General features: G+C 40.3%; 8 protein-coding genes and 1 long non-coding RNA gene across 16 annotated transcripts; 6 read left to right on the plus strand and 3 right to left on the minus strand.

Moving 5' to 3' along the window:
- The first annotated feature begins 1,097 nt into the window (after positions 1 to 1,097).
- Positions 1,098 to 46,373, plus strand: cacnb4a (calcium channel, voltage-dependent, beta 4a subunit). 2 transcript variants are annotated; one of them, XM_084361551.1, is made up of 14 exons: positions 1,098 to 1,747; positions 4,550 to 4,633; positions 34,656 to 34,775; positions 35,613 to 35,735; positions 36,881 to 37,008; positions 37,431 to 37,510; positions 37,889 to 37,908; positions 38,876 to 38,956; positions 42,111 to 42,169; positions 42,254 to 42,363; positions 42,497 to 42,648; positions 42,997 to 43,092; positions 43,222 to 43,398; positions 44,318 to 46,373. In XM_084361551.1, the coding sequence occupies exons 1-14, from the start codon at positions 1,685 to 1,687 to the stop codon at positions 44,579 to 44,581; spliced, it is 1,557 nt and encodes a 518-aa protein (XP_084217677.1). In that variant the 5' UTR covers positions 1,098 to 1,684; the 3' UTR covers positions 44,582 to 46,373. The 2 variants fall into 2 exon arrangements, with proteins under 2 accessions (XP_084217677.1, XP_084217678.1); XM_084361552.1 differs by lacking the exons at positions 1,098 to 1,747; positions 4,550 to 4,633 and adding an exon at positions 13,558 to 13,915.
- Positions 1,751 to 4,634, minus strand: LOC311262276. Its single transcript, XR_014623228.1, has 3 exons — positions 4,547 to 4,634; positions 1,925 to 2,035; positions 1,751 to 1,826 (listed from the first exon to the last, which is right to left on the minus strand). It is a non-coding gene; the product is annotated as an uncharacterized lncRNA (long non-coding RNA).
- A 687-nt stretch (positions 46,374 to 47,060) lies between the features above and the next one.
- Positions 47,061 to 56,822, plus strand: arl5a (ADP-ribosylation factor-like 5A). The gene is made up of 6 exons (XM_084361181.1): positions 47,061 to 47,412; positions 53,979 to 54,039; positions 54,192 to 54,339; positions 54,863 to 54,946; positions 55,828 to 55,979; positions 56,171 to 56,822. The coding sequence occupies exons 1-6, from the start codon at positions 47,367 to 47,369 to the stop codon at positions 56,217 to 56,219; spliced, it is 540 nt and encodes a 179-aa protein (XP_084217307.1). The 5' UTR covers positions 47,061 to 47,366; the 3' UTR covers positions 56,220 to 56,822.
- Positions 56,823 to 62,235: 5,413 nt separating this feature from the next.
- On the plus strand, positions 62,236 to 129,386 carry neb (nebulin). Of its 5 annotated transcripts, XM_084362782.1 has the most exons (132): positions 62,236 to 62,333; positions 63,070 to 63,170; positions 63,522 to 63,599; positions 66,797 to 66,853; positions 67,697 to 67,804; positions 68,687 to 68,794; positions 69,062 to 69,166; positions 69,254 to 69,358; positions 69,526 to 69,630; positions 71,022 to 71,126; positions 72,287 to 72,391; positions 72,478 to 72,585; positions 73,056 to 73,172; positions 73,949 to 74,050; positions 74,151 to 74,258; positions 74,371 to 74,475; positions 74,586 to 74,684; positions 75,268 to 75,372; positions 75,475 to 75,582; positions 75,679 to 75,792; positions 75,905 to 76,102; positions 76,245 to 76,352; positions 76,480 to 76,578; positions 76,725 to 76,829; positions 77,090 to 77,197; positions 77,336 to 77,647; positions 77,769 to 77,975; positions 78,084 to 78,188; positions 78,298 to 78,405; positions 78,495 to 78,806; positions 78,966 to 79,172; positions 79,287 to 79,391; positions 79,533 to 79,640; positions 79,749 to 80,060; positions 80,258 to 80,464; positions 80,563 to 80,667; positions 80,767 to 80,874; positions 81,085 to 81,396; positions 81,503 to 81,709; positions 81,820 to 81,924; positions 82,028 to 82,135; positions 82,230 to 82,541; positions 82,672 to 82,878; positions 82,979 to 83,083; positions 83,664 to 83,771; positions 83,881 to 84,192; positions 84,300 to 84,503; positions 85,465 to 85,569; positions 85,699 to 85,806; positions 87,337 to 87,648; positions 87,757 to 87,960; positions 88,126 to 88,230; positions 88,426 to 88,533; positions 88,628 to 88,939; positions 89,027 to 89,230; positions 89,350 to 89,454; positions 89,548 to 89,655; positions 90,127 to 90,438; positions 90,526 to 90,729; positions 91,727 to 91,831; positions 92,012 to 92,119; positions 92,230 to 92,541; positions 92,642 to 92,845; positions 92,935 to 93,039; positions 93,143 to 93,250; positions 93,351 to 93,662; positions 93,756 to 93,959; positions 94,106 to 94,210; positions 94,695 to 94,802; positions 94,935 to 95,246; positions 95,601 to 95,804; positions 95,928 to 96,032; positions 97,037 to 97,144; positions 97,239 to 97,550; positions 97,756 to 97,860; positions 97,966 to 98,064; positions 98,181 to 98,282; positions 98,791 to 98,898; positions 99,012 to 99,323; positions 99,418 to 99,522; positions 99,630 to 99,734; positions 99,838 to 99,942; positions 100,064 to 100,171; positions 100,289 to 100,399; positions 100,729 to 100,926; positions 101,309 to 101,413; positions 101,588 to 101,692; positions 101,786 to 101,890; positions 101,999 to 102,106; positions 102,195 to 102,308; positions 103,232 to 103,429; positions 103,600 to 103,704; positions 103,930 to 104,034; positions 104,146 to 104,253; positions 104,492 to 104,599; positions 104,710 to 104,817; positions 104,923 to 105,027; positions 105,132 to 105,236; positions 105,329 to 105,427; positions 105,542 to 105,646; positions 105,848 to 105,952; positions 106,050 to 106,154; positions 106,315 to 106,419; positions 106,925 to 107,029; positions 107,140 to 107,244; positions 107,378 to 107,482; positions 107,701 to 107,805; positions 108,219 to 108,320; positions 110,369 to 110,470; positions 110,581 to 110,688; positions 110,777 to 110,881; positions 110,970 to 111,074; positions 111,164 to 111,268; positions 111,389 to 111,493; positions 111,923 to 112,033; positions 112,136 to 112,246; positions 112,409 to 112,510; positions 112,855 to 112,959; positions 113,428 to 113,517; positions 115,252 to 115,365; positions 115,763 to 115,867; positions 116,689 to 116,793; positions 119,795 to 119,908; positions 120,028 to 120,132; positions 120,284 to 120,388; positions 125,393 to 125,485; positions 125,961 to 126,068; positions 126,832 to 127,018; positions 127,476 to 127,568; positions 127,667 to 127,807; positions 127,954 to 128,057; positions 128,487 to 129,386. In XM_084362782.1, the coding sequence occupies exons 3-132, from the start codon at positions 63,543 to 63,545 to the stop codon at positions 128,658 to 128,660; spliced, it is 18,189 nt and encodes a 6,062-aa protein (XP_084218908.1). In that variant the 5' UTR covers positions 62,236 to 62,333; positions 63,070 to 63,170; positions 63,522 to 63,542; the 3' UTR covers positions 128,661 to 129,386. The 5 variants fall into 5 exon arrangements, with proteins under 5 accessions (XP_084218908.1, XP_084218911.1, XP_084218910.1 ...); XM_084362785.1 differs by lacking the exon at positions 125,393 to 125,485; XM_084362784.1 differs by lacking the exon at positions 113,428 to 113,517.
- A 1,071-nt stretch (positions 129,387 to 130,457) lies between these two features.
- tbc1d8 (TBC1 domain family member 8) lies at positions 130,458 to 163,184 on the minus strand. The gene is made up of 20 exons (XM_084362795.1): positions 162,873 to 163,184; positions 154,416 to 154,526; positions 154,182 to 154,300; positions 153,735 to 153,963; positions 152,162 to 152,402; positions 148,824 to 149,031; positions 145,977 to 146,174; positions 145,376 to 145,525; positions 145,047 to 145,197; positions 142,783 to 142,997; positions 140,741 to 140,858; positions 138,455 to 138,740; positions 138,068 to 138,209; positions 137,809 to 137,907; positions 137,652 to 137,720; positions 137,284 to 137,554; positions 136,723 to 136,788; positions 136,536 to 136,622; positions 136,246 to 136,355; positions 130,458 to 132,704 (listed from the first exon to the last, which is right to left on the minus strand). Exons 1-20 carry the CDS (start codon positions 162,997 to 162,999, stop codon positions 132,294 to 132,296), a joined length of 3,408 nt encoding a protein of 1,135 aa, XP_084218921.1. The 5' UTR covers positions 163,000 to 163,184; the 3' UTR covers positions 130,458 to 132,293.
- Positions 132,720 to 136,235, plus strand: LOC311263001 (tripartite motif-containing protein 16-like). 2 transcript variants are annotated; one of them, XM_084362798.1, is made up of 2 exons: positions 132,720 to 134,871; positions 135,130 to 136,235. In XM_084362798.1, the coding sequence occupies exons 1-2, from the start codon at positions 133,616 to 133,618 to the stop codon at positions 135,266 to 135,268; spliced, it is 1,395 nt and encodes a 464-aa protein (XP_084218924.1). In that variant the 5' UTR covers positions 132,720 to 133,615; the 3' UTR covers positions 135,269 to 136,235. The 2 variants fall into 2 exon arrangements, with proteins under 2 accessions (XP_084218924.1, XP_084218923.1); XM_084362797.1 differs by having other exon boundaries at positions 132,720 to 136,235.
- Positions 163,185 to 168,020: 4,836 nt separating the features above from the next.
- pdcl3 (phosducin-like 3) lies at positions 168,021 to 173,379 on the plus strand. Its single transcript, XM_084362799.1, has 6 exons — positions 168,021 to 168,119; positions 169,463 to 169,580; positions 169,801 to 169,891; positions 170,070 to 170,213; positions 171,016 to 171,224; positions 172,769 to 173,379. The coding sequence occupies exons 1-6, from the start codon at positions 168,114 to 168,116 to the stop codon at positions 172,912 to 172,914; spliced, it is 714 nt and encodes a 237-aa protein (XP_084218925.1). The 5' UTR covers positions 168,021 to 168,113; the 3' UTR covers positions 172,915 to 173,379.
- nms (neuromedin S) lies at positions 173,062 to 181,651 on the minus strand. 2 transcript variants are annotated; one of them, XM_084362801.1, is made up of 7 exons: positions 181,545 to 181,651; positions 179,395 to 179,441; positions 178,851 to 178,907; positions 177,850 to 177,876; positions 177,705 to 177,758; positions 174,663 to 174,737; positions 173,062 to 173,728 (listed from the first exon to the last, which is right to left on the minus strand). In XM_084362801.1, the coding sequence occupies exons 1-7, from the start codon at positions 181,615 to 181,617 to the stop codon at positions 173,696 to 173,698; spliced, it is 366 nt and encodes a 121-aa protein (XP_084218927.1). In that variant the 5' UTR covers positions 181,618 to 181,651; the 3' UTR covers positions 173,062 to 173,695. The 2 variants fall into 2 exon arrangements, with proteins under 2 accessions (XP_084218927.1, XP_084218926.1); XM_084362800.1 differs by having other exon boundaries at positions 174,663 to 174,740.
- A 24,540-nt stretch (positions 181,652 to 206,191) lies between these two features.
- lonrf2 (LON peptidase N-terminal domain and ring finger 2) lies at positions 206,192 to 222,031 on the plus strand. The gene is made up of 12 exons (XM_084362796.1): positions 206,192 to 207,928; positions 212,638 to 212,756; positions 213,475 to 213,597; positions 213,810 to 213,971; positions 214,600 to 214,825; positions 215,924 to 216,023; positions 216,271 to 216,385; positions 216,621 to 216,742; positions 217,276 to 217,462; positions 217,579 to 217,713; positions 218,015 to 218,164; positions 219,209 to 222,031. Exons 1-12 carry the CDS (start codon positions 207,184 to 207,186, stop codon positions 219,365 to 219,367), a joined length of 2,343 nt encoding a protein of 780 aa, XP_084218922.1. The 5' UTR covers positions 206,192 to 207,183; the 3' UTR covers positions 219,368 to 222,031.
- Positions 222,032 to 232,180: the final 10,149 nt, after the last annotated feature.

Raw genomic sequence — 232,180 nt, forward strand, 5'->3', positions numbered from 1 at the left:
TATTCTGACTTAATTTTACAATTAACAATACTGATACCGATTAAAAAAGGAGATAAAAATACACAAGAGGGCATTTAGTGGGTCAACTTTAAAGGGGCTCTGTGTAACAATTTGTCACAGTTTCACTTATTAATCACTTTTTTATGGGCCATATGTGAACAGATTGTAACATGACATGAAAAATGAGACCTTCCTCGTCTCTCTCTGTTGTCTATACAAGCCTGTGGGCGATGTGTTGAAGCTGTTTAATGCTGCTGGACTGTGGATTTCTCAATGAAGGAATCGGGTCAGATTTTACTGCGACAGTGAAAAGGATGTGACTTTATGCACGTTCTCACGTCCTTCAACAGTAGCTAACGTTAATTTAGCAACCGGCTTCCAGCACAACACAGAAGTACCACAGAGAACCTTTAATATGTTAAGAACAATACGTAGAGTTCTTGTAGCGTTGTTGTTTTTACATTTATTTGTTGTCGGACAAAATAAATTCTAAGTTAAAGGAGCACGGTGTAGTTTTGGAGAAGAAATTCAATCTCAGAATTTGAATATTTACAATATTAACGAGGTAATAATACAAACTCAGAATTATGTATATTTTCTATCAGTGAATAAACAAACTGTTCTCAGAGGAAAATAAGGTTCCAGAACCCTGTTTGAAGCTAGAGAGGTGGCAGGGTCCGCCACATATAAACAAAGTGAAACAGTATGAAGCTGTGTTGTCCTTTAAGGTCAGTTAGTTTATTCAGTTCATTCAGTCATGAAAACAACGAGAGTTTGATTATTTAGATTTTTCTCTTCGCATTAACATTTCTTCAACAAAATTACAGAGTGCTCCTTTAAGATTTTAAACTGTTTTTTCTTAACTTTTCTTCATTTATATATAAACCCTGTACAATTATTAAAGATCCATTCGAAGACCTTTCCAGATAATGTGCATTCTGAAATGCAGAGTACGCTGCAGGGTCAGAGGAAATAACAAAGAAGATAATGTTAAAAGAAGATAATGTTAAGATTCTGGATCATTTTTATTGTTAACAAAATCAATATCATCACTTCCCAAAAACTCAAATCCTGCTTTGTATTTTACGTGACTCCTATTTTATTTATTTGTGATACAAACTGAGGCAGCAAGAGTTATGAGCTGTGCACTGTGTGAAGTCTAATGCTTAGATACCATCTTTATAGACTGTGTGTAGTGCAAGTAATGATGGAGATGTAGAGAAAAATACAAGCAATGAGGAAGAAAATGAGCAAATGAACATTTTACAGGATGAACAAAATAACACAGGTGAGTGTAAAATGATCTTCATATGCCTATGTGGATGCAGTTTTGTCTGTATGATACATGGATATATTCTCACGTATACATTAGTTCAGTCATGTGCATCTCAAGTTGTAATTCTGAATTTCTGCGTCGTCCCTGAACGCAGCACTGCTGAAGCCCCTCGTGATGCAGAGGAGGGGGAGGGTCAGGGTCCGTGCCGGCTCTGGTACTGACGCTTTCATCCGCGATCAGCCACTGCAGAGTGGGACCCATCACAGACGCGCTCCTCTCTCCTCTGTGGGCTGAAGCGGAACCGGAGTCAAGCTGGAGCCGGCGGTGCACTGTCCGCCAGCGGAGCAGCAGTTCCAGTGGAGCGGCACGGAGAGGCAGCCTCCGCCCTGGACCGATGAGCTGGCTGAGATGTCCCGGCACATCTACACCCGACACGGGATAGGAGACGGGCTGCAGAAGCCCGTGTTCCAGGTAGGAAGATACAGATATGCATGAAATCAGAGGCTCTTCTTCTTCTTCTTCTTCTTCTTCTTCTTCTTCTTCTTCTTCTCTGATAAAAAAAAAAATTATGGAGAACAATACACTCCTGATAATCCAACAGCAACATTGGAAATTGATTTTAAAGACTGAGCAGTGATCCCCACAGACCTGCTTAACTCATTATACCGCTCTGTGTTTCACTGAAGACACATCTTGCATCAGTCCTAATGAGCCTCTGGGGTGTCATCCATCACACACTGGCTCTGGTCCTGCAGTGTGCTGAGGATTAGATTTATTCAGAAAGAAATGAAATGGGCTTCTTAATTATTAAGGATGTTCTGATGGGACTGTGCCCATGATGCATGAGGTGGTCCGACAGAGGAAACTCATCTTCAGCACTCAGGCAGCATCTGCTACACATAGATGGATAGAAATGTATTTATATGATAGTGGAAGCTGATGATTGTGGAGCTGAAATTAGTCAATAATTAATCAGCTGTTCCACTGAAAATTGATCGGCAACTGCTGTGTTTTGATAATTGATTAATCTCTTTTTTAAACATAAATACTGAACATTAGTCCCAGCTTCTCTAATATTGACTGCTAGGGCTACAACTAATGACTATGTTTACTGTCATTATGTTCTTAATGAATCAGTTAGTTGTTTGATCTATAAAGTGTCAGAAAATGAGGGATGCACCATATAAATCAGACTGATAAATTATCAGCCCGATGATGTAAAATTAGAGCTGATAATTAAAAGCGATGATACAAAAACAAATTGCTTGCAAGTGCAGCATTTACACACAGTATGTGGCGGTATGCACCTTTAAAGTTGGTTTGCCAGCCGCCAGTAAACACAGAGAAGAAGAACAACGATGCTGTTGACACGTTCATGACGTAGAGCTGCTGCACGCAATGTAAACAAGAGCCACACATGTCGCTGGAGTGGGCGTTGTTCCTCAAGTTCAGAAGAAGACAACACAATTAAGTTGCAATATGTGTTCCACAAGTGTTCAGAGAGGAGGAAGATGGTCTGTGTTTAACATGATAAATGTTATTAGAGCTATGAATGATAAATCATCCATCAGCTGCTACGTCTGAGCCTTTTACCCTCAGGGGTGCATCAACTACAGGTTATGAACTTATTTTTAAAATACAAAAATGTGAAATTATTATCGGTTATCAGTATCATCCATGACAAGCAGGTAGTTATTGGTTATCGGCTGAAAAAATCCATATTGTGCATCCGTACAGAAAATGTTAAAAAATGTTGATCAGTGTTTCTCATATCCCAAGATGATTGTTTCGTAGAGGAGTAAAGAAACCAGAAAATATTCACACTGAAGAAGCTGAAATCCGAGAATTTGACTTGGTTTTTTTCTTCTGTTGATTCCCTCCGCCAAGGAGGTCGTGTTTTTCGCCCGTGTCCATTAGTTGGTGTTTGGTTGGTTTGTCAGCAGGATTACACAAAAAATACTGAACAGATTTCCACCACACTTGGATGGAGGATGTGTCTCAGCCCAGAATAGACCACAGATATGATAACTTTTGGTGTGGCTCTGCATTAAGGGACAGATCCAGGGATTTTTGTCTCACTTTGATTAATTTTGACATTTTCCTTTATTTCTCAGGGGAGAGTACATACAGCAGATTTTGATGGAAAAAATCAGGTGTATTAACGTGGCTGTGAGTGAGTTCAGTTTGATGGGGATGAAAAAACTAATCCAGATCTGGTAGATTTAAGTACGTTTTATTTGATATTGGATTAGTCTTGATTGAATTAAAGGAGACTGTGGGCCTTGGCGGAGGTATGCGCTCTATTGCAAAATTATAGCAAATTGGAACTTCAGCTCCATGGCAACTGAGCAGATTTAATCTGATGATGAGGACCACGTTTGACAGCCGTAAAACCTAAGACTGCAATTTGAAGATATCATCTAATTATGATTTGCATTTTTCACAATATTCCAATTTTATAGAAAGTAATCAGCAGATTAATCCCAAATAAAAAGAGTTGCTGAGATGATTGTGATAAATAAATGCAGCCCGAGTCCTGATCTTATATCACTGCATTTGACCTGTATGATATAGTGTGTGTGTGTGTGTGTGTGTGTTTTTCTGTGATGTTCTATAACTATGTGAAGATTTAATTATGAACTGCCAAGGGACTGCAGAAGTAAATTAGCTATAAGCTAACTCTGGTACATTGCATTAAATGGCAGCATTTAATATTGTACATGGTCCTTCATCATAAAAGACGTTGAATAAATAAGTAAGTCTGCAGCAGTCTGTTCTTTTGGTTTTTGGGGTTGGAAGCATCCAGTTACCCCAGATGCTCTGCTGTGTCACAGGAGGATGTGATTCCAAACATGCCGTGTTTGGAAAGCTGAGAGGTCGTTTATCATATGTCGCCCCTCCTTTTGCATCTCAGGTGCAGTGTTGCCTCATTGGCTCCTCAAGCACTGAAACAAATAGGCTGCGTATGAAACTGGGTCATACAAAGGGAATCAGTGCAGCTTAGCTGTGTCCATGCAAAAGAAAAGTGTTATGGATTTTGGTAAGGAGCAATTACTGAGTGGCTTCATATAATCAGGTCATCACAGAGGACAAGAGGCAGCTGGAAGGATCCAGAGCCCTGTCAACCCCGGGGCCTGAGAGATGGGCTGATGGGGCTGCTGGAGGGAAGGTGCCCTTGAGTCAGTGTGGAGGGGAGTCAAGGGTAGAGATGCTACAAAGATATAGAGGAAATTAAACAGTGGATTTGATTTGTGTGTGTTCTGTCCTCACCAGGCTAACAGAGGCACCTACTCCAGACGCAGCCGGCTGAAGAGGTCTGACGGCAGCACCACCTCCACCTCCTTCATCCTCAGACAGGTAGGACACTTTGCTGCCTCGCCCACATGAATCTACAGGGAGGATTTCTCCACATAATGGATCAGAGAAAATAATGGAAAGCCTGTCCACGTATCTGATTTTGAAAACAGGGCACCTCTTACAGCCAAACATTATGTGGTGTCATTGTTTATTGTGTGTTTTTGTTGTTGTTCAGAAGTGTTGCCATGGTAACTGTGTGGATGCTACTACTTTACTTGCCAACCTTACACACGTGAACAAATGTGAGCCTGCTAAGCACACCGACAGGCTAATGGAAATCTGATCACAGTGACAAGTGTGGTCGTGCAGTCACCGAGCTGTACAGGTGTTGTGATCACTGCTGAGTGGAGTTGGAGAAACAGAAACTCCTTTGACTGAACGTCTGCTATTGATCATTGATTAACATCAACGGTTAAAAAGTAACTAATACTCTGAGTCGTGTTTGAGGACAATACTTCGTGCTTTTACTCGAGGATTATTTTAATATCAGCAGTTTCACTTGTGAGTTATGGTTTCATCTGGTTTGTTATGAAATCGTGTTGTTTATTGTTTGGAGCCTTGATGAACGCCGAGTGAGTGCACTGTAGATGGACTGTATTTATATAGTCAGACCACTCAAAGTCAGCATTCACACACACATTCACACACTGGTGGCAGAGGCTGCTACGCCTCATGCTCATCAGGAGCAATAACCATCCACACACACTCCCACATGCCGATAGAAGAGACACCAGGAACAATTTGGGGTTCAGTATCTCGCCCGAGGACACTGCGACATGTAGACTGCAGGGGTCCGGAAATCAAACCACTGACCTTCAGATTAGTGGACGACCTTCTGAGCCACAGTCGCCCCAGTGGTCAGAACATGTTGGTTTTTCAACAACTGGCCTTTTAATATTTTAGCAACTATAATAAAGGATATTTAATATTTCTGTTTTTGGATGTTTGATTCATTATCTTATATTTGGAGTGCCTGGACTGCCTCCGGTTTTTGACGTACCTAGATAGTGTCAAAAGTGGTTATCAAACCAGTAAATGTTTTTGTACAAGATGACAGCAGTGTACTCAAACAGTACATTTCACTGGGAATTTAATAATTATAGACTACCCCGAACATCTGTTTCAGCATTATCTTCTGTAAAAGAAAGTTTTCATATGGGACGCCAATACACTCAGCAACACAACTTGTGTGACAGTATACTCTTGTCTGTGATGAGTTGCGATGGACTAATGTGTGATCCCAGTCCCAGCACTGACGGTGAATGATGAGCACATTAGGGATTTGGTGCTTGAAGAAACTCTTGTTGAAATTCCTCTTCATCGATTTTAGAGACTTGAGAATGTGAGTGGTCTGTGTACCGCTGCTGGTTACTGACAGCAGTCCTCTCAAACTCTTAGTTTCCCTCACTCGTGGTCGACTCTAACGTCAAGTGAACAAAACAACTATGTGATGCTAAAACTGTAGCTTTTTGTAGAATTGATGACCTTGATTTGCATCAGCCTGTGAATCCAGGCCGCTCAGCTGCTTAGGAGGCGTCTACCAACCATGTATAATTCATAAGGACGGGGTTGGCAGGGCTGTTTGAATGCAGCCGCTGCCGCCTCCTTTATATGTGCCACTGTAAAACAAATTCAAATGGGCTTCCTTTATGAAGTCCCTTCTGTAATTCATAATAGTGAAGGGACTAACCCTGGACTTGGACATCATGCTAACAAGTTACCAAGGGAACTGAGGCGGCTGCGACACGCCGTCATTAGCTACATTTGGCCAAACCCCTCCCCCTTTTTCTTCTTCACTTTTTCATTCCTCCATACCTGACCTTGAACTCCTCCATCATGGGCTGGTCTTGGTCTCTGAGGAGACGCAGTAACACAAATCAAAAAATAATCGGGTCGGAGGCTTTTTCAGTTTGACACGCTCACAAAAGCACACGACAACTTGTCGAATCTAATAGCCAGGTGTGATTTATGATAGTGTCAGGCGCTCACATCTGTGGCTGCTGCAGTTCAGCTACATGTAGGTCACTTTGTGCATGTGAGCTTTTCATGTGTGAGTCCAAAAGCAATGCGGGTCACACGTATTATTTTTTAAGTTCAATTTTTTTGGCTATTACTATAACCCTGTTCGGCACCGGCGGTAAAACTACAGAGCAGAACACCAGCTGATGATGTTTTCTCAGGATAACACGGCCTGCGCCAGTGTTCAACTTGTTGACATGTTCCATTAATTATTGAGTGCCTGCTGCGTGAAAGTAATTATGAGGCTCACAGGAAGGAAGAAAAGCAATATGTATACAAATGAAACAAACGTGAAAGAAACAAAAAGAGACTGGATAACAAGGAGACAAAACAAAGAGTAAGTAAGACAGTAGGACAGAGAAATGCACATTTAACAACTTGCTCACTCCTGTTCCTCAGCACACGCTCACAGATCTGTTCAACACCCCCGCTGTGATCCGTGTCATCGCCGGTGTGATTGTCATCAGGTGAGAAGAGGAGCGGTGGGCTGTCTTTGATTCCCTCGTGTATCCATAGTAACAGCCGCCCTTCAACAACAGGGGTCAAGCGCAGAAGGTTGATTAGCAGGAAACTGCTCCTCCTCCTCCTCCTTTCAGAACAATGCACTTTTTATTTTACAGTAAATGTTCACATGAAAGCAGGGAAAATGGAGAAGAATGCATCCTTTAAAGTTACATAAGATTGATTCGCCTCCAGAACATTTGTTTTATTTACCCGAAATCATTTACAATGAGTCATGTTAGCTTCTTACCAGCTCTCCATTCTTCATCCTTATGTCATTTCTGTGCTTTGAAATCTGGCTTTTATTGCAGAATTGAGTTTGAGAACAAAATGAGATGGTTTGTTTCAGTACAAAAGTGAGTTAAAGCTGGATTTGTACATAAAATTGAATTTCCATTACATTCAAGCCCTTATCAAACACAATGCTGACCACAGCCCGTCAAATCTCTCTGTATTTCACAGTATAATGGAGTTTTGAATTCTAGAGTCTGTGGCAATATTCCCATGCTGGTGCTCCCGTAGAAATTTGTTAAAATAAGTTAAGGATAATTTAACCGAAAGATGAAAATTCAGTCTTTATCTACTCACCCTAATGTCGATGGAAAGTTTCGTAGTCCACAAAACATTTCTGGAGCTTCACAGCAAAACAGACCAATGAGAAGAGCACAGACGAAATCACTAATACAGAAAATCTCATTTGTGTGCTCATGTTGAGTCCATCACTCAGGGAAAGAAGCTTATTGAATACATATGTTTTCAGGAGCTTTAAGTGGAGTTTTCCTGAGGGTGATCTCACTGCGGATTGACTCTAAGTGTTCGGGTTAAGGGAGGATCAGTGTGGTGGACCGTCAGGCAACGGCCCGATGAGCTCACACAGATGAGTCCATTTCAGGGAGACGGCATTCAAAAAGAGCGATCTTTAGAAAGAGTTGATGTCGCAGGAGAAGGACAGCATGTTATCAAAGAAGAAGGCTATGATCAGTCTGAGTCAACACACGATAAACTCATATCACTGGATCTGTCACAGAGGTGCTGGTCGAAAGTTGATTCTCACAGACGGTGTGCCCAACGTGTACATGCACCGCTCACATGGACAGATGTTTCTCTGTGTGGTTGGTGAGCGGATGTCTGAAGCGTTTCCGGGCCAACCTCTGAGCGCCATCATAAGAGGATGCCAGAGCTCAGCAGATGTTTGCTTTCAGGAATATAATCCAGAGCGGCAGCACGGAGTGACACAGACGACCTTTGCTCCTCATCGTGCAGGTACATATGTGCCGGTGCGGTATACGGCACATAATGGCTACCACACATGTCCTGCATCAGAGCGCTGGCTGTGCATGTTCTCAGATATGATCTCTATGTGTCTGCAAGATGCAATGAATCCCATGAACAGTGGGAGGCAGTATATCAGCATGTGAAATAAGGTCAGCTGCAGATTCTCCTTAAATTCTAAAGGTAGATATTCCAGTGCTGGAAAAAGGCATAATCTGGGCTTTATCTGCCACGTAGTAGATATGCTTTTCTTTGCATCATGTTTACTTATCATTGCTTTGGTAAAAAGTAAGTATATCATGATCCTGAAAGGACTAGAAGTGGTACAGTTTAACACATTTTGATGAGTGTCCTAATTTGACATACATATGTGACAGTAACAGCTGGTTTAGGTAACGGGCAATGAGCCACTAAAAAAGAGAAAGAGAAGACAGCATCAGGACGATCAGGTCCTTAAAATGTCTTTAAAAGGCATTTTGTAGTCTTAAATTTGAATTTGTGAAGTCTTAATTCTGACAAACATTTTCTCTTAAATCCACCACTTTTTACTCTATACTTGCTCTTACCCATTGGAAAAATGTAGATTGATCTAACTCACAATAACCACACTCTTACATAACACCTTGCTTTGCTTGGGACCACATGTATACTACTCACCTTTATGCTTACCTGTGGTGGTTGAATAATAAAAAGAAGATTGCCCAGAAATCTGTCTTAAATTTGGTTAAAAATGATCTTGAAGTCAGATAAAGCATTACCTGATACCTGAAGACACCCTGCAGCATGTGCACATAAACGATTTGATGAAATGTGTGTCAAAGCAAAACTGAAGTCACATGAAAAAAGGAAATCTTTCTGACAGCATGAAAAGAAAAACACTATTTCAGTAACCAACAGTCACTTTTTTCTGCTGCTGTTGAATCAAAAAGCGACACAGATCTTCAAGCTTACTAACAAGGAAAACAATTTCTATTCAGAAGAACTTTTCCCATTGTTGATATTTACAGTCATTTGTCCTTCATTAATGTCCACAGTGGAATTTAATAACTTCCTCTACAGCACCTAAAATACGAGCTGAGCTGAGCTGAGCTGAGCACAAATTCATTGACATTTCGTAGAATCGCTCCAAGTTTTTCCTCAACATTCAAATTAATGTTAAACCACATTTTTGTGATTTTTTTTCTGCTTTTACAAAGAAAATCAACCTTGTCTACCAGTGCAGACATGATTACTATGTGAAATCAGCCACAACCACGTGTCTTGTACAGTTTCCACAGCAAAACCTGACTCCAATGAATGAGCAAATCCTCACACGTCAGAACACTTTTGCTTGAAAAATGACTGAAACAATGACTAATTTTATCATTGAAATGATCATCATCACTGCAGCTTTAAGTTACAACATGTATCCCCCCATATCGACATCAAAAATGGTGAATAATCATTTCAGAAGAAGCAGGCACAAGCCCTGTGTTTGCCCAGCAAGGCGACTATTAAAGCGATGACAGTTTTTAAAGGTAGGAAAACGCATCCAACATGTGCAAACAGCATTTTCTGTGACAAACCGTCTTTTCAGACAGTGCAAATTGAATGTCGCGCTGTAACGAATTCAGCTGAGGCCGACCGGAAATTTACGTTTCAGTTGTGACAGAAATGCGGCTGTGAACCGCTGACCTCATCACTGCCTCTTCTCAAAAATCTGAATTGACGTCTCAGCCCATATTCACATCCTGGGTCAGCCAGTTTTATTCCTTCTGTCTGAGGGGCAGGGGAATGTAAGGCCTGCAGATTTGAATAAAGTCTCATTTTGGGATGGCAAAGCTTGTGATGCCACAGCTTTCTCCCTGAAATTAAATTTCATTTCTGAATCACAATGCATTTAGCAGACTTTCCTTTAACCTAATTTTCCAGCTTTCAGCCTGCAAAGCGATAAGAAAGGGACTTCTTCACCCCGTTAATCCCTCTTATGTAGGTCACATGGCTCAACTCAGCAGCCTTTCATTTGTGAATTACTTGGTGTTGCCCAGCCCAGCCGCTGCTCTCATCGCTCCACGCTGCCACCGTCTACTCGCCTGCCTGTACCTCGGAGACCATCTGACAAGATTACCCAATAAGTAGTACACTTCTGGAGAAATTTGTGTTTTTTATCATTGCTTCCCAATTCTTTCCTCACCTGTTTGTATCCTTAATGAATCAGTCTCAAAACTGGGCTTTAGCAGCAAAAACCACTGAATGTTACAAAAATGAAGCAGCAAATAAATGCAACTCAGTCCAAAACCCAAACATATTCTTTTTACAATGACTTAAGAGTGAAAATGAACAAATCCTCACATTTAAATTGCCTAACCCTAACCTTAATCCTGACATTAAACATAGTCATGACTCCAAGCCTAACTCTAAACTAAGCCCTTATCATAAAAGCAGTGTTTTAACTTAGTTTCTGACATAGATGAATATTAGAACCTTGTCTCTATACACTGAATATTCCTCTGTCTCCAACATAAACACTCCTTGTGGCACTCCTGTCTGGTGGAACATAAAACTGAGTGTTGCAGCATTTATTTCTAAACATTTCTCCCTGATCTGCTGTGGCTTACCTGAGCAGGACGGAGAGGTCTGAGAGCTTCTTCGATGCTTCACATCTGTTCTCCCACTAGAATAACTGATGGATGTGTATGAAGCCATCAGCTGTTTGGAGAGATGCTTGTTCAGTGGAAGAAAGCTGATAACTGGGGCAGTGGCAAACTTGATGAAGATGCATCAGCTGATAGGAGCAGGTGTATCTGCTGTAGCACAGTGTGTCAGCAGAGGGCGCTGTCGCTCTACGTTGTCACAGATGCAGCTGAGACTGACAAACGAGTATTTTCTTGTTTAACTTGTATTGGATAACACTTGTAGTGTAGTCAATGTAATTAATTTATTCAGTTGCCTAATTATTGGTTTATTGCTTTGTTTAACAGAGACGATGGACTTTGTCTTGCACAAGTTGCTTTTAAACAGTCAAGTAACTATAATCTTAAGTTTAAATATTTTTATATATTTATATTTTATAATTTTTTTTATTAATGATGGTTATTATGTAATGTTACTTTGTTACTCACATGTCAGTTGCCTATTAACCTTTCTGAATGTTTTTAGTCTCTCAATCAAACTCAAGATTCACTTCATTATTGAGTTTTCAGCCATGTACCACTTCCTCCTCCTGCTTAAGAACTAACAAAACTTTTCTAGAGACCAGATTTAACAAAATGAAAGAATGAGCTAGTATTTTTCTCATAGGTCTGTCAGTATATCAGTGATTGTGATATGAGACTACATGTGGTCTTTTTGGATGCTGTTGTATCGTGATATGACGTAAGTGTTTTAAAGGCTGCATTACAGTCAAGTGATATAATTTTCTGAACTTACCAGACTGTTCCACTTGTTCTTATTCTCCATTTAGTCATTATATCCACATTACTGATGATTAATGATCGATTTATTAGTCATCACTGCAATAATGTGACTATATTGATATCAAAGTTGGTCAAAAATGTTGTGATGTTTGATTTTGTCACCCAGTACAAACATTTACGAGGTGCTTTTGAGGAGATTTCAAAATATTGAGATATATATCATGTATGGTGATATGACCTAAACATACCACAATATGGTTACATCACCCAGCCCTGCGTTTGATGAAGTTCTGTCATTTTATTTCTCTTCACATGTCAGTTGGCCTTTTAAAAATGTTTTTACTCTTTTGAATCTTATTCAGCGTGGAGGTTCGTTCTTCACCTTGTCAATAGGAATCGACCAATATGGTTTTTTCAGGATTATAAGTGATCAAGAAGATGATATCTGATATTCGGTAGCGATATACACATAGATATACATAAGTTAAGGGTGTCGCAATATTGTGATATTCACAATAACCATGATTTTAAGAATGTAATCATTTGTTAGCCGAAAAAGAGAGAGAACACAGTGAACAAAGTTAAAGATAGATTTAATTCCAAGCATTTGTTTTCAAATTTTTATTGATATTGTGATGATATTGTTTGTTTGGCCATGATTATCGTGTAATGAAAATCTGATATCGTCATAGCTCTGTTTTAGCTACTTTACTTAATTATTTCCATTTGCTGCCACTTAATTCTTCCACTCCACTACATTTATTAATAACTTACTAGTTACTTTACAGATTCAGATTATTCAGTGTTTATAGCCTATCACTTATCCGACAGTGTTGTGGGCGGGACACTGAGTGAGACCAGAGTGGTGACTACGGACAGACAGAGGATGCTGCATCAGAGCCAGAGCAGCACGATTCATTTATTTTATCAGCAATCAGACGCAAAAAAACAGATACTGATAATCAGAAAAAAGCTTAGTATCTGTAATAAAAAGTCTAAACTCAAGGTTCACTTAATAAGTGAACTTTTAACTGTATCCCACTGCCTTCTTCTGTTGAGAGAGTAGCAGAGTTGATCTGTATTTCTCCCTCTACCCTAGACTCCCTAGTGTGTGTCTGTTTTACTGAAAAACTAAAATTAATAACTGAATTGATAATGTTTAGAAATGTCAGGGAACGCTTGGCCAGGATTCATAAAATGAAAAAATGTGGAGATATTTGTCATTAGGCAACAGCTCTTCCATTCCACCATTTTTCTGTGAACGCTTTAACACTTACTTTGTTTATAAAAGGTGTCAAACCCCAGACTGACCCTCAAACCTCAGACTTTGTCTTCTTCACTGATTCCCTTCATGATCAGTGTCCTTGCACCGACATGTATGGATTGATGTTATGGCCCCGGTGCGATCATGGAGCTATAAAGACAAGAAGAGAGCAGCAGCTCTGCCTCATCACTCAGCTGTTCACCGTTGCTTTCATCCTGTGTGTGTAAATTACATGTCAGTCTTTGCAGACGGGTGTTTAGGTGAAGAGATTACCTCAACACACACATCCATGCACAGAATACACACAGCCTGCTGGTTAACGCTGCTCACAGGCTGCAGACCCAACCACCACCACCTCCCTCTCTGCCTCTTCCTTGTTCAGTGTTATCGACTGGAGCCTCCAACAACCAATCAGCAGGCTGCATCCCTCCTCTGTCATCAGCCAGTGCTGGAGGAAGGGATTGGCTTGTGTGATCTGAGCTTGGAAGGCAGATGAAATGCCAGGTCTGCTCTGCCTCTGGGGACAAGCAGGCTGCCTTATAATGGGAACCAACACTCGCTCGGCTCAGGGGCAATAACATCCAGTTCAGTTCAGGAAAACAGAGGGCTCCACCTTTTTGTTTTTTTCTGTCTGCTGCTCTGTGGTCTACCTTCATGTGGAGAACGAGACTGCTGCTGGTGGGCTCTGTCACTCCCCTGCGCTCATCATCCATCCTCTCTGGAACAGGTTGAACCTTTACTGTCGATTTTGCACCAAAGAGCTGCTTTTTGGAATCTCTCTCCTCCATGTACGATAACTTGTACCTTCATGGATTTGAAGACTCGGAGGCGGTGAGTGGATGGGCGTCTGACACTTGTGCACCATGCTTCTGTGTTGTGTCGTGGCTGGTCGATCCCTTCATGAACACCCACGGAATGCGTTGAGACTTGAGTGGGCTGAGCGTGCACTCTTCTCGGGGGAGTCGGAGGAGGTTGGGGGAAGGGTGTGCATGAGCGTGTGTGTGTGTGTGTGTGTGTGTGTCGAGGTGTGTGTATTTGCGAGAGCGTGTGTCTGAGGGCTCCTCCAACCAACAGTGCAGTGTTCTCACCAGATGATGGCTCTCCTCCTGTCTGGACTGAGCGTCTGCAGATCTAAACAGTGTTTCTTTACCATCTCTCTCTCCATATGGATGATTAGCCGGTGTGCATGCTGGAAAGAGGCTTCATTTGTGTTGTTCTCACTTGTCTGTCAGTCTCCTTCATCACATCCCACCATACATCATCAAGGTTTACAGAAAAGATCGCACACTGTGGCCATCTGAATCATACTGATGAGCTGTTGCATCCAACTGCGGCGCCTTCCACACAAGACACGAATGCATGCAAGGCAGATAAACGTCAGATTCCCTTTTCAAACATAAATTTGATCTTCATTCCACACACAGGTGATGGTACACAGATAGATCTACACACACTGCCTTTGATACAAAGAGGCCAGCAGTATTATTGAGTGGGCATCCACGGGAAAGAAATGTGTCGGAGCAGCGGAAAAATGCTTACAAAGGCAATAAATGCAGGAGCTGCCGCGGGGTGGAGGGGAGGAGGGAATCCCACTGAGCCAGAATCTGTCAAGACCTTTCTATAACTCCACCTGACATCCTGGCTGCTTCGTGGAGATTAAAGGCGGGGGGAATTTTTCACACATTGTCTCCCATCCACAGGGTAGGGGTAGGAGAGTTTTTTTTGATTATTGTTTTGAAGAATGAGCTCTCTTTCATCCTTCAAGTTTGTGCACTTCTGTAGTGGGGGTTATCTCATCTAAGGAACTAAAAAAACCCACTACATGGCCAGAAGTATGTGGTCAGATATTTATTGCACCTATATGTGATTGTTCAACTTCTCAATCAAAACCGATGAGCATTTATCTGCTGCGTTTACAGAAGTCGCTGTTCTTGTTTCAGGCTTTCCACCAATTTTGAACCTGGCTGAAAGGATTTGCTCCCATTCAGCCACATTCAACCAACAAGGAACCAGTTATGTTCCAGTTTGTGTACCTTATTTTAACTGTTCAGAGCATTAAGACCAAAAATAACTTGGTTCAGAACCTGAAAAGAATACAATACAACAATATCCTCTTATATGCACATTATAGATGATAGAAGTTGTTTTTGAAGCAGTAAGAAATATGACCACCACAGACACTGTAAATAAAGAAGGGTGATTTATTTCTTCATCCTGTGAAGTTTGCCCCACAACTCATGGTGTGGAGTAGTCAAAGTTGTAACGCTCAAAGTACTAAGCATAGCACTAAGCGTCTTATTTTACATTAATCTACAGAAGTGCTCCCATTACGATGTCCTGGCAGCCTTCTGTTGGCAGCTCACAGCCTATGCAGTTCCATATTAATGACGTTTTACATGAAAAATTAAATGCACTAAAATTACGTATTTGTGTAGAACACATTTTACCTTCCAGTGCAATAGGACTTGTTCCCTGAATGGAGTTTGGATCAATCAGAGCAATGCTGTGCTGAGACATATTGCCATGACTTACCGGGTAGTCTGACTTCCTCGCTCATTTTCAGCAGCTCACATCAGCGACGTTAACGTCATCAGCGATAGGTGATAGCCTCATGTGAAAACTTTGCTTGAGTACAATATTTTCAACTCACGTGAATGCGCGTTTGACATGATTTTTCGCATCTTCACTTAATTCCTGTTGCCCGGAGCGATTAGATGCGAATTTGCGTCTATTCGTGTCTTATCATTGACTTTGTATGTACTCTAGACATACGAATAAACCGCGTCGTGTTTGGTCTGAACACGGCATTAGACGTTCAGACCTGGTTTCAACTAAAAATCAATGTTGTTCCAGCACAAAACTGAGCTGTAGCAAATTCACAATGCTTCATTGTTGACATTGGAATGAAACATTTTCACAGTGTTTGCTGAATTCGTCCAGAATCGACCCAGAATCTGAACGGATTTCATTTGCTGAATGTTTTAGAGGTTTCTACAAAGTTTAAACCTGTGACAACAGATTGTGTGTGTGTGTTTGGTTTGGCCTCTACCAGCTTCAGGGGGAGATATCTGCCTCTTTAGCTGCTCAATACTCAATTGTGTTCTCCAGCTAGTTGCTAACTGTGTCTGTTTGCTGTTCAGCGCTGAGCAGGCACTGTGCAGTGGGTTTGTAGAGCTTTTTGGCTGAAAACAGCTGCTTTTAATGATTGACAATTGCACTATAAGAGCGGTAAGAGTGAAGAGTGGAGATCTTCGGGGAGTTGCAGACTTTGGTGATATTCTCTGTGGGTTCATCACTGTGAGGGACACCTTTCACATCATCATATTTTTGTTCATTTGACTTTTTATTGAGCAAACAGATATTTTATAACACATTTATGTTTTTTGTACTGATGATTCAACCAGGCGAATTTCATTGCCATCCAGCCTTGGAAGTGCTCTATCAGTCACCTAACACTGTCTATGCACAAAATAAACTGGACTCTTGCTGACAGAAACCTGGATGCCCAAAAACATTCCCTCAGATTTGTCACTCTGTACATCATCCTCCAGAAATACCAACTCTTTCTTGTGGGTTCAGCTGTTTTTATCATTGTCCCATTATAGTGGCTCTGACTAACTGATGAGGCTGGAGACTATTTACTTCCACCTCAGACTGTTCAGGAAATGGATTCTCTGTAAAATCCTAATATCCCCCTGAGACTGTCTCATCCAGCCTATTAAATTTCTGTATAACTGGATTCATTCATTATTTCATTACTACTAATTGAACTACATTCTTTTCAGTCGTGTTTAAAAGATTTACTTTTTCCAGTTTCAATCAAACAATGACTCCAGTCATGTTTCTGTCCACACAGCAGGGATGTGGGTCACTGCTGAACATCGGTACTGCTGACTTCCACGTTGTACCATGTTTAGGCCGGTGTTGGCAGCACTACAGAAGACAACTCTGGGGCTCTTCTGTCCTTGTGGTTTGCTATCAGCACTTGTCATTAGCTCATGGGTGTCTGGATTTTTCGGAAGTGAGACTTTGTCCTGGGACTTCTGAGGCACCAGGCAGGGAAGCTAAAACATTTGTTGCATCCTCGACCTGTAATGACCCGCAGCTCTCTTGTGTGACTCTTTTCCAAAAGTTTGGCACAATGATCATGTCATGTTTTGTCACCTACCTGCTGTAGACTTTTCATTCAGAATGCTTGTTCTTTCCAGTCATGCTTCATGTTCATTTAGTTAAACACTTTATCAGCCACTGACAATTTGCACCAGAACTGTTAATCAAGACAAATCATGTGAATTTATATGTAAAGTTTAAAAACCTTGTCAGGGAGGAAGGTGGATAACTCAGGACCACTGAGCTGCAAATATTTTCACAATTATCTAACCAAAGTTAGCTGATATCTTGTGCTTATGCTCAGTTAAAGCTGTCCTCTCTGCCATCTCGCTACATTGAATTAGCTGGCTACACATGCGCACTGACACAACTGCAGGTTTACCTTCAGCAGCCACCTGCTGAGCAGCAGGACAGAAACACAAACAGAGACAGTGCTTCAGGGGTTTTATTTTATTTTTGTGGCAACAAAAGGAAGAGACAGCATTTTTTTACCAATAACAATTACTTTTATTAAAAAGTAACTAAATAAAAGATTACTTGAATTGCAGAATTTATGTGTTATGTTATTCGTTGCAACAAATTAGTACTCTAACGGATTACTTTGTAGCGTGTTACCCCCAACGCTGCTAATGAATAAATGAAACAGGTGTACACAGAAAAAGGGAACAGACAGGAAGTTGAAAGTAAAACATAAAACAAGAAATTAACTAAATTAACTATTCAACTAAAACCTGTAGGACCATGACATAGATACAGGTCTGGTGAGATGAAATTATGTTTAAGCAGTTATGGATGGTTTCAATGTGATACAGGACTGTAGAGATTGGTACAGGATTAGGCTTGGTTGAAGTAAAGGGGACTGTTGGACCTTGGCAGAGGTATGCGCTCTACTGAGTGTCATTCTAGTTGGAAAGTAAGTTTAAAAACAAAAAGACACACCACCAATACACAACTGTCTAACAAACAGTAGCTGATATATTGTGCTTATGCTCATTTCCATTTTGGGGGCTTGAACCAATTATTATTTAGTTTAAAACACGATCTCTGATCCTGATCTGATTGTTTGGAGGTGAAATCAAAGCATTGCATTGCAGAGCAAATGTCCCTCCCTAGCTTGAGTGATGTAACCCACTTACTACAGTTCTAAACAGTGTTTAATGTATGACTCACATTCATAGGAGCTGTTACATAAAATACAAAGCCCAGGAGTTGTTGATAAGTCATTATACTATAGTTAGGATGTTTAAGGAGAATCAGGTGAGTCTGAAGAGACACATCAGTCCCTTATTTGGCCTCAGCTGTTTTAAAGGAGCCCAGAGATGCTTTTCCACTTCTCAAACCTTGTTGGAGGTGGGTATAATGAAGCGAGAATGCTTTTAGCCTTTTATCTTGCGTCTGATAGGCACGGAGGTCAAGGGAGGGAGGAAGATGGAGATGGTAGAACAGACCAGACTCTGGCGTCTGACCAGATAAGGCTTGAGTGTGGCACGATGGACTCAAGACTGGCCACTTGACACTCCTAGATAATAACCTCACAAACAACTCATTGTCTGTGTGTGTGTGTGTGTGTGTGTGTGTGTGTGTGTGTGTGTGTGGGCAGAGACAGCAGATATAATGAGAAGAGGGGAAGAGGTTTGTTGGCAGAGTGGTTGCTTGTGTCTGTGCACATGCCTCGTGCTCTGAATGCTTTCTGTACCTTTCCACTAAAATGAGCTGAATGGTCCTCTTTGTCGTCCCCTCCTAATCAGTTTCAGGAAGGGGCCAGCAATGAAATGACCAAAGTAGCTCAAATGTCTAACTTTTGTTTACTTCATGGTTTCAAAGAAGTCAACAGAATTCAATTTAATCATGTCTCAGCACATGAAACTACAGTCCTACAACACATTTACATTTTCAGTACCTGAGTACACACAAGTCTGCACCCGTCATGACAATCTTGTTTGAAATGCACAATTTGTTTGAGACCTATGGCAGTTCATTTCAAAAAGACTAAATTAAAAGAATAGGGCAACCAGTTCGAAAAAAGTATACATATGTTTGAGCCATTTAATTACTTTATCGCATCAATCATGTATCAATTTTGATAAACTTAGGTTAGGGTTGGGGTTAACGGCTCCTACTCGTTCATTACTCCCACAGACTAAATAAAACTACTGCCTGGCAGATTTAAAACTGATCCGCTGTCAACAAATGCCGAAAATGAGTGCTGTGGTGCTATGTAGAAGCATTATGATGAATGACAGCGGTGCTAACTGGCCACATGCATTTCCTGTGCCAGGTGTACTTAAAAATAAAGTAAACTTAAAAAAAAAATGTAATTTGGCATCTCTCTTTGCCATTAATGTTAAAGCTGGTCACCTTTTGTGACGAGGCAGGACTTGGAAATCGGCAAGAAGGACACAGCTGAGGTTACGCACAGGCTGATAGGGAAGCAGTAGGTCAGACATACGCATATTTGGGGCCCAAACCCGGCAGAGATTTAAAAGTTTGGAATTCATGTGAGTTTATTATAAGCCTAGCAGCCGCAGTCTTAACAACGAGAGATTGTTTTTTTTCACTAAAACCAGAAGAAAGAGCATAGAAAGAAGGTAGGCATGATGTAAAAAGAGCATGAGGGATCTTTTCAGGGTCATGGTTCAAACTTATTATAAGTTAAATTTCCGTTGTTTTCTTGAGATCATAAGTTATTTATGTCATGGACACAGAATAACAAATGTTGTTTTCCAGATAACACGGCTCGATTGCCTGAGATCTCGAAAAAACAAATAACATTTTCGCTGGATATCATGGAAAAACTGAAATAATTAGTTTGACCCATGACTGTTAAATATACATAAAAATGACTTAATTTTAGAGGTGAATAACTTGTTATTGTGGTGATATTTGATGGGGGCTGTCAGCAGGATTTCTGACTTGGAATCATTTTGTTTCAGAAAGTTTTGAGACATTCACTACTTAATGTCTGAGAGGCAGGATAAGAATATTCCCGTGTACTGGAGACATAAAGCAGAGTATAATCTGTGTTTGTGCGCTAATGGCACCTAAAATTAATGAGCTTTAAGTTTTCTCTTGGCACAGTACTGACCTACCAAAGTTCCCTCAAAGCTGATCAGATCTGTGAAGATCAGCTTTGACATTCTCTGCTATTTTTCACATTTTATAATGTAACCAATTAAAAAAAAACAACGAAAATCTCTAATTAAAAAAAAAATTATGAGCATAACTTACAAACAAGCAACGATACAGAATGGAATTCTTACCGAGGTTCAGAGTTAAAAATGTGTCGTCTGTTTGCAGAGAGTCAATTCATTATTTCCAGTGGTGAAACATAAAGCAGGTGCTTGTCTATAATGGTCAGTAGTGTGGGGTTTTTATTTTCCTTTCTCTCCAGTCCTCTGGTTATAGATTTCATTTATAAGGAGGCAGTAAATAACAGTTGTTTGTATCAAGGAAAGACTCCCATGGCTCTGAATGGATCATTAGCAGAGGCGCCTGGAAGCCCTGGACAAAGGCATTAATCCTCTGCGTCCAGCCTGGCAGGTTGATTTCAAAGACTTACTGCAGTATAAATACTCTGTTGCACATCTGGCCATTTATTTTCATTCAATTATTGATATGTAATTGTGATATTATTTCATTGAGTCATAAAGATAGCTTTCAACAACACCTCCACATTCAGGACCAGAACAGGTCTTCTTCTCATCCTGTTCAACTCTTCAGAGTCGTCTGTTTCACATGGAATATGCTGCCATTTGGGTACAATGGCTGAAAGGATGAAATCACTATAATACATTTACTGTATGTCACTACCATCAGCATGTAATTTGTTCACTACTTGCAGGCCTGCAGGACACATCTGTACAGTGAGACGACTATACACCACGTCATAATGATAATACAGAGTTTATCAGGAACATACTGCCCCTCTGACTCTCTCATTGTGACATGTGAACAGCTGATGGCAACCAAGAATGCAATCATGCAAAGCATGTGTTGTGCTGTGAAAGTGGCTGAGGATGGTAATTGGATGAGATGGTTGTGGAGGGAGAAGGTGCTGTTGCAGGAGAAGAAATTGATGAACGGAGCAGAATTTCAAGCAATGCATCATGCCTTAGTCCTGATGTCAAGCAAGCCTTTGTAAGCATGTTCCCTGCTCCCATGAGCTTTACACCATTGTGTGTGTGTGTGTGTGTGTGTGTGTGTGCTGGCACATGCAATGTGTACAGTTTTTACAGCTGCCTCCACATATTTCTAAATTATACACATTATTACTTTCTATACAGGCTAGATAGTGGCAATTTATTTTCAAAAGTGTTTCCATAATCTGGAGTTTTAACAAATAATTTCTTGATTGATTCATCTATCTTTTTCTTCTTTTAAATCAGCAATTAATGGTTATGAAATAGTGAAAAAATACAATTTCTGAGAGCACAGTCAAGTCATGTCTTTAGATTCATCTCATCTCAGGCAATGTTTTTGGTGGACCAGCAGTCAAAACCCCAAGATATTCAGTTTACAATCAAGTAAAACAGCGAAGAGCAGCAAATTTGAGAACATGGAACGAACAAATGTTTGACATTTATCCTTGATAAACAACTGAATGATTAATAGTTCGTTTGTACTTGCTTCATTCATTAATATGTATGTGAGAATTGTTCCTGAAGATTTTGTTGGCTATTTAAAGACACAAATTCTCACATTTTCAGCTCATATGAAATGTTAAGATAAAATCAAAGACACTCTGTTTCTAACACAGCATACAGTATCTGTCTGTACTGTAACCCTCCTCTCCTTCATGGATGGGTGCTGTTCATGGGTTGTGTTGAACATGGTATGTGGCAGGCAGCTTCCACAGGGGCAACAGACTGTGCCGTCATCTGTTAGGTCAACATTTGTGCTGGGGCCCAGTTTTTCACCCCCTTTGGCTGAGTCTGCAGGACTCCAAACGTCCACCAGCTGGCTGTCCAGCAGAACGGAAATCAGATCCACCCGACCTGACGAGCTGGAGATGTACAGCTCAAAGCATCTCCATGTTGGAATTTACAGTTCATTGATAAAGATGATTTACTGGGTTTGGTAATGACTTAAAGATGATGGTCCTCGTACACAAATACACAAGAATATATAAGAATATGATATATTTTGAAAGAGACAGAACCCCACATATACAAAAGATTCAGTTGTTTGCTGATGATTGTTACTTGGTTAGTGCAACAGACACAATTCAGCCAGCTTTTAAAAATAAGGATAAATGACTGCAAAGGTCTGCCTTGAAATTCTCCAAACAGCAAATAAATAAAGAACTTTACTAAAAATATTAATATTTAAAGGGTAACTCTAACTGCATGTCATCTGATGAATTGCCTCCAGTGATGTCACTCAGTTGCATTGTGGGAAATGTAGGCACCAGGTTTTGAAAATCAATGGTGCAGCAATCTACTCCGTTAGCACTGTTGGACTCATTATGGACAGTTTGAAAACAAATGATCAAGATGATGCAGCAGAACCTGAAATATCGTCTTTTTATTTCACACATTCTTTTTCCTTTACAAAACCCGTTGGTCTACATTACCCGTAATGCAACTCGGCCACTGATTGACATCACTGGAGGCAATTTATCAGATGACATGCAGCTTCCTCTGGAGTTACCCTTTAAGACTCAGCTAGACTAGCGTGTTATTCCAAGCAATATCACGAGGATGAAGCACAGGCTTACATTTAAGGACGATATACAGTAGCTACTTCATCCATTGAAAAAAAGTGTGAATCACTGGCTCCTGGAAAAAACACTGAATAAACTCAGAAACACAGAGTCTGGAGCTAAAAATACGCCTGTTTTTCTTTGCTCCTGAAGTGGAAACACATGTTCCCCACCTGACTAGTAATAGCAAAAGCTGAAACAAAACCAAAAGAGGACATCAACAACTGGGAAGCAGCAATCGACTTCGCACTACTGCTGTCTGTCGCATGGCCACGGGCTTAACAAATGTGGCCTGACGGTCCAGATCCAAGCGCACAAGGTAGTCAGCCATGATCTTCATGCTTCAACAGCCGAGTGGTGACATGCTGCATCCCACAGTGGACACTTGGACAGAGAGACACAAGATGTACTCTTGTCATCCAAGATCATGCTGATATATATATGTAATCAAAGTTTAATCGCTCTGAAGTTTAAATGGTGTCGTTATGGTGATTTAATTGAGGTTAACCTTCATATTGTAGCCTGTAGGTCCATGGAAAAGTAATTTCACCTCGAAATCAGCACAAATAATTAGAGATGATAAAACTTGGATATGGATAATGACCTCCACTTTCTCTCTGGGACTCATATTTAATGTATCCCCTTTAGTTGCTGTCTGTGGTCTTGTAGCTTTTGACTTTTTATCACTGAACCAGAATAAGTGTCAGTCATAGTATGTGTTTTTAGCAGGAGAGATTCATCCATGGACAAAGTGCACCTAATGTTCAGTTTTGGAAAAATAAGTCAGATTTCAGCAAATCTAGCAATCTAGAAATCTCTAGAATCCTGACATTAATTCGTTGTCCAGCTTCAGCCCAACTCTTAAATTATTCCAAATCTATGTGCATCTTTTCCTTCCAAGATAAATTATACATTATATGTGTATGATCTGTTTTGCCACAATGCCTGTAGGCCATCGTTTGACTTCTCAGCTGTTATGTTCCCTGCTGATTGCATTTCATGGTGTCAAACAGAGTCGTTCTGGAGATAAAGGCTGACAGAAAAGAGTTGGATTATTAGACTGACGGCTGTGTGAGACCGGTATCCGAGTGTTTACACAGAACTGCATCTCTGGAACACCCAGTAACATGATATCCAGTGTACTGCACTGTTTAGGAGGGACGACACAGAGAAGATGCTGCATCACCTGCCTCACTGTCAACATGACGTTATTATGTTGTGATGCGTGAAATAGGAACCTTGTGAAGTACATTTGTCTGTTTTGTGTTTGTTGACTTTGGTAAAAGGATTTTATGTTGTGAAAATATATTATGAAAGGGGAAGAAAATATTCATTAATTTTAACGTTAATATGGAAGATGACGAGCATCAGAACATACAGTTTGATTAGATAATGAAAAACGCAGTCTATCGGCAGGAAAAGAAGCGCAGGTGTAAGTTTTTCTTGTTAGATGTCAGGAGTATCGTCTGCGTGTTGGCTTCATACCACAAATGTATTTGTCACTACATGCAGACTGTACATCCAGCAATGAGCAGGTCAGCTGTATGGTCACAGATGGGTCACTGCTGCTTTTTCTTCACCTCATAACTACAGGTGAAATGTTGGGCTGCAACTAACAGTCATTTTTATGTTCGGTTGATCTGAATTTCATTTCCTGATCAGTTGATTACTTGTTTGGTCAATAAAATGTCAGGAAATGGTAAAGAAATGTCGATCAGTGTTTCCCAAAGACGTCCTCAAAAGTCTTCGTGTTGTCCACAACCCAAAAACATTCAGTTTACTTTTCATTTCTTTTTCTTTCTTTATTCACATCAGTTAAAACCATGTATAACATAACATACTCCTTTAAATCTGCAATAATCTCATGTGAAATGGGACACCCTAGGAAGCTTAAAAAGCTTATTAAGAGGGGCCCAGGCACAACGTAGATACAAGTACGATATACATACATACACGTTTACATACATACGTATAAAATAAAAATTGAACAAAACAAAACAAAAACAAAAACAGACAAACAACATAAGAATAAAATGAAAAACATATTCATACATGTACACATAAGACTCTCAACTATACAAACCAGACAAAAGATACCCTAACCTAAGGCTAAACCTAACCTAAGCCCTATTCCTAACCAGGTCCAAGTGGTCACGTCACCAACAGTCCAAAAAGAATTATGCTACATTGACGAAATGAGTAATTGCTACATAAGGATCATGACTGAGAATATTTCAGCAAGAGGTGCCTCCTTAGACGATATTTAAAAACAGGTATAGATGGGGACATTTGCAAGTCTCTATCCAGATTGTTCCACACCTGTGGACCTTTACAAACAATACTGTGGCTGGTACATTTGAGTTTCCGATTTTTGCCCTTAATAAGATGCTTCTTCCTAGTCTGATATGAATGCATAGGAAAAGAAATTGGAATCAGGTCACAAAATCTTTCATTGAGCTTGTTAACAACACAAAACATAGTACAAGCATTATGAAAAGTATTGAGTTCAGTAATTTTCAGGAGGCCATAGCGATGAAAAAGCGGGTCAGAAGGAGCGTCAAATTTAGCCCAGGACATAGCTCGAATGATTTTCTTCTGTAGAATTGCCAAATTCCCTAGGTGGCTGGAGAATGTATTACACCAAATAATATTACAGTAATTGAGATGTGGCTCAAATAATGACCGATATAATGTTATAAGTGCTTCACCAGGTAAGAAATGCCTCAACTTAAAGAACAGTCCGACATATTTTGATAATTTTTTGGTTAATACATCAATATGCCCCCTGAAATTTACAAACTCGTCCATTTGAACTCCCAGAAATCTAGTGGTCTTCACTCTCTCAATAGGGCTGTCATTTATTTTAATATCTATAAGTTCGAGGTTGCTTCGATTTCTGTTAGAACGAAAAATTATAAAGTTTGTCTTATTTAAATTTATTGACAACTTATTGCATTTTAACCATATATCAACCCTGATCAGTTCTTCGTTTAGATTCTTTTGCAGATCATGTATGTTCTTGTGCGATAAGAATAAATTAGTATCATCTGCAAACAGAATTTTATGCAAAATGTTAGAGCAGTGAATGAAGTCATTTATATATAAAATAAAGAGGAGCGGTCCAAGGATGGATCCCTGGGGGACACCGTACTCTACTGTTCTACATTCAGATTTATGATTGAATATGGAGACATATTGTTTCCTCCCAAACATGTAACTACGGAACCAACTGAGAGCAATACCTCTGACACCATAATATTGGAGTTTATTCAGAAGAATTTCAAAATCAATCGTGTCAAATGCCTTTGACAAATCAAGGAAAACTCCGATGCCTAATTCCCCTTTATCAATACAATCATGAATTTTTTCCAATAGATTCAGCATTGCCATGGAGGTGGAACTCTCTTTCCTAAAGCCATACTGTTGTGGAGATAGGATTTTAAATTTTTCTAAAAAATCACTCAGTCTACTATAGACAACTCTCTCCAGAACCTTGGAGAAGACAGGTAGAATAGATATGGGTCTATAATTATGTAAGTTGTTTTTATCCCCTGACTTAAATACTGGTACAATTCTTGCAATTTTTGACATATCAGGCACAACTCCGCAGAATAAGGAGAGATTTATAGAGTAGACCAACGGCTCCAGGATTTCACTTATAATGGCTTTAAGAATTTTACTGCAAATGTTATCAGCGCCTGCTGTGTAAGAGCTCTTCATTTTCACAACAATTTTCATTACTTCTTCTCTATCAGTAGGCCTAAGGAAAAGGGAGTTCAGATAATTGCCTTTAAGGTATTGTCTAAATGTGGCATTGTGTGGTTGATTAATCTTTTGAGAGAGGTTTTTTCCAATAGTAACAAAGTAATCGTTAAATTTATTTACAAGTTCATCATTGGTGGTGTCATTTCCATTGTTTTTTTCAGCAATTTTGGAGTTTCCCTTGATTTTGATGTTGGGGAGAGTAGTATTTTTAGGTTTACGACAGAGGATTTCATTCAAAACCTGCCAGGATTTCTTTTGATCACCCCGATAAACTGTAATGCAATCAGTGTAGTACCTTCGCTTACTCATGCGAATTACTTGTGTGAGCTTATTTCTATACTTTATGTATGTTTCTTTATTAGCACCACATGGGTTTTTAACAATTTGTTTGTATAATTTATTCTTTTTATTGATAGATTTTAAAATACCCTTAGTGAGCCAGGGTTTCTGTCTAATGGCACTTTGCTTGACAAGTCTCTCAGGTATAAAACGATTCATAGAGTCGGTGATTTCATTAATTAATACATTATAGGCGGTATTCGGATCCTTGCAATTATAGACAGAATCCCAAGTTTTAATTCGCAAGTTTGCGCATAGTTTTTTAAGTGATTTTTCGTTTAAGACCTTCACTTTAGTTTTAGTAGGGGAATCATCAACTTTCTTAACAAGATCAGTGAATAAAACAATAGGATAATGATCTGTTAGATCTGAGAATATTATACCAGAATCTATACAAGCTTCTTGAGAATTTGTAAGAATATTGTCAATTATTGTCCTGCTGGACTCTGTAACTCTAGTGAAAGTATTTATTGTAGGAAAAAATGAAAAAGAATGTAAGATATTAGTAAAGTCATTTGCCACAGTATCATCCTTAGCGAGGTCTATATTGAAGTCACCAAGAATGAAACATGTTTTATTTGTTTTGTTTATACAGTAAAGGAGTTTTTCTAAATTAACTTTGAACATGTCAATATCAGAGTCTGGTGGCCTGTAAATTACTCCAACTATGATGTTTTTACTAGTTTTTACATCTATCTCTATGAATAGAGAATCAGAGTGACCATCGGCAATAGACAATTCATCACAAATGCTAACTGATAATTCAGAGGCAGCATATAGACAGACTCCTCCTCCTGATCTACCAGATCTAATTTTATTGTATAATTTATATCCATCAAGATTTAGGGTGTCCATATAAGATCCTTCATTAAGCCAGGTTTCACTGCAGCCAATGACATTAAAGCTCTGGCCTATGCTTGTTAAAAGGGAAACAAGATCATCATGATGCTTGTTTAGACTCCTAATGTTGAGGTGCAACAACGAAAAGTTATTATTATAATTTATATGTTTCAACTGATCAGGCAAAAATTGCCTACTATTTAGCTTCCCGTCATTACCAAGACAAAACTGTTCAAACTCATCATAATCTTCAGTACAATCTAAATCATTAGATCCCATACAATGCAAACTTGAGACAATAATTCAATGTTGGGTGACAGATGAAAGGACTTAAGACCAAAATATTACTAATACAACTAAAAACTAATTTAAATGCCATTACCTAGCTACTTACAGAAAATGAAGAAAAAACAAACAAACAAACAAAAACAAAACAGACATTTGAGAATCAGTTCGATGAACGTTACAGTGCAAGGGCCAGAGAAATCTCCCAAATACTGCTTTAAATCCAGCAAACAGCAGCATATTACTGTAGTCTATTTGTGATCAGGTAGTCCAAAGACATTTGTGTGTATAGATTAGACGATGCATAACTTACTAGCGTCAGAGAGTCTACTGATAACGTGCAATTTCTTCCTGTGTGTCAGTAGATGAATGCGCCCATCTCTAGTCCAACTGGCAGCCAAGTTATTCCTGTGTTTTTCCCGGAGATCTGCCAGCAGTTTCACTCTCTTGGTCGTTAAGTTCTCCAGAATGTGCATTTTAGTGTCCTTCAATGCTTTCTTCGACTTGAAAATACTGTCCCGGACGTAATATTTGGTGAACTTGACAATAATGCCCCTCGGTTTGGCCTTCAGGTTTTCAGGCTTTGGACCAAGGCGGTGACTCCTGTCAATCTCCGTAGGTTGCACGTCTATTTTGAGATTGGTCTTAAAAATGTCACAAACGACTTTGGTTATATCCTCATCTCTCTTTTCAGGTACACCAAAAACGATAAGGCAGTTCCGTCGGGAGTACTGTTCTTGTTCGTCAAGATTGTCAATCAAATCATCATACTTGTGTTGTAGTTCACATAGTTTATCAGCACAGAGAAGGAAAGAAACCAGGAAATAATCACCTTTAAGAAGTCTTTTTTTCTTTTCTTAAGAATTACTCAAACTGATTGATTGATTACAAACAGAGGTGGAGATTAATGTAATAGTTGAAAACTGATAGATTAATCGTTTAATCGTTGTAGTGCTAGTGATATGTCATAATATGAATAATAAATGAAAATGAAAATGAAATTAAATGCAATTTGTTTTATACTGTTAATCTAAGAACATGGTGGTTTTAAGGAGTAAAATTATTATTATTAAGTACACTTTATTCCTTTATACTCCAAGAAAAATGTTGTTTAATTGTTCAATCTTGACAGCTTGTGGTTTCTATCTATCTATACAGTAAGAGAAATTGTATTTTACTGCTTTTTTGTATAGAAGCTAATGATGTATTTGTTCCTTTGTTCTCAGTCGTTTGAAGGTGAATACTGAGTGCAGGAAGTCTGCTGCTGTTGTGTGTCACCCAGTGAAGGATGAGCCACTTTGATTGTACCACATGAAAGTAAAGAAATCATTAAAATTCATGAACATGCTCATGTATTATGTCACGGTGCATGTCATGGTCATTGCACTACACAGTGAACAGCATTACATCATGCAACATGGTCCATATCATAATAGATATTACATGTTACGTAATACTTTGGCCCTTATTGTTACAAGCTGCAGTTGCCAGTTCAAGCCAATAAATATATGTTTGATGTGAGCTGGCTGACAACTGCAACAACACTGCATTTCTATAGAGACGGCACGTATCTATAAATAGAAAGTAAGAGGAACTGACAGACAAAGGCCGGTTTGGCCTTAATGGCAGATAAAGTCAAACAAAGAGGGTTCCAGTGAGTGTGGACAGGTGGGTTATAGACACAGTGAGGCCAGTAAATCATGAAGGATATTGTCAGTGGTGGCAACTGTAGTAGCAGCAGCCATACTCTCATCTTTCAATCCTTCCTTTCATTTAATTGCTGTTGACAAGAGGAATAACAGGCTCCTGACCTGGTGTGTCCTGCAGCCTGCAGCGACCGTACTCAGTGTTTTCCCGTACCTGTACTAGAGAGCAATGATGAGCAGTAATTAGCTGGTACACCCCAGAGAGTCTGTGCACTGCACTCGTTGTTCTTTGCCTATGGGGCAGGCGTCCAGTGTTTATGCTAATGTAGTGATTACTCAGCTGTAGTGTAGTGTGAAGTACAGATTTTGTGTTACAAAGTGGTATCTCACTCCATCACAGAGAGAGAACGACAAACTGGACCAGAGAGAGAGAGTGAGAGTGAAAACACTGCTGTGATGTGATGTTCATTACAGCCCATAAGTTATATAATAACTGATTTATGTATTTAGTCATTGTTTATACTCTTAGACACACAAATAGCACGAGAACAGTCAGCTCTGTTCACGTGAAAGAAAGGAAAAGAATCACCACCAGGTTGATTATTCAACCAATTCACTGCACACACTCTGACCCTGCACCTGCCACTTTATTCAGATCCTTTTCTTACAGATCTAATATATAAGAATTCTGCATAAAAATGCCTAAAAACAAGCGGACCTTTGTTATAAATTTAGTTGAGTTGTGTACTTACATTATCCCAAATGTTTCCAACAATGTTCAAACCAGAGAAATCCACAAGTTTGCTCAAACTTACGGTGCGTTTCATTTGGTCGTCTGCTGCTCTAACTTCCAGGAGAGAGTCACATAACATGAAAAAAGCTAAAACATTATTTCATCCGTGAATATTTGAGTCACATCAGACAGATTTAAATCAGCAATCGTCGCTGTTTAATGGTGTGTTCACCAACGGCAAAGCAAGTTTGATCACGTGATCATATGTGTATTACTTGCACAAGCTTATTCGCACCAAACTGCCAGATTACTGTGCATTAGCCAGAAATGAGAGAGCAACAGCATGCACCGAGGGTGTGTGTCTTTGTGTTTGAATTCAGGTCAATCACTCAGCAGAGAGTCTGGTTCTCTCTCTTCTTTTTCCCCTCTCCTCTTTGTAATGTTACATTCATGAAGTGAAGTATATTTCCCCTCCAGCTCCAGTTAGCAGTCAACATTACAGAACATAAACGCCTGGCAATGGAGGTCACCTCAGCGGGTCACTGCTGCAGTCAGGCTGATAAACAGGAGTGAAGATAAATCCACTTTTTAATCCCAAAAGTTTAAAAGTAATCTCTGAGCTCTCCTCCCGTTGGTTAACAGCTCTGGATCAGAGAAGAATCTGATGTGACTCTGGGTGTTTATTCCACCAGAAGGTCTGGATCTGCTCCGACTGTCTCCTCCAGAATACTGCACACAACACTCAGCAAAAGTCTTTTTGTAGGAAGCAGGAAGAAATTACATATTACATATAAAAATACTAACACCAGACTAACACCAAAATACTCTACTACAAGTATAAGTCCCGCATTGAAAATACACTCTATCACTGCTTTGTTTTGTGCAGGATTAAAGGGGAAATCCTTCACTTATTAATTAATAGCAATTTACACATATTTAGTGTCTATCTCCAAGTTTTATTATCTCTAATTATTTGCTCAGACCTACAGGCTGTTTAACAAACGACATTTTGACTTGTCAAGCAGGAAAAGCACAAATGATGGCCACATTCCATTTAGATGAGCCAGTTCCAGTGCTCAGGTGTTGTGCTTCCTCATTTACTGACATGGCTTAGGGTGACACTTAATGGAAAGAGCCATTGCTGATGTTATCATATGCACCTGTGCTTTTGAAGCCTTTACAGGTCCACATGTCTGCTGTGAAAAGGGTCTATAGGAAGGTTAGTCTAAGTTAGATCACCATAGAAGGCTTATATTTCACTGCACAATATCATTTTATATTTTTGTTTTCACAAACTCACAGTAAAAATAATACCTAAATGTATCCCCCATCTTTAAATGCAGCAGGAGCATTCAATACAAAAGTCAGAGTTACGTGAATATGACAGATAAAGACCCAAATGCACAACTCAGAGACAGTTTCCACAAAAAAGGCAGGCTTAACTGAAGGTAGTTCAGTACACAAAATATCAGTCAGTGTAGCAAACACACAAAGAGACTAGGCAGAGGCAAAGTCAGGTCTAAAAGCAGGGTCAAAACAAACATGAGAGAGAATGCTGCGACACTTGCAATGACTGACAAAGACAAACTGGCAGAGAAGACAGGGAGCACGCAGACTAATTAATTGCACACAGGTGAAACACTTCAGGGAGGGGCAGACAATCACCACAGCAGGAAACACACAAGAGCAAAAAGGGGATCTGAAACGAGAGGAGGGTCAGACACTAAAATAAAAAAGGAAACAGAACTGAAAGAATGAGGGACCTTAGTGTGACGAGACATGACACGGACTAGTTTGGATCAAAATCATGCAAATTTGAACTTATGCATGCAATGCATAATTTTTAAACAGTCAAAACAAATCGTGATGTGACTCATACTGTAGTTAGAGCCCGACACTGTGTGATCACTGAATAAATCAAAGGAATCACTCGTGACATGACAACCATGTCTGCTTCTCTGGGCTCAGAGGGAACAGTTCTGCACCAACGCTGCCATTCTTTAGCTCTACATTATTTTGATGAATTATAGAAACATATGCTGCAGCTCCACTGAATGTAACGTATAGAGCTGTTATTACATGGTGCAGTTGTAACAAACGGGACCAGAGCCAGACCTCCCACCTTGGAGTACAACAGCTCCAGTGACGTTCAGCCAAAGGTGATGTCCTCAAGCCAAGACGTGCTGGATACACATGCGTCATCGCTGTGTGTCGTGTCGTGTGAAGTAGATTTAGCCATCTTTGATGATTGATGGATTTATAGCACGAGTCCATTAGCCAGGGATCCACTCACTGGGCCCTACTCAGGTGTGTAAAGTGTGTGCTTTTCATTTCACGCTCAGGAGCAGGTGACATGCTGATACATTCACTGAGCTACTGTTTTAGCTAATTTTACTTTTGACTAAGTAGCTCAACATCAGTATAGATCAATACAATGGTTTAGTATGCCATTAGAATAGGTTCCCCTAATAGAATTGCTTCAGTCTAATACATCAACCCTGCAGTGTGTACCAGAGAGATAAGATATAGGAAAAGAAGAAGGTATATTGTAGAATATAAAAGAACAAAGTTCAGCACCAAGGAGCCATCTTTGTACATCTTTAAGCACGGTGTCCTTGGATTGAGATCTGCACCTGCTGCGTGCTGTGGATGTAGTGTGATCATCCCTGGTGATGTCTTCTTCAGGAGGTCTGAAATAGCATCTTCAGCAGCGCCCACCCCTCACTGCAGGCTCACATGTGACGCTGGAGTCTCTGTGCACCCACTGTTGCTTCTGTTTATGTTTGCACATTTTCCTCAGCTAGTCCGTCATAATCTTGCTGTCTCTTTAGTTCTCTCTCTCTCTCTCTCTGCCTGAAAGGAGTGGGTGGGCGTTTTTACTGCTCCTTTTACCCAGCAGCCTTTGACTTGTAGCTAATAAGGACAGGGCGTGAGGGAGTGGGTGAGTTAGTGAAGGAAGGAGATGACTCCATTGATAGTGATGGTATGAGACTGATCTCCAGCCTGAGGACAACTGATGGTGGTGGGGGTTGGGTCAAGCTGCCCAGAGGTATTCCAGATGAATACTCAGATACATGTACAGTACACACAATCAGTCTAATCTGATAAGATAATAATAATAATGTATAATGATGAATAATGATAAATAGTATTTAAATAACTTAAATAATCTCCAAGAAATATCCAAACAAAAACATTTTCACATGATATAAAGATGGGTGACATTCTCCTGGAATAACTAGTTTCCACTTTTCCACTAGAGGTAAGGATCTCTGCACTCAAGCATTATGGTCTTCACAGTCACCAGACCTCTTCCCGGCTGAGCACCTACGGGAGATGACACTCTACACCTCCATTGTTAATTTACTATTTGGGAGAATGGTGTTTATCCCTTCAGTAGACTTTCAGATAACCAAGTCAAGGAGCACTTACTATAACAAAACGTGTTAGATATTTTCATTAGAACATGTTGTAAGCTCTGTTCCTGTGGTATCAGGTGTTGTCAGAGGTGCAACAGAACCCATAGAGGTCAGTGCAACACCGCATTTGTACGTGGACTTCTTCTCGTAGATTGCAGACAAAAGGGAGTGTATAATTTATGAGTTCGTGTCCATATTCGCTCAAATTACCTTGGTCACAACACAAATAGGTGTTTGTTTGTATTGTGAGTATTGCGTCTGTCCTTGGTGCTTCTGATTGCACCTCTGAAAAATAAAAACATCTTCCTGAACCGTCCCTCCCAGTCACTTCATCATCTTTAATCTGTCAGCCTTTGATCCTGTATGGAGAGGAAACAAACAGTCATGTGACACGGCTGCCACACACACACACACACACACACACACACACACACACACACACACGGGTGTCTGTAACATCCCATTCCCATTTATTCGCTCAGTCCCTGTGGTTTTAAGCAACACGCTCTCATTATGTCCTGCATCTATTTGCACTGTTTTGCATTCAAATGTCTTGAATAGGACATATCAAAGTACACATTACAGTTGTTATTGGATTTAGCCCCTTGCATGTCAATGATGATCTGTATCACATAGATAAAGAAGTCGCCCTGTAGTTACTTCACCAATTCTGGTACTTCCATCTTTCCTAGTAATGTGTTACTCCCATCTCCTGTGCTCTGTTGTTCTCCAGGGCTCAGCTGATTCCTACACAAGCCGACCATCTGACTCGGATGTGTCCCTGGAGGAGGAGAAGGAGGGTGGCCGGCAGGAGAGGGAGCAGCAGGCCACTGTCCAGCTCGAGAGGGCAAAGGTCAGTTTCCCTAGGAACTATTTACAGGACAACATGCTGAGATACATGCTGTACTGTATTATATCTCACATGACACACATGTTCACAAACAGAAGACACATGGTTGACACACAAAGATTCTATACTTTACTGAATACTTTCATTTTTATAGTAATTCAGTTTGGTGAATTCACACAAACCAAACCCTCACATCACGTACAATAACCACCATGGGACATAAAACAAGTGAGAACAGTAATGGTGATGAAAGCTTGCTGCGGTGCTTTTGAATACTTAACTGTAATGCAGCGTTTAAACCACAGAAAAGACACAATTTCACCTGTGATGTATTGATTGAACAGATAAATAATGGTTAAAAAATAAAGTTAGTAAAATTAAAGACAAGATTCACATCAACAACTCCATCAATCATAACAGCCCTGTAGTTTACAGTGGAGTAAGATGAAAAGGATTAAAGGTAAGGAATAAGAATAATGTATGAGACTGATGTGTTTGAAGGAGCCATCTTTATAGATTATTCAGACTTTTAGGCCCTTGAGATCTTGTCCTGCTGTGGCTGTGGATGTGGTTTGATCACCACTGCTGCTGTCTTGTGCAGCCACCTTCATCAGGAGGTCTGAAATATCATCTCTACAGCAGCGCTCACTAATCACTGTAGGTGATGCTGGAGCTTGATGAGCACATTGGTGCTGTAATGGCTCTCTGCTGAGGAGAGAGGAGGAGAAACCCTCTCTGGTATCTATAAAGTTAAAACAATCATTATATGAAAATAAAGATTTGATCCATATCACCCATCCCTATTCTATATTCATGTTGCCACCCATCGCTGTCTTACAGACTAAAGCAGTGGCCTTTGCTGTGAGGACCAATGTCAGCTACTGTGGTGCTCTGGATGAAGACGTTCCTGTGGCCGGGACTGGCGTCTCCTTTGATGCCAAGGACTTCCTCCACATCAAAGAGGTGAGATTCAGACACTACCCAGTAAACCTGTGGCACGGAGTGAAGGACTGAATTCAGTCCACTCCATGTGCTTCATAAATCACATGAGCCGGCGTGATTTTTTACTGTGCATAGTTCTCTATTCTACTAATGTACTAATTAGATTAGAAAATGCAAGTAACTGCAGCACCATTTAGTTTCATGGGATGTCATCACTGTTCAAACAAACCTGACAAAAACTGGCTACAACCAAACTCCAGAAACACAGCCTGTCTTGAGAAAACAGTGTCACCAGCAAGGCTGGTAGCTGTTACGAGCTTTTGATCATATCACATTATTTTCTTCAGCAGATGGAGTTTGCTCTGCTGTAATGGAATTATAAGCCTCTGTAGTCAAAATTACACTAGAGGTTTTTTTATTCTGCTGTCTGTAGGGATGCTTTCACATCAGTAGTAATGTGCTTTACATCAACCAGCGATGTTTGGTTTGCCAGAGCATTGGGGGGAGCAACTGTAGTGACAGAGTAGACTTGAGCATGACCGAGCCTATATTGGGGAAAAGTGTCCAAGAAAGGTTTTTCTGGTTCAAGGGTTCAATGGGTGAAGGTTCATTACTTATTACGTGTACAACATCAGGGTTGCAAAACAAAACTAAGTTTGAGTCCCTTTATGTGACATCACAGAAAAACAGACCAACTATTTCATAGAGTGGAGTGTTGAGGAGAAGTTGAGGAGTCCTACAGTCTGAGGAGTGAAGCTGCTCTGTAGTCTGGTGGTACAGCAGCAGATACTTCTGTATCTTTTGTCAGATGGCAGCAGGATGAACAGACTGTGGCTGGGTGGGTGTTGTCTTTAGGATCGTTTGGGCGCTGTGTACTTCTTATTACATCCTGTTCAAAATGAATGGTTTCTCAGTCATCCGCAATGGGGAACTATGTTTTTAGTCTGATTTTGGGTTAATTCTGGGAAGTGATAGTTTTTTTTTTTGTATAAAGGTTTTAGATATTGAAAATTCATGTACAAGTTTTTTGTCTCAAAAGGTATTGATTGATAAAATTAGTTTACTGGATCTGATTGTTCGGATCTGTCTTTACTCATCATTTTCCATCTCACACAGTAATGTGAAACCCTGAGGTTTTCTGTCTATTTTCTATGTCCAATCTACAGAAGTTCAACAATGACTGGTGGATCGGCCGTCTGGTGAAAGAAGGCTGCGACATCGGCTTCATCCCGAGCCCTCTGAAACTGGAAAACATCAGACTCCAGCAGGAACAGAAGAGAGGACGCTTCCATGGGTGGGTTAAAAGGAGGACTGGGATGTGAGGGTGCAGGAGGTGGAAGAATAAGCAGCTACAGATATTGTAACGAAGACACATGTATCAAATGGGATAAAGAGAGTTGGAGGGTTTGGGGATGTGTTGAGGAGAGAGCCACTTCAGGGATGAGTTGAGCCTGGCAGTTGAGCTTGCAGATAGGGAGGAAGTGAGGTGGATGAAAGCCAAACTGTGTTGTGTGGTCCAACGTCTCAGAGGTGCGCCTGGATGGTGGCCATCGCAGAATTTTCCATCAGATGGGGAGATGTGTTTCAGCCACCGAGGCGATTAGAGCTGCTGAGTGCCTTCATCTTTCCTCTGTTGCAACATTGAGAGAGAAAAGACCTGTCTGCTTGCTGGATTTCACATTAACACACTCTTTCTATTTGCTGTCGTTGTTGTAGCGGTAAGTCGAGTGGGAATTCATCCTCCAGTCTTGGAGAGATGGTGTCGGGCACATTCAAGCCAAACCCCAACTCTGCAGGTTGGTCGTCCCATTCACAGAGGGAATGGGTTTCTTGTTTTCTGCTCTGTATTTGTGTCTGTTTAACAGTGGAATTATTTATTCAGCTCCTGTGACATTATGATGCTTTATAATGTCTGACATAATTTCACACATACAACCCTGATTGTTGCAGGCATCAAATTCAGAATAAGTGAATATTTACTCATCAGTTTGAACATTCAGTAACTTGTCTTTGTACTGTATTCAAGGATTTGCAAAACACTGCATTTTGTTTCTATTCATGTTTTACACAGCGTACCAACTTTCTGTAATCAGGTGATATAGTCTATATTAGCATATTATTATAGTCTCAGTCCAGTATGCACTTATTTACCTGACTTTTCCATTCCTTTTCAGGAAAGCAGAAGCAGAAAGTGGTGAGTAAGGCTATTTACATATTTGTTTATTTATCTGCTTTTTATAGGTGAAAAATAAAATTAGGTCTATGTAAATAAAAATAAAAAATAAACTCTGCCCAGCTTTATTTTTTGAAACAATTACTCACATTGTTAATAGTAAACAAACACCTTTTACATGTGATTTGATATGAATAATGTGAATGAATGTGGCTAGTGAGGTATAAATGTAAGTGTCGCCTGAATTACTCAAATTATTGACTACTCTTTTAAAAGCAGGTCAGCAGTGCTAACAGTGTTTTCAATTAAAATTTAGAGCACAGATTGTTCCTTTCTTTAACATGTCATTCTCGTGATAATTATACTGAATCAAAATATGTAGTCAAAAGACTATACAGTAGCTAAATGTCCCTAACAAACCCAGACAAAATCAGCTTGAACAGATTCTTCAAAGTACAAGGTTCTTTTATACGCCATTGTAAAAGGCAGGGTTGCACAGTGAAATGCATGTTGTAGTCAATTTATGCTACTCCAGAAAAAGAACCATATTTTTATGTTGGAGGGTGGAGGATGAGTTGAGGGAAAAAGCTGCCCTGTAGTCTGGTGACACTGCATTACTCGATAAAGTTAATTTCATGTGAGTCCTCTGTAGACATAGATTAGCAGAGTGTTATATCATTTAGAACTAGCCTCTGTATTTTTAGTCCAGTCAAAGACAGCGGGTTATATTAAATTAATTGGTAGCTTCATCTGATTCAGATTCTACTCTGCAGACTATTCGTTCTTCAAATCATCATCTTATATCTTTATTCTTTACCGTTAATTGAGAATCATGCAAACTTTTTATTTATGTGGAAATGGAGCGCTGCATTAAAGCATCACTCCATTTTTTACATTGTAATGTGTTGAGAAATACTTGCTTTCCTCAAAGAAACACTTGCACATATTGAATCTTGACTGTATGTGTGTGTGTTGCTGACCCCTCCAGGCTGAGCACATCCCTCCGTATGACGTGGTTCCCTCCATGAGGCCGGTTGTCCTGGTGGGACCGTCCCTGAAAGGTTACGAGGTAGGACGCACTGCTGCTCCTGCAGCATCCTGAGTCAGACGCTTTCTCACAGCCACAACGGAAATCTCTTAATCCTGACATTACTTAGTCAGCTGTGTTGCATAAATAATAATATAGATACCCAATATTCTAGGTAGTGCAATTATATTTAGTTCATAGTTCATAAATATATTTTCTTTCTTACTGTGTGAGGGTAAGAAGTGCATTTTTTTACAGTGAAACCTCAATACAAAGATTGCTAGCATGTTGAAAACGAGTGACAATTGACGGGAGAAAGCCCAACACTCCAATTTATTAAAATACACTTTGTAGTGTTAACACATGACAATCAAATTCTTAATTCAGCACAGATTTAGCTGAGATAACTGCCATGCCACTGATTTTCTCAGAGCGACTATGCATCCCTTATGGGCCAAGATGGTTTATACCTCATGTTGCATCATGTCGCAGGTCCTCCTCATTCCCTCTCAAGTAAAAATTCCCAGAGACACAGCATTAAAAGTGAAACTGCTCATTGATTTACAGTTACCACTGGAACCACAGGGCAAACAATAAAGGAGGCCAAGGAGGTGGTGGGAGGTGGGAGTCAGTTGTCATGGAGTCACAGTCTTCGCCTCCCATTCTGGTGTTGCCATGGCAACAACCCTCTGGGTAAACTGCATCAGTCTGAAAAAGTGGAGCATGGTTTGAAATTAGAAACAGAGAATAATGTACTGCACCGAGGTTTTGGAATAGGATGAGTGACTGAAAGGCATTTAATGTTTCTATAAGAAACAGAGATTTTTGCTTTCAGTCACATCAGACACTTTTTGGTTTATTGTTCGCTTCAGTAGCAGAAAAAAGTGTTTAGCCCTGCAAATAAAGCTCATGATGTACAATATTTTTTTGTTAGCCACGCTATTCTTTCTCCCAAGTGCGCTGAGTGAGGATTACTTTTATTCATTACAGGGTGCTTCATAACAGAATGCATAGTGTGACAGGTGCTACAGTTGTAGTGGTGGAATTAAGTATTCAGATCCTTTGCTTCAGTAAAAAAATAGCAATACCACCAATACTTCCTTGCAGGTAAAAGCTATGCATTCAAAATCTAACTTACCAACATCTCTCATCACCGAGACAAATGCATGTGTTGTTCACTTAAAGGTGCAATATGTAAGAATTGGCCACCTGTCGAATTCGTACTCCAAGCAAATGGGGGCAGTATAACCAGGGTAACCGCTAACTGCTGCTAGCCATAGCTGCTGTTGGCTAGTTTGCTCAGCTCAAACAAGGCAACTGCCTGAGTGTTACTATCAGACTATTGCCTGCCAAGGTAAAAGTGGTATTATGAGACAGGATGGGCTACGGCTAACTGGTTAGCATGCTAACTTCAGAAGATATGTCTACAACACAGTGCATAGCCATCTTTAATATAAGTCAGAACTGTTGTTTGTTCACCATCTGTTGATTATTTAAGTTAATTAAAATTGCGTATTGATTCTTTTTCATTAATAAAGTTGGAAAAAAGAAAGCGGCATCCAAAGATGTTGCTCACGAGACTCACATGCACCAACATTCACTAGCTGTCCCAGCTACTAACACAAAGAACAAAGAGGCTCAGATCACACCACACACACAGGGAGTATGGTGTCCTTCTCTGCTCAAGATGGCATCACTGCACTGTATCTTTACAAAGAAAATAGCTATTTGCTACTATAGTAATGTTCTGAATCGCATATATTTAACCTAGTTCAATTTAAAACTAGTTACCTTTAATAGTACAAACGTATTGTGAGAAAGATATACTCAAGGTAAAACTAATCCTCTTGTAGCTGAATGGAGCTATTGATACAGTATCTGTCTGTTCAACCGACTAAATGATCTGTGTCCGTATCTGTACTGCGTGTGTGTGTACTTGAACTGGGAGAGGGAAGTTGGTCATCAGAAGGATCAAAAGTTGCCATTTTTACTATTTATTATAAAACTATTTACAGAACAGCATGTGAACATTCAGAAGTGACATTCAGAACTATTTACAGTTCAAAGTTGTTTATTGATCTAAATTAGTCAACTCTAGTCCACTACCCAATGAAGATTTTTCTTCATCACAAGTAAATATATTTACACATTTTATTCAGATGATACTCATACTCATAAAAGTACATTATCTGTACTAGATACTTGTTTCAGCTGAGTGCTGAATACTTGCTCAACCCTAATACTGCTGTAATAATGGTGTATGTAAGCAGCATCTTATTGTTGCAGCTGGTTGAGCTGTTCTAGCTGCTGTAATAGCTGATTTATATGTTGGACAGTTTAATCTTAACAATGCACCTTCATGTAACTATAACTTTCAAATGAATGTTAAAAGTTGCTTAAAATAGAAACTGTCAAGTAAAATACAAGTACATTGAGTAAATCTACAACATTCCACCATTGTACGGAAAATTGATCCACAAAGTCATCGTACATGTTAACAGCACTAAATACAATCTGACAACTGCTCCATGTTTCAGATGAAATGACAGGCAGCCCCTGTCAACCCTCTGTCACTGTCACTGTCATTTAAACAAATCAGAGTGACAACTGGCGCGGCCAAACAAATCTTCGCCTGTTTTGATTCAGTGTGTATTCATTGCCATGAGTCAAACACCTCAGACTAATATGATGACTGTGTCCCCCTGAGGACGACGTTCCCAGCAGAACTACTTCTTCTCCAATATCTGTTTCAATTTCAGTCCTCGACCTGGCATTCATGTTCATCAGTAAGAGCTATATTCGCGGCTGCACTTTGTGATCGACCCAGTTTTATCACATGTACATTGGTCTTTGTGACACTTTTCATTGTAGGTGTTAATCACTTTATTTAATGTGGCCCACGTTGGTTCAGCAGAGAGCCCAGAGGAAAGAGCCTGTGGACAAAATCGCTCAGTCAAGTGTGTAATTCACAGACCTGGCTCAGCAGCAGCCTGAATGGACGCCATCAGAATGAATATCAACGGTCCACTTCCACTTGTTTGCCTCTCTGTAGAATATTCAGTTAATGTGCAGGGGTGATGGTGTTGTAGGCCTGATACTATGTTCTCTCCTTCCCTAATCTTTCTTAAATGATCTGATTTTCTCCTTCTTCCTCTTCCCTTTTCATCTTGTGCTTTCCACTGATTCATCCATGAAGGTGACAGACATGATGCAGAAGGCGCTGTTTGACTTCCTGAAGCACAGGTTTGACGGGAGGTAAGCGGTCGAAGCGATGCAGCGTACAGTGCATCATCCTGCTGCCAGTTTGCTCTGTATGATGTGTGTTTTCTGCTGTTTCAGGATATCCATCACAAGGGTAACAGCTGACATATCGTTGGCCAAGAGGTCAGTACTAAACAACCCCAGTAAGAGGGCCATCATTGAGAGATCCAACACCCGCTCCAGCCTTGGTAAAGCTACAGGAACTGTTTCACTCAATGATGTGCATGTCTTGTAGGTGTTGACACTGGGAATGTTTGGTAATGATCATCACAATTCTTCTTGCTCAGAGCTGTTCTGCTATATGTTGTTGTCGTCTTGTAGCCGAGGTCCAGAGTGAAATAGAAAGGATCTTTGAGCTGGCCAGGTCTCTACAGCTGGTAATATTGGATGCAGACACCATTAACCATCCAGCACAGCTCATCAAGACCTCATTAGCGCCCATTATCGTCCACGTTAAAGTGTCCTCACCTAAGGTAAGATTGAAGGTATAGATAGTAGAGAGGCATCCAATAAAACTGTTGATTTTCACATTTGCTGCCCACTCCTAGCAGGATACTGTACACTCTTAAAACTGCAGTTGGTATCTTTTGAGGATTAACATTATTAAGAGGTGATGGAGAAGGGAAAAAAAACTTGTGTGATATAAAATGTGAAACAGAATCTCAGAAACAGTTTTAGTTTAAATTCCTGAAATATAAGGAAACTCATCCAGGCAGTGAGGCAGAGGGCATTTCTTTTACACTCGCCAGCCCTAACCTGCTGTAGATGATGCTTATTCCATAATTGGAGATATTTTTCTCCTGTATATGTGCTTCCCACAGGTCCTCCAGCGGCTGATCAAATCGAGAGGAAAATCTCAAAGCAAACACCTGAATGTGCAGCTTGTTGCAGCGGAAAAACTAGCACAGTGTCCTTCCGTGAGTCAACTTCAAAAATACTTTTAAATCTAGACAAGCAATAACTACTTCACCCTAATGGTGAAAAGAAATCCATATGCAGCAGCAGCAGCAGCAGCTACACTCTCCTCTCTTCCTTTCCCACCCCAGGAGATGTTTGATATTATTCTGGATGAGAACCAGCTGGAGGATGCGTGTGAACACCTGGCAGAGTACTTGGAGGCATACTGGCGTGCTACACACACTTCACTTAGCACGCCACTCAACCCCCTGCTGGGACGCAATCTGGGCTCCACAGCCCTCTCCCCGTATCCTGCTGCCATTCAGGTGAGCTTGTCAAGCAGAGGGAAAAAATAAAAAGTTGTCTTCTATTCTCTTTCTTTGGGAGTTTATACTCATACTCAAATCTTTTGAGCAACACTCTGCTGCAGTCTTTAAAGTTGTAAAATGTTTGCAGTTACCTTAATGATGTCCTTGAGTTCAGCAGTAGGGGATGTCTTGAATTCAGTCAATAACAATGGTTTCTAATGGTTAACCATTTTCACTGCTGGGAAAAAATAGCTTATATAGATCAGATTGATAATTTCAATCAGAGTAGACTGCACTTTTGTTAGCAGACTCCAGTTCTAAACTTACGCTAGCTACTGTTGCTCTCTGTTAGCAGTAGGCACTGAGACGAGACACTCGAGAACGTACATAAAGTCACATCCTTTGGACGGTTGTGGAAAATGCGACCCGAGTCCTTCACAAAGAAATCCATCAAAAGTGTTGAATCCATGTAAATTACTACAAATTGTTACACAGAGCCCCTATACCTAGTGTTCAGACAGTGGGTGAATAGAGGTGCTGCATCATGTAACTATTTTTTGTGTAGACACCCAAAATAAAAGTATATGAACCTGAAGAATAATATGGGACCTTTCAGTTTGTCAGATCATGGCACAATAATGTGCCATGTTACTCCACCCAAGGTAGTGTAACAAAGGATGTAAAAGCAGAACTATGTTGTTTCTGAACTTCTTTGGAAGTGTGATACTAACCAGACCCAGTTTCCTCATTGACAGCTATGAGGAAACTGAAAGCATTTTACAATCACCTTTGAAACCTGCATCATATTTTGGGCAGAGCTCTAGGACGTCTTCTTATGAATATAAAATGAATACTTTTTCATGTTTGTATCATGTCATTTTTGGCATTAAAAAAAGGTAAAACACTGTACAGAATGAGTATTTTCTCTCTCAAACAGGCCCAAAGAAACCGCAACAGCAACCACACAACAACAGACCATTCACCAGTCGAACGTCGCAGCCTGATGCCTGCCGACGAGAACTACCATAACGAACGGGCAAGGAAAAATCGCAACCGTCTGTCCTCTGGCTCACAGCACAGCCGGGACCACTCGCCTCTGGTGGAGGAGGACTACCAGGACCCCTACCAGGATTCTTACAAGCCTCATCGCAACCGAGGATCCCCAGGAGGCTACAGCCAGGACTCCAGGCACCGGCTTTGAGCGGTGGCCTGCTGTAATCAAAGTGAAGGCTCGTCTTTCTCTAACCAACCACCACGGACTTAAGAGTTGCTGTAACACGATGAAACTACTACACTCATTTGGACTGTAACAACCTCGTATCAATGTGTAGTACCTCATTTTCCCTTTGGCCTTGGCTCCTGCCAAATGAGCATTTGAACCTAAATAATTCAGAATCCTGCTCTTGCTATTGTGTGAACAAGGGAAGGGACTGGATAGGAAAGTAGCACAAGAGCAGAAAAGTTATGTTTTAAGGGAAAGCTAAAGCTGGACCTGATCTGAGTGAAGTATACTAGCAGGTGATAGTGTGCGACATAGGCTCTTCTGGACCCTCCCCGCCATCTCAGCTGTTACTGTAGCATGCAGGTAGGACTGTAACTACAGGTCACTACCTGCCACAAGCCAGATAGCATGAGCATCCAGTGGTGATGATCAGCACAGAACCTGTTTGCACGTGTCCAGGAGCTGGTAGAAGCAGAGTATAATGCATCTTTAATGCTCCTCAAGTTTGTATGCCACTGTCCTCGATGTGAGTGTAATAAACCCTGTGGAAGCCTGTTCCCAAATCCAGAGTTTTGTTTCTGAGGTGACATGGTCGGTGTTGTGGTCTTCTCTTCAGGGTTCATACAGTAGCCCCCCTCTTTGTTATTTCTTAATGCCACTTTTGTCATTAACCATATTCAGACAGAAATATAAAAATCATGCAGATATTACAACATTTTAAAGCTCCAAACCTCAGGAACGAGAGGTCATTTAGACCTAGAAGTGTGCTGACAGATGTAGCGTTCATGTTCTTACCCATCTGATGGGGATTCGATTCTGAGCATTATGTTAGATTGTTAAGAGATTCTATGATGTAGTTGTTAGAAAAAAGCTATTTATATAAGGAGGGAACACTTCCAGGACAGGAGTCACTAGAGTGCTCATGCCAGCATGTTTTTCATATGCCATGCATTTATCAACTGCTGTTGTCTGTCATGTGTCGGGCAGGACATCATTTGGAGTTAATAGAATAGGATATTAATGAGTGACTTACACTGAGGACTTCCATATGTAAATACAGGCAAAATTATTGAAGAAAAGAAAGCTTAATTTATTTAAGGTTTCACTTTCAGCACATTAAATTCCATTCATCTCGTCTTCTTCAACATCTAATTAAAAACGTTTGCTCCACCTCATTTTTATTATTTAAGGTTTTATAAAATAAAATAATATTGATACATTTTCATTGAGTAGCAATTTCCATATTTTCAGCTTTAGCTTTTTCATTGTCTTTAATTTACGTTTCATTAAAAACTCCTTATGAGGGAAGCATCTGAAAGCACTCGGACGGAACTGCGCTGTATTTGTCACAATGTCTTTAGTTTTATGTGCTACTTTCTCGGAAATGTAGAGCAGTTCCCTGTATTTTTATTAATCAGATGAATTCACTTGTATGCTGCCAGTTGATACAGGATTCATATATCATCTTTTAATGACACACCCTTGTATCTGGTAATTTAATATTTGTTGAAAGTCTCAAGTCATTTTTTTCCCGAATAATAGGCCAGAAATCTTGTCATGTTTCAGAGACTCTGGAAAAGGAAGAACGACAAGGAGACTTCTGTTCTTATCTGCCATATACAGTAGCTTTTATTGGTGTTGTTTCAAATCTCTGGAGCAACAATTTAAAAGATTTGAATACTGCCTGTGAGAGAATGATGCATTGATTCGAAGTTTGTGTGCACTGTCATTTTACAATTGTAATGAAATAAACTGCCCTTATGCTGTTGGATAGCACTGGTTTTTGTCCAAAAACATACACACACCTGTTCTTTGTCTTTATTTCTTCATGTGTCTTTATATTTTTAACACTTAAAATAGAGTATAGTATCTCAATAAATCTAGTAATCATTTGGTTTATAAGATTTAAGAAAATATGAAAAATCGAACAGTCTAAAACTCAAATAATCCATTTAATATCATAGAGGAAACTATCTAATATTCCTGTTTGAATTTTTAGCATTTTTGCCAAAAAAAAAATCTTCATTATCTGATTTTGATTTATTATCATTTTATTGAATATCATTATATTTATCATCTATTAGCAAAATTGTTTCAAATATACTCATTGTTTGAATGACTTATCATTTCAGTTCAATTTAATCGATAAATATAATATATATATAATATACAAAATTCAGTCAGCATGTGCTCTAGTCAATTACGAGTTTATAGGAAGATTATGACAGCATGATTATTCTATGTAAATGTGTTTATTCTGATTTTCTGTTCATTATTAGCCTACTATTTTTTATTATCATTGCTATTATTATTATTATTATTATTATTATTAGTAGTAGTAGTATTAGTAGTAATATCAGTATTATTTTTATTTATCAGCTGTAATATGTCCTTTTCACTCTGTTTTGTTTTATAATTTGTACCAACTGGACAGTGCAACTACGCATGCGCAGGATTGACAGCTAACTAGCGCAGCGCACCTCTCAACAGCCAGCTGATATCTTCCAGCTAGCCACAGTGGCTATCGTTTTGTTTTTGTTTTCGTCAATACATGAACCGCCACGACTTAAATTTACAACCTATGGGAGAGCCATAATTGAGGTTAATTCGTACAGCTATGGCGGTTGTACTTAAAAGCTTTGACAGGTCTTCGTCTATGTAGTAAGCTAGCTAGCTAGCTAGGTAAAGTTGATAGCACTGAATAGCATCAACGCTAGCTAGCTAAGTTACAGCGGATTCGGCATCAAATACCTAATCGTCAGCCATGGGAATACTATTCACAAAGCTATGGAGGCTTTTTAATCACCAAGGTAAGAATGGTACTGTGACATTTATCATGAAACTGTCGAAGACATGGGAGCTAAATGGGCTCGGTGGTCAGAGAAGGCCCACTTTGAAAGACAGGTCTGGTCCGTTCATGGAAACAGTTTATTGTTACACGAGTGTTTATAACTCTTATTCTGCTCTCATATTGTCGTTCCTTAACGTTATATGTATATACGATTTACCACTGCACTAACCCGCGTAAATAACATTGTTGTTGTGTCGACTGGTGAAGAATGTCGTATTCTACCAACTCTGCTCACCGTTTCTGCGTTAACCTAGTGTTAGATTATTTATGCTCTCTGGGGCTTGAGTGATGGTTAGGGGAAACCAAGTCGATCCTTGGATAAGGATCCTGAATCAGTAAACAGTCGTTGCGAAACCTCTGTAACAAGAGTCGCGACGCATGGTCCAGCGATCAGCCCGGTATTATGAGTGGAGATGGCTACACCAGCAGAGCACACAGAAGTCAGCCACATCAGCAGAAAGGATCAATGAATGACTTGAATCACGTTGACTTTGTACTGCCACTGTAGTCACACCTTAACAGTGTACCGTCACGAGTACAGGCTGGCCAAATTTTCACGTTTACTTGCTCATGATTTTAATAAATTGCATGTAAGCTGTCAGAAGATTGCTATAAACTAGGTCCATTCATATATCCTTCACAACTTCCAATTGTTCTGGCAGTGACTTCTGCTTCTTTCACAATTTGCTGACAACTTGCAGTGTAAACAATTATAGATTCATCGAAAATGAAATTGATGAATTCAGCAAAAATCTAAATAATTGTCATTTGTGGGTCTAACCAGAATTTAGATTCCTTTAACATGCCTGAAAGACATTCTCTGGCTGCTTTCTTGCTGAAAACACTAGCAAAAATTGTGCTTATTTGCCATTGCCATTGTTGCCCAGCTTGTCATCAGATAGCACCTTTCTCCGGTCATCTCTGAGCTCTGCTGCATTTTGCTTCCATCCATCATGTCACTGGAGGCTGTAAGGCTTGTATTGTAACCACTGGATCTAGCCCCAGCTGCACTTTCAAAGTCTCAGGAAGTCTTAGAATTGCTCTCCCCATCTGATTGATTCAACCCAGTGGAACAACAGAAGTTCATTCACACAGAGAGGAGGACATGTGATTACAAACTTGGTTATCCATACTCCCATACAGTTTAATGTTAAAAGGCTTTAAGGCAGTAGGAGCAAAATCAACATTATGGTCACACAGACTTGCTGAGGGCTTCCGCATGATCTAATGTTTGTTCTTAAGCATTCCATTTTTTTCTCCATTTTCTAAAACCTATGCAGCAGGAGACTATATATATGAATGTTTTGACTCTGTTTTATATGGTGCGTAACGATAAAATATTGTTAAGCGTGTACTGGAGTTACTTCTCGGCTGTGACGGGACATCATTTCTAAATTTCTAAGTCCAGACTGTCACGATGGGTATGGGTCGGTACACCCTGTAGATGTATACTTACTTTCAAACTTACAGAATTGACAATCTAACCTTATCTTTTTTTGATTACAATTTAAATTATTATGATAGCCTATTTATCAATAAGTAAATCTAATTTCTTGCTAGTTTCACCCAATTGTGAGGATTTTTTAAATTTTGATAGACATTTTTTCACTATTTCCAGACATTTTTGTAAACCAAAGAATTGATACAGAAAATAATTGGCAGAATAATCATACAAGAAAAGACTCAATAGTTGCAGGCCTACTTTTTACTGTGAGAGGAAGCCCATGCCACCACTGTGCTGCCACATTTTAACACGGTTTTCACAGGTTCTTTAGTTAGACTGTATGCAAGCAGCTTATTTGGCACCTGCATGACCTTTTTATTCGAGACAACATGTTTTGTCCCAAGTACTGAAGACAGTGTCGAGAGCTAAGCTGTGTGTTATGTCTATGTGTGCAAGCTGTTTTTACTGAAATGACGTTAGTCCTTGACTTCACTGCTGTTTTGTTTTGTGTAGGTTCAACATGGTAGAGTTGCATAGATAAGGCCCACATTTTGATCTTCTGCAATTCTGCACTACTCTCACTTCCTTAGCTTTTGTGAGGTGTTAGTTATTCTTGTAACAGCTGCAACCTAGCTGTATGTGGTATTGTACATTATGTAAATTCAAGTTTTACCAGGCAGAAAATATGAAATTGTGTTTTATTTACATGGACAAATACTAGAGTCAGTAAAGGAGCACATTTGTTGGCCAACACGCTTTTTATTTACAATCAACTGAAGGAACATTATGGGTCACATCTTATGAGTCATTTTTTAACCTTACTCACACTATGTGGAGCAAATAGAATACAAATAGATAATGAAAACAAGAGTCTGTTCAGGCTTGTTTTCATCGTCACAATTAAAGAAGGCTAAAGAAACAGATGGGTTTTTAGACGAGTTTTAAAGGCAGAACAGGGGTGTGTCGGTCTGATAGTGTCTACAGTCTGACAACTAAACAGATCCTTCACTCATCAAATAAAAGAGAAATGTCCCACACTTCAACCCACAAAGCCAGGTTACAGGACCAAACACCAGTAATGTGGTAGCTGGTAGTGTCTTTGGCAACTTATATGAGGAAAATATACCACATCCATACGGGGAAAAGCATTCATCATCCTGTCTGTCCTACTGACTCTTCGTCACATTTCTGTCCGTAAAACAGCGTCTGTCTGCCAGACGCCTCCCGCAGTTGAGTGGTGGTGATTATGTGACGTGATTTAGAGCAAAAAACTTTAACTCACCATGTCTTTGTCACCTTCCACTATTGTGTTGTTGTAGTTACTGTCTCTAGCAACTTGTAAAGAAAAAAATCACTGCGATGTTGAGCCCTCCCTACCAAGACTTCAGTGAACTTTCCCCCAGAAAACAGCATCCCTCCCCGCGAGTGAGAGCCAGACAGGGTCTGCTGTTTACTGATGGTGATTATGTAATAATGTAATTTAGAGCAATAAACGTTACTTTGTCACTTTCCATGATGCATGGTGGATCAGGATCTCAATCACAACACGTTATAGCTGCATCCATATGATTATAATCAGTTGGCTGATACATGTTTACATACATACATTTACAGGTGAAAACCGAGGGATACGCATAAAAAACAACAACACACAAATCTCAGAGTTATGATGTGTACAGTCGCACCTCTTTTGGTTCCGCAACGCCAGCATGCTGTATGAATTGACACACTGGAGTGGCTTTAAGCAAGTGCTGCTTGGTTCAGTGTGAACAAACAGAGGCAGCGTAAAAGACAAGCCTTCTTTGCAGCAATAATGCGCAGTCTCTGTGTGAAAAGGCCTATGGATTGGCTACCACAGAGTCAAGACCATTGAGAATCTGTGGGATGTGCTGGAGAAGACATTACGCAGCGGCCCAACTCTCCCATTATCAATACAATATCTTGGCGAAAAATTATTGCAACCCTGGACAGAAATAACTGTTGTGACATTGCATAAGCTTATCAAAGTGATGCCACAGCGAATGCATGCCATTATCAAAGCTAAAAGCGGTCCAAGGAAATATTGGAGTGTTTGACTTTTTATGGCCTTGCAGTGTATTTGACAGACAGGAATGATTTTAATTGTGCAATTGATCTAAGATGGACTGACAACTGAGTTGATTTGTTTGTCAACTGTCAAACCAGAATAAAAGTTAACACATTTCTTTTATGGGAGTATAAGTTAAGAACCAGTCAGTCTCAATCAGCAGGCTGATGCTGTGCCATATTGGGTAGTTTGTCATTGTTCAGATCCAAGGTGACATCTGTGTTTGTGTTTTAGGTTAAAACCTCCATCAAACTTACTTCACTGGTGTGAAGTGGTTGGATATATACTGTAGGTTTGCAGAAGCAGGTGCAGGGAAGTATGCAGGTGCAGGGAAGTATGCCAGTGCAGTCAGTAGAATAATTAACAGCCTGACAACACCTTATAAGAAAAATGTATGCCTGGTTGGACAAGATTAAACACTTGAGTGGTTTCAAACTGCACTTATATCCAGGCTAATAAAGCATTCACACTGACACAATTGTGCAGATCCCAAAGTGGGCTGATCCCAAATTTGACCCAGAGCTTAACTTTTTCATTTATAAAAAAGTTAATAGATTCATACTTGAACTTACTCTCAAGATATTTTCCATCGGGGTGCTTACATTCTATTCATAAAAGGTGCAGAGCATAAAAAAATCTTGCTTAAGCAGGTTCTAAGAATCCCTTATGCACCTGTGATTAATAAATCCCAATTAAACTTCAACTGATAGCACCTGCCTTGTGGGCATAGTCAGGAATCGCCATGGACCAAAAGAGAAAGTATAACTTTTTGGAAGGTGATCACAGCCATTCCGCATTTGTCAGGTGTAACGTCAAGTGGAGAGAATAAGCAGCATGTAGCTAGTTAGCAGGACTGGGGATAGCCGATTAACTCGGCTCCACATGTGGTGCGGTGCTCATGTCTTGTCATGAATACTAAAACTGAAAGTTGTGCACACAGTGCAACTATACTACTCAGACTGAAGTCCACAAGAGACAATTCTCTTCAGTTAAAAGTTGATGCAGGCTATGCTGCAGCTTAATAATGTTAAACACTGTTACGTTAGTCCACAATATGAAGCCTCATTTTTTATCCGGTGCTCCTGTTTGCCCCTAGAGTTACTGCATTATGCTATGAAAACAAACTCGGTACTTCCTGTATCCATTTCAAATTAAAAACCCTCAAGCATTTTAGTGGATAGAAACCCTTTATTTCTTAGCAAGGGTTTATTGTGAAACATTATCAGGAATGCGTGGTGGAAAAAACATTGACGTGCAAGGTTCACATTCCTGACTACTTGAAATGTCGCTGCTGCTATGTTTTCTCCAGTTTCACTCAGCTAAAGTGTTATGATTTTGACGTTAGAGGAGTTGAATTGTTGTTGTGATAAATGAAAACATGAAGGGTCACAGTTGCCCTGATGGACATTAGTGCTGCTACACTCTCATCCATGGGCTCTCATTGTGTTCCTTTTGGGAGTGATTGAGTCTCATCCAACATCTAGTGGTGAATTCGATATAAGCAGTCTGGTCTTAGGTCTTACGACAAAAAATGTTGGAAAATGTTTTAATCAGCCCAACACTACACTAAATTGATGGTGATGCTGATGAAAGTTCCCCACAGACGTAACCAAATATCTGTCCCAAACTCCAATACGATACATAACTAGAAGGTCAAGTTCAGACTGCTAACTACTTATACGTAATTGTCTACTTAAGTCATACTTGAGATCAAGATTGATTATAAGTCTGTTTTATGAAAGAGGCCCCCGCTTTGGACGAGGGGTAGCTCAGAGTTTGTGGGATTATCCCCTGGAAATCTACTAAACACGTGGCAAAACAAGGGTAAACTAAACATTCATTACATTAGTGTGTTCCAACAGACATCGAACCACTGTTAGTAAAAGTGCAGTGTGACTCGTACAGCCCTGGGTTTAGGTTAACTCTGGATTAACTTTTTATGTGTGAAAAGGGGCTAAATTATCCCAGGGTCAACTCTTAGCCTAGACTTTGGCTAAGACAATGCACTGTGAAATGCCATTTAGAGGCTTAAAACACTGCCAAAATTCAGTTTGAAATCCCTTTACAAACCCACTCATCAAAACTAAAACTTTGCAGTTGCATTTGATATAGAGTTTTAGACAATCCACCCGAAAAGTCAGTTTTAGAGTCAGAGCCCTGTTAGCTCTTATCAGCAGGAGACCAAATGCATCCCTAGTGTGCATGCCTTTTATGTGTTTGTTGTGAGATGCTGGGCTTTTCCATAGACCCAAAGATATATTTGTTAAGCCATACTGTATAACATGTATAAGAGCAGAATAGTGAAGGCAGAATGTAGGCTTGATCTCTTTCGGTCATGCTCTAGTTTCTCTTGATTATCCATTTGGCCATAACTAGTAACACAATCTTCTGTGTTGTCATAGGATAGGAAAAATGGCACCGTAGATTTGACAAGAGCCTTTTGCACTGTTGGTGTTTGAAGCTGGGTATTATGTAGTAAAATATTTATACAAAGGCAACCAGCACTTTGATCCCTCATCACTACCTTTATCACATATTATAGGACATCTTACTAGTGTCTTGTCACTTTGGTATATTACAGCAAGATAGCAATTCATCACAGTTGTCACATGTTGTCTTTTTCATTGGTAAAGCCTTTGTATGTGTGAACGAGGGAGAGACGTGTATGCCATCTCCACAGCTGCTACTTAGTTCAGCGTGATTGTACAAGCTTCCTTTAGACCACCCACTAACTCATCTGTAGCTGTGAAAGTACACTGTTCACCGCACCACAATGTCTCAGCTATGCTAGATGCGTGAAGCTACACAATTTGGTACTGAAGGATAACGCTGAGCACAAAAGGGCTGCTGTTTGAATCCACATCAAAAGACAGCTTTTAAACAGATTACTCTGCTGACTTTACATAAGAGTCATACATCAGTCAGTCACTAGCCCACATATTGATGTCACCGTTAGCTGTGTGAATTCATTGTAAGTGTTTCCATTGCCTTTCAGAGCACAAAGTTATTATTGTGGGCCTGGACAATGCTGGCAAGACTACGATTCTTTACCAGTTGTAAGTATCCAAACGTAGCACTTTATGTAAGCTTCTATATGTGTTGCCCCAGTTTTCTTCCATCCATATACTGTATATCTGTAATAAAATGATACGGTTAAGAATGTTCAACCTTCGATTTAAAGTTTTTTTTCACATTTTGTATGTTACAGTTCAATGAATGAGGTGGTACACACCTCTCCTACGATTGGGAGCAACGTGGAGGAGATTGTGGTCAACAACACCCATTTTCTGATGTGGGACATTGGGGGCCAGGAGTCCCTTAGGTCATCGTGGAATACTTACTACACAAACACAGAGGTAATGGCAGGTTATATTGGCTGACTGCCAATCAGAAAGAACCATCTTGCTTTCATTGGCATTGAACTAAAATAAGTGGAACTGTTTGAGCTCAACCAATAAATTGTCCGGGCCAGTAAATTGGTCAATATTACCTTTATTGCAGACATATTGTTGGCCAATAATTGATTTGGTAGGTTTGATGTAATTTACTGTAGAAACATTGCCACCGTTAACTGGAGTGTTCATCCAGAGTTGTACTGTAAAATGTATGTTGGTCACAAAAAACAGGGATCTACATAAAATTGTTTTGTGTACATTTTGTGTTTTTTTTTCATCAGACTTTTTAAACTTTTTTTTTTTCACCACAAAGAAATTGCTTCTGCAGGTCCTGTGCCAGGTTTTTCAACAGCCAATTTCTAAATAGTTGAGAATGTCTGCAGAGGAAAGGCACAATAATGCAATCTAGTGTGCCTAGAGTCTGGCTGAGATATAGCATGCTTTCATTAACGGTCTGTTATTTCTCTCCATCTTTTCTGAGTAGTTTGTCATTGTGGTGGTCGACAGCACAGACAGAGAAAGGATCTCTGTGACCAAAGACGAACTTTACAGAATGCTAGCACATGAAGTGAGTATCATGAAAAATGAGGGATGGATTCTTTCAAGACAATTTTCTTGCAGATATTGATATATAAACACCCATTGTTTATTTCACTAATTCATATCAAAAGTACAACAGCAGATTTTCCATACCATACCATCAGTTAATTATCTTTGATTGATGTAAGTGTTGGAGGACAAATGACTACGCACTGATAAGCAGTTTCAAAACAATGTAAGATCACGAACAGAGCTATAAAATATCCCAAACCTCAAATCATTTTTAGGGGGACATTCTCCAAAACTTTTTCAGAATACAGTATGCAATCCACTGTCAATTTGCATAAAAACAAACATAAAAACCCAGCAGATGCAAATAATGGTTAATGAAATTCAATTTTATATGACCCACATTTGCAGCAGTGTTTAAGATGAACACTCTGTTATTTCAAAGTGAAAGTCACAGCCTGTCATGTTAAAATAAAAAAGAGGTAGCCAAATTTCAAAGGATTCAAACACAGGATGTAAACTACCTGTACCTCTCTCCAGTTGAGGAACAAGTACATCTGAGATATTAATATATTCTGATTCAGACTTTTAATGTGATTCAACTCTCAGCTTTATATATAACACTTTAAACACAATACATTGTTTAGAGAAAAGCATCAAACATTTAAGAATAGTAATAGAATTATGATAATAGACATTAACACATTAGTTAATACTCTAAGTTTAGATCTTTCATCTATAACTGAAACTATTTGTTGAATTATGTGAATATGAGCCAAAGTAATTTTCCATGAAAAGTTCATGTGATTTTGTGTACCCCTTGTAAATAATGTGTGTCATTGGAAGTATGTTACATTTCTTTACAGTCTCCTCTTTTGATGTCTCTTATCTGTCCTCCAGGATTTAAGGAAAGCAGGGCTGTTGATCTTTGCCAACAAGCAGGATGTAAAAGGTTGCATGTCTGTGGCCGAGATCTCTCAGAGCCTCCAGCTTACCTCTGTCAAAGACCACCAGTGGCACATCCAGGCCTGCTGCGCCCTCACTGGGGAGGGGTGAGAACTGCATTTTGTACTGCTACGTGCTACAATTGTGCTTTCTAAAAAAAAGTGATTTTTCCAATTTTGTTCTTATACAGTATAGTTACTGATCTTTTGTATTAATGGCTGTCTATCTGCATTTCTGTCCCTCTCTCTTCCACATCCCCATTCCTCTACAACCCTCCAAATGTCTCATTTACCTCCAGGTTGTGCCAGGGTCTTGAGTGGATGATGTCACGGCTGCGTGTGAGATGATGATCTTTGATTAAGAGTGCGCCCTTGCTCTTTGTTGTGTCTGCCTCCAAACACAAGCTTGAAATGAGGATGGGGGTGAGGTTGGTTGATGGATAGCCCTCTCCTCTTTCCGGCGATGCTGACGTGGGCAGACCGCTGCCAGGACGTTATATTATCTCCTGTGATAATTTATTTTACAAAAGACGTGAACTCAGAACAAAAAAACTTGACCTTTTCAGAAGGACATTGGACTACATAAGGGACTCAAATTATTTAAACTGAATTTACTGCACGGTTTTCCTTTCAGCAAAACACAGAGGTCAGCAAAGTGTCTGACCGAACAGTACATGAACAGTACTTGGACTTATTCTTCAGCTGTGTGTGAGTCTAGCCCACGGTGGCCTTGCAGTATTGCCGGACTGGCTGTGGTGGTTTTTATTGCCCCCCTGTGTGTACGGTCCAGTATTTTCTTTTAACGTGGTGCCTGCAGCAGAATGTTCAAGCGATGACGGTTGATGGAGACTGAAACATGCAGAAAGGAGGGTAAAATCACAATATGCCCTCTTCCTTTCAGTCTCTATGAATAATCAGTGAAATAAAGTGTTTTTATCTGTTTCAGGTGAATTGCAAAGTGTCATGAATGAGTGTTTCTTTCAGGTGACTCACTAGATTGAGTCTTTTCTTCTGTTTGATTTACCTTTCTCTGGGGATAAGATTGAACTGAGTTTTATGTTTGTAACTTCAGTTATTCTTTTTTTAGTCCTTTAGGGAGCAGAATGTGTCACATGAGCTCATGGTCCCTGATGCTTTTCAGGGAGCATGATGAGCAGCCACAGGAGTAGAGAAGAGAGAGCCAGAGAGTAAGACAGCAGTGAGAAAAGAAGAGACCAGGTCCAAAATGTGAGCAGTGAGTGGATAAGAGAAGAAGACAACAGCAGAATAGTAAGAACAGCACTGTAGGTCAAAAATTAAGTTCAAATTAAGTCAAACTGTTTCAACTAAAGCCAAACTTTTCTATTCATTTATGGTGCCTTCACTGCTGACAGGCTCGAGTCATTTGACTTGTCAGATCTGTTGTCGTGGTCCACAAACACCCCTACTATTATCCTTAAATTTGCTATTAATGTTGTAGAAACAACAATTATACTATGACACATGCTTCCTCACATGCTATGGAATTGTGATTATCCTTTCATCATGAGTTACTACTGTGCTTTCTGCTGTTTTGACTCTGATAACTACGAGACTAAATATTGGCCCTATGCTTTTGATTAAAATTATTCTTTAAATGCCTTTTAAGCTTGAGCAACCAGTTCTATTTGAACCGTGTGACTGTATCGTATATGTAAAAAGGGTCACATGAGACCACAGAGAATTATCAGCCAAATCTACAGCTCTTCAGGGAGTTTTGTTTAATGAACACCAACACTTATATATTTTCATAAAATCTTAGTTTGTGAAGATCATGTCAATGACAGTTGAGCAAGCTCCATCTGCCAATCAGAAAATTACCACCATGTAGCCTAAATGTTTGAAAGCATATGTAAAATATGTTATCAGCTGCGGTTACATGTACCCTTATATTCCACTAATAATCACAATAATGGGTCAATAAGAATAAAAAGGCGTCATGTAACCACCTCACTTGGAAGACACTAGCCTGATCTGGGCAGATCGAAAGGAGTTTTCAATCTGATTGAGAAGGTCGGTGTAAACCTGGGATAATACATGAAATAAGAAAATATTAGTGCCTAATAACCATGTAAACGCTTTATTGGATAATTTGTGATTGGCATTAATATGTTCTTTCAGCACGCTTGCACCATGTGGGGGTAATATTAGGAGTTTCTGGGACGGTCAGAAACAGAGCAAATGTATAACCAGGTATCACTGTAGGCTGTTAACTGTGTACGTGAGTTTGGTGTACATCACTGTTTCACAGTTTCACAACACCGAAAAAATGTAAACTCATAATCTGTTTGTTTGCTTGTTGCCAAAAAGTGTTTTATTGATTTTATATGTTTCACACATACAGAATGAAAAAAAATGAACAATGATTAAATTATGCAATAAGACAATATGTAGACGTGATTTCCTCAGTTAGAGGAAAAGAAACATTTTTAATACTTATTCGAATACATCAGGAAACAGAAAAAAAGAAGAAAAAAAGACATGCAAATACTCCCAGCAGCAATATCAAAATGGCCATGCACATGACGTCCAAGGTTTCCGGACCATTTCAAATTGTCCTGCTCTTCCCCTCGTTATGTTTTCCAGCCTTCCAATTTAATATACGATGCCATCTCCTGTATCAAAGGTATATCCAGTTCTCTCCAATATAAAGCCATCATGCTCCTGGCCTTCAAGAGTTCAAAGTCAATTAAAGTTACTAACAAAGTTTTGAACTAACAGTTTGTTTTTTTGGGTTTTGTTTTTTTTTGGATATATACTTAATACACACGTTTGCTTGGTATGGCACCTACACACCAACAATCTCAGATATAGTCTGAACAACTGTTGACCAGTCCCATTTAAATGCGCTTTTCTTCTTAACATTTGATGCAAGTGTGCTTCTCACCAAATTGATGTTATGTGTTATTGGGCTGTAGCAAATAAAGCACATCCAAAAGTTAAATTTTTTGTCCAAACAACTGTAGCTTTGTTAAAAGGCTATGTGATGAATTTACAGGAATTTTGTGCTGAATTGCAAGCATCATATTTTAAAAACTATTAGATGTGTATGATCAATGATAAGCAAAGAAACTAAATTGTGATACTTTTAAAAGGCATTTGGCAAGAGGGTTCCCATTGAATAAAACAAGCCAAACTCTGTTCGAAAATCTGACATTTTATAGGAGCCTATAACATGACAACACCACTTAGGATCTTAAACAAATCACGAACAGTTACATACAAAAATCCAATAGAATAAGTAGCACAACACAACTTTAAAATATCAGCTTTTTAAATTTTGTTGTAGCCACAATTACTTTCACCTATGAGACGTGTCTCTGTGAGATGCTCCAGCTGGTAAACAGCTTATAAAAGTTAAAAATGTTTTCAAATAATTGTTGCTTTGGCAGCAAGGTGGCCGATTAGCAGATTAAATGCTTCACAGCGGGCACATGACCAAAAGTTGCATTCTGATTAAATGCTTTGAGACATGTAAACACACATCGTATCAGATCACTTTATTCAGTGTCTGGTTAACAGTTTAGTTGTAATCTCTAAGCAGAGTGATTTTCAATCAGGTCCAGTCAAGCTCTCACTATAGTGAATTTGGTCAGATGCTGCATATTGAACTGAAACATCATCACACTGGAGTTGTGGCTTTACCGCTGTGATTTACACACTTATGTCTTCAGCAGCTATGAGTCAAGGTTAGTTTATGTTTCTGTGTGGTTGAGCAAACATGTAAGGTATTGTCCAAAGTCAGACAAACCAAAATAGTACCTGGTCAACTAAATGCCAGAACTGACATACAAATAGTTTATGTTTATTATATTTAATTGAAATACTGTTCATGTTGTATCCATTTGCTACCAATCTACAGAGCAGGACAGGAGAGTGTCAGACACTTTAATCACCAAAGATGTGACTGCAGAGTTGAGACCTTTAATTGACAGGCTGTTTGCAAAGGTCTGATTTATGTTGACTCTAATAAAGGTATGTGTAATGATACTGAATTTGTCAAAATCCAAAAGTGATAACAACAACTGACTTGATTGATTACTGAAACAAACAGTCCGGCTTTAACTAACCAAAGACATTAGTTACTTCTTACAGAGCCAGAAGGGTCAGAGCAGATGTATGTGTTCGTCAGCCTGATGGTAAACAACCTATCCTGTTCTTGCAATTCATTGTGACTGACTAATCAGTTTCATTTTAGGCCTATTACCTCAGTAGAATTCATTGTTTTGTTTCCAAGGTGTCCCTGGGCTAAGAATGACACTTGGCAGTGTTGATGTTGTGGTTGTCTATCCTGCAGCTGTTGTGTTCTGGACTCGCTGGTCATCAGTCATTTTTTCCAGTGACTAAGCATCATGTAGCCCCCTCTCCCTTGTCCTTGGCATTGGGAAGTAATTCTTTTGACTGCTAGAATCATTAAAAGTCTATGATACCCAGTCTGAACTTAAGATGTACTGCACCCAATGTCTCCATTGCCTGGAAAAATCCTTTCAAATATTTCTTCAGAAGAATAGAGAAAAGTAAATTTGTGGCATTGTAAATTTCGCAGAAACAGTCAGCCCAATCCAACTAATGAGGCATTTAAGTGACTCAAAGTCAAAAGGACTATTTCTTTATTAGAAAGTAATTCCAATGAAAATATTTGACAGTGAGGTTTGGATTATCCAGAGTAACAAAGGCATTGTTTCTGGAAACATCTGTCATTTTATTCAATGCTGCCTCAAACGAAACACCACTCCCCTCCATTATATTTGGGTGAAGGCTCAAAACTTAGACACATAAAACAGAAACTTTAAAGAAACAGTTCACCCAAAAAATTAAAATCAGGCTTAATCTACTCACCCCCATGCCTATAGAAAGTCTTTCCATCAGCATGAGGGTGAGGAGATAACGACTGAATTTGTATTTTTGGGTGAACTGTTCCTTTAACATGAGACATTGGAAGCCTGTTTTTAAAAAAGGTCAGTGGACTGTGTAGAAAAAACTGTCCACTTTTAAATCATATTATTTTGTCATTTCGGTCAACTCATTCTCAGTTAAACATGGTAGCATCTTCAGTTTTGCAGATAAGATGAGATCTGAACTGCAGTGATGTTGCTAATGAGGACCAAGCAGCAGTCATCCAGTGCATCACAGAATGGAGGGCCATTGCCTCTCTCCAGAGAGAGGGACACTCAGCTGCTGCTGTCCATCTTGGTCCCTGGGTAGCACCCTGCTGCTGGCACAAAGATATAACAGAGAGGATAGAGGCACATCATATGAAGAGAGGAAATGTACATATGGTACATGTTTTCATTCTTTAAGTCCTGTGTCATGTCTCTTTATGTGCAGAGTTTATGCCATTTGAATATTGATTTTATTCATAAATTGCTGTTAAACTAAATCATAGCTTCCAGTCGACCTCAGTTTTGAGGTGTATGTTATCTAGACATAGTTTTTGATATATTTTTAAATCTCAAACACTGTTTATAGAATAGAAGAGAATAAACCTTTATGCACCCAGACAGTGTGATATTTGAGTAGCAGCCTGCTCTAAAACCATGAAGTGAATATGTATGTATATATATATATATATATATATATATATATATATATATAGAGAGAGAGAGAGAGAGAGAGAGGACTGCAAGGGAACAAAGTTGAATTGTCATGACTGCTGTGAAGCTAAAAAGTTTACAGATGAAAGCCCACTATATCAGTACATTTAAGACCACTCTTATCAGTTGTAAGATGTCAATCTTTATCCAAAAGCAAATGTCAAGACTTGACATGGGTGACTCATTCGCTGATAGGCTTTGTCCTTAATCCAGGGGGCATTGGGTATTTATTTTTTGCAGACAGTCACATTTTTAAAATTATAAGCTCTTAATGTGTCACTCATATTTATGGGGGCATGTACTTGTTTCTTGTTTTCTGTCTCACAGGTCCTCAGTTGGATGTTAACCTGATTCTTGACAGGACGTAGGTAGCTCAGGGTCGGCTAACAGATGACCTCAACAGATCTGGCACTCACTGCCCTCCGAGGCCTTCAGCTAGCCTTCTCCTCACAGGCTCATACTGATATACTTACCTTGCCCTTGGTCAGACCTATTTCCAACAAACAGCTGCATTTGTCATCATCACAACCAACACACCCATTCAGATTGGTTCAGTTGTAGCTGAGGTTTGCTCTTGTTTTCTTGAGAACACTACCCACAACCCGTGCCCCACTGCCTTCCTCATAACTGTGCCGTTGATGCATTGGCCTCAACAGGTGCTCTCTTCTGAAAGGATCACTTAGGTATATTTAGATTTTGAAACCTGAGAGTGCTGGGCTGTGATTGGCTGTGTCAGCCACATGATAACCTGGGTAGAAACCTCAGCTGTGTGCTGTCGCCCAGGGTTTCTCTGGAGGGAAGCTGGGGAGCCTTTGGCAGCTTGGGAGACCATTTAACTTTAATATAACTGGTAAGCAAAGAAAGGGTGAAAAGGAGCACAAATTTCCATGTTTTCTCCACTCTGCATGGCTTTCCATCTGCTCGGACTTCCATTATTTCCATCCTCTGCTGCCATCTGGATCCAGGAAGACAGCTGATTGAGGAATAAGGAGAGTGACGCCTTTGCTGCACTTTGAAGGAGTAACCAAACAATCCAGAACGGCAAGACTCAAGCAAGATCAGACCAAGCCTACCTTTGGATGTAGCTGAAAATTCAGCAGCAGTCTGGCTGTTTTGTCTTCTTTCCAAAATCTCAGCGCCTGTCTGACTATTTTGTCCTTCTACATCAACAGCTATACCTATTTCTTTTGTTGTTTTACACAGAAAACTATATTTTAATTCAAAGAGGGCAATCAAGTGCTAAAAAAAGGTAGTTAGTATGCCATCCTATATTTAACCTGCAGCCTCAGAAGGCATTGCATGTCCGTTTGCTAAACAGAGTCAACCAATCAGGCTGTGGCATTAGCTTACATGTCAAATAGCTGAAGCACTGTTGGGCAGCTGTCGCCAGCCATCAGCCAAGAGGCACAGTTCTTTGAGCTGTGTTGTGGCAAGTAAGGGAGGAGGTGCCACTGTCACACATTCAGAGGCCTGTTATAATCCATTCTGTGTCACCTTCCTAATCTGCTATTCTCCCAGTGTAATAATTGATGTACACTTGTTGCACAGTGTTTGGGGTATTCACACATTTTTATCACTTTGTTTAGGACTGGGGCAAATCACAAAGTTGGACTATCAGTTTGAGACCCTAGTGGATGGAAAGTGAGGCGTCCGTACTGTCAGGAAATACTGCAGAAATCTTTCGCTGGTATGACATGCACTTTGTTTGGACATTAATATGTTGGAGTTATGTTTTTCAAGAATGTGTTTGCTGTTTATTTTTCCTGTTTTTGAATAGGATAATTGGGATGTCTAAGGGATGACTGACAGCATCTTAAAATGTTGCTGGTTGCAGTTGTCCCTTGGTCTCCGGTCTAAGACCCAGTATTTGCTCTTTGAAGTAGTGATTTGGTGCTACTGACAGAACATTTAAGTTATCTCTGCTACATGTTGTATGCTTCCCCATAAGATATGTTGTTTTTTTTAACTTAGGAGGCCAAACTTTGCTAAGTCAGAGTATAAAAAATGAATGCCTGTGTGTTATCTGTGTTTTGTGTAGAACGTCTAAAACCGTCCCAAAATGACGGAAGTTGTTGAGGAATATGAGGAATTTGAAGAGGAGGAGTTTGAGGAAGAGGTAAGTGGACATCTACTCACTGGTTTATCTGCATTTATCCTAAAATGCAAGTTTTCTTTTATTTTCATTACTATACATCATTAGTTTTTGTTGTTTCAAGCTTTAATTTGATTAAAACTCTAGATATGATTTCATTTGTTTCAGTACATTGAGATTATCTATTGGAGCTGCAGGTCCAGTGGCAGGCCCTATGAATAGTTGAGTTAGTGACCCCCTCCAGTCAGCAGTTCATGGAACCAGTCAGCCATGTCTGCAGGGGGATCCTGTTTCAGACAGACACCGTCTGATGGGGTCTAAATCCTGAATTGCCTTTAACAGTCAACTATAAATCACAACTATTCCAAACTGTAGATAAAATATTGTACAGAGACGTTTTCTGTTGTCCTATAAAGATAGAGACACCTTCACTGGAAGCCTTGCCTTATGATAGACAGCCACACATTATAAATGGAGTCTAGTCATGTAACCACAAGATAAAGTCATTTATTTCCACAATTTCTAGCAGATGACTTAAAAACATTAAGTAATTTTATAGCAGGCCAGTAGCTGTCTCCAACATATCTAACCTACGGATGAACACTTATTGCCATGCTATAATGGTACCTGAATTATGATGGCATCCTTCCTGTGTGGCATAGATAGCGCAAGATTGGATTACATACAATTTGGGGGTTTGCCACTTTCTGGAAGCTACCATTTTGTCTTTTCCTTCAAATGACATGTTGAAATTTTTCATCACATTTCCCTGATCATATAATTTGGTGTTCATCAACAGTCTCCAGTCACATTTGTCTCCGGTTATGTTATTAAACCTCATGTCCCCAAGATTTCAGGGTGTTTTCATGCTGCATTCAGGGTTCATTCTGTGTATGAAGTATTGTGTTGTTAAAGGTCTCCGTGTCAGTGTCCAATGGAAGAGTGAAAACAGAAGGCTAACACATTAATCCCATATTTCCTGGTGAAATAGGATTAAAGTCTGCCTTGTATATGTCCATACTTTATGTCGCTGATATCTTATAGGGGAGTCGGATTGATTGTTTTTTTTTTCTGTTGCATAACCCCACCAGGAAACCATTTGTTATCATTTGACTCCCATATAACACATCAACTGTTTTCAATAGATTTACCATCTTTACTGCAAAGATGTAAATCATTTGGGAGGCGGGACAGACAGATACCCACAAACTCAATACACTCTGATTTCACGAGCACTTTCATCTACACTGTGGAGAAAAGTTGCATTGTTTTGAGTAAATGGTAAGACGGCTTCTTATTTAATCTACAGAATGGGGAGAAACATAGTGCTGTTCAGGTCATATATGAAAAAATCTATATAGTTCATCCACACAATGTAGTTTTTTGGTAGTTGTTTTTTTTTGTTTTGTTTTTGTTTTGTTTTTTATTCAATAATGATTTCCTTCATAAATAGTTCTTATCATTAGTATTTTCTTCATATCAACTTTATAAAGTGACTTCACTCCTCAGGTCATTGAGGGGTGGAGTGTAGAGTTCTCTGTCTGGCATTCAGACAAATTTAGAAGTGGACATCTACGGCACATTGGCAGAGAGATGGAGTAGAGGGAGAAGGAAAGGGGGAGAGTGAGAGAGAGAGAGAGAGAGAGAGAGAGAAATGAGACAAGCCACTGTGCTGTAAATCACACTCTGATGACCCGGAGCGTGTTAACGTCACTGTGCTAGAAATTTGCTTAGGAGAGGTGGAAAAACTGTGTGAGGGGTGTAGAGCAGTTGTTTTTGCATTGCTTTACCAGGATGTATCATATTGAGGTTTCATCTACACCTATGGTTCTCTCCTGTCTGATAGATGCAGATACTGAAGCCTCTTACAAATGTTGATAAAAAATGATTGAGATGTTCTTTCTCTCAGCTCTGGTTATTAGTCCTAGATTTCAGGTAGATTTGAGTATTTATTAAAGACTCCTGTCTCAGAATGTTCAACCTTATATGACTGTAAATGTTTCACTTCCTAAGTATAGGGAAGTATAATTCAGGAGGGGCTATTCATGGATCAGTATCCTGTGTTTGGGAATGCTGTCAGTTACTGTAGTCTGAGGTGCTTGATGGGAAAAAAACGTTTTCTCCTTACGTGGATGGTTTATCCTATATTACAAAAAAATATATTTTCTCTTATTAAGGGGTTTCTAACCATGCAGAAAACAGATTTTGGGATATTCATCTCTATGATTTCTGCCTCCACTCCACTACAATGGAGGTAAATGGGGTTTAATTTGTGGTAGTTCCAGCAAGTCATTTAAAAAGAAAAAAAATCCAAATTTCTTTACAGAAGCAGCCTAATTGTTACTCTGGCTAATTAAAGTCCCTGTTGGTAAGATATAAATACCTTGGCTTTGATTCAAATACTGTCAAATACTGACACTGTGGGATTGTACTGTAGGTCAGGTCGGCCACCATTCAAAAGCATCAGTATTTGACAAATTGATAATGAGAGGCAAAAATCAACTACCTTACCAACAGTAGCTTTAATGAGACTGCTTCTTCAGAATAGATCCCTAAAACAGTTGTATACAGTGTGTTTTCTGTATTATTCATTGTAACAAGGGTGTTGTTTTTAGAAATTGAAGTCGCTGTTGAGTTTTTAAAAATGCCCTTTGTCAATGTTGTGAAACCTAAAATAAATAAGATACAAGATACAAGGTTCATTTATAATTTTTCAACATCAAGGTGTAAGAAAAAATGTAGTTTGTAGCCTATTAATTCTACTATTAGAAAAAAACATGTAATTGGATTAATAATTAATAAGTAGTAAAAAAAAAAAAAAAATCTTCACTATATTGGAGTAAAGGCAGAAACTTGTCTCAAATAAAATAGAACTACAACTGTCTAAAACTACAAGCAGTCAGGCTTTCATGACACAGAGGATATTAATGCTCCTTTTTCCTCCATAGAGAACAGGCTTAATTAGACTGCAGTCACAGTTACAGTATATTCACCTCTGAGGATTTCTTTGACCCTATTTGAGCAGAGAAGGAATCCGTTTATTACAGTTTAGGTTAGACAAAGATCCCTGATGACAGCTTTCTCTGCTTTGTTACTGACAGTAATTGATAAGCACCAGAGCTGTGGAAAAATCACCCTCGATCCAATAAAACTACTGTGCTGTTTCTCCTATAACTTGTGCTGGCAGTTTTAAAACCCCAGAGTGTGTCCTATATTTGTAGTATGTTGAGCAGATTACAACGACGACTGTCACTGAGGGAAAGAGTCAGGTCTCTCAGGTAAAGCACCTCCTTCCAAGGGACAGCAGTCCGTCAAACAGTACAGTTCTTGACAGTGTTGCATCCCCCTCCTTGTCTGCATGCTTGTATGGGTATTGTGCTGTCTGGTTATCTAATTGAAGGCTTATCCTGCAGGTTTTTATGTTAAAGTGAACAACGCATTCAAAAGTCTGCATGAAAACTCTCAGAAATGTACTGCTACTTCATTTTTTGCCAATCCTGCATTTTAATGTGACCTCCAAGAACAAAAGGCTGCTTTTTAGGCAGTTAATTGCTTCTTTTAATTCAGTTCCCTGTCGCTTTATGTCTCAGCAGATGAGATACTGTAACCCTCATGTATATGTGGTGCTGAGTCATGCATTGCATGCGGTGCGAGATGTCACTGAGATACTGTCGGTGTCACTGTGTATTTATATGCAGCGCTTACTTGTGTTGGCTTTGTTTGTCCTTCAGTCACCCTTCATCCAGTGTTATCTCAGTACATGATCATACCTTTATCTTAACTACCATGTATAATCTTTTGCTGATCTAATTCTTGGCTTGAATCAATCATTCAAGGTAAGTTATTAGACTATGCTGCAAACTTATTATGCAAATTCATTTCAATTTGGTGAAAAGTTTTGTCTTCACCTTGTCAAGATCAGATTATTTAATTATCAAAATTGCATTACAGTTGCAAAACACCCTGGATAATTTATTTTGTGTAAATGTCCTTCTCCCTTGCTTTTATTGGTTGTAAATGAATGTAGTTTTACCTCCCGGCCAATATGTTTCCTGTAACGAGGAGCAGAGGCCTATCTGTCAGTTGGATGGTTAACTGTATTTCCCTCTGCCCTCCTCCAGCCTGGCTTGCCCACCAGGAAAGTCAGGAAGAAGGTCAAGGTGGACACTTCAAAGTTCATGACTCCATACCTGGCCCACAGCCAAAAGATGTTGGATCAGTTCAGCCATGTAAGCAACAAGTTTGGATTTTGAATCAAAATTTTAACTGGAAATGGACACGTTCTGCTTCAATGTATCATTATGAAGTAATGTTGATTGCACAATGTAATGGATATAGACTAATGTCACCATCTGCGTTTGCATTGGTTCCGTATAAACCTCGCTATTACGATACAATTTCTTCTGAAAAGCAAGGTTAACTGGCAATCCATTTCTATTACAGACTAAATGACCGACTAAACTCACATTTTGTCCTGTGTTGTTGTTATTTGCTACTCTGAGGAAAACAGAAACGAACCAGTTGTCTTTGCAACAGTAGCTCCAACAATAAAACCCCTTGTAAATGCCAGTGGGGAAGTTGTCTTTTGCCACTTAAAGTTTTTTAAAAACTGGATAGACCCCTTTCATCATCATCATTTAAACAATGGTCAGATTGTACATATTGTTTTTTCGATATTTTTCATATATTAATATTTTAATTTTTTCTAGTAATGCTTCTTCATACTCTGTAATAGTTGATAGTAATGCACCAATATAAGAAGGTAAATTCCCTGTGTGTGAAAACCTACTTCACAATGGACCCCAGCTGACCTTTTTGTGATTTCCTATATTTAAAGGTCCAGTGTGTAGGATTTAGGTAGCAGGTCCTCTTCCAAGGAGTCCGCCATGTTGTGCAGCCAAAAATGGACATACTAAACCATGTCTCTAGAGAGGACCTGTGTTTTTTGTGTTTTTAGTGGCCACCATAGTGAGGCCAAGGCCAATCTGCAACAGCAATGCTAAATGCCATTAAACCCTTCACACTGGACCTTTAAGTTTGAATTTTACTGCATGGATGCATTTTCAGTACTTCATGGCACTGTTAATGATGACTATTGTACTTCCTGACAGATCAAGTACCGGCAAGCTTATGACCTGTCCAGAGGAACTCCTCCTGCTTTGTCCACGGAAACCCCTGAGATGATTCGCATCAGGAAGGCCCAGGAGCAGCTCAGTGAGGTACTACTGAGGATGACAATCATGTTCTCAAAATTTTAAGGATGAGGGTCGAAGGTTACTGGAATGGTCGATTGCTGGTTTGAATCCCATTTGTTAATATATGTTCAAATCTGTTTCCAGCATTAGATTGAGTGTGAAAGTTTGAACGTGGAGCAGATATCTGAACAAATTCATTGTCATTTTCTCTTTGAGTCAATTATGGTGTAAAATACTTGTCTTGATTTGACCTGGCTAGTCACAATAAGAAATGACACCTATCATTATCAGGTTAAATACCGCATGGAGGGAAATAAGGCTCGGACAACAAGCTTGTATGATGGTGAGGCCAAAGAGGTCCAACATGTCAAGCGTGTGTCTGAACTGATGAGCAAGGTAAGTTATATCTTATAATAAGATACCAAGATTTGTTAAAAAATCATTTGAGTGTTTAACATTTTTAATGTTGGATATCTCATATAGGTTCTGTACAGGCAGAAGTGGGATGAGTGTAAGGACCGCTATCTGCTGCCTCCTGATGCTCCTGAGCTGGTCCTGGCCGTGAAGAATGCTGCTAACTACAGCAAAGTAAGCACAACCTGGCATTCATTCAAGCATTGTATTTTTTGCCTAAAAAGAGAATTTTTGCCAATGTTAGAAATGCATCTAATTGTATGATATGATAATGATAAAAAAGTGTTTCATTCACATTTCGTATGCATGAAATAATTTTTCACTTTTTATACTCTGTTCAGAAACTTTACACTGAGGACTGGGATGTAGAGAAGACCATGTACTACCCGTACAGCGACAGCCCTGAGCTGCGCAGGGTTGCCAAGGCTCAGGAGGTCCTCAGTGATGTAAGTTGAGATGACAGCAGCCAGTTATCAAATAATAATAATAATAAACTTCTATAGCACCTTTCGAAACCAAAATAACAAAGTGCTTCACAGAATATAATAGCATACAGTACAAAAAAGACAAATTAAGCAAATAAAATGCAATAAAATCAGATGCTTCACAAAATACAATGCCGGTGCAAAGAGCTGTATATCCCAAATACCGGTGCTGTACAACATTCACATTTTGGACAGTATTGTGACATCATCGTATTCTGAAGAACAGCTTTTAGTTATTCTAGGGTAGAGCCATTTATTATGTATGTGCCAGTCCACCATCATCTGTATTTGTAAAACCAACTTAATTATCTGTGTCTGTATCCATACTCGGGCGGGGCCAAGACTAGAAGTGGGTGGTGCTTAAACAAGAATGGGCTTAGTTAATCAGAATATGTTAGTTTAAAACTGGAATTGATATGGGTTGATAAGAAGTTATTTATTAGAAAGCTAATTACAGAATTGAGCTTCTGATCAATGTTTTTGATCACAAGAGTGAGAGAACTTTTTATGAAACAATTTTTTGTCTAAACTTGAATGAATAAACTTTGAGGACTTTCCTTCTTCACAAATACAGAAATTGACACATTTTACTCAGATGATACTCATGGCCATAAAAAGTACATTATATGTACCAGAGTGCTTGCTCAAACCTTCCTGTGTATGTAACAGTTGTTCAAACTGAATCTCCAGTAGATTAAAAAAAAAAGAATATTTATAGATATATGAAAATTCTTACATATATCATATTATATGATTTTATCCTCATCACACCATTATTCTATTAAAGACTGCTGTTTGGTGCCATTTCTTGTAGTATTCTGATTCACAATCAATTTTAGAAAAAGAGGTAAACTGTAACTTTTAACTACCTCAATCCAAGACAGACAGTCATGAGAGCACTCTTTTTATTTACGTTAGCTTTCAATTGTCACTGACTTGCCATTCAGTGTCAATCCACACAGGCACCTTTTTTCTGCCTTTTTATTGTTTTTTTTTACTCATTTCAGCGTCCATTTGTTTATGCTGAGTCAGATGCATCAGATGTAGCAGTTTCCTCTCATTGCAGGCAAATAAAATGGTCATTTGTGTCCCTCCTCCATTTTGAAACACAATTTCGTTCAACCTGTTCTGCTGATGTAGGAGAGTCACCACTCAATGTAGTTAGGATCTGTCTGAAGCAGAATGTGCACAAGGTCAGCTATTGATGTTGGAGAATTAACCAGCTCAGTAAATTTCAACTCCTGCTGTGTGTGTGTGTGTGTGTGTGTGTGTGTGTGTGTGTGTGTGTGTGTGTGTGTGTGTGTGTGTGTGTGTGTGTGTGTGTGTGTGTGTGTGTGTGCGCGTCCCTGCAGGTTCACTACAAGAAGGGTCATGATGAGCGCAAGGCCAAGTACACTTCCTTGGCGGATCCTCCTGAAGTGGAGCTGGCCAGGAGAGTGGACAATCAGCGCAGTGATGTAAGCAAAACCATTTTAAACTAAAGTATAAAAGAATTAAAAGGAACACAGGAGGACAGAGGTAGACAAAGTGAGACATTTGCCCGTTTTAGTAAGCTTTATACATACCACATCAGCAGGACAATTAAACCAAGCAGTAATCAATGCTTACTAAAGGCAATATTCATTGCAAGGTATAAAATGTAGAGATATTTGCAGTGGCAGCAGACTGTTGGTATTTTGGTGGCTGTAGATGTCTGGTTCCCCTACAGCCAATGGTGAAATGTAACATTACAATACATTTACTTGAGCATTGTACTGAAGGACAATTTTGAAGAACACGTACTAAGCATTTCCTTTTTATGCTACTTTTTTCTACTCCACTACATTTTCTTGTAACGTAATAAGTGCACTTATTGCCAGAAAATGACTTTGAATGCTTTAGCACATTTAATATCAGATACTTTTAAGACTTTTGCTCAATTACTATCTCATATCGTTAACTTTCACTTTTATCTAAGTAATATTTTACACGTTATCTACATTTTCCAATTTTTACTTTTCCTCAAATATGACCTTTGGGAACTTCCTAGAAATTCCTTGGATATCACAGTACACCACACTTGAATCCAGGGTCATACATTATCTGTGGAGTGTTTGGAGTTTGTTAGGAGAAGGTATCTGTTATTGCCAAACAGAAATCCTCTTAGCTCCTAGTTAGTCAGTTTGACTTTGGAGATAAGATCCCAGACTAACTTCTCTTAAGGGTCAGCTAATATTCTTTCCGCTCAGGACGTGTCTTCACAACACTGATGGGCGTTGGAGACTAATAAACCTCATAATAATAATCCTCATTCCTTCTCAGGAAAATTATAGAGGCTCAAATTGGTCTTTTGCACAGAGAACCTGCATAGAAACAGGCCCACCAGAGACCAACCAACCCTAAGCTATTGCTAGGAATAACCAACCAGCTGCTCTCTGATATAACTGGCCACAGTAAGCTGGAAGGGAGAGGCCAACAATAGGCTGAAGTTGCATGGATTCCAGTCACTCCCAATGCTTTTTTAAACACAATGTGAAGATATCTAACACGATGCTCTGTCATAACACGTTACTCTACAACATGATCTTTCATATGTAAAAAACAACTTCTAATGCTGATTGTTATTTGTTTTCCACAGCTCAAATACAAGGAGGATTATAATAAAAATGTGAAGGGTCAATGGTGCGAGACGCCATACTTCGACGTGGCCACTGCCAGGGTGGCGATGGAAAACCTCAGCAGCGTAAGAGCTTACTACGACATAAGGAGCATTATTTTCAGTGGTATTAGTTTGTCATGTTTCTTACCATTCTTCCTTTCTCTTTTCAGAGAAAATACACGCAAGATTTTGAAGACATCAAAGACCAAATTTATTTCATGCAAACAGACACGCCCGTTTATGACACGAACAAGAAAGCTCGTATTGCTGCCAGTGAGGTAAGTCCACACAAACACACACACAAAAGTATGAGAGTATTTTTATAGGTCCTATCTCATGTGGAAGACACGGCAGCGAGTTGACCCATGTCTCAGAGCAGAGTGTGAGTCAACACACTGAGTCCACTCTGACGCAGGGATCACACTGTTTTGTGCCCACACATCCAATGCATGACTGAGAGATCTACTTTTGGTTCAATCTCACTGCACCAACTGAGTGTGTATTTTCACAATCCAACAGTAAGAATATGTAAGATTGTGTGAAGAGGCTTCTCAGCTACTGTATACCTCATAGCCACCCACACATTCACACACCAGCAAACGTGTGTCATCTTAACAATAAAGACATGCTTTTTTTCCCCACCATGACTGACTGCACCAACGCTATGTTGCATTAGTCAACCATGTGAATAAACCTGACCAACATACTTTGCTTTCTTCTTACTCAAACTACTCTATGTTTATTTCAGGTCCAATACAAGAAGGAATACGAGAAGAATAAAGCGCAGTCTGACTACAACACGCTCCCCGCCACAGAGAATCCTCTCCTCAGACAGCTGAGATATGCTGGCACCATCCTCAGTGATGTAGGTGTAGAAAAAAATTTCTAATCTCTAAAAAATGATGGATGTGATTTTGTGGGAAAACAAATTATGAAACCTTAGTAGCACATTAGTACTCCAACAATCGAGCATTACTTTTCTTCATGACTGTTTCCTGTGCAGACAGAGACATTGCTTGAATGAATTTGACTCTTGTTAGACAGCTAACTTAGAAATGAGGTGACTGATAAATGATTGAGGTGGTTGTGGGTGTTATTTAGAGCGTCTGACATGAAGCTCCTCTATGTGGATTGTCATATTAGTGGCGCTAAATAAAAACCATCTGAAGTCACTTGCAGTGCCCTCTTGTGTACAGTGAGTTTGTTGATGCCTAAAGTGATTTAATTGAATTAAGTTCTTTGCGGTTAGCCAGTGAGTTTGACATCCACTTTGATTTGCTTATTGTAGTTATTAAGTAAGGCACTGGTAAAGAAACAAAGGCGAGCTTTAATAAAATAAGCTGTATTAGAAAGACCAAAACTGGCAGACAGCAAATACCGAAGAGGGGCAAATCAAAGAACTAATGAAGTAAAAAAAAATACAAAAACTAAATAAAGTACAAACCAATAAAGCACTGGGAACACTGGCAAGGACATGGAGGGAACACATGGAGCAAACAGGACTGGAGAACAGTGAACACAGGAGACGCAGGACTGATGTGGGCTGAACTGAACTAAAAAGCCAAACCATGACAAGACTTACTGTATTGATCATAATGTATTTCTTTTCTGTTCATCATTTGTTTTATTTCCTCTTTGCAGAAAGTGTATAAGGCCAACTATGAGAAATCCAGAGGTTTCAGCATCAACTATTGTGACACGCCCAAGTTTCAGATGGACTCCGTACTTAAACAGTTCAATGATGTAAGAAATAATCTATGAGTTAAAAAGTTTTGTTTTATTGTAAACCAATGATATTATTGTTTCATTTTTTGTAACAACAATAATTTCATTCTTTTTTTAGACACATTACAAAGATAAGTATGACAACGAGGTGAAGGGCCATTACATTGGCAGCTATGAAGATCTCTATATGCTTCACTGCCAGAAAGTTGAGGAAATGAAGAGTGAGGTAAACAATTAAGCATTTTCCTTCCAATTTCTCTAAACCAAATCAATTTTGTAAGAATTTATGATGTGCTTTATCACATCTTTCCTCATAATTTGCATATTTTATCTTGCAGCAAATGTACAAATCTGAGTATGAAGACATAAAGACAAGATGCTTCTTCCCTCAAACACTGACGCCTGAATATGAAGCTACGAAGAAGCTTCAGCAGTGTAATGATGTGAGTAGAACTGGCTCATAAAATACTTCTTTGCAGTAAATAAGATTTCTCTTGTTTTGGTATACTTGTGTACTGTGTGTCACAAAACATCTTTGTCTCATGGTTTGCAGAAAGTTTACCGGCAACATCCAGACACAGTGAAATTTACACAAGTGGAGGATTCGCCAGTTATGGTTCAAGCCGCCATCAACGCCAAGCAGCTAAGTGATGTATGTATGACTCCTCTTAGTACTCACACAAAATACATTAGAATCTCATAAACTCCTGTTGGATCAGCATCATTTAAATTCCTTCTTACTGTATATGTGTTCTCATAAATCAATTAAGGTTTATGTAAACATAATCTTTTTGATATCGTCCATTTATTGACTGAAATTGCTACAATCACCAGCTCATGCTTGAGATCAAATTCTCCTAGATATGCAGATCACCTTAAAATGTGCCCTATCATCCACATAGCCCAGCTGTCTTTCTGTGGGCACCATGGAAACTGGAGAGCCATCTCTCTGAAGTATAAATAGCAACAAGCATTCAGTTGGCCCAGAATAAACCCTGTGATCGTGGAGGGGCTGGGGAGGCAGGGAAAGGGACAGTCACTGTGTCTCAGAGAGATACCAGCTAATACACTGCTGCCCTCCAGTGACAGAAAATGATGAATAAATAAATAAACACCTAGATTCCTGGCTCATCTTGATATGTGTACAATGAGTAGTGCCCTGTGAGCAGAAATTCAGAGATACATTTTTCAAAAGTAATAAAACATAATTTTTTTATACTTTGTTCTTATTACAGTTGAACTACAAGGCAAAGTATGAGGACACAAAGACCGACTCTCATCTGCCCCCAGACTATCCCTTCTTCATCCAGTCCAGAGTAAACGCTTTTAACCTCAGTGATGTAAGTACCTGTTTATTTGTAAACACTGTAAACTTGATTTAGAGCAATCATCAACATTTAATTTCTGCCAGCTTCCTGAACGGCATTATTCTCTCTTTGCAGAACTGTTATAAGTATGATTGGGAGAAAACTAAGGCAAAGAAGTTTGAGATCAAGGGCGATGCTATCTCGATCCTCGCTGCCCGTGCTCACACAAACATTGCCAGTGATGTAAGTATGCTACAATATCAGCCTTTTCTATTTCAGTATTTTTCACTTGGTTTTTTATTGATCTGGTAATTGATCACTTTTTGCCCTTCTTTCCAGGTTAAATACAAGAAGGAGTTTGAGAAGAACAAGGGACAGATGGTTGGAGCCCTCAGCATCAATGACGATCCCAAGATCTTGCACTCTGTTCATGTAGCCAAAATCCAGAGTGATGTAAGTCATCAGCTTCCCAAAGGACTAAATTACTTACAATTACCTAAATATTAATTTATTAGAGCTGAGATAAGAGCACTCTTGAAGATTTTTTTTACTGATATCTCTACAGCGTGAATATAAAAAGGACTATGAAAAGATAAAGACCAAGTACCACACACCACTGGATATGATGTCAGTCACCCTGGCCAAGAAATCCCAGGGAATTGCCAGCATGGCAGGGTACAGGAGCATCAGCACCAACTTCTTCCTTCCCCCTGACACCGTGCTGTTGGATTTGGCAAAGAAAGCCAACATCATCCAGAGTAACGTACGTATAGACAGACTTTACAGCATGTTATAGTGGACAATTTGGTTGAAATCATAAAATAAAACTTTACTTGCATGATTATTAGCAGTTTTTATATGTTCAGTGACACCATTTGAATTTGTTTTGTTTTTCTACATCACAGAATGAGTACAAGGCTGACTACAACAACTTCACCAAAGGTACCCCATGGATCCCCTTTGGCTCCATGGATGTGGAAAAGAATAAGAAAGCTGCAGAGATCCTTAATGAGGTATGTGTGCAACAGCATCGAGTCAGTCTCTGACTGACCGACTGACTTCCCCCTGTTTACAAGCATACAGTATGTTATAGTTAGTGGGTTACGTCACATAATGTGTGAATTGACTTGTTTCCTGCAGAAAAAATACAGACAGCACCCAGACACCATCCCCTTCACATCCATTGACGACCACCCCATCATGATGCAGGCCAAAGTCAACCAGCTGCAGAGAAGTGATGTGAGTCTGTCCCTCTCACATTTAATTCTGCAGAAAGAAGTCTTTCAGTGCATTTTTTTCCTAAGATGACTTTTGAGAAGATTGTCTTTATCTTTGATATAAGCACTACACGTGACTTCTGTTGTAATTGCTCTCTTGCCTTACAGCGGTTCTACAAGAGAGGTCTGGAGGAGGTTCATCAGAAGTACTCTCTGCCTCCTGATGTCCCTGAGTTCCTCCAGGCCAAGTGCAATGCCTACAACATCAGCAATGTAAGCCAAAAAAAATGTTTGTGTTGTATAAATCAATTTTTTTTCATAACACAATTTTTAAACTGTACTTTTGGGTACATTCAAATTAATTTGCTCCTAAATGTGATTCTTTATGCTTATAAATATAGCTGAGTATGTGCAGACACAGTATACTGTAGGTGCAAAAGTGTGTATGAGTGTAGCTAAATATGTATTCCATGCCAAACTTATCAGTGTTCGTATCTTTTTTAGTTGCTTACATCTGTAATCTGTCATTTCAGAACTACTACAAACTTGCCTGGCAGGAGAGGATTGCTAAAGGTTATGACATGAAGCCTGATGCCATCTCTGTTGTCGCTGCCAAAGCTGCAAGACATGCTGCCAGTGATGTAAGTTTCCTGAAAGACTGAGCCAACTTCTCAGAGTCATGCTCATTTTAACATGCCCTGCACCAAACACTGCATATGGTCATAAAAAATATTTAAATGATAAATAATTACAGCTGCTATATGCCCTTTAACCTCTAGGTCCAGTATAAGAAGGCTTATGAGAAGGCAAAGGGCCACCATGTTGGATTCCGCAGCCTCCAGGATGATCCTCTGCTGGTTCACTACATGGAGGTGGCTAAGTTGCAGAGTGACAAGAACTACAAGAAGGACTACCACAAGGCCAAGCTGAAGTATCACACCCCAGTGGACATGATGAGTCTTGCTCACGCTAAACATGCCTCAAAAGTGCAGACGTATACTGGCTACAAGCAGCACCACCATAATTACTGTCTTCTGCCTGACTCCATGAGCCTGCACCTTGCTCGCAGCATGAACTACAATGCCAGTGATGTAAGTTTAATTTTCATATCACTGTCTTTTGTGTCACAATGTAGTTGTCTACTTAAAAGGTGGTGTTTCTATAAGGCTGACACTTTGCATTAATTAATCATTTGCCTCTTTTAACTTTCAGTATAACTATAAACTGGATTATGAGAACTCAGTCAAGGGAACTGGCTGGGTCCCCATTGGCTCTCTGGAGGTGGAAAAAGCCAAGACAGCAGCAGCAGCTTTGGATGAGAAGAAATACCGCCAGCACCCTGAGACCCTCAAATTCACCAGTACCATTGACTCCATGAGCATGGAGCTGGCCAAAGCCAATGCCAAAATCATGAATATGGTGAGAGGGAGGAAACTGAATGATGTCTTGATTTCCTCTCATGATTTTATTCCCCAAATTCATTTTTTAGAGTTGGCCTAACCCAGTCTCTTCCTTGTAATTGCACAGAAAGAGTATAAGGCCAGTGGAGAGAAGTTCATGCACACTTACCATCTCCCTCCTGATGTTCCTGAACTGATGCAAGCCAGATACAATGCTGTAAACATCAGCCAGGTTAGTTGTGGATTCTTGTCTGGTATTTTCCAACCTTTGTGCAAATGTGAAATGTATAGAGAATTTGTTATTCTATTTGTAACATATCACCGATGATCATTTTATTTAGAATTACTACACCTACGCTCATCGTCAAGATCTGCTCAAAGGACATCATGTGAAGGAAGATGCCATTCCCATTGTTGCAGCAAAATCTTGCAGAGACATTGCCAGTAATGTAAGTAATGTTCATAATAATAATAACACCACCCAGATGTTACCCAATTCAATAACTCCACTCATCACTAATGTTTTTCTTTTATACAGTACAAGTACAAGTTGGCTTATGAGAAGGCTAAGGGCCACCACGTTGGCTTCCGCAGCCTCCAGGACGATCCCCTGCTGGTTCACTACATGGAGGTGGCTAAGTTGCAGAGTGACAAGAACTACAAGAAGGACTACCACAAGGCCAAGCTGAAGTATCACACCCCAGTGGACATGATGAGCATGGCCCATGCTAAACAGGCTTCTGCTGTTCAGACGTATACTGGTTACAGAAAGATCCCTCACAACTACTTCCTTCTGCCTGACAACTTGCACCTGCAGCAGTGTCGCAGCATGATGGAAATTCAGAGTGATGTATGCTTTCACTTTTCAAATTTATGTTACCACAGTGCAATGCTAGTATTATTGATGCATGTATAAGTAAATGGATTATATACACAGCAGGAAAGCAATATGCAGTGATTAGAAGATAAGATTTGACATAAGAATGTGTTTTACTCTATCTTCCTACAGAATGTCTACAAGTCAGAATACAACAACTTCTCTAAAGGTTTAGGGTGGGTTCCTATTGGTTCTCTGGATGTTGAGAAGGCCAAAACTGCTAAAAATGCACTGGATGAGAGAGGCTACCGCCAGCATCCCAGCTCTTTGAAATTCACAAGCAAGACTGATGCCATGAACATGGTTCTGGCTATGGCCAACACCAAGACAATGGACAAAGTAAGAATGTCTTCTCTTTATAGAAGATGAAATGCACTTAAGAGATGTTCAAATATTTATATCAAACCCTTCCAAGAATTCACAGGTTTTACTGTTTTTCTTCCTTCTCTCTAGGCTGCATACAAAGCTTCTGGAGAGAAGTTCATGCATACCTATAATCTGCCAGCTGACAGCCCGGAGTTCCTTCAGGCTAAATTCAACGCCCAGACTGTTAGCGAGGTTAGAGCATGATATATTAATTGAAAATCATAGTTAGAGGCTGTTTTATCAGCCAAATATGCAAGTCAAAGGAATATGACTTGCCTGCACTGTCTGTGCACAAAATACTGTCCTAACACTTTGCCTCCTATCCTCCTATAGAGTCACTACAAGCACAAGTGGCTGGAAGATATCGCCAAGGGATACGACATGAGGCCTGATGCTATTTCTATCCTGCATGCCAAGCAAGGCAGACATATTGCCAGCAATGTATGTAAATCATGAATTTACCCAACAAACATTGAGTGTATTCAGCATTTTTTTTCTTTGTAACTGAAAGAGTCTCCATCAGGTGCCTTACTTTCCTTTTTCTTGCAGGTCCAATATAAAAAAGATTATGAGAAGGCCAGAGGCCACCACGTTGGTTTCCGCAGCCTCCAGGATGATCCTCTGCTGGTTCACTACATGGAGGTGGCCAGATTACAGAGTGACAAGAACTACAAGAAGGACTACCACAAGGCCAAGCTGAAGTATCACACCCCAGTGGACATGATGAGTGTGGTCCATGCTAAGCAGGCCTCTGCTGTTCAGACGTATACTGGTTACAGAAAGATCCCTCACAGCTACTTCCTTCTGCCTGACAACTTGCACCTACAGCACTGTCGCACCAGCAATACCATATCAAGTGATGTGAGTGGCAGTGACAGTTCTGTCAGTGAATTGTGCCTTTCAATAACAAAGCCATTTTTGAAATGCCACATATAAAAAAACAAACATTTAATCTACATTATGAACCTAATTTACATGTATACAAGAAGTTTGAGGAAGAAATGTCATTCATGTTGACGTCAGAAATAATATGTATCATAACTGTCCACTTTTTTCAGTGTGAATACAAGTCTGACTGGAACAACTGTGTCAGAGGTACTGGATGGGTACCTATTGGCTCTATTGCTGTTGAGACTGCTAAACTTGGCAATGATATTCAGAGTGAGAAGAAGTATCGCACTCATCCATCCAACTTCAAGTTCAGCAAGCTGATGGACTCCATGGACGTGGCTCTGGCTACTGCCAACAACAAGATCATGGACAAGGTGCGGCATGTTCAACTGTATAGTGCAGTGCCACAAAATATAAATAATAATGTTGTTCATCATCTTTCTTTTATTTTTCTGGTGTCTTTTATTTACAGCAAGCATACACTGCAGCTTGGGAGAAGGACAAACTGACAGTCCATGTTATGCCAGATTCTCCTGAGTTTGTCCTGGCCAAGGCTAACGCTCTCAACATGAGCAATGTGAGGCATTAGGTTGCATAATGAAATTTGTTTTATCTTTTTACTAATTTTATTTTATTTCATTTCATTTTTGCTCATATGAATTTATGTCTTTCACAGAAACTTTACAAAGCCGGTCTTGTGGAGATGGCCAATAAGGGCCACAACCTCAGAGCAGATGCCATCCCAATTCTGGCTGCCAAGTCTGGTACCACCATTGCTAGTAATGTAAGTTAGAAATAAATACCTTTACCGAATCAAGATATTTATCCACTATAACCTACCATCCTTTGAAAACAAGTATGTATTTACTGTTACAGTACGAGTACATGTTGGCAAATGAGAAGACCAGAGGCCAGCGTATTGCCCACCATGTAATCCTGAATTTGTTAATCTTTAAATGATAATTAAAGATGCTATATACCCTTTAACCTCTAGGTCAACTACAAGAAGGCTTATGAGAAGGCAAAGGGCCACCACGTTGGCTTCCGCAGCCTCCAGGATGATCCCCTGCTGGTTCACTACATGGAGGTGGCTAAGTTGCAGAGTGACAAGAACTACAAGAAGGACTACCAGAAGGCCAAGCTGAAGTATCACACCCCAGTGGACATGATGAGTGTGGTCCATGCCAAGCATGCTTCTGCTGTTCAGACTATGGCTGGATACAAACAGATCCGGCACAGTAACACCCTCCTCCCGGATGCCATGAACTTCGTGCTGGCTCGCACAATGAATGTCCAGTCTAGTGACGTAAGTTGTTAGAATACATGCTGTGATTTGCTATTATCCATTTACAAAGACAGACGCAAATTGCAGTATGATCCCTTTAATAATGAGGCCTTTCATTTCTTTTCAGTGTGATTACAAGTCTGAGTGGAACAACAGTATCAGAGGTATTGGATGGGTACCTATTGGCTCTCTTGCAGTTGAGACTGCTAAAGTTGGCAGTGATATTCAGAGTGAGAATAAGTATCGCACTCATCCATCCAACTTCAAGTTCAGCAAGCTGATGGACTCCATGGACGTGGCTCTGGCTACTGCCAACAACAAGATCATGGACAAGGTGCAGCATGTTTAACTGTTCTCTAAAGTGCAAGGCCACAAAAAAGTCGTTAATAAACCTGGTCAAGACCACCAATATTCATTTGTTTTTCCTGCTGTCTTTATTTACAGCAAGCATACACTGCAGCTTGGGAAAAGGACAAACTGACAGTCCACATCATGCCAGATGCTCCTGAGATTGTCCTGGCCAAGGCTAACGCTCTCAACATGAGCAATGTAAGGGGAATCCATAAAACTGCAATAGTTAATACTGTCCATGGTTGATGGTGATCAGTTTGTGAATGCCAACACTGTTATCTTACTTTTATGTCTTTTAAAGAAACTTTACAAAGCTGGTCTTGTGGAGATGGCAAAGAAGGGCCACAACCTCAAAGCAGACGCCATCGCAATTCAGGCTGCCAAGTCCGGTACCACCATTGCCAGTGATGTAAGTTGTTACAAACTGAATGAAATCTGCCAAAATTCATATTATAAAACAGGACAGTCTTTGTTTATGACAAAGTATGTGTTTGTTGTTACAGTACAAGTACAAGTTGGCTTATGAGAAGGCCAGAGGCCACCATGTCGGCTTCCGCAGCATCCAGGACGATCCTCTGCTTGTCCACTACATGGAGTTGGCCAGATTGCAGAGTGACAAGAATTACAAGAAGGACTACCACAAGGCCAAACTGAAGTATCACTCCCCAGTTGACATGATAAGTGTGGTCCATGCCAAGCATGCTTCTGCTGTTCAGACTATGGCTGGATACAAGCAGAGAACCTCCCACTACACTGTCCTGCCTGATGCCATGAACCTGCAACTAGCTCGGAACATGCAGTTCATTGCCAGTGATGTATGTAGAAAGTCTGATTTAATCACCTTGAGATTCACATTATTAAACATTTTTTAAGTTTTACAATAATGTCACCAATGGCTGTGCTGCATTGTGAGGGAATGCCATTTCTGTTGATATTCTCCCTCAGAACCAGTACAAGAGTGACTATGAAAGCTTCGTCAAAGGATTAGGATGGGTTCCTATTGGATCATTGGATGTTGAGAAAGCCAAAACAGCTGGCCGGATCCTCAGTGAGTCCCAGTACCGTCAACCTCCTAGCAACTTCAAATTCACCAAGGATATGCACTCCATGGATCTGACACTGGCCACTGCCAATAATCAGATTATGGATAAGGTACTGGATAGGATTTCTTGTTAAAATAACATAAATATCTCTTCTCTAACATTTACGTATGTCTAGATATCAAACCAACACCTACATTTTGTTTTTTCAGCAATCCTACACCAAAGCCTGGGAGAAAGACAAGACTACGATCCACATCATGCCTGATGCAATGGACATTGTCCTCGCCAGAGGAAACAAGAAGAACGTCAGTGAGGTACAGTCTGATACAGTGTGACATTTCCACACAGATCTGTCCTGATTTGTAATAAAAATAAAACGTAAGTCCCATGATACAGAAATGTATTGCTGCCATGCCAGAAAAAAGAAAAAAATTCATTGGTGTGGCTTGGTTATTGTTTGGTATTGTTATTAGTTGTTATAACATGACATGGTTATTGTTAAAAAACAAGATACTTCATGTTGTAACAAGATATATTCATGTTATATATTATCAAGTTATAGATGAAATGTTTCATTTTTTAACAATAAGTTATTACATTATAATTAGAAAACCTTTTGTTTATAACAAGATAAATAGTGTATTGTTATAACAAGAAAGGTTTGTTGTTATAATGTGATAAGTTTGTATGTTTATATGTTATAGCATAATACTGATCCATTTTTATTTTCCTGGCCTGGCAGCAATAGGCTGTTGTACCATGGTAACTACAACACAGATAGTATGGATTTTGACAGACAGGAAGAGAACAACATTACATTACTAGTTGGTAGCATATTCATTTGAAAGTAGACATGCTTTCCTCTATAAAAATGTATATTCTCTCTCTCTTCAGAAACTGTACAAATTGGACAATGAGCTGTCCAAGAAGAAGGGTCACCATCTTCGTGGTGATGCCATTTCTGTCCAGGCTGCCAAAGCCTCCGCTGCTATTGCTAGTGATGTAAGTATCTGTATAGTTATTGTGATACTGTGCTATCTACTGTATATATAATTTCATGTTTACCCTAACCAGAGTTTGGTTACTATAACTCTCACATTTGCTTTTTCAGTACAAGTACCATACAGGATACCGTAAGCAGGTCGGCCACCACATCGGTGCTCGCTGCCTCCAGGACGACCCTCTGCTCATGCTGGCTCTGAACTCAGCCAAGATTGCCAGTGATGCCCTGTACAAGAAGGACTTCATGAAGTCCAAGACCAAGTTCCACCTGCCAGTGGACATGATTTCCTTTGAACTGGCCAAGAAGAACCAGATTCAGGTCAACCACGCCAACTACATCACCCGCCTCCACAACTGGACCTGCCTGCCAGACTCCAATGATGTCCGTCAGGCCAGACATGCATATGACCTCCAGAGTGATGTGAGTATGAATCCTTGAATTTATACTATGGAAAGTTATAATGTTTACAAATGTATATTTTAACTTTTTGAACATTTGTCACCATAACAAACTCTTTTTCTGTCCAGGCTGTTTACAAGGAGGACTACAAGATGCTGCAGGGTGTTGGATGGGTGCCTATAGGTTCACTGGATGTTGAGAGGACAAGGACAGCTGGTGACATCCTGAGTGAACATAAGTATCGTCAGCACCCAAGCAACTTCAAATTTAAAATGACCACAGAAGACATGCCCATGGCTTTGGCCAAGGACAACGCTCGGGTTATGAACAAGGTAATTCTTTTGCAGTTACTGCCCAAACATTATATTGTGTTTTATATTTATGCTGCTTCTTGTGTTTTAACTAAGACTAACACATAACAAAACCAGCTTTAAGCATAGAGTAACTGATTTAGATTTTTAGCTCCAAGTACATTTTATATTTTTTAATTCATTTATTTAAAAATGACAAATGTTTCAATATTTTTAATTTCATTTTTTCCAAATAACAATAATAAAGTAATTTTTTATCAAATAAAATTTAACCCTGCAATTTACTTGAAACAAGCTATTAAATAGAAGAGTAATTTTAATTCGAAAGTATTTCAAATCCTGTGTCCAATTATTTTTTTAACATTCAAGTTAATGTAATGTGCAACAGACAAGCATTTCTATTCATTCAAATTTATTTCATACCCCCATTATCTCCTAAATTGTTCTATTGTGTTCAAAGGAAGTGACACTGTCTCTCTGGCCCTCTGTGAAAGATATAGTCCCATCATCTCCATAAAACAATAGTACATGTTCACAGTGATAATAGTTTTTTTGTTTTATATGTAGCATTAAAGGACTAAATACATGTAGAATGATGAATACACTCAACTTAATTTGTGTTGTCTCTTGCACATAAAGTGAAAGGTTCCATGATCAATGCACACAACAACAGTGGTAAGGACAACCTGGTTTTGGGCTTAAAGAAAAAGCAACCTGAGGATGACCCTTTCATGATACCCTGAGGGCTTTATGATACATTTTAGTTATCCATTCACTATAATTTGGACCCATATTGAAAGTGTACCAAACTCAGAAAAAGTTACAGCCTACTCTGGCGAAAACCTTCTTTGCTTGACCATGTTCAGCATAATACATCACATTCAGGACTGTCAGTATTGATTTAATTATTAATGCATGCCAATAAAATCTTCTTCTAAATTTTTTTTGCACGAAAGCTAAACAAAACAAATTGCCTTTGCAGCAAGCTTACACTGAAGCCTGGGAAAAAGACAAGACTACCATTCATGTCATGCCTGATGCCATGGATATTCTACTGGCCAAAGCAAACAAAGTCAACTACAGTTTGGTGAGTACCTCTCAGACATTCTCAAAAAAGTTAAGTTGTCATAGCTTTTGAAAAAAACATACGTCATAATACAGCACCATTTTTCAGAAGATGCTTGAAGGTTTTTTTGTTTGTGTTGATTTTACACAGAAATCGTACAGGCAGGCTAATGAAGACGCCAAGAAGAAGGGATACGACCTGCGTAATGATGCCATTTCCATTATTGCAGCCAGGGCTTCCAGGGATATTGCCAGCGACGTAAGAGAATTCAATTTTTACTCATTAAAATTAACAAAAATAATATTTATTCAATATATTTGAAAAGCATGTCATGAAGCCTTGATATCATTTTATTATTATTTCAGCAGTGTATCTTAGTCAGATGATTGTATAATAGTTTTTTCTTTTTAACACTTTATTTAACAGGGTTTACATAAGGTGACATGACACCGACATGAACATGAAGGAGTCTTTAGAATCTTTATGTCTGTTGTCATTAAGTGGCATTGGGCCATTTCTGTCACTTTTGCTGCAAAATTGACAGTTTGAGATGTCTTTGTTACAGTATGACAACTTGACATTAAGCTAGATGACATACAGTAGCATTTTATAAACACATAGCAGGCCTGATAATCAAACTTAAATAAAACCATCTGCTTTATGTGTTAACATTACTTTAAACTGTCATGTGTAGTTGGTTTAACATTCCCTATGAAGAGACCATTGTAATTCTGTCACGAATATAAAATGTCATAATGTGTTATTACAATGTCAAACGTTTTTCTAACGGTCTGATGAATCATGCTCTTGACCTCAACTAAAACGGTACAATTTCGACTTGTCAGTGAAGGTGCAATGTGTAAGAATTTTGTTAAAATTTTCAAAAATTAAAATTATTAGCAGAATTTGAAGAAACAGTGTTGACGTAATGTCAAAGACGTCTATGTACTGTGAGTTATCTATTGAAGTTAGCTACTAACCTGCCAGTTCCTAGCAATTTTGTACCTCAAGAGGTAATACTCCAATAATGAAAAACCCCAACAGTCTCCCCATGGTCTGAGCTCCCAGTCCGAGTAGAGCCAGCTAGTACGACTGCTAGCTGCACAGTTAACTAAGCTTAAGAGCTGACAGCAGCTAGCTGTGTGTTAGCAGCAGTTTGGAGTTTTTTTAGAGTATGAATTTGACAGATAGTCAATTCTCACATATCGCACCTTTAAGACAACATTATATATGACAAGACCGGTTTGACAATAGGGAAAACATAGCAAGGTGATTTAGGGAGTCATACTTGTTTCTAAAGTAAGCTAACTACTAACTGCTGCTAACTGTATCTACATGCTGTTAGCAAGCTAGCTCAGTTAGCTGTGGAGCTAGCCCTCCTAGGGATCATCCCCATGTTCCCTGGGTCCTATGTTCCCCGCTTTGTATGTGACCGGGGAACATAGGACCTTTTTTTTGAAAAAGGGTCCTATGTTCCCCGCTGTTAGGGTTAGGTTAGGGTTCCCCAATCGGGGAACATAGGACCGGCGGAACATAGGTACGCTCCCCACTCCTATTAGCTGATTCAGCCCAGGATGCCAGAAGCCTAAAATGGCAGGGAAATGACCTTCATACTGTTAATCCCTGTCATCAGGCATGTTCAGTCTGCTTACTAGACACAACACTTGGATCAAACACAGCATCTGTCACTGGTATTTATTGTGATACTGTGCTATCTACCGTATATATAATTTCATATTTACCCTAACCAGAGTTCGGTCACTAAAACTCTCACATTTGCTTTTTCAGTACAAGTACCATACAGGATACCGTAAGCAGGTCGGCCACCACATTGGTGCTCGCTGCATCCAGGACGACCCTCTGCTCATGCTGGCTCTGAACTCAGCCAGGATTGCCAGTGATGCCCTGTACAAGAAGGACTTCATGAAGTCCAAGACCAAGTTCCACCTGCCAGTGGACATGATTTCCTTTGAACTGGCCAAGAAGAACCAGATTCAGGTCAACCACGCCAACTACATCACCCGCCTCCACAACTGGACCTGCCTGCCAGACTCCAATGATGTCCGTCAGGCCAGACATGCATATGACCTCCAGAGTGATGTGAGTATGAATCCTTGAATTTATACAATGGAAAGTTATAATGTTTACAAATGTATATTTTTAACTTTTTGAACATTTGTCACCATAACAAACTATTTTTCTGTCCAGGCTGTTTACAAGGAGGACTACAAGATGCTGCAGGGTGTTGGATGGGTGCCTATAGGTTCACTGGATGTTGAGAGGACAAGGACAGCTGGTGACATCCTGAGTGAACATAAGTATCGTCAGCACCCAAGCAACTTCAAATTTAAAATGACCACAGAAGACATGCCGATGGCTTTGGCCAAGGACAACGCTCGGGTTATGAACAAGGTATGAAATCATCAGTCCTCAAAGTGCAGTTACATGTAAAGAACTCAAAATTAAGCAGTTGAACTACTTATATTGATAGAATCAGGAAATTCTAATTTGCAAACAAATGCATACTTGCAGAGTTCATGATATGATGTGCTCTCTTATTGTTTTTTATGACTGCAGAGTGCCTATGTTGAAGCCTGGGACAAAGAGAAGACGAAGATCCACATCATGCCTGATGCTATGGATGTTCTTCTAGCCAAAGCAAACAATGTCAACTACAGCTTGGTAAGTGGAAAATTAAACATAGTAGGGTAAAGCAACTCTCACATATTGATTACTTTAAATGAAGGCAAAAAGATATGCCTCATTAATTAAGATCTGTTTCTGTTATCAATACATGTATATCTAATAACTCAATCATACTTATAATGAAACATATATATAGACTTATGTCTGTGCGGCGTTTGTGTTTGTTTACAGAAAAAGTACAGACAGGCACATGAAGATTCCAAGAAGAAGGGTTACGATCTGCGCAATGATGCCATTTCCATCATTGCAGCCAGGGCTTCCAGGGACATTGCCAGTGATGTGAGCTGTTGGATTTTTACAATAATAAACAGGTACCACACATTTATCACAGTTCATGTGACCGTGGAACTTTGTTTGTCATTTGCTTTTTCAGTACAAGTATCATACAGGATACCGTAAGCAGGTCGGCCACCACATCGGTGCTCGCTGCGTCCAGGACGACCCTCTGCTCATGCTGGCTCTGAACTCAGCCAGGATTGCCAGTGATGCCCTGTACAAGAAGGACTTCATGAAGTCCAAGACCAAGTTCAACCTGCCAGTGGACATGATTTCCTTTGAGCTGGCCAAGAAGAACCAGATTCAGGTCAACCACGCCAACTACATCACCCGCCTCCACAACTGGACCTGCCTGCCAGACTCCAATGATGTCCGTCAGGCCAGACATGCATATGACCTCCAGAGTGATGTGAGTATGAATCCTTGAATTTATACTATGGAAAGTTTTTAACGTTTTGGAACATTTGTCACCATAACAAACTATTTTTCTGTCCAGGCTGTTTACAAGGAGGACTTCAGGATGCTGCAGGGTGTTGGATGGGTGCCTATAGGTTCACTGGATGTTGAGAGGACAAGGACAGCTGGTGACATCCTGAGTGAACATAAGTATCGTCAGCACCCAAGCAACTTCAAATTTAAAATGACCACAGAAGACATGCCCATGGCTTTGGCCAAGGACAACGCTCGGGTTATGAACAAGGCATGAAATCAACAACTACATATGGATATGATGAGGAAATTATTTCATCATGGAAAATGTGTACTTGCAGACTTCGTAATGTATGTAAATTGTCATGTTGTTGGTGTTTGTGACTGCAGAGTGCCTATGTTGAAGCCTGGGAGAAAGAGAAGACGAAGATCCACATCATGCCTGATGCTATGGATGTTCTTCTAGCCAAAGCAAACAATGTCAACTACAGCTTGGTAAGTGGAAAAATAAATACTTTCGGTGGTTCGGCACTTTAACTGGAAAAGTTAGATACTTAACATCTCTGGGATGATTCTGTTTGTTTACAGAAAATGTACAGGCAGGCACATGAAGATGCCAAGAAGAAGGGCTATGACCTCCGCAATGATGCCATTTCCATCATCGCAGCCAGGGCTTCCAGGGATATTGCCAGTGATGTAAGTGTTTCACTTTAGTAATTTAAAGTTCAAAGTAAAGTAATAATTTGTATGTTAAATGCAAAGTACATTTTACAGTGGGCAACTAATTTGTTTGCCAAAAGAGTATACAAAATACATTATTTTTATATACTATTATTAATGATATATGTTGTTCTGAGCTAAATTGCATTAATGGTCATTATATTATCTCTGTTGCACTGCATTTCACCTTATATTTTATATAAATATATATAAATATAATATAATATAATATAATAAAATATAGAAGCTTACAATAATATGTGTATATATGACAGATGACAGTCAATCTTATGCGCATCCTTCAAATAAAATGTTACTGTTGTTTTTTTGCATCATAGTATACTGTTTCACTCTGATTTTTCAAATTTTTCAGTTCAAAGACACTGATATTGTTGCTTTTCAGTATTTATGATGTTATGATCATTTGTTTGGTTTTATCATTTGCAGTACAAGTATCATACAGGATACCGTAAGCAGGTCGGCCACCATATCGGTGCTCGCTGCGTCCAGGACGACCCTCTGCTCATGCTGGCTCTGAACTCAGCCAAGATTGCCAGTGATGCCCTGTACAAGAAAGACTTCAACAAGTCCAAGACCAAGTTCAACCTGCCAGTGGACATGATTTCCTTTGAACTGGCCAAGAAGAACCAGATTCAGGTCAACCACGCCAACTACATCACCCGCCTCCACAACTGGACCTGCCTGCCAGACTCTAATGATGTCCGTCAGGCCAGACATGCATATGACCTCCAGAGTGATGTGAGTGTGGTCTCCCTCACAACTTGTTTTCATGTACATGCTACCAAATATGTCAGGAATTGAATTTTGCATTACTGTGCTTCACAGGCTGTCTACAAAGCTGACCTGAAGTGGCTCCAGGGTATGGGTTGGGTTCCCATTGGCTCACTTGACGTGGAGAAGGCCAAGAAGGCTGGAGAAATCTTGACTGATATAAAGTACCGCCAGCACCCCAGCACTGTTCCCTTCACCAGCACCTCAGATGCCATGAACCTTGTACTGTCAAAGCATAACGCTTTGACCATGAACAAGGTAGAGTTCACAATAATTTTTGGTAAAATGCAGATTTGTTTTTGTGTGAAAGGGCTTTTAGTTCATCATAGTGATGCACGGGTTAACCCATAACCCGCGGGACCCAGGAACTGCCCTATGTGCCAGGCAGGTTTGGGTCAGCTTTTCATGGAAATACCTCAGGGTTTGAGTGGGCGCAGGTCAGTGACTGAGAAAGCAGTGTTCAGAATAGGTTAATAACTTAGAAAAACTTGCAAAAACATGTTGGATGTTTCTGTCACTCTCTCTGTCTCTTAATTACACATACACACACACACACACACACACACACACACACATTTGCCCTCAAATACGCTGACATATCCCCTCATCTCTGTGCTGGCTTGAGCAGTGCTGTGCATTCCAGCAACAAATGCATCCAGTGAGTGTGCTTCCAGCTCAGCTGGCCGTGTTTGCGAAGCGCGTCGAAATAGGTTAAAGCCTGGAACTGTGGCCTCAATTCTTTTTCTACACAGTGCAGCCAAATACGTGGCTAAAACACTGCAGAGTAGGCCTACCTATAAGGCTACTATTTGGCTATAGTTCACAGTTAAGATGTGAAGAAAATGTTTATGTGCGTGAGAGAGTGAATGAGACAGGCAGAATTCATGCTCAAAGTTTAAAGTTGTTCGAATGTTCAGACTTCTTTTTGCTGCTATATTCAACAGTAAATACCATTGTTTGGATCAGTTCATTTACTTTTGTAATTTACTTTATCATTTAGTTGAGATCATCCCACTACTGTGAGCGGGGGAGAAAGAGGAAAAAGAGAAAAGAGAGAGAGCGCTCTGTACTGGACTCTTCCGCTCTTAGCAGTGGGATCAGCTCTGTGGAGAGCATGACAGTGCTCAGTTATTTATCTTATTCCTCTGTATTAACAATTGGAACGGGTCCTTGTCTGACGCATCACTAGTACATAATGATTACTTTAATTTGCAATGGAAAAGTTAAATTTACATTCTTTTGTGGTTTGTTTCAGCGTCTCTATACGGAGGCATGGGAGAAGGATAAGACCAAAGTGCACATCCAACCTGACACTCCTGAGATAATCCTCTCTCAGCAGAATGCTATCAACATGAGCAGGGTGAGTATAATCAAACCTACTATTATTATCTGACTTGAATTAGCAGCCAGATGAGATTCTTAAAGTGGATTCTGATCAAAATCCATACTATCCTGAAACTTTCCCGAATCAAGTGTCAAAATTAGACCTTCATTTGTCAAAACAGTTAACAGAAGTATTCATATATGTTTTGCTTTACAGAAACTATACAGACAAGGTTTTGAGGCCGACATCAAGAAAGGTTACTTCCTCCCTCCTGATTCAATCTCTGTCAAGGCTGCTAAGGGCTCCAGGGAAATCATCAGTGATGTGAGTGACTCATAATGCACCGTTAATATAATTGGTGCACTGGTATTAAACATAATTTGAGAGATTTTCTAGTTGTAACACAAAATGTTTTCTGCTGCTGATATCACCAGTACAAGTACAAGACAGGATACCGTAAGCAGGTCGGCCACCACATCGGTGCTCGCAGCTGCCAGGACGACCCTCTGATCATGCTGGCTTTGAACTCAGCCAAGATTGCCAGCGATGCCCTGTACAAGAAGGACTTCAACAAGTCCAAGACCAAGTTCCACCTGCCAGTAGACATGCTGAGTCTTGAGCTGGCCAAGAAATGCCAGATTCAGGTCAACCACGCCAACTACATCACCCGCCTGCACCAGTGGACCTGCCTGCCAGACTCTAATGATGTCCGCCAGGCCAGGAAAGCCTATGATCTGCAGAGTGATGTAAGCCCTTCTGAGACATTCGCTGCATACCTCAATATATTTTACCATGTTGACTGTGCTTACGTGTTTTAATGTTACCCGTATACGCTTTTTCCAACAGGCTGTATACAAAGCTGACATGGATGAGGTCATAGGCGTAGGATGGGTCCCCATTGGTTCACTTGATGTGCTGAAGGCCAAGCACGCTTCAAAAATTCTCAGCGACCATCTGTACAGGCAGAAACAAGACGAACTGAAATATACAACAGACATGACTTCCATGCCCATGGTCTTAGCCAAAACAAATGCTGACATCATGAACAAGGTAAAGAATATCCTGTCCCTCTTTTACAATTTTTGTTCAATCTTACCCTGGTGATTACATTGGTGTTTTTTTTCTGTCTCTCACCACAGAAAGACTACCATGCTGCTTGGGAGGCTGACAAGATTAAGACTCATGTGACCCCTGACCTACCTGAGCTTTTGCTTTCTAAAGCTAATGCATACAACATCAGCAGGGTATGGTTTGGTTTGCTTTGACTTACACTAGTATTAAAAATCACTGCTAGGTGGCATCATAATTTTACATGCTATAATTCAACTATTTTCATCTCTTTTTCAGAAACTATACAGGGAAGGTGTTGAGGAGATCTTCAGGAAGGGCTATGATATGAAGCCTGATGCTATCTCTGTTATTGCTGCCAAACGTGGAAGAGAGATCATCAGCGATGTACGTAACATAATTATGAGAGCTTTTCTCTCTGATATTGACATGTGCTTATTTGTGCAGCATTCTGTTTCTCATAACTTCACTGTTTCTCTTTATGCAGTACAAGTACAAGACAGGATACCGTAAGCAGGTCGGCCACCATATTGGAGCCCTCAGCTGCCAGGACGACCCTCTGATCGTGCTGGCTCTGAACTCAGGCAAGATTGCCAGTGATGTCCTGTACAAGAAGGACTTCAACAAGTCCAAGACCAAGTTCCACCTGCCAGTGGACATGCTGAATCTTGAGCTGGCCAAGAAATGCCAGATTCAGGTCAATGATTTCAACTACCGCACTCATCTGCACAACTGGACCTGCCTGCCTGACTCCACCGATGTGGTCCAGGCAAGAAAGGCTTACGACCTGCAGAGCGATGTGAGTAATAACAAAGTCTCATAATGTGTGTCCTGAACACTGCAAGAATGTTACTCCCTGTGACTCCCCTTTTCCCCTACCTGTGACTTGTAGGCTGTGTACAAGGCAGACATGGAATGGATCAAGGGAACAGGTTGGGTGCCAATTGGTTCAATTGATGTGGAGAAAGCCAAGAAAGCAGGAGAGATCCTGAGCGACATCAAGTACCGTCAGCATCCAAGCAACTTCAAGTTCACTGCCAAGACAAGTGACATGCCATATGTCCTTGCTCAGGCCAATGCCCAGATCATGGACAAGGTAGAGAGAGAACACCTTATTGAATGTTATTTCACCATTTATTATTGTTATTTTCATTTTCTTTGGAGGGTATGTTGTGAAAGTATGTAGTTCTAAGGCTCAGATAAAGAACGTCTCACTAAACCATGTCAATCTGCCGTTTACAGAAAGCGTATGTTTCTGCCTGGGAGAACGATAAGACCAACCTTCACGTCATGCCCGACACCCCAGAGATCATACTGGCTAAGCAGAATAAACTCAACACCAGTCTGGTAATGCAGTGCTTCTTCATGTGATTGTATGATCAATTTGGACATCGTAGATTATTATCATATCAGTAATTGTTAACGTGCTTTAGTTTTCCAATCAGTTAAATGTGCTAAAGTTTAAAGGTCCCATACTGTAGAAAGTGATATTTCCATGTCTTTTTTTATCGTAAAGCAGGTCTAGGTGCTATATGAATACTTTGAAAGTATCAAAATGTCCATGAAAAAATGCACACAGCATGACAGTATGAGAAAAAATAATGTGTTTTTTAAACATTAAAGCATGTAAACACCCAAAATAAAAGTATGAACCTGAAACTAAGCATAATTTGGGACTTTAAAGAACGAAGGACATTGTCATGTAGTTGTTCAATTTCACATCTAGTGTCAAAGAAATTGTCTGCTCCAAAGGTTGTGTATATTTTATTATAGTCCAGAACACACTGTGTTTATGTCAGAGACCCTAACAGCATAATTGTTGTCTCCCCAGAAATATTACCGTGAAGGCTATATGGACACCATTAACAAAGGCTACTTCCTTCCCAAAGATGCAATTTCTGTTTTGGCAGCCAAGACCTCCCGAGACATCGTCAGTGATGTAAGTCTGCACCACTTATTTCTATACATTTTTCTATTCCCTTCACTTTATAATTTTCTGCAGCATTTTTTTTTATCTCACTGCAGTTTGTATTGTGGACCTGATCAAAATATTTCCATTCCCAATTTTCAGTACAAATACAAGGCTGGTTTCCGCAAGCAGTGTGGCCATCACATTGGCGCCCTCAGCATTAACGACGACCCGCTGTCTTTGTTGGCCGCTCACGTAGCCAAGATCTCCAGTGACAACATCTATAAGAAGGACTTCAACAAGACCAAGACCAAGTACCACCTGCCTGTAGACATGCTGACGATTGAACTTGCCAAGAAATGCCAGCAGCAAGTGAATGACTTCAACTACAGAACTCACCTACACCAGTGGACCTGCCTGCCAGACTCCAGTGATGTGGTTCAGGCGAGGAAGGTCTATGACTTACAGAGTGATGTAAGTACATGTGAAGTTTAGTGGACAGTGAGTGTTTGGAGTTTGTTTTTAGCTCTTATCCTCCTCTTACTGTCACAAAAGTATCATTACCATAAACTAAAATGTGCTTTCAGTTATGTTTTCTTTAACTATATGAACACATTCTTAGGGTTGTTGGAGTCTGTATATTCGTTAGTTTCATAGATGTTCAGATCACTCCATGCATTTTTAAACTAGAGCTGAATCCAACAAATTCAGTGGAAATCCCTTCGTCCATATTTTGAGTCATCCAGCAGTCAGACAAATACAAAACCTACAATAACCAAAAACTTAAAATGGTATTTGGTTGGATTAAAACTGATATTTATTTTACAGGCTGTGTACAAAGCTGACCTGGAATGGCTGAGAGGATGCGGCTGGTCACCTCAGGACTCAGTGGACGTCGTCAAAGCTAGAAATGCCCAGGCTATTATCAATGAAAGGCTGTACCGCCAGCCCCCAAGCACCATCAAGTTCACCAGCGCAGTCGACCTCCCAGCTATACTCTTGTCTAAGCAAAACGCTGACAACATCAGTGATGTAAGTAATACCATCTGTCTGCATGCTAAATGCTTTCTAGCAGTAAATATTTTGTGCAATTATCAGTATAAATAAGGGTGACTCCATAAAGAAGTTCATGTTCTTGTTTTTTCTTTCTTACAGAGGAAATATAGGGAAGTCTGGGACAAAGAAAAGCTCAACATTCACCTGCCACATGACAGCCCCGACTTTGTGCTGTCCAAGGCCAATGCTGTCAACATCAGCAATGTAAGTTTGCATTTGTTCAATCACTGTACCAGTTCTGCCTATGTTGTAATGCTGAAAACAATTTCAATATGAATATATCTTGACTTTGATGTGCTGACACTATGGGCCGGATCTACTAAAGGTTTGCGTGTATTAAAACGTGTGCAAACTCCTTGCACACGCAAAAAAATGTACAAACTGATTTACTAACAGTGCGCAAAAAGGGTTTCGTCTGTCAAAGGTGCAAAATAGCGCGTCTGCATCCAATTAGTACGTTTGCAATGAATATGCAATATGGGGCGTTTACACGCAATTGTGCGTGTTCTGGGTGGAGAAAATGTAAATATATTAATTTAGCACACGCAAAGTGATTTATCAAACCTGAAAGCAATTTTGCTCATAGAAACTGCGTCTATATTTAACACGTCTCAAAGGGAAGTGCAAACGGTTTGTATGTGTAATTGTGCACACATGGCTGCCGTTATTGTTGCAAGAAGGAGATGCCGAAACAATGGAAGCCTGTTTAATTTGCAGACCTTTTATTATACGCCAATTTTTCTTTCGTTCTTCATCTGATGTCTTGGTATCTCCTTTTCACTTCATCCACTGTTCGCCTGTTTTTTCCAACAACATTAATTTTTTCACCGATTTTCTCCCACACGGCGTTCCTTTGCGCGACCGTCAGATTCCTTTGCTGCAGCTCATTGAAATGTTTTTTCGCTTCCTCTACCAACACTTCTGATTCCAAAGGGTCAAATTTCACTTTGCGCTTTCGCTCTCTCAAACTCGCCATGCTGAAAACCATGAAACACGCTAAACCCTCATTTAAATAGGCGTGTCTCCAACACATTTGCACCTGTTGTCATTAACGCAATCACTCTTAGTAAATCGCCCGCAAACCGCGGTTCAACCCCAGGCGCAAATTTCCAGATTGCGCACGCAGATAAGTACACGCAATTTGGGATCTTAGTAGATCCCGCCCAATGTCTTATAGTGTTTTTAAACATACTTTTTGTTCTGTGCAGAAACTGTACTCAAAAGCATGGGATGACCAGAAGGCCAAAGGCTACCATATCAAGGAGGATGCCATCTCTGTGTTGAAGGCTAGAGCTTCCAGAGATATCGTCAGTGATGTAAGGAGAAAATATGGATAAGGTTTAAATACAACAAGTTGATAATTGAGATACTGTCTGACTTTTCATTCACATTTTATCTCTTCTGTTTTAGTACAAGTATCATGAGGGATACCGTAAGCAGGTCGGCCACCACATCGGTGCCCGCTGCGTCCAGGACGACCCTCTGATCATGCTGGCTATGAACTCAGCCAAGATTGCCAGTGATGCCCTGTACAAGAAGGACTTCAACAAGTCCAAGACCAAGTTCAACCTGCCAGTAGACATGCTGACACTTGAGCTGGCCAAGAAATGCCAAATCCAAGTCAATGACTTCAACTACAGAACTCTTTTGCATCAGTGGACTTGTCTGCCAGACTCCACCGATGTGGTCCAGGCCAGAAAGGCCTACGATCTGCAGAGCGATGTAGGTTGATCCTAGTGCTCGTGGATTGTACTCATTTACATACACTATTGTAACAATCATCAAATATATCTCCCATCATTTGATGTTATATATACTCTCTATACACCGATTTCAGCACAAGAAACTCTCACTTTGTGGTAATTGTCTGCATACATTTTGAATTTCATGGAAACATAAAAACAACTCTCCTGTTCTGTTTCCTCAGGCTGTGTACAAAGCTGATTTGGAGTGGTTGCGAGGATGTGGATGGATTCCACATGAGTGTGTGGATGTTTTGAAGGTGAAGCATGCACAGAAGATCCTGGCTGATGTAAGTTGAACTACAATTTGACTTTTTAGTTCAAAATCAAAAACATTTATATTCATTTGTAAAGATATTGTTCTTATTCCACATATCTTTCTTGCTTTTTCATAGAGAGGCTATCGTGTCAAGTTGGATGAACAGAAATTTACAGTTCCAGTCGACAGAGTCGACATGATCTGTGCCAAGAATGCTGCTGGTGTCCTCAATGAGGTAAGGATGAATCCCTGTTTGGATAATTTAGTCTTCTCTTCGGTTTACTACCTGATAGAATAATTGCAGATTAGAGTTTTTTTGGTAACCAAATTTTAATTTCTCACACCTCTCAGGCCACCTATCGTGAAGCCTGGCACCAGGACAAGACCAAGTACACACTGGTGGACACTCCAACTCTTGCCACAGCCAGAGAGGTGGCGAAGAACGTTCACCCGGTAAGATTTGCTACGTGTTCAAAATCAACAAGACTTTGTCCTGTACCAGTTTTAAAGCTGCAATAAGCTGCAATAATTAATCGATTAGTCATTCAGAAGAAAATTATTTGCTTACTATTTTTATGGTCAAATAATTGTTTAAGTCATTTTTAAGCAAAAATGTCAAACTTTTGCTGGTTCCAGCTTCTTAAATGTAAAGATTTGCTGCTCTTCTTCATCATTTATGACAGTAAATGAGAACTCTTTGGGTTTTGGACTGATGGTAGGACAATTGAAGCAATCTGAAGATGTCACTTTGGGCTCTGGGACTTTGTCATGAGCATTTTTCTCAATTTTTGACATTTCTATGGACTAATTGATAAATCGGTTTATCATGATAACAATCAGCAGATCAATCAATAATGAAAACAGTCGTTAGTTGCAGTACATAGCAGTTTATCCTGTATTATTATCAGCTTAAGAGCAATGCACAATCATAAACCATAACAACTATTTCCATCTCTTGCAGAAACTGTACACCAAAGATTGGGATAAGGTCAAAGCCACAGGTTACTTCATGCCTGGAGATGCTGTACCAATCAAGCAGTGCATCCAAACTTCTAAAGTGCAGAGTAATGTGAGTAGAGGGGCAAAGTTGCATCTTTCTTCTTCCTTAATGAAAACAAGTTATTCTTAATTTATTTGACGGCACAACAACAATGTAGATACTGATTTCCCTCTGTCCTGTAGCACAAATACCTTGAGGCATACCGTAAGCAGGTCGGCCACCACATCGGTGCTCGCTGCGTCGAAGACGACCCTCTGCTCATGCTGGCTCTTAACTCAGCCAGAATTGCCAGTGATGCCCTGTACAAGAAGGACTTCATGAAGTCCAAGACCAAGTTCCACCTGCCAGTGGACATGCTGCAGTTTGAACTGGCCAAGAAATGCCAGAGACAAGTCAATGATGACAACTACAGAACGCGCCTACACCAGTGGACTTGCCTGCCAGACTCCAATGACGTCACGCAGGCCCGCAAAGCCTATGATCTTCAGAGCGATGTGAGTGCTAGTCACAACAACTGAGGGCTTATTTATCTCATACACATTAAAGTGAATCTTCAATCTTAACGTGCAACGTGGTTTCTGTCTTCAGAATGTGTACAAGGCTGATTTGGAATGGCTCCGTGGTTGTGGCTGGGTGGCAGCTGAATCTGTTGAACACGTCAAGGTCAAGAAGGCCCAGGAGATACTCAACGATGTATGTTTACTGTATTGTATTCAGTCTTCTGATTTGGCAATTTTCTTAAAGCACATTTTTGTGTCACTTCATTGTGTCTCACTGTGAGACTGTAATTTTACTTGCAGAGGTTCTACACGAAGAATGCCAAAGACTGCTTTGGAAAATTCACCCTGATTGTAGACCGCCCTGAGCTTATCTTGGCGAGGGTTAACGCTGCCAACCTCAGTGATGTAAGTAAAAATCTTTTTTTTTAAACAGCTGCATTTCAAGTGGAATGTCAATAAGTAATAGTTACATCTGAAATCGAAATTCTGTTTTTTCTTTCTGCTTTAGCTGAAGTACAAAGAGACTTTCAATGCAGAAAAGGGTCAGTACATTGGTTCAGAAGACACTCCTCAACTGGCCCATAGCAGGGAGGTCAGCAAGAACATCAGTGAGGTAATGTAGAATATTTAGCTACTTCTTTCATTTATTCTTTGATACATGATTTTTGTTAATTTGTATATCACATATCGAATCAGCCTTTTTAAAAGACCTTGCCTACTCTGTGTGATTTCAGAAACTCTACAAATTGGCCTGGGACGATTCTAAGGCGACAGGCTACCAGCTGGACCATGAATACATCCCACTTCTCTCTGGCAAGAAGGGCAGGGATATTGCTAGTGATGTGAGAGTCTTCTTTATACTTCCCTGTGCTGATAAGACAAAAATCACATGGACTCACATTTTCTTTTTGTAGTATGTAAAACAAAATTAAGAGTTTCATTGTTTCGGATCCTACTAGGCCAAGTACAAGGATGCCCATGAGAAGGCAAAGGGTCACTACATGGCTTCTACCCTGGTGGATTTCCCTGAGGTGATGCGCTGTGGAGACCAGGAGAAGAACAAGGGACTGGTAAGATGTCAATAATAGTTTGTGCATTTATCCCATACATATCAAAGCATTTTGATACTATTTCAAGGCACATACGTTTAACGTTTAGTAAAGTGAAAGATCACCTTTTCATCAGGTAAATGGTCTGCTACATACTTGGGCCAGATTAACTTTAAATTATATATTACTTACTTAATACTCAATGAATTGAATTCAATGCTTGAATGACAAAAGATTATGATTTACATTTGTTATAATCCACATTAACTTTAATTTAGGGTTAGGGTCCATTTGTTTCACACTGTTAATGACATTGCCAGTAACCTTCCATGGGTTCTGTGTCTTTATAGAGGGTCTACCATAAGGATTACCATCAGACCAAGACCAAGACCCACCTCCCACCCGACATCATCGCTAACCAGGTAGCAAAGCGGTGCCAGGATATGCTGAGCGACGTTCTCTACCGCACCTACCTGCACCAGTGGACATGCCATCCTGATCAGGAGGACGCCATTCGTGCCCGCAAGACCAACGAGATTCTCAGTGATGTAGGTCCTTCTTCCAGTGCTCATTTGCTGACTTGTACATGCTTAATGTGCAACATCTTGTGGCAGAGGATTGGGCAAACTCATGTTGTAACTGTTTTAAAGATGTTATTGTAGATATACAGGGATTTTACTTGATAACCATCTTTATATATCAGTATTTGATAAAAGCTTTCGTCTTTAATAATTGAGTGAAAGCAGTTATTTTGCACTCCAAAGTAACCAAGCAACTCTATGCCAAGACAAACGTTTGTTTAGATATCAACTTGATAAACAGTATATACAGTAATAGATTAGATTGCAAGTAAGAGTATACAAAAATCCAGATTTTCTCTCTCTTATTGAACATAAAAATGTTGTGCTTTTTGCTGTTGTCATTTAACAGGTCTTCTACAAGGATGACCTGAACTGGATGAAGGGTATTGGTTGCTTTGTCTGGGACACACCAGAGATCCTCCGTGCCAAGAAGTCCTACGAGCTGCAGAGTGATGTGAGTAACAACATGGAAGATCACAGGAAACCTTCAGAAATGTTATTGATCATTTACTGTGGTGTATTGAAGATGTTTTGTTTTTTTTTAACCTTCCTTAGAAAATACAAAATAATTTCATTCTTGTGTTGGTGGAACTGTGATAATTTACCCACAAAATATCTTCCCTTATAGCTTAAATACAGAGAAGAAGCCAAGAAAGAGTTCAACAATTACTCCATTGTGACAGACACCCCAGTTTATGTGACTGCTGTCCTGGGTCACACCTGGGCCAGTGAGGTGAGTGAGCTGGACTTTTAAAAACACAGAGAGAGAGTGATTGAGTTCAAAACGCCTAATTGAGTGCATTAATTAAATCCTGGTCATTGACAGCTGACCTACAGGGAGGCTTATCATAAGGAGAAGCACCTGTACACTACTGTACTGGATACCTACGACTACGCCAGATGCCACAACTTCAAGCACTACTTCAGTAACGTAAGTAAAGATAAATATATTAAAACATTTTTACAAGACATCGTCATTATAAAGTGGATGCTCACACACAACAACTTGTTGATACATTTCTGGCTTTTCTGTCAACAGAAAAACTACACTGATGCCTGGGACAAAATCAAAGCCAAGAGCTACCAGATTCCACACGACGCCCACGCCCTGCAACACGCCAAAGTGCAGAAAGTCATTCTCAGCAACGTGAGTTCAGTTAATTGCATTCCATGTTACTACCATGCCGGGATTTTCTTCACATTAAAAGACAATATGAATGCCATTTCCCCTTTAGGTGAAGTACAAGGAGGATTATGAGAAGTTCAAATCCCTCTACAGTCTGCCCAAGTCTCTGGAGGACGATCCCGCCACTGCTCGCTGCGTCAAAGCTGGAAAGCTGGTCCTGGATGTAAGTTAAAGCCATTTCTTCTTCCACATCTCTGCATTTCTTATAATTAGGAATATCAGAGCTGCACTGGTAGAGTAGCTCTGTTTTCTGTGAAAACTATTCTTTATTTGGTTATTTCTCCCATCTTCTTTACACCAAAATATTTCAACATAGGTTGACAGTTTCCTTTAGAAGGGGTTTGTGACATTTGGTCAGTGTAGGTGGTGAGGACCCAAATGCATAAACACACAGGAGGGAAACAGGATTGGGAACTAAAAACGAGCTTTAATAAACAGCGGGAAAAATCCAAAAACCATATAATGCAAAAAACCAGGACGTGTAAACACAAAGTCACAACACAAAAAGCTCAAACAATGCACAACCAAAAGCAAAGTTCTAATCTGGAAAAACACGAGGAACAAAAAACTAGGAACATACCACACGGAGACACGGGGAGACAGTGGAAGACATGGGAACAGGCTCAGGTGAACAAAACAGGTGAATCACAGAGGACGAACTGACAAAGACATCAGGGAGCACACAGACTATATGCACACGAGGGGCTGATTAATAAACGAGACACAGGTGAACACGGAAAAGGGGCGGGTAATTCACACAAAGGGAGGAATTGAAAAGCAGCACACAACACATGAGGGCAAAACTTCAAAGTAAACCAGAAAATCACAGGGTTGCTTTATTTCTAAGGTCTTATATATACAAACAATTCAAATGAAAATTTGAAAAAAAAATTCAAATTACAATGAAATCACTGAAAAACAATGAAAGTAATAACACAAACATATCACAATAAAACTAAAAGACATAAGTAGTACAATATACACAGGAAAATATCCATATTATTTGTCTAAAAATATAATATTTGCATCCATTATGCCAGAACTGATAACAAAAAAGTAAGAACATCTGTTGTCCATCTTTAATAGCGCCTGTACAAAGAGAGCTATGAGAAGACCAAGGCCAAGAACCACATCCCCGCAGACATGCTGGAGATCCTGTCTGCCCGCAACACCCAGTCTACCGTCAGCGAAATCGGCTACCGCAAGTACCTGCACCAGTGGATATGCCTGCCTGACATGCAGGTGTACGTCCAAGCACGCAAAGTCAACGAGCAGCTCAGTGACGTAAGTAACTGCCCTCAGCTTGATATTCTGCTTGTTACTGCATACTGTAGCCTTATTAGTGCCCAGACTTCTTGAGTGCATACAAAAAGGGTCTGGTTTATACCAATTTATATACAAACACGTCTGTCATAGTCACTTAACTTGTGTGTTTTGTCGTGTGCACTTCACAGATCTTCTACAAGGATGACCTGAACTGGCTGAAGGGTATCGGCTGCTACGCCTGGGACACACCAGAGATCCTCCGTGTCAAGCATGCTGGTGATCTTCAGAGTGAGGTTAGCCCACCCACTGCATTAATTCTAATTCTCCCCTCTTTTTCCAATCCTCTTAAGTTATTTGGTTTACTGCGGTCATTTATCTTGTTCAATTTTTCTTTACACCCCTCTTCTGTTTGGCACTCAAACAGCTTTCATTATTTTCCCTTACAGTAAATCCTCCATACTGCCTATTGTTTAATCAGAGCTGATGCTGACGGCCACATTCTTGGGTTTTTATTCCAGAACAAGTACAGAGCCAAAGGTGTTGAGGCTTTCAAGGAGTACTCAGTGGTGACAGACACTCCCGTGTACGAGACGGCCAAGCAGAATGCTCAGAACCTGAGCGATGTAAGTGACTCTATAAATGTTGTTAACAATGTCAACTCATGAGTATATTTCATTACATTAAAAAAATCACGAACATAAATCTCATCTTTTTTCTTTCTTCTCTATTTCCAGCTGCACTACCGTTATGATTACAACGCCAATGTCAAGGGCACCAACACTGCTCCTGCTGTTACTGTTGAAACAGAAAGGGCACGCCTGGCTAACTACATCCAGAGTGATGTGAGTGATGATAATATTCCATTACATTCAGCTTACTTGCTTAGAAATTACCATCTGATATGTACAGTGTGTATAATGTGAGAATATTTAGAAAAATATATACACAACACACACTGTTGTGTGAGCAGTACTTTGAGATTTCACATACGTTTTCATTTTAAGACTGGTCAGCCAATATGCGTGTTTCTGTTCAAGCTGAATGCATCTTGTCTCACTGTGTTGTCTTGGCCTCTCTCAGAACTGGTACAAGGAGGCCAACAAGAGCTTCATGCCCACTGGCTACTCCCTGCCCAACGACACCCCGCTCATCAAGCAGGCTAAGAAGAATAGCATTGTCGCCAGCGATGTAAGTGCTGTCACTGTCTTCAGTCATCCAGTTATTCCATTCTTTTGACTGCAATCAAACCTTTTTGCTCATGTATTTCTGATGTTGCTCTTTTACTTATATTTGTGCAGGTAAAGTACAAGGAGGCCTATGAGATGACGAAGGCTAAAGCCTACACTCTTCACCCAGAGGGTGTCAACTTTGTCAACTCAAGGAAGGCTAACAAGATCTCCAACGAAGTAAGATAAGACGCTGCTGCTATTGTTGACATCAGACACGTTAGTGTTGATGGAGATATACATGACTACAGGATAAAACACATTTGTTACCTTCTTCTTCCCCAGCGTCTGTATCGGGAGGTCTACCACAAACAAAAGGACAAGATCCACACAACCTACGACACCCCTGATATCAAACAAGTCAAGATGAACCAGGAACACCTCAGCGATGTATTGACCTATTTTCACACAGTTTATGTCAATCATGTTCCCATTTTTATTCATAATGTAGTATTTTTTATTCATGCCATCTTTGTGATCCCTTCTCATTCTAGTTGTGGTACAGAGAGAAATACAACAACACCAAAGGCCAGCTGATTTCTATGCCCATCACGCCCCAGCTGATGCACTGCTACCATGTCAATGAGATCACCAGCGATGTATGTTAAAAAGAAGAATACATTTGATGCACATTGTCACAAAATTAACTTTAAAACTTTTGTTGAAAATGGGGAAATCATTTTGTTTTTAGCTGAAATACAAAGAGGACCTGCTGTGGCTGAGAGGCATTGGCTGCTTCTTGTATGACACTCCAGAGATGGTCCACGTGCGCAACATCACCAAGCAAAGGGTATGTGTTTCCATTTAGATTGAATATTGCTGTATGTCATTCATTTTCATTTCATAGTCAGCGTCTTGCAGTGGCTTCACGGTCATTTGTGTGGCTTGTTTTTCACTTCTAAAGGTGAACTATCCAGTGGAGGCAAAGAAGAACCTCGCCAACTACTCCGTGGTCCTGGACACACCAGAATATACTCGTGTGACTGAGCTTAAGAGCCACATGAGCAACGTGAGTTGTTTTCCCCAGACGCACACATTATATGAACAGTCTCATTTTTTATTGCCAGGCCTCCAAATAAAATAAATGTCCTTGTAGTTAAATTTAAAAAGCTTGTTTTCAAAAAGGTTTTTGTATTCTGTGAAAAAATAAAGATTTCAAACAGATTGAATTGAACTCTGGACTTGACTTTTTCTGCTCCTCTATTTTCAGATGATCTACAAAGCCCAGAGCAAGGAGGAAATGGCTAAAGTCACTACCACAGTGGACGGTGTGGACATCCAGAGAGCCAAATGGGCCCAACAGCTGACTAACAAGGCAAGTTCAGACAGCCGTTACTCACTGGATGAGTTGTTTTACATGGATTCTTGTCTTTTCTGGTAATCTTATCATTTTTTTCTCTGTTTCTCTGCAGTACCTGTACATAGATTTGGCTGCTAAGGAGAGAGCTCATTTCACTCCAGAATCTGAAACTCCAAACATGGACCATGCCAGAAAGATGAAAGTGGTCTACAGTGATGTAAGTCTTCCCCTTCCTCATTTCTTCTTTATTTTTGCATGAGATTCCTTACACCTTCATAACTTACCTCCATATGACATAAATACAAATATCTTAATAGTGTTTGTATTTCTATTTAATTCTATTTCTAGCATGTTACATGAATGATTTCTTCCCTTAGAACAAATACAAAGAGCAATATGAGAAGATGAAGCACAGATACACGGCCATTGCTGATACACCTCTCCTGATCCGTGCCAAGAAATCCTACTTCCAGTCCAGTGACGTGAGTATGCTTCATAACAAACAATTTTATCTACATCACTGCCACGAAGCAGGGTTTATCATTTTTCTAATTATTTGTAGTTCCCCCTCTAGCTCTTCTGCTCAACCTTCCATTAAGCAGTAAACCCATGTTTGAATTTGAAGATATATCATACAGAGAGAGGACTTTTAGTGACAGTCTGGTATTAACTGTTCAATGTTTCTCAACTGATTTCAGAACAGTAGTCTGTAAACCTAAACATTACACCTGTGTTATTTCACCTGAAGAGGCTACTAATTAAGCTTAAATTTTTTGTTAGTTAATAGAGATTTTTTTATGTCATGTACGATAATAATAACAGTTTTCTTGAAATTTCACACCTACCACAAAATACTCAGTACAAAGCAGTGCAAAATGAGTCATTTGCCTTTGAATAATGATGACTGATAAAGAAAAGAGACTATAAAAATGACTTTACATTTTTGTGTGATGAATATCTGACACATTTTGTCCTTCATGTCTTCAGCTGCGTTACAAAGAGACCTTTGAGCTCGCCAAGGGCCACTACCACACAGTCAAGGATGCTCTGGACATCACCTACCACCGCAGAGTCACTGATGACATCAGCGAGGTCAGCAATTAAAAATAGTTGTTGATTAGCTGTCTGATAATATATATTAAAAAAATAATAAAATGTTGACCTCTTTCATCTCTTGTACTGTTTTCTTCTCTCCACCACAGGTTAAATACAGGGAGAAGTACATCAACTCTCTGGGTACATGGAAGTCCATTCCCGACCGTCCCGAGTTCTTCTTCAGCAGAATAGTCAACGACAACGTCAGCACCGTGAGTACTGTTGATTTACATTCCAAAATGATGCACACTGTAAAATATATACCCACAGTAGGCAGAAGGACATATACTATCTTTGACATACCATGCAATATTTGAATTAATTCTCCTTTATGTCCCTCTTTAGGTCAAGTACAAGGAGGACCTGGAATGGCTGAGGGGTATTGGCTGCTTTGTGTGGGACACACCTGAGCTGGTGCAGGCTGAGAAGAACAAGAAGCTGTACAGTGAGGTGAGGATCTATTAGGCTCATAATTTACCATCTGAAATGTCAGTAATTTCATAAGATATTGTAAAAAATACTCCTTTTTGTTTATTTCATACATATACTGCTTATGATGCCTTAAATTCATGACTAGTATGCTTTTTATGGTATTTCATGAATCAATCTTTAATGTAGTTGGATATTTTCTTGTTCTAATAATGGTTTGATATCTTGATTTCTAACAGAGACTGTACAAAGCTTCCTTTGAGAAGAACAGAGGAAACTTCAAGTATACCTCGGACACTCCGTTCTTCCAGGCTGCCAAGAACGCCTCTGTTCTCATCAATGATGTGAGTCCCTTCATTCTTAAACCCAATACAGTAATTAAAAAATAGATTTTTGGGTAAATCACCGCCAATTTTCTGTTTTTTTTAGTGTAACCAGAATTATAATTAGTTTGTTCAATCCATTTGTGAAATAGACACTTTTATTGTTAATCACATTTCTCTGTCTCTGTGCATCTCTTTGGGACTGCCAGTTTGGAGGTAAAAGAGTATGAATTCATAGTATCATTTGAGTATTGCATTGAATGTTTACGAACAGCTGTCCGTGAAACCATAATACCAGCTGTTTATAGTATGTCCATTATTCTTTGTATCAACTTGTTTTAACCTTCCATTGTCCCCTGGAAAGTCTCAGCACATGACAGTGCGCATTGTTTTCTGGACCTTTGTTTTTAACCACCTTCTGACATTCTGAGCAGAGGACCTACAGAGCTAGTTATGAGAAGAACAAGGATAAGTTCACCATAACTACAGATGATCCTAGATACCAGCTGGCCAGGGAGAACAGGAAGATGAGCCAGGTAAACGTCCTGGTCGTGTTGTACGGCCGTCCTGCCTCCTCCGGTTCGCAACTCCAGACCTCTGACACTGGTGCATGAGGTTGTCAACAGACCTGCCACTGGTCGTCGTCGCATGGCTATGATACAGGATACAGTTCTCTCTCTTCTGTATCAGTCTCTGCTCGTTCTCACTCTTCTTTTTGTCCCATGAAGGTTATTGTAAACATTGCCACTCAAATAGCAGTAGGAACGCTATCTTGAGTGAGCAGGACTCTCCTTTATCCGTGCCATCAGAGAGACAGTTCAATCCCTCACTGAACGATGATTTAGTTAAGATTATAAAATTATGTCAAAATAACCCATCATCAAACTGAAGTTGATGATTTCTGTCACTCTGAAGGCACAGATGAGGACAAACAGCTCCTTTGTCACACTTGGATCTCCGGAGTACTTCTCCAGTCCTCCCAGTGTTACTGCTGTTTTTCATTTGTCCTCAACTATGGCATGCTGTGTGTGTGTATGTTGTCGTGTGTGAACAGGCAAGGTATAAATCCAAAGCAAAGGATCTGCTAAAGAGTGGCTGCAATGAGCTACTCCGCCCTGACATCCTCACAGCCCTTTACCAGTCCACTATGGGCAGTAAGGTAAACAGCCAGAGAGTGGTAACCATGGTAACTCTGATTCCCGTCCACAAACAAGCAGAAAATAAGACCTGTGGAGTTTAAACTCTTCCAGGCATAGATGAAAGTAATCAGGTTGCTTTCATCCTCTCTGCTGTTTCTGGACAAAGTCTCATCACATCACAGACTCACCCAAACTCCTTCCCTCCATTCAACTCACTTTAACTTTAACACTTCTCCGCCCTTCTCTTTCATGCTCTAATCCCTCCATCACATCTTCACTCCCTTGATTACTAAACCTTTAACTTTAACCTTAAATGCAGTGCAGTAGTTGCAGCAGACAGACACATCTAGAGTCAGAAATGCAGCATATTGCAGCATTACTGTACAGAGTGAAGCATCTGCAAAGACTGATCATAACTTTCATCTATCCACCTTATTCCTGGCCTTGATACCTTGCACAAATTATGGGTGTGACTTCCGGTGCTTTCTTAGAGCAATTTGTATGGCGTATGACCATTCATGAAGGTCTAGGTTTGTGACTTTATCAAGTTATTACCAAATAACACTGTTATTATTGTACAGCCCACTTAGAAGCATTAGCTACTTAGGCTAGTTCTGAAGAGCACCGGAAGAATCACCCATAATCGTTTACACAGTGACCTCCCCCAGGAAACTTGAGGACACATTAGTCACCTACAGTACGTGGGCACTGCAGACTTTTATGACTGAATATTGGTAACACGTCTCCTTGTCTTCATATCACCCGGAAAATAACTATCTCTATGTTTGTGCATGTTTCATAAAGCATGTTTTTATAAACCCACGCATGGCATCACATACAGTATTACGTATCATGTATTGTAGTTTTTTTAGTCAGTCAAAGGTTACATAATACATGCTAGTCAACTGTTACATTGCTCTTGTACTGTTTGAGAACTGTCCAAGAAAAACAACAGTAAATACATTTTTAAAAATCTATTTAAATGTACTGCTGATGTCTCTATATGACCATCATAAGCAAACAAGACCATCAGCAAGAAGATTGGCTATTTCTGTATAGGTATTCTTCACCGTGTTAGAATCTTTTAGTGTGCTGAAGATGAATTGAGGAATGAAAGTTCATTATAACTGCTTTAATAAAAGATAGTGACTGCTTTTAGTCAACTGATCTTCATCTGTCTTGAGGATGGCATCATTCTATGCTTGTTCATTGTTGTCTCTCTTCCTGAAATTGTCTGAACAATCTGACTTTCATAGAGCACTCCAGCGTCTCTTTATACCGTATCTTTCACCAGTTTTCTTGGACAGTTTTTTTCTTTAGCTGCATACTTTAGAAGCAAGACACGTTGTCAGAATACACTTAAATAAAAGCAAATGATTACAAAGTCAAATTGATTATGAGTGGTACTAACTTTCTTGTGTTTACACGTTATTGTCCTCCATCAGTGGAGGTACAGGGAGCAGTATGAGCGTGCCAAGGACAAGTTCACCTCCATTCTGGAGACTCCTGAGTATGAGGCTCACAAACGCAGCAAGAAGATCAGCGATGTAAGTTTTAGTTTTTGTCCATCAAGTCAAAAAGTGCTTGATTAATGATTATTATTTGTTTTGGTGTCTTTTGAAATGCTCCTCACTATGTGATGATGATTATTCCTTAGATCATCTACAAGATGGAGTACAACAAAACCAAGGCTAAGGGATACACCTTGCCTTATGACACTCCACACCAGCAGCACATGAAGAAGGTCAAGGACATCACCAGCAATGTAAGTCCCACACATGTTTTTTGCAGAGGCACATGAAATATGAAATACATTTTTGTGTTTGATGTTGTGTTTTTCATGCATCTTGCAGCTGAAGTACAGAGAAGTGTATGAGAAGAGCAAGGCCCAGATCAACATGGACCCTGAGGCTCATGAGATCCGTGCTGCCAAGGAGGCCTACAAGAACATCACCAATGTAAGGGTCTTTACTGAAGGCATCAGGAAATATCACTTTATGTTCATTATTGATTCGAGATTAACTCAACATACCTTTTTCATTTTAGCTTGACTACAAGAAGAAATATGAAGCCACCAAGAACAAGTGGATCTGGACAGCAGACAGGCCCGACTTCCTCAATGCTGCCAAGAACTCCCTGCAGCAGAGTGATGTGAGTTGGTGCTTCTTCTTTACTGTATGTATGATTGTCAATTCATTTTGACTATATCCAATAATGCTGCTCTTATTTTGCCCCCACAGGTTGAGTACAAGTATGACAAAGAGATGATGAAGGGCTGTGTGATCCCTGTGGTTGATGACAAGTTAACTCTCCTGGCTATGAAGAATAATGAAATGGCCAGCACTGTAAGTCTTTCCACGTCTTCATTAGCATCTCAGTGATGAATTGAATTACAAAAAGGATCTGGAGTCATTCCAAACAACAAGACTACCACAGAATTAAATGTTTAACATGCCGTCCTCCAGGTGAAGTACAAAGAGAAGTATGAGAAGGCAAAGGGCCACTACGTGCCCGTCCAGGACACTCCTCAAATCCTCCATGCCAAGGCTGTGCGCACTCTGGCATCAGAGGTAAGTATCATTCAGTGTTTTTACACCTACAAATACTGTACGGTTTAAGAATAAAACGTGTTACGCTAAACAGCATTTTTTATGACTTTCATCAATGATGCTGTCATTTGGGTAATCCCTCCTTCAGTAAATATTTTAAGTGGTGGAAGATGAAATAGGAGTGTAATCGTCATGAAAAACAACAGAACTTTGTTTTACTAGTTAACGCTTTATTGATGATTCACTCATTTATTGATGATAGACTTTACTTCTAGTTTTAGTGCCTATGTAGCTGTCTTACCCTGTCTTTTAGTGCATCTAAAAGAACGTGTATCTCTTTGTATGGATGCAGCGAAGGGAGGGAAGTCAATACATTTTTCAAACAATATGGGACAATAATGTGAATCTCTAATAACGCACGTCTTCTTAATGTTTCATTTTCATCCGCAGAGCAAATACAAGGAGGCCAGTAAGAAGGACATGCAGTCCGGCTCATTCACAACCCTGTCTGAGACTCGTGACACTGCCCACAGCAAGAATGTCAACAAGCTCGTCAGCGGGGTACGACCGCCTCACATTTACTCAACAAAATGAGCTCAGCCATCTCATAATCTTGGACTGTTTCTGTGCGGCTGGCCTTGACAAATATTTTTCTCTTTACAGAAATTGTACAAAGCCAAGTTTGAGAAGGAGAAGGGCAAGTCAGTGTATAACAATATGATTGTTCCACCTGATGTTCAGCACGCCATGTCAGTGGCCAAGACTCAGAGCAACGTGAGTAATCTCCACAGTTGTGCTGATATAACATTGTATTGATTTAAATTTCCAGCATACAGTAGCCTCCGTGTTTGGATAGTTTCACAGCCTCTTGTGTTTCTCTTCTGACAGTTATTACCTCATACTGTATTCTGTCTGCTCTTCTGCTCAATACCACAGGTTTCCTACAAGAAGGATGCTAAAGCCAACCTGCACTACACAAGTGTAGTTGACCGTCCTGATATAAAGAAGGCGACCCAGGCTGCCAAACTTATCAGTGAGGTAATCAGACAGCACATGTATGGAAGTTGTTGGTGAAAGATAAAAAACGGTTTACACAAAGGCAGAAATATGCAGAATGTTATTGTGTACAAGCCGGGTTTTCACTTCCACAGTTAGTCCACTGCTCAACTGCTCCTTACAAGTTATAAGACCCTTTAAATGAGGGGAAATATCAAAGAAGAAATACAAATGATTATTTAAAAACTGCAGTGTCATCACTACTTTATGACTGAAAAACAACAATAACGGCTCAGAAGCAATTGTGAAACAACAAAAAACTGTCAGGACTACCAGTGCAGTTTGTACAAGGTCAGCTGATTCTTGTTTGGTCTCGTCTTCATCAGATTGGCTACCGTGAGAAGGCCCGTGAAGAGGCCAGCCGTGGAGGTTCTCTGGCCCACCGCCCGGACATCGCTCTGGCCACTAAGGTGTCCGGGCTGACCAGCCAGGTACAACTGACCATATCAACCATCTGTCCCTACAGTTATCACCTCCTAGAAAATGTTTCCTTTATTTATTTTACATTCAAGATGGCTGGAATCAGTCACTGGAAGCCATTTTACACCAGCCTGACACTCAGATCAGCTTCCATAAGCTAATATTTGTAGACTAGTATCGCTGTGGTAGACGCTTAGCAGCAGTCCTGTAGGCCTAACGATAGAACTAGCAGCTCTTCCATAGCGCTTCCACTGCCATCCTGCATTATAATCCATGCTTAATCTGCCATTGTGACTCCATGGAGGAACATTTTACATGTTTAACTGCTCATATCATTATACATGTCCCACCCCATCCTTCAACCTCCTCTTCCTTCATTCTCCTATACTTTACTGTCCTTATACCTCAGCTCTCTCCTTCCATAATGTCCTCGTCTGTGTGTGTGTGTTCTCATCCCTTCATCTCATTGCGCTTTGTAGGTGGAGGCCAAGACCTCCCTCCATGGAACAGCTTCCTATGATACCCCCCAGATGCGCCACATTAAGAAAATGAGTGCCCTGACTAGTGATGTAAGGAGGTTCATGCCCTGAAACTGAAGGGCTGCTTCTATTTCTCTGTCTTCTCTGTCCTTCTGTTCCCTTCGTATCGATTGATTGACTGACTGATTTGTTGATTTCTGATTTCACTGCGGGGTTCACTGAATCAGAGATCTAATTCAGATGCTCAATTCTTACAAAGTTATTGTTTTGATTTAACTTGCAACCTCCCTTTTTTGCAGTTAAGCATTGTGTGCACCCTCTGCTCTTGACAAACCGTTGCTTGTTGCTAAGCATAGACAAGTGTTGCTGCAATGCTGCATTTATTACACTGGTGCCAATGTTGTATGTTAATGAATCCTTTTAATGTTAATGAATCCTTTCCTCACTTTTCTCCCAACTCACTCACTCACTCACTCAGTGTGTCTGTTGCAAAACATGTGTATATGCAGTCGTTAACTGGTCTTGGTTACTTCCTTTGTGATGTGAACACTACAGGGCTGTGGGCATAGAGGGTTTAAATGTTAGTATTACTTTACAAATGTGTTAACAGTGCAGATTAATTTATTATTAATTCTGGATTTACACATGCTTGTTTCAGACACTGTGTTAGGGTATTGCTTTGTCTCACTATCTCTCTTAAGCTGACCGATCTGCAGATTGACTGAACAACCTGGACTCCCTGTGAAACATGCCCTCCCTCTTCCATATATACTTTATTATATATGAAGTCCATGTTGTGTTTAAGTGGATCACAGAATTCTGTATTTGGCTCTGTGTACACTTTGCATCACAATGCATTTCGGATAGTCAGATCAGAGGCTGGAAGCTCTGAACAGAGGTGTTTCTGTGCACCTAAAATAGATAAAGAACAGAGGGGGTGAGATTACACAGCACAAATTGCTACCACATAGTGTGATATGAACATAAATGTGCACTGAAGGCCCACCTAGCAGACTTTAACAACACATGGTAACGAACAGTGTAGCCACATTCGTCACAGCTGACTAGTGGTTGCCACCAGATGAAATCAAACAGCAGTCACAAATTGTCCCTTGAGACTCATTTGAGATGCATTCTGAGGTCAAGTGTGAACCGAAATCCACCTCAACTCGATTCAGGCATTTGGTCTAAACAGCATCTTAGGGCGACTCCGCAGCTGACCTGTTTGGTTTGTTTGAGAAAAACACTCATGTGATGGCTTTTTTAATGTGGTCTGTTACAAAAGCCAAAACTGCTACCAGGATAAACTGCAGCTTAAAGCCAAACAACAACTTCAAAGCAAACAGTTCAGCTGGTTTGCATTTACTGTATAAAGAAATGTCGACCAGCCACAGGATTGTGTAATATGAATTCAAATGCTTAAATATGCACTTTTACAGGACTATCCTGGCAAGAAAGGATGTGTGCACGTGTGAATGCACCCTTAGAGACCTTCAGTTAGCACTATGATTGCTGAATGAAAAGGAGAAATGAATTGATGCATGAAAAGAAGTCAGCGGACACACAGTTTGACTTCAGTTGTTTTTGTGTATAACAAGGGATACAAACCCATGTTGAGAAGCATACGGTACACAGCATATCTTCAGTATCTACACAGAGATATCTGTATGGAATCTGAATCATCCCTTTTTATACACGATAAAAAAGCCTTATGTTGTTCTTTAAATGTTTCCTTTTGTATGGAGTCTGTCAATCTTCCACTATTATTCTCTCCCCAGCAGATACTTCTTACGCTAACTCTCAAATATGTCCCAACCTCAATAGGTGAAGTACAAAGAGAAGTTTGACAAAGAGATGAGAGGAAAGAAGCCGCAATATGACCTGAAGGAGAGTAAGATTTACAAGACTTTGAAGGATGCCAGTGCGCTGGCTAGTGAGGTAAGTGCTCACCTCACTGGCATTATTTCACAACTAAGACCCATTCCGTCAGCCACCTGTGAAGTGACAGATTTAAAGTTTAGTTTATAGTAGTATGTATCGTTTATTCTTTCTTTAATTTCTGCATAGTTTGTTTTATCTATTGAATATTTATTTAATGAAATGACCAGACAACAACAACAACATATTAACAATTTCCCACTAACATAATAAACCCGTTAAGATTAAAACCAACTAAGTCTTCATCAAGTAGCTAGAATTCTTTTGCAAATGTATCATAAAACCTTGTTAATAAGGAAAAAAATAAGGAAATAACAGTGTACCAACTGCAAAGATCACCCACTGTGAGATATGTTCATTCTGTAACTTTGAGTGTGTCTGCTAACACCACGTGCAGGTAAAGTACAAGGGCGACCTGAAGAAGATCCACAAGCCTGTGACCGACATGGCTGAGTCTCTGTCCATGCAGCACAGCCTGAGCACCAGCAAGCTGTCCAGCCAAGTAAGACCTCATCAGCCCGTAACCCTCTCATGTTCCCACTCAGGAAGCTGCTGAGTCAGTTCAGTTTCAGAGCGCCCTCTGTGGTTCATTGAAACTTGTCTGAACTCAGTGTTTCCGTCACCTCACATGCCGCAGTAACAATGCTGCAGATTATCATCTCATGGATTTATACACTAAGCTCCATCATCCAAACATCCATTACTCTGTGACCTCATCTGGTAGTGACCCTTACCCTTCTCACCCTTGACCTTTTTGACCTTTGACTTTCCCATACCATCACCCACTATAACCTCTACTCCTTCACTCTCTCACTTATATTTATTTCCGCCTGTAGTTTGTATAAAACTAGTATTTCATTAATGATCATTTAACAAAAAACTCCCTCCTTTACTTTTTTTTGATGTACTGAGCTGTCTTACTTGACTGGGAATTCCCCCCTAGTACTGCTACAAGAAGAAATTTGAGGAGAGTAAGGGTCACTACCATATGATTCCTGACACACCAGAACAGCTTCATCTCAAGGAGGCTTCTGAACTGCAGAGCAACGTAAGTGGTACATACTCTGAGGGTTAACAAAACACTGCTCTGGGTCTTACTGAACAGATGTGTATGTGAAATCTGCATCTTAGATCTACTTTTTCGCAACTTCCAGAAGGGTGGTGTTTGATGTTGGCTCTATGAATGTAGCCTTGATGGTCCCTGTGACACAACTGAAACACGTCTTACAATTTCACTTTCAGCGACCTGAAATAAATCAAAACCGTTATATAATGTTTCTAATCTGTTGAAAACACGCTCATAACACGTGTGTGCTGTTGCAGGTGAAATACAAGGAGAAGTATGAGAGGGAGAAGGGCAAGCCCATGTTAGACTTCGAGACACCAACATATGTGACTGCTAAGGAGGCCCAGCACATGCAGAGCCAGGTAAACACCCTGTCCGTCTCCTCTGTGTTTAAAAATGGCTACAAATGCAACACACTGTCCATTACCAGCCTCTCTGTCAGTGTCAGCCCGAAGACTCTTCAGTGCCTGCTCTATATTAACCTGTACTGTAATGCCCTTTGTTAGGTATTGATATGCTTCAACTTGTTGGATGTCCAGCTATTGTTTATATGAGAATGACACTTTTGCAGTGCCTTAAATGCCAGTTTATTAAATCAAGACCATGTTTTAGTGCTCATTAGGGAGATTGGTGATTACTGTCATTTTACTCATTCCCCATATTCTACTCTTAACTAGCTGTGCTCAGATTAAAAAACTGGTTGAAGGCAGTGTAAAAGGTGTTAAAATTAAACTTACCAATGCCTTGTGTATTGTTGCTCCCTAATAGCGTATATTATAAGTTCAGACTGCTTAATCTTACTCTCATGATGCAGGAATGACAAAGGTAAAGTATACAGAATGTTTGTCTCGGTCTGAGCATTTCCATCAATGTTTACAGTGTTTAGTTATAATCAGTTACAATCACAATAAACATTCCTACAGGTCACAAATGCAGTCATACACATGTACAAATACTTACAATTAAAGACCTTAGACACAGAAATGACACGGATCATTTTAAGGAGACTGGTGCAAACCAGGATGAGGTAACTGCACTTGGACTGAGTGCTGCTTGCATGTGGTTATCTGAGCTCTGTCTGTCCCCTGTCTTGTCCCTGCGGCCAATAGAAAGACTATAAGAAGGACTATGAGGAGCACATGAGGGGCAAGAACCTCTCAGGCTTGGAGGTCACCCCCGCCATGTTACATGTCAGACACGCCACCAAAATAGCCAGTGAGGTAACTAAAGGATCATTTGTTCCTGACAACCTCCCCTGTTTACCTCACCCATGCTTTATAATCATACTAAGCCTATATTACAACCAAGGTCCCTCTTTCTTTTTACCACTTTAATTTTAAATCTCACAAGTGTTTCCTTCTCTCTTGACTCCTTGTAGGTCCACCTTTGTAGTTAATTGTTAGATAGTTTGCATGATTGACTACACAGCAGCCATAAACTAACAATAATGCACTATTCATCCATCCATCTGCTTTCTCTTTATCCTTTGTGTGAAGTGTAGTAGAGTTGTCTGTATTGTTTGTATTTATATCTGTATCCACTGACATCTTTGACTTCTAATTTCACAATCAGGAGACGGCCAGCTGCTTCATGTTAAATAGTCTGTCTGCATGCATGCATGCATGCATGCTGTCATTTGAACGATGCAGCAATGTTTTAAAGCTTAAATTCTGACTTGAAATGCTGCCTTTTTTTGTTTCCATGCTCTATATGATTAAATGTGGTTCTTCATGTCTTTTTATCAGGATTCTTGCCAAAGTCACCAATGTCTCAGCTCTCTATGTGAAAATGAGTCTGAATCAATCTTCACGGTTTTGTGATGTAACAAACCTAAAGTCTTTTTAGGAGGCGTGGTGACTTTGAGCTCAAAAGACAAGCGACAGCTTGTCCACTGTACTGTACTGTCTGTCTATATGTATGCCTTGGCCTGGCCTGCCTGTGTGCTCTCTTCTGCAGTCTCTCTGTTCTTCTTCCGTCCTGTAGAAAGAGTACAGGAAGGATCTAGAGGAGGGAGTGAAGGGTAAAGGGCTAACTTTACTGGAGGAAACTCCGGAGCTTTTGAGAGCAAGGAATGCCACTCAAATCCTGTGTGAGGTATGACTGACTGAGAGGTGAAAGAGGAAACAGTGTTTCACCCTCAACTGAGTGCCTTCCCGCTCTTGGTGCATCATCTGCTGTATAGTGTCCCCTTAACTGAGCTTCATCATCACACTAAAATGGCCACTGCTGAGTTTGACCCCGCTTTGTGACATCACTAATTTTCCAGCACTCTCCTTCCTCTGATGTCTATAAAATGTTTACATAAGCATAACTTCACCTCGACCCTACTGGATTGTCCTATGATTTTCTCTTATACTATTATACTCTTATACAAAGATTCCAAAAATCAACCTCAAATGTACTCAAAGCACATTTTGTTTTATTATTTTAATGAAACATGTAATTATGTCTTTTATTCTTTGATTCTAGTTTGTAGTTCATTATATTACAACACATGTAGACAGGCACCCATGACCCACCTGCAATGTAGAAGGAACAAGAGAAATGCATAAAAGCTGTGGACAAATACCAGACTCCATCTGATACTTACAGCTTAAGGTTGTCCGTCGCGTCTGTCTTGGTCCCCCAAAGCCCCAAAGACCTCGTGATGTCATTAAACCTGGAGAAGATTAGGAGAAACGTTCTACTTGATGGGGTTGTTTAGACATTTGAGTCTCTTTGGGGCCCTGTGATTAATTAGTAAGTTAAATCAAAGACATTAAAGAACAAAGTGCTCATTTAAAAACCACTTTGTTACAGAAGAGTTTTTTATTTGTCTTTTATTGTATTGATAGATATTTTATGAGACCAGATGTGGGGAGAGGGAGGCAGGGACACATTTGTAAAAGATTAGTACTTTATTACCTTTTACCTTTTTATGAGTAAATACTTTTATCAACAGAAGCCGTATACAAATATCCATGAGCTTAGTTTTTTACAATTTAGTTCTTATTTCAGTTAAGATGTGCTCTGGGAGGCTTTTCAGGTTGATGTTTGGAGTGCTTTTGAATAACTTAAATAATAGAAAATTGAGAGAAAACATAGTTTTGTTGAAAATGACTAATTATCCTTTAACACACTTTCTTTAACTACTGTTTTTTTTCCCAGTTTAGAGTGGAGCCTCACACCCAATCTGCTGTCCAATTATTTATTTTAAAAGTTCCTAATTTCTTCTAACCTTCTTTATTCTCACATTCCCCCAGGTGTTTTGTGTTGCAGCCCTCCCCAGATACGAATGAGTAGAATTCTTGTTTATAGTAATTTGCCATGTCTGATTTTAGCAATCTCCTTTATGTGACACTTTATCACCTGTAATGTTTACAGAGAGAGTACAAGAAGTCGCTGGAGCAGGAGATTAAGGGCAGGGGAATGTTGGCTTTGGCTACAGACACCCCCGACTTCATGAGGGCCAGAAACGCTACTGACATCCTCAGTCAGGTCTGAATCCTAATGTGGTTTCATATTGTTTGTTCTGGCTGCAGTTCTGGTGTATTTTTGTCTGTGCCTTTGGTTGTAGTTGTTGTCTAAAAGGTGACTGATGGCTTTCTGTTACTTAGGCTAAGTACAAGCACACCGCTGAGATGGACAGGGCCAGCTACACAAGTGTCATCGACACCCCCGACATCATCCATGCTCAGCAGATGAGGAACATTGTCAGCCAGGTAGATCACTGAAATCTTCAAAAAGTTTCATTTCTAAAAATCTCCCCTTGAGAGATGTTCAACCAACTAAATGAGGAGTCTTGAAATATATGAAAAGTCTCTTTTAAGACTATTTGAATTCAAATTTCTGCTGTTTGTTTTTGTCCAACAGAAAAAGTACAGAGAGGAAGCTGAGAAGACCATGTCTCACTATGTACCAGTCTTGGACACTCCGGAGATGCAGAGAGTCCGTGAGAACCAGAAGAACTTCAGCACTGTAAGTGATAAATGTCATCGATGTCTTCTCCTGGTTGTCTTAGAGCCTTGTACCACCTACAGTATGAAGTCAGATGTTCTTCCAGTGTCTTCTGTGTACGTCTCCATGTCGCTGTAAAGTATTATCTTTAATACTTGATATTTTTGTACTGTTAGTGGAATGGTGTTCTCTAAATCTGTTGTAAATTAAGTGTTTGGTGTCAGTTTTATGTTTGACTCAGGCGTATAAGTGAAAATAGCTTTCAAGCTCACCCTGAGCAGAAACTGAGGTACATTTTTAGTTCAAATGAACACGTAGTTTCTCTTCAGGCTCTTTGTTTTCTTTTCTTTTTTGATTTTTTTTATCATGTTGAAACATTTTAACTGCACTTTTTTTTTTTCTCCTTGTAGCATCGATACCAGACTGACCTTAAAAACATAAAGGGCAAAGTGTCTACTGTACAGGACACTCCTGAAATGCTTCGTGTTAAAGAGAATACAAAGAATTTCAGCTTGGTATCTACTCAATAATATATATATATATTGACATTTAACATTTTTACACTTATACTTGATTTTTTAAATTCCTTTTTTAACGTTCTGACCTCATCTTTAACAATCCCTGATATGCAGCCCTTACTTCTTGTCGTGTAGAATATGCAGCTCTTTAATTCATGCAACTAACCTTTGACAATGAGTTGTCTAGTGTAACATTTATACTTTTTAGTGCAGAGCTTGTGTGTTGTTTTGTAAATATTTTGTTTAAGTTGTTGTGGAAGTGTCCCTTTAAATGTTGTTTTATATGTTTGTTTCATTCATGTGTGTTTTTGTTGATGTGTGCCCAACTTAGCTCACAAGGTGCAACACAGCTAAAGCTCAAGTATAGTTAAATTAAATCAAGAAGCTTGTCCTCTTCCTCCAAGAGTGAAAATCAGCTAACCAGTGGTCGCTGCTTTCATTCCTTGTCCACATAAAGATTCAGTACAAAGAGGATTTGGGATCAGGAACGGCTTTGCCCGAGACCCCAGAGATGGAGAGAGTTAAACGCAACCAGCTGAATATTAGCACGGTACTCCACAGAGTGACCCTGCCCTCCTTCATCTCCTCTTCAACACGTCTTCCCTCCATACTCCCTCCTCAGAATATAACCTGACCTGTCCTCACATGTCATCTCCATAAACGTCCATTTTCTATCTGACTTTTTACAAGGATTATTTTTCATGCTTATCCTTTTAGTTTTTAGTTTATTAATAATTCATTTCATCTAAACCGTGAAGTAATAGACTAAAAAATCATCCAGTTCAAAGCAGGACTTACATATTTCCACAACCTTATTTATATTGCCAAAATACCCAACTACAACTGTAATATGTGAAAGTCTATAAATCTGTATTGTCAGTTGTTCCAAAGTGTATGTTGTTGTTATGAATGGATGGACGTGTCCGTGTCTACACTATATACTGTGCTCATGTTTGTCCCTGTCTCACTCTGTACCTGTCTATTGTCATTATTATTATTTGATGGGCAGATACAGTACAAGAATTCTTTGGGTCAAGGCACAGCCATACCAGATCTCCCTGAGGTGAAGCGGGTCCGAGAAACCCAGAAGAATATCAGCTTGGTAGAGGAACAGGCTGCAGTGACCCCTTTTTTTTAATCCCCTCTAAATTATTTCCCAACATACTCTCTGACATCTAGAAAACTTTGCCTTCCATGTTTTTATCTCTGGTTTTCCCTCCTCCATCCTAACTAAGGCTCATAAATCACTCCTTTTTACCTGCCTTGGTTAACAACTTGATTATGAATTTATTTATCTACAGAAACATAGTTTTCATCCCATTTTTCCCCAAATCAGTCAGCATTTCCCCAGTTTTTATTTGAATTTCTTTTTTTTGGTACTTCCCTCCCTCCTTAACTGAACAGTAATCTGTCTTTGAGTGTGTTACCACCATATTTTACTTTATTTTTCTATTTCATTTAAAGCTTCAGTACAAAGAAGGAGTGGGCCAAGGCACATCAATATCAGAGACACCAGAGATGGAGAGAGTTAAACGCAATCAGCTGAATATTAGCACGGTACTCCACAGAGTGACCCTGCCCTCCTTCATCTCCTCTTCAACACGTCTTCACATACTCCCTCCTCAGAATATAACCAGACCTGTCCTCTCATGTCATCACTTCAAATGACCATTTCAATCCATCTCTTCATAGAGAATTTTTTCTTTTTACTTTTTGTTTATTTGAATTTTTAGACTAATTATAGGATTTTAAGGAGCCCCAAAGACTCCATTTGTTTTATCTTGTGGACGTAGATACTTTGTCACCCAACTTCCTTTCTGCAAGATAATAGCTTGTTTTTTAAAAGATACATCAGATGGCCAAGGGTATGTGGACACCACTGGCAAGTCCATAAAGAGGTGGTTTATCGAGTTTGCTGTGAAGGAACTTGACCCTCATCCAACACTTTTGGGATAGACTGTGAGCCAGACCTTATCACCAAACATCAGTGTTGGACTCACTGACTGTATATAAAGATGGATGACATGACAGCTTTGCAAAAGTGAGGCCAAAACATCTTGATCACTTTCTGTTGGCTGGCTGCAGTATTGGATATACATCCTGCCCCCTCCATGTTAGCAGATAGAACAAGGGCCAAACTGAAAACTCTTCCCCAAAGATAGCTTCTGTCATTTAAGGTAGTTATTGTCACATTGATGTAAGGAATAATTTGGCCTCATGTTTGTGTAGTGGGTGGAAGTTGAGACACACTGTCCGTCTTTATGTACAGTATGTCAATGGTTGGACCTCACTCATGTTTGTGTGGCTTAAAGTGAGCAAATCCCTGCAGCCCAGTCAGTGGAGGCTGTTGTAGAAGCATATTACCGCTCATTATCTTCAAATATTCAACAACATATGCATGTGATGTTTGGGTGTCCACATACTTTTGGCCATATAGTGTAGTGGTTCTTATCTTCACTGTAAGTTATCATCTTCATCATCTCTGAGGAGTTTGAGGCTTCTGTAGGGTTTTTCTATATCATGATAATTCAATACATCTAAACCCCGAAGTCATACATTTAATGAAGTACCATCCATTTTGAAGCAGAACGTACGTATTTCACATCCTTACTTATTGACAACATGCCCAACTAAAGATGTGAAAATCTGTTGAAAGTAACAACGTGTTGTGTCAGTTGTTCCAAGTGTATGTTGTTGTCATGAATGGATGGACGTGTCTGTGTCTACACTACATACTGTGCTCATGTTTGTCCCTGTCTCACTCTGTACCTGTGTATTGTCATTATTATTATTTGATGGGCAGATACAGTACAAGGACTCTGTGGGTCAAGGCACAGCCATACCAGATCTCCCTGAGGTGAAGCGGGTCCGAGAAACCCAGAAGAATATCAGCTTGGTAGAGGAACAGGCTGCAGTGACCTTTATCTCATCCCACTATAATCACCTCCCAACATAGCTGCCTCTCTTGTTCTCAGTCCTGGTTTTCCCTCCTCCATCCTAACCAAGTCTCATAAATCACTCCTTTTTACCAGCCTTGGTTGATGGCTTGATTAAGAATTCACATTTTCATTAAAATAAAAAATGTAATCCCCCTCCATTTCTTCCCTAAATTACTCAGCATTTCTCTGGATCTTATATTTTAATCCCTTATTTTTGGATTTTGCATTTCCTTCCCTCCCACATTGAACAGTAATCTGTCTTTGAGTGTGTTACCACCATATTTGACTTTTTTTTTTTTTGCTGTTTCATTTAAAGCTTCAGTACAAAGGAGGAGTGGGTCAAGGCACGTCAATATCAGAGACCCCAGAGATGGAGAGAGTTAAACGCAATCAGCTGAATATTAGCACGGTACTCCACAGAGTGACCCTGTAACCTCCTGTACATTCATTTGCCTCTACCTCACTCTTCATTTCCTTCAAACGCAACGTCATAACTCCTCCTGAGTCATCACCATTCGTTTAGATGCTTATCACATCAAACCCATGCGCAGATATAACACCAATGATGAGCCACTGTGTCTCTAACATAACCTGCTTCTTCATTTCGCAGGAAAAACGTGTGTTTAATTCCATGTTTAATGTCTGCTGTGAGCTTTGGTGCTGTGCTGTGTCTCTGTCTTCCTGTTATTGTCTCTGACTGACCTGCTCTTTACTTTCTTTGTATGAAACCAAAATTGTGTGTTGGGTAGATAAAATACAAGGACTCTCTTGGTCGAGGCACGGCTATACCGGACCTCCCTGAGGTGAAGCGGGTCAGAGAAACCCAGAAGCACATCAGCTCGGTAGTGGAACAAAAACCGAAGCACGTGTGCTCCTAACTGTTGAGAGTGGGTGGTAGTGTCCATCAGTAATGCTACTTTCCCTCCCTCCTGTCATCATCTCACACTCTCATCACCTCCTGCTCGTCTCATCCATCCTCATCATCAAGGCACAGACTGCAGTTTCCTGAGCTCCAGCCCTGCCATCATCACCCCTCTCACCCTCATGTAGCCTTAGTTTTCATTTCTTTTTTGTTCTTTTCTCCTCTTACTCCATCCAATCATCTTTAATCTTCAACCATCAAACCCCTCCAGCTGAGTGAAACCCTACTCTTTGGCCTGTGATGCTCCCCAAAGCCCCGACCCCTCTCCCGTAGACACTATGCTAACCTGCAGCCCAGCTTTTTTTGCTTCTAAATTAATGTCCACTTCACAGCAAATGAGCTTAATGCCCTGCTGAAGCGTGAGGAGTGTGTTTGTTTCTACAACAGAGATCCTGGCTGTTTGACAGGAGCTGTCAGGATGAGTCACTCTATAGGACCAGTTTCTCAGACGCCGTTTAAATACATTCCAAAAGCAACAAATGTTTCTTCAATTCAGAGGAATATCTTCTATCTATTTATCTTGGAAATTTCCTAAACTTTGTCTGTGTCTTCTAAGAGTTTGAGGTCAATCCGAGTCTATGAAAGCAGTCCTATAGGTATGTGGTCTGTGTATGGTTCAGTGTCTGACTGTGCTTCTGTCCTGTAGGTGTTGTATAAAGACGGTTCAGCCAAGGGAACTCCTGTGGTGTTCACTCCAGAGATGGAGCGTGTCAAAAGGAACCAAGAAAACATTAGCTCGGTACCTTCAGAACCACCGCAAGAACATGTTCCACTGGAGAAATGTTCTTCCCCACGTTAACCCTTTTCTAACTGACTTGTGTCCCGGCTCCAGTTAATTGTATTAATTCTCCCCACTGCGCTCTCTTTTTTAAATGTGTTAATACCACCAGCTGTGGTGTGTCTGTGCACAACATCACTGCTAACCTCTCCTGTTGTTCAAACTACTCCACTTCATCTTGTTCCCCTGTTGTCCTCCAACTGAAGATTGGGACGTAATCTTGTTTGATTTAATACTTCAACGTCTGCTAATTCATTTGTCTGAAATCCCAGTAATGCCCCAGCTCCTTCTGTCAGAAGCTGTGTGTTTCCTCTTTGCCAAGCCCTTTGTGCTGTGGATGCTAACGGCTGCTGTATGATTGATTCGGGTCTAAAGCATTTCAGACGCTCACTGCGTGTCCTCTGTTCTCTACCATCCTGACCCAACTTTCCATCAGGTGCTGTACTCCGACAGTTTCCGTAAGCAGGTGCAGGGCAAGGCCGCCTTCGTTCTGGACACACCTGAGATGAGGCGCGTCAGGGAGACCCAGCGCATCATCTCTGGAGTAAGACATTGAGATTATTGGTTTAATTAATGTACCCTAAGTTTTATTTCTACTCCCGGTAGTTAACTTTTCCACTTCTTTTTCCTTCTTAAAGAAGGTTATATGTTTCTTTTTCTGAAAAATCCCACATTTGGTCTCTCAACTGTTTATGATGTCTACTGTCTACTGAAGATGTACTAAATCTTTAAAAAATATTGGTCAAGAATAAATAAATTAACTCAGTAATGTTATTATGCAAACAGGAAAAAATAGTGCATTTATTGAGGGCTATTTTCAGCAGAGGATTAATACACATTTGGTGCTCTAGTGATTTATGGCAGCAGGACGTGTCTGTGTGATTGACTTATTACATGATTTTGGACAACAATGCAAAGGAACAAGATGTATCGGCTCTGGCTAGTCAGATAGTATTTGTTAGGAGGATCATTTAATCTTTTATGGGATCTGTTGACGGTTAGAAATGTATAGACTATCACCAGAGTGTACTGCAACCTTAAATATCCCAGAAAACCAAGGGGGATTGTCTACATAAATATACTCATACTGCATATTTTGTTCATTACATACATAACATATACTAAGGATAATTAGTCCCATAATAATTTTGTTCTTATTTTAATTGTTGTCCAATATATCATTTGTAATAACAAGTTGTCTGACTTTCTTATCGAGAAGTCACTGTACAGTGTATTTGTACCATGTATTAAACTGACTGAAACGATGCTTCGAGCTCTGGTTGTTACAAACTGTGCTTACTTTCCAGGTGAGATATCACGAGGACTTCGAGAAGAGCAAGGGCAGCTTCACTCCCACCACCTCTGACCCGGTGACAGAGCGCGTGAAGAAGAACACCCAGGACTTCAGCGACATCAACTACCGCGGCATCCAGAGGCGTGTGGTGGAGATGGAGAGGAGGCGTGCCATCGAGCACGACCAGGAGACCATCACTGGTACAGTTAGATTGCACACAGTCATTAGTTTTCAGGCCTGGATACAAATTAAAATATGGACATTAACGTTAAAATTCTACTTCAAAATTCAACTACAACAAATTTGAATTGTAGAGAAATGGTAAATAACCATGAAAATGAAAATGCTGGTTCATGTAAGTGCTTTTTCTTGATAAAATCAAATTTAATGCAATCAATTCACAGAGCTAAGCATCCAGTTTTCAAATCTTCAGTTGGTTATCTTTGAAAAATCCAGGTCATTTTCATGCTCATGTGGATTTTAAGGACCTTTGGGGCTTTTCAAAGATCCTCAACGATTTGTCTGTTGGATACTCTAATATAAAACTCAAATGTAATGGTACTACATGAGAGGCACAACCTGTTGAAATGTTAAACACAGACTGAGACTAGTTGTCTTGAGTTAGACTTGATTGCCTGATCCTGTTTTTGGCCTCAGATCTGCGTGTGTGGCGCACAAACCCCGGCTCTGTGTTTGACTACGACCCCGCTGAGGACAACATCCAGTCCAGGAGTCTGCACATGATGTCTGGTGAGATGAGAAATTTAACGGATCACTTCATAGGGAGAATTTAAGTATGATTTAGTTCATCAAATTTCATGATCTAACACTGTTACTGTTACTGACAGTGCAAGCTCAGCGTCGCAGCAAGGAGCACTCCCGCTCCACCAGCGCCCTGAGCGGCCTGGCTGATGAGAAGTCTGAGGTGTCCCAGGACGCCGACCACCACATGTCCCTCTACAGCAACGGCTTCATGACCTCCTCTATCGGTAATGATCCAGAATCACCGCAACAAACAAATACAGTATACTGTATCATGTGTTATATTGACATGTCAGTGTGTTTTACCAGTCACCACAGGTCATGTGCCGGATTGTGCCTCATATGTGGTTTCCTGTATGTTTAACTTCTGCAGGTTACCAGCATGCTAAGACTGTGGAGGTGCAGCAGAGATCATCATCAGTGGCCACCCAGCAGACCACAGTCTCCTCCGTCCCCTCACACCCCTCTACCACTGGGGTCAGTCACACACAGGCACTTTACACACACTGCATTAGACAGCATGGGAAGCATAAAGCGTAACATGACAGGACATGGAAATTGTTTTCTGTGGTGATCCAACCTCTCGCCTCGCTGCAGTGGTGCACAGGTGTACTCCAGCACACCTAGACATCAGTGTTGTGTGCAACCACACATGACCACATCCATTCATTCATCTGCCTCTCATACAAACATCCAAACATGCACATACAATTCATTACATACACCCCCTAACAATCTCCTCCTCTCTCTACTCCCAGACTCTTATCAAACCGTACATCACTGTAACTGCTTTGTGTTAAAGTCTTATTTATCTTTTGTCACTCTTTTTCACCAATAAGCAGTCACACCACCCTCACAGGCTTCACACACTGACTCTCATCGCCTTCTTGTCTTCATTCCCTGCAGAAAACTGTGCGTGCCATGTACGATTACACCGCAGCCGATAACGACGAGGTGTGCTTCAAGGATGGCGACGTCATCGTTAACGTGCAGGCCATCGACGAGGGGTGGATGTATGGCACCGTGCAGCGCACCGGCAAGACCGGCATGCTGCCAGCCAACTACGTTGAAGCAGTTTAAAGACGAAGCCCGCCCATCATCCCTCCAGAGTGGGCGAGACACATCCACAGGGCAGACTGACTGGTCTTCCTGTGATCACAACCGTGGCTTAGTGCAATGTGTAGCTTTGAGTTTCTCGTAGGTCTGTCACTGTGTTTTGATTGTGTTGTAATTCTCGTTGATAAGTCTGTTTTCATTCATATGCTGCTGCCCCCGTTACCTGTGGATGTGACATAAGCATCATGACGTGACACATATAAATATTTCTGATTATACATACTCTGCCTACTATGAATGAGAGACTGTATTAGATTGTTGAAAGTGTTCTCGGACACTGTGTTGGAAAAGCAAGAGATTACATGACATTACAAACGTCCTGGCCCATTATATTGTAAATTTCAAAAATATTTAATATATATAAAACACTTTTTGTCCAAGTTGTACCGACAGAGATTTTCTCATGAAAACTGTGGGCTCAAATAGCTCCAATTATGCCTTTAATGGAAATTCTAAGGAGAGAAAGAGAAGTGATTAAAAAAATGAAAATAATGAAAGAAGGAGTCAGTTACCATCTACCTCCTCCAAGATTAAACCACTCCTGAAGAGTTGTGTGAGACGAGCCTCAGTCTTCCCTCCTTTACACTGAAGGCTGGCCATTAGTAGAATGTGTGTTTTGTTTCTTCCGATTATAAAAGAGTAAGGCATGACCTTGAATCAGTAGCTAATAAAGCACACCCAGCTCCTGCAGCTCTCTGCCTCCTTCTTTTCATCCTCAACTTTGACCATCATCTTCCATCTCAGAGCTTTTAAAGCTCCCATATCATGCTCCTTTTATGTTTTCATTCAGGTTTACATGCTTTAATGCTCAAAAAACACTATTTTTCTCATATTGTCCATTGCTGCAGCACCTGTTTTCACCCTCTGTCTGAACTCTCTGTTGTTATGTCTCGTTCTTTAATGGCCCCATCCCAAAAAAGCCCAATTTTGCTCTGATTGGTGAGCTTTTACAGGTCTGAATACAGGCTGTTTGCATTTCCACTTGGAGTGTTTTGATACTTCACAGTATTTATATAACATCTAGACCAGGCACAGCGTTGTGGGTGGGCCTCACGGGCCTCGGCCCACCCACTTGTACTGCTGGCCCACCTTAAATGACTGGGAGAAGAACATACAGCGGTCAAAAGTTTACATCCACTTGTAAAGAACATGAACAGGTGCGTCTCAAAAAAATAGAATATCATTGAAAAGTTATTCTTTTTCCTTAATTTAACTAAAGTAGTTTGACTTTTGATTGCTTTTCTCTAGAAACCAGAAGAACTTAAAAACAATGTAAGACAGATGTTAGGAAGAGCTGAGGATTTCTGCCCGACTTTATTGTCTCCATGTTGCCTTGAAAACATCTTCAAACTGTTTCGATTGAGACAAATGTGGCTTAGGAACTTCAGATGTTTCATTTTCGCACGATGTGAGCATTAGACTCACTCATGCCGCTCTTTATAAATATAAACTGTCACAGGTAAATTATAAGTTATTTTATAGTGTCATAATAAACCAGATGCACTTGTTGCCTTCCACAGCATGATATCATCTGTTTTAGCGAGACTGGAAACCTTCAAAAGAAGACAAACATTATTGACAAATGTAATTAGGCCCACACAAAACTGAAATCCTGACACCGTGTCTGATCTAGACCAGCGTTATAATCAAAAAGACATGGAAATCTCACTTTCAGCAACATGAGACCTTTACAGGGTAGCTGCTGAGTGGGATGTTATCTCTGGTTTGTAATTAGAAAGGAAGGAGAAGAGAGAAGTGACGTCTTTATACAGTGTCTTTTATTCAAAGGATGACTCCAACAGTGTTTTTTTTTTTTTTCTGCTTTTGCAACTGTTTCAGATCACTGTAGATTATTTTCCAGTAATTTGAAAAAGTTTAAAAAATATATTTATTTTCAGGTGCGTGCAGGTGAAAACATTTCGTATTTAAGAAACAGAAGTTATAAAATCAATAAAAAGAACACTGAATGCTAGATTTGTCCTTAATGCTGCATTGTTAAAGATCATCGGTACAACTTTCTAATCAAACAGCCTTTAGAAAGGGTTTCATACAGCAACTGAATGGCTTTATTAGTGCTTTATCATTTACTAGTGCTTTACAGATCAGTCATAAGTATTAATAGGAACAGATTTTGGGATGCCAGGTTTTAAACATCTCTGATCATTCATCCTCCTCCAGCAGGACGCGTCATGACGCCCACTTAGATGGACTGTTTGACCTCTGACGTCCTGGAAATGTGAGAGTCTGGATCAAAATTCATTTATAGCAACTTTACTTTTGCACTTCAGGAGTTGCTGGATCATTGCTAATAAACATCACGTAATAACTTTTAACTTACTAACTTTGGCTGCTGGCTTAATATAAAGTAAATGTGTGTGTAACGTTATTTGATTTACTGACATCCAGAAATGGCTTATTAGAAAGTTAGACACTATTAATTACACTGTTTAATGACTTGGCCATAAATATTTCACTACTTGACAACCCAGAGATCAACAGAATCAATGGCTTATAACTGATCTGCAAAAAATAGTAGATGATTAGTTTAAAAGGTGCAATATGTAAGAATTGTCCATCTGTAAATTCATACACCAAACAAAGAGGAGGCAGCATATCAAAAGAGTAACCGCTAACTTCTGCTAACTGTAGCTGCCATTAGCTAGTAAGCCTCAGTTAGCCGTGCAGCTAGCGGTCCGGACTGGGAGCTGAGAGTCTCCGGTTGGTGTTTACACCACTAGCACAGGAGCTTTGGACCACCAGGAGGAGGTTTTCAGGCCGGGGGAATGCACGCGGAGAGCAGCACCGACACGGAAACCAGAACTCGGAGCTGGGCGAGCAAGACACAGAGCAGCAGCCTCTCAGGGAGCACAGCTGGAACAGGAGCGAACACAGGGGAGCAGCCAGCAGCCACCTCCTGAGTTATGAGCTTTACTTTTGGACCATCGCCTCTTGAGGTACAAAGTTGGACTACGAGACAACAAAAAACATTAACATCAAAACGGTTATTTCTTCACATTCTGATGATAATTTTAGGCTGAATTTCTTTAACTAAAGGTCTTACATATTGCACCTTTAACCTTGAATCAAATTATTAGTCAAAATTTACAAATATTTTATAAAGGGTGCCTTATTAGATTATATGTCCACTAAACAGTTTAACTTTAGGCATCGACATGGTGACAGAAGAAGGCAAGAGTTAGAATCGGTACAGGCCTGTAGCACAAAATGACCATCTCAATACTGATGTTGGTGGCTGATACCAGTGAGTCCACCATCACAAGGCCCGCTGCCCAGATTTGGAGCTTGTAAACTGTCTTTTTGGCTCAAAAAGTTTTGGGGAAAAAAAAAACTCCTTCCTGTTGTCAGCTACAGGACACAGTAGGTCAGGGAGTCGTGTCAGTGTGGTTGCAGTTCCTACAGTCATACTACTGAAGTATAAGTGTCACAGGCTACTTTAAGGCTCTTTAGTTTCCTGGCTAGCTTCTGCATTTGAAGCCGCTGCATTCTGTCACATTGTGTCACATGATACTGATACTGTGCTTTTCTTCATAAGACGCTTGGCTTGTGTCGTGGCCCGGTCATCTGTTCACATTGGAGTCAGCTGGTCCTTTGCTGCAGTGTGAGCAAACCCGCCCGCTGGTGATACTGCTTCTCCTTGGCCTCTGCGATTTTTGCAGACAGATCCAGCGGCTTCTCAAAGAACTGCACCAGCATCTGTTCGGTGAGCAGGGACGCCAGGATCTGAGCGTAGCTGACCGTCCACTCGCTCTCTCCCGCCGAACTCCTGTCGCCTCTGCTGCCGTCATCAGCGGTCACCCGGGCAGCAGAGGCTTCTTCCACCTCCTCTCGGCCAGTGACCTCTGACCCCGAGCTGTGTCCACGGTGACCGGCCTCGCCGATCTGCAGCACAAGACTGGTTACCGTAGCGATGGCCTGGAAGAGCTCATTCTCCTCTGGGTCGCCGTGGAACATGCCATAGAGCGTTTTACAGAACTGGATGAACTCTCGCTATGGAGGAAGAGAGAGAGGGTTATATCAGTGTTTCATCACATGAGACTTCTGATCGCTACAACAAACCAGAACATTACTGCCGACACAATTAGTCAGCAGTGATTAGGAGACTGACAGACAGTTTTCATCAAAATCAGTCATTTTAAAAACATTTTTCAGCATTTTCTGACACTTTATGGACTATAAATTAATGACAAATTTAAAAAAAGTGAAAAGAAAAGAACTGATTCAAAAGAGAAAGAGAGCCAACCCACTCTCTCTCTCTCTCTCTCTCTCTCTCTTGGATTAGCTTTGTTAAATTGTGGGAAAACTAACAATAACATTCACTAATCCATAAATTGGCAGCAGAGGCAGCTGATCCGGTTCATTCCCGTCCTTCTGGATTCACAGTTAACTAATCACTTGTTTGATGTTTGTGTGTTGCGCTGGTTTGGTTCAGGATGAAATTCTGACATTGAACTGTTGCTTCAAAGTGGACCATTAACTGTGTGAGGAAACAGCAATTTGAATCTTTTATGAGAGTCTAGTTAACCAGGAAAAGATATTTGAACAGAATCAGAGGGAGAGTTAGAGAAATATCAGCAAAGCCCGAGGAGACAAGAAATAATTTACAACTGAAGACTGTGATGTTTCCAAATGTGGAGCAGGTTTTAACTGAGGCTTCATATCCACAGAGCTGCTCCTCGTCCGGGAATGAATCAAAGTTTGATAACCGCTCCCTCTTCCCACACACAGCAGTCCCACTCTGTCAGCATATTTCCCCGTTCCCTCCCCTTCAGATCTACAGGTTCATGGAGGAGTGTAACTGAGCTGACCGGCCCCGTTCACTGCACAAACACATTCAGATCAGCAGTGCTTTCAGTTATCAGGAAGTGAAACACAGACAGACGTTGTTACCGAGAGGTGAAATGGCGCAGGGAGGACTTCAGCTGGACGGCGAAGCTTTCTCTTGTTCGATCTGTTTGGATCTACTGAAGGATCCGGTGACTATTCCCTGTGGACACAGCTACTGCATGAACTGTATTAACACCTACTGGGATGAGAAGGGGATCTACAGCTGCCCTCAGTGCAGGCAGCACTTCACACCGAGGCCTGTCCTGCTGAAAAGCACCATGTTAGCAGTTTTGGTGGAGGAACTGAAGAAGACTGGACTCCAAGCTGCTACTGCTGATCACCGCTATGCTGGACCTGAAGATGTGGCCTGTGATGTCTGCACTGGGAAGAAACTGAAAGCATTTAAGTCCTGTTTGTTCTGTCTGGTCTCGTACTGTGAGAAACACCTCCAGCCTCACTTTGATTTGGCCCCTTTAAAGAAACACAAGCTGGTGGAGCCGTCCAAGAAGCTCCTGGAGAACATCTGCTCTCGTCATGATGAGGTGATGAAGATGTTCTGCCGTACTGATCAGCAGTGTATCTGTTACCTCTGCTCTGTGGACGAACATAAAGGCCACGACACAGTGTCAGCTGCAGCAGAGAGGACTGAGAGGCAGAGAGAGCTCGAGGTGACGATCCAGCAGAGAATCCAGGACAGAAAGAAAGATGTGAAGGTGCTTCAACAGGAGGTGAAGGCCATCAATCGCTCTGCTGATAAAACAGTGGCGGACAGTGAGAAGATCTTCACCGAGCTGATCCGTCTCGTGCAGAAAAGACGCTCCGATGTGAAGCAGCAGGTCAGATCCCAGCAGGCGACTGAAGTGAGTCGAGTCAAAGAGCTTCAGCAGAAGCTGGAGCAGGAGATCACTGAGCTGAAGAGGAAAGATGCTGAGCTGGAGAAGCTCTCACACACAGAGGACCACATCCAGTTTCTACACAACTACCCCTCACTGTCAGCACTCAGTGAGTCTACACACTCATCCAGCATCAACATCTGTCCTCTGAAGTACTTTAAGGATGTGACAGCAGCTGTGTCAGAGGTCAGAGACAAACTACAGGACGTCCTGAGACAGAACCAGACAAACATCTCACTGACAGTGACCGAAGTGGATGTTTTACTGTCACAACCAGAGAACATGACCAGAGCTGACCTCTTAAAATATTCACGTAAAATCACACTGGATTCAAACACAGCAAACACACTTCTGTTATTATCTAAGGGGAACAGACAAGCAACATTAATGACACAACATCAGTCTTATGCTAGTCACCCAGACAGATTCACTGACTGGTCTCAGGTCCTGAGTAGAGAGAGTCTGACTGGACGCTGTTACTGGGAGGTGGAGTGGAGAGGGGGAGGAGCTGGTGTAGCAGTCGCATACAAGACTATCAGCAGAGCAGGGGGCTCAGATGAATGTGGATTTGGATTCAATGAACAATCATGGACGCTATCTTGTGAGACAAACAGTTACAACTGTTATTACAACAGTGTCTGTACTCCTGTCTCAGGCCCTGAGTCCTCCAGAGTTGGAGTGTACCTGGATCACAGGTCAGGTTTTCTGTCCTTCTACAGCGTCTCTGACACCATGACTCTCCTCCACAGAGTCCAGGCCACATTCACTCAGCCGCTCTACGCTGGACTTCATGTTAATCCCGGAGGCTCTGCTGAGTTCTGTAAACTCACATAGACAGAAGTCATTTCAGGGACAGTGGGTTAACTTCTGTGTTATATTGTTTTGATTCCATCATTGTTGCTGAGAGCTGGTTGTTTCATTTCTTCACTGCACACAGATCACCTGTCAATCAAACATTATGGGCGGTACTGAGATGTCTTCTTGTTGTTCTGTAAATGTTTGAGTGTCTTCGGGCAGCGCCTCGGAGGCTGTCACTGCTCATGATGAGTTCATAATCAATCAGGAGATCAGTCATTATTTGCTTGTACATAGCTGAGATTCTGCTCAAACTAAAACTAAAAATGTAAGTTTCTTGTAATAATGAGATATGTGTGTACGTTGTTATTACATACATTTCATGTTATGTTTCTCTCTTTCTGGTGTGGCAGCAGAACACTGTCGTACATTTTCGCACCACTTTCAACACGGCACAGATCTGAACTGAATGCTGTGTGTTTAATGTCAAGGCTGAAGCAGCACAACATATGGAGAGAAACAGACTGAATGCAGGTCTAAGATCACAGGAATACATTTCATATATCAATCATCTCTAAAACACAAAATCAGTTTGAAATAACTAAGAAAAACTGTGACAGAGACAATTTAATGAGTCTCTTTGCACCTCCTTAGTGCGACTGACACAAAACAGATTACTTTCTCTCTGGTCTAATTGATTAAGTGTCATACTTTTTTGGTTTCATTTTGTTTTCTGATACGACCACTGGGAGGCGCCGATGTTAGAAATATTCAAATTCAATATATCGTGGCCTTTAGTACATTCAATACATGTTAGTTTTGTTACATGTTCACATAAGTAAGTTCTTTTTTATTTTTTACAGTGAAGCTTATTAAAAAGACGAAGCATGAATATAAACTGAACATACAGATTTTACAGATGAAATAATGTAGGAGCTGCTAAAAGACAAGATAGTTACTGAGGGCCAGTGAACTGTACTGTGTAGTTAAACACCAGTACAGCAGGTTCCCAGTACCTGGTTCATGAGTGGCAGAGGCTTCTCCACATCTTTCTCCTTCTCTTTGGCCAGATCCTGCAGCATCTGCTTCAGCTGCTCCTGGTAGTCTTTCACCTCACCTTCAACATCTGGAACAACGGTCAGCACACAGAGGCAGATATTCTTCAGTCAGTACCCCAAAACCTCTGAATTACATATATTCATATTGCAGATTGCTTGTGTTTTCTCTGTTTGCTTTAGCTGTCGTGAGTTGTCCACTCGAGCTAAGAAAATCAACAGCTGATGGATCGAAGCGTGTTTGGACGAACCGGAGGGCAGATTAACATAGAGGGGTCTGTTTGTGGACACCAGGGGGCTCTTCATCAGAGAGGGGTCATCTTCACTTTCTGTCAGAGCTGCAGACACAAACACAAAGTAAAGTCGATCAGTCACTTCCAGCCCTGACTGCAGCTCGAAAACTCTCATGACTGTCGAGGTGTGAACAGAATGAGTCACCTGGCGGGATGTGCAGACGGTACAGCAACCTTATCTTCTCATTCAGCTCTTCACAGTACAAAGTGTCTGAAGAGACGGAGGGGGAGAGGGGGAGAGAGAGATTGAGTTGGATTTAAATTAATAAGCCAGCGTTCATTTTTTGGTTTTACATGGGACAGGAGCAGCAATGATCCCCAAAAGTGTGTTGACGAGAAAACACATCTGGCACACACTCTGACGCAGGACGTAAGACGCTGCCCCCGGACCAAATATTAAATAAAAAAGATGTTGAGGAGTCCCGAGCTGTCACATTAGCTAGCTTAGTGAGCCTCTCTCCCATGAATAGATGAGCTTCCTATCTCCAAAACCTGGCAGCTTACACCTTACTTTACCTTACCTTACTACTTATGGATGCATTTTTCTGGAAGAACCAGATTTGGTCCATCTCCTCTGAAACTATTACTTGGGAACTTCATACTGGGTGTGACTTTTCTGAAGTGCCATAAAGCCCTAAAGCTCAGCAGGATGATCACAGAGCAGAGTCTACATGTGCCTTCATTCTCCCTGTCTGTCGTTACCTACCCAGCCAGCCAGCAAACTCTCTGAAAGTGACCAGGTTCTTGCGTTCCTGGTCCAACAGCGTGAAGGTGCGGTTCGCCAGCGTGTCAGCGTGCTGGTTTGAGTCCCCGGGCCACGGCACCAGCAGCCCGTACAGGCTCTTGAACTGGGGCCGGTCCAGCCGGTACTGCCGCTCAATGTAGGAGCAACCAGATTCACCGTGATGCCAGGCTGCTGCCTCCGCCGCTGCCACAGAGCTACTGTCACCCCAGTACAGACTGATGAAGTGCTCCGTCTGGAGGGGTGAGGAGTGACAGGGTGGGAAGTGAGGAGAGGATGATCGTTTTATTGATGAAGGACATAAGCTAGTTGAAAAGTAGATAAGAAGATACCTTGAAGAGGTCGTAGACATCAGCCAAGTTCTCTGGAGACATGGAAACATCTGGAGTCACCACTCTCAGCTGCACAGACACACAGAGGGAGGCTTTTAACTTGTTTTCACAGTCAGACTGTATGACAGCATCACATGAACATTCTCTGTCTGCTCACAGCGTTTTCTTTGGCGGTGTCTTCATGAGCCTGCAGCACTCGGATCCTGTGTCGACAGCGAAGCCTCTCAATATGCCTCACACTCAGGTCTCCGAATTTCTGACACAAAGAAACACAGATTATATGAGGGTAAAGGGTCAGTGCTTTTTAAATAAAGAAATAATTTGCTGTAAAACATAAAATCATTCCATAAAATGCGCAAAATCAATAAATTCAAGGCCAATGTCAATCTCAACGATCAGATCTGTGTGCTTCTCACCTCGTAGGACTGGTTGATGAGGTCGGTGATGTTTGTGTGTCTCACAGCGGGAACATCAGTGTCGCTGTTGCTCGTCTCCAGTGCAGCAGGCGGCGAGGACGGAACACAGGACGACTCTTCACTTCCAACCTGGTCCAGAAAACTAAGCACAAATCAGAGGAGTCATTTCATGTGCTCGCAAACATAAATGCAATCCCAATCGCTCCGTTTCCTAAATGTTGAATTTGGCACCAAAGTTCTGATTGAGGTTTTGTTAAAAGTATGAAACAGGCTCCTCTCTGACTGGCAGTCCCTTTTCCAATATACTTATACTGAGCACGATTTAGATTACTTTAAAAGATGCAGTCAATCAATGTCAGAAACAAAAAATCTGAATTACAGCTGTACCTTGTGAGAATCATAAGGGCCTGCCCGTCATCGGTGCTGGCAGAGAGCTGTGCAGCGTTGGCATCCAGCGCAGCCAGACCCAGCTGGAAGATGGCTTTGATACCATGGAAGAAGAAACAGTCGACCACGCAGACGGCGCTGTGGAAGGGCAGCACGCTGAGGAAGAGGGTGAGGAACCAAGAGAGGGAGACGGAGGACAGGGAGGACAGGTCTGGAACATGTTCAGCCAGTTCAGGTAAACGCTCCCTGATCAGCTCCTCAAACACAGACTGGTCCACCTGAGCTCCTGTGGAGGGGGAGAGTCAAATATTGAGAAGTGTGTTTGTGTGTGTCTGACTCATGTCCATGTTCTTGTGTGTATTTTTGGATTGTTGTTCATGATTTTCACCACTAGATGGCAGCAAATATGTTGTTACTTCAACTAATGTACACGCTGGTATTATTTTTCTTTGTTGTACAACTAGCTACAATGTGCAGCAGCAAAAATTTAATTCAACTATTATTTTAGTTTTGTTCGTTATTTTACTCTGTTGTCCAAAAATGATTTAGCATTTAGACATAGAGTAATACACATGTTCTGTTATAACAGACTAATGTTGTTCCCAGGATAAATTAATTGTTGTTTTTGTTTTTCTGGGTTAGGGACATTGTAAACACTAATAAACATATATTATATTACTATGTCCTTCATACAAATTCTTAGAAGACAGTTACAGTTGTACCCACAAACACCTGGACATTCACAGACAGAGGAAATTGCTTCAAATGCACCTTGCATATCAAAGATAAACAGCCTCACAAACACAGGAAATAAGCCCTATTTAGAGGACAACAATAAGTCTTTGGGTTGTTTATGTCTGAGAAGCAGCAGCTTAGACAAAACAGACACAATATGAGACAGTTTGAAGGTAAGAGCCCTTAAATGGTCCAACAAACACACAGCTGGTATATGACTGATTAAAGCGTATGTGCTTTAAAACAAGCAGCAGCTTCAGTGATGCTTACAGTCCTCCAGTCAGTTTTTCTTCCCGACTAAAACAAATTTATATTAAAATATTTTTACTTTCATAATAATGAATTAATGATAGATTATTATAATAACAACACATTAGTAATAAACAAGAAATCTAATAATTCATACAGATTTCTCTTGTAGTTACAACTAAAATAATCTCATCAAATGGTTCCATGTTGCTACATAGCAGCTCTGTTATAATAAAAAGAAAACAGATTGTTTAAAAAAATGAGTAGAAATAAATGAGAATAAATTCAAAGAATCTAATATACACTGCTCAACATAAGTTGGGGATATCAGGATATGGATGTATATATTTTGCCCAACAGTATATTTGTTGCTTCATGGAGTCAGGTGTATCTGAGTTATGAAAACGGTTTTGTAAAAGGCACTGGATGATGACTGAGTGTCCATTATGGCCATTTGAAACAGTCATGGTTGTGTGTAGTGGGCCAGGCAACATGTTGGAGAATGGAGTGCCATAACGCAAAACAATTTTCAACGTCTCTTGAGGAGCATGAGCCAAAGACGTCAGGCTGTCATCAATGCACATGGTGGGAATACCCATTTTTGACTTTGTGCTTAATTATAAAGTGTGGGGTATGTGTCCAGAGTTGGATACTGGATATGCAATCTGAAATTAAAGTGAAATTAAAATGTGTCACATTACTTTTTGTGACCAAAAATACTCACAAAACACAAAAATGTAAAAATGCAGATATGTCACAGAATAAACAATCAAGTTTAAAAAATCAGGTGCTTAAATATCCCTAACTAATTACTTTTTACAAAATAAAAAAAAAGACAGTTTAAGTTTAACCAAACTAGCAGTTAGTCCAAGATGCGCTGTTGAGTAGATATCAAAGGCACTAACAAAGCAACATCATACATAAAGTAAGCACTGCAGCAATGTAAGATAGATCAGACCACTAAGTTTTACTAAATATCTGTAAACGTTACAGTTACGGCTAAAATTGGCAAAACAAATATACAAGTTTGCCGATTTAACTTATCTCCACATTGCAAACCAACGGTCAGTTTTCTATCCAGACTCCCAGTCATACGTCATTATTCCAGGTCAGATCCAGCTGTAACTTCGAGCACAACACTTTTCCCCAAAAAAAATTTGGCAGCGTGGCTCATCAACATTGTCAGGAAAGGACTCAGAAAAATATGAAAATAACATAAAAATACTAAAATACACTAGTTGGGGGTATTAATTTGAAGTTTAAAAATAACAATCTCTTTATCTTTGACCCTTCACCTCTTACCTATGACCCTGCGGTTGAAGTAGTCGGGCAGCATCCTCTCACAAACAGCCACCAGCAGCCAGAAAGCTTCTTCTTCTTTAGCATAGAGCAGCAGCACCGACGACAGGATGTTCATAGACTGAATGGAGGAAGGTCAGAGAGGAGGGAGATGCAGAAACAGTCTTTTAATTACAGTCAATTGAATTCAGATTCAGATTACAATGATGTGACAGGTGCTATTTTCAAGAAAAGGTGATTTTTGAGTGTCATTCCCAACTCGTCAAATACAGACACTTTGGGATGGCGGCCAGCCCGACCTACAAATTACAAATCTATGGCCTACAATCACAAAGTGTCAGTGTTAGACGAGTTGGGAATGAGACTCAAAAAACTACTTTTCTTACAAATAGCATCTTTAAATAATCGGTAATCCATGTGGGTATTTACAAAGGATGTACAATATGGATTCTAGTGGATGCAGCTTGGAGTACAATAGTACAGTGTTGAATTACAAAGAAATGTCCATGGGTGAGACGCTACAGGTGGACAGGGTAAAAACAAAACAATAATATCACCATGACAATTATCTTTTGTATTACCTATTTTCAGAAATGTTATGTTTGAATATGCAAATGAGGAAGTATCTAAATAAATGTGCTAATTTGCATACATTTCCAAAAGAGAATTGCAAGCATTGGATAAAGCCTGGTTCAAAATTCTTCAATTGTTCATTTTGTTGACATTTGGATTTGTCTTTTTAATCAATAACAGCCATGAAAAACTATTTCTTTCTAATTCTTTTCTAACTTAACAAACTAAATAAACAAACTCTTTGTTTTCATGACTGAATAAACTGAATAAACAAACTGACCTTAAAGGACAACACAGTTCATACCGTTTTAATTTGTTTACATGTGGCAGACCCTGCCACCTTTTTAGCTTCAAACAGTGTTCTGGGACCTTATTTTCCTCTGAGAACAGCTTGTTTAGTCACTTTTGGAAAAAGTTTGTATTATCACCTTATTAATATTGTAAATATCAAAAGTCTGAGTTTAAATTTCTTCTACAAAACTACATAGTGCACTTTAAATAAATCAAACTATGAATGACAAATTAGATTAAAACCTTCTGAAAAACAAAATTGGAAAATAAAGAGGAATAACACTGGAAAGTTTGGTGTATGTTAGTGCTACTGAAGTGGAGATTTGCATAAGTTCCCAGAACAGCTGAACTAAAATAAACACCTAAATGTGTATTTTGGAGGTTTTTGTTCCACAAGTCTGAAAGACGACTAAACAAAATAGGAAAAAACCTCAAAATTGAACTGTGTATTAAAAAGGATTCACTAAAAAATATCAGGATTATCAAATTAGCAAATAATTACTTTTATTTCAATATTCTGTCTTTGAATGAGGATTTAATAATCAAGTGTCTAAATAAAATTGCTAAATAATTTTTAAACAACTTTTTATTCAATTTAATGATGTTGTCTGCTACATCTCACAGTTTATTCCTTTACATCTGTATTAACATTCACTGATTTAACTTCATGATTTCTTTAATTGGATCCATTACAACTATTTCCACTACCGTTTACATCTGGCCTACTTCCACTTTACCTACTAATGTAACAACAACAGCTGCTCCTACCAATCCCAGAGCTGCTCACAATAACCACAACTTCTGCCACTTCTTCTGCTGCTGCTGCCAGAATTTGTATTTCTACTACTTGTACTAAAGGGCTAATTTCCACATGACCCCCTCACTTCAAATCCCACTTCGTCCCACACCACTTTTGCAGTTTGATTAACTCACTGAAATATCTTTAAACGCTTCAAACAATCTACTCTTGCTGTCACAGAGGGTGCGTTCATTTCACTACACCTACAAATCTGTATTCATCTATCGTAAAGAACAGTGAGGGGTTGCTATCAGTAGGTGGAGTGGATTAAATATTTGAATGCAGGAAACATTCATACACTTCACACTTCATTGCTGTAATATTTGCAGAGTCATAGCATCATATCTGCACTGATGTCACCCTCACATCAACAGGTCCTTACCTGACAGTATCCGATCTTGGGGTTGCGGTGAGCGTACGCTGTGAGGACACGTCTCAGTGCAGCAATGCCGGTGGGGTTTTGAAAGGCGGGATGGTCCGGCAGAGAGCGGTGAAGGTCTCGCTCAATCTCCTCTGTGGCCAGGCTGCTCTGACCCATAGACTTCTGCACCAGGCTGGTGTAATAGCCCTGATGAGACTCGAGCTCAGAGGATGCATCTGCACAAATCAGAGATTGAGATGCTTTAAATAAGTAAACAAGTGGATGAAATGAGTTTCCACAGTAGGTAGGCTGGGCTCAGCTTTAGAGATAGGATTAGGAGTTCAGACATCCACAGGGAGCTCAGAGTAGAGCCGCTGCTCCTTTCGCGTCAAAAGGAGCCAGCAGAGCTGGTTCGAGCATCTGGTTAGGATGCCTCCTGGATGACTCCCCTTGGAGGTGTACCAGGCATGACAAACTGGGTGGAGGCCCCGGGGCAGACCCAGAGCCCACTGCAGGGATCATAAATGCCATCTGGCCTGGGAACGCCTCGGGATCCCCAGGAGGGGCTGGAAAGTGTTGCTGGGGAGAAGGAGGTCTGGAATACCCCTATAAGCTAAGATGGATGATGGATGGATTGATGGATTGATGGATGGATGGATGGATGGATGAGTAACGCATAAAAAGACTTCCTTCTCACAAACATCTTCAAAACAGCCCCTTCTCTCAATTCTCATCCTCTGAGTGCTATGACAAAAAACAGGTACTCTGTTTTTTATTGATGAGGTTTCAGCAAGCAGACAAAACTAACTGTTTTGTGAGGGACTGATGATTCTGACAGAGGAATCTCTGGTTGATTAATTGAATGAATAAATTCAGTCTACATCAACTTTTATAAGCTGAATCAACTGAAACCTGGAGGACAGTAAAGCTTTATTTCTCTCTCTAGACAAATCTGAATTACGACCAGACGACGCTGTAACCACAGACGACCCTATTTCCTCCAAAGTGACTGTCATTGACAAAAGAAATAGAGGAAGTTGGAACAAGCCATGAGGACATAAAGGACAGAACATTCTGTCTTATCATACAGATCATACATACAGACACACACCACGTCCCCCGAGGGCGAATACTTTGCATTTCCACGTGGGAAAATATATGTGGTAATAAAACTGCTTCTCATAAATGAATACAAGCTGTCATGTCTTCTTCTGTTTTTACTCACTGTGGTGCACGGAAATGAGCAGTTCTCACTTTATTTGTTTACAAAACATAATGCCAACAAGGCTTCATTGAATCGAATTGAATTGATAGAAAAATCGAGATAAAAAAGATAGATGTGCTGATGTGGTAATGAGCTCACAGATAAGTGTGATAACAAGATAGAATAGACAGAAAACAATGTGGATACAGGCATAATAAAAGAATAAAATGAGGATATTGTAAAGAAACATCAATAGTTTCAGGTTCTTTGTGCTCAGGAGTTTTGTTGTTCTTTTTTTATTCCAGGTGCAGTTTCAGTTCTGTTCATCAGTTTCAGTTCAGAAACTGATTCTTCCTCAGCGTGGCTGAACGGAGGAACTGACAGCAAACCAAAATAAAAGCTGGCACTTTGATTTCGACTGAAAGTGGGTTGTCTGGAACATGTGGAGGTGCAGTGGGTGAAGAGAAGAGGATGTGAAGCCTGAACTGTGTCCAAACCCAGACTCCTGTACCACACATCCCTGTGTCTGTCTGGCATGTAACCATCACCAACTTGTCATCTCTCAAAAATACAGGTGTCATTTGAACATTGATCGTAATTAAACATCCAAAGAAATGAACATAAGCCTCATTGAAGACGTTTCATTTACAATCCCTAGTCAATAATTCTCATTTGGAACTTGTCTGTACTCAACCTGCAGGGCACACAGTCGTTAACCACGTTTGTATAAATGAAGGTACACTAAAGGTTAGGAACCCCTCTCAGTATAATACACTGCAGATAAACAGCACCACAATCTACATCCTCCAAAATGACCAAAGAGCTGAATTAACACCTTACTGCAGGGCTGTGTCGAGTGTAACTGTGCAACTCTTCCTTTGTCAGTCTTAAACGTGCATGTTTTGTGCTAATGATGTAAATATAAAAATAAAATAAAAACTATATTGCGATACAGAGCTTCATCAGTGATTGTGCCACTCCTAGTCTAACCCTAAACCTAAATCTAAGTCCTGACCCTGAGACAGTTCTTTATAAAATGTCTGTTTCTGATGCACATTCACACCATTTGTCTTAATTTTACCTGAGAGTGTCATCCACAGCTCTCCTCGCAGGGACTCTGGTATCCCCATGGCAACAAGTCTCTGAATCTTCTCTGTGCGGAACATGTGGACGCCACGACCAAACTCCACGAAGTGATCCTCCCACAGCTGCTCCTTCACCTGCTCCACGCTCTGACACACACACACACACACACACACTCACAGATTAACATGCTGACCTGTTGAGTGATGAGGTTTTCAGACGACACAATGATTTAGATTCATGCACTGTAAACTAGCGTGGGTTGTCGCTTGCGGCAACTTTTTTCTCAAATGAGAGTTTAACTTGAGCTTAACAGTCAGACTCCACCTTGTTGCCGTTGGCTCCTGGTTGGCTTTGGTGGAAGGCTGTCATCAGAGCCTCGCTGTTGACTGTGTTACGCAGCACCTGCTCCTCTATCTCTTCTTCATCAGAGAATCCAGTGTCATAGTAGAATGTGTAGTAGGGTGTCGGGGCGCTCTGGGGAAAAAACAGAAGATAAATATAAAACGTGTTTTTTTGCAGGAATTCTTATACATATCAAAACTGAGCAGTGAAACTCATTTGAGTTTGACTCCTTCTGTGTTTTTCATGATCAACTTCAGGCTCACATTTCCTCTCATTGAAACAGCTGAAGTATGCAGTTGTGAATCGGTGTACAGAACAGTAACATCGTCTGAATATTTCCTAAATGAAGTCTGAAACAGTGTTTTAACAATCTTACACTTAACCAGCAGCAGTAAGCCTTGTGTTTCTCTTTCTGTGACTGGTCAGCTTTAAATGTTGATGCTAATTTTGATGTCTTTATATATTATGAGAGGTCCAACCCACTTCTTTGCTCAATCAGTGTGCTGGTATGAGTCATGAGTAAAGTTTTCCTGAACTTCCATAAATCAATCAAATCAAAACAGCGTTCTCGCATCACACGTACCAAACTCCTCTTGCCGTCTTTCCTGCTGCGGAACATGGACTGTTTCCACTGTATAGATCGCAGTCTGGAGTTCAGGTTCTCGACCAGCTCGTTTCTGTCCTGCAGCTCGATCAGCTGGAAGGCCTTCTTAGTCCGAACACTCACTATGACGGGGTTGGGAAGCAGGCTGGTGCTCTCTGCTTTTTCTATGGACAACACCTGATGAGAAGATGGAGGAAACAGGGCATCAGAACACAATCAGTTTTTCCTTATACGACATGAGAACAGGGAAGCAGGCTGGTTCCCATTTGCTTGTGTTGGAATCTGTGGAAGAGAAACCGGCAAAACTGGAATTGAAGGTGCAATATGTAAGAATTTTAATTGAAAACATTCAAAAATGAATTAAAATGATCTACAGAGTTTGAGGAAATAACAGGTCTGACGTTATATACGTTGTGTTGTTGAGATATCCACTGAAGTTAGCATGCTAACCAGCTAGCCCAGGCATGTCACGTCTCAGAATAATCAAAAAACCTCCTCTACCTGGTGGTCTAAAGCTTCTGTGCTACCACTGTAAACACAGACATTTCCCTGGCAGTCCAGCTAACTGCACAGCTAACTGAGCTAACTAGCTAATGACAGCAACAGACAGCCACTTCTTACATGTCGCACCTTTAAAGGGTGTACTGAAATACTGACCTCATATTTTTTGTGTTAAAACATGTGGAACAGTCGAAGGTGCACAATAAAAACGTACTACTCGTTTCATTAATATAAAAATATGGATTATTATTTTAGAAATAAACAAACAACTTTTACTATGGAATGTGTGTATTAGTGCCAAAATCTGTTCTCCAAATTTCATGACTTAACACCTCGGTATCAATAACTGAACAATCTCTTCATGACATGATGCTTTCAAACAGTGAGGAGCAGATACATCCACAGTTAATGTCTCTCACTGTAGCTCAAACAAACAAGTGTACCACTCGTGCTAACTGTAACACAGCCTTTAAGACGAGAAAAACTAAAACACTAAAGCCAAGCTCGACCGGACATGTGCATGAACTAGAGACCATATTGAGGTTAAAGAGAATCTGGAGGAGCAGAAGGGGGATTATTCATAGTAACGGATTAGGTGGGTGGAAGCAATCATACTTTTCTAAAGACAATGCTTCAACAGAAAACAGAGGAAATAACAGAGGATTAAAGCAGCAGCAGTGGGGGAAGGACAGAAGGCATGACTCCTCACATTGTTCATGAACAGACCGAGCTTCTGGCTGCTAATCTCTGCTTTTCACGCGAGGAACTGAACCAAACTCAAACAGGCCACAATAATGCGAACAATTTTACACCTTTAGTAAAGAGATTCACATATACAGTTTAATTTACACATGCGAACACATCTGGAAAGAATGTTTTCCATCTAGAAGCTGAAATCATTTATTTAACCCTGTGTTTCTCTCATTATTGACACCTACATGGTTCACTCTGATTATTGAACTTTATCTGAACAGGATCGGCACTAAATCTGCAACTTTAACAACCATATAAGCAACTATGTGATTATCAAGTCACTTTTCAAAAGAAAAGTAAACTTTAAAAGCAGAAGGAAAAGGTACTGTGTTTTAATGAGATAAAGGATTTTCATTCTCACAAGAGATTCAAAACTTGACATCTTGATTTAGATCAAAAATTCCACAGTGGTCATTCATTCTTAGGAATTTCTAAAATGCTGAACTTGTCCTTTGAATAACTTCCCCTCTGCATTATAACGTGTTAGTGTGTAAACATGATCAGCCACATGAAACCGGTCCATGTGTTACTCTTTAACCAGCATCTGGCAAAGTAAACACACATACTGTTTAACAAACTCACCTTAATAATGTGTGACCGTTACAGAGAGCCTGCTACAGAGACTCAGATAAAGGGTCTGGAGTAACGCCACTCAGGACACAGATGCTTGTAACTGTTCAGTCACTGGTTTCATTCGCCAGGCTTAAAAAAGTCAGACGAAAACATTTAGGAGGAAGTCTCACTCTGGTGGAGGAGCTTTGGTAAAATAAGACTGTTGACATCTACTCCTGAATTTCGGGGGGGTTGGGGGTGTATCTTTCACCAGTTTTCAGCACGTTTTAAAGGACCTATATCACGCTCATTTCCAGGTTCATATTTTTGTTCTGTTTATAAGTTACTTGAATTACTTGAATGGTGTAGGCTAGAAATAATATTCAACCACATCATGGTACAAAAATGTGTAAAAGTAAAGGTTATAGAGGCAATCAAAATGCAATATGGGACAATCTGCAGTCTGCATCAATTTGTAAGGCTGGAAAATATCACTTCATATTTACCAGGATTTTATTGTCATCACTAAATTATTACTAGACTGATAAACTAATATTCTTGGACTTTTGTTCCTCACTTCCTATTGACCGTCATAGTAATTTGACAATGGGGAAATAAAAATTTAAGGGCTGAACTTACAGTTAACATGGTTCATTGTGCATGTCATACATTATGGAGCCTGTCCTTGTTTACTTATGGTTTTAAACATCTTGGGGGGAATATCGGACATGTTGGACTTGAAGAGAAACAGCTAAATGCACCATTAGCTGTTCTGTTAGACTAGGAAAGGGAACATACAATAATGAAGCATTAGACCTGAGTAGACCTCCTCGAGGATGTGCAGGTTTAGCCAACAAGGCTTTTGTCCTCCAAAGTAAAAATGTGCGATTTTTTGCGACACATGGAAGACTTTAGTGTGTTTTACTATTTAACAGGTAAGATGGTCAAAATTACATTTTTACAACACTGTTTTCCTGATGAACAGGTAATCTCAGTGAGGCTGTGATGCAGGTACTGTACCTCTGACAGGGGTATGATCAGGACGCAGCTGCCTTCCTCTCGGCTGGAGAAACACAGGTAGCTGTCAGTGGTGTAGAGAGTCCCGGCTGTGTGGCTGCGTGAATGTGGTGTCCATAAAGAACAAGAGGCCACCTCATGGAGCTTTTCAGCACGAGGGAGCCGAAACAGAGCCAGGACGTACTCTCTTATTGCCTGTTCCTCCAGGATCCTGGGAAGGAGATGATGAGGGGAAGAGTTAGGCGGTAACATGGAAACAGCAGTTTGGAAACAAAAATAAATAGAACCTGGACATATTCCACTTCAGGTTCAAATAGATTTGCACACAGAGCTGCAAGAAAACGGCCACCTCTTTCTATGAACAATGACACCCATTAGAAATGCTGGGTGTTAAAACAAGGTGAAACACATTCAGACTTGGGTGAAGTTACTTATTAATAAATTAAATCATTAAATCTTATCCTACAAATTATGCTCATTTTCAAGTTCATCATTTTATTTTGTGTTACTACTGGAACAGGTTTACATGCTCGAAAACACATCAGTGTTCTCATACTGTCGAAGGCTGCAGCTCTGTATTCCCCCTGAAATGCTCTGTTTTAGCTTCTGTCTCTTTAAGACTCTCCCCCTACCAAAAACCCAGTCACTCAGATTGGTCAGTCCACACATGCCTGAGCCAGCACCGCTGACAACAACAGAGCAGCAGTGCTAAATCAATTCTTACGTGCCAAACTAGCTGCTAGCCATAAATTCTGCATACGTGTGACATGATGACGTAGTGTGATGTCACAAAGTCACATAATTAAAGGCGTGACTGATGATGAGGCGTTTCAGGAGCAGTGTTTTTTGTGGGATAGAGGAGCTCCTGTTGGTGTGGACTTCGCCCTTTTTAACTATCAAGATCTTTTATATGCTCAAGATCATATAACACACTGAAGGGAAGGAAAAACATGAATATCGTATAATAGGTCTCCTTTAAATAAACAATACCAAAACCTTTGCACATAAGGACGACATAAGGATGCAGTGGAAGCGAATCAGCTACAAGTTATAATAGTCACACTGGGCATCTGTACTAATATGATTGGATGTTATTAGTCCACTGGCAGCCAAGAACCTACCAGCTGACTAGAATGAGCAGCTGCTGGTGAAGCATGAATGAAGCAGTTGATGCCATCAGCTAATGCAAATATGAACTGAACAAATGCTGAACTCCATTTTGAAAATGTTGACATCTGAAACAAAATCCAGCATTGAAGCCTGTGGCAATGTCACATGAAGGCCAGGAGGTAACAGCAAAGGAAAGTACTTCCCCTCTATAATTTCATCTTGAACACAATAGTCTGGTTCACTTGACAAAATCACGTGACTCCTCATAGAGTGGGACAGAGCGGCCCAGCTGTCTCTGCCTATGCAAACACTCTGTTCTTCAGACTTATACTGTATCACCATGTGCAGCTGATCTTTTAATTTGAACTGGCCATCTTCACAACATGCGTTTCTAGTCTAGGCCTCTTACATTTACACTTTCCACTTCACCTCACATACAGTCACCCCTCTAACTTGCAGTTAAACAGACCTCAGAGCTGCAGTGAGGAAACTCTAACTGCATTAGCCTTTGCAGAAACAAACAATCCATTTTTGAGTTGTTCTGTTGTTCTGCAAAGAAATGCATGAAATGTTTGAGGTGATTCCTTGCCAACTTTAAGAGGAGGAGTCTTAAATAATATTGTAGTTAGTCTAAAACACAACACACAGGCCAACTGTGTATGTATGTATTTATGTATGGATATGGGGCAGATTTGTAGCAGAAGCTCTGCCTTCAGGCTGTCATGAGAGGCAGCGTACTGCCCTGGTTGGCTTGAAGCCAAAGTCTGGTCTGTGCCTTGAGGAGGTGGGTTCAGTTGCAGTTATCGAAATTGTGCAATGTCTACAAACGTCTCACAGAAGGTCGCAAAAATACAAATATGAACTTTTCCTGGCAGACACAAATTGTTTGTGGACCATGACTTTAGGTTTTTAAATCAACACAAGCCTCAGTTAAAACGGTCTCGATTTTTGTCAATAACATGATTCATTCATCACCCGAAACAATTGAAACACATCACTAAGTCCTCAATGAAGTGCAATACGCATTTGATGCTGATTAAATATATTCTGTATTTACAGTTGAATGCCATCTTGTCATGTTCTGCATGGAAAGTGACCGGTGTGCAGCAGAATGTGACATGATACCTTTTTACAAAGAAAACAGCGCAACTGCACCATTACACTGGCAACAACACGAGTTCAGGACCATTTTGAGGATTGAAAATCTAAGCTAAGAAGTAAACAGGTTTATTTATTGTTACTGACAGAACTGCTATTTCTTTATTTCTATGTTTTATTGCATTGTGATTTCCCCTATCAGCAGCCCATTTCACATTTATTTTGTTCTGCACTCTGGAGTCTCTGTAGTTCCTGTGTCCCGTCTGTGTACTTTCTATTTCTTCTTCCTTTTTTCACTTTTACATCCTTTGATGTACGCATGCCCATCAACTGTAAATACAGAAATACATCAGCTATTCACAGGTACTGCTACAGTCAGACATCTGTCCTGTATCTCAGGCAGTCTGCTTTTAACTTGACTTCCTGTTGCGGTTGTGAGGTTTATACAGTACATGCACAGAAATAAGTGACCGCATGCATCACAGTGGCATTAGAGGAAGAACGCTGTACAAGTGGCACAAAATGTTGTTTGTGCAGTCAAGGCGAGTTACGTTTGTTGTACAGTGCTTTACAGAGCACGCAATACATGTAAAAAAAATACATGATAAAAATAATAAAGTTAAAGACACTTCAGTGTATCAAACGTGTCAGTCTTATCGCCCATCTGTTCAGGACTACAATAATATCTTCAGACTACAGACACAGAAACAGAATCTTTTTTAAAAACTACAATACAGTTATGTTGACAGCTGTGTCTGATTTGTTTTTGTCTCTCTTTGCATGGGTGATGCTCTCATTACTACAACTCAACATTCATCAAATACATCTTGGGTTATTTTTAAGTTAGCCCACACTTCAGCTGCTGGTACGTTTCTTCAGAAGTGCTTATCAAATGGTCTAATAGCTTTGGAGATCCCCTGCCCCACACGCATCTTTCCGACACCAGATTAAGAGGAGCTGTGTCTCTTTGAAACCGACAATCTCACAATCACACCCACCTCACACCATGGTTGGCCTGCTGTGCTGTAAACTGCTCTCTCCATATCTCTTTTGCTATTAATGTATCAGTAAATTAGACTGCTGTTTGCTAGCGGTGTCACAATTCTCCATATCCATGATTCGATTTGACTGACCTCTTGGTGATGCGTGTGGGCTGCTGCAGGACTCGGTCCAGCTCCAGGCCCTCGCTGTCCAGCAGCCTCCTCAGGGCAATGTCAGCCAGCTGACCTATGACCCCGAACACCTCGTCCCGGTTAAGGAACATGGAGAATTCCCTCTGCCGTTGCCGTGTGCTGACCCGGATCGCCTCCGTCATCAGACCGGTGGAGACCCGCTCCAACCGTGTCATCTCCGCCCAGGGAATCACAAACTTCACTGTGGTAGAAAACAGACGGACAATAGTTGACTGCATGTCACAGTGAGTACTGAGTGTGAAGCAACTTCTGGTCATTCGTCGTGCTTCCATTCTGTAGTCATGCAAATTTATATGAGACTTTTCTAACAGCACAAACTTTCTTCAACTCAAGTGCACACAATTGTGGAAAATTAAGAGTCGAGTTAAGAGGCTACAAGAAACATAACTTGTGTGCAGCAATGAGCCTCCGGCTTGCAAACATTAAATCATATTGATCTTGCAATTCTCCCTTTGTTTATATTTTCTAATATTTAATATAATAATAATAATTTCATAGCTTCCTTAAATAAAGGAGCAATGTTGATGAAGGTTCTCAGTCATCCAGGTCATGGTAAATCTAAATGCTGTATCGTAGACAACTGGTCTTGCGTCAGTTTCTTGAAGACGTTTCACCTCTCATCCAAGAGGCTTCTTCAGTTCTGACTAACTGGAGGGGAGTTACAGGCTTCTAAACTCTGTGTGGGAGTGTCGTTAAGGACACGTGTGAGCTCTGACTTTCAGAGTCGTTAAGGCCACTTGTGGGTCGTTGACTTAAGCGGCCTTCGTGTGGGTTGCTAGGGCTAGGTGAGCCCAGGAGTGAATGGTTGTTAAGCTGTCTGTGGAGAGGACTCAGTACAGCATTGTAGGTGGGTGATAAGTAATGTCTTAGGCCACCTCTTCTGTTCAAAGACGAGCGTTCCAGTTTGACATAGATGGATTCTTTCCCTCCTCTTTCAAACCATCTGTCTTCTCTGGACAAGATGTTTACATTGTTGTCCTCAAAGGAAGAATTTTTCTCTTTCAGATGTCTTGACCCAAGGAGCTGGTGTGGCTACTTTTACCAACATAATCAGTGTGTTCTCTTAAACTCAAGGAAGGTTCAGTAAATTTCACACATTCAGAGTTTTGACATTCAGGGCAAACTTTTCAGAGCCACTTTTCAAATATACACATAATGACTGGGAATATTTGTTTCAGAGGTGTACTGATTGTCTTTTTAAATTAAGTTTTGAATGTCTGCCATCATATTATTATACATCAACACCCGAAAAGAATCCTTGAACAAAATAAATGTCTTGTTATTGTTGTTGTAAATGTAATTCATAGATCTGTCAGACAGCCCTGTTAATACAGGTGAGTGCCTCAATTTATGCGTCAAGCAGGACAGAAGTGAAACGGTTGTTGCTGAGATGCTTAATGGTAACAGATATGGACAGAAGCAGAATATTTTGAAATTTACATTGACAGTATACATCAATAAAAAGTGGGGAGTGACTCCCTGATAATCAGAGCCCTCACTTTGGTGTACAGACCTTCCTTCCCCAGCAGGAAGGAGTAGAAGGACATGTGGTTGATGCTGAGGTAGAGGAAGCCCTGTCGAGGCACCCGGCCCTTCCAGCAGCAGCAGGAGTAGAACGTTACCAGCTTCTCTGACGAGGGGAGGCCAAAGTGCAACTCGAACTTCAGCAGCGCCTCCCTGAACTTTTCCGGGTCCTCCTCCTGGGCGGCCTGGCGACCCCGAAGCTCCTCTGCAATAAGGCCCTACACAGGAGGAAGCTTACATTCATTACTTCAGAGCACTTTACACTGACTTGGTAAAGAATTTATGTTTTCATCATCTATAATCTGAGGTGGATATTTTACTTTGATCCAACAAATGCTTTAAATCCTTTTAAATCCACAGAAAAAGCTTTGTCAACACATCTCTAAATCTAAAATGATCCTCTCTCTGGATGCATGCTGCTCGACAGGTTTCACACCTTGACTTTTCCTTTGACAAAGCTGGCAACATCCTCCTTGTTCTCAAACACAGACAGTGAGTGAAGCAGGTTGTGGACCAGCCAGTCCCAGTGCTTGTTCACCTCCTCTATGGCAGCTCCTATCAGACAACAAGACAAAACCCAGGAGGGAGTTTAACAGCTGCGGTCGGTCTAATGAGTCAGCTGAGGATACAGAAAAAGATATAGAGGAGGAGACTTGATGGTTCAGCTCACCGCTGGCGATTACCCAGCTGATCTGGGAGCCGGGAACCTGGAGAAGGATGCGGAAGGGTGTGACCCTGGCATTGGAGTCCAGCACGGTGTCCAGAGCCCCCACCAGGAGACCTGCAGAGACGACATGACGCAGAATCAGACAGGAGCATATTCTAGCGACAGACCTGAAGCAACAGTGATGATTTTATCGGTATCCAAACTCGTTGTCAATTGTCCACTGATTGTAGTGCTGTCTGAATTATCCAGGGAGAACTGTACCCTAGGCATAATGGCCTCAAATAAGCCAACAATGCAACAGAAAACCAGTGAACAAGCTCCTGACAAAAGCAGTGTCTAACTTTTTGGACAAGAATACACTTATCGGGCTTCTTAAATCCTCACTGCAGAGAAAGAGTAAACAATGCAGCCACAGATTGAAATTGTGAAACATTTTGGGCAGAGCCCCAAGAACCATAACGTTAGCACCAAGCCTCCCGGAGGAGAGCCAGACTTTGAAGCAAACTTTTGTAGTGGCCAAACTTTTTAATTACATCATCATGTGATGCACTGCAGCCCAACAAGACTTTTTCCCATAAGCTAACATTGTGAAAGAAGCATGTGTAAAATGGTGGATACGTTTGTTTGATTGTCACAAACCCTGTCAAATGAGTTGATTGACTGTCATAATTTGACATTTTGGCTTCATGCGTCACTGAGCAGCTTTCATAGGAATGAATGGGGCTCCATCTCCAACACTGTTTAGGAAATGTGTTATGTAATTGAAGTTTTTATTATCATGTTTTCTACAGTTGAGCACGGTCCAACTTTATGGCAGAGCAGTGTCAACTTTGTCCCTTTTTAACCCGTCACTGAGCACTACAACCTTTTGGGTTTACCCACTAAGACCGGTCCCATCTCCAGACAGGTTTTACAAGGTAACATTAAAATTTAAAACATCAAAACAACAGCAAATGATGTGGGAATACAGCAGAGGTAAAAACAGTATCCATATATGCTGCCTGCACTTTTTTACTAATTTACCTTACCACGATATCATTTTGTGAAACTTAATTTAACATCACCTCCTAAACAAATATTGGACCATCACATCACTACTGTCAATATAAAAAACTACTGGCATTTTGTGGCCCCTCTCTTTGTTTGGCTCAGAGGTGAACAGTTCATACATATTTCACAGCTACATGACAGAAATACAACAACAGGTCTGAAGAAGGCAGAGAAGTCTTGACTGGAGGCACAAGAGAAGACAGAAAGAGGAGAGGACAGAGACATTCTGTGTCTTTACCAATAATGTTTTTTTAACCTTTAAATATAAATACTGTTTTTATTTCTCCTTTTACTGCAATTCTTTAAGTTGTTGCTGTGCTTTTTCATGCTGTTTTAGTTCTCTGTGTCTTATTTAGCTCTACTCATTTCCTTATTTGCTATCTGTTTCAAAGTCCGAGAAACTGATACCTGATGTAATTATTGCCCTGATTAAACTCACTGTTGATCTGATTAAACTCATTGGTGAGTTTAATCGGATCAGTCATCTCTACACCTGCAATCAAGTCCACAGATATTCAGAAGAATAGAATTGGCCCAAAGAACCAACAGTGTTGAATAAACCCTTGCATAGTCAAATATAAAGAGAGCAAAACCACACAGATCTACACTTAGTGATCAGGCTGAAGCTGTGTCTGAAGATCACGTCTTCATCTGAGTAAACCGTGACTAATCTCCATCATGCTCTTCCAATAACAGTTCTCTAGTGGTAGTGCTTTAATTCTAGATTTCCTGTGTGAATAACACATGTCGAGGCGGTCAATATTCTGCCTTAGGAAATGGAAAGGACTTCAGCCTCAGTTCAGAAAATTTCCACCATGGGACAGTTCATTTTACATTGGCCTATTCACTTTTTTGGCACATTTATGAAAGGGTAACAAAGAAGACACTAAGTTAAGAACTATTTAACAGATCGACTGAGGGGCCATGTTTAAAATGATGAGCCTTTTTCTCATCATGTTTCACACAACTTTGTTTTGAATGAATACAGAAGGAGTGCAGGACAATGTGGTGGCATACGACCGGGTGGGGCAGGTTTTTTGGTTGTTTTTCTGTGGTACAGCTCACCATTATCTTACTGCCCTCCAACACACCCAGAAAAGCTTTAACCCAACATACAGACTTGGGTCAATATGTATAAAGCTGCCCTGTGTAAAATAAACATATAAATAAATGTATAATGTATATAAAGTGCCTACGTGTACGAGGTAGGACTCAGCTCCCAAAGAGAGCACCACAGGTCTTTTAAGTCAGTTATGAGTGACCAGCAGAGGCAGCAGCTACACTTTCCATATATTGGAAATGTGTGATGACAATTTGATAAAAATAAACACTTCTTTACTTAACTGCTGATTCCTATGGTTCTTTATGGTTTTTCATCCGGCTTTTTCTTTGAACTGTTGAAGATTGTTGGCTTTCTAAAGGCAGCATTATCAGCCAGATCAACCCAACCTGCCACAGCAAAGTACAACCCTGCATTTCGACTGACTCATGACTGAACAAGATGAGGGCAGTCAGATCTCTATCTCACTTTGTTCAGCACTGTCCTCTCTGATCTGGTACACAAAAGAAAAAATGTGCATCTATAACGGGGGATGTCCAAAAGTTTCCCTTGAGGGGCCAAGGCTGAAACTTGACGGTGGCAAACGTAAACACCTATCGTAACATATTGCATTATACGACGTAAAATAAGACTAGGAACACAACTTCCCCTAATTGACTGATTTCCTGCAATGAAGGTTCTCCTCTACACTGCCTTTTATAGTTCACACTGAACCAAGTAGCATCATTTCATACAGAACCAAGAGGCGTGACAGTACACATCATAATGTTGAGATCTGGGTTTCCACCTGCTGTTTGCTGATGCTGTTCACTTGCGGTGACTTTTCCTCATTAGATTTGGTGATTTTATTTTCTATATGAGTTGCCAAAGACAGTAACTACAATAACACAGTAGAGAAAGGCAACAAAGACGTGCAAGTTCAAGTTTTTTGCTCAAAATCACATCACATAATCACCTCCAGTCAACTGCAGGAGCCAACTGGCACCCAGTGCCGGGGACAGATGCTTTCTGGGTCGAAGTGTAGGACATTTCTCTTTTATTTAAGCGATATCCAGTGAAGGATCTGTTTGGTTGTCAGACTGAATGGCATCAGAACGTCACACTCCTGTCCTGTGCTGCCGGAATACCCTTACACACAGACGTCGACTCGCCTCTGTTGCGGCTCTGTTACTACCTCCGTTTGGCGGATCAGAGGCGGAACGAAACTGTCCCTCCAGTCCACCTCTGACATACAGACGGCAAGGGGGAATAATGGTGCAAAACGGCAAAAAGGCTGTGTGAATTGGGCTTAAGTGACACATGTAGGATGAGAGAGAGGAACCAGTATCAGTTTAGAGCCCGACCGATAAAGGATTTTTAAGGCCGATACCGATACAAATATTTGGTGATTTAAAAATCCGATATTCCGATATATCGGCCGATATATAAATATATATCCATAAAAAAAAATATCCAGAAACGTGTAACAAAACAAAGGACAGATTTCTGTACCATTAGTTATTTGTAGTTATTTATGAGTCCTCACTGAAATAATATGATAATGCAGTTTAAAAATAAACTTGTTTGTTTTATTGTCACAACAGAACAGAGGAACATCAAAATTACTAGCTAAGTCAGTTTCGCTCACATACTTCACCGATGATCTCAGTCGTGGATAACTGGTTCGCTCTGCCCGACTCTGGCTGGATCAGCTGGTTGTCGGGTTTGTGGCATTCTAAACACAAGTGTGTCCAACAGGGACGTTGTAGAGTGTCCTCTGGTGGACAAACTATGCAACGCCAACACTCATAACATGGTTGAAGGGTGTTTCGTCCATTTTTATTTTATTTTTTAAATATTCATTTATCGGCCATTATAAATGCCGATACCGATAGTTTGGAAAATGCCTAATATCGGCCGATAATATCGGCCAGCCGATATATCGGTCGGGCTCTATATCAGTTCTCCCACATGCTGGAGGTTGAGTAGATTGTAAGGGTGATTATCCTTGTTAAAGTTTGAAAGTTGCTAAATCTCTGAAGAATTACAGACCAGCGATGAATCATTTCTCTACAAGACGTGGCATGGAGAGAAGACCCAAGCATGGTGTTTCATATTATATTGACATATTAACTCACTAAATAATTCAATAACAATGTATCAATTAATGATTAGTTAAAATACCATTAAGATAAACATTCTCCATTTTACAGGTATTCAGTTGGAACCTGAAATTGTTTAACGTGTTTAACATAACAAGAAAAGGAAATACATAACGTCCAAAACAAAAGTAATTATACCAACTTCTCATCTGAATCTCTTTCCTGGGGCCTATTCTGACATTGGATGCAAATCTGGTTCACTGTCATTGTCCCGCAAGAATTAACTTGAGAGCTTCATGGTTGGGAGCCTGTAAAACCTGTAAAAACTACCTCGCTCTGCCAGAAAAAGCTGCCACAACTGAAATAATTCATCAGAATGAGATTTATCGGAGTCTTTTAGAGTCTCTGGAGGGTCAAAGTGCTGTTTCCTTGGAAAGTATGCCTTTTGTTAATTTTATAGTCATTAAAGTCAGTTAAATAACAAAATATCAACGTAAAGTATCATCTGTCACAAGCCTTAATCCAGACGTATTATAGCCTTCAAAGACTGCATGTTTGTGGAACCCAAAGCAGGTGGGGAAGTATATAAAGCCTCCTCAACCAGACAGCTCTGGCTTGCAGCCAGATGTAAACCACATCTTAGAGTCAAAGTCAACCTGCCTGTAGCTGCGAACCCTGCAGCCTGGCAACACAAAACCATCTATCTGTCACCACAAAGCCCAGAACGGGTTTACGCTGATAAACTCTCCTGAAAAGGGAGTCAATGTGAATCATCTCCTTTCTCTGCTAATGGTCACATTGTGAGGGAATACTGCTGTGGAGACATGACGGCTACAGACGACCTTTATGAGTCTCGGAGGAGAGCCGAACAGAGATCTGCTTTTTGCAAGACTGTAATGTCTGTTTGCTCTTGAATGCATCAAACTCAATTATCTGTACATCTTTTTCTTGTGTTGCTTTATCAGTGCATTAAATTAAGGCTGACTGGTCAAATACAGAAACATAAAAGGCACAGTTCACCTAAAAATGACAATTACGCCCTATGCTGATGGAAAGTCAGGTGAAGTTTCGTAGTCCACACAACATTTCTGGAGCTTCAAAGCAAAAAAAAAGCATTGCAGCATTCTCCTAAACACTGAAGTGGCTGGGGACTCGTTCAAAAACAGTATAAACAACCAAAAAATAATTAAAATGGCTCAATACAGCTGGATTTCCGATGGCACCGAGATCCCAAATTGATAGAAAAAGATCTGATTCCCATCCTTTTAAAACCAAAATCTTCGCTGTAGTCCCTAAGCTAAAAACTGTCAGCATGCACAAGCTCAACAGTGTGTGTCGAGGTAGTAAATAACTTTTTAATAATCTTTTCAAATCAATTTGGGATCTCATGAATGTTTTGTGGATTACGAAACTACACCTGACTCAATTTGCATTTTTGGGTGAACTTGTCCTTTAAAGACATGTAAAAGTTTATTTGGGTGTGCACTGGCTGCATAAAGCAAAGTATTTGGTTAGAAATAAAAAAAACACATACTGGTATGAAGGGACTGATGAGCTGCAGATGTTAAGGTGCCAAGCCCTTCTCAAAAATCCTGCGTCATCACTGGTGTGATAGCAGTTGAGGAGTGTTGTTGAGACCACACTGATTTTCAGTTTCTGTTCTCATGTTTATAACTGGAAACACAGGCCGTCCTATCAGACCCATAAAACAGACAACTGTGCTGTGTTGCTTCCTACGTGCCAAAGTGAAGGTCGTTTAATTAGTTAATGTTGAACATCGTGATAACAGGACTTGACCCTTCACCCCGCTCGCCATGGGAACAGCAGGAACAAAACACATACACAAAGTAAACCCTGGCCAGGAAGTTCCCACTATTCTGTTTAATGAGAAGAGATGTGGCCGGGTTCCTCCACGGGGGAAGAAGGAAGAGCATAAAGACGACACTGTATGGACTGGTTGCCTGGTTTAATGGTATTAAGTGTCACTCATCACATAAATCTACTGTACAGACGACTGCCAGTGTGTCGGTTGAGCCTGTTGCACAGATACAAAACACAGAGAGGAAGCGAGACAGAGGAAGCAGCAAACATGGAGCAAGCTGTAACTCACAGCAGTGGGAAATATTCAGACGGGCTACAGCTGCAACAAGCATGAGGTCACAAATTTGGATAATAATCACTATACAAGGACAGAACCTGTTCTGCAGGGGGACCTATTTAAAGCAATACAACAAATCTAATGCAACAGAATCCCACAGAATGACAAACCTTTATCCTCCTACAGGAAGTCACACTTCCAGCTTGAGGTCGGCTTGATATGGACAGAGCGAAGATTAAACTGACTGCTGTAGGTGGATTCAGTCCAGAGTGTGTCTGTGGCTCTGAACAGTGACCTTATGATATTTATGGCATATGATAATTATTGTATGAGAGAAAAGAAGAGAAATGACAGGGTAAGGAGTACATAAACAGTGCTCTTCTAAAGATTTTAACCAAGTTATGTATCCACTATAAAACACATCAGCAAGAATAGTACTATGAACTATAGAACTAGGGATAATTAAAAAGGTGCAATATATCAAAATTAGCTACCTGTTGAACTCATACTCCCAGCAGAATATCACCGGAGTAGCTACGTGCTGTTACCTGTATTCTGTTTATGACTGTAGCTACTGTTAGCTTGTTAGCTCAGTTAGCTGTGCAGCTAGCCACAGTGTTAGTGTTTACACCACTGGCACAGGTCCTTTGGACCGCTGGGAGAAAAAGGTTTTCAGGCCCACGGCTAGCTGGTTAGCATGCTAACTTCAGTAGATATCTTTGCAACACAATACATAGATGTTTTAGACATAACGTCAAAACTATCATTTCCTCACATTCTGTTCGTATTTGTAGTTCATTTTTGAACTTTTTAAACATACTGCACCTTTAATATTGAAAAATGTTTGTTTTGTATGAACAGTCCAAGACCCAAATATACTCAGAGAGATAAAACAGAGAAATCATCTGAGTGATTTCAAAAAGGATGTTAAGAAAAGCTAAAGCATCATGTCACAAGCCTGACTTTTACAGCAGGGTGATATGGCCTTTAAAATAATGTTGCTACAGTTTTAGGCTTTAACATATATTTAAAATCTCCTTAAAGCACTTCATAAATGTTAGGATTGCGTGATAAGATCAAAGATCACAATATTTTTTAACAATATTGTAAGGATGACCATTGGGGCTTTCACAATATGTGAACACAATGAGATTTATGATCAATAATCATCAGTAATGTGGATATAATGACTTAGTGTGTAAAGACAAGTAGTAGGACAAGTAGAACCGTCTGGTAAGTTCAGAGAATGACATCATGTTACTGTAAGGCAGCCTTTAAAACCACGAGAATACAACACTGATGCCACACCGCAACATAACAATCTCCAGAATCAGAGACTGCCCTGACCTACTTATCTTAACCTAAGAGTTGATTCAGATTTAAGTGAGTCCATGAATCTTAGACCCCTGAATCTAACACAATCGGGCCAACTCTAGCCTTGTTTAAGTCGTAACAATGACCATAAAAGTGCAACTTTGAATCACAGACTCGACACCAAACACAAATCACATCCACTCAAAATGTAGAGAAGTCAAGTCAAGATAAACCATCTTGTTTTCTTTCAGTCTTGGCTGTCTTCCATACTACAAATGCTTGACCCTTTATTATCACTCTTCCTTCCCCATGCACACAAAGCCCCTCTCTGCTTCCAGTCTTGGCTCTGAGACCGGTGCGTCTTTATAGGAAGTGAGACCATTCTGTTGACACAAAGGACTGATGTTGTCTCTGGTCTGCTCACAAAGCTTCAACCACAGTCGAGACCCATAGTTGAGACTGGAGCCTGAAGCCTGTCTTAAAGCCAGTGGTTAAGATCAAGTTAACCTGACATATAATTATAAGTTTTATTTCAGGGCATCAGTTGCCATAGTAACACACAGAGCCAGTGGAGCAGGGGTTTTCCTGTGAACCCTGTGGTTGGGCTCATGCAGGACTTTCTGGTTTTAGGATCAACAGATCGAGTTAACTCTTAAACTCCGGTGGGAAACTTGGACACACCCCCTCGTTGACCTTCGCGGTCTTTGTTCCCGTAGTTTCTATCTTTCTTGTTTGCGTGTTATCCTCACAGCCGACTTTCTGTGGCTCCTCCAGTGTTGTCACTGTTTACCTGTGCTCCTGCCTGTGTGGCCTCTCCTCTCCTCTGCTCTGCTCGTGCTAGAGTTGTGTTTCCTTACCTGTGAACCTTCCTGTGGGCTCTCCGTGGCCTCTCCTCCTCTGCAGGAGGAAGAAGTCGTTGCTCCTCTCGGTCACCCAGAGCTTCAGGGCGTTTTTCAGCAGAACTTCCTCCGGGTTTAGCCACATTATCTTGCAGCAAGGAGGGACCGGAGGAAGCCCTCCGTCGCCTCGGTCCTTTCAGCGGGGGTATATAAAGTTTCCTCTGCCTGTCCTCGCTCCTACAGCGGCGGGTTCTCGGGTTTGTCCATGATTATCCTGCGCTCCCGACAGCTGCAGGCTTCAGGCTTCCTCGCCTCACGTCTGCTCCCTCACGCCCGATTTACAGCAGCTGTACACACTGTACAAGATCGTCTATATGAGAAGATGACTCACTCTGTAGTTCCCACAGTTTTTCTGAGTAGAGAAGATTCATTTTCTAGGGTCTATAAATGTACCATTTATTAATTATGGTTTTATAAAGTGTTACCCCCATTCACTCTTACCACGAATAAGGAAGATGCATAGAAAGTAATGAAGTAGAACTAAAGCCCGTAATTAATCATTATGTAACACTAAGTAAAGGTGGTAAACACACTCACATAAGAAGTATACAAACAGAAGCTGTGTCATCTCTGTTCATTTATATCAGATATGTTATCTCTGTCTCCTGCCCAGGGACTGTATACAGGTGTAAATTAGCTTTTAGCTAACTCTGGTAAAAGTTAGAAGCTGTCCGTGTCAAACAAACAAACAAACAAACAAACAAACAAACACAAGTGTGTTTAATTCTAGATGGTGTGTTTAATTTCTTCACTTTTCGATCAGTCTCAAAATACATGAAGCTTAGTATACACACACTTATGAAATAAGAATAGCCCATGTATTATTATTATTATTAGTAGTAGTAGTAAAGTAGTAGTAGTAGTAGTAGTAGTAGTAGTGATACTAGTATTGAACATGCTATAGACTAAGAATAAAGTCAATTTAAAAAAACTGAAGCCCAAAAATAATAAGCCAAAAATGTAACAAAACTAACCTCTTCATCAAATACAGAATTATTAGAAGTTAGCACAGGACAGCCAGTTAATTTTGAAAATAACTGTGAACTAAAATTTAAGAAATACTAATTGCAAATATTCTACAACGACTATGGAGCAAATCCATTCTCATGCTAAAATAAAACTCACTGATGAGGTTTGTGGGTCCTGAAGAACAGGACAGAGTGGAACCTCTTCGTTTTGTTTTCACTTCTTCCGCATTTCACCAACTTTCCCTTCCGCAAGTTCCGGCAGAGAGTCGCTAGCCCTCCTGTGATTGGCCGTTCAGCTGACACAGTGTTCAGGTGCTCAGTATGATATTGTCACACAAAGGCTTATTGTATGAACTCAGTCCATTCATCTGTATACAAAGACACTGCCTGGAGACTGCCCCTTCATTTATTATTTCTGACACTGAATGGATTGTTTTTTAATCAAATACCAAACAATTACTATAAAACCAGTTGACCTGCAAATAAAAGTCCAGCAAAGAAGGGAACTGAAAACAACTGACTGTCAGTTCTAATAGTCGTCATTAAGGACAGGCCAACAGTGGATTTCCTGACATAAACACCCTTGAAGAAGGGAAAGGCACAAAGTGAAAAAAGGATGAAATACCCAGGAATCTACCCAGGGACAAGTTGAGTTGGCACAAACTGTGAAGTGATACTTGTAGCTGTTGTCTCTGCATGCATTGTGCTGTCGTAGCTGTATAAATAAGAGTCACACCTCTCTGTGTACATCCGGCTGCTCTTCTATTGACATACAGTGTCACAAAGGAGGACAGTGAGCACAACGTGGGTTTTCTCTAAAGAGTCTTTCCAAACTTTCTGAAATCACATCCTATTAGATCAATTTAAAATAGCAAAGATTGAATTTGAGGAAAATGATATTGGTGACTGATGTTTTTCATAGTAACAATTTCAGCACATTGAAGAAACACAAGCAGACACAGCTGTAAGAGTCCAACAATTTATTGTGTAAATTAGATGCAGAATTCAAATCCATTGAAACGATGACTTACTTTTCAAGCGGTCAGGATGACCTGTAGTCATTTTGATCCCCTGACTTTTGGTACTGATCATCAGGCTACATTGTTCAGGTTTGTTGACGAGAATCTCTGAAATTGTGAACAAACCAGGTAGATTTTCTTCTTAAAACATTTCTAATTAATAGTTCATAAGTCAAAGAAAACAGGAGGAATCATGTGAGAGAAGTCATTGAATACATGTGTTGCGCATGAATGCAGGTGTGATAACTCTTGCTGGTTGTTATAGGTTATAATCAGTGGTGGAAAGTAACTAAGTAGGCTACATTTACTCAACGACTTTAGAAGTACTTTACTCGAGTATTTCCCTTTTTTGCTACTTTATGCTTCCACTCCACTACATCTCAGAGAGAAATATTGTACTATCCACTCAACTACATATATTTGACGGTATTAGTTACTAGTTACTTATTAGATCCATTAGATTTTGCACAATAGATAATGTAACAAGCTTTTAAAATACAACGCATTGTGCACCTTTTTTTCCCTCAAAGCTTCTCACTTTGTTTCATTTCAATAAATGTTTAAATGATCCAATTTCTCACCAAAATGCAAAGGTTTTAAAAAACATGTCCAAAAACTGAAGACAGATCAGAACTTTTTTCTTTTTCCTCTCCCATTAATCACCCCAGGACCCCTCAGATTCATCTGATGTCCCTGTGCATAAAACTGTAAGTACTTCAAACTAGCTCCATCTCCAGCAGCGACAACGGTAACATGCTGCTTACAAATTGATGCTTTTAATCAGTAAGTATTAATAATATAATTATATCTTATATAATAATATATCAGTCAGTGGGGCCATACCAGTACGTTAAATGAAAACACCTTTGCATGTGTACCACATCTGTGCAGGCCCCTATAAGGATGTTACCATGGACTTTGGACATGCTCAAAGGGAAGGCATGTGGTGCCATCTTGTGGTCATAAGCTGTTACTTCATATTGCAATAACATCATATGAGACCAGCTATGGAAGCTATGACTTTTAAAAAACAAACAAACTGTGTTACAATCAATATAATTCATAAAATGCAGTATATAACAAAGTCAAACCACAACAACACTTCATTTGTACTGATATTTAATATTTAGACATGGGGCAACAACCATTTTTACAGCACAATTTGCATAATTTATCAATACCTCCCGTATACAATCACAATACAATTTGTATCATATAGGTTTATTAAAAGGGCTTCAATAAAAGTTTATGAGAGCATTTTTCAGCTCCCGCTGTTAACTGGCATTTTCAAGCAAAAAACTTAAACTCATCATGTCTTTGTCACCTTCCACTATTGTGTTGTTGTAGTTACTGTCTCTGGCAACTTAAAACGTAAAGAAAAAAATCTCAAAATTTAATGAGGAAAAGTCACTGTGACAGTCAGCCCTCTCTACTGAGTCTTCAGTGAACTTCTGCCGCAGAAAACAGCATCCCTCTCCAGGAGTGAGAGCCAGACAGGGTCTGCTATTTACTGATGGTGATTATGTGATGTCATTTAGAGCAAAAAACTTCTCTTTGTCACTTTCCACGATGCATTGTGCGTCAGGTTTCTCACAACATCACAACACTTTATAACAGCATCAATATGATTATAAACAGTTTGCTGAGACATTTTTAGATGTACAGGTCTGAACCAGGGGGAAACATGTTAAAAAAACACACACAGATCTCAACGTTATGATGTGTACCATCACACCTATTTTGATTCTGCAACACCAGCTTGTTGTATGAAATGACACACTTGGTTCAGTGTGAACAAACAAGGTGGCATGAAGGCGAGACTTCTTTGAGGCGATATTGCAGAATCTCTCAGTGAAAAGGGCTAAAGAGAACAACCACAACCTGCTACAAGTGTGGCATAATGTGTGCGAGGATCACACCTCATCAATCTGCAACTCCTGCAGTTAAACCCTCTCTTTCATGCACACACACACACACACACACACACACACACACACACACACACACACACACACACACATTGTATTGCTTTATTTCTCAAGCCAAATAAGGTTAGTGGATATTAAAAGGTAAACACTTTGAAGGGTTAGTTAAGATTTTTTACTCTAATCTGACATTGCATACAAAATAATAATGCATATATCAACCTTAGTGGCGTCTAGACACTTGTGTCCTCTAACATACTCAGTGGAGTTTGAAAATCTGACACTGCACAAAAAATAATAATGCATCATAATTAATGTTGTTGTTAATCACATATCCCAGATTGTTACTAATATTTATTTATTTTTAAATCCCTTGCCATTTAGCATATGGAAAATAGTAACTTTTTGTATTTTTTCAACAGTGGCACTGCTTAAACAAACTGGCGTTTAAAGGGTTAAAATCACTTAACCTCCATATTAGGCCATCATTCTACATTTCAGGAGTTGTCGAAACATTGTTCTACTTTTTCTAGTCCATTTGATTTATGTGGCTGCTATTTTGCAGTGTATTGTTATTTACAAAATACAAAACATGATCTCATAGCGAAATAATGATACACGGTTCATCAGCTATCAATATATAAGAAATAAGTTACAGAGACTTCAGATAAGCAGTAACTAACAGTAAGTCTATCTATAAAGTAATTTTAAAACGAGTTGTATTTTACTAGACGTTAAAACTTTTCAGTGCACATCGTTTCCAACAATTGTTTTCGATGAATCATCAAGTCACTGAGAACACATTTTGATGAGCTCGTCCTTTCTCCACATGTGATCAGACTGTAGCCCAACTTAATTATAAGTGTGTGTGTGTGTGTGTGTGTGTGTGTGTGTGTGTGTGTGTGTTGGCAGCAGCACCTGTTGGTCTGCTCGGCAGCCTCAAATGGAACGCTCCGCTCACGCTCCTATTATGGTCATATTGCGCCTCAAAGGGAAGTTGGTGTCACTTTTATTATTGTCCCACCCACAACACGTCTATTCCTCATCTTTTTACAAAGAATTGCCACGCTGTAGCACCATATAAAAATAGAAACTTACCTGACTGTGATTGACCTACAAAATGCCCTGTTAAAGGGATTTTATTTTAACCGTGGTCGTATTTTTTCCCTTTTTTAGACAGTTCCAGCTCTTTGTTTCTGTCGGAGTCGGTCTGCCGGCGGTCCTTCTGTTTCCGTGTCTGGGAGGAGAGCAGTGGTGTGATTTCAGAGGAAGCGTTTATCTGTCAAAATGCAGGTCGGTAAAGCTTTATTATACTTTTAACCGCTGTGAATTAGCCTTGATGAATGAGTCGACTTACAATCGGTTGATGTCGGTCTTGTGTGTTGAGATAATTTCAGAGGGGAGCTGTGAAACGTAGCTAACGGAGCTGGGCGTATCAACAGAGAAGTTGAATGTAGCTGTACTGTTAGCTAGCTTAGTGTTCAGCCCCAGACACTTGTCAAAGAGACAAAGTTGACATGGAATTAGTTTATACTAGAGCTGAAACAGTTTTAGTTTAGAAGTTTAACAGTTGACAATTTTAAATATGTCAAACATTTGGTATTTAGAAACTTCTCGTAATACTGTAGAGCTTTTAAATAAGCTTACGTGAATCATCTAAAAAGAAAAGAAACAGAAAATTCCATAACGTTATTCATCTGAGGAGTAGTCAGAAAATCTTGTGTTTCAATGACCAGGGATATGACACAGACACCAAAGCAGCAAACTCTCACATTTAAGTTCAGGAACTTCTTGACTTTTTCATAGTCGCTTGGATGAGTCTGAGAACAGCATTATAGAGGTTTTAACCAGTCATAGGGAGAGCTGCTCTGAGTACACATCCAAGCTTAGAAAACATTAGTGAGATAGCCTACATATGGACTGTTTTTTAAATTAAGTAATGAGTTGTTGAGGTTTTATCTTGTTTTATTTCTCTTTTTTGTCATTGAAATTGGCCTCTTGTGAGTCTGAAATTAAGATTGAATTGAATGGCAAATACTGTCAAAATTGAAGAAGCACCACAGACACAGGACCTCCAAGGAGCCACATCTTCTGAACAGTTCAGGGTCTGCAAGACAATCCAGCTATTGATGAGATTCAGAAGAAACCCAGACCCTTTGTGTAGCCCAGAAGTGTACTGTAATTTGTAAAAGTGACCTCAGTCAACAGTGCATGAAAGTGCCTGTGCAAGATAAAGTTTGTAGACATAAGGGGCTTCTCCTCCTCCTCCAGGATTTATTGATGTGAGGGTAGCTTTTTTACCTAATCTAGATTATTATATTATTAATATATTTGGTGCCTTAACAAGCACAAATCCCATCCTGGATCACAGGGTACACAGCTCGTCTTAGACTGTGGCTCACTCCTAGATTAGTAAAGCAAAATGCAGTATGTGTTAGAGTTGGTAGACTTTTATTTGCACAAAGATTGAAATATTAACCCAGACCGTGGTAACCTGGTCCTTATCTTGAAAAAACAGATGTCAGTTTTGAGATTGGTATTTCACTCTTCCATTTACAAAACAGTAAACATCACATAGGAGAGCTAAAAGAAACCCAGAGTGACAGTACAGTATGTCTGCTTTGTTTTCCCACCAGGACCCAAATGAAGACACCGAGTGGAATGATATCCTGAGGAAGAAAGGTATTCTTCCTCCCAAAGAGGAACCTAAGGATGATGAAGAGGAGGAGCTGGCCCTCCAACAGCAGTCTGTTGGTAAGAGAGAGACAGTTTCAGCATAATATTTCTTGTGACACTCAAATCAATGTACCCTACATTTTTATTTTTATTTTGCAGATGTAAAATCCTGAAAGTTAACTCAAATATCTAATATTTCTGAAAATGTAGTTTGATTCAGTTCAGCTGATCACTGAAAGTTTCATTATTTGCAGAACACGTAATCATTTGATGTGACTGTTGTTGTGTCTCTGAACAGTTAAAACGTATGAGGACATGACACTGGAACAACTGGAGGAGAATGAAGATGAGTTTGGTGAAGAAGATGAGGCCGCCATTGAGATGTACAGGTGAGTGGAGATGATGCAGCGATGAGTCTCACGAACTGGGCAATTCCCAGTCATGTGTACTTTTCTGGTAACAAAATTTCTCCAAGACATTAATAGTGGAATGAAGCTTCGGTAGTTGAGTCTGGCTGAAACTCCTTCACACTGACTGTTCACTGATGCGTGATGTGTCTCCTTGCAGACAAAAGCGTATTGCGGAATGGAAGGCGACTCAGATGAAGAATGTGTTCGGGGAGGTTATCGAAATCTCAGGGCAGGACTATGTCAAGGAGGTCAACAAGGCCGGAGACGGCATCTGGGTGGTGCTGTCCCTCTACAAACAGGGGTAGGTCATTCAAACAAATCAAGTAGTTGGAAAAAAGAATCTAATATCTAAAAGGACAGGAAATATTTGAGTTGACTTTATCAGTGTCATTCCTTCATGCTTCCGTCTGATTCGGGTCAGATAGACCATTTCATGTAAATAAGTTAAGTTTGTATACATCTATGTCTTTAGAATATATTATTGTCCTCTGGTCTCTTCCAGGGCAACACAGCTGTTAAGCTAATGAGGAACTGTTCTGATTTGTGATTTTTTTGTATATTGTAAATTTTAACACATATAGCCTTGTTTGGTGCGGACTATTTTATGTTAGGGTAGGCAAGGTGAATCTGGAGAAAGATAGTTGATTGTTGAGTAGCATTCCCAGGTCGTCAAATAGCGATGCTTTGGGTTGGTGTTCAGCCTGAAATTCTTACCTAAACCATCTGTGTTTGCCGACGATCCTTTCTCCAGTATCGCCCTTCCCGACCTTAAAATGCCAAGCCATGGCAGTATAAATTCACCTTTTTGTCCTCCTAAAAAGATCAGTCAATTAAACAAACATTTTCATGATCAATTATTTGTTAAAATAATTAATCAAGAAGAAAAAGTGAAATGTTCTGTGGTTCCTAATTTTGAAATGTGACTATTTGCTGCTCTTATTTATATCTTCGCAAATTGAATATTTTGTTTTGGACTGTTGGTCGGACAAAATAAACAATTTGAAGACATCACAGTGTCCTTACCCTGCTGACTCATTCCAAGCACGAAGTTCAGCAGTTACTGGTCTGTCTAACCTTAACTGTCCCTTCATATCCTTTCCCAGCATCCCTCTGTGTTCCCTCATCAACCAACACCTGAACATTTTAGCCAAGAAGTTCCCTCAGACCAAGTTCCTCAAGTCCATCTCCACCACCTGCATCCCAAACTACCCAGACCGAAACCTGCCCACTATCTTCGTCTACTTTGAGGGAGAGATGAAGGCGCAGTTCATTGGCCCACTGGTGTTCGGAGGAATGAACCTCAAAGTTGAAGGTAGGTTGTGACTTTTTTACAGAAGGACCTTGAACACAAACTTGAAATCTTCAGGGCCATCATAGTCTGGACATTTATCGTTTCTTCAAATTGTTGTCTAAGCAAATTAAGACATTTAGTGTTGAAGAGTTATGTTTGGCCTTTGATTGGCAATTAAAGTGTCACGTTTTATTCTAGTTTTAGTCAGACAATTTAGACAAGACATTTTGATTGGGTTAAGTCTAATTTTATGATGCATTCTCGATTTTTTTTGCAAGTTATACCATTTTATCAATATTTCCAGTGAGCTTTTTAGTCAAACACTTGAATAATTTAGCTGTGCTTTAGTTTTTTTTCTTTTTTCTTAATAATATCCAACATAAATTGCGTCTCCCCCTCCGGGAGTGAGAGTGATTACATCAACCCTGTTGAAATGTTTGTGACACCATGGGCTCTGCCATACTCCTATGAAGCCTTTTCCGACACTACGGTATCTCCTTCAGCTCTGGCCAGCCAGACTTTGACGGTCGATGTAAAACGCATCACTGCCGTTGCACCAGGGTGGGACAAGTCTCAGGACAAGCCTCAGTCTCCAGATTTAGAAACCCTGTTATACTGTGAAATACAAGGGATTTATCTGGTGGTAATGAGCTTAGTCAACATGGTGTGAACTAATTTGGTTTGAATGTAACAGATGTTTATTTTTACCTAAAACTCCTGCAGGTTTAACAATGCATTTGTTAACACAGAAATATCCAGAAATGTGGAAGCATTTCAGTGAATATGCATAAAATAACCAGAACCAAATGAAACAGATCCTTAAACCACTGACTATATCAACACGGTCACAATGGTGTTGGTGAATTGTGGTGTATTGAATCATTCCATGCTCAGGTGACAGATTATTAGACACACTTAGCTCAAACTCAGAATAATATTGGCAATATACGTTTCAGAAAATGACAGATATTTTTTTTTGGGTTCATTTTTCAATTTTATGTTGTGACAATGCTGTGCTAGTGGTCTGGTTTGGTTTAGGCCTCAAAACAACTTGGTTAGGATCAGGAAAAGATCATTTTTGGCTTACCAAGTTCTGTCGCCACAAACACAGCTGAAAAATCTCCCAATGTCTCGTCAAAAATGTCTGGTTTTGTTGTCACAGACACGGTGAAAAAAGCAACAAAAAGCAGAAACATCTGCTTTTGTTGCCACTCACATGACTGGAAGATGTCCCAGTGTCTCATTAAAAATATCAAGTGGATTCGCACAAATGCAGAAACATCATCAGCTCCACCACCCTACGTGAAAGGCAACTCATTTACGTGTAATGTGAACGTGATGTGACACGTATTGTAGCAATGTTGCTATATGTATGGCATGCATCTATTACCTTTTTATGAGGGTTTAAATTCAGTGTTGTAGTGAGGTGTTGATTCAACTTTAAGCTGTAGTTTGAGGTGTATTGATTATTTTAACACCACTGACAGTGTAGCAGTCGCATCCTGTGCATTTGCTCATATTTTGTAAGCTAAGCGTTTTTTATTTGTCCTGTCTGTCTCACCCAGAGCTGGAGTGGAGGTTATCAGAGAGTGGGGCGGTGAAGACAGACCTGGAGGAAAACCCCAAGAAACAAATCGAAGACAAGCTAATGTCATCGATCAGATGTTCGCTTCCTACACGAAACGACAGTGACTCTGAAGATGAGGACTAAAAAAAACGTCTGTAACTGTAAACCAGAAAGGCTGTGATGGCGCCATGTGAGAAACACTCAGAGGACCTTAAAGCATCTGACGATGATTTGAGCAGGGAAAAGGGAACAGCATCTCCTTTATCAATATATAGGCATCATATTCTGTGCTTTTATACAGGGCTCGATCCAGCTTAGGGGCTCTTGGACAGGACACTTGGCTGCAGAGAATCTAACCTTTGACCCTGTTGTTGAATCACCCAGCAGCCTCCTTTCCATCTCTGAACATCTGACTGAATCTATACAGAAACATCAAAGACAAACTTTTTTTTATCACGTTTAATGATAATTATGTCACAAAATGTACATGTACATTTAAATCTGTTGAGTTCACCTCTTTGCTAAAATAATCGGTGCCTGTTTTTTCTCATGTTCTCATTTTTTTGGAATCTGTGTCACTGTTGGTTATAAAGAACTTTCTTAAGAGATCATTTTGAGTGTTTTGTTTGTATGTTGTGACACTCATGTCTTATGTAGCAGCGCAACATGCCAGATTAGTGCTCTGGATCAGTTCACAGACTATACACTGATTGATATTCGGAAGCAGGAAGACAGACATCAGCCATGGCGGTGCATTTTGATATCTTTTTTCATCTGTACAATAATTTATTTTCTGTTCACAAAATGTCATGTTTCTGGGTAGAGAGACATGTCAGAGACGCTGGGTGCCGCTCCACCATTCGGCTGCTGGCTGCTGGTCTTCTGTCGAGTCTGATTTCCTCTTTTGTTCTTGTGCATTTTTCTTCTACAACATCCCCTCCGGCAGACCTCGAATCTTCTGTTTCATTAGGAAGAAAGAGAGGTCAGTGTCAGCAGTAAATCCCCCCTGAACAGTGATGCCATTTAATGTGATTTGCACTGTCTGTCTTAATCACTGGTTCACCACTTCTTTGCTTCTTGCAAAGGTTGAAGAGAAGTAGTGAAAGTTTCTTGTTGTGTTTCTTGATGACAGACAAGTTGCTACATAGCTTTACGTATTTATTGGTGTTTAGAGGAGATAACTTGATTGAACTTCTCAACATATATTATCCTGTGCCTAAATCGAAACAAAAAAACAGGACGTCTCAAAGGGAAGCTTTCTTTGTGTCCTAATGAAACGAGACAGGCTCGTAAAGAATGCAGCTCTCAAGTATGAAATGTTGCCCCAAGCTGTGTTTCCACTGCAGGCACCAAGGCTCTGAATGAAGTACATTGACATTATGTTAACCCTCGAAAAAGTCCCTGCTCTAGGGTAGAACTTTCCAGAAGTACAGGAACTACAGGAACAGGGGTTGAGTTGGCTCTGATTGGTAAACCAGTTTGTTTTCTGTTGATTGTAATTTGATACATCAACATGGAGCTACAGAAGAAAGCTTACAACAGTTGGACTGACGATGATGCATGATGATGATGATTGCTTAAAAACAGCCGCTGCTAATTTGTCTAATCTTCACGAGTCTTAGGACTTCAGTGGAAGTGCAGACAACAGGCTGAAGGAATCTTTAAGAGTAGTTCCTGGAAAGTTCCGGCTTTAGTGGCAGCTGTGCTTGGTTTGAGATGTAGCCCTTACTTGCTTAGTGTTTATGGTTTCAACACACCACCTATTTATGGACCCTCCTGTTTTTGCATGATTTCTGTGTTTCCCTGGCTGGTCACTGCCCTGTTTCATCCTCTGTGTATACTCTCCCAGTATCTCTTGATTAATAAAACATACAGATGACAAGTTTTCTTACCAATAGTAGCACTTTCTTGTTTCTCCTCTGGGAAAGCTTGGGGAGAAGTCGCATCAGAGGATGAACTGAGTGAGTCTGCTGGAGTAAAGAGAAGAGTTAACTCAGAGAGGATCAATCACTACTTGATATTTGATATTGAGATGATTTTTTTTTTTTAAAAACACAAAGACATGCGTTTACAATTAAATTTATAGAAATACAAATGGTAAAAATGAGGTTATAATCTATCAGTATGATTATATTAGGTTAGGTGCGAATGAGGCTTGGACTTATTTTGTATCCAATGAAATACTGTAGGTTGAAGGAACTGGACCTGTGAAACTTTGGTACTGGATGAAATGTGTCCACAGCAATGAGTACAGTATCGTAAACTGTTAAATACCAAAGCTTTCATTGAATTTCTACTCAGATTTGGAACCTTGTTTATTTAGTGTCTCATTTTATGTCCAAGTTCAAGATTCTTGTTTGAGGCCATTTAACACACATGTCTGCTGCCCTTCTCAGTCTCTTGTCACAGATCTTATGGATATTATAGATTATTTTAACCTCTCAGGCTTTACAAGTGCCTACACACTGAAAAGGCCACATCCTTGTCTTGGTTTGATATAATTGTCAGAGCCCTTTTAACCTTGATATTAAGGATATCTGTGTGTCTGATCACAAACTGTTTCTTTTTTAGTGTGGTTTTATCACTTCTACCAGTTTTTCACAGCTCACCAGTCCACCTCCAGTAACACACGGAGGAGCCGGTCTCCCTTTTTATTCACATCTGTCAGACTAGCTGAGACTCTGCTGCCCCCTACAGGGTCAAACAGTCATTTAAAACACCTCAGCCCTGGCTTAGTGAAGCCACACAAGAATTATAAAGAGATTGTAGGAGAAAGGAAAGAAAATGGAAGAAAACTGGTTTACATGTATTTTATGAGATCTGGAAAGACGCAGTGAAGAATTATTAAAAGGCAGTTAAAGAAGCAAGTGCACCTTTTTATTCTAGTTTAATTCTATCGAACCATTCTAACCCTAGAGTTTTATTTAAAGTTGTAGACTCTGTCACCGCCCCCTGCCCTGGTCATTTTATTGATGCCTCACAAGAAAAATGTGAGATATTTCTAAAACTTTTTACAGATAAGGTTAATAACTTGAGACAGCAGATTGTCCCCTGACCAGTAGGCACGTCCTTAATTATTTGAGCAATTTTAAACTTGTTTTGTTGTCATTTATATCAGAAATCATTTCACATGAAATTAACACCATGCAGCCTCCACATTATCCCCACCAAATTTCTCAAAGAGGTTTAATGACACAGCTGGGCCCAGTATTTTATTGATTCTTTACAGCTCACTCTCTAATGGTCATTTTCCATCTGGTTTCAAATCAGCTTATGTGTGTCATAATAACACCTTTGAGAAGTGCCAGTCAGGTTTTAGAGCACTGCACAGCACATAAGCTGCCCTCCTCAAGGTAACAACTGACCTCTTTGTAGCAGCTGACAGAGGAGAGAGCACGATTTTAATTCTTTTAGATATAAGTGCTGCTTTTGATACAGTACACCATGCCATTTTAATTAACCATGCTTGATGCCCACCCAGGCTTTGCACTTAGTTGATTTTATTCTTACCTATTAGAGAGAACCTTCACGGTCACCATAGGTCACTACATATAATCTACAACTCATATTTCCTGTGGTGTACTGCAAGGTTCAATTTTAGGTCCCATTTCCTTTTCTATTTATATGCTTCCTCTTGGCCATATAATCCAAATTTCACCATGTTTCTTTTCATTGCTATGCAGATGACACACAGACACACCTCCCACTGAGACCTGATGGCCGTAAAAGCCTAGCTGCTGTTTTGAAATGTCTCAATGATATTGAATGTTGGATGGCACAACACGTTTTACAATTGAATAACTCCAAATCAGAAATCATACTCTTCAACTCCCCACGCCCAAACATCAACGTCCTTTTAAGTACCCTTAGTCCCTTGTCCACCAACGTAAAGCCTACTGCAAAAAAGTTGTCCAGTCCTGCTTTATGAATTTAAGAACCATCTCCAAAATCAAAGCAATACTGTCATACTCCGACCTGTAAAAAATTAATCATGCACTGATCTCTTCTCAACTGGATTCCCCACTTCTTAAAGCTTACTTTTATAGACTTGCTTTTATGCGAAGTCTCCTTTTTAAACTGATTTTTCATCGTTTTATTCCTTTTACTGCTCTAAGTCTATTTATCTCTTTTTAATTCCTCTCATGTGACATCTTTTTCTTACCGTCCTTTACTGCTTTTATTTGTTATTTTTAATATAGATATTATCCTTTATTATTTTTACTGCTCCTAATTATTTTATCTGTTTTTAATTCCTCTGATGTGATGTTGTCTTCTTATCGTCCTTTATTGATTTTATTCTCTGTTTTTGCATTACTTTCCCTCTCTCTTTTTTCTGTGAATTTGCCTGTTTTATCACTTATGTTCCTTTTACTTGTAATGACTCATATTGTCTTTTGTGACTTCCTTGTGTCTGGCTCGACTGTTGAGTGTTTATTCTGGAATATTGTCTTCCTGAGTTTCCTGCTTTGGCTTGTTTGTCAAAGCACTTTGTTTATTTAAACTCTGTTTAAATAAACAGAGTTTAAATAAAATCTACAATTTAGATTCTTAATCACTACTGTTGCAAAGCCAAAGTATTAAAGTATGTTGATGTGATGATTCAGCTTTTGGCTGCTCGATGTAATAGAAGACAGATTATTTGAATTATCACACTGGGTAACATTTTCAAATCTTTGAAAGAGGTGTTGTTCTCAGCTCTCAGTGAACCAACAGCAGACCAGTCAATAATAGCCAATTACTTGTCAACACATTTCTTTCCTTTTTTTTTAAATAAGGAAATTTAATCTAGGTTAGTTGTCCCGTTTTCAGAGACTTGATCTCCTCAGGGTGATGCAAAAACGTGCAATCAGTGACATATCAAATAAAACCTCTTGAAAATGACCAAATGAATGAGAACGAATCACCACCAGTGGTGTGTTTGTCCCTCTGCTCACCTCATGCTGCACAGCTCCAACAGAGTTGCGTGCTTTGGAGTAATGAAACAGGAACTGAAAAAAGGAGAAAGTCAGGAAGTCAGTGAGCTGCTGCTGCTGCAAACATCAGAAACAGAAATAGACATAACTAAATTCAAATACTTACTCTTTTGAAAACATTCTGGACTTGGTCCTGTGGGGAAACATGAGTTCAGTTTTAGTAACTAACATTTTAAAATCTCATGGTTTGTTTATATAGTTTGGATATTCCTGATGGTTGCACCACAGCAGTGTCTATTTACAGTCACTCCCACTGCAGAACTGTTATATTTAACATACATCAGTGTCACAACGAGGACACAACAACTCCTGTATAACATCGAGAACAACAGACCCACATACTCTTCATTCTTCTCTGTCCTTTCCCACTGACACTCCCACTGGTGTTTAAAATTTTTCTCCCCCTTTTTTAATTTTTTTATGCTTTTAAAAACAACTTTATCCTTGTTGTCATTGCTAATGCCTTTAACCCTGAAAACAGTTCAATACTTAGTTGGTTTGTTAGATATTTAATGTTTTTTTCTTCTCTCAGTTGAGAAATAAAACTTTATAGGTCCAAGGTCTGTCAAACTGGGACAAATCACACAGGTCATTATCTGCTCTCTCTATCGTTATATATCAGTGTACCACACTGCTGTGAAGCTAGAGGCCTCTGTGCTCGCTCTCTCAGCTGTTTTCTCACCTGCTCACTCCCTCCTCAAAATGTGAAAAAAACCTGTAGTCCCTAGCCTGTTATAGTACCACCTGGATGGACGGACAAGTCCAAACTCTACCTTGAATAGCACAAACAAGACACAGATTTCTTAAAAAATCTGCATTTCTTTAAAAAAAATGTGGAATTGGTTCTAAGTGTTCTGTTTAACAGCATAGCAGATAATGCGCTCGTTAATCGCTGTAAACAAACCAAGTTCCATTTTTTGGAACTTGTTTGATAGTGGCACTACTGTCTTGTGTTTACAGTAAATACATCACAATGTCACAGTTAATATAGACAATGAAATGGTGTATGTGAGGAAGTTAAGTAATACTGTATTCTATATATAATATGATATAATGTATCTTTAAAGTGACTGTTTAAAGTGTTTTTGGTGTTTGCTCTCCACCCACCTCATTCTGGTCTCTCCACGAAACATCATTCAAATCCTCACTTTGGATGCCTCGCACCTGCAGACGAACAACACACCTCATTATGAATTAATAATGGACAGTGAATGCAACACAGTAACTCAGTCTGTGACCACAGACCACTGCTGTTTCCAGGAGAAAAAAAGAAATGTTCCTAATAGAGACGCCTGCTGCTGATCTCTATATTAACCAACCCCTGAAGTCAGTCACCATTTCTTGCCTCAGTATTTGGACTGAATGCTTGTAAAGATCAGTGTGATCCATGGACTCGTTCTTTGGTTCAATAATATTTCCTCTTACATATTGTTCTACTGGCTGCAGGTGGTGATGATCACATGAGGTTGCATGGCCACAGAGGACTCTACAAGCACAACACCTGTACTGACTGCACTTCTGTTTTCTTTCCAACTCTATCTGAAAAAATCTTTCTTTACTCACAAATATAAATAATTCATTATTCATTGGCTCAAACATCACAGGTGGATATGTGTCCAAACAAGAGAGACTATGAATGTAACTTTCTTACCCTTCTTAACACTATCCCATCTTCCCACTGATCCAAAGGACTGGCATCTGAGTGAGGAGCACAAGTGAGGATTATTTTCATTCACTGAAAAACACATGCACTTGGAGAAACCATTGTAACGTTGTACAATAACACTATAACAATTGTTAAGGACAGGAAGTGTCCACAATAGTGACTTTAAAGTGATGTCATTTTACCTCATTGTATTTTTATGTGCTAAGAAAAAATTTACAACAATCTCATAAGAACTGACTGAATAATTGGTTCAATACAAAATATATAGTGACTTTAAGAATCAGCCAAATGAGCAGCTAGGCCAGCATATAACCATTGGCCATAACAAAGTGCATTTTGATTAACACAATAGTGCATGATTGATTTACTTTCTGTAAAACGTGTTGTTTTACACTCATAGATAATATTCAAACCTAATGAGTGACTCAAGACCAGCTGGAAATCTTGTTTTGGGTGACCTCCAGTGGTTGTTTCTCGTCTAGATGCAGTGATGCTGATGTGTAGTCCAGATGTTTTTAGTGCATCCTGACATCACCGTTGCTGTCAGAGTGGTCGGTATAATAGGGCTCAAACTATCAACTGGAAAGTTGCTGTAATGATGCTTTTCAGCCAGGTATCAAGTTACAGTAAGTAACCAATTGCATTTACTCAAGTTGTCTACATATTGGATTCATTTTCAGAGATTTGAACTTCAATTGTTGTTTACTGTATAGTTCAATTCCACTTCATTTTTGTGTGAAATGTGTTTTTTTTCTCCATTTGATAAATACAGTTACTTACAACACGAAACAACGATTACTCTAAAAAAATACAATTCTGCTGTAAAGATGAATGAAAATCAGCGTATGAAGTAGTAGATATTATCTCCACTTTCATTTACCACAACATGAAAATGTCCATTACTGTGTATAATGATATAGTACAATAATAGAAGCATCCAGAATACTTCTTCCACCAACGCTTTTCTCTCTCATTAGGCATATATCATATGGGGTTAATATATTGAAATGATTATTAAATACTTTTAATGCTTTACATGCCAGTAATAAACTAACAAGGGTATCTCGTAGTTAATGTAAATCCTCTCCTAGCGTAACATTTACGTTTCCTTTAATTCAAGTTCTGAAAACAAACTGCAGACGATCCAGACGAAAACTAAATCACAGTAACTGTAACTTATAAACATGTACATCTCCAGTCAGGATGGCTTACTGTAAGATGATTCCCTTCCTAAATAGGCTACCTTGGTGTCATGTTAGAAAGTCATTTGTTTTTACTTTATCATTTGTAATCAATCCTGAAACTGTTGTACTTTATGGCAAATATGGTGTGGTGTATTTCAGTAGCACCTTTCAACCACAGAGGCAACTCCAGTATGTTGTATACTATGATAATGCATTCATAAAAAGTTCCTCCTTTAAACGACCCATTTAGTGTTCAGTTGTAATAAGGTGAACAAGCTGTAGATTAATTGATTTCACAGATACTCTGCAGCTCATTTCCGCTTGACCGCCAAAGCAAACACACTGTATCCCCAAAGACCATATGCACCAACCAGGCTCTCACAACCCGGCAACCCAAGTATTCTCCTTATTAATGGCTTGTTACTGATACTGAACTCATGGTCATGGATCCATATTCATACAACCTCTAAATCTTAAGATCTACTGTATATGTATGTGTGTGATTTGAGAGATGATAAACATATTCTTAAGCTTTTTTTTCCATACAGAGAATCTCTGTGTCAGTTTTTTACTTAGACTCAACTTGATCATACTTCATTTAACTAGGTGATAGATTAAATAATGTTTATCCATGACGAGCTGTAATTTGTCACCTTTTGTGCATTCTGGGTTTTGCCTACTAGATGTTTTAACAAAGAGTGAATTTCAGCCAAAAACAAGGAGAGAAAACCCACATTAAAGGTTAAATATCTAATTTTTGACCACATAATTTCCGGGTAGACTACATTCATATACAACCTGACAGTTTCCCCAAAAAACTAATCAAACAAATTAAGATCATTTCTGTTTATCAGTTGCATTTACTAAACAAACCATTATTCATTTGAAGGTAATTAAGTGAAAAATACAACAAAAAAAAACCTTCCAATCAGTTCTAATAAGATCACCCACCTGTTGTGCTCCAAGGTCCAAGAAACCCGAACAAACATAAAAGAAAAAGTTGTTGCACAGTTGGCAGAGTCATGTCTCTGTGTTTCCTCCCTTAATTCCTCTCTGGGTTGCTGTGTGGTCTGAATGAGGTGCCCTCTGCACGCAGCAGTTTAAAAGCTCACAACCTTGTGCGCAAATCCAACGCAGCCTCCACCCCCATCTCCCTCCCTCTCTCTGTCTCTTTATCTCTCTTTTTCCGGGGGGTTAACACTGCACTGGGAATACCGGGCTGTTTTTTGATATACAACTGATGCAACCCGGGCTGTGTGCTGATGTCAGGTCGTTAATGACATGATGGGAATCTCCTTCAGCGTGGAAAGGAAATGGATGATGCCCCTGATGAAAAGCAGCTAATGAACTACATCAATTGTCAGTGTATGGGAATGGTTGAATAGGGACTCCTGTGGTGAAATCTTTGTTCTTTAGGAATCTGGTTGCCATATAATATTCAAATCAAGTCAATCAGTCATAGATGTGTACAGTGACATTCAGGTGTACTACCATCAGCTGGAGAAGAGAAAAGTCTTTGTTGTGAGGTGAAGAAATGAGGTCCTTTTTGTGTTTTACTGCACATTATATGATGATGTAAGGGCTATAGTTATTCACAGTGAAGTGTCCCTCATTTCCGCTGGCTTTCTGGTGTACAATAATAACATATCAGAAGAGGACAGGAGACAGAAAGTTCTTTGTGATGTATTTATGATGAAGTCACTACTGTCATTGTATTCCTCACGTCTTATACGTGTGAGCAGGGCAATTGTATATGAATAATAGATTCAAAATCAAAATCAAATTACCAGACACATAAATAATAATGCAGACAGTGAGTCACATTTGTTGGCAATGAGGTAGTGAGGTTTTCTAGGAATCATATTCAGTCCGACCTGCATGATGTGAATGTTTTATAGTAATGTAATGAGTGTAAAAGCAAAGCAAGGAAGATTTCAGCTTTGAGCACCGTAGTTTACTCGAATAGGTTTACATGCTTTGAAGGGATAGTTTGGGTCTTTTGATGTGGGGTTGTATGAGGTACTTATCCCAAGTCAGCGTGTGACCTGTAGATGACCGTCAGCTTTGTGTATATTGCATCATATCTCCTAATCCAACATGATAACACAGAAAATTTGAGGTCTACCCCTATGTTTTGATGGTCGGTCGCTGGCTGGGTCCGGACCAAGTGAGAGAGAGGGAGCACAGAGCAGGGCTGGGCTTTTATTATGTGGGAAAGCTTAGCCCAGGTGCTCCAAATCAGGGTGGCTGCTGCTACCTCCTCCACCTTTAAACAGAAAGAGTACACAGGCAGGGGCCGTCACAACACATGCAACATCATAAACTGAGGATTCTACAGTGCTTTTTGTTGCCGTACGTAATTTCTTCTAACTTCCATCATTACCTGCCCAGATTAAATGAGCAATTTGGCTACATTTCCCTGATGCATTAATAAATATAGGAGTAAGTCAGACAGCTTGATCCAAAGTCTGATCCAGTAGTGTTGTTGTGTTGAACTGATCAGGTAACAAACCTGATGTATGGTTGTGCTCTGATGTGGACACTGTTCTGCATGTTGCTGTTCAGGGATTAACTGCTCAGATCAGGTGGATTGGACACTGAGCTGCATTTATTCAGATTGATGCATTAAACCAGAGTATCACTGACACCAAAGTCTGAACTTTCTATGAAGAGTAAAGGTCACACAGCTTGGCTTTATGTCAGGCTGCTAACTGTGACTTGGTATATTCCTCTACATGAAATATAAGAGTGACTAACAAGGTTTTGTAAAATATATATTTTTTAATTATAATTATATAATATTTTAGGGTACGTATCTCTGACCGTTGGCCTTATTTTCCTATTCCTACCATTTTGGCTGTTGCTTTGGTTAGAAAATGTTGCGCTTCCAAAATAAGCTGCATGGCCTCATCTGTATATGTCCATTATCAGACTGTGTTTTTTATAATCTATAAAACAGGCTTAAAAGCAGTAAATACTATAAACACACTTTCACTGTTTGAGAGCATTTTTACAACACATTACAACTAGCTGGTGAAGAAGATGGGTCATTTAACAGCTAAAGAGAGGAGAGGGACTATAGGACTAATGCAAACTCATTATGTGGATATAAACATAAATGTTAACGCTGCTCCGTGCCTTCTGGATGTGTAAATAACTGATTGCTAACTCATTTGAGGCAACAAAAAGAAAAAAATACAAATAATTTCACAAATATTTAACACTTTTCAGTAAAGAAATCAAAAGGATTTTGAATCTACATAAGATAAATCACATCTGTAACTAAACAGGCCTACTTAGGCTGATTGAGGCAGTTTCCCTGTCTTGTGGCAGAGGTAAAAAAAAAAAAAAAGCAATAAACTCAAACATGTTGACTCTTGAATCTTTCCAGTGTGCAGCACATTTGATGATCTGGTAATCACAAGCCATCTTGTATGATTGGCCGGCACACAAAAACAAAGGAAATGGAATACTTGAGTCACAGAGAAGAAGTAAAATAGCCTCTTACTCACTTTCTCATTTTGAAAGATGGACATGTTCCATTGTTCCCTGTGAAGGCGTCGTGATGGCCCCGATCAGAAAAACATATTGTTCATTCAAATGCCAAAAACAGCACTTTTACTGTCAGTTTTATTTGTCTATAATTCAGTTACCTTCCATTGTTTTACATCGTCACATATGATTACACATTTATGTTTTTCTTGTGTTGTACAGGAGAAACACCACAACATTGAAAACAATGTGGCAATTGACATGTCGCTCAATAAACTAGGGACCATTTTGAAATGGGATCACTCCGGCCACAACGCCCATCAACACGTTGACGTTGTGCAGTATGAGTATTCTGTAGTGATTACTACATTATTGCATGTAGAAGAGTATTCAGTACTCATGGGTCGGACCACACCCAAGCCAAGTACGCCGGTTGTCACCATAAACCGGTGTCAGTTTGACACAGCACATCAGCCCAGCGTGGCAGGGATTATATTTCCATTACACCAGGGCTACCTGCTCGAAAGTGTGTCTTTAACTGATGATGAAATGAACTCTTCCTCCCCGCAGTATTACTAGAGAATAATCGTTACAATCATGTTTCATTTCCTAGACAATCTTAACAAAAAAGTCCCTCATTATTTAGTGATTTAAAATATTTTATTATGAAGCAGCAGAATCAGGAAATGTTGGGTTTTCCTTCGCAGGACTCAACATTACTACTGAAACAGCTGAACTCAGCAAAATAGAGTACAAACATGGACACTGGACAGGGACTAAACTTCCAACTACAGAGATTCAGTCAGAAGCTACAAAAGTGTGAGCTGAACACACTTTACAGAACGCCTCTTTCCTGTACAGACATGAGTTGAGTATCGAAACACAGGCTTGTCTGAGAGGGAGAAGGGACGTCATCATGGGTTGGACGTGGTTGACGTGGTTGCAAGATGTCACTGCAGCCTGCTTGGAGATGGGGCGGTGGCGCTTTGGCTGCACTCCAGGGTCCATCTCAGGCACAGCTCAGATCAACTTGGTGTAGTAAAAGTAAATTGGCATGGCACGGTTTGGCTCGGTGCGACCAAAAGTGCCAGTGAAAATCCCTGTGTGTCTCTGTGTGTCATCATAGCAAACTATACTATATAGCATCACAACCATACAAAATACAGTCATGAAACTTCGTCGCGTCAACATGTTGATGGCTGGTGTGAGCCCATCAACAACGTCAACTGCTGGTGACTGTCTGTCCTCAGCATCAGCAGCTGCCAACGCTTTCTCTGCACAGTGTTATCTGAGAATGATCTTACCATACACATAAATCCCAGAACCTGGGGGGGGGGGACAGGGTCATACCACACAACACAGTAAAATACATTTATGATCATGATCAGTCTTCGTTTCCGCTGCGCTGGCTGCTCTTATGTGAGCTGACGTTTGTTAGGGATCTTATTTTTCCACCTCTAGGTGACAATTGAAAAAAATCAACTCTGAAGTTTTCTGCTCAGGCAGACGTGTGCCTTTACAGCTGCTACTGTGGGATGCACTCACAAGCAATATAACATTATGGTAAAATGTCCTGCAGTCTGGTGGCTTCCAGCACAGCCTTTTTGGGTTGATTGGTTTGCTGCAGCAGCTGCTTCATCACCCTGAATGTTTTGTGGTTTTTCTGATGTTCTGATGCTGGATGGTCCCTGATTGCTGCCTCTGTTTGCGTGTAAGTGTGTTTGATTTGCTGCTGCATCCTTCTAAAGTGTGAAAGTGTTGCTGTTTGATTGCATATGATTGTGCAAATAAACACAATGTTCTCCTTCATTGTGTCACAGACTTAAAACAGCAAGAAGAACACAGATGCATCTTCTATATCTGTGTCGAGTAGTTCTGCTGTTTAAAGGACAAGACTGGCAAATTTCTATACTTGTGTTACTGTCAACAAATCCCACGAGAAGACCAAACCCACCAATGATTCCAGAACCTCATACATCTTGTGCTTCTGTGCCACAGGGATCAACTGTTTCGAGGCACAATGTTGCACAGGTGACAGGTATAAACCAACATCCTCTGGCACTCTTTATATCATGGCCGTCACAGCCATTATACGGGCCACTTTGTTAAAGTTACTAGCCAACTTGGTTAGCTTTGTTGGTTGCATTCTCTTTCCTCGACTCAAACTATTAACTCACTCAGTAGCTCTGGTAATGTCTGTGTTTGGTGGTTTATGAGCTGTAGTTTTGCAGCTAACACACCGGCCTCTCTTCTGGTCTTCTGCTGCCTCTGGGTCACTCATTCTCCGGAGTCGCCTTTCACTGAGGGTCCCGGTAGAGCGGACAGGCGTGCTGCCGCTGGGCTGCCTCTTTACCTAACTAGGCCAGAGACGCTGCAGCTGCGACAGCCAGTCATGGTTGTGTGTTCACTGGGGTAACTACAGCTCAGGTCGCTGCGTCAGCTGCACCACAGGCTTTGTTTTAAACAACTGCGAGGAAAACACAAGCACAACCCATCAACATCAGAGTTCAATATTGATAAAATATCACCAAATGTAAAAAAAAAGATGATTCCATATCACATTCATGGCTAGCGGTTATTCTTTGGGGTAGCCGACAACATGTAGCTGCTTAAACTCCATCCAAAAAGCGGTCGTTTGGGAGCACTCGAGGACAGTGGGACATGAGAGGACCAGTAAAATTGTAACATTCTAACAAATATTTTTTTCTCAAACTAACGTGTGGCTACGAAAGGTGAATACAAACACATCAAACAGCCTGTGTCAATATAGCAGGTCCAGGCACTGGGGTCGTCACTGTCAACCTGGTAACCAAGAAAACAGAGAAGTGGCTCATTCCGACAGAAACTATTCATGACACAACAGAACAATCACAACAGAGGCTCTAAAGTCCATTTTTGAAGCAGATCGTCAATACACCAAAAGTGTTGTGCTTTTATCAACTTTAAATTCAAATTTAAATTCAACTCAAGTGAGAAAACACATTCCTTGTTAACATAGTTTCTTGTAACAACTGTTTTTGATAACAAGCTGCCATGAACGATGTTATTTCTGTCTAAACATTTAATATTTGTATACAGGGTTAGAGTTACGTGGGAGCCAATGGGAGCTGAGCTCCCATGAAAGCAATAAAATCGGAGCTCCATGGGGTCACAAATACATTACCAACAGCCACATTCTGATCACAATAGTAACTCAGTGTAATGAGTGTTGTGACATTAATGATATGAATATGTTAAAGAGGAAGGAGGAAATACACACCATGTTCTCTCTGAATGACAGTGACGATGACATACATTAAGTCTCTCTCTCTAATTAACTTTTGTTGTTGTTGTTGTTGTTGTTGTTGTTGCGTGTGTGTGCGTGCGCGCGTGTGTGAAAGTCATGGTTTGGACCACATAATGAAGTCACTAGTAACAGCCATGTCCCAGACTCCCTTACAAATCACATGATTTTAACAATTGTTGCATGAGGAGAAACTTTGAAATTTGAATTCATTGGTGCCTTCTTGTAAATTTGGCATTTAGTACAATACATTAACATGTTTCTTTCCTTGTAAAATATGTCAGTTTGTCACCGCATCGCTGTAAAAGCCAGTTACTTCTTCGGAAAAAGAAGAAAGTGGAGAAAGTCACCAGATTTCCTTTAAAAAATGCTAAATTTTGAGACTTGTTGAACTGTATGAACTTTGTGAAGCGCATTCTTAACTATTTGGGCCTACTTGTTCATTCGGCAAAAGGTTATGAAGATATTTCTTTCTTTGTGGTAGAGGTCTTCACTCTCCGTGTTCCCTTCTAGTGTTTCATTGCTTCTTTTGTCAGAGTGTTTATCAAGCTCCAGCGTTAATGAGCGAGTCCGCATCACTTTGCGGTTGAGGCACATCAATGCTCTTCCCCTTATTAACCCCATAACTCAGGTCCACCAGCCAGCAGACCTCACCTTTAAAATGACCCAGACTGTCGCATCTCACAGGGTCGATGCGGCTCAAGTGCTGCACAGGGAGCGTTAAAGCACACACAATTCAAAGGGCATTGCTCAACACTTTTCGATGACCGTGATTTGTGATCAAATAATGTCTTTGCTGAAGAAGGTGCACAGCTGCTGAGTTCACTCAGGAGTAGCCATTTCAAAGTTGCCTTTTCCGCTTCCTTTTCATGTTTTTTAATGTAGAGGAGAAGACATTAGTTGGTGCACGATTCTATCAATCCCTTTGATAAAAAGAAAGGTCATTGTACTCGGGCAGGGTAAAAAAGATATAAGGCTGAAAACAACAAACACGTCAGGAGGCACAGAGCTTCACACACATCAGATGCTTTTTATTTATGTCAGTACCTCATTAAAACAAAACTAATTAACCTCCTTTACCAGGAGACTGTGAGTGTATGTTTGCTGTTGTGTCTCACATAACCGTCATGGTGGAGTCTCTCACAGTGGAGCGGCTTGTTCAGCAGTAGGTCGAACATATTGCGAGGGGCAGATGCTTTCCATTAACACACAGTGACCAATGTGACTCAATCAGCGTGAGTCAGACGACAGCAACAGCCTCCTCTACAGTGGGAAGGCGTAAACAAGAGAGCGCAGAGAACTGTAGCTCGTACGCTGCAGGTGGATGAGAGGACAAAACAACATGACAGAAAATGAGACATTTTGTGATCATTTCCCATGTGCCCATACTGTATGATGTCATGTGGGCTGGAACACACAAAGACTGAAATCAGAAACACAAAGTTAATGAAGGTGTAACTGAATATCCTTTCAAACTTTTTTTTCTTGAAGAATTATTGAAAAAAGATTTGAGTTGGTTTGATCAAATCAAACCAACCGTTTGTGAAAATGCTATGATGATTTAGTTCTGTATTAATTATCATACTCCTGCTTGATTCGAAGTTGGAGCATTTGACATGTCCAGCGGTCAATATGTTAATCATAAACCCTGCTCATAGAAATGCTCTTTAATTCTAGTGTTGCAAATGGCTGATAACTGTCTGTTTACCTATGTGTTTCATTGGTCTTTTCATTGGATTTGTAATCAAAGTTACCCAGTAACTCTTTTCAAATGGGCAATATGTAAAATCATATAATATATAACATTTTATACTGACATTATGAACAGAAAGTGAAGAAAAAACAGTGTTGATGATTTGTTACAGATGTCTAAGTTAGCATGCTAACCAGCTAGCCCCAGCCCAGGGGCGGATATCTCACTTCACTTTTGGGGAGGACAACAAACAGGAAATGTTCTCAATCTCAATTGCAATCCGTTTTTCCAGGATTGAGGGGTTCCACACCCTCAAGGATACTGTAGCTAGCAAGTATTGTAACAGCAATTAATAATTCAAGTAAATACAGTAGAAAATAAAAAGTCCAATATTAAACTCCTGCCTTCCGCTGCTCAGTTGCTTCGACCAGATTCAGGGTAAGAGCCAGACCCTCTGGAGAATAAACGCCTGGGGCTCTATCTTAAGCTTGGTGCAAAGTTAGTTTCAGACTGACACAGTTGTTATTCACGCCCAGCGCCCACGTTGTATAAATAGCAAATGTGTCTGTGCCCACCTATGCGTCCCTGGGTGTGCTGGTCTCAAAGTGAGGTGTGGTCAGGCACAGTGATGGAGGATTGATATCTTAAGGCAGCACAAAGCGACAGCGCCATAGAGCAACAAAAAGCTGGTCTGAAGTCAAAGAAGCAGTCTGTTTCCTGATATTTAAAGAGTACATTAATCAGACAGTAAGATGTGTCTACACAGGCGCGTTCACACCGTTCATACACTCTGATTTTATGATTTGAGAGCTGCTTTTCATCTTTTTTTAACATTTTCATGAATGCAGTAATTTCACTGTAACACACTGCATTTAATCAGCGAAACTAAAAGCTGTAGTTATAAACTCTCCAGAGGAAACAGAATGAAACTTTTGGCTTCACCAAACTATTTTACTGTTTGAATCTGGACTGTGTGACCTTTCTATGTGTACAAGAAACACAGGACATTAATTAACATGAAATGCTAACCGATCCTGTCGGTGAGTCGGCAGTTTTAAATAATCAATGAAGTTTATCATCTCTTCCTCGTGCACTAACAACCATAACTGCTGATGAAAACCTCTGATGTGATTCAGGCACAGATGTTCACCGATGAGGTCATTTTTAAAGTTTTATTTACGATAAGTTTAGTCTTGTTCACAGAGACTTCCCTATCACCGAAGTAGCGTCAGACGACCTTTTAGACATTTGAATGCAGAATTCTTACATATTGTACTTTCAAAGTTAAATTGTTTTCAGATGTATTTCAAAGTCATATTTTGCTTTTCCTGGTATGGATTCACATTCCACACATCAAAAGTGCATCCATCATTCTTACATGAGTCCTACTACTGAACACACAGTACAGATGCTATTTATTCATTCCTACCACCGCCCATCAGAGAGTCAGCTCTTTACAGTTAACAGCGATGGACCGACACGTTACAGTCTCAGTTTCTACCTCTGAATGTCGTCTGTCCAACATCCAAACATCACAGTCAACCAACAGGAAATTAAAAACAACATCATGATGGCTTAATGCTGTTGTCTCATTCCAAAAAAGGAAACATCTCGTCCCCAAAAACATTGTTTGCTGGTAATATTTGTTTGCAAAGGAACATCTGAAACCCAAAACAGCAGAATACACACAAAAGTAGGTGTGTAAATAGTGCGTGTGCTGTATTTGCATCTTGTCATCATTTCCCCATATCCTGCCCATTTTCACAGAACTAACTTGGATCCACACATACTTTCCTCTGGCAACGTCATCCCTGAAATGGACAGCATTGTTTCAGGGCACGAGGGAAGGTGTTTATTTTCAGTTTGACAGACTCGTTAGAGGCAAGTGACATAAAATCTTCATCAACCTGCTGTGTGATTTGCACTTTCCATAAACAGATCTTTGGAGCCCGCTTAGACGAGCAGTAAACGTTAACAACACACAAATGCAATATTGGCCCTGCCTGATTAAACGTTTCCTCTAGCCCACAGCTTCAGTAAACGCACTTTTATCATTGATGTCAAAGCAAACCTGAGCAGTGGAGGATAATCTGTAAAACAAAAAAAGCCCAGAAAACATTTCAAATTGTACAAAAGACACCACAAAGTTGCGCTACAGGAGGTGAAGGATTGAAATACTGGATACTTCATTGGTCAGTTTCAACCCGTCACCTACAATTCCCCCACCTTTATGAAAGTGCATCACTAAAACCTCTTGGCATCCTTAACTGTGCATGAACAAGTGGACAGCACTGTTGACACTTTCACTCTGTTCTGGGTTCAACCTGTGAGCCTAATTGAGCTCACTGCCAGGTGAGTCAGAGGCGTTGTCACTGTGGCGTCCAGCAGACCTGACGGAACAGAGACTCTGAGCTCTGACATCCATCAATGGGGAGTGTTGATTGGTGACACGTACATGTAGGAGCATTAACTGTGGTGTGTCACCACCGTGCACTGCCGTGATGCAAAGGTCAGTCAGAAAACTCAGCCGCCTGTTCACACTCAACTATATTAGCTTTAATGGGCCGCTCTGATCTGGGTCCCATTCACTGTCCGCAACAAAGATGAAGAAAGGATTGCTCTACTATTGGCGGTGTCCTCTCTGACAAATAATTTTTAAAAAAGTTAACCAGTACAGTACAAACTGAGTGATGCGCCAGTGGACCCCATGGGATATTATTTCGGAAAAGCTTTGTATGGTAGTGAATGACGAGAGACAAATAATGTATTGATCCTGTTTGAATTGTGCCAGGAATCATGAATGTTTGCCAATTTAAAAGATAATTTTACAATCCAAAAAGTCTCAGTTTGTCGTAATTAAAGTGAAATATCATCTAGTTTTGTGTGAAAGCGCTCAGTGAACTACATCGTCACCAACACCATCATGGCCCACGGATCCCCGTCACCTCAGGGGCAGCTTCATCTTCTTTTACTGCCTGCACACTGGGCAGCGTACACGTCAGACTATCTCGAACACTGTATGATTGACTTCTACTCATGTACACAGTCAGTCAGTGACTCACGGCAGGTCTGATCAAACCTGTCTTTACAACCTCATTAGTAACAACACTTTCCCAGAATCAGGCTCCGCAGGGTTGTGAGTGAATCTCTCCTCAGAATTGATTTGTCTGCAGGAGCTTATTGGCAGTGTGATGATACTATCCACTGCTGATCCATACTGTTCAGTGAAAGTTCTTTTATCAGCAGCTGAGTAAACATTACAGATCAAATGTATTGATCCCACACAGGGAAATTAAAGTAAACAGAGTGGGATAACTTCATATTATAAAGCATATAACATAAATCATTTCAATAGAAAGTGGCTTTTGCTGGTTTCTTCATATCTCTTAATAATTATTTTTCCCAATCAGTTCTTTACCAAGTTTCATCTAACAAACCACATGAATCTGACAGGACTTGGCCTCTAACAGCTGTGTCTCTAATCCAGACGGTGTCTTCAGACTCCAGACTGCCATCTTGTGGTGCACTCAGCTGCTTGCATGATGCGTAAAGTGTTAGAGCTGTTACTTTAATGAAATAATAAGGACTAATGGTATAATTATTCATACCAACTCTCGTATTAAAAGGGGGAGAAATGACCATATTAACATTAAATTAATGGGATTAAAGACATGGGTTAGATTGGAAGGGTTGAAACTTTGCCTGTTCTGTAACTGATGAATCCACTAAAGTATCACTTCAGTTATACACATTTGTATCTGTGAACTTTATTAATCATAAATTATGCATCTGAACCTTATAAGTTTTAGTTTCCAGCATCATCCTGGGGATTTTTACTTGAGTGGGACACGTTTATGCCAGGACTACCAGCTAGCCTGCAGTCAGGGGCGAGGCCAGGGGGGGGGGGGGTCAGTGCAATTCCAAGGGCCCGGCACTGACTAGGGGCCCTTTGAGGGGCTAATAATATTATTATCATTAATTATTATTATCATTAATATTATTATATAAAGTTCACAGATACAAATGTGTATAACTGAATATTATTATCTATAGACTCATATACTGTATATGTGTCTATAGAACAGGCAAACTTTACACTAAACACCGTGGTTGATTTCAATTTCTATAGCAACAATAAACATGTGTTTATCCTTGGTGGAACGAGGAAATATTGACATTCAGTTTGGTGTTTAAAAGTCATGTAAGAATAACACTTGAATGAGTCGAGGCTTGATTTGAAGCGGTGTGAAGATTAAAGGGACAATGAAGGAAATTTTATTTTATTTTAAATTTTGTGGCTGTCACCACAGTTGGTGTCATAGTCTTTGGCCATTATAGGGGGTCAGAGGGCTGACCATCATGGTGACTTTTCCTCATTAAATTTGGTGATTTTAATTTTTCTATATAAGTAAGACAGTAACTGCAACAACACAGTAGTGGAGGGCAACAAAGACATGTGAGTTACAGTTTTTTGCTTGAAATCGCATCACATGATTACCTCCAGTCAACTGCAGGAGCTGCCTGGCTGGCTGTTGTTTGGTCTTGTAACTTTGCTTTGTGGGTTGAAGCGTGGGACATTTCTCTTTGAGTGATATCCACTGAAGGATCTGTGTAGTTGTCAGACTGCTCCGCCTCTGTCCCACACTGATGGCTTACCCTTACACACAGACGTCATCTCGCCTCTGTGACAGCTCTGTTACTACCTCTGCCACAGGGGGATGAAGCTGTCCCCCCATTCCTCCTCTCTAGCTTTCACACAGACAGTGAGGTAGAATATCAGCACAAGATTCCCACCTTGAAAAGGTAGTGTGAATGGGGCTATTGTGTATATCTGATGTTTTATAGTGCAGGTCCATTTACACATCCTCATACTCAGTAACTGCGGCTCTCTGGGAGCCTTCACACTTGTGAAACATTACTGTGGGCACCGCCACCACCAATGATCTTTTCTGATAGATTTATTTATTTATTATGTGTTTAACACAATCCTGTGATGAGCTCCAATCTTGAGCTCCTCCAATAACATTTGTCTGATCTTGAACTTCCCCCTTTAATTTGTTCAATTGTAAAAACTTTGTGAATATTTGTAAACATTTTTGCATTATATGATAAGGCTCTCTTATTGTCAAAGTATCTCTGTATTGCAGCAAATGGTAAAGTGGCTGTGCTTTAACTTCAACTGTCTTGTATGAAGAAGGTACAGTTGAAGTCAAGCTGTATCATGTTTGAAACCAACTCACACTCTGTGTGTCTCTATTTGACATGCAAATTTCCATCATCCCCCCAGGCTGGAGCAAGGGAGCCAGAGTTATGTGAGGTGTCTAGCACCACCCAGTGGTCACTGCCTAGATGACGTTAATAAAAGAACAGCCTCTTGACATCTTATGTTTGTATAAATCAATATCCACAGTCCCTTAACTGTAGTGGCCGGGAATTTTGTGCATTCAACCGGTGTTATTCACGTCACCTGTCAGTGGTTATAATGCTGTAGCTGATCGCTGCAGATCCCCAGACCACAGCAGGTGTCTTGACACTACACGTCTGACACTATAATCGCCCAACTTCTTTACTTCTGTCGTCATTTTCAGGCACTTTAAAGATATATAGCTACCCACGACTATCTGATGTTATATGTAAGATGTATGTTTGATGTTTTGATGTATGGCTTTGTGATGTATTTTTCTACATGTACTTTAATGATCATCAAATTGTTTTTGGTAGTTTATCACTCAGGACAGCTCTGATGATTAACCACACCTGCCATCACAGAGCGTGTGTGTGCCTGATGTAAAGATATGGGTGTGGTTTATTCATTTCAACAGTCTGACCTGATAATCATCCAAGTAGGATTGAAAAGTTGTCTTTACACTATGGACACAGACTCAGGTCTGTTAAGATTACTGAGAGCACTACTTGAGCCCAAGTAAGATAGAGAACATCATCAGTGCAGACTGGAGCATTTCAGTGTCACTGTTCAAACTGGTCGAGGATGTTGTCAGGAAATGTATTTTATTTCCCCTTGCCTTTGTAGAGGAGGTGTGTGTGCGTGTGTGTGTGTGTGTGTGTGTGTGTGTGTGTGTGTGTGTGTGTGTGTGTGTGTTTGCGCGTGTGCATTGAGTGGGGGGTAAAACCTGACCGGCAAGGGCGCCATGGCAACCATGGCATCCCCTCTTCCGGCCCCCCTCCCTGCTGCATGTGTGAGAGCCAGCAGGAGCGTTGTTCACATGTCGCTGCTGACCGCTCTCACTGTTCACTCCCACTGACTCCACACGCACTGTGTTACAGGCTGGAGCTGCTGGAGGACAGGTGCTGCTGTGTGTGTGTGTGTGTGTGTGTGTGTGTGTCTGTGTGTCTGTGTGTGTGTCTGTCTGTCTGCAGCCGAGGCGTATGTGTTTTTACTGAATGGTTTTGGAGCCACGTGCAGGTGATGGGGGACACTGTGCACGAGTTTCAGTTACACAACCATTTGTTATGTGATATTAATGGCAGAGAAGGAGCACTGAGTGCAAACATAGAAATTAACTGATCCAGTCTGTGAAGACAGGAAAGAGATTTTTATTTCTTTTTCATTTGTTTGTTTTCAACAGCAACATGGTACATTATGTACATTCACATCGCAGCAGCTGTGAACATGTATCAGTGCTTGTGTGTGTGTGTGTGTGTGTGTGTGTGTGTGTGTCTGTGTCTGTGTCTGTGTGTGTGTGTGCTTGATAAACATCAGTTTGTTACATGACATGTAACACTGTATGTTGTTTTTTGTGAAAAGTATGGATGAAGCAGAACACTGTTATCTGAAGTCACATCTGTCTAGTCAGCTTGAAGTCCATGGGAAGTTATCATAAACCAATCAGCTAACAGATTGATGAATGTAATACAGCTCTATTTATACCATTTTTTGAAGTGAAAAGTTTTAGTCCATATTTAGCAAGCCAACTAAGCATGCTAGCTGTGTGATACAGTGCATTCATAATGTCAGCAGTCCATATGTCTTTTAACAAAGTACTTCACAAACTGGCTGATGACCTGGAAGGTGACTTTCTCACCTAGCTGTCGCCATGAATTACTGGTCCTGTTCTGCGTTCATCCACAAACAAAACTGTGTGAATAATGTGATTGTATAATAATTAATATAAATATCTAATAATATTTAATCATATTAATAATTAAATTATATAATCATTGAAATGATTTATATATTTGAGGGTCAGGGTTTGAAGTGGGTGGTGCTCACACTGATACGGGTTGATCAGAAGTTGATTCCTTTATTATTTATTGGAAAAATGTTTAAGAACAGCCTCAGAATTGAGCTGAGATCACATTTTTTGATCACAAGAGTAAGAGAAGATTTTACAGAACAAGGTTTCTTTACATTTGAATGAACCTCAGTCAGCTGCCCAGTGAGGACTTTCATTCATCATGAGAACAGATATTGACACATTTTGCTCTCATGTACGTGAACAACACATTATCTGCACTGGATGCTTATTTTAATTGAGTACTCGACCCGAGTTAGTGCGATTTCTCTATAATCACATCTTAATCTGTTTTACATCTTTTTCGTGATTTTTAAAGCAACACCAATTGCCACTGGAACTGAAGAACATTGCCTCTCTTTCTTTACTGTTAATCTGTCTGTTGGGGCGGCTCTATCTCTGTGTTCTGCCTGGGTTGTGTGTCTCCGGCAGCAGCACACATGCAGGACAATGAAGCACTGAAAACGCTGTGACACAGTGGTCTTAAAGAATCTATTGAGACTCAGCCCAACCTTGCAATTGACTGCAGACCATCTGACCATCATGAAGAACAGCTGAGCAAGCTGTCACGTGTTGCTGTCTGGATAATCACAAGATAGATAACCCGACCCACTAGTATAACGCTCCGTATTCTTCCTCTCTTTCAAACAAACCAAACAAATCGATGAAGAAGGGAGATTTGTTTCCCCATCTCATCTTTAGAAACAGATGACTGAAAAGTTTTATTGTGGAAAAACTTTGCATACTGTCTATTCTTTGAATTAATTAATCTTTATCCATAGATATTTAAAAATCCATGTCAATCAGATTTTCTGAAATAGTAATACTTCTTCCTCGTGGAAAACTTTTCTTCATTTCATGAAAATTGGGGCCACTTTGTAAATTTGAGATGAATGTCAAACATTTGTTGTTTCCAGAACAACAAATGTAGAACAGATAGAACAAAGCTGTATTGAACATGGCTGATCACAAAGGGGTTTATTCTGTTCTCCAAAAACAACCAGAAAACCCTTTTCCAATAATTTAACCAAACTGTTGAACAAAGCCACTTCAGTTACGACCATTATTAAACTTCTGTTGCAAAAATGATGCATGATTTGAAGGGGATGCTGCGTAACACTCACACAGGTATGTGATTGACAAAAGAGATAAAGCAGGAAAATATTCAGACGGTGACATGTCGTTCCTTATCCAGTAATCTACTGGTTTGTTCCATAGTTCCTATTCATAATATGTGTTTATAGTGTATAATTAGATAAATAAAGTTATCAATATCAAAACAATGTATGTGTTATTGAAGGTTCTCAGGCATCCAGATGTAACCCAGGTGTTGTCCACATACCTGAACCAGTGGCTATAAGCAGTTCCTGTGAAGGTAATCAAGGCTCTGCCCTCAACTTCTTCCATGTAGAGGTTGGCCACTATTGGGGACAGCGGTGAGCCCATGACACAGCTGTGCTTAGGTCTGTAGAAGCCTTCACTGTACTGGAAGTAGGTGGTTGTCAGACAGAGGTCAAGTGAGGCACAAATGTGGTCAGGGGTGAGGTTGGTTCTGCTGGACAGAGTGCTGTCCTGTAGCAGGCGTTTCGTCACCATCTTAATCGCTTCTTGAGTGGGAATGCATGTAAAAAGTGATGTGACATCATAAGAAACCATTGTTTCGTCTGGGTCCAGTGTTATTTCTCACACCTTGATGGCGAAATCCTGTGAGTTTTTGATGTGGTGATGGGTGTTACCGACCAAAGGAGCTAAAATACTGGCTAAGTGCTTGGATATGTTGTAGGTAAGTGAGTTAATGCTGCTGATGATGGGTCTGAGTGGTGCTCCTTCTTTGTGTATCTTGGGGAGTCCATAGATACATGGGATGGCTTCCCCAGGATACAGTCTGTAACATAATGGCCTGCCAATGGCTTTGTCCTTTTCCAGTTTTTGCAGATATTCTATAACCTTCTTTTTGTAGCTACTGGTAGGATCTTGCCTCAGAGTCTCATAGGTGTTAGTATCACCAAGCAGATGACTGGTGTGGTAGTCAGCTGTGTTTAGCACTACAGCTCATGACCCTTTGTCTGCCGGCAAGATGGTGATGTTCCGGTCTGTTTTGAGTGATGTGCTTTCCATTCCTCATTAGTGAGGTTGGAGGGAAATGCTTTTGCATTAGCAAGAGCGGCTGATACCTTCAACATTGGTTATTCTGCCTCTGTGTCTGCCAACTTGTTGTTTCCGATGGCTGACTCTGTTGCTGTGATGAGATCTACTACCAGTATCCGTTCTGGAGTTACTGCAGAGTTCAGTCCTTTGGCAAGGACATCATTCTCCGCTTGGGTGAGCTCTCTGTTAGACAAGTTTTTCACCCACTTCTCTTGTTTGTCCAGATGTGCTGTGTTGTTGATGTCCTTATTTCTCCAGGTGAGAGCTTCTGTTCTATGCGAGTTGCTTTGACGGGCCTGTAATGTTTGGAATTTTTGTGTTTTTTCGAGGTGGCCTAAGACATCACCCACCTACTGTACAATACAGTACTGAGTTCCCTCCCCAGACAGCTTAACAAGCATTCACACCTGAGCTCACCTAGCCCTAACTTCCCACATGACGGCCGGTAGGATCCACGACCCACAGGAGGCCCTAATGACTCTGAAACTCAGAGCTCACACATGTCCTTAACGACTCTGTAAGGACACTCCCAGAGTTTAAAAGCCTGTAACTCCTCTCCAGTTAGTTAGAACTGAAGAAGCCTCTTGGATGAGAGGTGAAACATCTTCAAGAAACTGACACAAGTCCAGTTGCCTACGATACAGCACTTAGATTTATGCTTACATTCAGTTTGTTTGATGATTTGTGTGACTACCAGCTTGGGGCATGGAACTTCTGTGTTGTGCTCTCTGTTAGCGGACTCCGTTTCTAAACCCAGTTAGCTACTGTTGCTCTCTGTTAGCGGACTCTGTTTCTAAACCCAGTTAGCTACTGTTGCTCTCTGTTAGCGGACTCCGTTTCTAAACTAACGTTAGCTACTGTTGCTCCCTGTTAGCGGACTCCGTTTCTAAACCCAGTTAGCTACTGTTGCTCTCTGTTAGCGGACTCCGTTTATAAACTAGCGTTAGCTACTGTTGCTCTCGGTTAGCAGAGCAGAGAGAGGCACTGAGACGAGACACTGGAGAACATGCATAAAGTCACATCCTTTGCACTGTTGCAGAAAATCTATATAAATTTCTACGGATTGTCTAAAGCATTGGTAAGGTGGTAAAGTTGGTAAATGCCAGAAAGTCAGTAGTCAGTGCTGGGATCATCCCTATGTTCCCCAGGTCCTATGTTCCCTGCTTTGTATGTGACCGGGGAACATAGGACCCTTTTTCTAAAAAAAGGGTCCTATGTTCCCCGCTGTTAGGGTTAGGGTTAGGTTAGGGTTAGGGTTCCCCGATCGGGGAACATAGGACCCGGGGAACATAGGTACGCTCCCGTCAGTGCTCGGGTCCCATCAAGCAGTTAACGGCTGCTTGTACTATTGAGTACGAGAACAGCATGCCAACAAACACAAATGTGCATTCAGCAAGCTCATTTCGTACAAGGCATCAAACATCAAACACATTACACCGCGGCAGACACTAATTGTGGCAGATGAATTTCGCCCTGTGAAAAGACATCTCTTATGAACATCTGTCTGTCACAGCTGCATCTCCCTCAGGCTCAACACAGATGATCTCAGGTGAAACGTCATCATTTGACATAAACTGACTGATGACTACCTGGTCATTTTCTTAATATCTAATTTACTTTAATTGTTATTTTGTTTTGCTTGATAAGGGCCATGGGCAGGCCTTTGCACAAAGAAACAAAACAAAACCCCAAAATACACCTTAACAAAAGGGCAGTTTGGACATCAGGGACAGGTGACCAAGCACCCTGAGCTCCCCCCTCTACATGTGTCTGCTTTTTTAGATATAACTGCCTCCTTTATCGAAGCAGCTTTTCTCCAAACACCTGAGCAAATTATTAGGCAAAGTCTTTGTACGGAGGAGGTAGTTCATCTTTTTCAAAAGTGTACCTCAATTTAGCCAACTGGGTCTCTCCTTTTATGCTTGTGAGACCCACAAAGAAGGGGCAAACCAAATAACTACCTGTATTGACAAAATTCAAATTGCATTTTCAATCTCTCAATAGTCCTTATCTGAATGATATTAATATGGGCCTGGTTACCATAAGGTGTCTTAGGACTGAAGATTTAGGTCAGACTTTGGGAGTAAAGTCCAATCGGATGTGTTTATCCATCATCCCATCTGGCCTTTGACTCCTACTTAAAGGAACCAGGTCATGTGATTGTATAAATTAGCAAAGCCTTTCCTCTGTGAACACTGTGACTCAGTAAAACTCCACAGATGCTGGTTTTATCACCCTCTAAATGTAAGGAAATCAAAACAGCTTGAGAGTCATGACTGTGCATATCATTCTGTTTTCATACTGTGTCATGCTCACATATAGCTCATCAGTCAGCTGTATCAAACTGATATGCTGTTGTTTTTGCCATGAGTCGGCAACTGTTGGGGTAATCCTGAGGAATTACAATCCAACAGAGGACGGTGAACTTCTGGATTACCACAGGGATTAAGACATGAGGTGTTGGCTGCAGTGATTTTACATGCTGGCAGTCACTGCATGGCATCTGATCAAGACTTAACACACTACATCTAATGCGTCGAATATATTTTTGAAACATTCATAAAACAGCCCTCGGGCCCTGAGTCTCGGGGGCCCCCTGGCAACTCGGGGCCCCAAGCAGTTGCCTGCCTTGCCTGTTCACAAGCTGTGCGTCTGTCTATAATAATAGATGACGGAAACAAGCTGGTTGTCTTCCCTTGTTCTGTTCTTAGCAGTACAAAGGTGTTCAGCCGCAGCACCTCCACGATTTTATATTATGTGCACTGAGAAAGCATCATCCATCGCATCCTTCTGAAGTCTTCCTGAAAAGCTGATGTCTAATTAAAGTCATGTCTGTGGGTGTAATGTCATCTCAAGCTTGGCTGCGTGTCGGACGGAGAATGATTCATTATTGTCGCATCATGTGGTGACACACTTCACTAACAGGCTTCGTAATGAAACGTCCCATTTCTATTTTAAAAATGACATCTGTGTCAAGAAATGACAAAACACCAGTATAAATGTTCAGAATGTGGGTCACTAAGGCCTGTTTCATTAGCTAATGAACTGAGGTAGAAAGCAATGCAAGTCTTGTATGTTAGCATGAAAAATGGACGGTGTCTTAACACTCACCATCACACACTTACTGTCATTCCATGAGGTGTGTATTAATATATAATAATACAAGTGTGTGCACGGGTGGCCTACATGTGTCTGCACATGTCTAAACATGTGTTAGTGCACAGGTTATACCACTCCACGATACCTTATCAAGACATTCATCTTGTGAGAGATGACCCTCCTTTTTGTTACAACACCCTATCACACACACAAACTTCCTGCTGGGCGTGTTGAACAGATAGGAGAGCAGAGGTTTCATGATAGCCTTCTTCCGGGAAAGGACTCACAGAGGCCTGTGTCATCCTTATACAACTTCACAATTATGAACATACCTAAGAGCAATGCAGGGCCGGCTCTTGGCATAGGCCATATAGGCGGTTGCCTGGAGCGCCACATGCTGGAGGGGCGCCACGAATTAAAAAAAAATTATAATAACAAATGAACACAGAAAGAAAGAAAGAATAACAAACTCTGCATCCCTGTTGCTCCTCATTGTTTGACCCTGCCTGCATTTATGGTGCTGTGTCACGTGAGCACTGACTGAGCAGAGAGTGTATCTGAGGTCAGACGAGAGAGAGCAGCAGGCCTGACTGACAGATGTCAAGAGGCAGCTTATAGGTTTCTATTTTAAAATTAAAATAGAGCAAAACAAGCTAATAATGCTAGATAATGAAGCTATGTTAGCTGCTGTGGATGTTTGTGAATCATCTGAATGTCAGGCCTGTTAGCTTATTTGGCCGTTGTTAACTGCTGCTGCTGTTCAGTGTTCCTCCTACTACCTACAGTGTTTGACATTGTACTGAAATTCTCTGACCAATATGGACAAATAATTACCCATATGTATTGTTGGGCATGTGTAACTATTTAATTATAGTGCAACATCTTTTATTTTACTGATGCATAATCACAAGTTAGTAATAATGTGTTTTGTTGAACAAGTGGTACAGGTAGTAGTGTGCAGGCTGCAACAGTTGTTTGTCCTTCTCTGTCTGCTGCAGCTATGTGTGTTTTTGCCTGTACAGTAATAATCAGGCTAATCTACTCTATAACTGTCCAGATGCACTCAGGACATTTTAGCAGAAGCCTCACACAGCTGCTGGAGAAGGGCCTTCTAATCTGCCATCTACACAACTCACTGAAGCATGTAAATTCAGAAAATGATTTGTGGTCTCTGATACACTGCTATGATATTATTATTTTTATTTTTATTGTTGTTATTTTTATTGTTACTGAATGTTACAGTTAAACCGTGTTACTAATTAAATGCAGGTCTTAGTCAAATTAAATCAAGCTTATTTGCACAGTGCCTACTTTATATGAAGTAATAAATCCTAATCTCACCTAGGGCACCAAAATGGCTACACATTTCATCACTGCAGATTTATCGAGTTATACATGGTGCATTTTTAGATGAATGCATTTTATTGTCAGTTGTGAAACCTTAGTAGAAACATGTATGACTCAGCCTCCCATCAAATACAACTAAGAATGGGATAGTTTGTGCTGCTCACAACATTAAAAAAATCACATCTAAAGGACACATTTCCAGAAAGAGTCTCAGTTACTCTTGCTTTTTATTAGAAATGTTCTGGATTTCCATTCTACATTTTACAAGTCTGCAAATGTCATGGTAAGTAGGTGGTTATTACCAAGTAATATGTTTAAAATTTAAACATTTTACTGATGTTGATTTTTGTTTTATAGTTAGCCACTGTAAAATTGATTATCTACAAATACAACATAATCAAGAATCAAGTGACCAATTTCCCATTTTAAAAGTTGATTCCTTAATTGCCTGTTGAGGCCTAATAATAATGTTTTATTTTAATTGTGTATTGTATTGTAATTATAAGTTGATGTCACTCTTTATTTTGAGACAACAGTACTACATCACAAATATATTAATAACAGGACAAAAGTTAATATTTACAATCATTTGAGGACCTGTGTATAAACTAAATAAATAAACTGTGTGTGTGTGACAGAAAGAGAGGAAAAATGTGCTTCAGCTTTCTGACCTGTGGGAGTTGGGCAGAAACTAGTTGGAAATCAAGCTACAACAACTCACTTCAGTTAAGTGGCCTGCTGAGGGGAAGTGAGACAGAAGTTGAAGTTATAATGGTATAATCAGCAGAAGTTAAGCAGAAACAAGTTGGAGGTTTCCTGGAAATGTAGCAAAGAAATTTTAGTGCTTGTTGGAAAGTAGCAGCATATTATTTTAAATCATGTTGTACATTTTGAGGTAATTATTGCAGTAATTTGAGGGTCATTTCAAAGAATTTTTAAATATGTTGCTTTCTTATTACCACCTACTTACCATAAAATACTATAAAAATGAACGGTCAGCAGATTATCCAAACTAAGTAGCAAACTGTTTCTGGAAAAAAATACAATTTTGTATACAAGTGTCAGATGTGGGATTAAAAAATGAATTGATTGGATTGATTAAATCCTAACAGAATTGGAATGTTGTTAACTCAACCGGAGGCTGAAGGAATGATAATTATGAGACTACATGACACCACATGTTGACCTCAAAAACATGTCAGGGCTTCTACTCCTTCTGATCTTGTGGAAAGGGCCTTAAAGGTCTAAATTGATTAGGGATTACAACTTTTCCTGAAGACTCAGTACTTTGTCGACTAAATCCATGCAGGATGACCCACAGCAGCAATTCAGAAGACAGAACAGAGACCAGCCTCCTAATTTTCATTCTTATGAGTTGTGCCCAGGTGTTTTCAATCATTGACGACGACCTGTTGACATTTCAACAAAGAAAAAAACCTGTTGATGAGGGAATTTGAAGGCTCATTGTGTAAAATTCTGAGAAGATTCTGGATAAAGATGGACTACATCGTCACTTCAAACTTGTAAACCAAAAGAGAAAAAAACAAAAAAAGTTTTTCCAAGTATTTAATACTCTTTGTTTTTCGAGAACTTCCTGGATTACGGAAGCCCTAAAGGGCCATGCATTCATATATTTTATTTCCTCCGTTTTCCTGTGATAACGAGTTAATTTCATTTGTTTTCTCAAGATCTGGAGTTATTATCTCGAAATAACAACTGCCATTTTCCAGAGATAACAGGATAATTTTCTCGAGATCTCAAGATAACGAAACTTTGTTTTCCCCGATAACAATATTATTAATTCGAGATCTTGAGATAATGACTATGATATGATAGGCCTGGGATTATGGAGACACCCGGGACCTCGTAGCTGGTCAGCTATGTAGTTAACGATGACATCAGGCTCACTTAGATTGCGCCGCCGATATAGCTGAAGCCTTGCCAACCATCTTTTTAGATTACGCACACTAATGTGTATATTATCTGTAATAGCAAGGCATAATGCTGTTTCAGCCTGTGTCAGGCCTTGACTGAAAAGATATGTGATGCGGTGATCGATATGCTCCTGCTCCTCTGACATTGCTACACTGAATGATGTTTCCTGCAATGATTTAATAAACTACACTATCATTTTGTTTTCTCAAGATCTCAAATTAATTATATCATTATCTTGGGAAAACAAAGTTTTGTCATCTCGAGAAAATTATCCCGTTATCTCGGGAAAATGGCCGTTGTTATTTCGAGATAATAACTTGAGATAAAATGTATGAATGCATGGCCCTTTAGGGCTTCCGTACTGGATGTCACTGTCCACATTTCGTTTCATTTAATGGCTCTGTGATGTCATTCGAACAACAAACTCAAAAGCAAGCAAATTGAGTGTGCTGCATTTAGAAAAGTGACATCTAAGCACGGCACAGGTCCTGCGACTACTGGACTGCCTACTTTTGGAAGGTGGATTTAGATGCAGGCCTGGAGCAAACCCAGGCTTCTTTCATCATTTGTATTCTCATGCTTTTCCTACCTGAGAATGTTGCTAATGCTGAGGGTGACTTTGATTGCCATGGATATTACTTTGGTTTTTCCAAGGTTTTCTATGGTCACATCATAAACTCCAAGGTATGCAGTACATAAATAAGAAAAGGGACAAAATTATATTGACTATGTCGAACATCAAAGTATGTCCTCTGTGCCCCATACAGTTAAATGATTAAGTCCGCTCCTGAGAGCAGGATCAGCTCAGCCTCTCCAGCTCCTCTAAAAGGATCCAGTTCGTGGGTTGGGTCCTGTGGAGATCCAAATCCCTGAATTGGGTCATATGCAGTGGCTCCACATATTTGGTTCAAATTCAAAAGTCTAGAACCAGCTTCTTTTCTGCTTTTTCTGTTTACTTTGGCTCCATAACATAAGGCCGAACCACAATATGTAGGCTACTCAGCATTTATTCAGCAATGCCAAACACAGACGTGATCCACTGCTTATATAAAGCGTTACATAAAACAATGAATCAATCCCACAGCCAGAACTAAGAGTTAAACAGCGACAAAGTGATAATTCAAATCAAACAGAAGACGACTATCCTTTTCATTTCACCTGGGGGGATCTTATTGTGATATCACGTGTGAAAACTCGATAAAACCAGTAAGTATGAGCTTGTTTTGGAGGATCTCAGTCACCCACTGCTGTCTGAGAGGTTATACAATATCATTGCGTTATATAAGTGAGCCACATAGAGGACCAATAGGAGCCCTCCTCGTGCGTCACATGACGCCCTCCGCTTGCTACGGCGAACTGTTCATGAAATCCGGAGAAGCAACAACCTCTAGCTGCCGAAGCTAGCTGGCTAGCGACCAAGCTGGACTATCCCGGTATTTGCTTTATTTTTATCGGGGTATTCTTGTTTTAAAGAAGAGAACATGACACCCGGAGTCGTCCATATACACGGGTTCTGGGACATTGGGTTGAAAAGAGTTCGTTTGTGGACTTCGACGAGCGGCGAAGGAGCGATCTGTGTTAGCTGTTATTTAACCCGCTGTTAACGTTAGCTAACGTTAGCTCTCGGCTCGAAGTGCATAAAAACAACGTCCGATCAGCTGCGGTCCACTGGTGCAAAGACGGGCTTGTTTGTCTGTAGCTAAGTAGTATTCAATTCAACCTCTACTTTAATGTACTGTCAACTATTTGTTAAACCTACATTTGGTCTTTGTTGCGTCTGTACAGTATCTTAACGACGAGTTAGAAATTAAGCTTCTTACTTGCTAAGCACGGAGGACTTGAACCGGTGGCTCTCAGTAAACATAAACATAGTGTATAGTCATTCCCGTGTTATCTTCAAAGCGACAGTGTTTGTTAAGTTGTATTTGTAGTCGTTCTCAGACCGCGTTAATACTGTGAAGGGGCTGAAAAGCGGAGAGCCTAGTAAATAACAGCGACATTCTACCTCCAGTATACCAGAGCCGGTGTTAACAAGACAACTGCGTCCCTTGGTGGATTCATTGGTGTAGAGGCCATAGTTTACTGTTTGTGGGACTTGTACGGGACTAGTAACAGTACATCTTATTTTGATGTCTTATGAGTCGGAATGAGTCCATACCTACTTCCAGTGGCGAACATCGAGAGACAGTCTGGGGTTTGGTTTGACAGCAACACGTTAAATGATAGTTTAAGTTTGGGGTATGATTTCTGATAAGCGTGGAGAGGTAGGTCTGCCTTTACCAGACTGCCAGTGAACCTCTTCGCTGTCCAAGTATCTGATTTTCCCTTTGGAAGACGAAGATGGAGACGGGAGTACAGCCTCACCAGGGCGAGCTGTTCGTCCACCAGCTCTCCAACCCAGGGGCTGCGGGCATCTGCCCTGAAATGCTGGAGGTGGCAGAGGAGGCCAGCCGGGCTGGGGACTTCAACCTGGCCGCGGAGATCTACAGCTCCCAGCTCGCTGACCTCCAGCAGCCGGACAGGGGCTTGTGTCTGAGGAAGGCTGACACTTTGGCCCGCGCCGGGCGGATATCTGAGGCACTGGACTCGTACTGCACGGCCGCCAGCCTGGGCAAACTGCGGACGGAAGAGCTTAGCCTACTGGTGGAAACCATCGCCCGGACTCTCCGTGAGAAGGAGCTGGGCCTCCCCGGGACGATAAACGGACATGGTAAAAGCAGTAATGGGGAAGATGGGGTTGAAAGTGATGGGGAGTGTGGAGAGGATGAAGCACTGGACCTGTTTTCTTGTCGCCTCTGCAAGTGTCTGCTCCATGAGCCTACAACCGTAGATTGTGGACACACTTTCTGCAAACGCTGCATAGAAGACGACTGTGTTAAAGACTGTATACAATGCAAACAAAAGTTGAACAAAAAAGATGGATTGCCAAACGGCAGGAGATTAAATGTTGTTCTCAGTGGCCTGCTGGACAAACTGTTTGCAACTGAGAGTAAAGCCAGGAAAATCTGGAAAGAAGGAGAGGTCCTGTGGAAAAACCAGGAGCTGTCTGAGGCCTTGGAGAAGTACAACGCAGCAGTGGATCTGGGTAAGACAGCACAGCCTTCATGTATGTAATGCAAATTCTCTATTTGCCCCTTTCTGTTGTAAATCGCAATCTCATCTCATCAAAATTAGAGTTTTGTGTAGGTGACCTACTTTTTCAGGCAAGTTACCCGGTGTCACCGATAAGGGGCGCCATTCCTACCTATCCAGACCGCACTGAGGTCAGGCGTTATATGATGCACCGTTCCTCGTTACCTAACTAGCACACATACTGATCTTCTGCTTCCTAGTGACACATTTATACCGTTTTCTATTTTTGCTCTGCACTGTGTCCTCAGAGCAGCTATGGAGAAGGGATGTATGTGTAGCTGCTTGCACAGGACAGCCCACTTTGTTATATATCCTAAAAATTGTATGTCTTTGTATAATACTCGCATATTGTATGAATACATTCCTGAGTTATGCAGACTGAGTTGGACTAAAGCCCTAACCCCTCCCCCTGCTGCTGGTGTTTCATAAGCTGGCAGGTTGTGCTGTGTTGGGTAACATTTAGGGAAAAGTGATGGTGATAAACTGTATCAGTTGCAATACTACATTAGTGAAACAACTTACTCTATTACTTAAAGCTACTCTTTCATATGCTTCATATTTGGGATCGTTGTCAAGCTAAGCAGCTGTCTTCCTGAACCTTCTGAGCAAACAAACCAAATGTTTTGTTCATTTCGCTCGTTACATAAAGAGTGCCAGTGTGACTTCATTAATTGTGGGCAAGGGCAAGTCTCATGTTGCAAAGGTTGGATCCTCACAGAAGGTTGAAATGCCCTCGCTCCATCTCTGTCCTACATATTAGAGGCACATTAAAAATCAATTTCCTGTGGTCCTGGAATAGCTTAACTGGTGAAACAAGGCACTGGAATGGCTGGTTATGTCAGGTGTTCACACCCACGTTGGTGTAAGAAATTGATCAGACTTGAAAGTGTGGAGCAGAGGGAATGTATTGTGTCTCTTTTTGTCATTTTAGCCTTCAAATGGCAATTTTCAGACTCTTCTGTCCCCGGATCAATATTGATTCATGCCTTCTGTCTTGTGAAGGGCTCTTGGTTGAGAGGAGGACAGAGTGCCTTCACAGCTTTCACACTGCCACTCAGTGTTTCCCCAACAAATGCAGCAGGAGGCCATCTGGTATCAGTGATGCGGGATGAGCATAATGAGCTCATGATGTCAGCGGAAGTACAGCTGTTACCCATCCTGTGCATTTTGGGCATTTTTTTCTCCTCTTGGTGGTTGTCTGTGCTACATGTCTTAATACATTCAATTTACATAATGACATTTATATAATGATGTGCGACCTGTGTTTGTGAGAGAGAGCAAAATGGACAGGTGCAATAGTGTGTACTGGGGTACAGAATGTAGTATGTTTTGCAAGGTAACGCAACCGAGGTAACACCGCAGCTGAAGTTTATGTTGATAATTTCCTTTCATTTAAAGAGATGAAGAAATTACAGGATAACTCTTTTTTTTTTTTTTTTTAATTCACTACTTGATTTTACTTTCAATTTTAGTCTTAAACTTTTTTCAGCACTGATGGCTTTACCATTGTAATACCGCTTTACACAAAAATGTGTATATATGTGTTTTTTTAAATTTGGGTAAACCTGCTAAAAAAGGCGATTGGCACCCTTGCCATTTCTAGGAGACAAGTTAGCCTTTCTGTTTCCTTTCTTTTTTCCTCTTGTGTTTCACTTCGAAGATGTTAACTTGTTTGAAAAAGTCTTCATCAATAATATTCAGAATTACACATATAGTTTTTTTCTGGAACTGGTGATTGAAGTAGCTAAGGAGTGAAACATCTTGCTTTTTTCTCGTCTCTGTTGAAAGTTGCACATGTGCAGTACTTCTCCTGTACTTCTCTATCCTGGTGACTTTTTGCAGATTAGGATTTGGCAAATTAAAATAATATTTTAGTTCGCTTTAAAGTTTGAGTTAACCCTCTTCACAAACAAATCAATAAAGGGTGTCTGAAATGAAGAATTAACCCAACGTCTCTGACACTGTCATGTTAGGTCATGTTTGTTGTTACCTACAATAATATTGTTTTCACATAGACATCAGGTGAAAAAGGCTAACTTGATTAGTAATTGTTGTGAGGCATAAGTGTCGTCAAGCTCTTGCTTCCCAGCAAGTTAATAAAATCAGACATGTGCTCCGACTTGTCCATTTAAAATAATATTCGGTGACTCTTTTTTTATCACTTGCAGATGATCTCTGCCTCCCTCATACATAAGTAACGTTAGCCTAATGTCCGCCTACAATTCAAAGCAGGGGAGCAACGACGCAACATAACTTTACTGTCCAGCTGAGACTGGACAATCAACAGTCAGCATAAACTGCATACGAGAAATTTCCACACCTCAAATGTACATTATCGTCCTGTTAAAGCACATCCAGCATGAGGAACTGCGCCCCCTTTTCAATAATTGTAGGCCTAATGCAGTGTCACAATCATGTTCCAGTGAATGTTATAAGAATCATTTCAGCCTTAATTCGTACTGATTCAGCCACAAAATACGACCCATCCTGCAAAACAACCTAGTAAATATGCTGCAATAATGATTGTTAGGAATTCTGGGTTTTCTTATGAAGCTGGGTTGATTAATTGATATGGGCTGCACCGTGCCAATATGTCCTGGCGACCTTAAACAGAGTGATGTCCTCCAATTTGTTTCTGCTCCTTCCATCTTGCTTCATCAACTGTGGAGTTTTTAACCACATGCAAAAAATACAGTACAAGCACTATGTCTCCAAGCCATCTTTAGCATATATATATATACTCCAGACAGCTGGAGTTTCTAAGCTCCAACAAATGCATTGTTGTGTTTCAAATTTACATAACTACTGAAGGTGATAGTGAACGATAGTATATAAGTATTACGGGTCGTGTGTAGATTGTATCCCCATACCCACGAAAGATCTTTTGAGAGTGATCAATTCAACTTTCCTGAACCCTTACCAAGTGTTTTTGTGTTGAAACTTAAACAGATCTTAATCAGGCAGGAGTTGTTGGTCTTTGTGACATGTGAGAGGGAAAATCAAAAGCTGTTGTGGCTGCTCAGTACAGTACATCTCCCACATCTGCCGAGCAAGGATGTGAGAGTTGATCAAGCCACTCGTCTAAGTGAGACAGTTTGAGGTTGCTGTCAGAGTGACAGTAGGAAGTCGTGGTGACTACATTGGTGAGATGTTGAGCATTCTCCCTACTCATCTCAGCAAGTTGGCTTCTCTGCTATACGACAAACTTCCTGATACACAGTCAAACAGAACTGTCAGAGCAGCTCCAGCCGTACGGCTACATTATATTCAGTAGCAGCACAACCACTCGAACATTTCAGGTGACCCTCCAGGCGATGTTTTTCAGTTGTCCACCTCACACAGAGCTACAGGATATTATAATTATCTATAGGTGTTAATTATGATTATAAAGGTAAAATCCTGCCCTACACGTCTAGAAAGGCCTGAAATTTTAACTTAATCTTGCCATTGGACTGTGCTAGAACGTCTGTGTCCGATTTTGAGGTGGCACATATAAATAACATTAATAAAGATAAACAGCAAACATCAGGTAGACACAGGTGAGTGATGGAAGCTCCTATCCTCCAGGCGTTATGTTCTAATGTTTATTCCTGCATTGTCTTATAAAGGCTATCTGGAATTTGTTTTTAGCACAATATTTCTGGCTCATGTAAATATTTTCTGTTGGTCGAGCTGTTGGTGTTTTATGCCCGAGTCTCAGCTGACTCAGCTCAGGCAGCCTTTTCACCCTCTGTTCAGTTTTTGGGAAGATAAGAGATGATATGGTCTCTCAAATAACTTGCCAAAAGGTCTCAGAATCCAAAGTTCCACAAAAACAGTGCCAGAGGCAAAGGCCAGTGACGTTTTTTGTGGGTAAATAAGTAAGCGTCATCGGCTTGGCGAGCTGGAATGGAAACCGTAGAAACACTGTTTTGAAATGTACTGGGTTGGGTCTGAAACATTGTGATTGTTGTGTAAGCGGTCTGTAATCCTGAGCCAAATGAATCAAAGCAACACAGGTACTTTGAATCAAACAAACGGTAAAAAAAAAAACAAAGTAGTTGTTATATTAATGTTAGAATTTCAGCAACAGGACTAACACTAGGAAACAATGCGAACAGAGTCTTAAATTTACTGAGCATGTAAACCTCTACAGCTCATTCCCCCTGTTTCTTTGCAGCCTTAGTGTTCAACAATCATGTGCGTCTATCTGTTTATAGTTGTTCTATGGATTTAATTTGTAAAGATAACTGTCAGATGGGCTGAATTCTCGACACACAGGAACACAGGAAGAGATTGATCCCAGTTTGAATAATGTTCTTATAGGACTGGAGCTTCATTGTTCTTAAGTCTGATTTAAAAAAGGTGCCAAAAGTCAGCATTGGGTGTATAAAGTACTTGTCTCTATAACAATTAGTAAAGTGTGTCATTTGGAAAAAACCTGTTTAATAATGTGGCCATAAAGTGACTGCTGTAAAACAAGAGTAGGCTGAGAATTGGCCTCTGACTCTATTTTTTTATCGCCACATAAGTTACATAGCATTCTTATGCATGAAATAGGTCTGCAGTCACGTTACATTGTTGCCCTACTTCTGCTAGACCTAGAAAAAACCGTCCATCCCCTGAAGGCCTGTCCACTGACCTCATGCTGTGTGTGTGTTCGTTTTCCCCTGTGGTGTACAGTGCCCTCTTCAGGCAGACTGCTGTGCCAGCGGGCTGAATTACACGTGGAGATGAGGAACTTCAGTCAGGCAGTGCAGGACGCCAACAGCCTCTGTAGGATAAAACCTCTCTGGACAAAGGTGAGACACAAGTTTGAAATGGATCTGCAGGGTAAAATTAAATATGTCTGAATAAAGATGAGACAAATCATAAGTTATAACTGCATCATCATGAGTCTTTTTTTAAGAAACAGAAACAAATATTCACTAAGATCTCATGATCATAAGCATCTGAAATTGTTCTGTTTCCTTCTGCCAGACAACACTGGCAATACTTGTTTACCTGTTTTACTATTTATGTATATATTCTGTGTTTGTAAGAATATCAGGCAACATATATATGATTTTTTTTACTCCTTAATATCTGTATTGGCTCCAAAACTCCAGTATGTACTTATAGTTTTCTTTTAAAAGTTGTGATATAAAACGTGATAGTGCTTTTAAATTTTGGAATATTTTGATGTCTAGTGGAATAGGTCTACCGTGGTTTTATGTGTTATACAGTGTTCATGCATATCTCGATTACATTACTTGTAATTGTTTTGCAATATTTCAGTTTTAAAAACAATGCTAACATTAATGAGGTAAAAGGACTTGGTTACCGTACTGAAAAGTTGAAGGTGTGCCGCCTGTAGCTCTGTATCTGATGCTGTTCCTTCTTGTTCTCACAGACTGTATAAAACTACTCCCTGTAATATTTCAAATTGATACGCTGTCGACAAATGCCGAGCGGCGAGTCACTCACTGGCAAACACAATGCGTTTCCTGTCAAAACTTCATAAATCTTTTGTTTTTGTAGGCTCACTGTTTGAAAGCCACGGCGCTGAGTAAAGCAGGTCGGCATGATGAGGCCTTGCAGGAATACTTCATGTGTATAGCGCTAAAGCCTGACTGGACCAAAGTCAAACTGGAGGCTCAGAAGGTAAGAGAAGCCCCCCTTAAATCCCCCCCATCCATTTGCTATTTCTGATCTGTAGCACAGATCCCACCAAACGAGTTTTGGATAAGTGTGAATGAGTAACATCTCGTTTAAGTAAAATACAGGGAAAAACAAGCGTCATCACCTACTTCTGCACATCTCTTGATGTGTAATGTGAACGCTGATCAAGTGCCTTGTTTTGTTTCCTCCTGCAGGTCCTTAGCGAGGTGTTCTCCTCTGTGTTTGAGAATGAGGACATGCCAACGCCGCTGCACCCACTGCAGGGGGGGATGACCACCCGGCTCATCAAACCCCCTGCCTTGCTCAGGTCCCTGAGGCCACTCACACAGACACAGAAACCAGGATCCTCCTCACAGGTTAATGCACACAAACAAACACACTGAGACCAATGAAAAGATGTGTTATAAGAGACATTTCATCTAAATGATCGAATGAGTGTTGAGACATTAGATTAATCCATGATATTATGGATGATGATATTATTGAAATACTGCCCATCCCTACACCATTGTATGTCTTTTTTCTTCTCCAACCTTGTTGGTTTACTTTTAGTTTTACTTTATTTTAAACGTTTTGACACTAACTGTGGGTTGTAAGCAGGTTTATGTCAGGGAGATTAATTATTGTATTTTGACGGATGGACACACACTAGGTCTTAAAAGATAACTGTGTTGACTTGCAGTCTTATTTTTCAAATTTCTGATCAGCCAACACAGAAACATCTACAACAGATGCAGTGGTACAATACAAATACAAAAGAAAATAAATAAATATATAAATGCCAATAAATGCTAACGGTCATAACCATAAGTTCCTTCACTGTGTAGATTCAAATATACACACAGTCTGTTTTAGGAGCAATTATCTGGACTACACCTTTATTCAGAATATATTATACTTCAACCATTTTGTCAGAATGTGGCTGTCAATCATCTCTTCATAATCATCCAGCTCACTAATCTCTCTATCTGTCTGTCTGTCCAGGACTCAGAGTTCAGTGTGACTAAAAGTGCTCCAGCAGACGACTCGTCCTCCAGACTGTCTGCTCCGTGTCCTGGTAAATCGGACTCTGCTGCTGGGAAGGACAGCGCTAACAGCCTGGCTGGTGTTCTGGCTGCACTGCCAGCCCCCCCTGGTGGCCTCAAGAGGAAACACAGCGGAGACGGACCCTCAGCAATCTTCAACCCTCCATCCAAACTGCTCAGACCTGGTAAGAGAATCTGATTTTCATTCCAAAATTTGATTATTCATGATGATTCACATAAAAGTACCACAGCACTTATTACTTAATATTGATCCCTGTATTTTCTGTCTTATTTTTAAAATTTCTCTTGGTGTCATTGATTGGATGCCAGTTTCATTTTAAGTCTGGGACTACCTCTGGGCTTTTATCAATAGATGATACAATTATTCAATCCAGTTCAGTAACTCGTAAAACAATAAAAATATTAACATTTGAGGTAGCACTTAAACATCAATCCAAGCAGGAAATATAACTAATAATAAAATGATTGTTCATTTCAAAATTTAACCTGAAGATTTTAAGTTCTGTGTAGTTGTTTTTTTTACTTCATAGTTCAACAGCATTGACTGATAACCAACTAAAACCAAGGAAGCACAGTACAAGTAATTGCTTTCTTGTGTTATAAAGTTAATGGAGATGTCCTGATTCTGTCAATGCTGCGTCATCCTGCAGTCTGCATCTCTTCACTGAACCAGTTAAGCTACTTAGACAAGATAAGACACTTTATTTGTCACTGTAGGCATACAACAAAAGTATGTTTGGTAAACCCTCTGAGAGCAGCAGCAATAGACAGCAAATAGACTTTTCCAGTCAGAGAAGAGATTGTTATCTGTTAGTGCAGCTAAATTTGTGCCAGTGTTCATGGTTCACTATTGTTGTTTACAACATATCATAGGATCAAATTACTGTTCAAAGAACTTTGTTCCGTATTAAAACTACAGTAACTACTTGTAAATGTAATTTCCCTGCAATCATTGTTTACAGCTGACTATAATGACATGATATGATTTGTATCACAGTGTCATTCCCCTAAATAATAGTCTGTCTTCTCTCCAACAAAACAAAGCAGAACACTTGCCATGTGATATAACTTTATTGTTTCCTGTGAGTGAGATGGAAAATAACAAAACATTCCCTGTCGGTCTGGTCGGGTTTCATTTTTGTTTTTTATTAATTGACTGCACAGCAAAAAGAAGTCTGCCCTCTCCGCTGTGTAGATAATTGATAACCTAAACACTCAGAAATATGTATCCTGACCGTGTAATTTTTTGTTTTTTTTAACAGATGAGCCGAGCAGCTTCCAGGCCTCTACAGTGTGTGGAGGGAGGACGGTTCCTGCTGATCTATTGGACAGTGGAGACATGGAGTGTTCACTTTGCATGAGGTGAACACACACGCACGCACACACGCACACATGCAGACACACAGTAACTGCATGCACACACATGTACACACAGTATTGACAGGTTTTGGTAATGGTTAAGACCAAAAGTAATAACTTATAATAATAACTTCACTTTCTTTATATCAGAATGCAACTGTGTTATCATGCAGTGCAGCGCTGATATCAGTAGCTAATATGTTTGATTTTGTGTGGGTTTTTAATTTTTTTAATTTTGTTTGTCCTCCAGATTGTTCTATGAGCCGGTGGCCACTCCCTGCGGTCACACCTTCTGCCTCAAATGTCTGGAGCGCTGCCTGGATCACAACCCCAACTGTCCTCTGTGCAAGGAGAATCTGGCTGAGGTACACAAATATTTCATGTACTGTCAAATATCCAAATACACCTTCATCAAAACAGGGTTTTACCACTAAATTTAAAAGTTCATTTTCTTCTTAATCTTCATTTGATAGGTCAAAGGATGAATAGATTAATCATGTTAATCGTGACAGATTAAATGATCATGAAAACAATTGTTTCTGTAGCCCTAGTATGTAATAAATAGCTTATTGATGGTGTTTGTGTGTGTTGTCATTGCAGTATCTGGCCACCAGGGGTTACAGCAAGACCCTGCTGATGGAGGAAGTGCTGCAGCGTTACCTAGGAGATGAGCTGGCGGAGAGGAAGAAAATCCATGAAGAGGAGATGAAGGAGCTGTCCAAGTGAGTTATTTACATCTGAATCCATTCGTCACTGGATCAAAAATAAATGTTCAGATGGTTTTTAAATAGTAACTGTACAGCCCTAAACCATACAACCTACATTATACAACCTGGACAGGAAACTTTGATAATGTGACGTTTAAGTGTTTTAAGAGCAGCTATTACAGGTCTTGTTTTTACAGCAGGTAGTTACATTGTTTTTTTTGTTTCCTACTTCTCTTTTACAAAAACAAGGTACACAAAACTGGGTGTAGACCAAAAATCTTGAGCCGGTTTTCTATTATATAAGTATGACCGAGACCTCGGTATAAAACCAATATTATGTCAACTGCATACTGTATACGAGGAAATATTACAGCATGCTTTCTTTTATCCCCAAAACGATTTTATATAAGGAGCACTCAGCCCACTAGCTCGATGCGCACACATAATGGGAATTCCAGTTAACACACTAACGGGGATAGCATTGCTATGAGTATACAGTATACACAAACACCAAAGTCTAAATAAAGTCTCCATTGTGTCTGTTGTAGCCTGAACCAGGAAGTGCCCATCTTTGTGTGCACCATGGCCTTCCCCACCATCCCCTGCCCGCTGCACGTGTTTGAGCCGCGCTACCGCCTCATGATCCGCCGCTCCATGGAGACGGGCACCAAGCAGTTCGGCATGTGCATAGCAGATGAGCTCAAAGGTTTTGCCAGCTACGGCTGCATGCTGCAGGTGAGTGTGTGGAACTAGAGCTGGTACAGGACTATTTTCTTCTGTCACACATTTTCTCACCTCACTCAAATAACAGAGATTCTATCCTGCTAAAGACAACATAATCTGTCTTTCAGGTGCGAGACGTGAAGTTTTTTCCTGACGGTCGTTCAGTGGTCGACACCATCGGTGTGTCGCGGTTTAAGGTCCTCAGCCACGGCCAGAGGGATGGCTACAACACCGCCAAGATAGAGTACCTGGTAGATAAGAAGGTACGTTGAGAGGAAGTCAGTGTGGGTGTGTTGTCTGTTAGAGCTTGTCATTTTAGATACTTTCCATCATGCTGCTGTCACACAAGGAAGAACGCTGACAGCTGAGCAGAGCACTGTGTCACAGGAGGGAAATTCAGTCTTTCTGCACCAATAAACAGATGGATTTGCTCATGTTAATTAATATGTACTTAAATGATTCTCGGTCAGTCAGGTGGAAGGTTTTGTAATCAGAAAAACAGCTTCTGTCATCTTTCCTCTGGTCAGTGGTGTTTTTGAAAAAACAGTCTCTCTGTCTAATCAGGTGGAGGCAGAGGAGCTGGTGGAGCTTCTGAAGCTGCACGACTCTGTGTACGAGCAGGCCGACAGCTGGTTCACCTCCCTGAAAGACAACATGAAGAGCCAGATCCTCAGTCACTTTGGAAACTTCCCCAGCAAAGACCCCGACCCACAGGTCAGCAAACATACTTTGACTGCTTATACCGCGTTCAATATAGATGTAAAGAGAAATACATTAAGAAATAAGATGCCTGTTTACCGTTAGCCACCTAAAACTGCTTTAAACCACACTGTGTACACTCAGCTGCTGTCTTCATCTTCTAAGATTAGACAATCCACAAGGTTCACATTAATTGGTTGGTTAATGTTACATTTGTGGAACAATATAACTGATTGTTTAATGAGATAATTCTCAACAGAGTTGACAGAATTTTTAGAAAGAAAAGAAAAAGACTTTGCTTGGAGTAAACAGTATGAATATAAACACCATATGCTTAAAAACTTAGTTAGAACATTTTGTGTCCAGCCAGTGTCCTCTAAGCACTAAAACTGCCCTGCTTGGCAATCAGAGGCCTAAACAGCATAGGTATTTTCCTAGAGCACTGAGGGAAGGTAAGACGATAGCTGTTTCCACTCTCTCAGCTGCTCCAGGTTTTCTACTTTGTTATTCTTTGCTCGCACCAAGAGAAAACCAGTTGTAGGTAGCAAATGCAATGGCGAGGCAAGTAGACACATATAGGTCCTGCAGGTGACACTGAATTAGTTGTCGCACACAAGGAATTTGATTAAATGCTTCATTTTGAGCGTGAATGTGCAGTTATTCAGAGTTGGATGCCCTAGCTTTAGTAATGAACAGAGACCAGAACAAAAAGATCTTCAGGAAAATACTCAAGTTCCTGTTGAGTTCGGAAACTGATCAGTCACACCCACACAGAAGAAGTCACTGTGCGTCTGCAGACGTATTTGTGTCTAAAAACAGAGCCAATGTGAGAAAGGAGTGGGAAAAATTTGCTTTGTGTTGTATGGGAGGGCAGACCCGTGGGATGGAGTGGTATTTTGGAACAAAAGTGATGCTCTGACAAAAAGTTGCCTCTCGTGTGTTGGAAAAATCCGATTTTTAAAAAAAAATATGAAGAGGCTCTAAAAAGATTCCTAAAAGACATCCAGCCCTCCTGAAGCCCTGTTTTCTAACACTGTATGTATCTGTTCTCTCCTGCAGGCCAGTCCCTGTGGTCCGGCCTGGTGTTGGTGGCTGCTCGCTGTCCTTCCGTTGGAGAATCGAGCCCAGCTCACCATCCTGTCCATGACCTCCCTCAAGGATCGCCTCATTGCCATCCGCAGAGTTCTCATCTTCGTTACACGCAAGAGGCCGCGGTGACTTGCCGGCCACTTGGGGCACAGACTGGAACCTCTTGGGCTTCTATGCAGTTCAGCAATTCATTTATTCATTTGTTTGGCCATTCATTTGTTCATCTGGTCACTCATTGACTAACTGATTGACTCAATAACGTGTGTTTGTTCATTCATCTACTCGCCCACTCTTGCATCAGTTCATTCTCTCAGATGCTCATGCTACATGCATCATGCAGCCTCTCTGAGCACACGTGTCTGTTCTGTTGAGAGTGGCAGGTGGGCGGGAGGGGGGCAGCCACGAAGGCTTTCCTGGTCCCCTCCCCCCACCAACAGCCCTCTCTAATCAACTCATCTTGGATGAACTAAACTACAACACATCTCTGAACTAGTGACCTCACACCTCGTGTTCTCTGTTGAGATGGAGGTAAAAGCAGTCAGGCCAAGCTGTTTCGCTTGGTTTAGGTCACTTGTGGGTAATTTACCCGACTCTCTGTCATGAAGGAACTAAAAGCAGAAACAGAACTTGGCCTGCCACAGAGCCACGTGGCCCCGCACATCCATGACAGTTTGTACAGGTTCAGTCAAAACACAAACTCACTCTGAAATATGAAGCTGAAACAAAAACACTTGGCGTGACGGCAAAACAAAGTGAATGTATTGGTCTGGCTGTAGTATGTGGATGTTTTTCTTTTTACTACATTTACAGAATCCGTTTGGCGAGTTGCACATGAGGTCAGATTCCTGCATGTGCACGCGCAACAGCTGCTTCGCTCGAGTCTTACTGACCGAGCCGAAATTCATGTGCAAAAACCTGGAGCTTTGTATATGATGCCTCACCAACTGGTGGGCGCATACCTCAGACCGTATGATAGGAAGTCATGGGCACCATGCGAGTCCTTGCATCAAGATAGGATTGTGATTGTGCCCATGCGAGTGCTAAAAATCCCAGACTTCAATGTGTGAGAACAGCTCCACAACAACATGCTCTACCTGTTTTGAAGAGATTTAAGGGCGCACTCACACTAGGCAATCCGTACTGTGCCTAAGCACGTTTGACCCCCAAAGTCCATAACGCCACGTTGCATAATCAAGAAATCCAGGAATGTGAGAGCCGTCTTTGACCAAAATGACACGAATAAGCCACAAAAATGTCAGTAAAGTTATATAGTCATGTTCTCTGTGTTGTTCTCCATTGTGCTACGACCACACTACAACGTGATGATGTATATACAAAAGGTAACCGTGCTCAGGCCCGGTTGCGGCCGGAGCAATGTGAGTGCAGACCAGTGGGGGTACTGGGGAGGAAGGACAATCGTGCTTCGGCATGGTATGGAGCTACTGGGCCAGGTGTGAGTGCACCTTAAGTTAGATTTAATTGTAAGTCAGGCTAAGATTTAGTTGCATATAGGAAATTGCAGATACAAATGTATCCTCCCAGATACAGTCGATCTGGAACCTGTGTCCTGTTGTAGCATATCTCTGGGACTTCAAATACAGACTTAGTTTTAGGGGTTGATTGTGTAATTTCTTGTTTTTTGTTTCTCTCTCTGCTATGCCCTTAAGTGTATGTGTATGGTGAAATCTTAAGTTGGGTGATTTATATGTATATCAATGTAACTCGGAGGCCTTTGTATTGATTTATTTAAGGAACGTTTCACCTCTCTCTCTCTCTCTCTCTCCGTCGCTTTCTCTCTTAGTACATTTACATGCACACTAATGCAATTACAATGCTAAAAGTGGCCCATTGGAGTTTTCTAAAATATAATTATAAGTTTAGTCAATATTCTCAATAAAACACATTATGTGTATCCTTGTGGCCTGACAAACGTGTTGAAAAATGTTCCATCCTCATAAAGCATTTGCAAACTGATTTTTTGGTCTATTTTTAAACTTTTGTTTCTTCTTTCTTCCCCATCTTTACTGGAATAATGCAACATCACCAACTGTTGATTAGTTCAAAAGCTTTACACAGATGTGTTGTCTCCATTGAACTACTAGTGGTCAAAAACTTTAAACGGTGCTCAAAGAAAATTGGTTATATGCTGCACAATAATAACCCAAATTTTCATGATTCCTTGAATTAAGGGGTGTGTGGAGTTTTTGACCACTGGTGAGCAATAAAGGTTTTTTCTGACTTTTTCAAACTGTTCCACTGATACACAGCTGATTGTGGCAACATGTTGAAAGAATGAAAGAAAGATGCGGGGAAGCAGAAGACGATGGCTAGCTGATGTGAACGATGCAGGTTTCAAATATTCAAAACATCAACTTTGCAAATGCTTTTATGAGGATTCAGTTTGTTATGTTGAGAAACAGTGGAATTTCACTATAACGTTTAACATTGTACAATAATGGGAAGGAGGAGTGGTGAAGGAAGTGTTGATCTCTGCAAGTCTTCAAATCAAGTTTTTATGAGCCACAATAAGGCTGAAGAGTGAAGAGCAGTCTCAGTTTTAGTCTTTGTGAAGATGTTTTCATAGGACAGGTGTTTTTGTAATTGCATTCTTGGCCTGCATGTAAATGCACCATTTCTCTGTATAATTCTGTCCTTCCAAATGTTCGTGACTCCACTGCAGTTTCATGCTCTCTGTAAGGGGGAGGGGTTCACAACATGCTGCAATTCCCTGGTATATTTGTAAAGGGGGTTCTTGTACCTATTTTTTATTGCAAATAAAGAAAACCACATTCAGTTCTGTCTCTGCATGTTGTCTCGTAGCAGCTGCTTCACATCAGGGAGAAGGAACACTATAGCGTTTAAGGTAATGTCCTTTGGAGGTGAGGTAGATCAACATCCTGAACAGCAGCAACATCCTCATCTACCTCTCTGATATTCGTGAAGTATCAAGCAGGTAACTTCCAGACGCTCATAATGACGCCTCCAAGGGGCAAGTTTCTTAAATCAACTTCATGATAGCATAACATGTTACTCATCATCAGTTGTTTTACAGTCCAAACATTGAAATGATCAAAAATAAGTTAAAATAATTTAACGGAAGAATATTGGAGAAGCTGGAACCACAAAATTTCAAATGAGTTCAGAGAAGTTTGAAATGGTGAGATAATGTTTGTGTTGAGCTGAGATTAATATTTTGTCCAGACACAGTGAACTAGATGACATCATCAAGTATGCAACAAACCCGACCATTACAAGCTGCAAGTGTCCTGAATTCAATGAAAAACAGGCTCAATAGGTATCAGACATAAAAAAAAAAGTTTTTTTGTAAAGAAGTTAACGCAGTACAAATATGTACTGATGAAATAAAACCACTGAATGTAACATTACAGACAGTGAAAGCATGAAAAACTAGAAAAGATGAATTTATTTAGTATATAACTTCTAGATGTAACAGAACTAAATTAACACTACAAATAACTACATTAAAACTACACATAATCAGAATTTGGTTGCAAGAAAGTGAAAACCACTAGAGATGATTTTTTGAAAATGACAACTTCTTTGCTCAGGTAAAAAAAAAATGTATTGTTACTATTTTGCTTGAAAAGAGGGAGGGCCTGGGTGAGTTGGTTTTCAACTACTTGGATGGTATATAAAGAAAATACTTATAAAGCATCAAGTGGTGGTCAAAAACATTTGGGAAATAAAACCTGGTGTCTTGGAGAACAAGACTTTCTCAAAATTAAAATTTTGAATTCTGTCCCCTTTTTTTAACACTGGAAAATAAACGTGTCCAACTGAAACCTGCTCAAAATAGGTTTTCTCTATCTAAATTTTACATTGATGGGAGATTGAGGAATGGAATTACGTGGATGTGTGATGTGGTGGACAGATGCAGGTACGTCTCTAAGATCAGACACATCTGACTCCACAGCGGGAAAAAAAATGGAGGACGTAGTTTGCCTAACCTGGTCTGAAACTAGATCCTTTCTAGAAGGAAAGAGGTCAGAGACGTCTGACCTGAGCTCTTCAGGTCTGATGCGGGCTGTCAGGATGCAGCAGTCCATTATCACCTTCCCTGAATTATATCACTGAGCAGAGGACTGATGAGGTGTTCACTACTTTTCTTCTACATGAAGCTGCAGTCTTGGCTTGTGTCTGTATCAGCCTCTGTAGTCCAGACAGGAAGCATTCTTCTTGTTTTTTTCTCCCCTCAGGCTCCGCCACAGAAGGTGTTTTATATAGTCTGCACACTGTGACTGTTGCTGGGCAAAGTGAATTTGGGATTTTTGTTTTTTTTATAGGTTCCTTCCATCTTTGGCTGTTCAACACAGTAGCTTCTGTTGGACACAGGGGGGCAGTGTCTGTCAGTGAAACAGCAGGTGAGGTGAATTGTGGGGGCATTGAGTTCATTCAGGGTTGTTACTGAGAGGAGAGAGAAGACAGACACAACAGAGAGGCAGACGTCCCAGATGGCAGTTCTGCTTCAAATAGGATTCTGAAAATGGCGATTTTGAAAGTTCCCGGGGGACAAAACACCCTGAAAATACAACATGCACACATTCATGTACAACACCCGACTTGTTTTGATGTTATGTAAAGCACATTATGTAAACCGAGCTCTCATCAACATCCTAAAAATATCATCGTCAGAACAGTCTGTCATCATCTGCGAAACTTATGTAAAAAACCATCAAGCTTTCAGTGTGTATGTATACCTTAGTAAACACACAGTATAACACTGAAGGATCTTTTATTTAAACTGTCAGCCCAGTAATGTTGCACTCCAGAATAATAATCCTCCAGAATATGCAGGACTAGAAGGATCCTTATGAATGTGCAATGTTTCCCTCCTTTAGAGACACACACAGACAGACCGCACCGCATTCTAAATCTCCGTTTTACCTGAGTGTGGACTCTGCTGCCAGCAGGTAGAAATCCTGTCGATGTTGGCTGAGATTCACAAACTGCCTGGACACAGAGTCTGAGTGGCAACTAAGTTAATGGAGCAAGAAGTGTCTGTAAGCTCTGAATCCAAATGAAAGGTGCTATATTGTATCTTTTAGCCTCACGGAGGCCAAGAATGGCCATTGTTGAGATTGTTTTTTTTGAATGCCGCTCTCTCGAGAGCATGATTTCTTTATTAGATCACAAAGATATACAAGCTTGTCCCCTCATGATAATGGGTTCATTTATCTCATCTGGAGAAAATCAAAGACAGATATCTCGAGATAAGAGAATAATTTATTACAAGAAAATGAGACTGCCAGTCCCATAGCATCTCCACAGAGCCTACAGACACCTGTTGGTTGCTGGCTAATTTAGCTGTGATTTAAGTGGATCACCCACTGAGGAGAAGAAAGATTTATTCTTTAGCAGATGAAAGCTGTATTGCAGATTTTATTTTAAGCACAATCTGACTCGTTGATCATTAAAGGGTACTCCTTGATCAGACATTTTCATCTTACCTGATGTGGATATGGCTCTACTGATTTCTGATTAACATGAGTGATGAAACGAGGAGACGGGGTGAGGGACATGGTCACCTGACCCCGGAGGAAAACGGATGGATGGATGGTGTTTTGGTTTTTGGTCAGTTAATTCCTGTTTTATTTTGTAGTTACAGCCTCTGGTGTCTTGTTGTCACTTTCCATTTCCTGCTCACCTCTCACAGCAGTGTTCCCAGTGTCTCTCTACCTGCACCTCATCCCCCTCGTCCGCTTGGTTTGTATTAGAGCCCATGTTGTCCCCTCACACTTCGTTGGTTGGTCGGTTCTCGTCAGTCCTGTTGTCATCCTGTTTTCTTCCATGTGCCTCCCGTGTTCCTGTGCCTGTTCTCCGATCCTCGTGTGTTGCCTGTGTTCCTTTGTTTGTCCAAAGCAGATTACCATAAAATTTGTTGTGAATATTCATGGTTCCCAGAAGAAGAAGGGCTGTGTTAACTGCGCTGGCCTTCATCTTTCCATGAAATTGTCCACTTTTCCCCTTTACAAGCATTTTAGTTCATGACAGTTGCTTCCCAAGAGGAGGAATGCTAATTTTTATGACAAACACCTGCTTTTTTTTTAAACATCTCTAGCCACTTCAACACAATACCAACACACTCACCTGCTTCTTTGAATACTGTTTTGCCTGTGGCTGCTCATGTTGAGACATTTCTGTCATTTTGCTCCTCTTGCTCTGTTCCTGCCGAGTCAGGTCAATAAAACTTCAACTGACTATTCCTGGTCTCCTGGGTGCTGCATTTGGGCCCTAACTCCTCACATTGCAATCACTTACTCACCTTCTCCTTTTTGCTGGGACACACACACACACACACACACACGCACTCACGCAGCTAAAAGAGGAAGCAGTTGCATCTCAAACACAAACAGGGTTTGCTCAGTGTTGTGTGTCCCATTCAAACACACTAAAACACAAACTGAGTCAGAGGATAAGAGGAAGACAGGGGATTCATCTGATTCTTTTTCCAGAACTAATACAGAGAAATGTGTTGTTAACCTACACTGTAGAGAGTAACACTTAAGGTTCAAGCAGGTAATCCATATAATCACTGTCAACAGTTTTTATTTGAAGTATTCCTCTGGTAGAAAGTAGTTCCAGTGTATAATTGCATTGGGATTACAATAGAGATCTTAGACACAAATACCAAAAATAAAAACACACATAAGAGAGAAGATGTATGTGGATTTTTTTTTATTTGGTTGAACTGATCGTTAAACACTCAAACAGCCTAAACAGGTGCCAAAATTTAGAATACAAGTACAATTTGGAGGTACTTGTACTCAACTTTAGTGTTTCTGTTTTCTGCTTCTTTATACTTTCACTCCACTACATTGCACTACAAATATTGTACTATTAACTCGACTTTTATCGACAGACACACAAACACATTAGAAAAATGCTGAATATCCAATCCAGCGGCCAGGTCATTCCCTCCACACACCCTTTGGACAGGCTTGCTGTAGCTCACAGTATTAGCAGGCATCCACCTCAAGCTTCTGTCTCTTTATGTATTTGTTTGTTTGTCTGTTGTTGACACACGTCACCAACAAACCTACACCTTCACACATTGTCCGTCTCTAGTGTGTGGATGCATTAAAGTGGGTGTGTTCGTAACAGAGATTTTAACAGAGATTAAACTGCATTGTTGCTAATTTCAGGTCCATCAAGGTTTCTTGTATTGTTAGAAATGTATCTCTCAATTACCACCCATAGATTTCAGACAGCATCCTCCGCACTGCTATTTCTATTTCGCCACATTGTTCCATCAGTCATGAATCATATGATACTGGCTGACTGGACACAGACACGGTGAACTACTCCCCTGTGGATCAAATAATAGGCTGAAGTAGCTCTGTGTACATTATGAAATATTATGCCATGAACACTGGAAACACCTACTTCTGATTTGTTTCTGTTTATGTCTCACAGTAAATCTGAACACCACGTACAAGCAAAGATTGGTCTGCAGTTTTAAACCTGCAACAAATAGAGGAAGCGAGCTGTAAACACAACGCTGGCAGGTACAGGACAACATTAGAGGTCATTTGCAGTCTTGTTTTTGGCCTGATGAATGTAAGTCCTTTCCCCCTCCTTATAACTCTTAACTTTTGGTCTCCACCGACTCCTCAGGGAAATGTCTGGCTCTTAAGAGGATAAATCCTCCACTATGTTCACCAGATAGTTGCTAACATCGTGTGTCTGCTGTTTGGTGCTGGGCAGGTCACATACTGTGGGTTTTTACAGCTCTGTCACTGGAAACTGCTGCCAGCTGCGACCAAATAACACTAGAGAGAGTGAACTGAAACAGTAAAATTGTGGACCACAAAACTAAAACCATGAGCTGAAAGACTCTGTTAAGCTGAGGGGGAGTGCATAGTCTAGGGATTGTTCTCAGTAGGCTCTACACTATCATATCATATCTACACGAAGAGCTCTTTTACATTAAACATAGTTATTTGACGGTAAAAATATACACCATAGCCACAGAACATCAGTTGACATGTTATGTTACTATGGGACACAATACGATGGATTTGATAGGATGTGATATGATACAATAAGACAGATTTGATATGTTGCGATACAATATGATGCAACAGATTTAATCTGATCTGATCCAACCCACAACATGCGATAAGATATGATGCAATACAATATGATATGACAGATTTGATACAGTTTGATACGATGCAACAATACAATGTGATAGAATAACATATGATACAACATGACAATGAGATCTTGTCAGTTCTCATTAATGATGACAACAACACATTTGGTACATGTAGTAGCTCTTTAAAGTAAAAGAATCTGAGATTTTGAGACTTAACATGCATGATGAAAACACTTCAGTGTTCATTACTTACTTTCCAGGTCTAAAGTAAACTCAGTAATTTAGATGTCCATACAGCCTGAAATCCTTGAAATAACCCTGCTATAGATAACACATGAAAGCGGGGCACACCCAGTGGGTGACACTTTGATGTCTGTGGATCGTCCCCCTCCGTCACCTTCAAAGGAAACACTCACTCAAGAGTGGAGACCAAAGCACAAGTTTTGGGGCAGTGCACCAATTTTGTTTCCTGCTAACATGACATGATACAGCACTTCCAGCCCGGAAGGTTTAACAAAAAACACAAGCACATATGTGAGATTAGCTGCTTTAGACAAAGTTACAGAGGTAAATAATGTCATCTAATGTTTTCGTATTTGACTGTCCATGTTTTCACTATTTCATTATTTATTTTCTTTCTGATTTTGTGATTTTATGCTGTGGTTATATCCATGTTTGCTTTTCTACCGAGTAATGTTACTTAGTCGGTGATTAGAAAAGGGCTTAAAGATTTTAGTGTTCCTCTATATGTACTGTATGAACACGCAAGTCATGTTTATTTTTATGCATACTTTATGTCAAGTAATACTCAGCAGTACCAGCGTATGTCCTGTTGCATTTTAATGAGTCTAAAGTCCTGCGGTTTCTGTTCCATGTGTGCCAACAGATGTTCATTTTTTGGCATTTGTGGATAGCAAATTAAAGTGAGTGAGGCAGTGGAATAAGCTTTAACATCTGGATAACCAACATCATTAACAGCCAATAGTAAAACTGTGTTAGAAACATTCCTGTGGAAAAGAAAATAGAGAAAGCATTTGAAGTTACAGAAGAAGAAAGATTGGGAGCAAAATGTGGACGGTGGGGATGTAGGAGAAGAAATGTGCTTTGCATGTGGATTAAAAAAAACATTTGAAAATAGAAAAGAAGTTTGCAGTAATCGACTGCAGACACACAAAAGTGAAGTGAAGTAAATGCAGTTGCCTTTATGATTGTAATTACGTGTCTGCAGTTCAGTCCCTTGGACAGAGTGCTGAAATCACTGTCACATTATCAACATTTGATTGTGCGTTTTTTAAGAGTGTTTAACAAAATCAGGCAAAGCAGCTGACAGGTGAGAGTGATGACAGCAGGATATAATGCAGTCTGTGTGGATATTATACCCTCCAATAGAACAGCACAGCACTGACAGCGCTGATGAAATATTTATCACTGTTTCCATTTCACATGCTCTAATTGCCCTGTATCTGTCTAGAGAGACAGAGGACGACACACAAACAGAGGCAGTGAGAGGAAGAGACATGGAGAGAAAGAAGGACACAATTACTGTACACTGTCAAACATTAACTTAAGTAGTAGTGTACACCAGAAACATATTCACACGTTACAATTCACAGTGCATGTTTTCAAATATTTCATTATAGCTTTGGATTTGTAAATTCATTTTTCTTATTTCTTTTACATGTGTGTAAAACACAAGTTGACAATGCTGATACATTTCCTCAGGTTGGTTCCAGTTTGTCATCTTCAGTGTGTTTCTTCCCTAGCGCACTGTTTCCACGCAGTTCTGTTTTGTCCATAACTACGGACATATGCTCGTAGTGTTCAAGGCAAGGAAATGCATTTATTTGCGGGTGGATAGAATCGCAATTACTAACATGAGAGCTAGTTTTCTCTGTTTTTATATGCACATTGAGTGTAACAGAGACAAAAACAGGACAAGTAATGGATAGCGACAAATAAGTTGCTATGCATTCGTGAAGTATTTTCTCAAAACAGGTATGAACCACTAACATTATGCATGCACTCTATAGGCCAATGTTGACTCAGCTAGCATGCTACCAAAAATAGCTAGCTAAATATGTCGTCAAACCTTTCACTAAAAAACTTTTAGTAAACTAAACAGTTAGTGAATTTGTTTATGCTAACTTCCTGTGGCACACAGAGCATAAGGTCTGTACATTTTTAAAGTCTCCTTACTGGTGCGTTCAGATCAAACGCAAAGAGAATATTCATCTTGTTACAAGCCCAAATTTGATCTCGGGATAATACATTTTTATAAGCTCAGTGAATTTCCCCATCTGGAGCTGTGGAGCGCCTGTGAATAGTAACTGTGACCAAAAAGTAGATGTTGACAGAATTTATCTGTCTTACCACATCAGTATGAACCCAAATCAAAGAGATTTCTTTGTGATCCAACTGTAATAAATGGATCAAAAGGATGCTGAAATAACAGCATCATAATGCCGTCTTGTAAAAAGCCTGATTTCATGCTTCGTCAGGTCAGTCGGCTAGACAACAAGCAAACAACTTTTAAAATGCTTGTTCCCTGAATGGAGTTAGGATGGATCAGGGCTATGCTGTGCTGAGACATATTTCCATGACTTACCAGGTAGTCCGACTTCCTTGCTCACTTTCCTCCATGGCAGCTCCTTATTTGCCTTGTCTCAGAGTAGACGTGTTACTGTACGGCCCTGGGTGTCTGCAAACGGCCACAATTAGTGATAATCATCCTCTCCTCCACTGCTGTTCATGAATGTCCGTTTTTTTAGACTTTGTATGTAATCTAGACGGGCAAATAATTTGCCTTACCTTTGGTCTGAATGCTCCATAAGACCGGACTTTGTGTTGACTTTCATGTGCCCAGAGCCATGTGGAAACAAGGCATAAGGCTGCGGCTGTACTTGATGCTACTGTTGTAGGTATGGCAAAGCTGTTGATGAATATTTCAGTGTCGCATTTCATCCACTGAAGTTCTTCAGCTTGCTTAATGTTGTCTTGAACGTCAACAAGCTCCACCAGGATCTGAAGGAGGAAACACCAGCTTCACATAGACCTTTTCACAGGAGACATTTTAGTTCGTCATAGCAGAAACAGCACAGGTGTAATGATGACATTCATATCAACATCGTTCCACTAGAGTGAGCTTATTCCAGGGTCCTGGTATTGTGCATGAGTGTGTAGTGTCTGTAAATGTGTATGGACAAAAATAATGTTAACTAACTTGAAAAGCGCATTCAGGGGAAGCTGACTTTATTTGGTTTGATATTATTTGTCCTACATTAAGTTCACCATGTTTTTGTTAACTTAACCACTTGTTTTTATGTGTTTAATTGCCAGAAAATTATGTGATCCTATCTTTTCAGACAAAGCATGTACTGTTTGTCAACCACGGATGACAAGTCTACCCTACTCTTCTGTCCTTTGTTATAAAATGCAGGTATGTTACAGTATGTCGCTATATACAATGTGGTAAAAATGTTAGACATGCAGATTAGTTGCAAGACAGAGCATGTGCTGTTTGTCCACAGGAGATGACAAGTCTACCCTACTCTTCTGTCCTTTGTTATAAAATGCAGATTAAACCTGCTGTTACCACAAACCTGACCGGCTCCGGGACGTTCAGGCAGAAGGCGCATCACACAGATCACATAGGTCACACTTGCTCACTGTCATGGTTTTTCTTGGACACTCAATAGAACTCAGACATCGTTAATGAAATGTGTCTCACCTGTGCTTCTCCTGCCATGACAAAAAAATTGTCTGCTGTAGAAAAGGTCTATTACCCTTCCAGGAAAACATACACCTGAGCTTCTCTGACCTGTCAACATCACAGACAGTGTCAATACTGAGGTGCAGTTATCCTCCATATGAGACTGTCATTTATGCCGTCAATGTTCTATGATCCAATATTTGTTTCATTTTTATCTATACAACAAACAGTTCATGCTTGAAACCTGCACTAAAATGACTAAAGTAATAAGGTTACTCTGCAGTAAGCTAATGTTACATGCTTGCATCATAAGATATTTTGAATATCATTCTATAGTAATGTATGTGACATAACCCAGGGAGGTGGTCAGCAGCTATTTGTTACAGGATGTAGACTCTTCAGCATGATCATAATATTGAAGTTTTCAATTGATGGCTCTGCTTGTATTGCTCACCCGCTGTTATGTTACTTACCTTGCACTGACTGTTATTTTGTGCCTTTTGAGTCTCTCTGGTGTTCCTCCATGGTTTGGTGCTCCTGCTGGTCCTGGCTATGCCTATAATCAGCCCTGCATGTGGTATCTCTGCAGCTGTCTCTGCAAATGGCTGAAGTGTAGCTCCATTTCTGAGGAGGTGCACAATGTCAGCGATGGCTTAGCTTCGGTGGCCACAAAGAACAACCATAAATCCATTTTACATGGTCAGTGTTAGTTTACATGGTCAGTTTTATTAGCACAGGTGCGTTGGTTCAGGGGGCTCACTGAACCTCCTGGTGGCTGAAGCCAAAAATGCATGTAGGGATTTAAATTCTAGCTCTGTTTTTCAGAATTATTCAGAACTAATAATTTATTGTAATGTCTTGCTCTATAATCATAACGGATCAAGCAATTATGTGACTGTGAAAAAGCTTTTCTGAGGGAACCAGAATTTAATTTTTAGCTTCTAAGATAAGCCTTTCTTTCAAACAGCTCTGATGGAGCTCAGGATTTCTTAGGAGGATGGTGCTTTACTCCAAACTACTTCACTGTATGCATCTGGAATGTGTGTGACCTTTTGGATGTGTAGAAGAACACAGAACATTAATACATTAGATCCTGACCAAACCTGATGGTGTG

The sequence above is a fragment of the Pagrus pagrus genome, assembly GCF_965226575.1.
Source record: "Pagrus pagrus genome assembly, chromosome: 9".
Lineage (NCBI taxonomy): Eukaryota > Metazoa > Chordata > Actinopteri > Spariformes > Sparidae > Pagrus > Pagrus pagrus.

Bases quoted from the DNA above. Each gene is read 5' to 3' on its own strand.
- cacnb4a (XM_084361551.1), top strand. From the start codon at position 1,685: ATGTCCCGGCACATCTACACCCGACACGGGATAGGAGACGGGCTGCAG. The intron at 4,634-34,655 runs GTAGGACACTTT...GTTGTTCTCCAG, and splicing joins CCTCCTTCATCCTCAGACAG to GGCTCAGCTGATTCCTACAC. The intron at 43,399-44,317 runs GTGAGCTTGTCA...TCTCTCAAACAG, and splicing joins CGTATCCTGCTGCCATTCAG to GCCCAAAGAAACCGCAACAG.
- arl5a (XM_084361181.1), top strand. From the start codon at position 47,367: ATGGGAATACTATTCACAAAGCTATGGAGGCTTTTTAATCACCAAG. The intron at 47,413-53,978 runs GTAAGAATGGTA...ATTGCCTTTCAG, and splicing joins GAGGCTTTTTAATCACCAAG to AGCACAAAGTTATTATTGTG. The intron at 54,947-55,827 runs GTGAGTATCATG...TCTGTCCTCCAG, and splicing joins ACAGAATGCTAGCACATGAA to GATTTAAGGAAAGCAGGGCT.
- neb (XM_084362782.1), top strand. From the start codon at position 63,543: ATGACGGAAGTTGTTGAGGAATATGAGGAATTTGAAGAGGAGGAGTTT. The intron at 87,649-87,756 runs GTGAGTATGAAT...TTTTCTGTCCAG, and splicing joins CATATGACCTCCAGAGTGAT to GCTGTTTACAAGGAGGACTA. The intron at 93,960-94,105 runs GTAGAGAGAGAA...TGCCGTTTACAG, and splicing joins ATGCCCAGATCATGGACAAG to AAAGCGTATGTTTCTGCCTG.
- LOC311263001 (XM_084362797.1), top strand. From the start codon at position 133,616: ATGGCGCAGGGAGGACTTCAGCTGGACGGCGAAGCTTTCTCTTGTTCG.
- tbc1d8 (XM_084362795.1), bottom strand. From the start codon at position 162,999: ATGTGGCTAAACCCGGAGGAAGTTCTGCTGAAAAACGCCCTGAAGCTC. The intron at 142,998-145,046 runs GTAAAATTAAGA...TGATTTGTGCAG, and splicing joins GCTGTGGATGACACTCTCAG to ATGCATCCTCTGAGCTCGAG. The intron at 140,859-142,782 runs GTAAGGACCTGT...TCCTCCATTCAG, and splicing joins CCAAGATCGGATACTGTCAG to TCTATGAACATCCTGTCGTC.
- pdcl3 (XM_084362799.1), top strand. The intron at 169,892-170,069 runs GTGAGTGGAGAT...GTCTCCTTGCAG, and splicing joins GCCGCCATTGAGATGTACAG to ACAAAAGCGTATTGCGGAAT. The intron at 171,225-172,768 runs GTAGGTTGTGAC...TGTCTCACCCAG, and splicing joins AATGAACCTCAAAGTTGAAG to AGCTGGAGTGGAGGTTATCA.
- nms (XM_084362800.1), bottom strand. From the start codon at position 181,617: ATGACTCTGCCAACTGTGCAACAACTTTTTCTTTTATGTTTGTTCGGG. The intron at 179,442-181,544 runs GTGGGTGATCTT...CTCCTCACTCAG, and splicing joins TGGACCTTGGAGCACAACAG to ATGCCAGTCCTTTGGATCAG. The intron at 174,741-177,704 runs GTGAGCAGAGGG...TCTTTACTCCAG, and splicing joins TTGGAGCTGTGCAGCATGAG to CAGACTCACTCAGTTCATCC.
- lonrf2 (XM_084362796.1), top strand. From the start codon at position 207,184: ATGGAGACGGGAGTACAGCCTCACCAGGGCGAGCTGTTCGTCCACCAG. The intron at 213,598-213,809 runs GTAAGAGAAGCC...TTCCTCCTGCAG, and splicing joins TCAAACTGGAGGCTCAGAAG to GTCCTTAGCGAGGTGTTCTC. The intron at 216,024-216,270 runs GTGAACACACAC...TTTGTCCTCCAG, and splicing joins GAGTGTTCACTTTGCATGAG to ATTGTTCTATGAGCCGGTGG.